Here is a 288,358-nt window from a genome sequence, read left to right on the forward strand (position 1 = left end):
TGAATGAATGAATAGACTGAACTAAATAACTAAAGAATTAATCTCACTTTAACATCAAACCAATCAATTACTGATTAGATTTTTTTTTCAGAGCATGACCGGATGGGGGGGGGGAGTAAAAGTTTCGAATAAACTAAACTAAAAAAAAATAAATAAAACAGGAACGAAGCTTGTCATGGGAATGCTTTTGCATTTTCTACATTAAAGTTGAAGGATTTCCCGCGTGCACCCTTTGGGTGAATTTCGTAAAAAAAATTCAGTAAAGAAATGTAAACCTAAAAAATTTCTGTGCCCCCCCGAAATGCGTTCGGCATACATGCTTTAAAGAACGAGTACCCCTACTCTCACACCCCTCTCTCGATGTCTGAGTGCCTCCCGCTATCTCTTTCTCTCTCTCCGCCAATTTGAATAATTATATACGTCACACCTATTTCACCGGCCATGTTTGGTGTCTGTGACCTGGGCCTTAAACGATAGGTTTGCTTTGAGATTAAAAAAAGGGTGAGTGTCCGCCCTTGATTTTAAGATTCTCAAAGCAATTCTTATCACGATGTGGAGGCCATTCCTTATGACTAGTTTCAGGTTGATGATCTGCACACGTCTCATGATCGAGCGGTCATTGGTACCGTTTACTGTTAACCCCCCCCCCCCCCCCCCGATTTTACAGAAAAAAGGGAAGATTTTGCAAAAATCAATAACAGAATCATTCTGTAAATTCATAAAACAGGGATTTTTTCTGCAATTTAACAGAACAGGTCTGATTAAAATGGGGGAAAAGAGTGTTATGTTTAAGGAAATTTGTAAGATTACATATACACCAAGTACCAATTTTCTGTAAGATTACGCAATCTGGTAAGATTACACGTGTTCTCGAGACCCTGCTGCAGGAACTTCTTTTATTTTAAGGGTAATTTTTCTAACACAGTTCGATCTTCGGGGGAGTCATATGCCAAAGATCTTTAAAGAATAGACCCTTCTGCCATAATGATCTACCTTCATTCTTCAAGCAAGGCGCTCAGCCATTTACATTGGGGAAGTTACCACACCCTTATCACACCTGTCCACCAGTGCTATCACAGTGAAGTAGGCCTACATGTTTAGTTAAAGGTCAAGTCTACCCCAGGAAAATGCTGACTTGAATAAACAGAGAAAAATAAAACTAGCATAGTGCTGAAAATTCCATCAAACTCGGATGTAAAATAAGAAAGTTATGACATTTTGAAGTTTCGCTTATTTTTCAAAAAGCAAAAACAGTGATATGCACAACTAGGTGAGTCAGTCGATGATGTCCAATCACTCACCTTTTCTTTTGTTTTTTATTGTTTGAATTATACAATATTTCATTTTTTTATGGATTTGGCAATAAGGACCAACTTGACTGAACCATATAGTATTAAACAATGCTAATTCCACATGTTCAGGGAGGAATTAAACGTTGTATCAATTGACAATGAGGAAAAAAATAGAATATTCCATATTTCATAATTATAATAAAATACAAAAGAAATTGTGAGTGGATGACGTCATAGTCCCCTCATTTGCATACCAGCCAGAATGTACATAACTATAACTGTTTTGTGAAATTAAGCGAAACTTTAGAATGTCACAACTTTCTTATTTTACATCCGATTTTGATGAAATTTTCAGTGTTATGCTTGTTGGATTTTTTTTTCTCAAAATCAACTTTTTGTTGGGGGTGGACTTGTCCTTTAAGTGTAGCAGGGACAAGGAGGTCCCATGGAACCAATTTCAAAACCTAGGATTTTTTAAACAAGGGAAATTACCATGAATTACGTATTAATGTCCATGGGTTCATTATATATTTTTTCTTTAAAGGCAATATAAAATACGTTTGTTAATGAAGTACCCTGTGCATATAAAACTTTATTATTATTTCATTTTTCGGTTCTTTCAAAATTTTAACATGTTTAAACTTTATTTAAAGGTCAAGTCCACCTCAGAAAAATGTTGATTTGAATCAATAGAGAGAAATCAGACAAGCACAATGCTGAAAATTACATCAAAATCGGATGTAAAATAAGAAAGTTGTGACATTTGGAAGTTTCGCTTATTGTTATATGAACGAGCCAGTTACATCAAAATGAGAGAGTCAATGATGTCACTCACTCACTATTTCTTTTGTTTTTTATTGTTTGAATTATACAATATTTCAATTTTTACGAATTGATGATTAGGACCTCCTTGCCTGAAGCACAAAATGTTAAAATAATGGAATTCCACGTGTTCAAGGAGGAATGAAACTTCATTTCACATGACAATGAGGAGAAAATCATAATATTTCATATTTCGAGCAATAAAAAACAAAAAAAAAATAGTGAGTGACATCATCGACTCTCTCATTTAGATGTAACTGGCTCGTTCATATAACTGTTTTGTTAAAAATAAGCAAAACTTTGAAATGTCATAACTTTCTTATTTTACATCCGATTTTGATGAAATTTTCAGTGTTATGTTTTTTGAATTTTTCTCTTTTTATTCAAATCAAGTTTTTGTTGGGGTAGACTTGTCAAGAAGCTTCGCTGCGAGCTTCTGGCGAGCTAGCTCTCTGCGCTCGCCAGGCCTAATTAGCTTCGCGAATTACGATATCCCTCTCTTCGCTCGGGAAGCAGCCGCCAGGGCCTCGACAAGAGGCTAGGGGGAACTTGACCCACACAAATTTCTACGATCAAGAAAAAAGTTGTCAAATCTATCACACTGAGCTTGATAGAAGAGAAAACCATTTTGCTCGCTTGCGGCTTTGTTGAAACTTCCCTCACACAGCACTTTGCGCTTCCTTAATTTGCTGGCTGGCCTATAGGCCTACTACTGAGCTGGGTTAGCAGTGCCATACTTCCTAATTATGAAAACAAATTCACTTTTTATTACCATTCATTTAATCTAGAACAAGTGTCATAATCAACCACAATTTTACGATACATTGTTTCTATTTTTGAATAAAAACAAGCTATTAAACCATAAGGTTATCAATTGTAAGATATCAAAGTCAACACCGTCCTGCGGACTTTACACCTAAGAATGCTACCTGTTCGAATCAAGTTGCACGTCTTGGGTAATACTGGATCTGGACAGAACTGGTTCCTGAAGTAGGTTAATGGATCCGTTCATACGTAATCTCAATTTATCGCAGCGAAATATTAAGATACAAAGTACTTCATTGATTGATTTCATTTTCAGAAAAAAAAGTTTGAGGAGTATGCTATTATAGACTTTCTGATCACCTGAGTGCAGACGGACGAGTGTCAGTTTGGAGTCGGTTTCGTTGATGCATGGTTCATGCGATATTTTATACCGGCATTCGGCACACCGCCGATGGCAATAAGGGGCCAAAAACTTGAAGGGGTAGATGAAGCGTATCGGGCAAAATTTGTATTTTTGTTACCTTCTTGATACAACAAAATAAAATGTGGGATAGATTTTTACAAAAAAAAAACTATCATAAAATTATGTCACCATTTTCTCATTCCATTTTTCCTGTTTTTTGTCCTGATTCTTTTTTCTTTGGGGCGGGGGGTGGTCTATGGCCACAAGCCCCCCCCCCCTCCATTTATGCCAATGCCTACCGCAGACATAAAATTATTGACAGAGATTAAAGAAATTACGAGGGAACACAAGAAATAGTATAGGCCTATATGGTATCTTCTTTTTGTTCTAAATTCGCTAATTTGTATATAATGCACAATGTCCTGAATATTAATTCTTAATGATAGTTACAAAACAAATATGGCCATATACCGCAGTGGTGGGGGGGGGGGAGGTGGTGGTTGCCCCCAGAAATTTTGAAAACGTACGATTTTTACTGCTTTTTTGCTTCACAAAATTCACAAAAAGTGCACAAATTCTTTCAATTTCGTAAAATAATATAAAAGCTCACCATGACAATTAAGCTCAGTCGCTTTGCTCCTTCGCTTTCGAGTTTCTTTAAATTCTTAACGCGCCTTGCACCCCCCCCGCGAAATTCTTAGTACGGCGATCAACATAAAGTGAGGGTGAAGAAGTTTTATGAAATAAAAACTTTCAATTTAACTTCCCTCCCTTTTCAAAACGCATTAATTAGCTTGAGATAGAACTTCTTTTGATGACTGAAAAATGGCAACTTTACTTTCGTGGTATCCTGTTTTTATTGGCTGCAACTCAATTACTTTTTAAGTGTCACTACTACATGCCTTTTTAAAATCGACCCCGACTTAGATGAAATACAAAACTCTATATCTGAACGAAAATTCTTCCAAATTTCGTCTCTGTCTTTTAAAATCAATAGCAAAAAAGGACTAACACACATTAAACGGCAATTATTTCATACGTATTTGTCACTGTCTTAAGTTGGTTAAAACATCCAAAATTGTTTGATGAAAACATATAAGCATTGAACCACGATTATTTATCTCCAATTTTTTTTATCTAAAAGAAATTGGAGTAAGAAATCGAAAGAAAATCTAGCTTATAGACTACTGATAAAATAAAAAAATGCAATCGAAATCCCCATTTCGAGGACAGTTCAGACAGCTTATCACAAAAATATTGGCGATAATTAGGTTTTCGGTGGATTACAAATTACCTTAACAATGATCCTATTTGAACCGGATGGACATAAGGATATCGGGATAGTGAATTACTTCCGGGCAACAAATGAACTTTTGAATGTATTGGATATTTATCTGTATTGCCAACTTGTTTAATATGGAATTATTTGTTTAGTTCTTATTGTTGAGAAATTAAAAAAAAAGACTTGAAACTTGACACAGCTGATTTTCGCCCTCCCAATCTCCCTCTCTCTCTCTTTCACAATTTCTCTCAATTTTTGTCTTAGAAGTGCATTTATCTCGTCTTAGATTTTGATATGATCCAAAAATCATCCGGAGATAATGAATAGTTTTATAAAGGTATAGATATCTAAAATAATTTTTATTCAATAGACCGTTAGTCCAGCCAGTTACTTTGCTTATTGATCCGATAATCAAACATGTCAATAGTTTATAAAATCAAACTATTTCAGTAGTTGTCCATGATTTCATAAATACGGGGCCTATTAGGGGACCCAGAAAATATTCAATTGTATATGTCATTTTTGTGATTTTTGAAAAATGTTCCCGTTGGCAAGAAATAACGTCGTTGTCGCTGAAAAAATACAAGGATTTTTTTTTATGGACATCACTACAAAAATTGTAATGAATATTTTTAAATACTAAATAGGTTCATTATTGCGGATTGAAATAATCGCTAGAGGGTATTCATTTGTCTCGCAATCTACTATGGTCAACAAGGAAATTCGTGATCACTCTCGCAAAAAGTGTTCACTGGCTTTCTAGGAAATTCGTGATCACTCTCGCAAAAAAAGTGTTCACTAGATTACAAGTTCACGAGCTTTCGAGTGCCGCTGCAACTCTTTATCAAGTGACAAGGATTGTCCGATATCGTACTGTATTTATACTAATCTCCAAGACCGTACGCACAAGCGCGAGAACAATAGGTGGGCACTGATCCGTTGTGTGATTGGTCAGGAGTTATGCAAGAGTGATCACGAGAGTGATCACGAATTTCCTAGAAAGCCAGTGAACACTTTTTGCGAGAGTGATCACGAATTTCCTTGTTGACCATAGTAGATTGCGAGACAAATGAATACCCTCTAGCGAATATTTTTAAAATATAACAAATAGGCCAAATAAAGGAATCATAAAAAAGTTAATCTCAAACCCACGGGGCGGGGTCCGTGACTTTCTCATGTATTGTAATTGCATTTACGTATTGTCCAAGAGAATGGGGGTTCCGCCCCTTGAATTTTTTTTAATCAGCAATTTTACTTCCTCGGACTGCGAAGTTTAGTCACTGATAACACATGGTAAATAATAACTTTTGTTGGCAAAGTGTCAACGATTACATAAGTTTTGACACACCCATGAGCATCCCATTCCAAAACGAACATGACTTTCACTAAATGTTTGTAACGACTCATACTGTAGTTAGGATGTTTTCTAGAAGGATGGGAAACTGTTCAAAGTTGCACCTTTTAGCCAACCTTTTCTACCTTGAAGATGTGACTTTGGGCTACACCTAAAGATGCATAGGTGTCTTAGGTGAACCTTTTTTTTCCTTGGAGGCAATGTAGTCAGCGGGGGGGGGGGGGCAGCAGATGGGCAGTTATCCCCAAGAAAAAAAATTAAGCAGTTAAATTCTTTATTGAAAATTTTCACAAAATTCACCAAAAGTTTGAATGACATCCTTAACTCTCACTTTAGAAATTGTAAAAGGGTCACAATGACAAGCTCGGTTGGTTCGCTTACTAGCTTTCGAGGTTTTCTTTTTCTTTTACGAAATAATACGCGTCTCCCCCCGAAAAGATTTATGCGTACGGCCATGACCATGACCATCACTTTTCTAATAAAAAAATGATCATTTATTCACAAACCACAATTATCATATCTTGAAATTAATATTCTTGACCAGATCAAAAATAATTGGTGAACAGTAAAAAAAAATAACAATAAAAATAAAAATTCACTTAATTTTCATTTCATATACAAACATCAATGGGCTATTCCTATATAGTTATATTCTTCAATCCTATATTTGTATTTTCTTGTTATCACAGTCAAGTTAGTTTTTAATGCTCTCATTATCTTATGCCAGTCAAATGTTTAAAATGCAATTCTGACCATTTTAATGAATAAACGAATGCAGATAGATTTACATTACAACAGTACGTACTCATCAGTCAAATAGTTTTTCAAAGACAATCTACAGCAAAACTGTCAACCAATTAAGGTGTATCGTCACGTTCTATTTAATCTATTGAGCAAACATCATGAACACGGAATCCCCTCGTAGATGTTCCCTACGAATTCCCCGTCTTTCATTTTCCTCTCTTTCTCTCTTGTCACGTCATGCAAGCTCATATTCCAAGAATGAATCACGGGGACTTCCAAGTCCAGGACCAGAATCAAAATCAGGCTCAAACCGGTACTCATCGTCCGTTTCGACGCTCCCATAAATTTCGTCCAGTGACTCACAATTTCGCAATGTTGGAACAGCTTTCGTTTTACCAGGAGCTTCAAACAGAACCATTGCGCCGAAGCTATAGTCACACACAAAACCTACTCCAAAACCGACCGATAATATCTCATTCAGTTGGAAATAACGCTATAGCTTTGGTCGTTCTGGAATCTCTTTCGCTGGTGTGACACATCATTGTCATGATTATACCTATTATTGAAACATGATCTGCTTTTGTGGAGACTGTTCTTTTATGATAATGGTATACGGAAGTGAAAATTGACATTAATAACCCGTCTCTGGCATATTGTTTATTGTCAGCATGGCAACATATACGACTTTTTTCACAAGTGGGGAGACACTAGCGTACCTACGGGGGGCAGAGGGGGAAGACTGCCCCCTAACGAGTCACAACCCATGCAAGGGACGTATCCCTGCCCCCCCCCCCCCCCGACGAGTCACAACTGATCCCTGGCCCGCTCCTTTGAACATTGAAGACCTTTTATTTTTGCTTGTCAATTTTTTTTCTGTTATACGAAATCCTTTACTTGTGGTTGAAGACCTTTTTTTCTTGTCAAATTTTTGGCGGACGAATTTGCCCCCTCCCCCCTGTGGAAAACCCTAGGTAGGCCACTGGGGGAGAGGATGAGGATTGTGAAATATTAATCAAACCCGGATTAAATCGAGGGAGCGAAGCGATTAAACTAATCACGAGGGCGTTGTAGACTTATTGAAATTCCAGTACCCGATGCGTGCATGCCAAACATTTCTAGGTGGTGGATGTATGTAACCAAAAATATAAGCAATATATTATGTTTTCAAAATATAGGGGGAATGGTAGGGGGAGGGGGGGGGGCTCCTCTTGAAAATACTTTTACTCTCTTGTTAGCCCGGGCGTACAAAAAAGCATAAAAATAGGCTATTGATCAGTTACCACCACAGCCCATATTATAAAAAATAAGAAGAAATCCAACGAGTGAAAATTATTTTAAACTCATTTTGGTTTGGGCGTTAAATAATTATGTTTCTTGGATGTCTGAGGTCATGTATCGTAACGCTTAGTCATCTGTTTTTGTGTAGAATGTATTGATTTTATATGCGGGTTGGGTTTCATTTAGTTTTTTTTTTTTTTTGGGGGGGGGCTGGAATGAATACCGACGATCATGGGAATCGGGGGGGGGGGGCTAAGATTTTTTTTCTGGGGCAGCTGCTGATACCATACACCCTAGGCAGGCACCCTTGAAATCAGGTTAGAACGCTAAAATGTAGGTATTTTAACAAAATCATTGACTTCCAATTTGATTCCGACACAAATCATCTTCACTTTTGGAGTGAAAAAGTTTAATTCAATTAATCAATTTATTTATTTTATTAATTTATTTATCTATTTATGTATTTATTTATTTATTTATCTATTTATTTATTTGTTTGTCTATTTATGTATTTATTAATTTATCTATTTATTTATCTATTCATCTATTTATCTCTTTATTTATCTATTTTTCTATTTATTTATTTATCTACTTATTTATCTATTTATTTATTCATCTATTTATTTATTTGTTTATTCATTAATTCTTTAATGTATTTATTTATTTCATCTATTAGTTTTTTGCTTGTCATCCCCCTTAAAAAAACAGCACCCCCATCAAAAATCGTTTCCGGGCCTCTTGGGTAGGTCTACAAGAGAGAAAGCATTGCAATGGAAATACACGGATAGGGTGTGAATTTGACCAATATTAATTGTGCTTATAGCATGAGTATCCAGCTACAATATTGCAATGCTGTTTCCCCAGCCCCCCCCCCCACCCCACCCCTCACTGAATTTGAGAACGCGTTCTTTGCTCCTTACCTACGTAAGGGTCAAAGCCCTTTTATGTGAATGTGAAGGTCATGGCTCATCTTGATACATCAGTGTGAAGGTAAATTTACCCAACCTTGAGATGTTTATTCAACTTGACCACTGAGGTGTGTTATTTATATAGGGGCAAGTAGATCCATCCACATTATACGATATGGACCACTAGAGAAGAACTAATTCTTTGGCATGGTCGTATATACACGCACGAAACTCTACTTTTTGATGAAACAGATATAAAACCGAGTTTTTGTTCGTTCCAATAACATACCAATAGATAGATAGAGAGAGAGATAGATAGATATCTAGAGATAGATAGAGATAGATAGAGAAAGAAAGATAGATAGATAGATAGATAGGTGGACGAATGGATGGATGAATGGGTAGAATTAATAAATTGATAAATAAATAAATGAATAAATAAATAGATAAGTAAATTAAAAAAAATGAATGAATAAACTAATAAGTGAATTAATGTTTCCATGAACTAATAAAGACATGAATTAATATGGAGATTAATCGTATTGACAGCTACTAGTATTCCCGGGCCGGGGTCACTTCCATTCACGAGTGGATACCATGCGCGACCATGGGGTCTCGAAAAGCACCCTAAACACGTATTTTCCATATTCTGAAAATGCACCCCTTAACAAGTATTGGGGTGTGAAACCCTACCCTTAACAAGTATTGGAAACAAAAGATACTCTTGGCAAGTATTCCCTGAAATGAACCCCTGAACAAGTACAGCGATATTTTATTCTTATGTCACGGGTCCGTCGGTTTTAGTCGGTTTTACCTTTACCTAATTTTGGTTTAAGTACGGCCCCACCTTCCACAGCTCACGCAAATCGGACTCTAAACACGTAGTGTTGGGGCAAAAAAGACATCCTTTATGAAGCATTCTAATTTTGTCTTATCATCCCCACAAATCTGACCCTTAACACGTATCTTTCCTAGCGAAATAGATACCATTTTTTTCATTATTTTTGTGTTTTTTACACCCTTTTCACGTTACGTGCCCTATCTTGAAAAAGGCACCCTTTTTACGTGTTTTTGGGGTCGCGCATGGTATCCACTCGTCAATGTAAATGGCCCCCCCCCCCGGGCTGCAGGAAGAAAATTGGGGAAAATGGAGAGAAAAACACCACCATAACAGCTGCAAGATATTACGATGAACTTTATTTTAGAGCGATGAGTTAGCGATATGTTAAAACACATTCATGTCCATGAATAGGCCTATCACCTTTTTACAACCCGATGTACTTTCGTAGGGGTCAATCGAGCCTATTTGTCAACATGCCAATGTTTATATGATTCTCTTGTTGTGTCAACTTCACTCCAGGGGTTTGTTTGTTAAATCAAATAACTTGCACAAAACTTTTTTTCTGGCATTTGCAAATTAAAGTTACAAAAACGATCATTGTTATGGTGATGTAACTGATTACATTGTACTTTGTGTGACTCGATGGGAGTTGAGTTTTAGACCCGTATTCTGAACTTGGGTTTAAATTAAACCCTGGTGTTAAAGTTGTGGTTTAACTATGGAAAGCCAATTGGGGCACAAATCCCTGACAGTACACATCCAATTTATTAACTCATGTGACACCCAAATTGTTAATAATTGTCTGGAAATGATAACTGAAGTGTTTTGAAGTATTTTTCTTCATTATAAAAGCAAAAGGAAACAAAATAGTCAACATAAGAAATGCGCAATATAAACATAAGTTTTGGCTCCCCATAATGTTAGCACAGAGTAAGACCGTGGTTTAAGTTAAACCTGACTTCACAGGGGCCCCGGAAGCGAGGGGGGGGGGGTGGCGTGTACAAAAACGTAAAAATGACCATATGATTGTGATTTTATGCATGGTCAGCCCCCAACTTTGAAAACCGTTCCGCGGTCCCTGCGTCAGAATACGGGTTATATAGGCCCGATACATTTAAATGTTAAGCGTTTTATGACGCCTCACATGATTGTATTCCATCGGATATTTTTGGTGCTCTTCAACATAACATATTATACTCAGCATAACAATCCTGCCTTTATAAAGCCTATAGTAGCTTTTGGATGTCAAATAGCCATGAATAGAGCACCTGGGTGGAGTGCAGCAGACCTGGATGTATTGCTTGCTGAAGGAAACTAACGCGTCGAACCGTGACGACTCTTTTTTAACAGACGACGGGAGGGGGAGAATACGGTAATTTAGTCATAATAGTGAGGGATTGAGAAACTGAGAAAATAGGTAGTTTTCGCATTTACTACGGGGGAACTCTCCACACAAAGCATCGATTCCTTTTATCGAAAGTTGGTGGACTGGGACAGCAGATCATCCAAAGATTTGAACCGGACGAACAATTGCAAACTATGTCGTTGTCCAGAATCAAGAGATTCCCAAGCTGTCCCGGTCCACCAACTTTCGAGACCTCTCAGCTCTCCATAGTGATTTGATCTGTATTCTCAAAGGAATTGGTATGTTGTAGAGAGCTTCCCCGTAGTTAATCTGTAAAGCGCTTAGAGACGTCGTTCCGATGTATTAAGCGCTATATAAAAGCGGATTATCATTATCATTTATTAAATGCGAAAAGTCTGGATGAAGGAGTGTCAACATTATAAATGTTAAAGATATTTGGCTCACACTTTGGTTTAATCAATTAAAATAATTGGTCCATACCTTGATTTTACCTTTAATCTAATCAGAGATCAACACCTTGCAGTGCTTTTAGGAAATAAAACCGGCATCAAATACCACATACTGTACCAACTTTCTATTTATAGATTTTGTATAATAATCATTATTTTTAGAGTTGCGACCATTTTGAAGGGGGTTTTCGGTTAAAAAGCCGAAAAATACCTGACTCGATCTTGATGCTCGTCCAAAGATTGTTTTTCCGAGTCGAGTTCGAAAAGTCAAGTCCATACAAAACAGAAAAAGTTGTATGATATTTGCACTCTGGCGGGATTCGTCGTGTCGTGCATAATGCATAAATTGCTGAGTATATTTTTTTGAAAACCTGTACTTCATTTTTCATGACAAGAATGAAACAAGTTAATTTCAAGCTGACTTTTGATTTCAGCCTCTGGTTACCACGAAAACCAGATGAGTAATATTCATGACTACGGATCTACTGCGAGCTCTTTAGTGAATAAAGTTATAAAACCATGGCCGAAACTTCTACAGCTCTTCTCCTTTCTAATATAATTTAACCAAACAATATATTTCCCATGCTGTGTCATTGATTCTTATTCTTCCCCACATATCCACATAAAGGCTAAGAAAGAACTACAACCCGTGGGTATCCATTGTAAAATGCAAGATCTATAATGACCTTGAACGATGAGGGAGCTCGAACGATTTTGCCGTCGCTGTTCGCAGCTTCTCGACAAAAATATTCGACGCCTTGTTGGCCGGCGCCGTCGTGCAGACGCGGCGAGATATGCGCGATTGATGAGGAACACTACAAACTTTTGAGACCTTCAACCCTTTTATGAGCGCATTCACCAATTTCAACACCTTGATAAAATTGAATAGGTTGAGGGTATAATCCAGTGTTGTTTGTGGTGTGCACATCTGAGACATCTCCACAAAATACGGTGTCCTAACGGCATATACTGTAGCTGCTGCCCTAGAACCATCAATTTGGTTGCTTTTTACACGAAGGTTCTCGCGGATGCTGTCCCATCTTCGATTCGGGGGGGGGGGGGGGAGGGGTAGGAGTAAGAGAATTAGAGATGAATAATATGATAAAGGAAGGAGCTACACTCTAAAAAATATTGGGCAAAAGTGCTCCATGATGGTAATTATTGTGTCCAATTAACCTTGGGAAAGATGGAAAAGAAGAAAGAATGAAAGAAAGAAAAAGAAAGAAAGAAAGATAGAATGAAAGACAGATGGAAAGGAAGAAAGAATTAAAGAAAGAAAAAAAGAAAGAAAGAAAGAAAAAAAAAAGAAAGAAAGAAAGAAAGAAAAAGAAAAGAAAGAAAGAAGAAAGAAATAAAGAGAGATAGAATGAAAGACAGATGGAAAGGAAGAAAGAAAGACAAAAAGAAAAATAAAAGAAAAAAGAAAGAAAGAAAGAACGAAAGAACGAAAGAAAGAAAGAACTGGAGATGGGTGAAAGGGCAAACTGGCTATTAAAACATAAAAAGTACTTCATGAAGAGCACACCTTTGTTTTGTACTGCCCAAACACACACACAATAACGGTGAATGGGAATTGTTGCAATTCACGGGAAGAGGGAAAATGGAAGGAAGCTAGGTTTGATCGAACCACCAGAAAGATTGGTTTCTTTCAGCCTAAACTTCCAAAGAAAAACAGTAGATGTTGAAGAGCACAATACATGACATTGAGATGTCTGTCCACCCTCGTCCGTCTGCCCTTAACGTCATAAATGAGACCAGTTCACTTTTCAAGTTCAGTTTGTAAATTGCCACTTCGTCTAAACCCACTTCGTCTACTTTCCATTAATTTGGTCTCATTATGGTCTAATACTTATTAATCAGTTTGTCTTCTAATCATTTGGTCGAAGTGCCATTTCGCCTAGATTAATTTTAGAAATTGTTTGCCCTTTCTGTCATAAATGAGGCCAGTTCATTTCTGAGTTCAGCAGGTAAATTGCGCCTTGGTCTAAACTCATTGGCCCGTATTCTAAAGTCGGGTTTAACTTAAACTCGGGTTTAAAGTTGTGGGTTAAGACATGGATAGCCAAATGTTACATAAATCACTAACAGTAGAGATATCATACTTCAGCTCATTTGGCTCTCAAATCATTCATAATTATCTAGGGAGTTTAAATAGATGATTGTCTTCACCATCGATGAATCATGCAGTAAACATAAGAAACATGCAACTTAATAAAAATATTGACACTTTTTGCTTCCCATAATTTTAGCACAGGGTTAGACCATGGTCTAAGTTAAACATGACTTCAGAATACGGGCCATTTTGTGTATTTTCCATTTGGTCTAATCAGTCATGGTATAATCCTAGTTCATCATTATTCGTCTACTAATCATTAATTGGTCTAAATGCCATTTCGCAACAATGTGCCATGTTCATGATGTTTGTCTGCCCTTTCCGTCAGTAAGGTGGTCATGCAGGATATAGTTTAGATGGTAAATTGCCACTTGGTCTACCCTTACTTCGTCTCCTTTCCGTTTCGCTTCATTTCACATGGTCATATCCTGGTTCATCTGTACAAGCTGTTGTCTTGTGCAATTATCATTTTGCCCATAATGTCGTATTTTTCTCGGATTTCCAATTAGGCTATCATGATGTCCATTTGGCTAATATCTATTTGGTAAAAAAAGATAGTCGATAGGATTAGATGAACCGATTATAAACAAAATTTTCAATTTACAAAACGTCGTGAAAGCCCCCCCCCCCTCCCATGTGCACACCAATGCATCGTACGACTTGAAAAAAAAATGATGAGAATCCATATTTTATTGCTCGAAATAGACATGAAATGAAATGCTCCGGAAAATTTGCTTTGCCCAATTGATCGTGGGCCAGGCAGCCGCTGTGCAGCGCCAGATCGACGAGGCTCTATCCCTTTATAAGCCAAACAGGGTAGCAGCAACTCCCATCTTTTAATATCTTTTGGTCTGACGCGGCCGAGGTTTGAACCCTCGACCCCCGGTTGTGAGACAGACGCTCTACCAACTGAGCCAACACACCGGAATTCTTTACCTTCTTGAAATTTCTTCAACAAAAACGAAGACCTTAATGTTTTAATAATGGTTACGCTTTTAAAATAAAAAACACCAAAATTAATGATCTTTCTTGGGGATAATACTTAGCATTAGTGAGTTCTATCTGCCTGACCTATATCCCATGATTCAATAAGTTTGTATGAAATTATTTATGCTGAATTGATGTGGAGCGCACAATTTATCTTTCGTTCATATTTCATTTAATATATCATTTTTCTATTTGTAGCTTTATAGCTAAATTACTAGTTATTGTTGGATATCGTATCAATTTATCAAATGAATACATAATGTTCACTGTGTATATAGCATATCTTCAATAATAATGGTTTGCTAGTTTGTCGAGGTAATTCATTGTTCATTCATGTGACAGTTCAATTTTGCCATTCAAGCTTACTTATTTTTTTTCATCCAAACATCGACCTTTTCACAATTTCAAGCCATTGTGTAATTGGTAGAAGGAAGGGTCAGCGTAACGGGACCTTATTTTAGAACTGAAGAACGCTTGGTGGCCACTGTCCCCTCAAAGTTCCATGAAAAGAAAAGGAGATGAAAAGAAAAAATGATGAGGTATGATTTTGGTTTCTGAACGCTATAAAATCAACATTTGTTACAACATAACAACTTCGTTCGCTCGCCGGTGCCCTTTTTATGTAGTCATTACCCTATACCAGCCGTGCTATCCTCTTTCAATGGCTTCCATGTATGGCCATGCATCAATAATAATAATAATAATATAGGATATTTATATTGCGCACATATCCACCTTGTTAGGTGCTCGAGGCGCTCCTATATTACCCGGCTAAGCTAGGCGTTCATAGCGCACACAGCTTCTTAAGGAATTACTTCCTATCGGTACCCATTTACCTCACCTGGGTTGAGTGCTGCACATTGTGGATCAGTTTCTTGCTGAAGGAAATTACGCCATGGCTGGGATTCGAACCCACGACCCTCTGTTTCAAAGTCCGAAGACTAATCCACTGGGCCACAACGCTCCACAGTAATAAATAAAGGGTAAAAAAAATAAGCATGGGGTATAGACTAAACCTGCTAACATTATGAATACCATTCTATCAAAATTAAATTATTAGGTTTCATTTTTTTTCTAAAACGATGTTTGCCGTGATGGTGGATAAACTTCGCTTTACAGTCACGGGAACCATGGAGGTGAAATGAGTGTCTTTATTTTGTAATTCCCTATTTTCTGAAGAGGCAGACATGACTTATGAGAAGGGGAAAATATCTTAAAAGATGCGAGCGAGGGAGCGAAACAAGCGAGCAAAACATTTTGAATTTTGTCAGATAAAGTTCTAATTTAGTGATTGATTTTAACATTGAAATCAGTCAGAGCATCAGATCACATTTCACCTTTTTTTCCTTTCCATTTTACTTGACCGTGAAATTTTTGGGGTCCGTGCCGCCGCCCCTCTCTGTACGCCATGCAGTGAACTTCTGAAACCAATGGCAACTTAGATATAAATTTTGTACTGTACATTAAGCTAAAATGACAGCCAAAATGAGTGCGTGATCAAAGGGAAATAACAATTCTATAGATAAATGTACTATTGTATAGCCCGTCCAAATATACGGGCCGTAAAGAAAAAGGGTAAATAAATCAAATGGATAAGAGATGTTTGTCGAGCTGTCAAATGTACAGTTAAACTCGTTTGTGTCAGAAGCTTTGGTTCAGCATAATATAATAATGTACTGAATTGGATTATAAATGCATTGATTTCGAACCAGTGATACTTCATATTGGATGAAGTGATTTCATCCAATATATATTGATAAATCCATGTTTACCGAGTAGATGCCTGTAAAATAGGGGGGGGGGGCGATCTCATCCTTCTTCAGTAATGATAGATTCGATACTCTTGCTAATCTCTATAACATATAATTTTCGACTTCTTTGTTTCTAGCCAGATATTCTGACTCTCCTTCATTTACTTCGCGTTTCGTTTCGTGTTTTTGGTTTATATACGAAGATGACCATGTTTTAAAAAATGCACTTTTCTCCTTTTTATTTTATATAACTATACTTTTTCATACGAATGCGTAAATAGTCAGTGCAGACACATGCATGCATGTATTTTTGTTTCCTTTTCTTCTTTTTCCTTTTCCATCTCCACTTGGCATTATCATTTTAATTTCCCCTCTCTTTCTTTTGTCTTCTTCCAAATGTCAGTTTCCACTCAAACTTGAGCCCACCTTTTCTCATCCCCAACCACCTCCTCCTCCTCCCCGATCCCGCGGCCTCTAATCCCCTTTTTTTCATTGAAAGGTGTAAATTTTGACATGTACTTTTCAATTTTTCTCGCAATTTCTAATTCCAACGACTGGTATAACTTCATAAGGTGTTGTGCTAATGGTCGGTCCCCTTCGAATCTCCTTCTTTCGTAGGTTTATCCTTCCCTGCGTTCTATAATTTATTTCGATTCTTCCTTCTATCAAAGTAAGTGTACACATATTGATTATGATCTATTTCTTCTTTTTCACTCCTTTTGAATAAATATCAAATCAATTTATATTTTATTATCTCTTTCAACGATGGCATTTTCGCCTTTGTTCTGTTTCCTCACGTTTGTAAAGAAGGACTCATTTAAGAAGAAAACGTGAATTCTGACAGAAGATCTTGAAGGGGTGACCGTTTGAAGATACCAGCTGGCACATGATTATTCGGAACCCTGTCATATAAAATGTATAAAATTCTTTCAATTATGATAGTTGATACAGGTCCTAATGATTTTTGTGGAGGAATATATCCCACTTTGTTCAAGATGACTGAATTGAGGGATACCAGACGAATCGAGCTGCCTTTTCTCAAATTTCAGTCACAAGACCGAGTTGTTTTTCTCGAACTCGGGCAGTTCAAGTTAAACATGCTCTTGAAATAGACGGAAAAGGGCGAAGTCGAAAAGGAACCGGGCGACTCGACCAACTCCGAAATCAATATCGCATTGTTGTGCAAGATATTTTGCCAATCCAAATTTTGCATCGAGAACCAGTTAGCAAAACCAGATTTTACCGGTTCTCCACTCTCGGCTCGCATAGGCAGCGAGTAGCTCCCTGCTCATGAATACAATGGTAATTAGTTTGGACTCGTCCCCAGTCGTTTTCTACCCGACGCGATAAGAGCATTTCATACTGCGCAAAGTGACTCGAGGAGAGTTCTTCTGTTGTGCTATTATAAAGTGGATAAATAGATCAGGGTTCTTCAGATGTAGGCGAGGTGAAGTATCGCCCGAGAAGATAAATTCAATAATATTTACCCTTATCTGGCACCTTTGTACATTATTTTTCAAGCTGAATCTATTCTAAGATTCGCTTTTTAGAAACATTGATAATAATCATAACAATAAATCACATTGCAGGCTCTTTGAATCAGTCGCATGCCTCTCTTTCTGAGAGGGCACAGTATCGTTCTCTTCTATTGAATTTCGCTTTTGATGATGAACAAATACATGAATTTATTATTTACAGATCTATTAACTGAAAAATATTTTGTACGCAGCATTTGAGTTCGCATTTGAGGACTCATGTTTTGCTAAATTATTTTTTTGCGCGATATGCGACATAATTATAGCTGCGCGGGGAGTTCACGGAGTTCATGCGCTGTAACAGTATGGTAAAATAATAAATGAGCAGTTGTCCCCACCACCATCATCATCACTAGTGAAAAAATGAAAATGAATAGAATATGAAGCCGGGATATGAAGTGAATATAGATAGACACAATAAATTAATTATGGTGCATGATACTTGCTCCGACAACGAATGGCCTGTAATTATGATCTACACGCCGGGGTCTACACGTTAAGCAAAACGCAAAACCTATATAACCTTCGAAACTAAATCCAAATCGTAATCTTGGCACTATTCTGAATCAAAAGCTATATTACAATTCGAACTATAGCCCTATATGCCCTCTGAGATATTAAGAAAGGGGCAAATGTCGCAAGAGCATATATGTCTTGTCACCAAAAAGGACTACAGTTTTCTTTCAGCGCGAAACATGTCAGCGAGAAAAACATGCATCGGGTCAGCCAGGGGAGATGGCGTAACCGTATAGGCCTAAATCTCTGAATTTTCCAACTGAAAGGTTCTTTGTCCATTGTCTTCAAATTCAAGTTCTGGAAAGAATAATGAACTTGTTACAGGAGCGAAATATGGCCTCATTTACCGTTATATAACACCCCTGCAATGTAATAATCCGCGAACAGTATACCGTTGTCATTGTAAGCTATTGATGTAGTGGGGGGGGGCTTATAATATTATATACTTTTAATTTCCCAGATCTTTCATAGCAATAAAATGCAAATAGAGGGCAGGGGGGGGGGGCATGGACCCCCAATGCAGCAACGACATCTTACTTGTGGTAATTTTCTCATAAGGTCAATATAACCTGTCATTCAGTTTTAATCGGGTATAAAAATATATGAGGAAACAAGTGCGGGTATATAAAGGAGTGAGAGGGAGGGTAAGAGAGGGTATACAGAAAAAAAGAAGGAAACATAAAAGGAGAAGAGAAAGAGATAGAGAGTATGGGGGTCGGAAAGTGACTACGATTTGGAATATAAGGGGGGTGGGGATCTGTTTACAAAGTCACCGAGCACGGCTTATTCTTTTTATTTCAAGGTCCAGTGATTTCCGAGGGAATAACAAGTGCTTTCTAAAAGTGCGACCGAGCTTTATCGTTCGAGACCCCGAATACTCGCCCAGGGTCGTTTTTGTTGACACCTGAAAGATTCAGGGTTTCAAGTGCCTTTGTTGTCGTGCGCTCCTGCGGTGTTTTCGAACGACTGGGCACGCGTCTAAAACGAGGGAAGCCCTCGGTTGCTTAATCGTGACGTCAGAAACCGCAAACAGCTGATTTGCGATCAGCTGATCGGTATTGGCCGTAGCCGAGCTGTCAAGCGAGGCACGCTCTGCGCTGTTACCAGGCGAAGCAACTAACCCTTCGCGTCCCTGGCGGTATAAAACCAGCAGTTGACTGCAGAAAGTGACCACAACACAAATGATTTCGAGCAGGTGACACAGGCCTCCCCGAGCTATTAGCTCTTGGTTTTTTTAAACTGCCTTTCTGAACAAGAAGACAAGCCTCATCTCTCTCATCTGAGCCTTTCCAGCTACCTGCTACTCCAGCATCAATCCATCTTGAATTTTGTTCTTGGTATCTCAGCTCAAGCAGACGCCAGATCCTCGTTATCTCATCAAGATCTACCAGAAGGAAAAGAAAGACTACATTATCATCATGACGTTCATCCAGGAGAAAATGGAAGGTGCCAAACTGTACATCAGGAAACAGTGGGGATGGGTGGTGACCGTGTCCGCCTTCATCGTCTTCTTCGCTCTCTTTGGTTTCCTCTACTCCTACGGCATCATCTTCGTGGCCCTCAAGGAAGACCTTGGGAGCAGTGCTTCACCTACGAGTAAGTATCACCAAAAACCATCTACAGACACACCCAAGTCATCACTAAAAATCATTCAAGTGCGATTGCCTGAAAAGTCTTTGTTCTTGCCTTCTTAGTGCTGTTAGAGACAGTTTATTTCACTAAATTTTCAGTTCTGGTATCAATGACAAGAGTTTATTTTCACCATCCTTTTCTGGAAAAGGTATAGAGAGGTGAAGTTCAAAATGTAAGGCTTGAGAACTTTGAGTCGAAAATGAGATGTTTCAGTGAAGTCGCTCTTGAATGATTCGGATGATTGTAATGATTTATTTTGACTTTGCATGATCAGAATTATATAGAATTGTATAATGTATATGCAATGTTGTCTAAGTGTGATTGTTAATGTTCTAATAAATATTGGGTGATATGATTATTTAGTCCATTGTGTTGCTATATATCATTGTTAATTATTTCGTTTCACAATCCATTGTCATTTTTCAGTTCGATTGCGGGATGGTCTCCACAATATATCCTGGTTTCATTATCCATAAATCTTAATCACTTACATTTCTTGACAGGTTTCTGGAAAGTTATGTGTGATATTTTTTCAGTTATAAATTAATAATTTATCATACTCATTCATTTTAGTTTCCTTTCTTTGTGTATTAAACAGAACAATGCCTTCAATCTTCTTGTAATTTCTCTAGAAATAGAAATGGAAAGGTTAAAAATGAAAAGAGGCCACCTATAGTTTTTTTTTTCATTCTATGTGTTTTTGAATGGTTTCTGTTTTTGAGTGGGATGATTGCTGTTTGTCAGTTTTAGTGTGATGTTCATTCATTAGTTCTCGACCCATTTATATGAACCGTTCAAATGTGACATTTCAAGACCAGATCATTAATTCAGGGTTTTATTAAAATATTTCGAAATTCCGATCTGACTTATTATGGTCAATGGATTCCAAGTTATAGACAGAGTGTTAATTCTTAGTATCAATCATGTCCATCGTGAAAGTGACCTACCGAACTGAGATTGGCTATACTTCAGTGAGTGCCAATCGGAACGAGTCATCGATCGTGAAATTTATTGATCTCCGAGAGTTGGCTATAACAAATGTATCAGGGAGAATTGTCACGGAAGAATAAATTTAGCGAGTTAAAATAACACGTTTAAGGCCGTCTAATGATTATAAAGGAAATGATTTCGAATTCATATTCAGAATTGACGAAGAACGGATACGAAAAACTCTGCAATGACTTTTTTTAAATAACACAGTTCACAGTTGGTGAGATCTGTATATGCCGTTTGCCAATGTTTAGGGTTTTTGTACTTTTTATGGATGACATTTTGACTTCTCGAATTATTATGAATGAGCGGAAAGCGTGCGGTTTATACCTGCTATCCCAATCAAGTTAATCAGTCAGTTTGCGGTATTAAAGATGGGATGTGCACTCTAATTGAAACAGTGTATACAGCATTGATCATAACTAAATTTTATATTTTGGTTATCGTTTTGGGAGTTCTACGTACTTATCAGCTTATGGTGGCCATTTTTATTACTCGGCAGAATTTGGTTCCACTTGAAATTACATTTTATGAAAGAATGGCAGAATATTACAATGAAGCTTAAAAAAAATAGTTCTCGACAAATCGGTTTTTATTAATTATTACATATTCAGATAGCTTTATTTTGACACTCAATTGAATTTCGTTGATGCAATCAGTTATTGATTTTTTTTGTCCAGTCTCTGGCGCTAACTTCTAAAGAATACATCGCAGCGGTATTACGACATGCGATTGGCTGAAAGTTGCGCAACAGCCATCCGCAATTGCCGCCTCCCCTCCAAACGAGCGTGGGCCGTGCCGTACAAAATTCTTAACACTTAACTCGCCCAAACCGGTTTAATTTTGACAGTGGCCGCGTGGTTTATTCATGTCTGCGGAGTTTAGTAATTGTCTATTTTTCTTCTTATCCTAAATAGGTTTGGTTGTTTCACAAATCAAATTTCCCGATGCGATAAGTGACAAAATTTACGCATTGTCTCGTTTTACAGATTCGATAAAATTTAATGTTCCGGATGGTCATATATTGGTTAGATTGATATGTGCTTAACGCGAATGATTGGTAGACTTCCTCTCATTAACACTGTTATAATATGACTAATTTGTTTGGAGTAGTATTCTTAGTGGGAAAGTTGAGTGGAAGCCTAATTGTTATTGGTAGAAATTTATCGGACTGGGTGGATGCCTGCAAGATACTTTGGCGGAAACAATTCTGTGAACAAGTTTCCCGAGTGTGCCTTTTTGACATCGTTGTAGGAAAACATTCTGTAAAAAGTTTTCCCATTTTATCATACTTATCGATTGGAGGGCGATTTCACCTATAGCAGAAAATCATTTGAAACATGAAACGCGTCTACCGTATACACAAACGAATTTAAACAAGCTAGACACCATTCAAACTCTCTCATTTAATTTCCGAAAATGTGCACTTTATTAACAAATTAATCTTTAAATACGCTGTGATATCGATTAACTGGGTAGATACAGGTTTGTTGGATTTACTAATATCTTTTAGATCATCCTGTTTTGTTATTTAGTCTACGATATGGGGTCGTAGTTTAAGAACCTTCTTTACAGCAACATGCATCTCGCTGACATCTCTCTTGGAAGATGTGCACCTTGATGTACTGTACTGTTAAAATTCAACTTTAATTGATAGATTCTGCTTCAATCCCTCAGGATTCGATGCCACAATTACTCATCAAATGTTTCCGTCTTCTCTTTCTCTCCCATCCTTTTTTTATCTCCCATTTTGGTTTCTCCCCCAGTCTCGGCAGCCGTATATTTTTCTTTCCCATTCGTAGATTATTTGAAAGATAAAGCCCGTCTCCATGACTACCAGAATCACCGCGGCAACCATCGACAACGCCCACCTGCCGCAGCTACCCCACCTACCAACACCACCAGATGCGCGCCCTTGATGATCGATCCATGCAAAACATATGTGTATCCCCTTTTCTTTTCATAGGCTGGGTGGGTTCGATCGCCATTGGTTTCCACACCTTGGGAAGTCTGGTTTCCAACCCTCTGATCGCTCGGTTCGGAGCTCGTCCGATCGCCGCCATCGGCCTCGTCATGTGCTTCGCTTCCCTGCTCATCACCTCGTTCATGCCGTCCATCATGCCAATGTTCTTCACATTCAGCGCCCTCTACGGCTTTGGTATCAACATGGTCCTCATATCCTCCATCAACCTGATCCTCAAATACTTCCCGTACAAGAATTGCTCGAGGGCAACCAGTATGGCACTCATCGGAACAACCTCAGGTAAGGCTCTTCTTGATTAATATCATTAAAGTATGTCACCAATACCGTTCCCAATTTAGAGCGGGACCTCTCATTTGACAGAATATTTTTTTAAAGGTTCCGACTTCACTAATAACAAACATGATCGTCCAAACAAGTTGACAAAGAGAACAAAAAAACCCCTTAGATATTCACGGCCATTTCCCCCCATCCTTCCAAAGCCCCCAAAATAATGAATGACCACTTAATGACTATACCTGCTTGTAGAATATTGTTTAACAAACGTGACCAACAATGGAAATAAAAGCATTGATGAACAGGCTCAGATTTTATTCCACATAATATATCACACTGCATTAGTGAAGACTTTGGTAGGTTAATAGTCGGCCTATTATCCGATTCATTTTTCTTCTACAGGAATGTTGGCGATGAACCTGTTTATATATTACCTGGTGACCAGGTTCGGATGGCGAAACATGTTCCGCATAATGGCAGGTATCATCCTAGCACTAGGAGTGCCCTCCATCTCGACCTACAGCCAACCTCCCAGGGCACCAACCCAGCTCGACGAGGACGAGAAGAAGAAACCCGTCAAGGCCGTCGAGGTCAGCGCCGCCGCCAAGGCCAAGGAAGCCGAAGCGGAAGGTCTGATGTCGCCCACCGAATCGAACGTCAAGAGCACGGAGGTGAGGATGGACGACCAGGACGTCAAGGTTCAGATCCCAGGGAAGCCCGTCAGCAGGTCAGCGAGGATCACCCAGAAGCTCAAGGTCTTGACCTTCCCGGAACTCTGGTTCCTGGCCCTTGGCCTAATGGGTTGTGCCATGACCATGAGCTTCTACTACGTCAGCATGGTAAGCTTTCGTTTTACCACCCATCCTAGAAATCCCTCGCCATTTATAAAAAAAAACAAAAACATAATTTCATCAATTTCATGAATGGTTTAAATCACGTCACTATACTATCGTAATAACTCTTTCTATTAGAATTTAACCAGGCATCTTCTGCGTCTTACAACTTAAAGTATCCCATAATTCCATTTCCCGCGCCCCTTTTCTAATTGTCCGTTTAGCTCTATAGTTTTAGCTTATTGTCGACAAAATCGAACATTTATCGGATTCGTGAGAATCTGAAAAATGTTCAGTGGTCGTCAGCATGCGATAGAAAGTTTATCTTCCTGGTAAGAGTGCAATGTCATATTTTGAATTTACCCACGCCCATGATAATTGGGTCGCAATCACTTTATTCCTACCACCTCCTGATGACCAGCATCCGAAACAATACATGTCGACCTTGCTCAAACCACAAACTAGGGTGTAATTCGAAATTGATTGTTTCATGATGCAGCTGATCTGACAGATCGATTGTATTGCCTTTGGTAAAGGTGAATGAAGCTTCCGCTCGATAAACCGGAGCTCAGGAAAGGCATCAAAATTGTTGGATCGTTACCAAAATAATGCACTTAAACAATGAAATGGACGGGCGGAGAAAGAGTTTAAAGTTTTTGCGTGACGTCACAATACCGATGAGATCCAGGCGCGACGGTCTAGCCAATCACGGACGAATCTGGAGCGTGCTGTCAATTTGGAGTTAATTATTAACATACTGTCAGATAGGAAGGGCTATTGTTACTTGGTGTCCAGTCAGTTAGACCAGGGACCTTGTGAGGGTCGGACATGTTGGGTTTAGTTCCCATTATCGGTCGAACTTTTCCTCCCCTTCAACCCATATTTCTTAGGCGGTCATCGTCTGAACTTGATATCCACATGTTTATCTTCAACTTTAACTCATTTCCATTTGAAATATCGATGTGAAAAAAATCACATTTTATTCTTTTATACTTCTTTGGGAATTTATACATTCATGTTTTCATATATTCATTCATTCATTCATATTTTGGGGGTAATTACACGATTTTCAATAATGTTCTATTCTTAAAAAAATACCTAAAAAACTACTTCGTTCACTTTTTTCTTCATGAGGAGCAATTCCTCAGAGTAATTCACTTTCAGTGCCTTCTACAAAAGAAACGCTTGTATCTCAAATTCTGAAGAAATCAATGAAATTATGAATAGTAATGTAAATCGTCATGTCCATAAAGTGATTAGTGTAATCTCATGCGTCCTAGTTTTAAGGACTTTATCAAGGAATCGAGATAAGCTTGTCAGCAACGCAATAAATTTACGTTCTAAACAATTACACTCCTGCCGAAAATATTGACTAATGGTCTTATCACGGAATCGAAGTCCGATCATAAATCCTAATTCAAACTACTTACAATCCTACTTAAACTCTACTTTATCTACAAGTAGCCTAACTTTCGTAAACAACTGATAAGGTTTGGTGAAGCCACGGATTCTCGAAATGAGATCTTAGCGCATGATGTTGTAAGTTCGGGACTTGGTCGGGAATAGATGGGTTAGTTTATATTTGTTGAAGGATAATGGCAAATTTAAGATATTGGTTTAAGCTGGCTATCATTTGACAGATCGCTTGACAGATGGTGAGAAACTTTTAAATGGTTTTTAATTGCTATGACGATATTTCATAACTCCTTAAGTAGGAAGAGTCTGTAGGGTTAGGGTTAGCGTTCTTGGGATAGATGACGCCTGTTTGAAAAATAGTAAATCTTGATAGAAAAATCCAGCGAATATTGTATTACGAAGTAGTATAGTGATAATTACCGTCCACCTTATAGTCATTCACCTTTTCTGTTAAATGCAATCAAATTTAGAATTATAAATCGAGCATCATCATTTCTAAATTCCACTTGAAATGTAAAAACAGTTAAATACCTCTTTCCCCATATTAATATTTCGTCATTCTATACGAGGTTCTAACATACTTATTTCATTTTCATAATGGTGTATTGCTTGCTCTTTCAAAATGCACGCACTGATGTCACGATCATTGTCATGATTTTCATATAATCAACAATTATTATTATTATTATGTTATATTTTTGAAATGCTGATATGATATATACGTGTGGGGATTATGAAGTGACGAAGTCATACGAATGACATGAATATGTAAACATTCAACATGATATCATTTTGACGTGCTTACATGTGATAACAGAAGGATACGATATAAATCTGGTAGATAATAATAAAATATATGAATATCACCTTGCTATAAGGTGTCATTATGATGTACCTTTGCGATAAAACGATGGAAGTCTGTTTACCCAAACAAGTTATTATCTTCTTATTGTTTGCATAAATACTGCAAAGATATTACGCACAAACTTTTCAAAGTTAGGATCTACTTAATGAAGGGCGAGATGTTATCCTTATCAAAATCGTGATAAAATGAGGATGAATAAAAATATAAATAAAAAAGAATTAAGAGTTGAAGAAGTTTTTGCCCCCAAAATATGCAAAGATTGATAGTGTTTTCGCTTGGCTGGAAGTAATTATCATGACCATGGTAATGATAATCTTGGCTAGAATCACTTAATTTAATTAAGTGTTTGATGTGTGATATCTACATTTCTTGCATTTGTCTGTTACTTGATTTCGACAATCGTTTCAAAACCGAATCTCTATTTTCTCACCGCTCTACAGGTTAACTTCATGACCACCGCCGGCATCGTAGAATCCAAGTGCGCCCTGATCATGGCCGTGGTCGCCATCGCCGAGGTCTGCGGCAAGGCTTGTCTGGCTATCTTCGGTGATCATCTACCGTTTCCTAAGATCTACCTCTTCGTCGCCGCCAGCGTGGTCGGCAGTGGAATAATGTACAGCCTCTTCGTCGCCAAGACTGTTGCTGCCATGATGTGCGTTGCCGTCGGTAAGAAATTGTCGCATTTTTCTTTGATTTGAATTGAATTGAAAACTTAAGACTGTCTTAAACTGTTCAAAATGTTTAAAAAATAGGAAATTTTGGAGGTGATTGAATATTATTTAAACCATTTCAAGAAATCCATTTGGGGTCTGTAAAAGTTATTCCAACCTTTTCAGCATCTTGAAAAGCTACGTCTTTGCCAGAATTATGGCGAATGTGACGATTTTAGACGACATTCTGAATTTTCGATGATGATACTTGACTGAAAGATATAACATCAATTAAGTTATTAAATTAGGTATTACGTTCGAGAATTCGCACCCCTATTTCTTCTATTGGGGGAATATTTGAATTAAACACGTACTTGTATAATAATCGGACTCTTTTTTTTCTTTTACCGTAGTTACCGGATTCCTGATCATGACGGTGTTTGACGCCCTTCCGTATTCCATCTGTAACCAAGTATTTGGGGCTGCTCGTAGCGTGGAGGCATGCACTGTGATTCTGGTCGCCAACGGCCTCGGTCTCATCCTCGGGTCCCTATTCGGTAAGTCTCCTCGCCTTCGACGCCGAAGAAGTCGAACTCAAGATGATATCTATTTTGAATTCAGTTAGTTTCATACACCGTCATAAAATAGTCGGCATCCATCATATTTTAATTTTATAAGAGAATATCTTTGATATTATAGTTATTATCGACCGGACCAACCATTGACCGACTGAATAATTATAATACCATTGACATGACACCGGTTTAACAGATTCGGTTGGGTTTGGGGTTGGTATTCTTGATATGATTGTGGCAAAAAAAAAAACATTTAAAAAATATGTATATGGGTTAATTAGTAGAGAGCCCAAAATTGAATTAAATCGGAAAATTTTATTCTTAACTTTCCTTTCTTATTTTCATCTTGCAGGAGAGAGTGTCGACAAGACTGGATCATATGACGATGCCATCTATGCTAGTATTGGCATCTACGTCGGTGCGACTGTCCTGTTCTGTTTGGTGCCAATCTACCAAAGATGCTTCGCTTCTGATCGTTACATCATGGCCAGGACCAAGCCCAAGGTCGTCGACGAGTTCGAAGCAATGGGTCCATTTGAGAGCTGGATCTTCATGCCCCCCGCAATCGAAAGCACCGTCCATCTCGACTACGAATCCTCGGTGTGAAGCGACGCGCGTTGACCGACTCGCTGACCCCTTGATGATCCATGACCTGCTTTGAAACATGATAGGACGTGTTCGCACAATACTCTCATCCCATCATTTATGTTTTGCGAGTGTGAACTCAGCTGTTCGGGATGGCGATATCGACTATGATGACGGCAATGGTTAACTCAGATTACGGACAAGCGATGATGACGATTAAGAAGATAATGACGACTACGGTCGCCGGCGATGCCGAATCGCTTAAACATCAGCAGCGCCCTTACACTTACAAAGCAAAACACCTCGTGAACATGATGAAAGGCGTGCTGATGATATAAACTGTGGCTTTAACTGATCGTGAAAAAAAATCCGATCGTTATCGATAGAAATGAACAATTCGACGTCTGGAAGAAACAAGACTATCTCGATGCGTTAAAAACTGAAATAAAGTTACGAAAGCACGAGATTCCTTCCTTTGGAGCGTCTGTTCGTCTATATCCAGTAACAGAACTCTGTTTTGAAGAGTGATATTTTCCGATATTCTAGCTATCTTTTCATTAAACTTTTATTCCTCACCACCACACGTACTGACCAAAAATTTAACTTAACTTTCGTACCAAGTTATATTAATATTTCAACACTTTCAAATGTATAATCAGAACAATTTGTGTTCTATGTTTGTCTACAGAAGGTCGCAGTTTGACGACTTTCTCCGTTCTTAACGTTATTTTGGGACTCGTTTCTCTCTTTGAAAATTATGAGTCTCACTACAGCAATGCAAGTTTCATACATTTTACAAATGATTCGATGTACATCGATGAATAGATGAATATCTCTGAGATGCGATTATGGAACGCCGCACAATAAACTCTGCAGGAGATTTAATGGTTACCTGTAAATTGGGTATTTAAGATAATACTATATAGTGTGTGATATTTATATATTCAGGGATTTTCCTGATTACATTTTATCTAAATGTGAAGATATTTTGAATATTGTGAACTGTTTATCACGATGTTTATGTTGAGAGATATTAAAAGCATTAATTTATTGGAATAGTAGGTCAAAGAAGTGAATGAGAAAAATGAAAATGTTTATTTCATTCGTTGTGAAGTTTAGAAATCATCCTACGCCTACTAAGTATACCCCGCGCGTCCGGAAAACTTTGTTCTGAGTTAACAAAAGAAAACCGATACTGAAAATTGCTTGATTCGAGCAAAGGAGTAGCAACACTGCGCAGGCGCGGTTATTTCGGAAATTTGTTTATTGCGGGGCATAGATATCAAATCCTTCCAGAGAAAAATGAAGATATAAGTATATTAACAGATTAGAGCGCGGGCGCTAACATAGTTATGATTATGACTATCGTTAACAAGAGAAATCAAATAGTTTAACGATTTATTTCAAACTCAGAGAAGTAAAAATGTGTATAGATGAATAATATATGTCACTTTTTAAAGAGGGAAAAATACCCTTTTTCGTGAATTTTTTTATTTTTCATGGTGCAGTCTGTATGATGTGACTTAAGTGGGTGTATCGATGGATTATATAAGTTTTTGCGGGAGTGAATCCTGATTTATTCTGGGTTTTTTTTGGAAGTATTATGTAATACCGTGACGGTTGCTATGAAAAAGGCAAATGATATGAATTTAGCGCACAGATTTTCTCCTCAGTTTTGTTTCAATAAAGTGTTCTTCGACATTTTTTAATGAAAGGTATATGATATATCTTTTGTTGTAAGTGCTGAATAGATTTTATGTTAGTTATTAAATGTCTAGAAACAGTATATATTTTGAAAACACATAGGCCTATGTGTTTTACGTTCTTTATCGTATTTTGTGGTTGTTGCAAGGTTTTGATGTATCCATCATTTCAACACCATTATTTGAGAAGGTTGGTAACTCGCTATTTCTTTGGTTGTTTTTAGTTATTGAGAATTCTCGATAACTTATGCTTTTCTTGTCATGTTTATATTATGAATGTTATATATGGTTCAATTATTTGAATCGCAGTATTATGTTTTACGGTGTCTATGATGTATATGTATATTGTGTATGTTGATTGAATAAAATTCCTGTTTCTTGTGATAATTTATACAAAACACATACTACAGCTTCATAGTTGTCTTCATTGTGCACTGGTTTAATTATCTGATGCAAAGTTTACCAATTGGTTTCAAACTAGATCGAATGGGAGAGAAGTGATTCATCATCATTTTGATGATGTGGATGATGATGCTAATGATAATGGTGATGACGACGGCAATGATGATGATGGTCATGATGGTGATGATGATGAGGATGATGATGATAATGATGATGGTGATGATGACGACGATGATGATGCTAATGGTGATGACGAATGATGATGATAATGGTGATGACGAATGATGATGATGATAATGGTGATGACAATGGCGACGATGATGATGATGATGATGATGGTGATGATGATGCTAATGGTGATGACGAATGATGATGATGATAATGGTGATGACAATGGCGACGATGATGATGATAATGATGATGATGATGATGATGATAATGGTGATGACGATGATGATGATGATAGGGATGATGATTGTGGCTGTGGTGGTGGTGGTGATGATAATAATAATAATGATGATGACGGTGATGATGATAATGGTAATAGTGATGAAGAAGATCCGAAAGAAAGATTGAAAAAGGGAAAGAAAAGGGACAGGGAGGAGGATATTGGTAAAGATGATGATACATTTATTATTATTATTAATAACAACTTTTCTGTTAACCTACTGATTATCGATTTTTGCATTAGCTGTTGCAGAAGTAACCCGGTGCGTAGGTGCTGGATACAGCTAGTTATGAATAATACTATAACGAAGACAATATTATTTTTTTATTGACGACGATGCTGATGATTATAGCTCCGATTTTTGAATAAATATTCAGTTCGGGGGAGGGGGCACGGAAAAATGAAAGGAAATGGTAGTTTCCATGAGTTTCTAGCTCACATACAGGTAAATGTCTTGTCCCTTCTATTTGTGTTGATGATCATTACGATTACAAAACATTCAAAATAATGAATTGTATAGCATATAGCTAATGTATTTCTGTATAAACTGAACGAATCGTGTTTTATCATCGCTGCATATACTCCCACAACTAAAGAAAATCAATCATCAGCCTATTTTCACTTCGCTTATGGCCTTAAATAGTCGCACCGAAGGAAGGGGGGGGGGGGCTCGGTGAGCAGTAATTGCAAACTTCCTAACATTTTCAAGTCTTTATTTTCTTCTTGCACGGTTAGTATGTACCAGTTCATTTCTTTTTTTAATCGCAATTATTAACAAAAAACTTTCGTGGTAAATTTGACCGCTTCTCTCCTTACTAATAATTATGTTTTTTCTCAATATTTTACATCAGTCCGGTCGAGGTCTGATTTCTTATATAATTACACGAGAATTACGAACATTTTCTTCCTTATTAGCTATGCATCATTATTTTTTTTTCTTTTTCTCTAGCTTAAAGAAGACAGATGTCCACTTCGCACATTTTTTTAAGCCTTGTCTTTGGAAAATAAGTCTGCCTTTGCTGAATTATTCGACCTAATTTGTTTACTGAGCGGCCTTCTTGAATTTATTTCACCCAGCCATTCTTATCTTTAAAACAAATTAAAGAAGTTTAAACATCGCTTCTTTTGAAACAAAAGCGATTATCAGCATGTAATTTTGTTGAGGTCAGTAAAGGGTCAACGTTCTCTGTCCTTCCAAGATTGGGGGTATCCAAGATAATAGGGAATGTTCGCTCCGCGGCGCACGACGGATTCAAGAGCACAGTACATGTATTGGAAATACCCGTTAATTGACAATGAACAACTGGGAGGTCTTTGTCGAAAATTGGCGAACCGGAACAGCAGTTTCGTCCTAAGATTCGAAGCTGACGAAAAATTGCAAATTATGTTGTTTACTCATAGTCCAGGACAAAACTGCTGCTTTTTATTCACCAAGTTTAAAAAAAAGACTTCTTGGTTGTTTTCTGTTTTTCTCATGAAAATGTATTGACAAATGTCAATACATTTTCTATGTTCTAGAAGCCATTGTATGTCATGGCACTTGGGGAGGTGGATGCCGTTATGGAAATCTTTGTTTTTCTTCTTTAAGGCAGTGTATATTTTGAATATTATTTCCTCTTCTATTTGGGAGATAGGTGATATTATATGTTTAGGAATACCTTGCTTTTTCTTGGCACTATACAGCAGAGGGGGACCATCACATTTTTTTTTTTGGGGGGGGGAAATGCAATAATAAGGAATAATTTTCTGACATCTACCATGTTGTTAAATCCTGGTTCTGCCCCATCCTCAAGTTATATACGTATATCTCTCTTTAAAAAATAAACCCAGGAAGATTTAATATCAATATCTTTTATGTTATAACATCAAAGACCGATCTGCATTAGAACCCACATCCCAAATGTAGATAGATAGATATATAGATAAATGGTTTATTTGATAAAACTCATACATCATGGCGGCCAAGCCGAATTGTGATGCATTTACATATAAATCAAAATAAATAAATACATTAAAAATGGAATACATATCATTGAAATGGAATACATATATCATTGAAATGAATAATAATAAGCGCAGGTATTGTTGAATAGAAATAGCTAATAGTTTGATTAATTAAATATATAATAATTCGCTTGGACACCGTTCTAAGAAATCGAGGATATGATGGCTTTATATATAGAAAATGCACATATCATTGATGGGGGAGGGGGGGGGAGGAGGGGGGGGGGGGGGGGGGGAGAAGTAACGAAAGGAAGACCGATTCTTTCTTTGTTGAGAGTTGCATAATTACGAAGGTTATTAACTACTGAGTAATCGAAAAAAACGTGACGAGTAAATAAAATGGTTCGATTTTAATCCTTGAGCGTTATTTGTTGATCAGCCGGATAACACGAGAGTTTGACAGATGCATTACCAAAGTGTGGAGGCAAGGCGGGGGGGGGGTCGACCTCTCTTTTTGATTTCTTTTTCAAGTAGTGGACAAAATAGGAGAAAAAGAGGGAAATGAGGAAGGAATGGGAGTACAAGAGTAAAAGGTCCGAGTTGTGTAATTCTGCTATACCCTGTCGGTCAACATGGTCAGCTGAGATTAGTATGATGTCACATTTAAGCCGTCTTGCCCATACCCCCCTCCCCCATCCAAAACATCCCGGAGCCGCCTTGGAGTTTGATATATTATTTGAAAATTAGGGCACCGCATCGATTCCTTGTTTTGTTATTTCGTGTACTTTTTGATGATGATAATGATCCGATGCCCACATCTGTCTTATTAACTGTTTCCCATTTTGTTGTCATCTTTCCCTTCATGCCTTCATTTTCTTTTCTCCCTTCGTACTTACACAGCAAAAACTGTGGTGTTAACCGATGCACATAGAGGACCACACCAGTTATTTTACACCGGTGTTAAATTGGTGGTGTTATTTTTACACATATAGGTGTTATTACAACACCTTTGGTTGTTACATTTACACTCTTTGGTGTTATGTTCAATCTATGGGGTGCAATTTTAACACCTCAGGGTGTGGTCCTCTATTAACACCAATTGGTGTCAGTTTTAACACCACAGTTTTTACAGTGTATTCCTCTTCTTCTTACTTTACCATATCATCCCCCTTTTATTGGTCTTTCCATTTTCTCATTCTTTGGTATTCTTCTTTTTCCTCTTTCTCTAGCTCTTTCATTTCCTTTTCTTCGCATATATACTAGTACATCGCCGACACTTTTCGTTTCAAACAACAGCACCCCAATAAGACACACACTCACAATAAAGTAAATAGACGAGCAAACAAACACACTCAGTGCAGACAAATTGAAATCAACACAGCAATGTCATGACTAAGAATACAATGTTTAATACTACGTTGAACGCCATATTTTTTTTATCCCTACATATAATTTGCAAGTATAGGAAGTCGAAACCCTACAAAACATTATATATCTATACATAAAGACGCAACATAATATATTTAGATATAAATACATAATTATAGTACAAATTTACATACTTAAAGTACACAAAATACCAATAGGTATGACCATAAATCTGTCCAGTCTTCATAAAACCGTCGTCATAAAATCACATAATAAAATTTATAAAACCCATATACTCGTATAGTTAAGATAGACTTGTACCAATATACATATATAAATATCATACAATATTTCATAAATACAATACAAATTGGCAATTCAGATTTTCCTTATATTCATAAATAGTCTACTAAAAAGAACAATCGTATGATTTATTGATGTTAAAGTCAAATATTGATCAAGAGAGGCGGTGGTTAAAAATGACGGTACATAGGCCAATTTTGAAGATGGCTAAAAAACTATGCACTGCTTGGTCATGTTGGTTGTTCAAGCTAAAGGGATGCCGTAATCTCAAGATGGTATGAAAATACAAAAGTTCCGGGTCATCGGTGCGTGGAGCTATATACATCCTTCCGTTCCGAGTCAAAAGCGACCCGAAACGTAGGTCACATGTTACCTTCTTCCAGGTCATTTTGACCCTTTTAGGATAGCATTTGACTTCATTCTTGGTAATTATTTTCACACGAAATGGTCAGAGTGTCGTCATAATTGACTATTTTGGGGTCAGACCCGGTCGCCTTTGCAATATTGAATTTTAAACAATGATCTGTTTCTATTATACAGAATATGAATATTACATAATTAATAACAATGACGCGCTTAAGTCAACTTACTAACAAATCTCAGGAATCAAACCCAAACTCATTTATTTATTCAACTGTTGTTTAAGACGTTATATTTGCTTCTACAAAGCACAGTTCAGGGGGTGTTGATGAAGGGTATAGCGAACAAACGCATCTTAATAAACCAACCGAGCCTTGACTTTCAACAAATGGAATGTGACTGTAGGAGATTTTTTTAAAATATACTTTAAAAATGAATTAATATTACACATACATATACCCTCAGAAAGGTATCATTTAGAATCCAACGGATCGACACGTCAATGTAGGCATATGACAACATGTTTCTTATGCAAATAACATTGTACATGTAGGCCTACATGACTGTATGACTCGTTATAAAAACTTATTATCATGCCAAGCGATGGATATTGTTTTTATTATTATCATCACCGTCTCCATTTTACAAGTAGTTTGATGGTAAAAGGAAAAAAAAACGTATTGATCTGAAACTGCTTTATATTAGATGCAATGTTTCCATACAAACTTTGGCAATTATGTTCCTTCATTACAAGATTATCTGCTTCTTTTTTTTTTTTTCATTCGTCGGGTGACCTTTTCTCTCTTTCTCGATTTTAGGGTTGAACTGAATAATCCAAGAAATCCACAGTGCTTGAAATTGTAGTACTGGTTTACATGTATTCATATCTGGTAGGGACGAATCGACTGACGTCAATAAATTCCTGGAGCAAAGTTATAAGAAAGAGGAGGAAAGATAATCATTAGTGATTAAAAAACAAAATGGCCCAAACTCGAAATAAATAAACAGCGCCATCACATGGGAAGACAACTTGTATGCGTAAGGGCGGATCTCAAATCACTGATCTGTCTACAGATCAGTGTCTCAAATGGGATTCATTATCAAAACTTTATTATTAAAAATCGAGACATGCTTTATGTCTCTGAATGGATAGAAGCTCCGCGTGTGAATATGATGGAAAATGTTGAGTTCGATTAGGCCATTGTCATAGAAATCCATCTTAAGACTTTAAATGAATTAAGGTTCATATTAAAAATGGTAATATGAGAGATGATGACGATGACAACGACTCAGACGATGATGGTGTAGGTGGTGATGATCATGATGATGCTGATGACGCTGACGATGATGATGGTGATGATGGCGGTGGTGATGCTGCTGCTGATGATGGTGGTGGTGATGATGGTGATTATGATGATGATGATGAAGGTGATTATGATGATGATAGTGATGATTATGATGAGGATGATAATGGTGGTGATGATGATAATAATGATGACGATAAAGATGATTCAATGGTGATGATGATGATGAACCTACTACTGCTGTTGATTTACAAATTGGATCAAATTTACAGCAATAGTATGACAAGTTCTACAATTAAAATGTGATAGTAGTATTGATTAATGGCAGAGTAATTTTACTTACCTGCGGTCCTAGTTTCTCAAGCTCATGAACGAGAATTCGGAAGGATGGTCTCTGGTTAGGATCAGTCTGCCAACAACTTTTCATTATCTCATATCTATGAGAGAGAGATAGAGAGGGAGGGAGGAGAAAGAAAGAGAAGAAGAAGAAGAAGAAAAAGAAGGAGAAGAAGAAGATGATGATGATGTCGATTAAGACGAAGAAGAAAAAAAGAAAAGTGAGACCTTATAACATGGTGATGCTGGATTAAAAGGGACACACTATGATTGGTTGGTTGATTGATTGACAAATTAATTAATTAATTAATTCATTGATTTATTAATTGATTGGATAGTTGGTTTGTGGTTTAATCTTTTGATTGATTGATTGATCGGTTAGTTGATTCAATTGATTTTATTGATTGAATGGCTTTATTCGCCATGTGTACAACAAGTGATACAGAAATATATTTTGGAGTATCAAGTACAATGCCAGTACAGCTGATAGGCCTATATGGCGTATTTCCAATGTGATCCTTACAATACGGTGACTAATATTGAAAATAAACATGTCGTGGGAGAAGTAACGCTTCAAACCAATTGATATATTTTACCACAGTCTTATGTCGGCATTTTCATACATGTTAGTCACTTATTTTGAAAAGAATAAACAAACTTACGATTCATCTGGGCAGTGTGGTGGTTGTTCAAGACGGAGGCCTGATGGGATACGTGTTTTGACGTCACGTGACGACATGCCAGGGTAAGGTGTTGCACCTGTGTTTTACAGAGGAAAAGATTAATCCATATTTATCATAACTGAAAAAATAAACGAATTAATCAACGATCTATTATATACGCCGCACCAGCAAAATAAACCATTAAAAGAAATTACCCACCGATTATATCAAATCACTGATCGTCTTCGTGATCTTAGTAAAAAATATTCTGCAGTTACATCAATTTTGGCAGCAAAATTTTACTTTCAAAAGTAAAGATAATTGTATTTCAATCTTCGTTTGCACCGCTATGCAGCAAGTAGATCGGGCCAAATGATAAATGGAAACAATATAGAGTAATATATATGTTTTAAGCGCCAAAGAAACGCTCAAAGTTAAATAATTGATGGTTAATAATGTTTTATTTTATGATCGATTAAATTATGATACAAATTCGGAAGAGAAAGAGGGGCTTAGAAAGAGAAGGAAAAGGAGGAAGAGGATGAAGAGGGAGCGTGGAGAAGGATGGGAGGAGGAAGAGGAGAAGGAGGAGGGGGGAGGGGAGAAGGGGGACGAGGAGGAGGTGGAAGAAGGAGGTGGAGGAGGAAGAGGAGGAGAGGGGAGTGAGAGGAGGTCGAGTAGGAAGGGGAAGATGAGGAGAGGGGGAGGAGGAGGAGGAGGACGAGTAGGAAGAGGAGGAGAGGGGAGGGGAGGGGAGGGAGAGGAGGAGGAGGAGGAAGAAGAAGAAGAAGGAGGAGGGGGGAGAAGGGGGACGAGGAGGAGGTGAAAGAAGAAGGAGGTGGAGGAGGAAGAGGATGAGGAGAGGGGAGTGAGAGGAGGTCGAGTAGGAAGGGGAAGATGAGGAGAGGGGGAGGAGGAGGAGGAGGACGAGTAGGAAGAGGAGGAGAGGGGAGGGGAGGGGAGGGAGAGGAGGAGGAGGAGGAAGAAGAAGAAGAAGGAGGAGGGGGGAGAAGGGGGACGAGGAGGAGGTGAAAGAAGAAGGAGGTGGAGGAGGAAGAGGATGAGGAGAGGGGAGTGAGAGGAGGTCGAGTAGGAAGGGGAAGATGAGGAGAGAAGAGGGGGAGGAGGAGGACGAGGAGGAGGAGGGCGTGGTTGAAGGAGGAAAACGATGGAAGGGTGAAGTAGAGAGGATGATAAATAGGAAGGGATGATGAGGAGGAGCCTCAGTGGCGATGAAATGGACAATTAACAAATCACCAATCATATCTTGAAACCAAGTAATCTTACCGAAACAAACCAGCTCCCATAGCAGTATACCAAATGACCAGACATCATTCTCAGGGGTGTAAGACCCACCTGCTAGCACCTCTGGGCTCATCCATCGTACCCCCATGCGACCCTGATAAACAATCATCATAAGGATTAATCAGTCAAAACATGTATCGTCAGAAATACTTCACCACTGTCAAACATACATATATTCAGATACAAAAGTTTTTCACAAAAAATAATTGAATCTACACCCACATTATACATAGAATTTGGTTTTCCATCGAGTGATTAATATATAATGAAATGATAAAAACAAGAATGGTAAACTGTGGTTTCTAATAAATGTTCACATCGATAAGGCACTCTTGACGCTCCACATTTATTTCATAAGTGGAAAAATGCAACCCCCTAAAACAAAAGCCCCAATAGATGGCGGTTATCAATTATCAAAAATCGTAGGCCTGTTATCAAGCAAGTTTTCCTTCTCTTTTAATACTGCTAATGCTGGTGAATATTACCAACACATTTTTTTTTATATGGGCGTGAAATATAATCAGATTCGAGATGACCTTGTTCTTACACTCTCGAAAGTGGACTAAACTATAAAGCTACCAACTGTTGGTTAAAAAAAAACTCATTCATTCAACATGCAATTCTGTTTTAACCAACAAATGGTTCATATTTAACCAACTTGTAGCTTGGTTAAAAAGGATTCTGAGAGTGTGAGAAAAGCATTTTCAAAAGTATGTTTGGAATATTTTGTTTCTGTGATCATAAGAATATTCTTACCTGGTTTACTACATCAGTAGGATCTCTGATTCTGTGAGTGTTGGAAACCTTTGCCCTCAGATAGTCGTTTAGGAGGATATTGCGACTGGTTAGTTCTCCGTGTGCAACCTGTATAAAACATACAAATAAAATAATGATGATAATGACATTTTTCCAAAACGGGTTACTTGCACTTTATTATCGCTTCTCGTCTTTGCATATATGCGTACACCACGTCCATTCATTGGAGAATATTATTGTTTGAATGCACGATTATATAATATACAAATATTTAACAATTCATACAATGTGGAGCGTTGTGGCCCAGTGGATTAGTCTCCGGACTTTGGAACAGAGGGTCGTGGGTTCGAATCCCAGCCATGGCGTAATTTCATTCGGCAAGAAATTCATCCACATTGTGCTGCACTCAACCCAGGTGAGGTACATGGGTACCCCGTATAGGATTTATTCCCTGAACGCTTTAGCGCCTATTGACATGGCGGCTCAGCTACAGCCGGGGCAATGATATCAAGTATGAAAGCGCAGTTGAGTATATGTACCCTATTGTTAGTATCATAGGGTAACCTCAATGTAATAGTGATGTAATGGAGATATGCAACGAGTAGAAACACTTTTTCAGTGCCAGTGGCGTACAAATGTGGGACTTGGGGGGGGGGGCTTGCCGTTTCCCTTTTTGTTTTTACGACAAAGAAAAAAAAGATAAAAGGAAAGAGAGAAGGGTGAAATATGGTATTATCTTCTCAATATTATATATGGCAAAATCTATCACAAAATTGGATTTTGGTAATAAAACTGTCAAAATGTTCGCTCATTCAATTAGCTCGCTCGCACATTTGTTCGAAAATAATTTTTGCCCGATAGGCATTTTCTTTCCCAATCTAAATTTACACTGTTTAGCGCTATAAATGTTACATAAATTATTATTATCATCATCAGTATGAAAGAATTCTGACGGCATTTGCGGAATCATACATATCTCGAAAATTTCGAGAGATGGCAGCAAAGCGGTCCAATAATCCATCAATATCTATTTTTTGTGATTGTAACCAGACTAAATAAGAATGATTTAGCGGTCTCATTTGACAAACAACCTATAACCTTCGATTGAATGTTGAAGTTCTTACAGTTTTATGTTGTCTGTTTTCACACACTATCACTGTTATCCGTTCCCTTTCAATCCTAATCAGGGACCGCGGAACGATTTTGAAAGGGGGGGGGGGGGGCTGACCATGCAAAAAATCACAATCAGACAGATGGTAATTGTTACGTTTTTGTACACGGTTTTGGATAAAGCCCCCCCCCCCCCCCCGTTTCTGCGGCCCTGCTATATTACCTTGGATATCACCCTGGGGCGGATCAAGGATTTTCCAAGGGGGACAATTTTTCCGAGGGAAAATGTGACAAGCAAAAAAAAAAGCTTTTGTAACCAAAAATCAAAGATATTTCGTCCCAGAAAAAAAATTGAGAAGCAAAAAAAAAAAAAAAAAAAAAGGGGGGGGGGGGGGGCACGGACCGGTTGTGCCCCCTGGATCCGCCAGTGATATCATCAATATTTTTTTATACTCTAAACATGCCGAGTAAAAAGCCGCCCAATATTCATAATATTAGGCTACATGGGGACATTAATGTTCGTTTGACACATAAAGGACGGCATAATAAATTTTCTTACAACTTCGGGTAAAAATTGCACAGCTGCATCAGGTGTAACAAACATACATGTTCTCTTTTAACCGAATATCGGGTAATCGTATGATGGCAGTTACCTTATGAGTCTGTAGGAAGGTCATTCCCTTTGCAGTGTGAATGGCAAAACGAAGGAATATTTCAGCTGGTGGGGGCTTTGCGCCGGGGGTTCCTGGCCGATTACGACGAAGGAATGTCTGAAGTGGGCCCTTCGATGCGTACTCCAAGATCATAAAGAATGGATCTATGAAAAAAAGAAGTAACATTCCTTATACAATAATCCCATTTATTAAAATCCATCAGGAGGCAAAGTTTTTATCAATATTATTATTATCGAATTGATAAGAATTTCATATAAAATGTACAGTAGTTGAGATCACAAAAATGAATTGCATTGTGAATAATCATCACGATACTTGCAAATCTATCGTGAGGTAATTTTTTTTCAATAAATTGATAAGGATGGAAATATTTGAAATCTTAATCAAGAAATGAATACAGAAAAAACGTGCTTGAATCGTTGGCTTTATATGCGTGAGGAAAAAAAAGTTAAGCATAAAAGTGGCAAAAGTGGCGTATAGCTATCTTATTCTCCGAGGTTGATAACATTTTAAACTTTATGCTTGTATATATTTCTTATACAATTTTGGTTGGACTTGACATAAATGTAGAATTCACACACAAAATTTCAAAGATTTAAAATCAAATCCAATTTGGCTCTGAATATTGACCAGCCAAACTTGAAATTTACTTTGAAACTTATTTGCTGATTTTAAGTATTGGCTAAAAAAAGTAAATTTGATTTAAGTCCTTTGAAATTTTAGATGAATCTATAGGATTAAAAATAAATGCAATGTTCGACTATTTACAATATACAGCCTCCCTGGATTTATTTCAAATCCTAAAAATTGATTTAAGTCCTTTTAAGTTTTATAATGAATCTATAGGATTGAAAATAAATCAAATTTTCGACCATTTACATTATACAGCCTCCATGGATTTATTTCAAATCCTATAAATAGGGTGCAAGAGCGGAAGTATTTAAGATATTAAAGAATGCAAACCTGATTTGGTGCAGCAGCCGACGAAAGCAATAACATTTGGATGAGATTTGAGTTTCTTCATCGTCTCAATCTCCTTGATGTAAGCAGCTTTGGATGTCGATGAAACGTTGCCTGTTTGATAGTGTTTAAAAAGTAAAAAGATCCAAGATCACCAATAACCTGAAGGAAATCATGCAATAAAAATCATACGTTCTCGAGTAAAACAATCACATTATTTATGTATTGATTGTTCTGTTTTATTGTTTATATATTGGTAGTATTATTGTACCTCTTTTTTTAAAGATGTCGAAGTAGATGCCATATGCTGCCTGACTAATTTGAAATTAAATCCAAACAAGTTATTATGGATTGATGAACTAATTTCAAGGCCCATCTTACTTAGAGTTGAGATTGATTAATCTTATTAATATTAATATATTAATGTTATTCCCGATATTTGACGTGATTGATGATAATTATATTTTCACATATACTATTTAGTTTTATCATGATTATTATCCACCCCCATCTATGCGACATTACTGTTATCTAAAACTTACGATTGAGAACTTTAATCAAGACGGACGTTGGTTCTTCATCTTCCTTCTGATCGGGCAACCAGACACTAGCCCGGTGGATGGAGCCATAAGCCCCCTCGGCAATCTCCTGCTCGAGCTCGATATCGTCTTTAGGAAGCTCACCGTAATGCTTGTTGAATTGGTTCAGATCACTCCTCTACAGACAGGGAAATTTGGAGAGAATGTGAAATACATTGTCGAAGGGCGTATTAGGAGGAAGAAAGAGAGAGTGAAATGGAAAGTGTATAATAGATAAAGATAGCGTGAGACAAGCAAACAAAAGAGACAATAAAATCCAGAAAATGTGTGTGTTTATTCTAACCGGTTTGTTTGGTTCTGATGCATGTTACAATGATTACGAAAACCGTATGAGATTTTCAAATATTGTTCAGAGGATTGCAAGTAAATATGCCTATATTTTCAACAGTCATAATTAAAATGTAGACATTGTCACCTAACAACCTGCATACTTTAATTGGGTAATTGAAACATAGATTGAAAGATGCCAGTACAAACCCATTACCATAATTATTGCCATAAAACTTGATGCATAATTGCTGTAAGATCGGGCAAAATGAACTTTAAGTGTATATGTATTACATTTTTGTTTTGTATTTCAATCAAATATGACACCTTGTGAAATCAATAATATTTACCTCTCTCGTCAAGCCAATCACATTGAGAGAAGCGCGCCTAGGTTTCTTCGCCGCGTTATTGGCGCCCATGGCTTCACGGATGATACTGTCATAGCTCCTGCTCTTGCTGACACCCGTAGGGGGCGCTATCTTTGGTCCCATCGCCTGTTGTAGTGTGATACTACCTCCTAAAAAAGAAATAAGAAAGACAAGAGATAATTTGAGAACAATTCTAAGATAAGGATAAGGCTATGGCGCTGATCCATGGAACATTGTGAGAGTGGGAGAAAGGAGGCATGTTTCCGCCCCGCCTTTGATAATAATGTTGCTCATTGTTGGATCCTTTTTATGGGACGTGCCCTGTATATATTATGATATTGATCACCATTCTATTAAAGTGAGGTGGAAAACTCATTCATTTTTTGGATGATGACCTAACATCCATTTCTTTTTTATGACATTTTTACGCTTATCAGATTATCAAAGTGAAATTTGTTTCTTAGGCATGTGAAAAAATTGTCGGCTTGTCCAACTTCTATCAAACAAAAAAAAAATGATCAAATTTGATGAAATCCAGTTGGCGAGTCCCCTCTAAAGCTAGAGATCCCTGGGCAATAAGTTATTATAAAAAATAGGGCTATTCTTATCATCCTGGCAATATGTCAGTCGATATCTTAACTTACCGGTGGTCCATCCTGCCTTCACCGGTGGAGGCTGTATTGAAGACGTAAAACCAGCTCCACCACGCGGAGAGATCGATTTTCCGCCCGTAGCCTGTTGCATCGTCATACCGCCACGTTGCGGCGTGCGCGGTAAAACCGCTCCATTCACGCCAGTCTCCTTTTCGATCGTAACGCTTCCTTGTGGAGAGGACCGCGGGCGAACTGCGGTATTACCGCCAGCTGCCTGTTGTACGGTGAGGCTGTCGCGTGAAGAAGACCGCGGTCGAGCGGCGGTTTTCCCGCCTGTTGCCTGTTCCATGGTCATACCACCGCGTTGTTGTTGCTGCTGTTGTGGCTGACGTTGTTGTTGTTGTCTAGTAGATTGTTGGCCTTGTTGTGCAGCTTGTTGTTTGCCAGATGATTTTCCATTGAAAGCATCGTGTAGTGTTATCCCTCCAGTGGACTGTTCATTGTTTGGTTTTGAAGCAACCTGTAGCACATTGGAATTTGAAATAAAAATGAAGTAAATACAGTACATAACATTCGTTTGAGCCATCCATGAACATGATGATTAACGTTATTTCCGTCACAATATTTGGTAGGTTAACAAAATTGAAATCCCATGTTTTTTTCTCCTGGATCTACAAATATGTTTGTTAACATTATTTTGTTTACTTCACTAATATATATTACTGAGAGCCCGTTTAAGACCATTTTACGTTTTAAAATCGAATTCTCTCCTATATTTTCTCACCTTCCCACCAGTGGCCTGTTGCATTGTCATCCCGCCAGGATTTGGTTGTTGGGCTCCTTTGCCGCCCAAGCTTTGATGCTGTTGGCTTGAAGGGGCGTTCTGCTGGGCTCCTTTCCCGCCCATTGCTTGCTGAAGGTTCATACCAGCAGCTGCCTGTGGTTTATTCGCTGCTCCCACACCCTTGTCCGGTGTCGCCTGGAGTGGGGCTCCTCTGTTTGGAGGAGCAGCGATCGGTGCGCTGGGTTCGTTGGCGGTCTTTCCGTTCATGGCTTGCCTGAGGTTCATCCCGACATTGCTCGAAGGTGCTACAATAAACGAGAACACCATTAAGAGATGGTGTAAATCAGGTTTATCAACAGACTGCTCGAAATGGGAAACAACAATAGAAACTTTTTTGTTTGTTTGGCATGGCGCAATGATATATATATATTTATCAAAAGTCAAGCATATTCTTTTTTAACAATTTCGTTTCTTTAAGAAGTTTTTGGATTCAAGATAAGAAACATTGGTCCAAAATATATGACTCAAACAGTATCCAGTTTGTAATATTTTCACGGCGATATCCAAACAAAACAAGAACATACTAACACCAAACATGAGGATAATTCCGGATACTGGTATTTAGTTCACAATATAATGACTAAACCCTGTACAAATGGAGAGTACTAAACGCGATTATCGATCACACGAATGATAGAGAAATGGGGATCTCTAAAGCTAAATTAAACAACCAGATTCACTCGTCAGAGTCTGATTTTACTCAGGTATTGGTATGACTTCTTTTTTAAAAATACTTTATGCAAGAAGGTCGTTAAAGCTATAGTTTCTTCAACAGTGGTAGAAACGGTTTTCTTGCATCTCTGGTAGAAAGAAGACAGTGTCACACCGTATCTTTACATTGTGTTCATATAAATGGAAATGTGACTCACACTTAGAAAATTATCAAATTTAACAGCATGAATATATTTTCAATCTGGGGACACCTCAACAAGGTGAATGTTGGCAGTATATGTTCACATACTGGGCTATGTGAAAACGGGATTCTCTCTGTTGTTAAATCGCTCAAATTTATTACAGTGTGAAGATGCTTTCACACTTTTAACATCCTTACCACATGAATGTTCACATAGTGAACTTCTCAAGTCCAACAGTGCGGAGGCAACACCACACTGTGGACATTTCTTGGTGTAAAGGCAATCCCATACTGTGGACACCTCCACCGTGGGAGTTTTAGCATGTTCACACAGTGTCCGTAATTCACATTGCTAAAAGTGCTCAAATTCAACAGTGTGGAGATAATTTCACACTGTGGACACCTCGACTGTGTGGGTCTTCACTGTGTATTTACACATTGGACTGTGTGAACATGTGATTCACACACAGTGTGAGTACTCAGTGTGTTCACATAGCTTGTAAAAACGTGGGTCACACTGTTGAAATGCTCAAATTCAAAAGTGTGAAGGCAATTTCATATTGTGTACCACACTGTGAACGCACTATGATATTTAGTTCTTTTCAGCAGGCACTGTTAGGGTATAGATTAGAGAAAAAGATCACTGGAGACAGGAGAAGGGACTGTGGTAAAAACACAATTTCTTACTCTCTTGTTTCTTGTTTCCTGCTGGTGATGTGATGGTATTGCCTGCAATGAAAACAAACATGTTTTACCATATACACTGCAAAAACGCAGGTGTTGATTTAACACCAGCCCGGAATCTATATGTCCACACCAGAGAAGTATTGAAACAACACAAGTTTGGAATCAAAACGATGCTGTTTTAATACTTGGTGTTGTATAAACACCTTTCTAGTGTTAGACCAAAACGAAACTGGTGTTGTTTAACACTTCTCGGGTGTGGACATATAGATTCCGGGCTGGTGTAAAACCAACACCAGAGTTTTTGCAGTGTATAATTACGACAACTCTCTTATCTAGAAAGCACCAAGCACATTAAACTCTCTGTTTGCGTTGAACTCTGATTTTCGAAAATATTGTAATAGCATATCGCAATGTTCCGAACAGTGGTAACGGTATCAAAATTTTAGCCTATGGCTAGCCTCCCAGTAAGAACGAAAGAGGTTTCGAATCTAAATCGTACAGTGACACAAGAACAATCAGCTGCGATTTGAAAGAGACTTGGACTTTACTCCGTCTCTGACCATAAATCTTGCAGAAATGCCATTAGGCTTGCAAATTTTAACTTTCTTCGAGGGTTATTCCGAATTCCAAATATGACAACTTTTCCATTTGTTTGCAAAATGCGATTTGTTAGAAACTCGGATCGTTGTTAGATCGCAAAGGGCGCAACGGGCTTTACACGACTACACTACGGCGTCGCAAGGTTACTCACCTTGCATGACATCTGTAAGTGGAGCCCCCAGGATATCAGTCAGACCAGCGAATTGCGGTACGATTCCTCCCGTCACTCCTCCGGTCGTCTGCGATACCTGATGGCCAGCCATCTCCTTCAATTGAGCGTCCAACTACAATGGAAAACATATTGGTAAACATAACATGTCAGGCGCCACCACCGATTAACGAGCGTCCAACTACATGTATGATAGTAAATACATTAATATTGATCAATGTCCTTTGGCATGACGTAATCTAAACGCAAATAAAGTATATGCCTAAATGTGTATCGGGATGGAATATTCATATTCAAATTCAAAACTGAATTCAATTTTATTTCGAACAGGAATGAAAACAAAATCTATTACACATCATGTCATGTTTAATTACACTTCTATAATGTAAATAACATTTCCATTGATGAAGTGCTCTAAAAGCGCCTTATTTAGCTGATATGCTAAAGTTGGTACTACCTGACTATGGTTGTATCATTAGGAGTATCATATCCGATGGGCATGGTATTTTAATCATAACAATGCATAAATCCAAAAGAAAGAAATTTAGATAACCATAACTTAGTTGTGATGTTAAGTCTTTGTGCATTCCAAAAGTTTTACCTGCATAAGGTGCTGCATCATATCCGGTGTCGCGACCCGGTTCTCATCGGTTGCGTCTTGGGCGAGGTCGAATGGTTCGGCATGCTGCTCGATGACCGCGGATACACGGTGAACGTTACCAGGTCTCCGCCTTCTTCTCCTCCTCATCTTCCTCTTCTTCTCACCATCAGGCAAGGCCTGGCTCGTTTCTTCATCGTCCATCTAGAGAATGAAAATTTGATAATTATTTATAGAATACTACCAAAAAATAGGGATACCATGATCGTAGTAAAGATGCCAATAGTTAACTAAGTAACAATTAATATTTTCTCTTTAATTAAAACCACAGTCAAAATGACCATCCCTTAAGCAGACTCCTGTTTGTAGTGATTTATGGTATGGATTTCAGTGAACAGGTCGATAAAGGCACATAATATACATCCACCTACTCATACAAATACCATATTTCCCGTTTTCACAAGCAACAGGGAGTTCTAGCTCAACGACGCACGTCGTATTCAAGAACACAGGAAATGTATTGTCAATGCCCTTCATGACGATGAACAACCAAGAAGTCTTTGTCGAAAATTGCTTAATCAAAACAGCTTTTTTTTCCTGCACTCTTGACAAACGGCATTGCAATTTTTCGTCAGTTTTGAATTTAGGACAAAACTGCTGTTCCGGAACACCAATTTTCGACAAAGACCTACTAGCTGCTTATTGTCATTTGACGGGCATTTTCAAAACATTTTAATGTATCATTGAGCCTGCCCTTCGTCACAGAGGGAAAACTCCCTACTAAGTACGGGAAGAAATCAAAATTATTTCACTTTATACAAAAAAACATGAAATAAAAATGTTTAAGAACCTTTATGAGTGTGTCCTCTTGGGCCTCCCAGGATGTCGCATCTGGATTCCACGATGGGCCACGAGGACCCGAGTCTGGTCCAGCCTCTAAGGCAGATCCAGGCCTTTCTGCGGATGATCCAGGTCTTTCCAACGATGTTCCAGGTCTATCAGTTGCAGTACCAGGTCTAAGGTCTACAGTTGAGCCAGACTTGGAACGCATGCTGCCAGAACGGGAGCGGAGACTTCCGGAGCGAGATAAGCTTCCAGCCAAACTAGAGCTATCTGACTTCCAGTAGTCATCCAACTAAATATAGAATAAAAAATGGAGAAAGTCAGAATAACATTTAAGAGTGAAAACAGATGAAGGTATAATTTATGAAAGATAACAATCATCAAACAATTCGACTTTTTGTTGTAAATTTTGATAATTTCACGCAGAATGTACATATTTCCTCCATAGCCTATGAGTAATGCGAAGACAGGGTTTGACATAATAAAAACGATGAACAGGATAAAGTTACATGATTGTGGCACCATACATTTTGTTGTGATTTTACAGGAATACAACCAAAGTGTTTAGCAGATTATTCGATCTCTGATTAGAAGACGTGGCTTCTTAGCTTAGGAGCTTCGCCCTTTCATTAGATGTTCTTAAACATAAACATTTTATCGCTAGATGTACCAGCCGTGGAAAACTGCTTTGCTACGTGAGATAAGAATGATTGAATCGTCCATCATGTTTTAATTTCTTGTCTTCCTTAGATAGCTTTAATAACTCACCAATCCAAAGTCTTCCTCGTCATCAAGAAGGCCCTCGGTCTCATCCAACTTTCCATTCTTCTTCAGCTTCGCTTTCAGCTTCTGACGGCGAAGTTTCTCTGCCGCGCTTTTCTTCCCATCCTGATTAAAATAGAAAAAAATATATATATAGCTATTTCGTTAAATTGGAATACCAACAAGGAATATTGTTAATCCTATAATGTTATCACGGCACATTTTCTACTCAAACTCCATTCACTGAGGCTGCTAAGAAAGTAATGTCATGAACCGCGTTCACATTGTGAAGGGAGGAGAGGTCAGAGGAGAGACCTGTGGGTCGCAGTTCTGTGTGCGTGCCCTTCTTGGCGACCCAGATCCAGATTGGCTGGCTCCTCCAAAATGCGCCTTTTGAATGTCTTTGACAGATATATGGCGCCATACAAATGCTGTGCATCATTGTCATCATCATCATCATCATCATCATCATCATCATCATCATCATCATCATCATCATCATCAGCATCATCATCATTATCATCATTGTCATCATCATCATCACCACCACCACAGCCACAAATATCATCCCTAGATCATCATCATCAGCAGCAGCAGCATCATCATCTTCATCATCATCATCATCATCATTGTCAGTGCACAAGGACATGGCAGAGGACGACATTATGCAACATAATGTAGCACATTACTAAATGCAAAATTACTGAACATACGTATGGAATGATATATTTTGCTAGATTAACTGATCACAACACTCATACCATGAGATGTGAAGTTTGAGATCATAGCGAGATATGTTTACTATTTGAGCCTCAAAGTAGTTGTTTAAACGGTTTTAAAAAGAAAGTGTTTAAAATATTCAACAACAATATATGAAACATGGTTGTTTCAACTTATAAAAATCTACTTTAAGTTTCATATAAAAGCGTTGTATGAAATTTTAAAACTGGGTTTTGCCATGTATACATTATGGTAAAAAAATATTAAGAGCGTTAATAAAGATCGTCCTCTTACCGGAATGATACTCATTTCTGCGGCTTCTTTATACAGCTTATCCTTCTCACGTTCTTCCTATAAATGACAAAACATGAAACATGAAACAATTTCATTAGTTAACTGATTCAAATAAGCAGAATTGCCCCTTCTTCACACTAGATCTTGATATGATATAATACGATTTTGAGCCACTGTATTTGTTGCCCATTTTGTAAGAACAACGTACTGAATTCGCGTGGTATACCTTAAAGAGAACACACTCGATAGATGATGATGATATTTAAAAGATTTTATTAAAGGAATCACTAAAATAAATCATAAGTGTTCAATATTGCCATTTCTGTAATTATGTACTTTCGAAATTCCTTCGAGGTCTATATGAGTTGGGGTATTATGATCTATATAGATATCGCCGTTACTTTTCTACTGCTCTTGATAATGATCAGTGTTACCATGACTGTAAAGATGAGCCGCCATATAGGTCCTAAAGCTTACAAGGAATAAATCAAACCGGGTACCCATTCCACTCTCCTAGATCTAAATGTCTTGGTGGGGATTTTTTTTTACATGATTGCTAAGAAAGCATGAATGCTTGTAAGCAAGCTACCAGAGGACCGACTGCTTAATTTCCTCTCCGAAGGACCTGGTAATGAGGATTAATGCCTTACCACGCTTACTAAAGGGACACTTGCCCACCAAGTGGGTATTGAGTGCAGACAATGTGAATAAATATCTTGCTGCAGGAAATTGCAACCATTATGCACATGTTGTATGAATGTATGTCATGAGAAAGTAATCATGTAGGTCTACACATTCATCGATTAAAGATTTAGAAAAGTAACTTACGAGCATCTGTTGTCTCTTAATCTTGAGCTGTCTCTGCCGTAAACATAGCCCGATGATGAGAGATATGGTTAAAACACCGAGTATACCAAACAGAATCGAGAGGATAAGAGCCCAGTTGATGTTGTAAGTCTTGTGCTTGACATGCCTCACGAAATCCGGAGGAACTTTGGAAAAAAAGGTCGAAACATAAGGATATTAGCTATGTTAGGAAAGTTAGTAAGGAAACAAAAAGATTGCCCACAGTGGTCTATTGAGGCAGAAATTTGAGGGGCACAACATCATGCATGAGAAAAAGAATTATAAAAAGTCGCAAGCAAGGGACAATTAACCCTTTTTGAAAAAAAATCTTAATTTTCTTTTCCTTTTCTCTCCCTTTGGTCGTGTTTTTTTTAGGAAGGGGAGGGGGTGTTCCCGTACCCCTTTTATATGCAAGTGAATAAGCGCATCATTACCGATACGGATAGTGCTCGATCTATCTGATAAGAATTTTGGGTTTTAATTATTAAGATTATGATGCATTGAAACAGCAGGTCGAGAGTATAAATCATGCTAAATCAGGTGCCGTGACAGCTACGGAATGATCGAAGAGGATGGGGGGGGGGGGGTTAGACCGTCCCGACGACTTAAAAGTGATGACATTTTTTCAATTAAATAATAGTATGTAAACGACCCCATAAGTCAATTTTAATCATGTTTATGTTCTTATATCTTCATTCACCACTTTCGCCCCCCCCCCCTCTATGGGTTGATGGCCCCCTGCCTCTCTCTGTGGCGCCGCCCCTGTATTCAATATATTTCTTACCCGGACATGGATGCGAGAAGCATTTCTTCTCCTCGTAGTCGGGATCGGAGGCTGGGCAGTCTTTACCTCCATTCCGTGGATGAGGGTTGTTGCAGTGTCGACGTCGGTGCGATACACCGCCTCGGTCGCAGGTCTTGCTGCAGTCCGACCACGGTGACCAGTCCGACCACGCCCCTGAAAAACAATTGTAATATAAATATAAAAAAGATAGAGGGTCATAGCGTACCTGAGGGGGACGAGGGCAGAATTAAGGCATAGTACCCCTTGATAGATAGATTTTTGATGATCTTTTTCTCCTTGCTTGTCAGATTTTTTTACGGTTGAACTTAGCTAAGAACATTTAGAGAGTTGTATTCTGTCTCAAAATGTAATCTACACTACTGCCCCCAACAATTTTTTTTGGGGGGAGAACGCTTTTAGAGAGAAACTCCCGAATATGGCCATGAATTTTTCATCTCAGATTTTTTTTTACCCCCTCGCCTGAACATATTGCCAGGTAAGCGACTGGATGAAATAAGATAAAGAAACATGCTATACTGAAAAAAAAACCTACTGGTGATATTGAGAGTAGGCTATGAAAAGTGAGAAAAACAAACAAACGAACTTAAGTTACATAATAATTACAAGAAGTATATAAATAATTTATGATGTTATAAAAAAGATTCTTAAAAACGTTCAACCCCCAAACCACAAAGGGCGGTATAGATAGAAAAGAGCCACAACGTTTTCCTCTACCTAAAGATCTGATGTCATCCTCTGCCCTTTTACATGTTTCAGGTTGGCGATTTGCCCCTTTCCATCCTCTCGTCTTTTATAGTGAAAAACTTGAAATATTTTCAAGTCATTGACAAAAATGGAACCTATACGCCAATGTTTGGTGCTCAAATATTTTACCCCACTCACCATTTTGGACGCATTTAAATCCGGTGCACGCTCCGTACTCTTCCTGTGACGGTCCCACGCAGTCTGCCCCGCCTCTCAGCGGTGGCGGGTTACTACACGTTCGTCGCTTTCTTCCTCTGCACGTTTCATCGCATGAACTAACACTCCACTCGCTCCATTCTCCGTTAACTAAAAAACAATGATCAAAATTATTTCAAACATTTGATTCCATATCCCCTTTTTATTGTAAACATGAATAATTTCAGTCATTTGGCTTTGTATCATGTATTGAATTTTATTGCTGAATAAACCATTCGTGACTGAATTGAATTTTATTTCATTTACAGGGGTGGTACCTCCTTAAGGGGGTAGGGGAGGCAAGAAAACGAATTTGTGTCCTTTTTTCTCACTCTTTCTCCGTTAACTAAAAAGATTATGATCAAAATTAGTTTAAACATTTAATTCCATATCCATTTTATACAGGGGCGGCATCCGGGCAGTTTTGACTCATGTTCCCTTTTCTCTTTTTTCAACCTAGGGCAAAAAAAATATATATACATGTACATGAGCCCGACGCCTCCCATGCCCGCTCTTGCCACTTCCCTGCCCCTATTCATTTATATATTGAATTTTACTTTTTTTTTAATTAGTAGTAAAATATATTTCGCATGCTTCGGGTGCGCATTGACATAACATAATTATAGACTTGCGAATTGACCTACGTTTGAAGTGAATTTGCATCGAACATTTCAGATGGATCTACAATTATGCAACTCATATTAATATAAGAACAAACCAATAAAATACACTTGAAAAACAAAAACAAAATGCGTAATAAACACATATTAAGTACACAGAGTAATGAATGACATTAAACCATTGGATTCCCTTTGCTATGTAGTTCCTCATAGTCAACATTTCCTTTTCATCTGTGTGACAAGGTCTCTAAATTCACAAGTCATTATAAAAAGATGAAACAGACAATCATATTGAAAATTTTTATTATGAATGTATTCTCATAACCCTCTGTCTTTTCATCAATTTTCACACTACTTTTTTCGAATCTCGGAAAACGTTTCATTTAATTTCTAGTTGGATGTTGGCTTATAGGACTTTCCTAAAGTTGAGAACTCGACATTTACATTAGATGGAAAGATATTGATTTAAACAACCTACAGTCTATTCTCAAAAGCAGTTTTATTGATCCTTATTGGAGACAAATCAATAATTGGCATGACGTAATAGAAAGAGAGAGAGAGAGTGTAGGGGAAGATGTAAGATTGTAATTTACAAGACGAATACATTATGGTCATGATGATGCACACATTATATTCAGCACTAATATCAAATATTACTTATTCTTTCATATCATCCTGATATATATATATACATATATTTAAATATAATGTTTTTTCCATAAGTATTAACAAAATGTATATTATTGTCTTGTTCATTCTTTTCAGGTTAATACCTTAGATACATGCACGATTCTCTACAAATCAACCACAGTACTTTCACATCAAAGGTGAATGATTATGTTGTTATATCCTTTAATAAATACTTAATTGAAAGACAGTTACTTTGATTATTCTTGATATTCTACCATATATTATATTATATTATACCATAAACGTAGTAGCAGCAGTAGTTGATGCAATAAAAGTAGAAATAGCGGCGGCAGGAGCAGCAGCAGCAGCAGTAGTAGTAGAAGTAGTAATATTAGTAGCAACGCCAGTAGTTTTAGTAGTAGAGGTAGTAGTAGTAGTAGTAGTAGAAGTAGCAGTAGTAGCAGTAGAAACAACAGCAGCAGTAGTATAAGTATTAGTAGTATTAGTATTAGTAGTAGTAGTAGTAGTAGTAGTAGTAGTAGTAGTAGTAGTAGTAGTAGTAGTAGTAGTAGCAGTATTAGTAGTAGAAGAAGTAGTAGCAGTTAAGTAGTAGCGATTTAAGTAGTAGCCGTAGCAACAACAGCACTAGCAGATACTATAGAAATAGTATAGGTATAGTAGTAGTAGTAGTAGCAGCAGTAGCAGCACTAGCAGATACTATAGAAATAGTATAGGTATAGTAGTAGTAGTAGTAGCAGCAGTAGCAGCACTAGCAGATACTATAGAAATAGTATAGGTATAGTAGTAGTAGTAGTAGCAGCAGTAGCAGCAGCATCAGTAGTAGTATAGCAGTAGTAGTAGCAGTTGCAGTAGAATTAGTAGTATTAGTAGTAGTAGTATAGTAGAAGCATATAGTAGCAGCATTAGCAGCAGCAGCAGCAGTAGTAGTAGAAGTAGTAGTAGTAGTAGTAGTAGTAGTAGTAGTAGTACTACTACTACTAGTAGTAGTAGTAGAAGTAGAAGTAGCAGAAGAAGTGGTAATAGTGGTAGAAGTGGTAGAAGTGGTGGTGATGGTAGTAGTAATCGTAGTTGTATCAAAAGTAGTAGCTACGTCTGCTATTCTGCAGTGCTGTTATTGTTGTTGTTGCTTTTGTTGGTGATGATGCTACATGTATTACTGCTGCTGCCACTCCTTTTTCTACTTTATTGTAACCCGACCTATCAAATACCAAAGACGAAAAGCGAAAAGCAAAATGCGAAACAAGCGAAAAGTTAAATGTGAATATCATACAAATCTTTCTCACCTGGGCAATCAAGCACACTGCAGTAGGAAACATCAACCTCACTTCCTGCACAATCCATGCCTCCATCCTTGGGGGCTGGATTCGTACAGGTTCGATAGCGAGTCTTCTGACAATCCGTGTTACAAAGTGAATAAGATCCCCAGTCGCTCCATCCACCGTGCGCTGAATAAGATAGGAGAAAAGTGGTGCCCTTGAGGGATTACTTAAACATTTTTTTTTCATTGATTAAGCGATGGCCATCGATTCATCATCATTGCCAATTTATATTCTGAAGGTCAGCATGTTCCAATGACTTATTATACAGCGACTAATAAATCCAAGTGTCTGTTTTTATTTTATTTACACATTATTGAGTAGTCACACAACAACATCTATCGTGATAATACTCAAAGGTAATTAATGGGCTATCAGACATAGTTTCGCCGTTTTTTTTTTTTGGGGGGGGGTATACTTTCAATCAATAAGTTTACATTTTTTTCAGCCTAAGGAGATAAATGTAATAGTCAACAGCAACGTCATTTTTACCGAAATGGATGGGAATGCCTATCGTATCAAGTATCACATTCCAGTTTAGCGTTTTGGAGCTGCAAGAGGAATTATCGTATCAAGTGTAACTTACTTGGACAGATGCCCTCGCCGCAGACTCGGACCTCGATATCCTCCCCGGTGCAGTTTGCTCCACCATAGGCTGGTGCTGGATCTGAGCAGGTCCTGGTTCTTGTTTGGTTCCCGCCTCCACACGTCACGGAGCAATCACCCCAGTCCGAATAGGAGCTCCAGGCTCCATCAACTAGAATGACATGGACCAAGGGTACACCGTCAGATTTATGGAAGGTTTCTCAAAGAGTTAAGTGTAACTAGAAATCATTCTTAAGTGACAATGATACTGATACATCCCATGGGCAAGATGTGGCCATGGTGATGTGTTATATACCCAGCACACAAGTCGGGGAACTTAAGTGCGATTTTTCAAATCAAATGTAAGTCTTCACCCCCCCCCTGAATGCAATGCTCTCTTTTTCCTTCCTCTCCCCATTGAGGGGCTAGACCTGGCAATGGGTCTATTTTTTGTTAAAGCTACAAACGAGCGAAGAGAACCAGCAAACCAGCAAAAATTTTGACCTTTTAAATACAAAATATATATATTTTTTTTTTGGGGGGGGCATATTTTGACAAAATTTGTGAAAAACCCTATAACCTTGGTTTTTTTTTTGGGGGGGAGAGGGGTTCATGGCTCCCAAGACCCCTCCTCTATCTGTACGCCAGTGCCTCGCCCATTTCCCCCTACCCCCTCCCCTTCCCGCCATGATTAAATGTCCAAGCCCCCTCCTTTATATCTATCATTCTTCTTTGACATCTTTTATTCATACGCTTAAAGAAGAAAACTAAATATATCGGGAGCGTTTCACGAAATGACTTGACAGACGTTTCATCCGACAAGCACTGCTTTATCCGACTGTTACTATGGCAACAGTGCCTCTCGGCCAATCATAATCGAGGAAAGTTGTCAGACCTGACGATTTGTCGGACGAAAATGTTGATGAAACGCTCCCCTGAACAGGGAGGGGAAATCTTTCTTCTATAATGCTGCAGGCACACTGCCAAACCCAACTCCAGATCGATCAAACCTTATTACAATACTTCGAATGGCAATATCGTCGACCTTGAGTCAATATCGCGTCGGTATGACAGTATAACCTTAAAGTCTCTTACCGGGACACGGGTCGGTATTGCACGCTCCTTGCTCCATCGAGAATCCAGTGCAATTGGCGCCGCCATTGGAAGGGGTGGGGTTGTTGCACCTCCTGAATCGAACAGTCAACCCCCCTTCACAGGATTGGGTACAGGAATGCCAATCGCCCCAGTCACTCCATCCTCCGTCCACTGAAATAAGACGAATCATATTAATAATGCTTCACTCTAAAAACAGAGAGTAAAAATTTACCAAATGTTGGGCAGAAAGGGAACATGCATGTTTGCTGGGTAATTCCCCTCCAATATTGGGCAAAATGAATGTTTGAATTGTGAATTTCAACGCAACGTTGGGTAAAATTTACAAAATATTTTGTACTTTTTACCCAACAGACATGTCTGTTCCAATTTTACCCAATATTGAGTTAACTTTTTTTAGAGTGTAATGATGATGATGATGAGAGGAATAATAATAAAAATAACAACAACAATAATAATAAGGACAATGATAATAATAATTATGATAACAAGTGGAATCGAGGATCTGCTTCTTGAGTTTTTATGGCAATATTCAATTTTTCGAACGGCAATGGCTCAAAATTGCTAGTCAGTCAATTATGATTAGTTATATTCCGGTTATATTCCCATGGCCTATAAAATAGGTCATGGGTGTGAATATAATTATTAAAAGGACTACTGCAGGAGCACATTCGTGAATCTAACAAAATAAAATGAAATGACATTAATTGTTCATGCCAACATGCTAGCAATGTGCACTTGCAGAAAAGGGAAAAACAAAGCATAGAAAAGGTGGAGGTGTGCGTTATAAGTTATAAGTAAATCCTCAACTACCTACTAATCCAGTATGCAATCAAAATATATTAAGAGTAAGAATAACAACTTGAATTTCACCACAACAAATAACACAAATGGTGACAATTAATGGCATAAGAATCAGGGGCGGATCCACGATTTTCCAAGGGGGGGGGGGCACACTTCTGTTCTAACGGCAATTATACATTACAAATTTTAGATTTTAATTTTGCCTCTCAAAGGAGGGGGGACAGTGCGCCCGGCCCCCGGGGCCCGGCCCTGGATCCGCCAGTGATAAGAATGATAATGATAATAGACCCCCCATTCTTTTCTATATAGAATAATGAAATTCGGAATTTACCAGCATTACTTGGCGATGAGAGATCAGTAGTGAAATCGCCCGGCAAAGTCACGGTCAGGATGGTCGAGTCTTCAGCTATCGGACGTGATAGATACAAAAATAATACATATCATTATAAATAAAGGCATATATACATTGCATAGCATTAGAAGGAAATTGAGTATGGATAAAGAAGGTAGAAGAGGGATATACGAGTAGCTTGTCCCATAATACTTTCACATCTGATGGAGATGACATTATTGAGCGTTCTGATTGAATTGGAATGTTCTTCTACATCAGTATACAACTTTAGTCAGATTGAAGTATAAATCCAAATTAAAGTACGTGTGGATAGAGTACTAGTCATTCAGCTTGCTATAAATATAGTTTGCTCGCAAAAAAAAATATAAGTTAAGAAAGCACTAATGACCATTTCGATCTTACGATGTATCATCGATAAATACATCTATTCAGAAACAAAGGAAGATCTGATGTGAAAATGAGAAATTAGGCCTACTAGAGAAAGAAGATTAATATTTTTTTCTAAATTAATTTATATCTATTTCATAATATCTCTCGACCATGAGAAGTTAACAGATGATATACTATATACATGTATATATTTCTGTAGATAACCAGGGCTCTGGGAACGATGCTTTTACAGGTGGTGCTTATTTAAATTTGGCAAGCCAAATGAAAAAGTAAGGTCATTTTGGTCCCAGGAATTTTGACAAACAAGGAAAAAAACTTTCTCCAACAAAATGGAGATAATTTTGGTTATTTTCATACATTACAAAATTCCAAGGGGGGGCTGCCTATGAAGAATAACACACGCAGCACCCCCACCCCCTACACACACAAAAAGTATTAGCACCCCCATAGCAGGCACCCCCGATTGCCAGGACCATGTACATAACGTAGGCAATATCACAGCAAAATAATACAATGAATATAATCGAAGCAACTAAATTAGAGTCATGAGACAATAAAAGTTGCAGTGAACGTTCGTGCTTATATTGGCGGGTGCTTTTATGTGTATCTAAAATCTAGAAAACTTCATGCAAGAAGTCGGTAGACCAATAAAATGTGAAGCCGTTTTTAAGAGTTTCGAAAGCATTATAATCGTTTTAGAAAAATAGTAGGTCTACAAATGTGAAACACATGAGATCTATTTCCATTGGCATTTGTAATCATTATCAAGACACGCATTTCCAAAATGGCGGAAGATGTCGCAACGAGGTCTTGACGTCTTATTCCTTCAATAATTATTGATCAACTCCCCTTTTCTCATCAAATCGATAAATCTCTTTGTTACAATCCGAAAATCCCTCTGTTGAGAACATCGAGTGAATAGCCCCCTTTGTGTTTTTGAAGGAGGGGAGAGCGTAATCGTATTGATCTGTCCCTTATAGACTTTGTTATTGCCTAAGTTTAGAAAACGAAAATGACCGACGCCATCTTGGATGCTTACCTCTTATGAAAGTTGTATGCAGACAAATTACGAAGACAAGGAACTGCAAGAAATTAAAAAATAGACTGTTTTAAAACTCTTTAGCCAAAAAGGAACAAAGATTAAGATAAAGAAATTCGTAGAATTAACTCTGACGGAAAAAAGTTAACATCATGTTAAAGATTTGCTCAAACTGTCCATCTTTGCTTCGCACTCAATTTAATAATTTTGTATCGAATTTTCATGTTTAGTTGTATAATTAATTCAAAACTGAATCCAAAAAGAAAATTCAGAAATACGCATAAGGTCTAAGTTTGTTTCCAGATATCTACGAATACTAAGTTTGTAATTTCTATTTTTCAAACAGAATATCAACCACAACCGACAACAGGAAAGGGATTCCTCAAAGTTTTGTTTTCATTTTTTTTCAAGTATTGTCTTCTTTATTTCTGACATCTATTCATAATGATGTACATCTAAAAACACGCTCCTATATACAACTTGGTTGTTGTATGAAGTGATTGGTTTTTTTTTATCTTTGTCTCACACTAAAGTTTTGAAGTGTAAGCAGGGGTTTTAGATTTCTCATAGTCATTGTTCAACAAATTGAAAATCGTTGTAAAATGTTCACATATTGTTTTAAACATGTTTACAGCTGTCCAAATAAAGGCCAATATCTTGTTGAAAATAGATACAGGAAGTTTCATTTTTATTATGTGCAGGCATCGGAAAGAAATACCTTTACTACTTTCCTCACATCACCATGTTCGTGCATTTTCCATCATCGCATAAAATCGTCGTTTTAACCTCACAGTTTTTTTTTCGAAAATGTTATTGATGTTCACATGATAATATTATGATAATGAATCAGAACACTACTCCCAATAAAAAAAGCAACAAAAACACGATGTATACAGTCTTAAAGTCTTAATTACTTTCACCGTTTTTATGATTTCATTATGCAACATGCACTCACCATGAAAGTCGATTTCCCTGCGAATGTCTCCATTTTGTCTTTGTTAAAATACCAAGTTGACTCCTTGAAATAATAATTCCTTTGTAGATCCAATAAGATAATAAGCATAGATCATATTATCAAGATCATGATCACAGGAAAACTCCCCAAACCGGACAAGGCGGAGCTGATTTTAGTTTGGCTTGCGGCCGTCCTGTTGTCCCGCTATTCTATGACGTTTTGTGGTGAAAGCAGGATGGTGTCGCATTTACAGAGAGGAGGGGGAGAGGGGGGGGGGGGTCAGGTATAATATCGATCCATCTATAGAAAGACAGCAGTGCATCTTGGGAAAATACCTTTATCTGAGACCGCTGTATGCAAATTGGTCTAAGGAGATTGACAGAAAGAGACATGATCACAGGCAATCTAGACCGTATACAGTATCAAAGGATGACGAGATCGTTATAGAAAAGGAAGGAACACATCGTCGGTGACAAAAGCGGGTATGGAGAATAGAAGAAAAACCTTGAAAAGGAGAGGATGGAAGATAAACATAATATAAATATCAGTTTTCTTATCGTTATAATTATCATCATCACCATCGTCTTCATGAGCGGTAGCAGCATCAGCATTGTTATCATCACTACCATCACCATCATCATCACCAACATCATCACCACCACCACCATCATCACCACCATTATCATCACCATTATCATCATCATCATCATCATCATCACCACCACCACCACCATCATCATCACCATCAACATCATCATCATCATCACCACCACCATCATCATTATCGCCATCATCATTATCATCATCACCATCATCATCATTATCATCATCAGCATCAATATCGCCATCATCATATTCATCATCACCATCATCATCATAATCATCATCATCATCGTCGTCATCATCGTCATCATCAACATCATCATCATCACCACCACCACCATCACCATCATCATGGCCATCATCGTTATCATCATCACCATCAATATCGCCATCATCATCATCATCATCACCATCATCATCCTCATTATCATCACCATCAATATAATTAATTTTTTTCTCTATCCCTCGACTTGTACTATTTTTCTCTTCCTCGTCCATTTTCTCTCTGGTCACCCCCCCCCATCTCCATCCTTACCCCCTCCCCTCTCTCTCTTTATTGTGTCTCTCGTCCCCTATCAACTTCTATCTCTGTATGCCTTTGTTTATCGTTGTTTATACTAGCTTTTTCTTTCCCAATCGGAATCTTTTTTTTATTTCTTAATTTAATTTTCAAGGTCTTCATAGTTTTGTCTCCTAGTTATAGCCTATCTGTAGCCATTTTGTCCTTTTTGGGAGAGAAGGTTTAAAACAAAAAAAAAACCGCAAGAACTTCCATTGTTTCAATTCATTCATTATCTTTATTTTCAGCCTCTATTTGGAATTATAGTCATGATATATGTACGAACGATAGCAACGTTTTATAAATCTAAATTTCATTTCGATTTGCATCTGTGAGAATAATAGAACTAAAAGAAACATAACAAAAACTTTCAACAAAGATTAGGGTTGAAAATGAATCGATTCAATCTAATACTCCGAATTAAATCATAAAGTAGAACAAAATAAATATGCGTATTAAAAATATTTGATTACATAAATGGAAAACCGCCACCACTACAACAATAACAGAATCTATAAAATTGTATAAATAATATCTGTCTCTTCTTATCTATCTTTTTGAAAACGAATATGAATAATTTATCTATGTAACAAGTTCAGTGTCATGTGATATAATGATATATTGGTCTGATGGTAATTCTACGATTGAAATCAATCTTATTATTGATATCAATCATAAAAAACACATCATATACAACGCAATCTATATCTTGTCTCTTCAGCGGCGCGCTCTACATTCTGGATCGACGCAACTGCGGATTCAACGGCAACAATGGGTCAAAACGTTTTCATTGCGTGCAAGATTGATTATATCTATTTATATCATATGACACTGAGCACTGGACAGATTACTGATCTGTAAACTGAAAACATTTCTTTTAAAATAAAATGCAGTCATATATGCATCTTTTTGAGGAGTACATCATCACTGTAAGTACACTTCGTATTTATTTTCATGGATTCCCCCTTGAAGGAAAATCAGGAATATGAAAGACATCATCTTTACGGCACTTGTCACTCTACACATAAATAAACCACGTATTTAACCCCCCCTGACTAAACTGTGTACACGATAATGAATTTACTATCTAAAGTGTGCCTCAACCAATCACCCCCATAAAATACAATTATAATTTCATAATTTTCATAATACTTAAATAATTGAATATTCACATTCTTTGTAATCATGATCATGATGACTTTAATTATTTTACCTCCACTTGTATAATTAAAAAACTAATAGAATACCATTTTCGAACAAAATAATCCTTAAATATTATATGTTTTATATATATGTAATACTTGTTCACGGGTAGATAACTGTTTTTTACATAAAGAAACTGATTCTATCGTCATTATCCTTTTCCATTCTGGTATGTAACTTCCATTACTTGCCCTGTGTTATTGTTTTATCAATACCCGAGTGCATAAGTTAGATGAGAGTAGGGAACCAATTAATGTTTAATTAACATTATTTGCTCTGCTCTCATCTTCACATTACTTTAGGGAAAATATTGACTTCGCGCCCCCAAATGCAACGCTGAATATAGCTTCAGATTGTTGGTTGCAATCTTGCACGCCACCTCAGGGTCTACCGTCAATATTACCTGTAGCAGAGGTGCAATTTGTTTTATGGGTGCCGACTCACCACTATCGCATAATCATAAAAAACTAACACTGTTATGTCACATGCATGGTCGTCTTCCTATATTTTTGTCGTTCAGTGCTTTGGTATAAGAGATAATATTATGAGAGGAGTAAAATTGTTCGACTTCTTTTCAGCCTGGAATGAGAAAGGAGTTGAATCTAAGAGAGAATTGCCACCAGCGCTCGCTTGAAGTCTCCACTGACCTCGCTCTTGATTGCATCCACCAGGCTCGTGCCGTGGTGGGCTCGGTAGCTGTGAGCAATGTCACCCAGGTCATGCTGAGGAAAGATAGAAAAAATATAGAAAATCCAAAGAATAAATCAACGTGATCAATGAACAAAAACCTAGCAGATTATCAAAGAAAGGAGACATGCAGTGTGACTTTCAAATTCGAGTAATCGAAACAGAGCACCAACAACATGGACAATGCCATATACCCCCCCCCCCGAAAAAGAAGAAGAATAAAGGATGATTACCAAGTGCGAGCGAAGAGAAAATTGTTCTTAATCTTAAATTTGCTTTAAATATGAATCAACCATCTGTTAGCTAATCCTAATACTGGGGGGACCCCCCCCCCCATTAAATCTGCCGCGCAAAATTGTTCAACCGCGCCACTCGCGAACTGTTTACTTTCAAGGCTTGCGCAAGTTTTGAGACCACATTTGCAACCGCGGTATGTCCTGGGGGCGTTTCATGAAAGGACTTGTCGGACATTTTATCCGACAAGTACCAGTTTATCCGACAGTTACCATAGGAACAGTGCCTCTCAGCCAATCGGAATCAAAGAAAAAGGTCAGATCTGACAACTTGTTGGATGAAAATATTGATGAAACGCTCCCCTGGTATGCGGTTCCAAAATAACGCAACCTTTCAGGAGTGGATGTCAGGCCCAGAATTGCTCAAGAACGTGAATTCAAAAGGTTAAAATGCTCTAAAACGACACTGGAGAAAAATATGCGTCCAGAGAAGTTAATCATTTTACGGAACTGCTGAAATGATAACAAAAAATGATTTTCTTTTTACCTCACAGCGCATGACGAAGATCCTGATAAGACAAGCCTCATCCGTGCCGAGACCTTTCATCGCCTTGTGAAGCTTCTTGACGTAGTACTCAATGGGGTTGTTGATGAATCGAACTAGTCAAGAAAGATTTTAAGAGATGGGTCATTCAGACAAAACCGATGATTTAATTCCTCGACACGATGATACTTGATGCTGACAAAGATTGAAATGAAACTCCTTGTTTTACTTGCTTATTGATGACGTATTTGGTTATTTCGTTATTTCATTTCATAATACGGAAATTCAATTATTCGTCGCCTCCATCACTATGATTTTTAGAATAAAGGAAATCGCCACAAAAAGAAGTGGGAGCAAAAGATTCGGTTGTTACCAAGATTGAGGTAGCCAGTCTCGACGTTGCCAGACATCTCGCTCTTGATCGCATCTTCGATGGATTTACTCGTCAACTGAAAACAAAAATATGATAAATAATCAAATTAAATCCATTCATGCATTAGTGAATATATTTGCAGCAATTATCACGGATGGTTACATTTTTATTTGTTATTCTTAAATATCACAACCTGATTGATTTTTAGACTTCACTTGAGGTGGAAGCGTGATAGCTCAGTCGGTAGAGCGGGGGTAACAGATCCAGGTGACCCGAGTTTCATTTCCCCTTTTGGTCCTCTGGTTGTTTACAAGCATTCCTCCCTTTTCAGCAATAAAGTAATGAGACGTTGTGGCCCAGTGGATTAGTCTCCGGACTTTGAAACGGAGGGTCGTGGGTTCAAATCCCAGCCATGGCGTAGTTTCCACACTGTGCTGCCTCAACCCAGGTGAGGTGAATGGGTACCTGGCACGAACTTATTCCTTGAAATGCACTGAGCGCTGGAAGGCTGCTTGATTATTAATATTAATATTCAAGTCCTTTGGAAGCGCATAGAGACCTTATTCACAATGTCATATGCGTTATACAAGAACTGTCTATTAATATCATCATCATAAAAAAAAAACAATCGCTGCCACCACCCCCACATATATACAATCTTTCTGGTCAGTGTGAAACAATAGGATGTTGAGAAAGAAATTCTCTAAGTGATATCTTGATGAATATTTACAGAAATAAGCGTGGATGATTATTTCCTTCCTGCACTTTATTTCCTTTCTACTTAACATATACTTAAAATAAGAAGATGGCGATTTTTACCGATCCATAAGCAGCGAATACTTGACGAAGATGGTTCCTGCTCCGCCCGACGATGATCCGCTGAAACTCGGACTCGTCGGTTCCCAGCTGACCTGCCCCAGCCTAGAAAGATTGGACATTTAAAAAATCAATTAAAGCATTTTGCTACGGAATTTTGAAATTTACATATAACTCGTCCAAAGGCAACCTGGTACCAGTAGGCAAGGAGTTAATCGTGTTGTGTTTAATAACATTATAGGTGTTGGATCTCATTGTACTTTTAGTTTCAACGAGCAATATTTTTGATGAGGGTACATGAAGACGAAATTATCTTTGGGGGCGTCGCGGTCTAGTGGTTCTGGCTCTCACATTTCAATCTGATGCTCGCGGGTTCGAATCCCAGCCGTAACATTATTTTTAAGAACGAATATTATCCACACGTTGTTGGTGGGGTAAATGGCTATCGACAGGAAGGAAAGAATTCACCCCAAAAAAGCTGTGGACACAAAGATCCTTATCCTAGTTAGTCGCATAGACGGGCAAGTAACACAGGAGTACCTTGAACACCTATAAAGAGGTGGACGTGTGCGCACTGCGCAATAATCATCCTACTAAATATTGTAGCATTAATTGTATATCCCGTTAAGGCATGAATAATAATACATATGATTTTATATAGCGCCTTGTCCATTTTAATTAAATGTTCAAGGCGCTTAGAAGAGTTAGAAGAGAGCAAAACATAAAAGCAAAGAGAACTAAGAGAAATACAAGGGTAAATTACAAATGAGGAAAATGTCTGTCTTCAAACCTAGTACCTGCTGATGAACAAAATAATTTTGGGTTGCCCTTAAATGATGTTGCATAGTTTGAGTTCTTCAGCTCCTTTGGTAGTGAATTCCACAGGGCTGGTCCGGCATGAGCAAAGGCTCGATCGCCCATTTTTTTTTTTAACTTACTTGGATGTTGATAGTAGAGCAATATGCCTATGTGCCCCTCGTTTAGTTTCTTATCTTTGATAAGGTCTGTACTTCAGAGGATGGTTGTGCCAAAATAGTTCAAGTCTGGATTTGAACTGATTTAGACTAGTTGCACTTATAACTGACTCAGGCAGGGAATTCCAATTATTGCAGCTCCTTAAAGAGAATGAATTTTGGCAAACGGCAGATCTGCATCTCTGCTTCCTTAGTTTCATGCTATGACCTCTTGTACGAGAGTCATGGATTCGTTCAAAGAACAGAGCAGCATCAACACTGTCTATCCCTCTCATAATCTTAAAAATCTGGATAACTTCTGCCCTTTGTCTTCTGTAGAAAGTGGAATATCTAAGAGACTAGATTGGGATGATTACAGTGTGATGTGATCGGGTGCTGATCCATTGATGGTATGATAAACCAAAAGTAGAATTTTAGAATGATGAGATTTGGCTTAACTATCATACATGTATATTTCTTGAAATAATATTGTTATAATGCTTACGTCATAGAGTGCCTTGGCATCGGCCTGTACTTTAGTTGGGTCACATGATGCCGCCTCATCACGAGCTCCCTGCAACAGGAAAGTTTTCATCCAGAAAAAAAATCATATCAAAACAAAATTCGCAACGTAAAATATATGTTAGTGGTATGAAAATAGAATAAACATTAATACAGATACGACGAGTGCATAAAAATTGAGTGTGAAAATTATGATCTTTGACACCTGTTATCTAAACAAAATTCGCAAAATAATGATAATATATGTCAGTGGTATGAAACTAGAATAAACATTGATACAGATACGATGAGTGCATAAAATTGATTGATTGATTGCTTGCTTGCTCGATTGTGAGAAAAAAATCTTTGATACCTTTGTGGAACAATGATATTCAAATTAACACACCTTTTTCATGATAAAAAGGGTTGTCAAAGAGAAATCAGGGTTCACATTTTCACCTAATTTCAATAAACGGGTGAAAATGAGCACCCTTTTGGTAATGTTTATATGTTTAGAAGGGTGTACATTTGTACATTTTCTTTAAAACAGAGGTACAACTCTGCCCCCTTTTAGGGTGCAGAATGTAGCGAATTACTCATCTGAAGGCATCTGAAGATTAGAAATCCCACCAAAAGAGGAGTTTTCAATGTGACATTAAACTTGAATGGTGCTATATATCAAACTTTTGTTTTCTAAGTGAGCACACAGGCATCTAAAATAATTCCGTCTATATTCCAATTCCGATAGGCTGGCAAGACAATCTAAACTGTATTTACTCTGCATTTACTCTTTTAACATGGCGCTAGGCCTACGTCTACGAAGAAAGATATGTTATCTACATACCACGGAGAGGCCAACAAGAAGTCGCTTCAGATCACCGCTCGTTTCACCTTTAAGGTCCTTCTCCAAATCCTTACTTCCAAAGCCACCTGTAGGAGGATAAAATATTCATGATTATATACATTAATAATGATGTAATATAGAATAAACTCATTTACATTTAAATTTATATTGGCGGTATGAATCGAGTTTATCCTTTAATTCAATGTTACACTAGTCCCTGGTCATTTCTGGTCAACAGAGGGCTATCTCATACAGCATGCATACTCTTTGCTTTGGAATAATGCATTTAATAATGTACTATACACTGATATTATGAAGATAGAGAAAAGGAAATATTAGGCAATATACAATTGGACTGTAGCCGTCAATTTATGACAATTGAGGGGTTTAAATATAACGATCGTATACTGTTTTGCGGCTGTTAAACCAAGATAGGTCCATGGTTAAACTGACGTGTGAAACCCTTCCCATTTTTAAGCTTTCACACCAAGGCATTATTCGCGGTATTTCCAATCAGGAAACATATTACACATTCGACTTCTAGGATTCTACTATATTCATATCATACCTATAGTTCCCATCATTATCATAACTAATCATTATTATATAGTAATTCCTACATTAATAGATCTCTTACCTTTCTTGTACGCCTCCTTGATAGCAGCGATTTCCTGCAAAATTATGACAATTCGTCAGATGGAGGTGAACAAAATTTTGAGATGCGTTCATATTGAACACATATTGCGAGATCACCATTCACCGGTTGGGCAAATGGCATTCTGTGAAATCCCTGTCGCACAAAGAACAGTGTCACACTGTATGTTCACAGTGTGTCAATACAACCATGTGAAGAAAAAACAGTGTGTAATTTCACACTGTGGATACTTTGACAGTGTGAAGGCTCACAGCGTGTTCATGCAGTGTACTTTATGAAAATATGATTTCACACTATGAAAATGCGCCAAATTAAGAGTGCACAGCGAAAACTGTGGTGTTAACCGGTGCACATAGAGGACCACACCAGTTATTTTACACCGGTGTTAAATTGGTGGTGTTAGTTTTCTGCCTATAGGTGTTATTACACCTTTTGTTGTTACATTTACACTATTTGGTGTTATGTTTAATCTCTAGGGTGTAATTTTAACACCTCAGGGTGTGGTCCTCTATTAACAACAATTGGTGTCAGTTTGAAGACCGCAGTTTTTACAGTGTGTGAAGAATTATGTGGACCCCTTTACAGAGTAAGTGTTCAATTCAAAGAGTGTTCACACGGTGGGCGGTTGTGAAACAAAAGGGTGGTTCACACTTTGATATGAATTCCTTAAGTTATCAGTGTAAAGAGGACCTCTCAATGAGTTCCACACTGTGTACACACTGTGAGATTATGTTTTATTTCCTGAAAGTATGGTCTAACCCAGATCTCGTTGGTTTATTTATAGAGAATACTCACCCAAGAAAACACACAAATGCAAAGAGCATGCCATTGAAGATGACATGCATTGCAGAGGTCTGGCCAATTTGCACCTCTTCCAATAAAACAATAATTTTGTTGAGTAAAAATGTGGAACAATTTAGAAGTCGCAAGTTTAACTTGAACTTTTGGGTAAAGTCCGACTAATTCTTACAATGATGGTAAGAGGTTTGGATATACATGGCAACAAGGTATGTCATAGTCACCACAATCACCATGGTGAAAGGTGCTTCTCCTATGACCCCCTCCCCCTCCCTCCCTTCCTTCCTCTTTAGCTCCCTCTTACCAATTAGAAAGAAAACCCGACTGGGCATATAAACTCAATCGGCGCATTATTAATGTACCAAAAAATAAAGCCATATAAATGTTTCCTATTCATAAGAAAAAGCTCAGTAGATAAAATACGACGTTATAACACCCTTTCAGTAATTGTAAAATAAGATAAGGTAAAGAAAAAAAGGGGGAACTGTGGACTTAGTAAATAAAATACGACGTTATAACGCCCTTTCAGTAATTGGAAAATAAGGTAGGGTATAGAAAAGAAAATGGCACTTTGGACTTACTGCGTTGTTGCGGGCACACAGGATTTCCAAGATGGCATCTTCATCAGTACCTACACCCTAGGAAGAAAACATAAATGAAATGTGACCAAAAATATAATGCATATTACCATTTCCTTTCGGTGAAAAAGCGATATGAGCATTTTACCCATACTACCCATTGCTTGCTCGTTTTGCTCGCTTGCAATTTTTTGTTGTTGCAAATTTCGCCCTTTTACAACATGTCTGCCCCCTAAAAATCCCTCTAAGAGAGCAAAATTGGTGTAAGTCATCCCCCAATCATGAACACCGATCGACACCCATGCATCAGGGGCGGAAATCTCTCCCAGTAGGTAGGGGGGACAAGGGGCTGGAAAATTTGTCAAAAAAGGTTATCACCCCAAATTTAAGGTAATTTTGACGAAAATAAATTTGACAAGCAAAAAAAGGTTATTATCCCAAAAGTAAGGTCATTCCGTCCTAAAAACACGTTTTATTTCGATTTTGAATAATGTAATTCTTACCATCATAAAAGACCACAAATAGTAGGGGGACATTTGATATTGTGTCCCCCTTCTATTTTCAGTAGGGGGGAAACGTCCCCCATGTCCCCCCTGGAATTTCCGCCCATGCCATGCATGATCATTTACCTTCATAGCTCTTTTGAGGCATCTAGCATCGTACATAGCTGGTGTGTCCATCAATCCAAGGATCACATCCTCAAAGTCTCCACTCAGCTCACTCTTCAGATCATCCAATAGATCCTTTAAATCAAAGAAACGTAGAGGAGAGGAAGAAATGATATCATCATCTCCAATACATTCGACAGCATTCCATTCATTTGTTACAGCATCGTGGAATATGTTCCATCGATATTTGCGACACAAAATCCGATCTAAATTTGAGTAAAATTTAAATTGCGAGTGAACAATGAATCCATATTAGGAAATACAATTCCATGGGTAGGTCCGGATTTACTTTAAATGAAAACGGGGTACAATGGAGGATCTTTGGGCTATACATAATTCAAAGCAATATTTACCAACGCTTATACTGTTGATGCTATGAAACTCAAAACCAGGACGCATTTAACTATTCATTGGTGCCAAATTATCCGCAGTATCACTTCCATAATGTTTAACATCATATTAAACAGTATAGTTGTAATCAAGCCTGGTAATGGTGTTTTTTTTTCGCTTTCATGATAACCACCTTCATCATCATCATCATCATCATCATGATCATCATCATAATCGTCATCATCATCATCATTCTCATCATCACCATCATTATAGCCATCATCATCATCATCATCATCATCATCATCGTCATCATCATCGTCATCATCATTTTCATCATCACCATCATTATCGCCATCATTACATCATCATCATCATCATCATCATCTTCCTCATCATCATGCATCATTCATTTTCATGCGTTCTTTATTAAATCAAATCAACTTGTTAAAGGGATAATTTTGGGGCGAACTTGGTCATTAACAGGAGCTTGCTAAAGTTCCTGTTAAAGGATCATCAAATAAAAAAGTAATGAAAAATAAACCTTACCCGACCAAATGCCGTCTTGTAGTGAAGTTTGATATCCTGTCTCTGTGCGTTTGTTCGATAACAAAGAATATTGATGATTGCTTTCTCATCAGTACCTATTACAAATATGAAAGACGAAGGGAGAACATACTATGTTTTTCTGGTCTAAGAAATTGCTTCCTTTTTAACGTAAAATAAAAATGGATATCAAACTAAAAATGATTTTACATCGATCCAGTCCCTCATCCCTAAAATATATACAGGGCAATTCCATAAAATGATAAACTTTTTGCACATCCGACCCCATTTTTCTCAAGTTTTACTTCACTTCATAAACTGACCAAGTTAAGGTCATTTCGGAACATTACAGACTGTCAAAAGAAGAAATCAGAGGCAGAAAAGTTCATGATGGTTCCTACAAAAACGAGGTCGGTCGTACACCCGGGGGAGCCACTTACATTGACGAGTGGATACCATGCGCGACCAAAAAACGCGTAAAAAGGATGTCTTTTTCACGATAGGGCACGTTACGTACGTAACGTGATAAGGGTGTCAAAAACACAAAAATAATGAAAAAAGGGTATCTATTTGGCTAGGAAAATTACGTGTTTAGGGTCGACTTTGCGGGGATGATAAAACAAAATTAAATGTTTTATAAAGGATGTCCTTTTTGCCCCAACACTACGTGTTTAGAGTCCGCGATTTGTGCGAGGTGTAGAAGGTGGGGTCGTACTAAACCAAATAAGGTAAAGCCGACGACCGAAGGACCCGTAACAATAAAACATTCCTTTACTTGTTTAGGGGTTCGTTTCAGGGAATATTTGCCAAGAGTATTGTTTTGTTTCCAAGACTTGTTAAGGGTAGGGTTTCACACGCCAATACTTGTTAAGGGGTGCATTTTCAGAATATGAAAACTACGTGTTTAGGGTGCTTTTCGAGACCCCACGGTCGCGCATGGTATCCACTCGTGAATGGAAGTGGCCCCCCCCCCCGGGGTCGTACATATTTTATGGAATTGCCCCATTGTAAGCAACGTCATACTGTACATATGGGGGGGGGCATGGAGGCGCTTGCCCCCTAAAAAAATTATTTGAAAATATGATATAATAGCTTCTAAATATGATGTCGAAATCTATCACACTTTTGGATTTTGTTATAAAAATGTCGCCTTGGCTCGCACGCTTCACTCGCTTGCAACCTTTCATAAAGTTTGCTCGATATGCCATGTCTTGCCCCTCCCCTCAAATTTTTGGCTCATTGTGCCACTGATCTCTATAGAATATGAATCGAAACTGATAAAGAGCAGTTCATAATTACTGACTATCCTGACAATAAGCATTGTGAGGAAATCTGAGTTTTTATTTCAGTCATGTGCGTCATGAAAGTAATACAGTAATAATAAACCAATAAACAAACCGGATATCTCAGCTAATCTCAATTACGCGTGATTTTGGAGTGTACATATATATTTTCAATTCAATTCGATTTATTATTCTGAAAGACATTGTAAAAACAGTCCGAAGACTGATTCATGCAAAATTCACAGAAAATAACAAAAAAATATATATATCATTATATACTTACAAATTAACAAAAGATAACCAAATAAGAATTTTAGGGGTGTCAAATTCTAAAGAAGGTGTGTCTTGTGTTCGTCCTCCCCCTATACGCTGGCATCAAGATTGGGGGTGTATTGGAAAGATGACCCCCCCCCCGTCAGAGTGGCTATTTATGGGAGTCTTTCATGTGTTTCGTTTTACTTTACGCTCAGAAATTTGGAAGAATAACAAATTGGTCCTTAAACCTCAGTTACATAATTCCCCTCTAATATACGGGGCCGTGTGGCGAGTAAAAAAACAGCCGATTTATTCATTTTTAATCAACGAAAAATATTAAAACGGCTATTTTGACTCGCCTTACGGTCACTGCGCCGTAGGGGAAATGTGACTAAGGTATTCCCGAAGAGAGAAGAGAATGAGAGGGAGATTTTTTTTTTGGGGGGGGGGGAGATAGAGTGAGCGGGGGATTTATGGGAAAGATTTTTTTGTCTAAATCTTTGTTTAATTTGTTTGCCACGGAACTTGGAAGCAATTTGCACCCCCCCCCTCCACTCCTTGTGGCGGCTAATCGGTTAATCCTCGATTCCCCGCTGTTTGAATTTGAATTGATTTACTTACCAAGTCCTTTCATGGCTTTTCGTAGACCCTGCGCATCTACATCCTTGTCGAAATGAGGGAAAGGAACAACGGTAGGCTGCAAGGAACAAAAAAAATCTTATTCTGATTTATAAACAGTGCGTATAAAAAACGGGACATATTTGAAAAGTCTATAAAAAAATTGTTTCAAATTATGATCTCGTTATTTTGGTGTCAATAGGTGCTCTGACGTCTTATCCTTCATCATGCCATTAAAATAATTTAGTTTTGTTCATGCCTGAACGAACACGGGATGTTTTTGTCCGGGGTTAAAAAGGAGGCGTGCGCCAGAATGGCATAAAATGTTGGTTGGATTTCTTGCTAATCAGCAGACTTCCTCTTAACCTTTTCATTATCTTTGCCATAATTTTCGAATTATGTGGTCAAAATTCATTTCCGAGACTACTTATTTACTTGATTGTTCTGTTGTTCCTCTTTAATATGTTCTCTTTTAGCTTTTAATATTCCTTCTTTAGGCAAGAACATTTTTTTCTAAACCGAAGTATGGAAGTATGGGAAAGGATGTTATTTTTCTTCAAATCCTTTGATTGCGTGCTACGACGGTTTTCCTTTGAACAGTGGCACACTGATGGATGGGGGCTCGGGGTACTCCTCCCGCCCATATAAAGTAGCAAAGTAGCAAAGACAATGAAAAGATTAAGAGGAAGTCTAATCAGCAAATGTCTCATTTCTTCCATTTTGGCGCAAGCCTTTTTTGAACCCCCGACAAAAACGTCCCGTGTTCGCTCAAGCATGAACAAAATTTATTTTTTAAATAGCATTTCAAATATAACATCTCAGAGCATCTATTAACAGCAAAATATAGATATAATAATTTGAAACAATTTTTTATAGACTTTTCAAAACTGTCCCGGTTTTTTTTATACGCCCTGTAGATGTCCGCATAAAAACAAACAAACGGCTGTAACATTGTTTTTACTATAATTATTTCAAGGGGTCAATTCATGTTAAGAATTCTTAGAAGTAAAATAGTTCTTGTTTAAAATTGGTCAAGATCTTCATGAAAAATATCAGACAAAAAGAGTATTTTTTAATTTACATGTACAAGTACGAGCAGCAAACACCAACAACAAAAGAAAATGATTGTCACTGAAAATTCGCGCGTTATTTCCCCATCATTATTTTCCAAGGTTGGGGAAAAGTGCACGGGGGTGGGGGGGGGTGTTCGCGCGGAACCCCTTCTTGTATCATGGATCTTGCTTATCCCCTGTATTGCTCTCCTGTGTTCTTCCTCCGCAAAGGACGGAGATTAACGGCGCCATTGGAAGGGCCGGAATTCATTGAAGGCTCTGAAGGCCTGGTCACGCCGCCCCAGCGTTGTTGGGGCGGTCGTGGAGCGGTAGGGAGAGGGGTCGAATTTCGCTCACAAAAATGATTAAAAAATCAAAAACAAAAATCGAAAACAAAATAAAGACAATCGAAATCGAAAATGGTGAACGGTAGCAAGCGGTGATGATTTTTTTCTCTCCGCCCCACGACCGCTCCAACAACGCTCGGGCGCGCGGTGTGCATGACCATGCCTTCCAGTTGCAATCATGAGTAAGTTTTGACGAGCTGTGTGGAGGTCGCGTAAGAAGTATAGCATCAAGTTTACAGTCAGTCGGTAGTTTATTTTAATTCATATATTGGATAGTTGTATCAATATCGTAAGATATACCGAAATATAATCCTTTATTGATGACAACTGCAAGCAGGGGTTAAGCTTATTTTTTTTAATTCTATAGTCTCTTCAACATTCAACATCTTTGGCAGCTCTCCTAAATCATGTAAATGCGATTGGTTATACTTTCAAGAATAGATAAAGGATTTAATAAAATGGAGGGATAAGGAAAATGATGGATTTCAGTAGATAATGCCATCAGGTAAAAAACTAAATCTTACCTTTATATCTTCCATAAATGTAAAAAGCAAGAACGAAATAATATATGCCGTTTGTTACTTCAAAAAGGACAAAAAGGGTATTTTTTCTAATTAATATTTGGAAAAAGGAAGCAACTCCCCTAGCTACGCCAATCCAACGCTCCCCTTGGTATCGCTAGATGTAACTTGCATGCAGAGACGTGTCATCGCCCCCGCCGTCATAAACGGTTAACGAGCCATGAAATTAAAAGGTCATGTCCATCCTAATAAAAACTTTATTTGGATAAAAATAGAAAATTCAAACTAGCCTAAACCTGCAAATTTCGTCAATCATGGATGTAAAATTTAGAAAGATACAGCATTTTTAGATTTTCACTTATTTTTCACAAAATAGTTATAAGCACAACACATTGATATGCGAATGACAGAGTCGCCGATGTCACTCACTATTTCTTTTGTATTTTATTTTTGAATTATACAGTATAATCTGTCATTTTTTCAGATATGAAAAAACGCGACTATTCATCAAATCACAGCAGGTTAATAACAACGGCAATCCGACATGCTATAATAACAAATTTAAAACATTTCATAGTTCATGTAATAAAATACCACAGAAACATAAACCAAGCGAAACTAAAATTTGACACCCGATTTTGATGACATAAAATTTCAGCGTCAAGCACGTCTGATTTTTCTCTTAATTAAAATTAACTTTTTGTACGAGTGGAATTGCCAGATTTGTCGCTGACGGTTTCTTTCTCTTCACTTAACGGGATTTTATTAAGAAGTCAACATAAAGTCACATTTGGACAATAGTGGGAAATCAAAGATCATCGAATACTGCATATCCATTTATGATTAGAAGATTGCAATAAGTTTGCAAGTACTACCTTTATATACGCCCCATCAGCCATTTAACGTTCATAACATTGAATAATAAGCATGACAGAATATATGCATTTGCTTTCATGAAAGAAAGCAAATATTTGATCCCTGGTAAACAACCCACGCAACTTCATAATTTGTTCATAAATTCCACTTTTTATAATATTGAATGATTGATCAACATCTATAGTACAGTAGCAAGGGTCACAGAATGATATTGAGGGCGGGGTTGGGGCGCTAAACAAACAGGAAGTCAGAGATTGATGGTCATTTTCACATTTTGTGTACACATTTACTGGAAAAGAAGAGTGGGGATTGGCTTAAGAGGGGGTATAAAAATTAAGACTAAAAGTTTTATAAGGGATGTACTTTTTGCCCCAAAACTTCGAATTAGAGTCCGATTTGCGCGAGGTGGGGCTGTTTTTGAACCCATGTAAAGGTAAAACCGACGACCGACGTCAGTGATATAACAATTAAAATACCACTGTACTTGTTTAGGGGGTCAATTCAGGGAATACTTGCCAAGGGTACCGTTTTGTTTCCAAAACTTGTTAAGGGTAGGGTTTCGCACGCCGCCAATGCTTGTTAAGGGGTGCATTTTCAGACTATGGAAAATAGTTGTTTCGGGTGCTTTTTGAGGCCCCAAGCATGGTCGCGCAGGGTATCCACTCGTCAATGGAAGTGCCCCGATATTTATTGCTATTCAGCTCCCGGATCTAGGGTAGACTGTCTCCCCCAAGTTAACGCAAGTCGTCTGGGTTTGGTCTGGGGTGAGGTGGGAAGGGGTCTCGGTTTCCCTAACCAAAAACTCCCAATAATCATGATAATGCGGCCACTTAAAACCCGGTTTTCAGCAGGATAAATCGGGTACAAGTAAATAGGGAAGGATGTGGAATTGTAGATTATTTAAAAAAAAAAGCAAATTGCCCCCCCCCCCAAAAAAAAAAAAATAATAATAATGATAATAATAATTAATAGATACAAATAAATAAATAAAAATAAATGAGTAATTCAATAAGTATATATATATATATATATATGAATAAATGAATAATAAACGAATGAATAAAGTAATAAATAATTGAATAAATATGATGAATAAATAAATAAATGTGATAAATAAATAAATTTGAAAAATGAAATAAACAAATTCCTTATCACTTGTAGGTCAAAAAACTGTGGTTTGTTGAACAATGTTTTCAAGGGATTTCTTTCTTTTATTTTCATCATCTTTCATTGACTAGCATTACTAAGTCACTCGTAATCACCTCCAGAATGGGTTAAAAAAAACAATAACAACAACTCTAAATTCACTTTTACATGAGCGAACGAGTTCACTCATTTGTAACTGAGGATAAAAGAGAAACAATGATGAATCACTCATCATGCTCATGTAGAAAAAGAAGGACACTGGTTATACCAGTAGTTTTTCTAAATCAATAATCCTGAAACGGGTCACTTGATAAAGTAGTAAGTAGGGATTTTCGAATTACCGACGAATTACAAGATTTTGGTATACAGAAAAAAAAATCATCTCTGAGATCATGAAGATTCTAGATTTTCCCAATCAGATTAAAATGCTGCGTATTTAAAGAAAAAAGAAAAAGAATCATGTTAAATTCAGCTTCGCATAGGCCCTGGGCTTAGCAGTTCCCCGAAGTAATGCTGATAAATGCCCATCTTTCTCCCTATTTGTCACCTCTATTTCCCTAATAGTGATCAACATGAGATACAACAATGTTTGACACAATGCCAATGCTGACACTGTGTATATGAAATTAACAACAGTAAAAGTTGTTATCAGAGGCTTGAATTAAGCAGACATATTTGGTAAGACATTTGATCTCCAGGCCTTTCAAAGCCAATATTCCACGATTGGTTTGAACGAAACCATAATCTAATAGTCCATGGATGGATTCTTACACCATCGGGATAAAACAGTATCCAACTGCTCATATGATATTTTACTTCCCGTTAATTAATTATTTATTTCATTTCTTGATTTCTGCAACTTTGTTGATATACAAATTAACGAAGAAAAGGTTGCGTAACAAAGAAAATACATTGCATAGAGCACGTAGAGTACGCAACAAAAAAACTGACATTCAAAACAATGAATAAATTGATATTTTCAACATATCGATTCAATAAGGTTGCAGGGGTCACTGTAATTTATATAAGCTTAACTTGATTGTGTGGCAACCCAGGAAAGCGGTTACAAATAATATACTAGCTTATCAAATGTAAGAGTGCAAGTGCATTTTTTTTTTTTTGGGGGGGGGGTGGGTTCGGTTGAGGAGCGACCAAGCGCTTGGTCTCGTGTATTTTTTTTCCTGTTTTGGAAAGTGCGTATTTCAGTTGACAAAGACAAAGAACACGTTTTCATTTAATTCAGTGAACATTTATTCAGTATTCATTGTTCATAAACCTTTTTAGCTTTATTAAAAATTATTTATTAAGGTATTTATCGTCCATGTGTTCATTTAAACAAATTAAGATAGATTGACCACCATATTATTTCCCCCCAAACAAACAAAATATTCCGATTAATCTATGATAGGGTATATGCACCAAGACTACTTCCAAATGGAATGGGTATTTTTTTAGGTAAAATTGTTGTCCAATTCATAAAACCCACTCAAGGGTCAATGAATCCGAATCGGTTTTCAATTAAAACTAACACGGTTCGATGACTCAGAAAATGGTCGACATTTTAATTCAATCAGTGAGATACAAGAGAATAATGGCTGTTTTCGACTAGCCGTATGGCCGCCGTAGGGGAAATGTGACTGCAGTGTAAACTACTGTATATTGGCCTCTTTTTTAGTTACCCCTGCCCCAAACATCATAAAAACCATCAATAAAAATCAGAGTTATGAATGTTTAAATATTTTAGTTTGTGACATCATGCGAGGAACTTTGGATCTTTCCCATTACCATGTAATAAATTCCACAAATTTCAATGAAATAAAATGAATACAATTGTCTCAATACAATTATTTTATTATGAACACAAGTGCTAACCTTTGTACTAAATATTTGTATTATATCACTTGATTGGTTTGAATAAACTTGCATCACTTATATCTTCTTACATAGAAGGGGGTGTTTAAACGATTTTATATTATATGTGCGTCTATGCATATATTCTCTTCCAATGTTTGAGAAAAATGGCGCTTGGGAATTTATATCACACCATAATATATGAAGAAGCTGCCAATCTGTGGCGTCACAAAATACAAACTTGATATACCTCCGTCATTCTTCACGGATTTCCATTAAACCTTCTTTAATATTTTTTTCTACTTTTATCAAAATCAATTTATCATCAGAGTGAACTTCCCATATGTATCTGGACCGCATTGTAGCTGGAAACTGCTCTATATCACATTGCTTCCTTCCTCGTTCCGTCGTCATTTATTTTGGGTCTTAAACTCAACTATTATAGCACTAAGCAAAAAGTAAGCTTTTCCCTGTTGTTTAATTGCTGTAGTATTTTTCCTCGTAGTTCAAAATCAGAACAAATTCCGGATTGCAATGTAGTGGCGGCCCATTTTCAGCTGCATCTATAATTGTTGCTTTGCACTATATTCCATGAAGCCAGTAGATATTTATAATCGGTAAGAACAGTATAACGAAGCATTCTAACACACACACAAAAAAATTATGCATTACAAATAACAACTCGTCCAACATAAACAAACAAAACAATGAGAATAAGAGTTTGGCTCAATCATAAAATGCTTTGATGTCACTTCATATAATTACCTGCCGATATATGATTTTTTTTAAACTGATTGGTAAGAAAGCATGAACGCTTGTAAGAAAATAACCAGAGGACCGACAACTTAAGGTCCTGTCCAAAGGGCCTGGTAATGAGAATTTAAATGCCTTACCGAATGTGACCTATATAACCAGCTTGCCTAAAATGCAGATAAACTGAACACACACCTCGACTTAAGTCTCTCCATCTTCATTCATCCCCACCCTTTTTCATTCTCATCCTCGCCCCCCCCCCCTCGCACTCACACCCCTCCCTCACACTCACCCCCCCCCCTCTATCTCTCTCTCTCTCTCTCACACACACACACGATTTGGAATACAAAATGTTCATCACACCATATCATAACATACGTGTGAAATATCGAATGTTTCACACTTCAATTCCATAAATTTTACATCTTCATCTTCATAAACATATCAAACCAGACGACATACGATCAATGAATATCACAGTAGGGTTCACTCAACGATCAGCTGTTCACTCATGCCAGGAATGGGTGTGTTGAGATTTCAGGAAAGTATGGAAACAACATTCACATACAGCAAACACTGAGCCAGACTTGTGCATCGTATTCTTACACACATATATTTCAAGCTGGTTGATACACTAGTCATTAACAAGCAGTCAAACTGTATGGAAAATGCTAACTCACCGTTTGGGATGCCATCTTTGTGTTAAATCTGATACTTTTAGCTCAAAATGTTGAAAGAATGTACGCGGAAGCAAATGACTTGCTATACAGTGGATATAGGAAGCACAGAGTGAATGAAGTACACTGTATGTACGAAATCACTGGGCTTGATTGTTGTTACCAGTCGAATAGTGGGATGGGCCGATTGACTGCTAGTCTCGTGGTTCCAGACGCAGTCTACACGTCTATAGACCACTGATCTCAGTGCAAAAGACCAGTTCGGAGTTACCTCATCATGGGTGGGGGGGGGGGGGGGGGTTGGGATTAATCGCAAAATAAAATAGCCTATCAAGATCATCGTTGCATGCGCATTTTGCTCAATAGACTGACAAGAAACCAATCACAGTTGCTCTTTCAAATTAGCGATTAATCGCTAACATTTTGTGTTACGAGAGGCAGTGGACGAAAAATGGTTTTGTTTCCAGATGGTCTAATGCCAATTCGTTTACTATCATTTGGTTTATCATCAGTTCGTCCACTCGCCACATGGTCTACTTTCATTTAGTCTAATGCAATTCCGTCTAATAACCAGTTGGTCCAATAGCCATTTAGTCCAATAGCCATTTAGTCCGCAATTGGTCTAATCAAACTAAAGTGTCAATTGTGCAAAATGAATGAAAAGAAAGTGGGTATTATACCAACTGGTTATCAAACGAAATTGTAATAGACGAACTGGTGATTAGACGAAGTGATGATTGGACCAAATGGTTATTGGACTAAAAAGTTGTTAGACGATATGTTGATTGACGGAGTGGCATTGGACTTAATGAAGGTAGACCATGTGGTGAGTGGACGAGTTGGCAATGGATGAATTGACAATAACCCGACCAAGAAATGTTCCCCTACTCCGGTCTGGATCGGCGCCTGTAATTACATACAATGAGCTATAATAGAAATGAGACACACACACTAACTTTTTTTTCCTGAAGTGTTTTATTTTAGGAAATACCTCGATCTCCCCAAGTGCCAATAAAGACAACTGACCCACATATGTGTTAATCGTTCAATTTCAATATAGTCCGATTTCATTTCTCAATGGACTTTCAGGATTTTTTCCTTGCTTTTGAAAGCGATGTTTTAGTTTTCTCGGATGATTTTTTTTTTCATTTTACCTTGCGTTCAAACCTCGATGGCATGAAACGATCTTTATCACCTTATAAAGACTGCATTTTGTGTCACAATCGTTTCATTTCAACATACTTATATGATGCACCAGCTGCTAACACCAGGTACTTACTTGAACAATACGAATAGTGTGTGTGTGTATTTCAGTTTTGTCAGACATGGAGCGTTGTGGCCCAGTGGATTAATCTTTGGACTTTGAAACAGAGGGTCGTGGGTTCGAATCCCAGCCATGGCGTAATTTCCTTCAGCAAGAAACTGATCCACAATGTGCTGCACTCAACCCAGGTGAGGTAACGGTATATAGGAAGTAATTCCTTAAAAAGCTGTGTGCGCTATGAACGCCTTAGGCTAGCTTAGCCGGGTAGTATAGGAGCGCCTTGTGCACCTAACAAGGTGGATATGCTGTGCGCAATATAAATACCCTATATTATTATTATTATCATTCAGATATGATTCTTTACATCTGGACCGACCTTTAACGTCACCATCCGAAAGACGTGAGGACTCGAACCTCTGCTTCAATTTGTTGTATAATTGTAATTACATGTATTCCTAAGTATTTGTAATCTTTCCTTTTATTATGTGTATATTTTCTTTATGCAGGACCATTATGTGAAACAGCCTGCGAGCTAATTATTGGTTTATCCTGTTGAAAGATGTTTAGATATATAAATAAATAAGTAAATAAATAAATAATAAATAAATAAATAAGTAAGTAAATAAGTAAATAATAAATAAATAAATAAGTAAATAAGTAAATAAATAAATAAATAATAAATAAATAAATAAGTAAATAAATAAATAAATAAATAAATAAATAATAAATAAATAAATAAATAAATAAATGCATAAATAAATAAATAAATAAATAAATTTGTAACTTCCCCCACATAGCTTGGATTACAGGCGCACGCCATAACGCCTTGTTGGCATAATGTAGCAGTAATAAGTTGAATGCGATGGCGCTCTCAGCGCCGTATTGAATCCAGATTAGGACTTCTTCTTCGGAAAGCCCAAGCAACCTCGAATTATATATAATTCGAGGTCGCCAATTGTTTGGTGTCATTAATCTGTATAGACACCAAGGCATTTCGGGGGGGGGGGTACAGGATGTCATTGTGTTCAATTGAATTTCAGGCATTAGAATGACACGGCCCAGTCCTCGTTTTATAGGCCTACTCTCGTTTTTTTCCTACCTTTTAATTTATCAGTGTCGTTGTGATTAGATGATAACGCCATCTTCGGCTTGAATTACGATGACAATTAAAAAAGAAATGGTCCAGAAACTGGACCACTGGCGCATAGATGGTGGATGGCTTGGGGCCATGACCCCCAAAAGTAGCACAACTGAGAAAAAAAGGACAGAGTAAGGCAGATTATGATAGGATATTGTCTAAATCTAGCACAAAAATGGCTTTCCGTTTTTAATGTTAAAATTATGCTCGCTCATTTCGCTCGCTCGCGACTTCTTAGAAATGTTGCCCCACATTCCAATGTTTGGCCCCCCTCAGATTTTCGGCTCATTGCACTTTACTGATCCGGGTCCCGTAACACAAAGGTTAGCGATCAATCGTACGCTTGATTTTCACGATTGATTGTACATTGTAGTCAATGGAATCAATCGTAGAAAAATGTTATTCGATCATTGCTAAGCTTTGTGTTACGGGCCCCTGAATATAATGTGCGAAGCTGGGGTGTGGTTACATATGCAGAGTCTACACTTTTTTATGCCCATGTCAGAGGATCGACCCCGGTCACGGAGTGGGGGAGGGGAGGAGGATGGGGGTGAATAGTTGAGCCAACATTTAGTCAGTTTTTCATTTCATACTGACATTTAATTCACTTATCATGATTATTATTTACCACTATCAGTGATTCCATTTCATACATGCTCTTATGTCATGTATGTTTTATGAATAATAAACTATAATAAACCCCTCAGAATACCAAATAATACAACACAGACAGATAGAGTATGAGCACATGAATTATGAAAGCCTATATTATCTCGACATTCATTTGCAATTTTGATCGTTAATTAGTCTCGGTCTAATTAACGCTGTAATAACTAATCTAATCTAGGCATATATAGTGCTAAAGTTCAATTTAAACAAAGTGACATTGCCCTGGAAGAATTTAGATTGGATTGTTTACCCGATCCGAGCCCACATATTCATGTTAAATGTTGGTGTAGGCTTATAATACTGGCCATTTTCGTCCCGGGTTTTTGTCGTAACGTATCTTGTACGAGTGTCTTTTTATTTCATGGATCGGATGATACCATCATAATAATAAGTGGTCAAAATTTTACTGTACCAAATTACAAACCATGATTGAAATAAACAGAAGAAAGTTCTTACAACAAAGTGATTAAATATGCATTAGCACAATATATTAAAATCTGTCCATGTTGGGAGCACAAGGAATTATGTTTGAAGGAAATAAGTTCCACACCCAAGTCGTCTTTGATTGGGGTGGACTTCCTCTTTGACAAAATAAAATGATTGAAAATGTTCCTCTATCGAAAATTTACGGAACAAATTTAAAGAAAAATTCGAAGTTCAACTCTGAATATATTGTTGGCATGGTTGTTATCAGCATCAACCTTGACTCCCACGCAGTTCACTTAATTTTCTTTCGATCATACATTAATAGATAAGGAGTTATCGTTTAATGCCATATCAAATATATTTACTAAATTAAAACGTTATATTGAATTGGTTTTAGCTTCATGTGCATCTTTCATACAGATTCAATGTAATTTTGAGCCCCCCCCCTCACCCTCCACACACCCCAAAATATGCAACACATCAGGGGTCGTTTCATGAAACAAAATAGTTGGCAATTTTCACTGACCATTTGCATATGAGCCAATCAGATGAAAGGATTTCCGAAGAATATAACAAATAGTTCTCTAATTACTTCTCCCCTCTCGAGATGAAAATCTGATGAGAACGTCAGTGAGTTTCGGACCTCGACGCGGAACGAATCCTAGCACGCAGCAAATGCACTGAAACTGCAAGTCAAATCCCATTGAAACGCTCGGAGGTCGTTGTCGAAAATTGGTAAATCGGAACAGCAGTTTCGCTCTGCGTCACGGAGCTGACGGAAAAAAAATGCAAAATCAATATGCCGTTGTCCAGAGTCCAGGACGAAACTGCTCTTTCGTTTCACCAACCCTCGACAAAGACTCCATTGTCATAAAGGGCATTTGCCAATATATTCTCTCTGTTCCCGAAAGCGTTCTGCGTCGCAGTTTGTGAAAACTGCCTAAAATGAAGAGAGAAAAAGAGAGATTTTTTTATCAAATCAAGACAAGCGAAAGCCTATAGGGGAAAGGGTGTAGAGAAGGGGATAGAGGGAGGGGGTGTATTAATAAAGTCATGATAAAGAAGAGAGGAATTACTCTTTTGGAAAGACTATTTGTGATTAAATGTAGCATATTCATGCAATGTTTATGTCCAGATTTGCTGGTTTCAAATTGATATTCATTTGCCTGCTCCGGTCCACCCTAATATCGCTAACCAGGGGCCAGTAACACAAAACTTAGCAATGACCGTATAACATTTTTTCTACGATTGATCCCAAATATTGCTCTGTGCAATCAATCGTAAACATCAAGCTTACGATCAATCGCTAACGTTTGTGTTACGAGACCCAGGACATTCGGGATGTTCACAGTGAGTACGCTTTTTTTTAAATACATGTTTTTGTTGTTTTTATGTTTACTTAGTTTCTCCAAATGACAAAGAAAAGAATCGTTCAAATAAATGAATATCCTTAGAGCTTTGGTGTCAAAAGAGTTGTCAACCAGTAGCATTGTAGATTATGACTAATGGGCGATGTTAATAGCTTGTGAGTAAAGTTTCACTCTTGAAAGTAGTCAGGGTGACTTTCACATTTAAATGTATAAATATATAATCCCCGAAATAAAAAGAAAAACCATCAGAGAAAGGCATCTGGTTTCTTATACATGGGGAATGAAAGTATGCAAGTGATAAGTACGAGGTTCAAATCCCAATGCAGCACAATGCATATATCTACATTTGCCACTCTCCATCTAGGTGCTGTAATTGGCTACCTCCCTTGGAGGGAATTCCTTGAATACTGGACCCCTTCATCAGGTTAGCCATGCCGAAGCAGGGGTAATATCGTCCGACGCTAATATATCCATTTATCTAACATCATGATCATGATGATCATGATGATAGTCAAGTTTATGTTACAGTCGAACCAACGAAACCGACTTCAAACCGATAGATGTTATGTCATTGAAAATTTTTTGTTTTGTATTAATATTTATGAATCATTCAGTTCAAAATCAAAGTGATGGTACATTGTAAATAATGATAATAATGTAATAGATTTGATCGGTCTGGAGTCGGTTTCGTTGGTGTCACTGTAGCAATACATAGTAATTATGTACAATGTCCACCATTTAAAAATGCCATCCTCAACCACAGTCCTTCGCATTTCTTTTGAGAAATGCACTATGACTAATTACACTTGTGACGTCATCATCTTATCAACCACACCATACATGTATTCCCTTCCCGCAAAGAAAACTATCAGTCCTTAATGAACCCCTTTGGTTATTGATTAACTCTAGGAGATATTTTAATCTCGATAGTGATAAGTATTTGTGGGGTGTGGAGGTTGCGAGTTCCATAGCGAGGTTCTTGATATCTGCCTATTTGCCGCCTGCGAATACTCCCAAACGGTCGATTGAATCGGTTCAGCCTTTGCAGACCACATTAAAGAACAAAATGGCCGACGAAGTTGCTGAGGTAAGACAATAAAATACATTTTTAATCAATCAGCTCATCATTCAATAATCAGTTTACTCATCATAAAGTGAAAAACAACTTACGTCACAATATGGGGAATTATCATTTGCAAATGGAGCGTGAAGGGGATTAGGTACCAAATAAAAATCATTAGTATTATAATATCAAAGATGATTTTTGTTGTTTGATAAAGCAGATATCAATCTTATTTGCACAATTACATGTAAAAGTTTGACGAGATGTTTTTCAAGTGATTAAATCAATGCAGGGTCTATATTGTGATGCATTCACAAACAACATTCGACTTCCTTTAATCACTATGGTCAGTAAGAATGCAATGTACCGTGATATAAGTTGTTCAAACAATTAATCGATCGATCGATCCATCCATCCATCAATAAATACATCCATACATCCATCCATCCATCCATCAATCAATCAATCAATCAATCAATCATATCAAATAATCACCTAACATACAATTATTGATCGATCTTTCAAATCACCAAAAACGTCCTCTGAGTTTCTTTCTATTTTTCTTAAACTCTTCCCAATTGCCTACAGTAAATCCAACATCGACAAATAGAAACTCGGATTTCTTTCTTTTGCAATATGCATAGCAATTCTATTCAAGATATGTTTTCAGATTAATAAAGGTTAGATTGATACGAGTTAAAACAAACATAGAATTTATGAATCATACTTTGGTGTCGTGTATCCACCTCCCTCTCTTTGCTCGCACACCTCGTCTAATATGAAATTTTCGCTTCTGCGACACTGACCGGATTCAAGAACCAGTACATGTACATGGAAAATGCCCTTCAAATGACAATGAACAGCTGGGAGGTCTTTGTCGCAAATTGGTAAACCGGAGAAGCAGTTCAGTCCTAAAACTTGGAGCTGACGAAAAATTGCAAATATGTCGCTTGTCCTGAGTCCTGGGAGGGTTTCATGAAAGGACTTGTCGGACGTTTTATCCGACAAGTCCCATTTTATCCGACAGTTACCATTGGAACAGTGCCTCTCAGCCAATCAAAATCATGAAAAGATGTCAGATGAAAATATTTATGAAACGCTCCCCAGGACGAAACTGTTGTTTTGATTCACCAATTTTCGACAAAGAATTCTTGGTTGCCCTTTTCACGAAGGGATAACCGACTCTACGCCGATCGATGATGTGTCACTGAAAATAACGTTTTATATTTCTTGATCTAGACTTGGTGTTGAGCATGGGGGTACAGGAGTGTGTGGGGGGGGGGGGGGCTTGGGGCTCTTTAATTTTTTCATTTTCATTTCAAATAAACATTAATTTTCTTCCATTTTGCAAAATTTCTTCATTTTTGTCTCACCTGCATAGCAGAGTGAGACCATAGGCACCGCTTTTCCGACGGCGGCGGCGGCGGCGTCAACACCAAATCTTAACCTGAGGTTAAGTTTTGAAAATGACAGCATAACTTAGAAAGTATATGAACCTAGTTCATGAAAAATGAGGGTGTCACTTTAGCTCCAGTAAGTTGTATTTGTCGTTGATAAGGTTGATATTGTATTAGGACATCCAATTTCGAACTTTATTTCTCCTACCATTGAGCATTTACGTATAGGCCTACACGAAAAGTGTCATTCGTTGACGTACAGAAGGACTGCTTGGTGAAAGTTTCATGACCGAGAGAAAAGAAATAAGATGGAATTTAGATTTTCAATTTTAAAGGGTCTTTTTTTGTTGCTTGATCTCTTTGCTCGTGACTATTTACACACTAAGAAATAAAGGTTCAAAATTGAACCCCGAAAGGTTGATGCAAAATCAGCAACCTATGGGTTCAAAAATCGAACCCCTGATTTGGGGTTCAAAAACTGAACCCTGCGGTTAGGGTTCATTTTTACACCCAGCGGGTTCAAAACTGCACCCCTAGGGATTCGATTTAAAATTTAGGAGTGCAGTTTTGAACCCGCAGGGTGCAAAAATGAACCCCAACCGCAGGGTTCAATTTTTGAACCCCAAATCAGGGGTTCATTTTTTGAACCCATAGGGTGCTGATTTTGCATCAACCTTTCGGGGTTCAATTTTGAACCTTTATTTCTTAGTGTGTAGATTTTTTCCCCTCGTGCGCTATGGTCTACAATCTCTTTTCTCTCACAGGGTACAGCGTTATGGAAAATAAAATACCATCAATTGATAATAAATAGTCCAGTCGTACATTATAATGTATAGCGTATTGTGCAACGACCCCTCATTTTTCACCCCTCTCCCGCATATACTTTGGGAGACTGGGTATATGTTTATTATGTTTAATTACCGGTTTTGTTCGAGTAAACAGAGCGAATTAAACTATCTGCTTGGATACCCACCTATACATGCACACTCATTAGCAAGGCAAACGACTTCGAAGTAAATAGCAATGATCATAATTACAGTCGTAAAAGAAAATTCAGAGTATAACGTTATTGTCTATCGAGGCATCAATTAGACCAAACAATTTTGGATTGCAAACAACAGAAGCCAGAAAATAAAGGGGATCCCAAATATGTTGTTTTTTTCGCTTTTTATTGGGGGGGGGGTGTTTCAAAGGGGGACGACACGAACCTCGCCATTAGGATGCTACAATATCTGAAACTCGGATCACTTCCCATGTTAAACAAATACACCGGAAGACGTCAATAAATTAAATTGTTATATAAAATGTGCATTTATGATATAAATTGGTATCTCACTGAGTGGGGACAAAAATAAATTGACAATGTGGCTGGTTCAATGATTGCCTTTTTAAAATCATATTCAGCACACATAGCGATAAAATTTCTACATTGATTTGAAGGAGTTTAATGGTATTAGTATTTGGTCATGGGTGGGAAATTAGAATGATTACTTACTTTTCCATAAAAACCAAATAACAGATAATTAGAGTAACTTTATCTTCTGACATGAAAGGTCAGACAAGGACAGCACCAGTATATTTCAAAAGGGGTAACGTCATCGATGACGTCATCTTTTCTCAATTGAATAGCAGGAAGTAGTGCAGAACAATTACGTGACTCGTGGGCTCTTCTTTCCTTTTCCAATTTTTCTGTTTCTCCTTTTCCCCTTTCTCTTTATTTATTTTCACTGAAAAAAGGGGCAGCGTCTCCCCTGTATTTAGAATAGGTGGACCTTTTCAATTCTCAAGGGTTTTAGAACCATTCTACTAACAAACACGAACAAACAAAAGAATGGTTAATCCCAATTGTGAGATCTCCATCAAAACCACAGTCAACTTATCCCAGACTATATGTGACTCATGTAGAAATAAGTATTTGTGAAAAACGATACTTTTAACAACTTGAAATACGATTGTGCAATAGCCATCACTATATACATGTGTTTGCAGATATATCTCAATGGTTATTGTAATGATTACTTGATCCGGAACAAAGTTTCAACTTTCTTACTTTTTTTATCGACAAAGGTGTCAATTTTTAGTTTATTTATGTGCATACTATTGATTGGTTTACCCAATGGTGCACAGAAGAGGGTTTAGCCCCCCCCCCCTCCAAAAAGGAAAAAGAGGGAGAAAAAGATAAATAGGCACTGAAATATGATGAGATATGATATTTTTCTAATTACCTCTTTTATATATTTTTAAAACTCTTTACGTCACTGGTTTTCCACCAGAAATGCACTCCTACATGCTAAGTGTTAAATGTACACAACAACACTTAATTGTCCGGCGAGCCTTGAAAAACAGACTGTGTAGAATGTAATATCCTATCACCTGACTTCACAATTAAAAATTTAACAGATAGCAAAACTTGAACACTTTTCAGTATATTCTGGTGGGGTTCGCTAACTTTTTTGCAACCCTGTACATACACGACAACGCAAGCACACAATACTTCCTTTTAAAGCTCCCCACACAGCACGTTCAACCCTTCATATTTCCCTTCGATATGTTCGATAAGAGCAGTTAATGAATTACGTTTTGTACACAATGCTTAATCTTGATTAATTTATAACAAAGCTACTTAAAAGCGGTTCATTTTCAATAATGATCGACATACTTGAGACGTGATTTTCATTCCATCGAGGCCCAAACAAGAATTAATTTGCTACACTATGGGTTTTTCCCAATGGCATAATGAACCAAAAATAAATTAAGCGGGTCGGATATGGCGTATCAGGCAAAACTAATTAAAGTTGCGAGCGAGCAAACCTTTAGACATTAAAAAAAAGAACTTGTGTTAAATTTTAACATAATATTTAGTAAATATTATTATATTTCACCTTTTCATCGTTCCCTTTCTCTTTATATTTGGTAGTGAAAAATGGGGGGGGGGGGAGGGTCCTCACCCCCATCTGTACGTCACTGATTTCCATTTCGCAAACATTACACAAATAAGACATCAATAAGCTTTCAATTTTCATATGCTGGAGTCCGATAGTGTAACTCCAATCAAGTAAAAATCGTACATGGTATAAAATATCGTTCCCCAAAAATACAAAAAATGAAGCACGTGATATAAGGTCAATGTCAAAAGAAGAAAAAAATGTGTAAGCTACAGGAATAACGAATTGTTTTCCCTTCATATAGGCGGCGCGGCGGTTTTCTGCGAAGGTTATCAACGAAACATTTTAGTGCTGGGGCATAATATTTTTTTTTTCATTTCGGATCTCTATACTATATTCTTTGGAAGTATTTCATGAAGAGTGTACTTTAGTTATTTTCACAAACTAATTTGCTCTCAGCCAATCAAATACTAGGATTTCACTAGCTTATAACAATAGTGAAGAAAACCTATAACTATTTGTGTCATGAAACCTCTTTGGTAATTTATATACCCGTCTGAACATAACATCATGCCACAAACATAAACAAGGAATAAATTATTATTTCAAACTTCCACAAAGTTACCGCTTAATTATCAGTGACATGTCTGAAGACTAATTCTAAACTTGAAACAATCACGCGATACCGATTAATCACTTGCATCATCTGATAATTTTTGCTTTGATAAACATGATATATGTGATGTATGTATGTTGCAATGGCATATATGAGCCAAAAATGTGAAAGGACGTTACATGGTAGAATTTCTATATTGAAAAAACTTAACTTTTGACAGATTATTTGTCATAATCTTCAGAAAATGTTTAATTATCATTTTCTTTCCTTATCTCCACTTTTCCTTAAGCATGATAAGTACATTATATCGCTATAAGTCTAATTGTGTATGAGCAGACATAATTCGGGGGGGGGGGGACTGTCAGTCAACGATAGAGTAACTTATCGTTGAAAATCAAATAAAAAATGTTCCCCTTTACGCATCTTTGGTATTCCACAAAAGATGTATTAAACATATAGGAGGGGCATATAACATCGTAAAAGCAGAGCAGTGTACATGACATTTGTGGATGTTTCTTTATTTTCTGTCATTCGTATTTGAATTGGATTGATTTTTTTTATTACCTAATATCACTGTCAGGTACAATTACAAGGAATAATACATCAAATATAAACAAAACATTTGGTAATTGGAGCTAACATAATAGCAAGATGCTAATCGAGGTTGGCCCCAAATAATATCATTATCATAGCTTAAACAATAATTTTAACTAAGTCTCAATATTATACTAAATCTCAATCTCAGTATTTACTGTAATGTTACGTAGGCATATTTTGAAAACAATGAAAATATGCTGCAGAAGATTTTTTTCAAAATTGAATATAACATCTTAATTGTATTGATGTATACAATATCATTGCAGAAGTGAATTATCATTTTCATATTGTCATTATTGTTGTGAATATAATTATCTTAAAACAAAAGTAAATGAAGCACATATGGTCTTCTGTGATTGTTATGCGCTAGACAAATTTCATTTATCATTATTAATACCTTAATCAATACAATGATCATATTGAGTTCTACTTCAACCACTAATTTTAATTTTTATTCCTTTTCAGTATGTCATCAAGTACCGAATGGCCCGTGCAGCTCTTGGGCTCGAGTTGCTGGTATGTAAATCATTAATATCTTACAAACTTATTCATTTGAGTGGCGCGGTAGTGACGTCATATTTCTTTCAAGATGAAATATGAGACAAAATAATGCTAAGATTACGATGTATTTTTGTTTTTTTTAGTAGAGGGAATGGACGATGGGACTGTTCTGATGAACGTGATGATGATAATGATGATGATGAGGAGGAGCAGAAGGAGGAGCAAGAGGATGTAAAACAATCAAGAGCACCGGCTCCCAATATTCCACATATCATTCACACTGTTGTTGTTGATGATGATGATGATGATGATGATGATGATGATGATGATGATGATGATGATGATGATGATGATGATGATGACAAAGATGATGATTATGATGATGGTAAACTGTCCAACCTTTGGCAAGAGGAAGCAAGTGACGCATCAGTCATATTTGAGTTATTGTTGTTTCTGAGACACCCTTTGTACGTTGCACGTTCAGGCAAACTTTGGGGAAGAAAAATGATTGTTCTATGGAAAGATATTGAAGGAAATATGATTTTAAGTTGCATTGACGCCTATGTTTATGACGAACACACATTGCTCATTTAAAACAAATGATAATTTTGTAACTTGCTTCCTTTTGCCAAAGAACGGCAGCTAGTAATGATGATGTTGTTGGTTGTGGTGGTAGCGGTGGTGTCGACGACGACGATGGTTGATTGTTTCGGGGTGAACGTGCGGTGAAGATAATTTCTAAGCAGCTGGTATGAGTAGGATAAACAATTGATATTTCTAGTTGGTCCATGGATAAACTCAAGTTTGAGGATTCTTCATATGGGGACAAACCCGCTCCGAAACGCTTTTTGTAGGTTGGGTTAATAGAAGAAAAAAAAGAGGCAATTCACATTTGTATCCACTCCCACTCTTTGTATTTATCTGATTAAGTAATAGATAATATTAACTACATTAACTCTTGGTCGAGACACTATGTCAATAATGATAACATCCTTCTATGTGACTAGGTAAAATGTTATTTCTAATACATGAGGAAGTACTTCAAATCTGCAAGAAAGTCCCTGTTGAAACATTGTCTACAAGGGCTAGGGGTTAGTGGGGTGCAACCCACGTTCATTTCAAAACGTCCATAGTGACAGTATGGTAACTCAGGAGTCGGGTTACTATTTGTGATCATACGTACTACTAAATGATAAAAGTGGATTTTTTTTTCAAACGCACAGCTCTGTCAGACATGACGCTCATGGCGCTATTTACAATCATGCCAACTCATAAGGACATACAAAAATACAAATTGTGTTTCATTGATTACATATATATTACCATATTTCTGATCGAGACACTTTTAATAGGCCTGGTGATCTTGGCAGTATGTTTTTGAAATAAAAGTCACTTACATGACACCAGATGTATTGTGGCAAAGTACACTGGCTTACTGAATACACTGCAAAAAAGTCGATGTTGATTTAACACCAGCCAAGCAACACTAACACCAGATAGGTCTTTATACAACACCAATTAGCATTAAGACAGCATCGGTTTAATTCCAAACTGGTGTTGTTTCCATACTTCTCTGGTGTGGACATATATACAGATCCCGGGCTGGTGTTAAATCAAGACCGGAGTTTTGCAGTGTTCATTTATCAGTCCTTTAGTTTGTGTTCCACGACCTGCGGTCCAATACGAAATTTTGAGAAAATGGCAAACATCACAAAATACATAATGAAAAATGAAATAGTGGATAAGTGGAGCACTGAGGAATGTAAAGCTGAATTATTGTCTCATTGATGATTTTTATATGTGATTTGCATACATATTTCGGTGTTTGATATTACTTGGGGTTTCTTTTAAACATTGATTCTTTTCTTTTCAATGAAGAAATAATTCTAATCTTGCATGGCCCTACTAGCATTACGCAACAAGCATGATGATGATGATACGGGTATGTGACTGTTCTTTTTTTATCCAGGGATGTATTCTAGAGTGGGAGGATTTCGACGCCGAGGCAGACGCTGTGGCCCTCGACGACGCGATCCGTGGAGCAGGTAATGGGGATTATTATGATGGTTAGGAGGAGGGGTATGAGCATGATGATGAGAAGAAAGCATATGATGACACAGATAATGATGACTACGAAATAAAAAAATGAAGTAAATAATGATGACGAAGATAATGATGGCAGAGATGATAATGAAGAAGATAATAATGACGGAAATAAGAATTACCAAAATAATTAGGATGAAAATAATGATAGCACAGCTGAAATGATGACAAAGATAATATTGATGAAGGAAATGACGTACATAATGTTGATTGCGTAGATGATGATTACACAGGTGATGATGATGGTGTCGATGATAATGAAGATGAAGAAAATTGGTGACGAAACTAAAGCTGGCGAAGATAGTGATGCCGACAATGATAATGGTGACGAACATAATGACGGCGGTAATGATAATGATGACGACGATAATAATGAGGAGGATAATGATGACGAAGAAAATGATGAAAAAAAATAATGACGAAGAAAATGATGACGAAAATAATGTTGATGTAGATGATGATGACAAAGGTGATGATGCTGACGAAGATAATGATGACGAAGATAGTGATGACGAAATGTTAATTATGATAAAGATAATGGTGACGAACATAACGACGACGATAATGTTGATGATGACGAAGATTATTATGGCCCAAAAAATGATGAAGAAAATAAAGATGTGGAAAATGATGATGACGAAGGTAATGATGACGAAGATAATAATGAGGAAGGTAATGATGACGAAGAAAATGATGACGAAAATAATGTTGATGTAGATAATAATGACATAGATGATGATGGTGTCGATGATAACGATGATGAAGAAAATTGGGGACGACACTAAAGTTGACGAAGATAGTGATGACGAAATGATAATGATGATAAAGATAATGGTGACGAACATAATGACGATGATAATGATAAAGATGACGACGACAATAATGAGGAAGGAAATGATGACGGACATAATGCTGGTGAAGATAATGATGACGAAAATGATTATGACTAAGAAAATGATGAAGAAAATAAAGATGTTGAAAATAATGATGACGAAAGTAATGATGACGAAGATAATCATGACGGAGATAATCATGATGGAGATGATAATGATGCCGGAGATTATAATGAGGAAAGTATAAATGATGACGAATACAATGATGAAAAATATAATAATGACGAAGAAAATAATGACGAAAATAATGTGGATGTAGATGATGATCACATAGATGATGATGGTGTCGATGATAATGATGATAAAGAATCTGGTGACGATCATAATGACGTCGATAATGATAAAGATGACGAAGATAATTATGAGGAAGAAAATGATGGCGGACATAATGCTGGTGAAGATAATGATGACGAAAACAATTATGACGAATAAAATGATGAAAAAATAAAGATGTGGAAAATAATGATTACGAAGATAATCAAGATGAAGATGATAATGATGACAGAGATAATAATGAGAAAGGTAATGATGACGAAGTAAATGATGACAAAAATAATAATGACAAAGAAAATGATGACGAAAATAATGTTGATGTAGATGATGATTACATAGATGATGATGGTGACGAAGATAATGATGATAAAGAATAAGGTGACGAAACTAAAGCTGACGAAGATATTGATGACGAAGATGATAATGATGACCAAAATAATGGTGACGAATATAGTGACGACGATAATGATAATGATGACGGAGATGAGGAAGAAAATGATGACGGACATAATGCTGGTGAAGATGATGATGACGAATATGGTAATGATGAAGAAGAAAATGAAAAAGAAAATAAATATGTGGAAAATAAGGATGACAAAGATAATAATTACGAAGATAATGATGACGAAGATAATTATGATGAAGATGATAATGATGACGGAGATAATAATGAGAAAGATAATGATGATAAAGGTAATGGTGACGAACTTAATGACGACAATCATGATAATGATGACGACGGTAATTATGGCCAAAACATGATGAAGAACATAATACTGGTGAAAATAGTGATGACGAATGTGATTAAGATGACGAAAATAATGATAATGAAGATGACAATGATGACGGAGATAATAATGTAAAAAGATAATTATGGCGAAAAAAAATGACGAAATAAGGTAGGCCAAGACGACTACGACGACCACGACGACGATAATACTGACGTTTTGCCCCTCTCTATAATAGGATAACCTGATTTGTTGCCTTTCATCACTCGAAACCATTTAGAAAGATGAACGGTGAAACAAACAGTACTTTCAGGAAATTATTCCACTTTTCTAGTAATAAATTTCTTTTTTTTTTGGTCATACTTCGTCAAATTTATTTCAAACTCATCTAGGTACCGACGAAGATGCAATAATCGAGATCCTAGCCAACCGAACAAATGAACAACGTCAAATGATTGCATTCAAATATAGGGCTTGCTTCGGAAAGGTAGGATGCAATTATTGTCTGGTATACCTTCTCATCCCCATCTTTAAAATCATTTTCAACGTCTTAATCACCATCGTCGTCATCATCTACTCTATTGCCACCGTTTCATTCCCTCAGAATTAATGGCGTCGAATCATCACCTCCATATTATCATTCTCAACACCGCTCTAGGTTAAATGAATGCTACTAACACCATAATCTTATTTAATTGTTGTATGTAACACCATCCCCACCACCGTCATCTTTGTCATCCTCATCATCCTTATCGTCGTCATCATAGTCGTCGTCGTCCTCACCATCATTAGGCAGTTTTCGCACAGCGGCGCAGAATGAATCCTACAACGCAGCAAAGGCATCGGAAATGCAAGTCAATTAACAAATCTTTGTCGAGGATCGGTGAATTGAAACTGCCATTTTCTTCCGTTATTGCGGACAAACGATTATTTGCAAGGTTCCGTCAGCTCTGAAACGTCGGACGAAACTGCTGCTCCGATTTATGTGATTTGATTTGTCTTTTCAATGCATTTGCTGCGTATTCATTCTGCGTCAGCTGTGCGAACCCCCCCCGCCCCATTATCAGCATCGTCATCGTCACCTTCATCATCACCACCACCATGCACCTCCTCATTTGCCACTATTGTGTTACCAAGTTCCTCGTTACTATTGATATATATCATCTTCTGACCCGGGAATCGCAAAATATCTTTGACAAATAATGTATACATTCTACAAATACTGTACATGCATTGCCCACCATCACTCATCACAGAATCCCATTGCCATAATTTTAGTACCAATGGTTATATGTACCTACAATATATCCCCAGTACTTCCATCAGTGACGTTTTCAGAGAGAGAGAGAGAGAAAAAAAAACCGCGTACCCGTCCTCCCCTATAACATGTATAATGCAATGCCAAATTAACGGTTGTAAGATTACGTTGTCATGGTTACTTTATGCAGGACTTGAAGGAGGAGCTCCGTGATGAGGTCAGAGGTAACTTGGAGAAGACCGTGGAAGCTTTGATGGATTCACCCCCAATGTATGATGCCAAGACATTAAGAGCTGCTATGAAGGTTAGGTGATATTATATAGGGTGGTGGTGGTGGTGATGATGGTGGTGGTGGTGGTGATGATGATGGTGGTGGTGGTGATGATGATGGTGGTGGTGGTGGTGATGATGATGATGGTGGTGGTGGTGGTGATGATGATGATGGTGGTGGTGATGATGATGATGATGGTGGTGGTGGTGGGGATGATGATGATGGTGGTGGTGGTGATGATGATGATGGTGGTGGTGATGATGATGATGTTGGTGGTGGTGGTGGTGATGATGATGATGGTGGTGGTGGTGGTGGTGATGATGGTGGTGGTGGTGGTGATGATGATGGTGGTGGTGGTGGTGATGATGGTGGTGGTGATGATGATGATGGTGGTGGTGGTGGTGGTGATGATGATGATGTTGGTGGTGGTGGTAATGATGATGATGGTGGTGGTGGTGGTGATGATGATGATGGTGGTGGTGGTGGTGGTGATGATGATGATGGTGGTGGTGGTGATGATGATGATGTTGGTGGTGGTGGTGATGATGATGATGGTGGTGGTGGTGGTGGTGATGATGGTGGTGGTGGTGGTGGTGGTGGTGATGATGATGATGTTGGTGGTGGTGGTGATGATGATGATGGTGGTGGTGGTGGTGGTGATGATGATGATGGTGGTGATGGTGGTGGTGATAATGATGATGATGATGCTAATGAAGATGATGGCGACGATGGTGATGATGGTGGTGATGATGATGAAGGTGGTGATGATGATGATGATGATGCTGGTGGCGATGATGATGATGATGATGGTGATGATGATGATGATGATGACGATTGTGAGGATGATAATGATGATGAGGAGGAGGATTTTGATAATGATCAGATGGTGTGGTGGTGGTGGTGGTGATGATGATGATGATGATAATTGCGAGGCTGACGAGGATAAATATGACATTTAATGTTTGTTGACGATGGTACTGATAAGATATATCCATCCGCTACATGATTATACATATATACATTTTTTGTTAAATCTTATTCAATCTTAGGGTCTTGGAACTGATGAAGATACCATCATCGAGATTATGTGCACGAGGGTTAATGAGGTAAGGATTTCATTTTAATTGTACTTTGTTTAACAAAGGGAGAATAGCGAAGATGACATAATGTGGGAGGAGGGTAAATGGTAGGTGAGTTTAAGAAGTTAAAAGATAGTGTGTAAAAAGAGGGCAACCGAGAGGTAAAGAAATTTTTTTCTTAACTCTTTTTTTTACTTGTCAAAATCTTTCTGTACAAAAATGCCCTTTAAAAATCCTGGATCCGCCCCTGGATCGAGCGATAGAAGAATGATGAAATTGGGTAGAAGGACAGAGATACAAAGACAGACAGACAGGCAGGCAGTAAGATAGATATACAAACAAATAGACAGATTGGGACGAATAGGCGTGAATAAGTAAAATGGGGAGGTCAGTTGGGGACGGTAAAGTTGAACACCATCATGATTACTGTGCTTCTGCTTGTCACTAGATGGCAGTATTTCACTGCCTGTTTAATATCGAGAACGGAGCACCAAAAGAGGTATTCTAGTCTGTTCTGGGACAGTGATCATTTCAGTCAATGAGCTTGATCGAGTGTCACTTCCAATTTTATGTATATCATATGAGCCGTTTTGCTATGTTGAGCAATCAAATAAAAAAAGTTGAAAAGAACCAAACTTTTGATAGCGTTGGCTTAATAAATAAACTATACAAAAAAAAAACATCATACAAATCCATCATAATCATAGTGCTCCCTCTTTTGTCTCCGGCGGAAGTCCTGACGAGAAAAAAAAGCACGTGGAGATCATAATTATCATAAGAGAGAGTGCGTTTCTACTAACACTAATCATAATCATATCTTTGCAGGAAATCGAAGCTATCAAGATGGCATACCAAATAGGTGAGATCTCATTATCATTAATCTAACTTCATATACATATATAACAGTGAAGGAAGTTTATCCTGTCTAAATTCTGCCACTGACAAGAATTAAAATTGAAAGAAATTATTACACAAACAGTGCGCATTTTTCCATATCAAATGGCGATAATGAATCAAATGTGAAATTAATAAAACATTTTGTTCATCAGCAGGTAGATTTAGAGAGAGCTTAAGAAATATTTTGTGAAAAATCGAGTGTCAGCCACCATAGTCATGATAGTATAGAAATTATGAAACCCTAAAAAAAGTAGTATATTTTGAAAAAAAATCATAATCTCATCATGCTCTTCCGATGACTTAAAGATAATTTATTGAAAAATAGGTTATCTATATTTCAATGGTTTTTCTCTCTTTCTGTTTTATATCTTGTACAGAATTCGACAGAGATCTTGCTGAAGATTTGGAAAGCGAAACATCCGGGAACTTCAAGTACCTGATGCAGTGTATCTGTGCAGTACGTACCACTTAATAGATATTGAGAAGCGACAAATTAGTAACTGTTTCAATTTTACTTTAGAGTTGTCAATTTTACACCCTAGAGAAAGAGCCAGTGAATGAAATGTCCATTTTCGGGGGTTCCGTAACCTTTTCCTAATACCATTTTCAGACATGTCAGAACTCAGGATTTTTTGGTCTGCACGTGGGGAGTGTTTTATCAACATTTTTGTGCGACAAATTGTCAGATCTGACACCTTTCCTTGGTTCTGATTGGCTAAGAGGCACTGTTACGATGGTAACTGTTGGATAAAACAGGACTTGTCGGATAAAATGTCCGACAAGTCCTTTCATTAAAAGGCGCCCCAGGCCTGCAGTAAAATAGTCCGCACCACAAGCGTTCAGTAACTGTTATTTCTCTTTCTTTCTCTCCCCTTTCTACTTCTTCCGTCTCCTCTCTTCCCCTCTCTATTCATTTTCCCTCTCAATATCTCTCCCCGGGCCCCCCCCCCTCTCTTTCTCTCTTTCTCTCTCTCTCTCTCTCTCTTAGGGTGGTCGTGATGAATCTGGAGAGGAGGTTGATGAAGATAAGGCAGTAGAGGATGCACAAGAGCTCTTCGATGTAAGTACCTAGGTCATTATGATAATGATGATGATAATAAAAATCATGATGATGACGATGATGATGATGATGATGATTATCATCATTATTATTATTTGTAAAAATAAATATCATGAGCCGAGATACAAGTTAATTGTTTTGAGTACAGAGATGCAACGAATGTTTTGCATACTTTGAATGTTTTTGTGACGAATAAAAAGTGCAATGATAGGAAACAATGAAATAACAATTAAAAAAATGTCAAGACAATGGTTACAAAAATAATTATGACAGCTATAATTACAATAACAATGAATGGTTATGATAATACATTATCTCTTTCTTATTTTTACCCGATGAAATTTTCATTATTATAATTGATTTTTTTTCTTCTTTTTTTAGTGCTCAAATTTGCTGGATGGACTTAACTTTCACGCTATTTATCCTTAGGATTCTTCAGATTTGTGGTGTTTTCCCCCAAAGTTCAAAGGATATAGAAGGTGGTTATTTAAAATAAACTTGATTTGTGAATTGTCTTTGGCCATTTATCTTCACAACACAGGCTGGTGAAGATAGGTGGGGCACAGATGAGAATGTTTTCAACCGTATCCTAGCAACGAGAAGCTTCCCTCAACTTAGGGCAACATTCCTCGCGTACAACGGAGTAAGTTGAGCTGATATTTACCTGACGATGCCAGTAATGACGATGGTGACGAATTGATGGTTGTGGCGGCGGCAGCGATGGTGGTGGTGGTGGAGGGAATGTTGTGATGATGATTATAATGATGGTGGCGACGACGATGATGATCGTCATGATCGTAAAAACTTACGATAACCAGTCATGATGATCGTAATCATGGTAATACGGATTATGATGACGACGATGATGACGGATGACGACGAGGATGATGATGGTGATAACTGTAATGATGACGATAATGATGATGATGATGATGAAGATGATAATGATGATGATGGTGATGATGATGATGGTGATGATGAGGATGATGATGATGGCGGTGGCGGTGATGGTGCTGGTGATATTGAAGAAGGATGTCATGAATATCAGAGCAATGTTTGCATTGGCTATATTGATGTAAGATTGAAAATACAGAGAAAGGATATTGACTTTGAATTATACTAAAGAGTAGACTGAAAAATCTAATTTTCAGATTGCGGGTTGTGACATTGAAGATTCGATCCGAGGCGAGTGCATGGGTGACCTTCAAGATGGCTATCTAGCTATTGGTATGTCACTTATTTTTTTTTATTCATTCTAAACATTTACCAACCTTGTACCTCCCCTTATGTTTTCTACCCCAGTCATTACTTGTCTGTTGACATCTACTTACGCACACTAAGCTACAGTTTAATAGACGAAACCGACACCAAACCAAGCAATAATATTGTTCGTTGAAATTGTGTTTTTGTCAGAGGGTCGTGGGTTCGAATCCTACTACATGCGTTTGCTTTATTCATAAATGAAGGAAATAAAGACCTGATAGGACTTTATTCCTTGAAACGCGTAACAGCTGCTCATGCGCAGATCACAGCGCGGGAATCTTGGAACAGTACTCCACTGTCTGATGTAGTAAATTTGCTTTCTTATCGAAACTTACGATTTCTCAATTTTCCCCCCATTTTCTTAACAGTCAGCCGTGCTCGTGAAGTAGGCCAATACTTCGCTGAGCGTCTCTACGACTCCATGAAAGGAGCTGGCACTGACGAAGACAAACTCATCAGGATCGTCATCTCTAGATCAGAGGTAAGATACTTTTCTGACTTATCAAAAACACTTTCCAGCGCGGCCTATATATACCGTCCTAAACATCGGCAAGGCATTAATCCACACTTTGCCACTCTCCACCCAGGTGCTAAAATCCTGTAGGAGGATAAAGTCATTGTAGCTTGTAAGATGAGAAAGTCATTGTGTGGGCCTCATTGGCAGTTGGTTGGAATATTCCCCAGGGAGTGGAGAATGTGTATATGTTGTGTGTGGGAACATTCTGATGGAATCCGATGACCGGGGGAATAATCCGATAACCGGGGGATGACCGGGGAAATAATAAATCTAGTGCTTTGATCCATTAAATTAATGCATGCCTTTAGCGAATTTGAAATATCAAATTCAATGATAATTTAAAAGAAAAACACAATAAGTGTATGTTATCAAAAAGAAAACCATGATTCCATAATTATTTTACAGATGAAAAAAGTATAATGAACACTATACACTTATGCATTTTATGATTTATATATGAGGTATCAACTTTTTAAATGCTTTAAATTTTGTTTTGACTATGCAGATTGACCTTAAGCGTATCAAGATCGCATTCTTTGCCAAGTACGGCCAGACCCTCCACGCCTTCATCGAGGACGACTGCTCAGGCGACTTCAAGAAGATGCTGCTCGCTATCCTCCACGGTGAAAACGACGAGGAATAGACCGACACCGTTGTCTATTTCGAAGGCGCAGTCGACGTCGAAATAGTGCATATGATGTGGATATGTCGGGAAAACAGGAAAAGCGGGGGGGGGGGTATTAATATGTATAGTATGCGAAGTTATTGAAATCAAGTGACTGGAAACTTTTTAACAAAACAAATGAATTATCACTTGATGATTACATTTATGCTAAATTATTAACATTTAATTGTAACTTTCATGCCGTTTAAAAAATCAATTACTGGTCATGGATTTAGCATTAAAAACATGCAATATATACACACACACAAGAAAAAAAAATGAATTACATACATGCTGGTTTTTGATAAAATATTTTAGATAACAGTGTTGACTTTTTAAAGCAATACTTAAACTTAACATTGGTATTTCATTTTCAAACCTTTGGTGAAAATTTTGAATATTTCATATGGGATACAAAAATTTAGAAAAAGGAGAATATTCAGCAGTTTATAGAAACCATTGTAAAGTAATCTTTTGTTCATCGTCTTTGTCTTTTTACGTCTATCTGTTTTGTTATTCTTTCGACACCCTCTGTTTTATGTGTCTGAGAAGAACCAAGAAGTACATAATGGCGATTTCTTATTTTTAGTTATATTTTTTATGTTTCTGTATAATCTTTGATAAAAGCTTTGAATAAGATTGACATGTTTCCTCATCTCTCACAGTGTATTGAGGAAAAAAGAAACCTAAAATGAAACCTAAGCCTAACACCTGCTTACAAACTTACCATTTTTTTTCAAAATTTAAATCTGCGCTAACTTCTTTTAAAATTCTTTATTTGTCTTCTTCTTACTATCTAAGTGCTTTACTTTAATTTAAAATATGGCGATATGCAAGCCTAAACGTGACTGTGATAAATGCATCGATGTGTTATTTTTTTGATTGAAATGATAATAAATTGAAAAAAATCAATCTATTTTTTCTAATGGTTTATTCATTTCTCTTCGATTTCACGGTTGGAAAAAAAGTTGGGTCTCACCATAACTAGCTTTAACTCAGTGACAGGACCATAAGTATTGTTTTTAGAAAGAAGGGGGGGGGGGGGGTAGAAAGGGGATAGACAAGAAAATTATATAAACTGCGAAACACTGGTGTTGATTTAACACCAACCCGGAATCTGTATATGTCCACACCAGAGAAGTGTTAAACAACACTAGTTTCGTTTTGGTCTAACACCAGATAGGTGTTTATACAACACCAATTAGTATTAAAACAGCATCGGTTTGATTCCAAACTGGTGTTGTTTCAATACTTCTCTGGCGTGGACATATATACAGATTCCGGGCTGGTGTTAAATCAACACCGGAGTTTTTGCAGTGTAGATTGGGGTGTGAGAGTACGTGGATTAGTGTGGCTCGTTTTGAGAGTGTGTGTGTGGGTCCCGTGTGGGTGAGCGCGTGTAAGTTTGCGTGACTGTGAAAAAGAAAGGATATAAAGTGTTGCTTGAGTGTACGTGCACTATAAAAACTGTGGCGTTAATACTGACACCAGTCGGTTTTAATAGAGAACCATACCCTGAGGTGCTAAAATAACACCTTAAAATTGAACATAACACCAAAGAGTGTAAATGTAACAACCAAAGGTGTTGTAATAACACCTATAGATGTTAAACTAACACTGTCAGTTTAACATCGGTGTAAAATAACTGGTGTGGTCCCCTATGTACATTGGCTAGCACCACAGTTTTTGCTGTGTGTTTGTGTGTGTAGGATTGTATGTGTGTGTATATACAGTGCGTCCCACAAAAAACGAAACCGAGATTTATCGATTATTTATCATACCTTAATCACAAATGCATTAGACAAATGACCTACCAATTTAAAGCTTAGAATCTTAGAATGACAAATAGATTATTTGTTATTCACGCATAAGTGAGCAAAAACAATTTGAAGAGGGGAAACCAGTGTTGTAGTCAAGGCTCAAACCTCCAAGGCTAAGGCCAAGGCCAAGGCTTTAATACCCAAGGCCAAGGCTTCAATAACCAAGGCTGAGGCCAAGGCATGGAAACCCAAGGCCAAGGCCAAGGCCTGAAAACCTCAAGGCCAAGGCCAAGGCCAAGGCATTTCAATTATACAATATATGGGAAAAAAAGGACAACAATGCTTAGGCGGCATACATGACACACAGGACCAAATGTATAAAAGGTGTGAGCGAGCAAAAATTTTTACCCTTGTACATTTAAAACGAAAATAATTTTATGATAGATCATGTAGATTTAGACATCAAATTAAAATAAACATATAGTTACATTTGTACAATTCATTATTGTTCTAGGCGATTCACATTGCAATAATTATTATTACCAAGGTGATCTGATCATGGCATGCCCATTCTCAACATGTCTTTCTCCTCTACCTGGGACAGGGGAGGCAGAATGTATTTTTTTTGGGGGGGAGGTCAAAGCCAAAAATGCACTTACAGTATAAGTCAAAATGAGAATTTTGGTGCAGTTCAGCAAAGCTTTTTTAAGTGATTTCTAATTGATAAGACAGATATTTTGATTTAGGCTTTAATTTCCCGCTATATAAAGCATAGCGAGCAAGTGGTTTTGAAAAAAAAATCAATTTTGAAGTTGTAAAACTCGATTTTGGGTCAATTTAATGGTGCCAATCACTGTTAAAAGGGCATCCTTGCGAGATGTTGTAATAAGAAATGAAATTTAAATATTTTGAGCTGTTTTTGTAATCATGAAAAAGGTGTGCATCTTACTAAACAAATTAACGCGAGCACAAAACACAAGCAGAAATTTTTAGTGACCAGAAAAGGAAGCTGTTCTGGACTGCATTTAGTGACTCATAAATAGGATACATAACTCACCAATCAAAAAAATGCGAGCGCAAAGCGCGAGCTCAAAAATTTGTAATATTCCGATCTAAAAACTAGACATTCTAAGCATTTTTTTGTGTAAATTGAATGCGAACCTTACTTAACAATAATTTATGCAAGCACAATCCAAAATTTGTTGATTTTGAAACCTAAAATTTTGCTCTGTATGCCATGCTTGGCCCCTCAAAATTTTTGTCTCATCATGCCATTGATGCCATAGCCCATTTGGAAATGACGAAATTGAAGTTTGTGTTCAAGTTTACCGAATCTTTTCAGAATATCATTAAGACTTAAAACATTCTTGTTGGTCAAAGAAAATAAGAGAAGGAAAACCTAATGGAATAGAAATCAACCTTGTTATCATTCTTTAGAGTAAGCTATTTTTAGAGTATGAAAATTGTTGTCAAAATTGTAGTCAGATCTGTCAGAATTATTCCTGTCATAAAATCACTATAATCAGTGGCGTACCGTGGGTCACGGCATTGGGGGGCACCAGCAAAAACTTGGAATTGCCTAGTGAGCGCGCAAAGCGCTCCCAGTTGCCAGGTATTCTGAACTAATAGAGATATTTTTATAAGGACAGTGCCAATAAACGGACATGTATCTCACTAGTCAAATAATGCGAGCGCGAAGCGCGAGCTTAAAATTTTTGATATTCAAACCTAAAAAGGGACATTACAATCAATCTTTTGTAATCATGATACGTACCTGTCTAAATGCGAAGCGCGAACTGAAATTTTTGTAGATATTGACCCCAAACAGGAAGATTTTAAGGACTATATTTTAGGAATCTTTTATCTATTAAGATTATACACATCTCACCATAGTCATCTAATGGGAGTGCCAATAAGCGCTTGCTGATTTTGTTAGAATTACATCTAAACATGCACATAAAGCACTTGTAATCATGATTAACAATTAGCATACCCATCTCACTAATCAAATCTTGCGAGCGTGAAGCGCGAGCTGAAAATTTAGGAAATTCAGACCTGAAGAGGGGCATTTTAAGGCTTGTTTGTAGGAATTCAAGAAGGACTTACATAGTTCACTAACCAAATGATGCGAGCGCGAAGCGCGAGCTGAAAATTTTTGATATTCAGATCAGAAAACAGAAAAAGGAACATTTTAAGGACTCATTCTAGGAATTGATGGAGAGCAGACATCTTTCACCAATCCACTACTGCGAACGTAAGCACGGACAGGAAATGTTTTATATTAAGACCTTAAAATGGGACAATCACTTACAGTATTCATGAAAAAGAAGCATACTTTTGTACATGTAAAAGAATAACTCGAAGTGCGAGGAAATATATTTGGTAGTTTGGTGTATATTGACTTGAAAACGGGAGGTTTTAGTATAACAGGATTATATATCTCGGTAAACAGACAATGGGAGCACCAGGAACAATGAAGACATATGCCCTGAGCAAATTATGTTTCATTTATATGAAAAAAATGTTTCTTATGTAATGTAACATAACATAATTATAACATTATAATGAACATTGTCTTCTTTCCCACTACGTTTCTCTTCCTTTCTCCCTCTTTTCCTCCTTTTTTTAGTCAGCCGATGGGGGGGGGGCACGTGCCCCCATGCCCCCCTGTAGTTACGCCACTGACTATAATCCTAATCGTAATTATTATCATTATTATTGATATTGTCATTATCCTTATTAGTCATGATTACGTCATATTACCAATAAATAATATTAATTTTCATCACTTCTCTTTGTTACATAATTATGTGATGATAATTGCAATTGATGGCACTGCTAAGAAAACATACTGCTTCTGCTGCTGCTGACTGGTAGTATTTAGTGTCATTAAATGTACAGGACAATTGAAACATTTATAATTACTTGTATAAAACAAATGAAAAGTACAAAATACAAAATGCCTTGAAAAAGCCTTGAAAATGCCTTGAAAATGCCTTGAAATTTCAAGGCTCAAAATCCTCAAGGCCAAGGCCCTCTCAAGGCCAAGGCCTGAATGTTCAAGGCCAAGGCTTTGAAAAAATAGGCCTTAAGGCGCCTTAAGGCCAAGGCCGAGCATCAAGGCACTACAACACTGGGGGATACCCCAAAAAAGTCTCTTGGCGGGCTGTATCTGGGTTCCAAAAAAGGAAACAACACTTTTAAAAAGTTCAATATCTCCTTTTTAATTTGATACCATAAAAGATGGTCAAGAAAAACATATTTGATATAAGGCTTGAATTTCAATAATTTCATAAAATGAAGAGGTTTTGCAGGCTAGGGTCCAGAATCACTCGACACTCCGTTTGGTCGATGATCAGTCATGCATTAAGTCTCTGCGATAGCTTTTGTAAGAAACCGGTGAAAACACGTTTATTTAATGATATTATGGAAATTCAAGTATTGTTTCGAGGGAACAGAACTTTGTTTTACTTCTTTGTTTTACTTTGTTTTACCATTTTCAGTGATTAAGGTATCGAATAAAAGAGCAGATATTAAACTTTTTAGGTCTGTAATTTTCCTTTTGAAATTCAGATACCCCCGCCAAATGAGTTTTTGGTATCCTTTCTTCAAATTCTTTTTTCTCGATCATGCGTGAATGAGGCATAAGTAGAGTAATTGCAGAGAAAAGAGGAGATTCTAAGCTTTACATTGGTAGGCAATTTGTCGATTGTATTTATGATTAAGTTATGATAAATCATCGCTAACTTTCGGTTTCGTTTTTTGTGGGACGCACTATATATATATATATATATATATATATATATATATATATAATGTCGAAAATCTGTCTATCTGACGGTCAATCTGATCGGGGTCGCCCTTGCCACTAACCCGTCTCTGTGGTCTAGTAGTGGTAAAGGCACCGGCGTTCAAAGCTGGGGGCCCCGGTTCGATTCCCGGCAGAGACATTTTTTCGGCATCACCAATTTTTCCAAAGGGTAGATAGCTCTATGGAATCTTGATTTGAGCTACGCCTACCATTGTTCTCTTCATCCATTTCTTTCACAAAATATTTAAATAAAAAAGAGTTGCCAAAGCTGTTGTACATGCATAACTTCACACACACACACGCACACACACACCCACTCACACACACACACACACATATATATATATATAGTGATGGGTGCCCATTTACATCCAGAATCTATGGATACATCTAGCCTTACCTCATTGCATCGAACCCCTCCCCCATTGTGACGTCATGCACGCATTTCCCATACGTGTGTCAATAAAGGTACGGCGTATCGAGCAAATTATTAGCTAGCTTGTAAACTCCTACCCAAGTACCGACAGCGCACAACCGGGCTACACGCATCATCCCTCGCAGACCGTCAACAGGGTGAATTTCCTTCGCTTCTTTCTTCGAAGACAAAGACTGACAATATGGAAAACAGGGTGAGTGCGTAATAGGATACAATTTTACTTTCAGATATATATTTTAATTTGTCTAAAGGACATTCCTGCTATCATTTTTCTAAAAAGAATTAATCATTCTTATTTGGAAACAGGATTGAATAGTATAAGATAGCTTGCCATACCTTAGCAGTTTAATGAAAACTCCAGGGAAAACCTATGAGGGTGCATTTGAACAAAATGAATTAATATATTCAAGTAAAAAAAACACAAAAAGCACGAACTTATATTATAATGGAGGTAAAGCATGATAATATCGAAATATTCAACCTATTGTTCAGTTGCCGACTTTCAAGATGAATATATAGGCGTGATATATATCATATGAAATTATTTCAGTATTTTATAGTCTGGATTTAGCCAAAAGGAGCCTCTGGTTGAAGAGTTTTGGACCCTGCTTTAAAGAACACAGTTTACCACAATGTGTACCTGCCACACTGTGCTCACAGTTTATCCACAGTATGAAACATGGGTTGAAATCTTCTTCACATTGTCAAATTTGAGCATTTCAGCAGTGTCAATATTATTACCCATATTCATATAGTCCACTGTGTGAACGCGCTATGCGGCACTGCAATATCTACCCAGCAAAATGGCATCATACCATTGAATATTGATAAAAAGAAATAAGCTATTGCCCATGTTCAGCCTGTATGGATAGATTGTAGCTTATCATTTCGAAAGGAACTCGTAATATAATATGAACATGCTGTCAGTTATATTTCATCAATTGGCGCAATCAATAAATGAATATTTGGAGCACGAATTCATGCACCGCATTTCCGAATCAATATCGCCTGAAATAAAACATAATTGTTCAATGGGTATACATATAGGCATATACTTTGCGAAGGGATCTGGCTATAGTTACGTTACATGTATAATTTATGTTCCGCATCATGGTTAATTATATACCCACTTATATCCCTAATACCAAACGGGGGGTTTCGGCTTGGAAACCACCTTTCTATTTGCTTGAATTCCTGTCGATTTTGTCTTAATTAGCAAGAGGCCAAAGTCCATGTCTTGATGGTGTGGGAGGCAGATTTACTGCAGAATCTTCCTCTCAACGTACTCTTATAAAGCCTACTTGTTGATTAACTACTTAGGAATATGAGTTTACAACAGGTATTATTTATCGTGATAGTCACGTGATCATCAACTGGTCAACGCATTTTGCTTCTAAATACGTTCATGCGATAAACTTGAAGAACACATGGTCCTGGGAAGCGGGGTTGCTGAGGCCTTTTTGCTTGTCATTTTTTTTACCTTACCGAAATCTCTATCCTCTTGGATTTTTTTTTTTTGGAACAAAACCCCCCAGCACCCCCTATTTTTTAAATCGTTCAAAGGCCCTGTAAGAATAAGAGGAAAGGTGTGGTTAAATGTGATCTCATACAACCATCAAATATATATATATTTGGCAGTGTGTTAGGCATCATGGCATTGATCCATTTCCCTCTGAAAACTAAAAAAAAAACTGCACCTAAGATAATGAAAATGACTCTTAAAGAGAATACGAATCCTCTTTAAAAATGCTTCAATAATCATTTTATCGGATGTCACTGAATAGCTGGCTAGTTTGATAGTTTAGCCTGTAAGTTGCCAATGCTATGACAGTATTATTACTACATTGGTTATATACTTTTCCCATGTCCAAATATCTACATTACAATAGAATTTCTCCAGAACTTAGTATATACACTTATTCCAAATTCATAATCTATTTTAAGAATTAAAAAGTATAATTTATTACTTACTTGGCCTACAAGATTGATTCTACTTACTGTATGCTTGATCAGATGCGATTTTCTCTCTCTCTCTTTTTTTTTATACCTTTTAACGTTCGATTTGATTTTATTTTTTTCCTAGCCTACCGTCACAGAATTCGAGGGATTCGACAAGGACGAGGATGTGCAAGTTCTTAGGAAAGCAATGAAAGGACTTGGTATGGATTTTAATATTATCACTAATATAGTCTGTAAAGAAGGGCGTCTTTAAATCGCTAGAACACTCCATTGGCGAATAGATGGGGTGGGCACTTGACCCCCCCCCCCCTCTAAAAGAGTTCCGAATCCACGACTAGGAGAAAAAGGGGATGAGAGAGAAAAAAAGAAAACGTTGAAATGTGATTCTATTTTCTGCCTAAAATGCCAAAATCTAAGTTGCATATACGTTTTCATTTCTTAAAAAAAGCTCTTTAAAAGCTCGCGACTATTAAAAAAATTGTGCTCCGTCATTTTTTTTTCTCATGACGCCCCATCAGCAGTCAGTGGTAAATAATTAACTTTTCAAAAGCAGTGTTTTTTATATAAATTCTTTGCAAAATAGGAGCGAAAATTTCAAAGACATAGTCCTGAATTTATTATTTTGCAGCCGATTTTGAGGACCTTTTTTCGCTACATAATTCACATCATATTGGCATGATTGGGGTAGATCTGGCCTTGATACTTAAACACATTAAAACTTATTAAAACTCGTTGCACCCCCCCCCCCACACACACAAATGCATCAACTTTGTGCCTGGTCGTTGACAGCAGTTTCACTCGAAAGTGCGACCTCGTTAAGCCGCATGACTCAGGCAACGCTCTTAAAATCTTCCCAAAAGTCAAACTTTGGGGATTTAAAGAGGTTAACAAGATTACGTGATATTTCGAATCCAAATTCACCGATGACAGCCGAAGTGTCGAAACGATACCGGTCTTATTGGTATGCGTCATATGTCATCTCAAAGCCAATACTCTTCCTTTACATGTATAACGAATGTACGTCAATTATCAATGTGGAGCGTTGTGGCCCAGTGGATTAGTCTTCTGACTCTGAAACAGAGGGGCATGGGTTCGAATCCCAGTCATGGTGTAATTTCCTTCAGTAAGAAATTTAACCACACTGTGCTGCAAGCAACCCAGGTGAGGTGAATGGTTACCCGGCAGGATTAATTCATTGAATGCACTGAGCGCTGTAAGGTAGCTCGAGCTAAATCCGGGGTAATAATAATATTAATAATAAACAATGCGCCTCGGAATGGATTATTTCTAGATAGATGGCACTTTATAAATACCTATTATTATTAATATAAGTAACATTGAATATAGGTATCCAGTCAGCCGTTTGAACATCTTTTATTTATGAATTATAAAACTTTGAGGAAAACGATCACCTTTCATATCATTAAAAAAAATCATGATCGTCAACGTCTAAATGTGGGCAGTGCCTTCAACATCCCCTTTTGTTACTATATTGGCGCTGCTCTTACCTTATTATGATATTATGATAATTCATTCCCATGTTTAGGGAAAAAACAAAGATGACGTCAAAGATGATGCTTCGATATAATTTTCTTTGGCTTCGATATAAATCTTGGCTGTATTATTCACACCTTGTATAAATCTTTTTTGATTTGTAGAGCGTCGGATGATTCACTGCCCTTACATCCTAGAGTATACATGAATCACTGATTTAATCTCACAGACAAATCTCGGTCGTGTTCAACCTTTTGACTTGAGTCATAGTGCCTACTACAGGTTTATATCCAATTCGTCCAATTGCCAACTCGTCTGTTTTCATTTGGTCCACCGTCAGTTCATCCACTATTCATGCAAGGTCCAATTGCCAATTCGTCCAATTGCCAACTCGTCTGTTATCATTTGGTCCACCGTCAGTTCATCCACTATTCATGCAAGGTCCAATTGCCAATTCGTCCGATTGCCAACTCTTCTACTATCATTTGGTCTACCATCAGTTTGTCCACCACCCACATGGTCTAATAGCCAACTCGTCCAATCACCATTTCGGCTAATAACCAGTTGGACCAATAGCCATTTAGTCCATATACCATTTGGTCTAATTGGACTAAGTGTTAATTGTACAAAATGAATGAAAATGAAATGGATATTAGACCAAATGTATATAAGACGAAATGGCCATACACGAAATGGTGATTCGACAAAGTGATGATGGACGGAATTGCGTTAGACTAAATGAAGGTAGACCATGTGGTGAGTGGACGAGTTGGCAGTTTACCCAACTACATGGCGAAATCATGGGTCTATACCCACTTGGTCTACTAGCAGTTGGTCTACGTCTCAGATAGCCCAATACCACATGGCCTAAACTTATTTGGTCGACTATCAATTTGGTCAAGTTATCACTTTCTATTACACACTACACTTAGCAAAATGCCCACCAAATTGCCATTTGCACAAAATATTGGTAAATATGCTGCATGAGGTGTGTCGAACCAACATTGGGCATTTCTTATGGGCATTTTCATTTATCCAGTGTGATGAAAATTTTCGCCCATTCTTACGTAATTGCTGCTTATTTTTTTAACTATACTGGACATGGACAATATGCTTCCCACGTTGGGTAAAATACTGCCTCAAGTTGTTGGACACATAATTACCCTTATACTTGTTGAAATTTTACACAATATTTTTTTTTACATGGAGTCTATTCCCACCTCGTCTTCATCTAAATGTATAGATTGTGTTGTTAGACCAAGTATAGATATTAGACGAAATTGGTAAAACCTATCAGAAATTAGACATTACATACCTAAAGGGATATGGAGACCGTTCCTTTTAGTCATTTATTGTTCCACTCCTCTGGAACTTCCTCCCTTTCCCCACTCCGTAAAATTGGCAACAATGAACCCTTCAAATCGTCTCTTAAAACTCACCTTCTTTCAGCATATATGTGTAGTAATTAGCTTAATTGAATGAGCCTGCACCTATGAATGTTTTCGAACAGAGATATGGCGCAACATAAGTGCTGTGGATCGTCATCATCATTAGACGAAATGGTACATAATTGGGCAAAATAGCAATTAGACCAAACGGTTAGTAGACAAACTGGTTGTATAGGAACCGTGGAATGAGACCAAGCGGAAACAAAAAATAGCGGACAAATACACTCTAAATTCTTTCATTTCATTTCATTCGTTTATTTCCATTTTCAACAATTACAGTTTCTTCTGTACATGTTGACATATGTAAGTAACAAACATATTTCAAATATTCCTGTACAGAAAATTATATTCAAGATTATTACAAATCAGGTTGGAAATGGAGGAGGCTGCTAAAAAAGCGGAGCTTGTAGAGTGCAGCCTCCTAATAAATATTCTTGCAGTTGTTTAGCATATAAAAAATAAGGTACCAACTTGAGCATGACCAGAGAGTAAGAGTTTTACCCAATCTTGTGTATAAAGGGAACATGCTTTGCTGGGTAATTTCTCCCCTCAATATTGGACAAAAAGCATATTTGAAGGGTAAATTTCAACGCAACATTGCAAAAAAACTCTACAAAATATCTGGTATCTTTTACCCAACATACATGCATGTCCCCATTTAACCCTATATGGGGTAAACCATTTTTTAGAGTGTAGCAACGGTGAAGAGCTGGAGGTGGGAGAAATAATACAGTTTTATTTATTCGCGGAGATTTCTATTTCAATTTCAGTTCATTAAAATACATAAAAGAATTGTAAAGGATATTAGTAACAAACTTGTTAGGGAACCTGTCAAGTCAAGGTTTGAAACAAGGGCCAAAATGTAACTAAAACAATTAACGATATGTAAATGAATTACAAAATACAGTACATTATTCATTATTCAAATGGGTCGAAACTAGAAACGAGAAATGTGATGTGGTTGTTTTTTTCGCAAATAGCAAGTAGTTGTTATGATTTCAGGCGTCAAAGCGTGTCGTTGAACGATCAAGTATAAAAAAATATCGATATATGTAGATACTGTATACACTGATAAAACCCCTGATTTTAGAGAAAAAAACAACAACAAGATTTTGCAGAAAGCAATAACAGAATCATTCTGTACATTCATAAAACAGTAATTTTCTGCAATTCGACAGAACAGGTCTGTTTAAAATGGGGTAAAGGGTGTTTTTTAAGGAAATTGTGAGGTTCCATACACCAAATACTAATTTCCTGTAATTTTACATGATATAATGTAAGATTACACAATCGGGTAAGATTACATGTGTTCTCGAGACTCTGTTGCAGGAACTTCTTTTATTTTAAGGATAAATTTTCTAACAGTGTAGGCCTAATATTAGAAACCACGAACGCTGGATCCCAAGCTGTGGATCTGGGTAATTTAACGAGAGAAACATCGTTTTCTGGTATAGTTTGTTTACTTTGTACTAGTCATGAAGTACGTGTAACCTGTTGAGTACCTGTTTACTTTTCTTTAATATTAACCTTACTCAAAGACTGCGAACAAACTTTCGAGTACTTGAGCAAACGAAACAACGATAGAAGTATTTGATCTTACTCGGGATTATAACAGTCACACTTGTGAAACCGACTCCAGACCGATCAAAGTTATCACGTTATTTACCAATGGCATTCCATCGATCGGTTTGGAGTCGGTTTCACCGGTGCGACTGGGGCATCGATGAACATGAAACTATATACACGCCCACATGAGTAGGAAGGTATGCCATACTTACACCTCGGTCACATTTGCTCTGCGGGGGCCATTCGGCGAGTCGAAAGCAAACCGTTTTATTAACTTGCATTCAAACCACCTATATGTAGTTATTACAAAAAATGTTTTAAAAAACGGCTGCTTTCGACTCGTCGGACGGCCGCCGTGAAGCAAATCTGACCGATTTATAAGATTCAAATCTATATAGGGGCATATACGCCTACTTTGGTATTAGAATCAAATGAAACAAAATAAATATAAAGTAAACAAATGAATCATATTTACAACATCAGAGGAATAATTCCTAGTCATTGACGAGGTGGGTAAATTGCAATTTGGCATGCACGTGCTCCATCTACAAACACGGAAATATTAATGATGTGATAAAATGTCGTAAAGGAAATACATGTAGTAAGTGTGTGACGTCATCGTCTCCCTTGTTTGGTATAATTTATCATATTTTGTGCTTAAAAGATTTGTAAAATTAAGCCAATTTAAAAAGAAAATCTTAATTTTCTTGTTTTACATCGTATTTAGATGAGATTTTAGTGTTAAATTTCCCCATGTCATGTGTGTTCCAAAATCAAACTTGATTTAAAAACAAAATATTGTTGGAATAACTATGTTTTATGCTTTGATATTCATTTTCCTGATCCTGATCAAAACAAACAAATCTTGGTTTTTTGTCAGTTGGTTTTTTTCAGATGTATTTCACCTTCTTTTCTTTTTTTCAGGTACGGACGAGCAAGCTATCTTGGATATTTTGTGTTACAGAACCAACGACCAGAGACAGGAGCTAGCTAACCACTACAAAGCATCCTATGGAAGGGTAAGTTCAATTCTCGACAATTCGATCTCCCAACACTCAAAAAAATATTGGGTAAAATGCTCCATGTGTCCAACCAACATTGGGCATTTTTATTTTTTTTCCATTGCGATGAGACTTTTGCCCATTCCAAGGTAATTGCTGCTTTAATATCTGTTAACCTTAGTGGAAAATACGCTTCCCGCGTTGGGTCAAATACTGCCCATCATTGGTTGGACACATAATTACCATGATTACCCTCGTGCTGGTTAAAATGTTACCCAATATTTTTTACAGTGAACTTATGTGCTTACTACAAGCCGAAAATAATTAAACATTTAGTGAGCTTGGTAATAATTTTTTTTAGTGGAATCATCTTTAACTACGGGATCGGTCAACCTCTATAGTATGTAGAAAATTCAGCATAAGATGATTATCGGAACCTTTCAGCAGCTTTCTTCCTCTCGTATCATTCATCCAGGACCTGATCGATGATCTCAAGAGCGAGCTCAAAGGAGATTTTGAGGACATCATCATCGGTATCATGACGCCCCTTCCTCTCTTCGATGCTACCTGCCTGAAGAATGCAATGTCGGTAAGAACCTCGAGCAATCACCTGCGTCACGTCTGGCAGAGTGTAGCGACTGATCCAATCAACCACAACTATGGAAAGCCAGCAACCACGTCTAAAATGCTCATATTCATTCAAAGTGTTTTCGATATATAATGTATATTCATACATTCATCATTGTCTTTTCAGTGCAGTGTGCTCCCCTTTGTTTGCAAAAAGAATTGTGCAAATTTTCTTGAATGACAAATTATGACATTGATGGATTTCCATAGTTGCGGTTGATCGGATTAATTACAACTCTTTGTAAGACATGTAAGACGTGACTGGCCAGTATAATAACAAAATATAACATTGATTAATCCATAGATGTAACGGTAAGTACAAAAATTTATAATCACTTTATCAGTTGTATTAGGGATATCTCTTAACGTCGCACCCATCATGTCAGAAAGAATCTAAAACAGTAACATGTTTTATGAAATTATAATCAATTGTTCAATTAAAGTAATTGAATGTGATTATAGAGAAAACTATGTATACACGTGTATTATTACCCGTTTTAAATATTAAGCTTACCTCTTTATGTGATCCTCCAATGAGGCATGGTGACACTGGACCAACGAGATGATAATTCCTATATCAAAGTAGTTTCAGTTAACAAAAAAAGAAAGACAGAGAAAATTCTAAAATACAAAATTTTACCATTCTTGTTACTAGTATTATTATTTCAATACTTTTTACAACTTTATTATCATTTATATTAAAGATAACTAATATCGTGATCATCATGATTATCATCATCATCGTGATCATCATCATCATCATTATTATCATAATCATCATTATCATCACCATCATCATCATCATCACCTTCATCATCATCTCCATCATCATCATCTATCATCATCATCATCCTAATCCTCATCTCCATCACTATTATCATTTTATTCTCATCACCATTACTATTTATTTGTTTTCATAATTATTATATCAGTTATGACTTTGTTAACACGAATACTGATATTTTAGAAATTATATTATTAATATTGCTGACATTATTAACTCCGATTCAACTTCAGCTCTCTCAATGTTCTCTGTCATTTTCTCTTTCGTCTCTAGGGAGCAGGTACTGATGAGAAGGTTCTTCTTGAAATATTGTGTGCTCGATCTAACGCCGTGAGTCCTTTCATGAATATTATTATTGATCAGTACAAGGGCGGAAATCTCTCCCAAAAGGTAGGGGAGACAAAGGTCTGGAAAATTTGACAAGCAAAAAAAAAAGGTCATCTCGTCCCAAAACGCACGTTTTATTCCAATTTTTAGTGACATATTTCTTAGCATCACCAAAGGCCAAAAAAAGTAGGGGGTATATTTGATATTGTGTCCCCCCTACTATTTTAAGTAGGGGGGACACGTCCCCCTGGGATTTCCGCCCATAGTTCAGTATAATTCCTCAGTGGAGCTCGGAAGCAAGAACAATTTCATGCGTCCTAGTTAAATCATTTTCACGCTAATGGTGCGAAATTGTACAATGATATGATTCAATTCAACGATTGTAATAATAAGTTAACTCGTCTTGGCTCTTATTCTTCCGTGTGCATCTATTCTACAAAGTACCTGAAATGAAAATAAGTATCAAAGGTGCAATCGGGAAATACTAAATGATTTTAAAATCACACTCGAAGACGATATTTGTTTTATGAATTTAGTTTGTTTCCTTATTTTTTTCTTGGGCCCTCCCAAAATAGGGCTCCGTTCAGTTATAATACTACTTTTACCATGTTTAGGGATTTCATTGTATGATGGGAGTTTGTGATTACGGTAGATCTGTCATTATGTTTGAGATATAAAGTGCATACAAATAATTCGTTTCATTTTGTCTTCCTCCGAATGAAACAGCAAATACAGCTTATCAAGGCGGCTTACGTAAAAGGTGAGAATTCTCAGTAATGAAAATTATAATGTCCCTGTGAATTTCTAATTTTAAGGGATTAATTAATGAAAACTAATATAACCACAACAAACGCTTGACAAAGTTGGGTTACATCTAGGCGCGGAGATTTATTTATATTTTTCCAAATTTTCTTTTAATCATTCTGATTGGAACAAGGCGATCTTTACCTATTTATAAATTAACCACAATTTCCATTCCCGACCGCTCGCGTTTTTTAATATATAAATTTTTTTCATTAAATTGTTCTTTGGGGGAGGTGGGGCCGAGGGGGGGGGGGGCGGTCGCGACATTTAGAGTTAATGCTTAACCTATGAGAAGAAAATAGGTTCCATACCCGTTCACTGGCCATCATGGTTTTATCATTTGCATTAACATGGCTGTTATATATGTGCCATTGTGAGAATTCAGCACTCGAGGATGATATATCTGGATTCATTATAGGGATCTACTTGATGCTCAATTCTGAAATTGTCGCTTTTATTTCAACCACGCCATCTCATGTCCATGCAATGAATAATCATTTCAAAATTGACGCAGTTATTCAGAGAGTCGACCGATAAAAGTCGAATATCTTTGTCTATTAGACGAAACTAAAATAACAGCGCCATCACAATAAAAGAACAAAAGTCAACAGAGCACAAAATACTCTAGTAAACCAGTCTATTGTCTATTGTGATAGACTATATAAAATCTTCGTCATGTGCATTTATCACAATTGACAATTTTTTTGCTTTATCTTTATGGAATCGTGCAAGTTACTTTCCTTTTTTTCTTCAAATATTGCAGGGAAACATTATCCAAAGCACAATAATGTTAGTAATAATTTATTTGAATTTCATAGTTTTAAGAATAGAATTTCATCATAAGAAGTGAACGCATGAGTGAAATAAATGTCATGTTAAACAATTATTTTGGGATTTAAAAGTTAGTCTTTGTGAAGTGGATAAGACCAACATCTTCATAAGATCAACCTGTGTGAGTTTCCCAACTCATTTTTTTATCATGAACACTAAATGTGCTGTTAAGATAAAGTGTATAATCTTCACCGATAAATTTGATATGAATACTACTTTCCAAATTTACAAGTTCAGTTTTTGTTCTTATTTACTAAAGTGTTTCTCTTGCTGGAAAGAACAGAGACTCACGGTGTCTCTGTGGATTTTTTTGTACGGTGTGGAATCTTTACATTGTTAACTATACGTGCACTTTTTTAAACGTCGTGGATCATATCTGCATTTTTGTGAACACACTGTGAACACACCGTTCGCATTGCATTCTTCCAGTAAGGAATTCACAAAGTCAATTTTTATGAACACACTTTGAACACAGCTGTGAATACACACATACTGCGTGTCACTGTGATATTTCCAGTAGGGATTAATAAAGTGTCTTTTTTTAACATACTGTGAACATACCCGGCCGTGAGCACACTGAATATACTGTGATTACACTGTGGACACACTGCTAATACACTGTAAATGCACTGTGGACACACGGTGGTCACACTGTGAATACACTGTGGACACACTGTGGACACACTGTGAATACACTGTGAACACACTGTGAATATACTGTGAATACTGTGGATACACAGTGGACACACGGTGGACACACTGTTAATATACTGTGGACACACTGTTAATATACTGTGGACACACTGTGAATACACTGTGGACACACTGTGAATATACTGTGAACATACCGTGAGCACACTGTGAATATACTGTGGACATACTGTGGACACATTCACAGTGATTTTCCGAACAGGGTAAGAACTTTTTTTTACATTGTCCTTAAAGAGAAATATTTAAATGTCAAAATCGACCTCGATATTCAATATGTTTATTGCATAATAATTTCAGCTGGATACGGCGACGACCTGGAGAGTGACCTCGAGAGCGAGACAAGCGGTGACCTCAAACGTCTGCTGGTAGGACTGTGCACGGTAGGTCCATTAAAACATTTAAACCATACAAATAAAATATCCTACTCAGAATACCAGGGGCGTGTTTAAAGGGATGGTCCGGGCTGAAAATATTTATATGTTAATACATAGAGTAGAATTCACTGAGCAAAATGCCGAAATTTTCATCAAAATCGGATAACAAATAATAAAGTTACTGAAGTTTAAACTTTATCAATATTTTGTGAAAACAGTCATCATGAATATTCATTAGGTGGGCTGATGATGTCACATCTCCACTTTCCGTTTTCTTATCTTATTACATAAAATCATATTTTTTTCATTATTTCATACTTGTGTGAATATTGTACCTCCCTTATAATGAAATAAGTTGCAGCAATAAATATCTAATGCACTAAATCAGTTGTCAATCAAATTTTTCTAGATCTTGGAGGGAAAAAAATGAAGAAACCTAATCTCATATAATAAAATGCAAAAGAACAAGTGGAGATGTGACATCATCAGCCCACCTAATGAATATTCATGACGACTGTTTTCACAAAATATTGCTAAAGTTTAAAATCCAATAACTTTGTTATTTGTTATCCGATTTTGATGAAATTTTCGGCATTTTGCTCAGTTAATTGTACTCTATTTATTAAGTTATTAACACTTCAGCCCGGACCTCCCCTTTAACATCACAGACAGTCGCCATCATTATATGAACGTATCCGCCAATGCCACAGATACATTAACAAAACTGACTCGAAACCGACCGATGATAAGCCATTGGAAATAACGTAAGGGCTTGACCGGTGTGGAATCGATTTCCTTGGTGCAGCTGTCTAACGCGCCTGACTGGACATGGGAATTCCGGGGTTCGATCCTCGGCCACGGCACCTATCCTCGTGAGCATGACGTTTAATCGACAGTGCATTTTTTTCGTGCATTCAAGCAAATGGAAATGCCCCATGCATTCTTGGAAACTATAGGGCCCATGCGAAAAAAAACTGCATCGTAGTTACGGCGGAATCTTCCATACATAACATGCATGCAAAAATGGTTGCATTCGTATTTCGATGTTGAATGAATTATTTATTAAATTTGACTTAATTTATGCCAATTAGACTTAATCCTATTACTATTTTCAATACTTGTACAAATGTTTGTTTTTACAAAAGATAATTCAAACGCATGCAAAGATTAAGACTAAAACTTAAACGAACACACAAGTGATGTATGCAACGTTGGATACACAACCACATGACCATTGTGACTTTCTCTGATATAGGGTGATTAAGGAAGATTTTTTTGTTGTTCAACGAAAAAAAATACCCGAACAGAATCAGAGAAAGTAAATTGAATACTCTTGGGGGGATAGCAATTTTTCATCATCCTGTAATACTTTCATACCCTTACTTTTTAGAATGTAATTTTCGTCGATAGCAATATGATTGTTGATCATGTGATATCAACAGAAAAAATACGGAATGTTAATGCTATTCAGAATACGACTGGAGGATATGTATACTTTTTAGTTTTTATTTACTGACAATAGCCAAAAATAAAGGTGAATTTAAATAGAAATACATCAGCCAAATATGCATTGTAAGCTTTAAAAGCTTAATTCTTCCGTGTCTCAGTGCTAACCAGTAGCGTATCTTCCATAGGGGGTGGGGGCAAAATCGTCCGCCAAAAAAATTGACAAGCAAAAAAAGTCTTCAACCACAAATAAAGGATTTCGTACCAGAAAAAGAATTGACAAGCAAAAAAGAAAAAAAAAGAAAAGGTCTTCAACTTCAAAGGAGGGGGCCACTGGTGGCTCGTCAGGGATCAGTTGTGACTCGTCAGGGGGGGGGGGGGGGATACGTCTCTTGCATGGGTTGTGACTCGTCAAGGGGGACAGTCTGCTCCCCTGTCCCCGCTAGTGCCGCTAACACTCTTTATTGCAAGCCGAATCGATACAAAAAAATGATTGATATTCAATTATCTACCCTTTTCTTTTATCTCTCCCACTCTCTCATCGACCTCTCTCCCTCTCTCTCTCCCATTCTCTCTATCTTTCTCTCCCTTTTCCTTTTCCTTTCTCAGGGAGCTCGTGACGAATCAGATGAGATTGACGCTGAAAAGGTTGAAGCTGATGCCCAAGCTCTCGTTGAGGTACGCTTGTTGCTATGGTTACAACATTACACTGTCGTCAAATAAACATGATCTAGCACTAATGAAAAAGAACGATCCCCATCTATGAAATCCCCCACTATAGTCAAATTTGAGGGATTGAATGAAACATAGAGTAAAATGACGCATTGCAATCGATAGCTATGTCCGAAAGTCACATGATTTTATGTTACTTTTCTTTACTATTAAGCAATCATACCACATTTATGGCAAATATTCCACACGGCATTATATCGCTATTTCTGTTATCATATTTCCCTTATTATCAAGCTTCAAATTTTCATATGCATAGCCATTAAGTCCATTCTCTAATTGTTGGAAATTTCCGACTTAAAAAAAAATTGTATTTCCTACTTTTTGAATCACCGATATATTGATGTTCTGAATTAATATAACCGATTTATATTGATTATCAATTCTTTGTTTGAAAGTTGATTAAAAAGGAGTCAGTCGAGGGAAAGGCACCTTTACCAACCAGAAATGGTAAATAAGGATCTATGGCTGTCATTGTTCAAGTTTGCAGCTGCATGAACAGTACTTATCCCTAAAATAAAAACTTTTATTTCGCAAATATTCTATCATATTTTCCTTAGGCCGGGGAGGGTCAGCTCGGAACAGACGAATCTGAATTCCAGAGGATTCTTGTTGCCAAGAGTATTCGACACATTAGAGCTGTGCTCATCGCATATGCCGCTGTAAGTAAAAGTGCAGTAATATTGGGATGTTGTCAAGATAATTATGTTCAATTCCAAATCAAGCATAAGTCATTTTGATTAAAGTAAACTTTGTTAGTGATTTGCGTTCAATTTCATTTGCATTTTTCTGTATAACGCCTTTTAGGCCTGTTTTTTTTTCCCTCTTGATTTGCAACTGAACGTAAGTTTTTTTTCATGCTCATTTTGAGTGAAAGACTTAAAGGCCCAGTACATTCCAAGTCAATCATTTTTTGTTCCCTTTCAGTAATTTTGTTCGAATTGAGTAAATAGCTACCTTTTATGATTCTCTTTATTAAACATGCCAATAAATGAGAGCATTGAATAAAAAGAGTACGATCAGAGCTGATAATTTTCACAAAATTCAGAGGATTATTTTTTAATATGATTTTTTACGTTTCATCAGGAGTGGTATGAAAGTAATAAAAGCGATGATGCCACACGTGCATTTCATTCTGTCATATTTACAACAAAAAAGGGGGCTGAATAAAAACATGTTTAAAATCGTTTCATCTGGCTTATTGATAATAATGATTTTTTACGTTTCATCAGGAGTGGTATGAAAGTAATAAAAGCGATGATGCCACACGTGCATTTCATTCTGTCATATTTACAACAAAAAAGGGGGCTGAATAAAAACATGTTTAAAATCGTTTCATCTGGCTTATTGATAATAATGATTTTTTACGTTTCATCAGGAATGGTGTGAAAGTAATAAAAGCGATGATGCCACACGTGCATTTCATTCTGTCATATTTACAACAAAAAAGGGGGCTGAATAAAAACATGTTTAAAATCGTTCCATCTGGCTTATTGATAATAATGATTTTTTACGTTTCATCAGGAGTGGAATGAAAGTAATAAAAGCAATGATGCCACACGTGCATTTCATTCTGTCATATTTACAACAAAAAAGGGGGCTGAATAAAAACATGTTTAAATTCGTTTCATCTGGCTTATTGATAATAATGATTTTTTACGTTTCATCAGGAATGGTGTGAAAGTAATAAAAGCGATGATGCCACACGTGCATTTCATTCTGTCATATTTACAACAAAAAAGGGGGCTGAATAAAAACATGTTTAAAATCGTTTCATCTCGCTTATTGATAATAATGATTTTTTACGTTTCATCAGTAATGGTATGAAAGTAAGAAAAGCGATGATGCCACACGTGCATTTTATTCTGTCATATTTACAACAAAAAAGGGGGCTGAATAAAAACATTTTTAAAATCGTTCCATCTGGCTTATTGATAATAATGATTTTTTACGTTTCATCAGGAGTGGTATGAAAGTAATAAAAGCGATGATGCCACACGTGCATTTCATTCTGTCATATTTACAACAAAAAAGGGTGCTGAATAAAACATGTTTAAAATCGTTTCATCTTACTTATTGATAATAATAATTTTTTACGTTTCATCAGGAATGGTATGAAAGTAATATGAGCGATGATGCCACACGTGCATTTCATTCTGTCATATTTACAACAAAAAAGGGTGCTGAATAAAAACATGTTTAAAATCGTTCCATCTCGCTTATTGATAATAATGATTTTTTACGTTTCATCAGGAATGGTATGAAAGTAATAAAAGCGATGATGCCACACGTGCATTTCATTCTGTCATATTTACAACAAAAAAGGGGGCTGAATAAAAACATGTTTAAAATCGTTTCATCTGGCTTATTGATAATAATGATTTTTTACGTTTCATCAGGAATGGTGTGAAAGTAATAAAAGCGATGATGCCACACGTACATTTCATTCTGTCATATTTACAACAAAAAAGGGGGCTGAATAAAAACATGTTTAAAATCGTTCCATCTGGCTTATTGATAATAATGATTTTTACGTTTCATCAGGAGTGGTATGAAAGTAATAAAAGCGATGATGCCACACGTGCATTTCATTCTGTCATATTTACAACAAAAAAGGGGGCTGAATAAAAACATGTTTAAAATCGTTTCATCTTACTTATTGATAATAATGATTTTTTACGTTTCATCAGGAGTGGTATGAAAGTAATAAAAGCGATGATGCCACACGTGCATTTCATTCTGTCATATTTACAACAAAAAAGGGGGCTGAATAAAAACATGTTTAAAATTGTTTCATCTTACTTATTGATAATAATGATTTTTTACGTTTCATCAGTAATGGTATGAAAGTAAGAAAAGCGATGATGCCACACGTGCATTTCATTCTGTCATATTTACAACAAAAAAGGGGGCTGAATAAAAACATTTTTAAAATCGTTCCATCTGGCTTATTGATAATAATGATTTTTTACGTTTCATCAGGAGTGGTATGAAAGTAATAAAAGCGATGATGCCACACGTGCATTTCATTCTGTCATATTTACAACAAAAAAGGGTGCTGAATAAAACATGTTTAAAATCGTTTCATCTTACTTATTGATAATAATAATTTTTTACGTTTCATCAGGAATGGTATGAAAGTAATAAAAGCGATGATGCCACACGTGCATTTCATTCTGTCATATTTACAACAAAAAAGGGTGCTGAATAAAAACATGTTTAAAATCGTTCCATCTCGCTTATTGATAATAATGATTTTTTACGTTTCATCAGGAATGGTATGAAAGTAATAAAAGCGATGATGCCACACGTGCATTTCATTCTGTCATATTTACAACAAAAAAGGGGGCTGAATAAAAACATGTTTAAAATCGTTCCATCTGGCTTATTGATAATAATGATTTTTTACGTTTCATCAGGAGTGGTATGAAAGTAATAAAAGCGATGATGCCACACGTGCATTTCATTCTGTCATATTTACAACAAAAAAGGGGGCTGAATAAAAACATGTTTAAAATCGTTTCATCTGGCTTATTGATAATAATGATTTTTTACGTTTCATCAGGAATGGTATGAAAGTAATAAAAGCGATGATGCCACACGTGCATTTCATTCTGTCATATTTACAACAAAAAAGGGGGCTGAATAAAAACATGTTTAAAATCGTTTCATCTGGCTTATTGATAATAATGATTTTTTACGTTTCATCAGGAGTGGTGTGAAAGTAATAAAAGCGATGATGCCACACGTGCATTTCATTCTGTCATATTTACAACAAAAAAGGGGGCTGAATAAAAACATGTTTAAAATCGTTTCATCTGGCTTATTGATAATAATGATTTTTTACGTTTCATCAGGAATGGTATGAAAGTAATAAAAGCGATGATGCCACACGTGCATTTCATTCTGTCATATTTACAACAAAAAAGGGGGCTGAATAAAAACATGTTTAAAATCGTTTCATCTTACTTATTGATAATAATGATTTTTTACGTTTCATCAGGAATGGAATGAAAGTAATAAAAGCGATGATGCCACACGTGCATTTCATTCTGTCATATTTACAACAAAAAAGGGGTTGAATAAAAACATGTTTAAAATCGTTTCATCTGGCTTATTGATAATAATGATTTTTTACGTTTCATCAGTAATGGTATGAAAGTAAGAAAAGCGATGATGCCACACGTGCATTTCATTCTGTCATATTTACAACAAAAAAGGGGCTGAATAAAAACATGTTTAAAATCGTTCCATCTGGCTTATTGATAATAATGATTTTTTACGTTTCATCAGGAGTGGTATGAAAGTAATAAAAGCGATGATGCCACACGTGCATTTCATTCTGTCATATTTACAACAAAAAAGGGTGCTGAATAAAAACATGTTTAAAATTGTTTCATCTTACTTATTGATAATAATGATTTTTTACGTTTCATCAGGAGTGGTATGAAAGTAATAAAAGCAATGATGCCACACGTGCATTTCATTCTGTCATATTTACAACAAAAAAGGGGGCTGAATAAAAACATTTTTAAAATCGTTTCATCTGGCTTATTGATAATAATGATTTTTTACGTTTCATCAGTAATGGTATGAAAGTAAGAAAAGCGATGATGCCACACGTGCATTTCATTCTGTCATATTTACAACAAAAAAGGGGCTGAATAAAAACATGTTTAAAATCGTTTCATCTGGCTTATTGATAATAATGATTTTTTACGTTTCATCAGGAGTGGTGTGAAAGTAATAAAAGCGATGATGCCACACGTGCATTTCATTCTGTCATATTTACAACAAAAAAGGGGCTGAATAAAAACATTTTTAAAATCGTTCCATCTGGCTTATTGATAATAATGATTTTTTACGTTTCATCAGGAGTGGAATGAAAGTAATAAAAGCGATGATGCCACACGTGCATTTCATTCTGTCATATTTACAACAAAAAAGGGGCTGAATAAAAACATGTTTAAAATCGTTTCATCTGGCTTATTGATAATAATGATTTTTTACGTTTCATCAGGAGTGGTATGAAAGTAATAAAAGCGATGATGCCACACGTGCATTTCATTCTGTCATATTTACAACAAAAAAGGGGGCTGAATAAAAACATGTTTAAAATCGTTTCATCTGGCTTATTGATAATAATGATTTTTTACGTTTCATCAGGAGTGGTATGAAAGTAATAAAAGCGATGATGCCACACGTGCATTTCATTCTGTCATATTTACAACAAAAAAGGGGGCTGAATAAGAACATGTTTAAAATCGTTTCATCTGGCTTATTGATAATAATGATTTTTTACGTTTCATCAGGAGTGGTATGAAAGTAATAAAAGCAATGATGCCACACGTGCATTTCATTCTGTCATATTTACAACAAAAAAGGGGGCTGAATAAAAACATGTTTAAATTCGTTTCATCTGGCTTATTAATAATAATAATTTTTTACGTTTCATCAGGAGTGGTATGAAAGTAATAATAGCGATGATGCCACACGTGCATTTCATTCTGTCATATTTACAACAAAAAAGGGGGCTGAATAAGAACATGTTTAAAATCGTTTCATCTGGCTTATTGATAATAATGATTTTTTACGTTTCATCAGGAGTGGTATGAAAGTAATAAAAGCGATGATGCCACACGTGCATTTCATTCTGTCATATTTACAACAAAAAAGGGGGCTGAATAAAAACATGTTTAAATTCGTTTCATCTGGCTTATTGATAATAATGATTTTTTACGTTTCATCAGGAGTGGTATGAAAGTAATAAAAGCGATGATGCCACACGTGCATTTCATTCTGTCATATTTACAACAAAAAAGGGGGCTGAATAAAAACATGTTTAAATTCGTTTCATCTGGCTTATTGATAATAATGATTTTTTACGTTTCATCAGGAGTGGTATGAAAGTAATAAAAGCGATGATGCCACACGTGCATTTCATTCTGTCATATTTACAACAAAAAAGGGGGCTGAATAAAAACATGTTTAAATTCGTTTCATCTGGCTTATTGATAATAATGATTTTTTACGTTTCATCAGTAATGGTATGAAAGTAATAAAAGCGATGATGCCACACGTGCATTTCATTCTGTCATATTTACAACAAAAAAGGGGGCTGAATAAGAACATGTTTAAAATCGTTTCATCTGGCTTATTGATAATAAAAGAGCCAGGAATAATTATATTTTGTGGTTTTGACGATTAAGAAGCTCCTGTTTAAGTCATAATGAGTTATATACCACTTTGACCTGTTGACAGTTAGACTTGATCCCTTTCTTTCTTTCTAATTTTCTTTTTTTCTGTTTCTTTGACATGGAATGGTTGAATATCATGTGCCACCAACCCCACTTTTAACAAAATTAGCATATCTTTTTTTTGCTCTCATTTATCATTTTTGTAGTTTACTTTGTAACCATTTTTACAAAACTTGAAGTAGAAATGTGATGGAATGAAATGATTTTTATTCATACATTAACATCATGACATTTATAATATTTATATTATAATATAAAATAGTATTTTATTTTTCATTGAAAACCATATTAATAATTTGATCTCGTTTGTAATGGATAATTCTTTTGTTAAGCGCATAGAGATTACCAATATTATGCGCTATATAAGTACAATATTATTATTATTATTATTTATTATATTAACATTTTGACAGGCTGCTGGCAAGACTATGATCGAGTCTATCAAAAGCGAGATGTCGGGAGACCTCGAGCAAGGTTACCTTAACATCGGTAAGCTAAATACTTAGAATCCAATGAAACTATATATGTTTAAAAGATTCAATATCATTCAACGCACTGTAAACTTGGAAAGGGGCGACGGCTTTTTATGATTTTTTTTCTTCAAAAAATGAAGAAAAAAAGTCGGAAAATGGGAAGAGGAAGAAAGGATAAAGAACGTATCTGAGGTGATTCTCTATGTGACCTCTGATATCTAACCAAGAGCAACTGCGTTCCACTTCATAAATAGCATTTAGTTGCCCCTGAATGGAAATGTTTGGCGGAGGTTGACATGACATGTGGAGCGTGGTGGCCCAGTGGATTAGTCTACCGACTCTGAAACAGAGGTTGGTGGGATCGAATCCCAGCCATGGCGTAATTTCCTTCTGTAAGATATCTGTCCACTGTGTGTTGCACTCAACACAGGTGAGGGCAATCGGAACCGATACGTAGTAATGCCTTCTAAAAGGTGTGAGCACTATCATCAGTTTAGCCTTGTTAGCCTTGGTAATAGGAGCACCTGAATTGAATTGAATTCATTTATTTTCCATTAACATGATTAAAACACATGCAAAATCAAGAATATACAAACATTACAAAGTATAGAAATGAGGCATTACACAAGTGACGTATCATACTTTAAAATAGATGCAAAATACTTCGTTTTATATATACATATTAGGGAAATTGGATGCCCATGGAAGCAGTATGCTTGTAAGGTTGGATCACCCAGAAAATATATGAATTAGTAAATGATTGAATACATAATATACAATTATATGAAATCCTAAATGGATAAAACTTCTATAAACGATAATGATATATTACATATTTATATGATACTTTATAACTAATAACCCGACCCACCCACCAATCCACCCACCTTGCACGTATGTTAAGAACAGTTATGTAAATATATTCAGCTATCATCGTGAATACGTGCATTTTACAAATACCTTTAATATTAGCATGTTCCATCTCAGTTTCTCTATAATTTCCCTATATTATGTGTTTGTATAGTGAACTACATCAGGAACCCACATGAGTATTTCGCAGAGCTTCTCTACAAAGCGATGAAGGGACTCGGTACAGATGAACGCTGCCTCGGGAGGGTGATTGCTACAAGGGCTGAGGTGAGTATACAGTGGCACTGACAGATCTAGCATGTCTAGAAGGCTTTAATAATGAGTGTTATTGTATTTAAGTAGGGATGGCGCTAAATAGGGGGCAGTGTCTATTGAAATGAAATCATTGTTGGTTTTTTATGGGGGACTTATGCCCTCAAAATGTTATGCAACATACTGTCTATGCAACAATTGGTTAAAGAATTTATCCAACTCTGGGTAGTTTTCAACCAATACTATATAGTTTTCACCCAAAGCACACATTATTGGTTTAAAACTATCCAGAATTGGATAAAGTTTTAACAAATTGTCGTGTGGACCTTATGTAGCCCAAGAATTTTAAGAGTGTAGGCGCAGCGTCTTTGTCACGGCTTAAGATCTGAAACATCACAGCTACGGAAGCAAAACAAAAAGAATTAGAAGAAGACGAAGCAGATGATATCCCCGATCATCATACAAAATAATAGTAGAGTGAACTCATGAATAATGCGATATTTTTTTTCGATTTTTGTTGTTGAAAGTCCTTTATCTGAGTTCGTCCATAATAATAATATCGAACTATGAATTGTTGTGCGGTTCCCAAATGTCGGTGCACTTCTGATAGGTTCTTTGCATAATTTTATTAATTTTGTGCTTTATGGAAGTCGACGTCCCGTGAAATCACCCAGAAAAATACTGGTACACCTAAAATAATTTGATAGCAGTAAAAAACAATAGCAATGGTAATAATAAATACAAAGTAGGCAGTGAGATAATATGTACAGTCAATAAATGGGACAGTTTCTTTTATTGCTTATTTGCGCAGATCGATCTTGGTAGCATCGCAGACGCCTTCCAAACGATGTACGGTCAAACCCTGGTCGAGTTCATCGAGGACGATGTTTCTGGTGATTTCAAGAGAGCATTGATCGCTCTGGCCAGCTAGATCGCTGACCACACCCCCATCATCGTCTTGACCATTAGAATCATCCTCTTCACCATTAGAAGCCTTTACCAGAGTCCAGCATCTTTACCCCAATAGAAAAAAGATGGACACTCCCAGAAAGCCTTAATTTGTAAATTATATTCTTATATGAATACATCGCTAAAATATGTACGTAGATAATATGTGGTGTGTATAGGCATGTTTTGTGGGTGTGCTCGAGATAAGGTCTGTGTTTCTGAATATTCATGAATTCTATGGTAATAAATATAAATGCATCACATCCCTGTTCAGTGTCGACACTACGCATATCTCTGTTGGATTCTTACTTGTATATATATTTTTATCCAAATGAAAAACTTTGTTATTTTATTGGACTCCTATTGCGACTGATATCAGAATGATAAGAACTACAGCATTTCCAAAAACGTTTAATGATTTTATGTTCTCAAATGACGTTGAATTGAAAAGAATTGGATTGAAACCGTTTTCTACATCTTCGCTCTTTTGCTCGCCACCCCCTCCCCTTTTCCCTTCTCAGTCTCGCCCTCTCTCTCTCTTTCTTCTTGTTCTATTTAAAATCAGTCTATTCTTTTCCTACATGTATATGATTTCTAAGCCATTTTCATATAGCCGTGTTCATATTGTTGTCTGATCGTCCGTTTTGTCTTTTTTTAATAACTCGATGATAAAACCGTGGATAATTCTATTGTTCTATTTCATGTAGTCTGTTGTTTTCACATAGGGGCTACCTTAGGCTATTATTTTTGAAATAATAAGATATGTCATGTATGCATTGGTATAATTAACAATATAAATGCAATGAGGTAATATTGTGATAACTTCTGTTAATAATTTATTTCTATGCCGTGTGATATAATTTCACCCAATGAGTAAAGAAAAAATTTACGTTAAAGTTATGAATTTCGGTAACTAAAATACGCTGATTAATGACTAATTTGAGTTTGAAAAAGGAATAAAAAAAGAAAGTGAAAATAAAAGATCTGATGTGCTTCATTTGAACATGTATTACTTCTTCTTGTAGAATAGGAAGTACAGTTGAGGAAATAACATACAACTCTGCTTAAAAACAACACTGTGTCACATAGTTTGTGAAGTGTGTTCACATAGACAGTTGACTGTGTGTTCACAAGATTGACCATATGGAGATGTTCACATCTGCAAATTCCCACTGTTAATTTACATATACACAGTGTGAGTGTTCCGTGAGCGTGATCAAATAGTGGATTGTGTGAAGACGAGATAATCACTGATAAAATTTGCAAACTTAACAATGTGGATATAATTTCATACTGTGGACACCCAGACGGAGTGATTGTTCACAGCGTGTCCATATAGTGGACTATGAGGAAATGTAATACACACTCAAAATGCCAACATTTAATAGTGTGGAGATAATGATATATGTAGTTACACACTGTAATAATCGAGATAGTTTCAGACTGTGGACACCTTGACAGTGTGTCTGTTCAGTGTGTTCACATGGCCGACTAAGTGAAAATATGATACTCATTTTAAAATGCTCAAATTTAATAGTATGGAGATAATGATATATATAGTTACACACTGTAATAATCGAGATAGTTTCACACTGTGAACACCTCGACAGTGTGACTATTTACAGCGTGTTCATATAGTGGACCATGGGGAAGTGTAAAACACATTGTTAAAATGCCCAAATTTAACAGTAAGGAGATAATAATAGAAAGAGTTACTCACTGTCGTAGTAGAGATAGTTTCACACTGTGGTTACCTAGACAGTGTGACTGTCCGGTGTGTTCACCTGGTCGACTAAGTGAAAATGTGATACACACTTTTAAAAGGTACAAATTTAACAGTGTGGAGATAATTTCACACTGTGGATACCTCTGCAGTGTGACTGTTGTTCACATGGTGGACTAGGTGGACTATGTGAAGATATGTTCACCACAGCCATGTTAAAATACTGGAACTCTGTGAACACCTACAGTGTGTTCATAGTGTGGACAGTGTGAAGAAGGGATTTACACCGTCAAATGCTCACATTTAACAGAATGACCGTCAGATTAACATTTATTTGGTATAAGAACAAATTAAGATACAATAATGGATATAAACAACGTCTTGCCTGAAATACCAGGATTGCTAACAAAAAGTTAAAAACTTGTAAACAAGCAACCCTCGACATACAAAATGATGGAATACAATAACAATGCAATGAAATTAGGTACAAAATGATATGAAATAAATAACAATGGAAATATAACAACAAATCCATGTGAAAAATCAAGAATTAACGAACATTAAAGAAATAATCAGAATCATATGACATCTAGATAGATATTTGTCATTTGATTGGTTGGTCTATATCGATCATTCAGCTCATTTTACAATGACGTCATCAACCGTGCAAAATTGGATCCATACGATTTTGTCCATTGCACGCGCGCACCGAGACAGCAGGCACCACAAAATATTGCGCATGTTCTATGTACGCGATAATGATGAACACACCGAGCTCGCGCTGCATATGAACCTATTTTGCATCGAAATTCACACATTTCATTTGAAAAAAATATTATTTTTAGGTGTCGTATAAACCAAATAATGAATGTTCTTTCATGTTCTTTCTTTGGTGAAAGATGAAATGAATGATCCATTTCAGCCTCGTTGAAAGGATCATTTAATCTTTCACCTCATAAAGTATTCTGTCAATTTCACCCATAAACATTCAATATTTGTATACCATTTAGCATAATTTCAATATATCAATAAGTGTCAAGTATTTTGCTCTTTGATTCATTTTTGTATGAAATATAATTCGAAGTACCCTTTAAATTCACGTTGAGAGAATTCCATTTTGTTTATCCCTGAAATCTAAATCATTGTGTTCCACAGTGTGAACACGCGGTGGGCATGGTGGGGAATTATGTTCTTTATACAGGGAAAATCGGATGTGGGAAATAGAGGCTATATGCAGATATGGGTGTGTGTGTGTGTGTGTGTGAGAGAGAGGGTGTGTGTGTATGTATGTATATCATGTATTTGAACTGCAAATAAACCAATGAAAAATGCAGAAGAAAATATGTAGAATATTCACTTATGACGAATATAATTATAGTCATAATATTTTGGGATAAAATGAAGCTGCATGAATCAACCTATTAAAATAAAATGCACAGCACGGTAGTACATAATTGTGTTCATTCATAATTTTTTAATTTATACATGTACCTTTGCATGATGATTTCTTACCTCTCATCCTAAAATAGGAACTTGCCTCACCGCCCCCCAGGCACTCCGCTGCGAGTGCATTCTGTCACAACAATCTCAAAATAGAAAGAAGTCCCCTTCCCTAGAACCGATATTTCAGGGCCCTGGGAACGATTTTTTCTTGACTGGGGGTGCTAATGTAAATTTATGACAAGCCCCCCCCCCCCCTCCCCCCATAAAGGGTTTCACTACAAAGTGAAGGTCATTTCGGTCCAGAGACATTCTAAGAGAGAAAAAAGAGGATTCACTACAAACTATAGGTCATTTTGGTTATATTCTATAACACCTACCAGAATTTCAGGGGTACGTGCTGTCGAGAATAGTACACGTAGCACCCCAATGAATTTTTGGGTGCTTATGCACCCCCACTTCCCATGGCCATGCAATAGCTTAGGCATGTGGTAGGGTCCATATGGTTTAGGTAATTAGATTAAAACATATGGTGCACGTGAATCTACATGTAGGGCGAATAGGGATTTTCGTGCGAAAACAGCCCCGCCACTTCTCATATTTACACAATTTATGAAATTGATTATTTTCTAATTCCCTTACTAATTTGTACAATTTTACTCAATTTCATTAAGTCTATTTACTTTGTAATTGTGTAAAGAGACTGTTCTGAAATGATTCGAATTAATTTCTGTTAGGTAACATTACTCTGAAAAATAATGGCGTTTACCTCGATTTGATTGAGTAATTTCCATCAGTTTTCTTTTTGATATTGCAAGATCATGTTACAATGTTGGTACATAAGAACACGGACACATTATGCCGTGCTGATGGCAGTAAAATAAAACAGTTTGCCGACGCAAAAAAAATGATATGCAGAAATACAGAGGTTAAATGGATATATGCTGTTGATTTGCATGGTATTATTCAATTTCACACTCCATAAGTAATGTGTACCACGTGACCTAATGCATCATTTTGGAAGAAATCAAAGAAGGGCTCGTTCCCACTGGCTGAAGATTTTGTATGTGTTATGTACTTTACATGCAAGCCTTGTACAACCAGGGACGTGAGAGTACAACCAAACTTGTCTATTAAGTCCACCAAGTGAACAGAAAAGGGTGGTCACAAGAGAAAGGTAGTAGAAAATGTGTAGTATGGTAGAAGGATTCGCAGGGTGAAATTCCTGACAGGGACCGCGACAAAAACGTTCCTTCCTTGATCCCAAAGATCTGGGCCCCGTATTACAAAGAGTTACGATTGATCCAATCAATCGTAACTCTATGGAAATCCATCAGTGTCATAATTCTTTCTTCAGAAAATTTGCAAAATGTCCTTTGTAAACAAACGAGAACACACCAAATTGTCGAGAAATCAGTGCATTCATGAATATACATTCATATCTAGATTTTTTTAACAAACATGCATAATAGATGTTTGTAAGACAGGGTCAGATCTTGCATCCATACTGGACAGGATTTGTATAGTGACCCGTTAAGAATAGGAAGGATGAGAAGAAGAGAAAGAAGGAGAGAAAAAGAAGAAGAAGAAGAAAAAGAAGACGGAGGAGGAGGAGGCGGGAGAAAGGGGACCTTAATAGACAGGTTCTATGAAACACATTCTTTCCGAATGGGAGAGAATTTTGGTGGCCATGAAAAAAGGCAATTTTTCACTATAGACAAGTGACTGCTGAGACGGTTTGACTGTATAATGTACCTCCCAATTTGACCCTTTATAAGACACATTTGCTTTCACCACACATCGTAAGAAATATAATTATGACAAACGATTTAACATTTGAGTCCTCAAGTCAAATTTGTAAACAAAAAACACACAAAAACGAGCTTTTTTAACCAACAGTTTCCATGGATATGATTCTCCTATGGTTAATATATTCATTGGTTCAGTAACCTTGGCAGAGGCAAAATATCATCATAAGCGTCATTTTTGCAATCCACTGGCAAGTATGGTTGTCAATTATATCCTTACATGCTTACCGTTGCTCTGAGGAAAATAGAAAATCTAAATAAGTAAGTAAACGTAATTTTAAAAAGTTATTATCTAGGCTCACGTAATTGCTAATCAATGCAAACTTGGCAATCCCTATACATACAGTTTTCCTTCTCATTTCCTTTGGTGAAATTTTCATCATTTTTATTGTTCTTATTTTTTTAAAAGGGTACTCCCGCTCGAATGTAATAGAAACTTAACATGAATTCTTTAGAGGCCAAGTTTATTAGCGTTTCATGTGCATTGATGTTGAAGAAGGAGCACCACACAGTGCATTTTCTCACGTGATAAGAAGGACGGCTGGGTGCATCTTGTCATGTGATTAAAGTGTGATGTTGGAATTGATTGAAATTACTTATTATAGAAAGCACACCGAGGCATGGCCATCTGGAGTCTGGACCCGTAATTATCATATCGACGAAACCAAAAATAAATTTATGATGGTGGTGGTGGTGGTGGCGATGGTGATGATGAGGATGACGACGACGATGATGATGATGAAGGAGGAGGAGGAGGAGAAGGAGAAGAAGAAGGTGATGATGATGATGTTGTATGATGATGATGATGATTATGATGAAGAAGATAATGACGATAATGATGGTGATGATGGTGATGATGGTGATGATGATGATGATGATGATGATGATAATGACGACGATGATGATGATGACGATGATGATGATGATGATGATGATGATGATGATGATGATGATGATGATGAGGATGATGATGAGGCTGATGATGATGATGATGATGATGATGATGAGGATGATGATGATGATGATGTGATGATGATGATGATGATGATGATGATGATGATGAGGATGATGACGATGATGATGATGATGAGGATGATGATGATGATGAGGAGGATGATGATGATGATGACGATGATGATTATGATGATGATGATGATTTGTTTGTGTCTGTGGTGGAGAAGTCACTGCTGGTGCTGTTGGTGGTGGTGGTGATGTGATGGTTGTAGTGGTGGTAATGGTGAGAATTGATGTGCTAATGGTGGTGGTGGGATGGGGTAATGTTAGTCTTGGTGGTTCAGTGGAAATGTAATAGAGAATTTATCATGTCGATATTCGCAATGTCTATTTTGATGGAATGAATTAAATGCAATAACTTTAAGCTTGTTAGACGGTATAATTTTCTGTTAATCCTTGCATAATAAAACCCATCGATACAGAATATATAAAAAAGATGAAAATAAAACTTTGGGAAATCAGAAAAGAGTGTGTAGATATTGAAACTATATTACGCCGCCAAAATATTTCTATTAACCAGCATAAGTTTGTCCACAAATTAGATGGGAATGCAAACGTGCTGGTCATGTGACAGCCCCACGAAAACTCTTTGTATTTGTTCGTTTATACCATTTAGTTGTGCAGCTGATTCCGAGCGAGAAGCCTCAAACTGTTTCCTTCAAAAAGTGGTCTTCCAGGAAAGTGGCACATCTTCGGTATGTACATGGGCAATATTATTGATTAACCCGTATTAAGTGTATTTTTGTGCCTTGAAACTGCTCATTAAATTTGTTTACGTGGGGAGGTGATATCTTATTGTGGATATACATACACTTTTTTGTCAGACATTCATAAATTTTGATTGCACATTCATGTGCGGAACAGATGTCGTTTATATTGAATAACAATTCAGGAAGATGCAGGCCGTAAACAAAATCAGGGGCGAGGTGCCCATGACCCCCCCCCCCCTCCTTGGGATAGTCAATCCCCCGCCCCCCCAAAAAAGAAATGACCAGTTGCTTTCTTGTGGGAGGGGATCGGTTTCCTTATAAAAGAAAGGTAAATGCCAAAACGTTTTGTATTTGAGCTTCCGGGTTTTTTTGTTTTTTTTTTGTTTTGTTTTTTTGGCTTGTTTCATTCTTGAGGAGGGAATTGTTTATCCGTTATTCCTCCGTGACCGTTTCTTTCGATGAGAAACATTTTTTGGACACTTATGCACAGAAGTTCAATAAACCCCATAAAGTTAGCTTGATTTAATAAATATTACTCCTCGGTGGAACCACAAATAATTAGATTATATTGAGTTTATGACGTTTTTCATAGATGTTGTGCATTAATGATAATAATAGCCATTTTAAGCGCTTTTCACAGAATGGCTCTAAGCGCGTTACCCCGGTCATTGGATTCATTTCAATCCCGCACGAAAAGGGCACAATTTCCACTCCCTGGGGAGCATTCCTTGCATTCATCGCAGCCTCGATCATTATGGCGCTGGCAAAACCAACCAAACAATATCTTTCGCATCCTACCGGGTACCCATTTAGCACCTGGGTCGAGAGTGGCGTCTAAGGACGCTAGACCGCGGTGCGGTGGGATTCGAACACACGACCCTCTGTTTACAAGGTGAGACTCAGAACCACTACACCACGGCTCTTCCACACGCATTTTTAAATATGAGGTTATTCTTCAAATACACTGGCAGAACCCACCCCGGTAGACCGACAAAAGCTAGTTCATTACCAAATGTCGTTTTGTGTGTTGGAGTGGTGGGGGGGGGGGGGGGGTTGGGGCGTGTGTGTGTGTGTTTGACTGTAGCATTAGGTTGTCACTCAATTTTTTCCAGGTTAGATTCCAATATGGTACAGGACTGCACGGTCAAACAAAAAACTGTAAGCATGACTAATCAGAAGAGAACATAATAGCAGCTCATTATTGCTTCGTATTAACAAACGATGTACTAATCGATGCTAAAATTCCATTCCTTTATCTTGTTTTTTTTTCAATATATAACCCTTCTCGCTGATGGCATTATTACAGAAAGGCTACGATTTTAACGAAAGGATTTCATTTGTAATATAATGATGCCTCATCCACACCAACGAAATTGACTCTATTAAACCGACCGATAATTTGCTAAATTTGAAAATAACCAAACAGATCTGGGGCCCGTAACACAAAGGTTAGCAATGATCGTAAAACATTTGTCTACGATTGATTGCATTGACTACAATGTACAATCAATCGTGACAATCAAGCGTACGATTGATGTCTAACCTTTGTGTTTCTGGACCCTGGATACGGATTCGTCGGTGTGACTGTACTTATTGAGTTGGTAATTGGGTCCACGACATTTGCTCCGACGACAATTGCTCCGATGGAAAATCTGCACGTTAAGCCAAACATACACCCAACCTCCAAAACTAAATAAACCTTAATACTAATCTTTACATTAGTCTGAACCAAAAACTTTATTGCAATCCTAACTCTAACCCTATTCCCTCTGAGAAATAAAAGACCTGGAGCCCGTTGCAGAAAGAGTTGCAATCAATCGCAACTCTAAATATCACGCGCAATTTGATTTTCAACCAATCAACAACGCGCATTCGGGACTTGCGCATGATTTTTAGAGTCGCGATTGATTGCAACTCTTTCTGCAACGGGCCTCGGGACAAATGTCACAGGAGCATAATATCGTGTCACCGGTAATACGCCTTGTTCATACCAGTCCAAAACCTAAAACGTGGTCATTGACGAGTAATCTTTTTTTCAGGTGTCTATTAAATTTGGAACCTTACATGATTATTCATTCCTTGAAAAGCTTTAACACTATATAATATACGTGTCTCTGCAAAAATTAAACATTGTGTAATTCAATAATATTAAACAAAAACACACAAAAAAATTTGCATACTTATATTATAAAGCGGAACCTCACAATTTCAAATCTTTCTTATTTTACTTCTGATTTTGACTAAATTTTCAGCCTTATTTATCATGTTTATTATATTTTTATTCATAATTATCTTTTCATTGAAATAAAACTTTTGTGGGGTGGCTTGAGCTCTCTGCAGAATGGATGCGAGCACTTGATATTATATTTATGTACCCTGTCATTATCATAATGTCTTATGATTTTATCATCATGATGTGTTTGTTTTCTTCAACTCCTTTTAAGCATCTGGAATAGTTGAAAACCTTGTATTCAGTATGGGTCAGAACGAATCAACGTCATCGGGAAATGCAGGAGCAAGCGCAACCGTAAGCATTAATCAATCACCAAACAAAATATAAAGAAGTTGATGTCATGATGATCATGATGATCGTGATTTTGACGATGATGATGCTGTCGATGATAATGATGATGATTTTGCATTGACAAAGAAGATTATGATGATGATGATGGTGATGATGATGGTGATGATGAAGATGATGATGACTATGGTGGTGGCGGTGGTGGTGATGATAATAATCATGATGATGATTATGATGATGATGATGGTGATGATAATGATAATGATGATAAATTTATGTTAATGATGATGATATTGATAATGCTGATGATAATGACGATGGTGGTGGTGACGGTGAAGATGGTGATGATTAAGATAATGATTAATTTTGATATGACACAAATAATTAAAGTGAAAATAGTAAATCTTATAAGTATTCGATGTGTTAAGTATTATCCATTTTGTTTGCAACTCAGCCCAAAATAATTGTCCTTTGGTAAGACACTAATTGCTATTGGCATTATTGGATACTCTTAACACTATGTTTTTGCCAAAGTCATTTTCCATTTATTCATATACGGCAATACTGCTTGTTATGCATGGTATGTGAGAACATGCACAGCAAAAAAAAACGCTTTGAAAAACGTTGTTTACTATATGAATTGATCAATTAAAACTTATCGATTAAACCAAATCCGTAAACTTCCAACAGCAATATTCGAATTCTAATATTTAACATATATTGCTTAAGAGTTATACATTATTGTTTTGATTTTTGAAACGTTTGCTTAAGCTCTTTTAAAATCTGTAGGAACAGATCTGAGATCACATCCTGTAACATGAAATGTATACATGTTGTTCAATATTGTGTTGACTGTGTTCTTACATTATTCTACCGGGCAAACCACACTGCAAAAACTCTGGTGTTGATTTAACACCAGCCCGGAATCTATATATGTCCACACCAAAGAAGTGTTAAACAACACCAGCTTCGTTTTGGTCTAGCACCAAATAGGTGTTTGAACAACACCAATTAGTATTAAAACGGCATCGGATTAATTCCAAACTGTTGTGGACATATATAGATACAGGACTGATGTTAAATCAACGCCGGAGTTTTTACAGTGCAAAATCCGAAATTGTGCTATCCTTATAATCCTTTAAAAGCGAGTGATTGCCATTGGAAGTTTTGCTTGTAAATCATTTTCAGTGAGTTATCAAAATTCCGTATTTTTATTTAGAAGACCTTGTATAATTTTAAGAAAATAGTTGGAAATACAATAACCAACCCTCTTCTAAGGATAAGATATCAGTGATTTATGACTTAACTGGCGGCAGTATTGTCGCGATGGTAACCTAAGAATAACCATACTGTAAAATGAAATTCACAATAATAAAAAAATATCCTAAATTGTTGATGGGTCATTTAAACAGGGGATTTGGCGCAGTTTGAAACTTATGGGCAAAATGTGTTCCATAAAAGAACGGCTAAAATACTCCCCAAACGCTATCGGCTGGTAGTTATAAGAAAGTAAGATTTTCACAAAGTTTTCATCAGTCATTCCTTGTACCTTAAATACCTAATGTTTCAAAATTATGAAAACAGAATGTAAGTGTATTTCATGATGATAAGGTTCGTGAGCACCGAGTTAATTTTAATTTGAAACAAAAAATCTGCATAAACATCGACAGCTTTGTCAACTTTCTTGAAATCCTTAGTATTGATTGGCCAAGAAGTAATGTCCTCCGACTGTTACAGTGGCGAATCTACCCCCAGGAAAAAAAATGAATCTTTAACTGGAAGATGGTAATCCATATTTTTGTTGTTCGAAATAGACATCAGAAATTAATGACTCCGAAAATTTGTTTTGCCCAATTGATCGTGTGCCCGGCAGCCGCTGTGCAGCGCCAGATCGACGAGGCTATATTCCTTTAATTGTTGAACGCAAAAAAAAAACAGGGTAGCAGCAACTCCCATCTTTTTCATGTTTTCAACGTATTTTGGTCTGATGCGGTCGCCGGCCGCTGGTTCATAATTGTCAGAGGATTAGAATTTGCCAATGTTGGCTGGCTTCACCAAAATGCCTCCCAGATTGACAATTAAAGTGATTGGTTAACATTGGTTTGACTTTTAAAAAATCTGAGCTAGAAGGTCACACTTGTCACCTGTGTCTGTGATATGTTACAAAAATGAAGCCCATGCAGAAAAAATTGCGTTCGAAAATAATTATGTAGTGCTTCAAAAATTGAAACATAAAGTGACCGGAAACACCATCTTAATTTCATCCCATACACTTATGTGTACTATTTAGGTGTCTATAAGACGCCTATTTACAAAATCGGGGTTTGCTTTGTAGTTTTAGCTTTTTATTCTCAATAATTATTGTTTTCAGGGTTTATTACTTCTAATACATGCATTTGTATACATGTTTTATCTTGTTTTGAGAATTTTTTAAATCAGCTGCTCACAAAGTTAAACAATACCTTTAAACAAGCATTAGCAACATTATCATTCACAAAGATAATGTAAATTTTAGGTTTAAGAAAATCGGAAAATTGTTGACGCATGATACTCCCTTATGGAAGTCAATTTTAATATATGGTAGAGTTTCCAGTTTTTGATTAAAACTGGAGATCACTAGTAATGATATCTGTACTATACATGCAGTTGCCTCTGTTATTTGTTTACTTTTGGCTTTCGGTAAAAAGTGAAATGTGTTCAGTTGGTCACCGTGCAAAGAGGGACAAAGTTCCTAAATCGCTGCGATCGAGTGAGAAAAAGACATTTTTAATGCAAAAATAATATTTTGTGATGCATTTCAATGGAATAAAACTCATAACATTATAAAATATTTCCCCTTTTCTATTCTTTCACTCTTCCCCCCCCCCCTTTCCTGTTGGTGTTGAAACTTTTGGATTCGTAGAGTCAACTTGGCATGCTTGGGCAATGTTTGATCGCTGTCAATTTGTAATGTGATCTATTAGTGTATCGAATTTTCCTGGGTCAATGATTCTTTACTTGAATGTAATTGCAATAGGTATCACAAAGCATCACATCTTGAGCGAAACACATGATTTATGTCGAATTCGAATTTCTTGTGGTACCATTAAAACCTGGGAATATTCATGGGCGAGCTAACTGCAATTATTCTGCTGGTATATTCTATTCAATTGCAGACTGACGTATAGCATGAACATCTGTTACGCGATCCGTATCTCGTGACTTTTATGTTCATGAATATCGTTTTATTTTGTTCATAATTATTTTGTTTTACCTTCTCTTATATTTTTATTGTTTGGCAATATCTTCTGGGCAAACATAAGAGGATGCCGCTTGTACTTAATTGTTATGGGAGGTTAATGTAATATTGTTTATCTCAATTACTGTTTTTCGGTGCACGTGAGAAAAACAAAAGGTCATCGAACTAATTAAACCCAATTATTAGTATGAATTTATAAATTGACTTGATCCCACGGTGAAGAGCCATTTCAAGCAAGATTATGTAAGCATTGTCGGTTATTGCAGGATCTCTATCAACAAAACAATGAAAGTGTTCATTTACATTCGCATAACTATATAGCTCTTTTCATTTCATTTCATTGTAATCATATCACAACCCCTTCTGGTAGGTGTTTCATAAAGCTGTTCGTAAGTTAAGAGCGACTTTAAAAACGACAGTGATCCTTTCTACGCGCTAAATACTCACCAGTGAACATTTAATGGTAAATATCGATACAAGATAGGATCACTAGTTGTTCCTAAAGTCGCTCTTTACTTAGGAACAGCTGTATGAAACGACCCCAGGATTTTTAATTGAAAATAAATACTTTCACTGTCTCTGCCTCCCCCTCCCCCTATTGAAATTCAATGGCCCTTATTCTGAAGTCGGTATAATTCAAACGCTTGTCTAAATTTGTGGTTTAACTATGGATAACCAATAGAAATAAGTGACAAAAATCTCAAACGGTACAGAGATTCAATGTATCTGTTCATTTGACTCTGAAATCATTCTTAATTGCCTGGGAAAGATCAAGAAATAGCAGAGAAAAATCAAAAGAAACATGCAGTATAAACTATATTTTGACACTATTGGCCTTCCAGTATAGATGATAATAATATGTTCTAAGTTAAACCAGATTTCAGAATTCGGGCCGTTCACTATAACTATGATGATTGATTTTGTGTTCTATTTTTTTATGAAGTTTTACCAAATCATCCACATTAACGTTTGAGGTACTTTTGGAATGGATCAACTATTGTTGTTGTATAACAAATTAATTACCGACCTCAAAGATATCAAACATTATGGAACATCAAAATATGCAGGTATCATATTTGACAACAAGAAGGGCTTTTACTTTCTAGTCTTATTGCTACGAATAAAAATATCTTACTAAATCGTCAAGAGATTGCATTTGGCAGTAGCTGTTATTTCTTCCTTCAGATTAGTAGGAGTCGGACTGACTACTAAAAATGGCCACCGTTTCGGTAAGATGAATTCGAAAGAGGATTGAGTGTGCTGATAACTTTATGTTTTCTTATGTGATACGTGTTTCATTTCACAAATATATATCAATGTTTGTTTCCCCCACTGCCATCCACGCAGTCAATGTTTCAAATATGATTTTTCATTATCATAATCTTTCAAGTGCCATTGTTTCCACTTAGCCTTTTTCTTCCCCTCCCATGCATCTTTATTTCTTTCTCCCGCTGTTGTTTATCCTCTCTTAATTTCATTTTCAACTTTTTTGTATACTGGTGTGTTGACTGAGTGGGTAGATCGTCCGTCTCACAACCGGGAGGTCGGTATATAGTTCAAACCCCGGCCGCGTCAGACCAAAAGGAGCCTCGTCGATCTGGCTCTGCACAGCGGCTGCCGGGCCAATTATCAATTGGGCAAAGCAAATTTTCGGAGTATTTCATTTCATGTCTATTTCGAGCAATAAAATATAGATGGATTTTCAAACTTAAATCACCTCACAGGTATTTTTGTCTGTTGCTAGTCATCCATTTTACTCAAACGTTTATAATGATGATAATAACGTTTTATTTACCTAGGGTAGCCACTTCAGTTAGGAAACTGCTCTACCAGCGGGCCCTGCATAACATAACATGTTATTATTACCCTTCTCCAATCTAAATGCTGAGCGCCTAGCAAGAAGGCAGAAGGTCCCATTTTTATAAGTCTTTGGTATGACTCGGCCGAGGATCGAACCCACGACCTCCCGTTCATGAGGCGGACGCTCTACCGCTGAGCCACCATGCCTGGTTCTTCCTTTGCATCTATGTAGGCCTATACTAATTTGGTTAGGATTAAAAGATGTTGTCCTTCGACGTAACATTGATTTTGTTGCTTTATATTTCATTTTACAGGGAACTATCACCCCTGCTAACCCTTTCGACAAGGATGCAGACGCCACGGCTCTTTACGAAGCTATGGCCGGATTTGGTAAGCTTTCGGCTGATTCATTTACCGTAGATTACAAATGATATGGGGAGAAGTTGGCGCCTTTTCTGCACGTGACTTTAACTGGAATCCTGATTAGTATCCCTTTACTGGCGTTCCTCCTGTTTTTGCAGAAACAAAATATTAGGATCGGGAAAGGTACCGGAAATATCCCGCGTTCGGTGATAATTTTGATACGACTTTTATTCAGGTGCTTCACTTTGGAATGATAAAAGCCGTTAAATAATTGCTGCTACACTGCTACACTGCTACATATAAGGAAAATTTATCCTTAAAATAAAAAAAGTTCCTGCAGCAGAGTCTCGAGAACACTTGTAATATTACCAGATAATCTTACAGAAAATTGGTATTTCAGTGTATACGGTGGATGGAATCTTACAAATTTTCTTAAATAAAACACCCTTTCCCCTTTTTAAACAGACCTATTCTGTTAAATTCAAGAAAAAATCCTATTTTGTGAATTTACAGAATGATTCTGTTATTTCTTTCTGCAAAATCTTCTTTTTTCTGTAAAATCACGTTTTTTACAGTGTGTAGATTTGCCACTTGTCAAACTAATTTCCTTAAATATTATTTTTTCTGTTGGCAACAGGTACGGACGAGGAAGCCATCAATGCCATCCTTACCAAGAGATCAAACAGTCAAAGACAGGAGATCAAGGAAGCTTTTAAGCTCAAGTACGAGAAGGTTAGTTTCACACTTTCCTATTGAAAATAACAGTATTGTTTAAACCCATATTTTGAAGAGGCAAATTCAGTGTTGGTAGGCACTCGATACGATTTGACGGGGCAACATTGCACAAGAAGTCTCAGCTTTCAAGCTTAAGTACAAGAAAGTTAGTTTCACATTTCACAATAGAAAGGGGCCGCGGAAGGGGGGGGGGGGGGCTTCAGCTGTTCCAAGACCGTGTACTAAAACGTAAAATGACCATAAAATTGTGATTTTTGCATTATCAGCCCCCTGTGAAAACCATTTTGCAGCCCCTGATAGAAAATAAGATATTGTTTAAAACCAATTTTTTGAAGAGACAAATTAAGTATCGGTAGACACTCAATATGATTTGACTAGGCAATATTCGTGAGACGTGTAAGATTTCAAAGTACAAGAAAATTAGTTTCACATTTTACAACAGAAAATAAAACATTGTTCAAAACTCATTTTTTGAGGAGGCAAATTAAATGTTGATGGGCACTCAAAACGATTTGACAGGGCAACATTGCACAAGATGTCTCCGACGAACTTTCTGCTAAAACATCTGTCTTTGTAGAAGAGATTACCCGGCAAAGATTCATTCATCTTTTGTACTTAATGCTTGTGTATTGAAAACAAAGGATGGTTTGGTTTACCATAGAGTGTCAATTGGTCCCTGTTTATAATTTTCTTTTTTTTTGGGGGGGGGGTCAAAAGCCCGCATACGAGAGGATGGACCCACGGGGACTCTGCTCCTTAGATCCATTTTGTCTTATTGATATATGTTCTTTTGCTTGCCTAACCTTTTGCCTTTCCTACTCGGAAATCAGAGATCCAGGATCCGAACTTGCGCATATACAATCGTTAATTTATTGTACTACCTTGCCATTCAGGGAGATACACTGAAAATCAAGGCAAATCCTGAAAAAAAATATCAGATATATTCACACATGTATATGCCAATCTTTAAAAGCAAAATTTTAAAGAATGGTCACATCTATTGTTTAAAAAAGTTTCATGAGATTTACCCGTGTTTATTTGATTTTTGCCTGTTTGATGTAAAGGAACTCGTTGACTGCTTGAAGGATGAACTGAGTGGGGATTACAGAAAGACCATCAATGCCATGATGGCCGAACCTCCCGTAATGATAGCGCGATGCATCAAAGAAATTTGCGAAGTAAGTCTCATACCCCTGTCATAATGGAGGCTCCAGTGCGGAACACAAAGTGTGTGTAATCAGTATATCATGGTATATAGTGTGTGTTTCCATTAAGGAGCACAGTGTGTGCGGCTGCAGTAAGGATCACAAAGTGTGCAGCTCCAGTACATAACACAAAGTGCATGTTTTTAGTATATAGTGTGTGGCTCCATTAAGGAGCATAGTGTATGCGGCTCCAGTACGAAGCACATAATTGTGTGGCCGAATCTGAAAATTCATGTGGATCTAATAAAATATGGTTCACTCTCAAAGTTTTTGTAACATTGAAACAATGTCATGAATACATTTTTGGTTGGCCATGTTTAATGCTTTCCCTTTGACAGATTGTTTTTCTTTTCTGTTTTATTTTTTTATCTAAAAATCAAATTTTCCCTCCCCAAATGCTTATAATTATTGGTAATTAAAACATTTCATTTTTCATATGTTTATTAAAAAGATTGCATTTTATCCATATGCAAACATGGGTTAATCAATTTATTCTGTATTTCTTTGATATGCATATAGTTTCCAGCAAATCGACATCAGACGCCCGCATTAATTCAAGCCTGTAAAATTTACAGCGACACACTTTTCTTTCTTTTTTATCTTTATTTACCCCTTGTTAAGAAATTTTTAGTACGTTTGTGTTTGTTGCATATTTTAGTTCCAGATCAAACTTCTAGATCGAGCAACAATTTATAGTCCACAATGTCAATGAAATGCTAGGTGTATTTTATTACATAACACTGAAAATATAATGAATTTATTGAAATTTATTGGATACTCGTAATATATATCCTTAGTGTCTCATGTCATCAACTTTCACAGGACAATATGACAGGTATGAGGAATATGTGAACGAATAGAGAACAAATGAAATCATATACCTGATATATAGGCATTCGTTTATGTCCTAGGTTCCTGACTATGTATACCTAAAGAAGCAATAATAGCAAATGTAACTGAGCATTGCACACGTGCCTATACATATTTCTTCTAAAAATAGCATGTCACTCTATTTATTACACTCAATACTCAAATATATTACATGATGTGAGCTATGATATATGTCATGTATTTCCTCTCTCATCTGAAGATATTGTTTTAAGTTGGTTAGCAAATAAAAGCGTCGATGTACACTTTAATAACTTTCCGCTCTCTTAATTTTTCTCCTTGTCATTCAATAGTGTGGAGGTGATGACATGGAGAAGGCTTTACTCGAGATCATCTACCCATTAAATCCAAATGTAAGTAAAATTATTTTCTGGGGCCCGTTTCATAAAGGACTTGCAACTATTGTAACTTTGCCATTATGGCAACTACCATGGCGACCTTGATTCTGATTGGCTGATGAGCCATATTACCATGGCAAAGTTACAACAGTTGTAAGTCTTTTATGAAACGGGTCCAACTCTAGTTTTCGCAAAAATATCACAGCCAAATAAGTCCCATTTCACCAAAGATGTTATAAATTAATGGTTTGAATTCTTCGCCGATATCAAAATTTGAATTCATGAGCTTAAAAACAGTTTGGGAGAGGATGAGAATTGTGGATTTAACAATAAAAGCACCATAAATTAGATTGTTGGCATCCGCAGTGCAGAAATTTTGTATTCCATTGGATCAAACATTTACAATGATAAAATGACCATGCGTGATCATGATGGTACAGATTAATCAATACTGACTACGTTATCAGATATTATATGATATATATTTTGTTATTGAAATATAAATGGTTTTGTTTAACTGGAAGGTGTAGGCCTTTGCGCGCGATGTTGTATTCATAATGTTCAAACAAACAATTTGTAGTATTTTATTTGAGATTCTCTTAGAAAAAAATTATTAGTAGATATATTCAAAGGACAAGTCCACCTCAACAAAAACTTGATTTGAATAAAAAGAGAAAGATTCAACAAGCATAACACTGAAAATTTCATCAAAATCGGATGTAAAATAGGAAAGTTATGGCATTTTAAAGTTTCGCTTATTTTTAACAAAATAGTTATGTGAACGAGCCAGTTACATCCAAATGAGAGAACTGATGACATCACTCACTCACTATTTCTTTTGTATTTTATTATTATGAAATATGAAATATTTTTATTTTCTCGTCATTGTCATGTGAAATGAAGTTTCATTCCTCCCTGAACACGTGTAATTCCATTATTTTAACATTTTGTGCTTTAGGCAATGAGGTCCTAATCATCAAATTCGTAAAAATTGAAATATTGTATAATTCAAATCAACATTTTTCTGAGGTGGACTTGACCATTAACTAATGCAAATCTGTTCATCTATTAATTTCAATGTAGGATGTGATGGCTATCGCCGCTGCATATAAAGAGAGTAAGCACAACATGTTTTTTACTTTCTACATAAGCTATGATTTTCAATTAATGTGTTTCATATCTTTTCTTGAATAATATGAGTTGTGAATACCTATCCAAATGTTACATATATTGATGCGAAATGTAAAGTTCCTAGCATATCTCAATACACATTATAAGGAAGAAATCATGAAGGAATCAAAGAGAAGTAGTTGTAGTAAAATCAGTATAAGCGGCAACAATATCAAAAGTAGTAGAAGAGGTAGTAGTAGTGGTGATAATAGTGGTAGAAGTAGAACATGTAGTAGGATAAGTGATAGTAGCAGTAGAAATACTATTACTAATACTGTTCAAAATAATAATGATAATAATAATAAGAAGAATAGTAATAATAATATTAATAATAATGATGATGAATGCATTTAAAAATGATAATAATAACAATGATGATGATAATGATAATGATAATAATGATAACAATAATAATGATAATGATAGTAATAATAATAATGATAATAATGGTAATAATAATGATATATTTCATAAATCACCTCTTTATTGATAAATCATAAAAATCATAAAACAAAGGTAAAAAACATATAAATCCAGGATATAAGTTCTTAAAGAACGAGATACAGGGTAACAATAGCATATAATGGCATAGATGTGAACATAACAATAACAATACAAATAATAGTAATGCTACACTGCAAAAACACCGGTGTTGATCTAACACCAGCCCAGAATCTATATATGTCCACACCTTAGAAATATTAAATTACACAAGTTCGATTTCGGTCTAACACCAGAAAGGTGTTTATACAACACCAATTAGTACTAAAACAGCATGGGTTTTATTCCAACTAGTGTTGTTTCAATACTTCTCTGGTGTGGATAGAATAGATTCCGGGCTGGTGTTAAATCAACACCGGAGTTTTCGCAGTGTAGTATCAGAAGCAAAAAATGTTGTAAAGTGTAGTAGTAGATTCAAAACATAATCATGATGACATTAAATGATATATTTTGCCATTTTAGCTTTCACCACTGACTTGACCGAAGATGTGATGAAAGCTGATGATAAGGGAGCGTTCAAGAATGTGATCGGTAACATCCTAGTGGTAAGTTTTGCGGAGGTCCCGTGGCCGAGTGGTCCAAGGCGCCTGGCCAGAGGCGTCGATTATGGGGGGGCAGGGGGGGCGATCGCCCCACCAATGAAAATATTGGGGGGGCAAACATATCGTTTTGCCCCCCCAATAATTCCGCATGTGCTAAAAATAAAATAAGATTGTGATGTTACACAGATATCAGCGAGCGAGATTGAGATACACAACTCGTTCTTCGTCTAAAATCGTGCTCAAAATGTCCACTTTTCAGATTGGAATATCAAAAAATTTCAGCTCGCGCTTCGCGCTCGCATCATTTCTGTAACAAACACCCATACTTTCCATGATTAAATAGGTGAATATGGTCCCATTTTCAGTTCTAAACCTCAAAAGAACTCCCACTTCGACTTGCAATAATCTTTTGTTGGATATATATCTTGTTCTTCATTAAAAACGTCCATTAAACTCAATTTTTTTTCAGATCGAAATATCAAAATTTTTCAGCTCGCGCTTCGCGCTCGCATTAATCTGCTGGTGAGATATGTTTATATATATCATATATGTGGGTGTGTGTGTATATATATACATATATATATATATATATATATATATGTACACATATATATAGGCATATGTGTGTGAGTTTGTTCGTTTTGTGTGATCGAGCGCTTTTGGAAAATTGGTTCATGATTTTGCCCCCCCAATCTGAAAAATGGATCGACGCCCCTGCGCCTGGCTATACATGAGCAAGTCCGGGGTTCGATCCCCGTCCGCGGCAGCTATGCCCGTTTTATATACAATGCCCTTTTATCCTGCTTTCAAATAAATGGAAATGCTACATGCATTATTGGTAACTTGGTTTGAACTTGTTTTTAAAAAAGTTACACTCTTCACATTCATATCAACAGGAAACATAAATTAACAACAGTAATTTTTGTGCTATTTCTGTTTTTTTTGTGTGTGTGTGTGTGCTAATGTGCATCATCCTAAATTCTAAATGATATGATGTTTAACCATCTTAACCGGACCAGGAATCGTTGAAATAGCGTGAGATCATGTTTATCTTTAGTTTATTAGGTTTATAATCAGGCGCGGATCCAAGATATCCGAATCGAATGCATTTCTCTGGCCCAATTTTCCGGGGATAAAAGAGGCTCTATTATAGGCTAGATACTTTAATTGTATGACGTCGGTCTGCGTCCGCCACTGTTTATAATCTCAAAACAACGCAATGATAATTATAATTATGTATCAACCTGCTTAATCTATGCTCCAATGAATTATTAGATTTCCAAATCATTCAATGAAAGGCATATTTGAATTATAAATATGGCCTTATTTTTTCTTGGAAAAGCAAACCGAAATGATTTATGTTACTTTTATTCCCTTTCTTCTTATCAAATAAATCTACAAAGAACCCGATAATTCAAGGGAGGGGTCGATATGCATGTTTAACCTATTTTTTTAAACAAATATTTCATTCATATGTCGTTGTCTCTCAACCATGTTTTGCTTGAAAAAAATGAATATTCATTTTCATCACTTCATGTAACACTATTCATGGTATTGTCACTTTTCTATAGGGGGAACGTTCAACTGCGGTACTGCCAAACATGGTCCAAGCAGCTGACGATGCTGCTTACTTTTTCAAAGTAAGTTATGTATTTTTATGAATATTTTCAACACCTCGTATCTATATTTGTATTCAGTTTTTCATAGAAAAGTGAGTTCATCAAAGAGGGGTTGAAAAAATTAAGCAAAGAACTGAGGGACCTGTCCAAGAATGTCAAGAAAAGTTATGCTTATATAAGACGCAAGCTCCCGACACTTTGAATACCTGATAATATATGGTCACAATGGAGCAAGAGAGAAGACTCGACGTTTCGGGCAGGTTGACTTCCGTCTTCAGGATTGAAGAGAATACTTTACTTCCCAACCTCCACTTTCTCGCCTTTCCATTTCACTTCAATCGCTTTCCACTCTTATCTCTGTCCTATCAGGACTTTACACATGGTGTACCTACCGTGAACGGTGAAGCACTTCGGCAATTGTTCATACCACCATGCAAACCTTGAAAATCATCTAAAAATTATATAAAATGTTAGAAAGAATGAAGGAAACGACCATATTCTAACTGCAGTTGGAAAGGCATGTGTAAAAATTTGATTTGTTTTCTTTATAAATATACAGACGAAACCAGAGGATTGGCAGCTGCCTAATGAACGCGTCGAGGAACTCTTCGGCAAGGCCAGTATCACCCAGCTGAGTCAAACCTTCGCCCAAGCCAATGCGGTATGTCCAATAACATCTTGGGGCCGGTTGCGTAAAGACTGTGTTTAAACGCAGCTATCATGCTCGGGTCCCTAATGCGCATATTTGATTGGCTGAAACTGAAGTTGCGTTCGATCTCAATTCTTTCTGCAACCGAAGCCTCATCTTTTCGAACTTTTTTCTCTTTTCCTTAATTTCCCCTTTCAAAGTCTTTAAGGAAAAGTTCAGTTTTTTGTGAAATTCATTTTGACTTAAGTAGAGTAAGTTCAAGGTACGAGTCCATCATAATAAAAAATGCACTGTTTTATAACATATTATTTTTTAAAATCTGTTATGGGACTGTACCTTTTTGTATCAAACATTAACAGAAGTACTTTCTGGATGATTCATCGGCCATAATATACACTTTGTTACTTTGGATGTTGGTATTATTTTTTATGATAACCTGAAATGCACTGTAGTTTACATGAATAAACTTTGAATCTGAAATTGAATATGTTTGGTTGACTTGCAGCAATTCCAGGCCAACAAGCAGAGTTTGGAAACAGTTGTAAAGGGTAGTAAAATGGCTGAAAATCAGAAAGCTGCCTTCAGTATTATTTGTAAGTTCACTGCATTACGTCGATTCTCTTTCTTGTATGACTTCAATTATTTTCTCTTTCCTCCTCCTCCTCCTCTCTTCCTACTCCTTCTTTTTCTTCTTCTTCTCCTTCTCCTCCTTCTTCTTCTTCGTCTTTTTCTTCTTTTTCTTCTTCTCTTTCTTCTTTTTTTTCTTATTCATTCTTGCTTGCCTTTGGCAGAAGCGGGAATGTGTTATGACATGAACATTTTGATTTTGTTATTACACATCCAGTAAAGTTAAGTTTAACATTCGTGTGGGGCCCTTAAAGTTTGGTCTTTGGTAAAACAACAAAAAATCTCACTAACAATCAAGAGAGTGACGTGGTCGATTCCAATTCATGTATTCTATTTCCTCTACCTATAAGAAAAACTATGCTACTTCAATTACCTTTCTAATCAACAATTTTCTGAAAAATCCGAGGATATCTCATAAAAAAGAGGGTTTCCAAAGAAATTCCTTTTAACTATTTTCGGTATTTAAACCATGAGCTCATCCCCCCGTTCGATATTTAAAACTTGCATAAAATATTTTGATATATTTTTAGGGGACTCCTATCTACGGGTAGGCAGTTGTATTCATTTGTTTTATTGACAGTGACTCATTTTCAGATTTCATTGACGTTTCATCTTGATCGTGTAATCTTACAGTCGAGAGTATCCACCAGCCGATCCTCTTCTACGCTGACTCTCTGTACTACGCGATGAAGGGATTAGGTACCAATGATGATAAACTCATTCGAATCGTCGTGGGCAGATCTGAGGTTAGTACTTTAATCGTTCACGGTAAAGTAACCCCCCCCCCCTAATCGAGTAATTCATTGAAATATTATGTTAAGAATTATTTTATTGTTATATTATACAGAATTATTGTATTATACAAAACTCCTGACTGAAAGAATATCTTCTCCAGAATAATTTGATACCCTTGTGGTTCACGCTTGGATAAATCGATGTGGATTCGATTTGTGCCAAGGTGTAGGCATGAATGCAATGAATTGATACAGATGTCCATGAAGTCATAATCCTATACATGCGACATAAGTTGCAGTAAAATTCAGTTCAAAATGCCTTTCCAATTAAGCTAACATTGGAATATTAAAGAATTACCATATTAAGCTTTTAAGTAAAAATATTTTTAAATGACTTTTACCATGTTTACTTCAACTCTGTTCTCTGTTTTAGATCGATCTGGCTTCTATAAAGGCGTTGTTCATGGAGAAGTACGCTACACCGCTAGCTACCATGGTCACTGATGATACCAGCGGAGACTATAAGAACGTACTTCTTGGTATTATCAACGCCAATGAGACAGCCACCACTCAATCGGCAACCAACTAGTCATCGCATCAACTAGTCAGCACATCAACTAGTCATCGCATTAGTCAGCAAATCAAATATTCAGTACATCACAAATTCATCACATTTGTTCAGCGCATCAATTAGTCATCATATCAAATAGTCAGAACATCAAAGAGTCAATGCACCAACTAGTCATAGCATATCCCAGTCAACTCATGAACCAAATAACTAGTCAGTATATTAACTAGTCATCACATCACATATTCGATGGCGGCACCAAGGGCAGATGGGGGGGGGTATGGAGACATCCCCTAGTTGAAATGCCCTCCCCCCCTCATTTGTCCCGGGGTGAACTCTGAAAAATGAATGAAGGGGAAACGAATGGAGAGTAATCCGCCTATGCACACCTTCATTTCAATATGCTCTCGATTAGCCTTATCACTATAAAACATCCTACGCTACAAATAATTGTCACATCAACTACAACTAGGGGCGGATCCAGGATTTTCTAAAAGGGGAGCACATTTTCCGATGAAAATTTGACCAAATTTTTTTTTTTTTTTGGGGGGGTTCACCTAAAATCGGAGGTCATTTTCTTGGCAGAAAATTTGAAAAGCAAAAGAAAGAAAACAAAATGTCCTCACTTTCAAAGGGGGGGGGACAATTGGGTAAAAGCGGTTTATTTACATTAAAAATTTTAATTAGGGCTCTTAAAAGGGGGAGCACGGATTGGCTGTGCCCCCCTCCCCTGGATCCGCCAGTGACTACAACTTATTCATCATTTCAACCAGTCATCACATCAAATAATCATCATATCAACTAGTCAGCAATCGAATCGGGTCGTGTGGTCCAGTGGTTTGAGCATTGGACTCGTACTCGCAAGGTTGTGACTCATAATCGCAAAGTTGTGAGTTCGAATCCAACACTGCCATTGTCTCCACTTTGATAAAAAGGCCCAAGAGTGATATCTGTCGTCTATTATGTCAGCCACTATGGCTGATTAACCTAGACGTAAAATGTTTCCAAGGTAATTGGCTATATACCAGCTTGGCGTTTACCAGCAAAAAATGCTGTCCTGCCGAGTTCCTACGGGAGTTACCACAACAGAAACAGAATAGTCATCGCATCAGCCAACGGACGACTGTACGCGTTTACCATACCAAGTTAAGTCTCGGAGTGCTTTAGAGCACATGTAAATACTTTTCCAATTTAAGTAATAAATCTATTTATATTATATATTTTAATCGATTGTATAGACTCATATAAAGATTGAATTCCTCCTTATGAATATTCAAAAGCATATATCACATATTGGTATTTTACTGGTATTATCATTGTAAGTATGTTACATTCGACAAAACTTTGTGAATCTAAAATTTTTGCAATGGGATATGGAATTTATTTATTGCTGAGCCTGTATGAGGGAAAGAAACCCTAATAGCTCAAAGTTTATTTGAAAATTATTGTATTTCCTCTTTTGATAACAATGGCATGAAAGAATGGTGTGTGTGTGAAAGTATTTTATCCTCTTCGGTCATTCAAAAGGTGAACATTAGATATGTGGTTCGATTAATCTACACTTTTCGGAGTTTTACATTATATTATGAATGTATTATGAAAATAGCTTGAATAAATTGCTTTTCTCTTTTATTCATTCAAAAATTTCGATCATATACATTAGCTTTGAAATATATGAGTGTTCCTTAAAAAATATTATATCTAAATGTTGATTAATTTCCTCTGGAACTGAATATAGTTATATTCGGGCGATAATAATAATGTAATAATATATAATATATGAAAATAAATAAAGAAGTGAGGCAAAAAAAAGATTTGAATAGTTTTCTGTTTAGTGTGTCTGGTTCCTGGATTATTTATATAAATATGTCAATTCCTCTGGAGAAAATAGAGCTATATAAAGTAGCAAATAAAGATGAAAAAGAATAAGCAAGGGAATAATGAAGGATTTGAATAGTTTTCTCTTATTGGGCTTCCTGAGCCCTGTCTTACAAAGAGTTGCGATTGATCCAATCAATCTCAGGGCGACAGTTCCAGGCCTGTACCTATGTGGCTTTTTAACTCCCCCTGTGGCTGGGGCACTCTTCCTGGCCGCCTTGGTTGCCAATTGCTTTCTGGGAGCCTTTCCTCTGCATGTGGAAATCCATCAGTGTCATAATCTTCTTACAGGATTTTTTTGCAAAATGTCCTTTGTAAACAAAGGGGAACACTCCAAATTGTCAAGAAAACAATACATTTATGAATATACAATATATCTAGAAAAAAAATGTTGAACAAATGTGCATTTATAAGATGCTGACGTTGCTGGCTTTCCATAGTTACAATTGATCGAATCAGTCGCAAGTCTCTATAATGCCATGGTCACATTTGTTCTACGGCGGCCGTACGGCGAGTCGAAAACAGCCGTTTTAACATTTTTTTGTCCAACTGCATATAGGTGGTTTGAATCAAAATGGATAAAACGGCTGTTTTCGACTAGCCGTACGGCCGCCGTAGAACAAATGTGACCATGGTATAAGACGGGCCCCAGGACTATCTATGTTATGCTACACTCTAAAAAAAAATATTGGGTAAACAAGGAACATGTACGTTTGGTGGGCAAAATGAAGCCGAATAATGTGTGAGTTTACATAAAACGAGCATTTTGCATACTTACCCACACTCTTAAAAATGTTGGGCATAGTGCTGTCCACACAACAATTGGTTAAAACTTATCCAATTCTGGATAGTTTAAGACCAATGTGTGCTTTGGGTGAAAGAGCTTGATGATGATTGAACCAATTGTTGTGTAGACAGTACGTTTCCCAACCTTTTGAATGCATCAAACGTGCATGTTCCCTTTTTACGAAATATTGGGTAAATTTTACTCAATATGTATTTTTTTGAGTGTACAGTAACACCAACGGAACCGACTCAAAAGCGATTGTATGAATCGAGTGGCATATCATTGGTCGATTTAGTCTGATTGGGGTGACGGTGGTATAAGGGAGTTTCGCACCGCACTTTCAAGAACGTAGAAAATGCATTGTCAAATGCCCATCGTGACAAAGATCAACCAAAAGTCTTTGTCGAAAATTTTAAAAATCACAACAAAAGTCTCGTCCTGGACTCTGGAAAAGCGACAGAATTATTTGCAATTTTTCGTCAGTTCCGAAATTTAGGACAAAACTGCAGTTCTGGTTGACAAATTTTCGACAAAAACCTCCCAGCTGTTCATTGTCATTTTGACTGGCAATTCCAAAACATTTCTAAGTACACTGTACTTAAAATTAAATTCGTTCTGCGTCGTCGGTGCGAAAATTCGCTATTATGTCTCAGTACAGTCGATCATCAAATGCAATAAACTTGATATAAACGGCTAAAGACGAAAAGAGGAAACTACAATTTAATGTCTTTGAGGCTACCGTAATATTGTTTTCGGTGTTTATTGACCAAGAACCAAACGATGAACTTTAAGGAAGGTGTGACGTATGATAATGATCATTCTACATTCTCGATTACTCATTCTACGTACATACAGACGACAAATTTGTGATAACATTTTGATATAATTATAACCAATACATACAGTGATCTCTAATTAGTATCAGATAGAAGTTAAATATAATACATATAAGTGAATCAAAATAAATAGCGCAAGAAATTATGTGATCTGTAATATTGAATATATTTTATTATTTTTTATCAAATAAATATTTATTTTCTTCCATTTTACAAATTTCTACATTTTTCGTATTTCACTCAATAATAGAGTTACCAAAGCTAGAAGAAGTTTCCACACGAATACAAATTAAGGCCCTTGAATTTTTGCGTTGAAAGCCGTACACACTCTACAACGCACAATATCTTTATTTATTTATTTATTCATATTTCACCAGGGTATATAGCTAATCCACTTTGTCGAGTATTTACATTATGCACTTGATAAATTTCTTTAAAAACATTTTTAAAACAGTCTGCTGATAAGTCATGAAGACATTTATAAATAAATATACACCTGAAGTACTCTATTCTTTTCTGAAAAGGCATCCATTTTAAACGAGTAAACATTTCATTAGAGGGGGGGGGTATATATTACAGTTTAAAATACGTCTTGCTGCTCTCTTTCGCAATTTATTCAACTTATCAATTTGACCTAAATATCCATTCCCCCAAATTTCACAACAGTAATCCATTTGTGTTTGAATAAGACATACATATAATAATTTCATTGAAGCTTCATCAACATATGGTTTGACTTTTCTGAGCATGGCAAGTCCTGCAAATACGTTTCTACTTACATAGTCAACATGATTGCATCATAAATTAAATTTTCATCAATAATAACACCAAGACATTTAAAACTATTACACTTTTCGATTTCAATACTTTCGTACTTAATAGAATTTGCACTTTCTTTTAATACATTTAGTCTTTTTTTTTACTTCCAATGATAATATATTTCGTTTTATCAACATTTAAACTAAGCTTATTTAACTTGATCCACTTAGCGATTGCATCAAAATCATTTTGAAGTTTTACTTGTATTTCATGAATAGACGTAGCACTTACATTATAGGGTATATAGAATCGTTAGCGTACATTGATAACTTTCCATGATTCAAAACTTTCAACATACCATCAATATAAAAAAAAATAAAAAAGTAAGGGACTAATATACATCCTTGTGGAACTCCAAGGGAAATACATCGATCACTTGATTTAGCATTTTTTATCGCAACATATTGTTTTCTGTTATTTATTACGAATGAAACCATGCTAAAGACTTAAACCAATATTCTTTAATTTATTCAACAAAATAGACGTATTTACAGTATCAAAGGCACGTCTTAAATCAATAAAAAGTGCTTCTGTAATTTGACCTTTGTCTATAGCATTTAACAATAATCGGTTAAAAAACCGAGGGCTGAAGCTGTGGAATGGCCCGGTCGAAAACCGAATTGTGCTATGCTAAGAATATTATTGGAAATCAAATAGTCATATAACTGCTGATGGACAATTTTTCAAAGTTCTTGCTTATAGTCGGTAAAATAGAAATTGGTCGAAAATTGGAAACATAATTAAAGTCACCTTTTTTAAATAATGGAAAAACCTTAGCATACTTCCAGTCATCGGGGAAAATACCAGATGCAAAAGATTCAAAAACGATAAAAAGCTTTAGATTTTGATAAATATATTGCATCAATATCATCAGATCCTGTTGCTTTATTAATATCCAACATTATTTTGAAATTAATTTCTCAACGCATTCTTCTTTAATATGCTCAAAGTTAAAAACACTTGTAAAAGTCAAATCCAGAAAAGTATTAATATGATTATTTTGATAATTTTCAACATGTGCATTCATCTCTTGTTGTGATTTAGGATTAATTCGAATGAAATAATCATTAAAAGCATCAGCAATATCATTATTTGAATAAAAAACATTTCAATGTCGTATATAATAGAAGGAACGGACGAACGTTTCGTAGGCAATACAGATTTAAGACATTTCCACATTTTATGCATATCATTAACATTATTCTTTATTTCATTATTTAAATATTCTTTTTTACTTTCAAAAAGAGAAATATTGACCTTGTTTCTGAGCATTTTGTAAGTATTCCATAAATCCTTACACAAAACATTTGCGAAAAATCATTTTGTGAAATAATCTTATTGTTCATTTTCAAAAATTTCAATTGTCACGTTGCCTTATCATTTTTCTGATGTCAGCGGAAATCCATGGGAGTGACCGATTTTTTACTCTTACCGACTTCTTAGGAGCAACTACGTCCAAAATATGAATAAAAATTGTTTTCCATGCATTCATTTACATCACAAATATCCTTTAATTTACACCATTGCGCTGAATCAAGAAGTATAAATAATTGATCTTCGTCAAAATCTTTTGGACGGTAAAGTTATCGTTTTAGGAACAGAAATACTGGTATTAGAATGTAATCTACGTATTAAATAAATCATACAATGATCACTAACAGAAGTGAAAATGCAACTATGCTTGATTATTCTTGAAGAATGAGTTGTAAAAGCGAGATCAATTATTGTAGATGAAGTACTTGTGACCCCGGTGGGGTCACTCAATATGACTTGGGGACCGCATGACCGTTACCAAAATGGCGGGAAAAGGGGTAAATTTCACGGAACGTCCGCGGACAGAACACTCCTCGAAGTAGTGAAAATAGGGGTGCTCACCGTCCTCGATCTGATGGAAATAGGGGTCAGGAAAAAGGGGAGAACGATTACGGGAAGCAAAATCCGTCGCTGAGTCACCAGCCGCAGAGGGCGCGCATCATGCTCTGTATCTTTATATGGACAACTCTACATTTATTTTTACAAAGAATTCTACTTTTCTTATTTTTCAAGAAAAATTAAGTTCTTTTGGATTATTGTATCAGTATGACATGGCTCTTGATCATCTTTAAGGACTGAGCACTCTGACGCCTGTATTGCAATTTCCTCTAATGAGGAAAGGGTGTAAATGCCCTGTCCTTGAAATACGGTAAATAGGGGTAAATTTGCGAAATGGGCAAAAATGTCCTTACAATCTTATAATTAGGGGTGTTTCAAGGTACCATTTCACCGCAATTTTGTCCTCGTTTTGCGTGAAAAAAGAGGGGTAAATTACACAAAATGTCCTTGAAAATGACTGCAATAGGGGGTCACTTGCATTTGTGGTAACGGTCATACGTGTCCCCCTCTGCGGCTGAGTGACCCCACCGCCCACGTGTAAAGGTGTCAATTAACCATGTTAACTGAACGAAACTGTACGAGCTCATCAAATATTCTAATTTATGATGATACAGGCACAAATCCTTCAATACTGTAATCACAATCCAGATCTCCTAAAATTACTACCTCGTCAATCGAAGTATTGTACGAGCAAATTAATTCCAAACTTTGTTCAAAACTTTTAAAAAAAGACATCGCTTGACGGGGGTCTATAATTATACTAATGACTAAAATACTTTTCTGAAAGATAAATTGATTTGGAGACATATCATCTCTAAATCTTGGTTTTCAAGGTCATATACCTTCGTGTACAAAAAATCTTATCAGATACACAAACGGCTACTCCTCCACCGTGACGTGGTTCTATCCTTACGTTCAACCCTCAAACCATCAAGAGAAATCTCTTCGTCAGATATTGAATTATCACAAAAGGTTTCGTTAACACAGAGATTATCAATGGAATTGTTTGACAAAATATAACGAAGTGACTCGATTTTATTGACAAGAGCCCTAATATTAACATGCAAAAACACATTTCGTTTCTGTAATTTAGGAACTTTCCAACCACAAGATTGAAAGATTTTGAACATTTATCAATATCCTTCAAATGTAAGTCAAATCACGTTGGCCGAGAGCTGAGAAGCTTTTGTCGGAAGTTTATGGACCGGGACTGCAACGGAATCTCTTGACTCCGGACGACGACATATTTGCAATTGTTCATCTGGTGGAAATCTTCGGATGATCTGCTGTCCCAGTCCACCAACTTTCGACAAAAGCATCTCATGTTTCCACTGTGATTTTAATTCCAATTTCAAAGGAATCGATGCGATGTAGAGAGTTGCCCCGTAGTAAATGCGAAAACTTTGTATTCTGTTACCCGATGACGCTATCGGCTCACTAGTGATGTATTTGACAGACAGTAGCAGGCATGTGCGTTTGATTTACTTCCTGAAAATTACACGGGCAGATTCTCCATTTGTAACTCATTATCGAACTCCGCTGTACAACGCAGCCATATTTTCTAGGATTTTTGTCACTCAGTTCTCTTTCATGAAAATCTAATAAAAAACAGACAAATAAACAGAAAGATATGAAAAGTAAGTATTTATATTTCATTAAAGTTTTTAATTTATTTTTTCAATTTTTCACTATATAGTCATGTACTATGTTTAATTAATACTTGGATGTGAACAGCTGTAGTATAGGATATACCGTACATCCATATATTTGTCTGAAACATTTGGGTAAAGGCGGCAGTTGAGTCCACTCCAAAGCATGCTATACATCCTATTGAATTTTCAGTTGCACAATATGTGCTGGGACCCGTTGAAGAAAGAGTTGCAATCAATTGCAAACTCTAAAAATCATGCGCAACTTGATATTCAATCAATCAACAGCGCGCATTTGGGACTTGCGATTGATTTTTTGATTTGCGTTTAAACGCAACTCTTTCTGCAACCGGCCCCTGGTCGTATAACTTAACCCTAAAATGGCCGGGGGTGAATCACCCCCCCCCTCAACATTTTCTGCGATCATTCCGCCGCGCGAATTTTTTTGACGGCGCCACTCACAGAGTTTATACTTTTAAGTCTCGCACATCTTTTGAGAAATTTACGACACCCGGGTACGCGGTTCCAATCACGCAACATTTCGTAAGTGCATGTCAGACCAAAAATTGTTCCAAAACGTGATTTTGTGTACAAAGTCAATGCGAATTGAATTTTCTCATCTTATTCATAAGGATGTGATTATTTTTACTTTAAACAGCTGAAATCAATTGCTTTTAGCATAATTATGCTTCAAAAAGGTTGCACAAGAAATATGGTGAAAAAAAAGAAAAACAAAAGGTTGAAAAACAAAGAAATACATAAGAAATTCATGAAGCTTTAAAAATACGTAAGAAATTGATTTCCAAAACGAAGTTTTTTTCAATTACGATTGTTAAGAATTCTACAAAGAATATTTTTACAAAAAAATAGCATTCCAGGAGCTTTATTTAGTGAATTAGAGCAAAAAGTATGACATAAATTAGAATAATTAATTCATATAAAATAAAATCTCATTATTTTGGAAAATTTTACCATACAGCCATGTAAATTATATCGCACACTACCAGCGTGCAAATTTTTGCGCCGCTTGCGCGATCGGCGGCCGAGATCTCAGGGGGGGGGGGGTTGAATCAACCCCCTCCCCCGGCCACAGAACAGCCAAAAAGCCCGGCCTAGTTAGGGTTAATAGTACAATAAAAATACTAATGCGCTCAGTTTAGCCATTTGTACATGTTGTACGTATCTAAGCCCTTACAGATTTTGATCACCCCCATGCAGTCAACGGATTCCATCCCGCACACAACGTATGCACATCATCCACTCCCTGAGGAGTATTCTACTCAGTCGCCAATGAGGCGAATACGTTACTATTTTGTGGGAAAGGTTTGAGACCTCCCCCTCCGAAATCTCGCCTGGATTATAATAAGGGGGCAGACTTATTATGAAAAAAATATTGAACACTTCCCCCATTTGCCCTGCATCCCTTCCGATATATCAATGCTCAGAGAAAGTTATTTTTCAAAGATCTTTTTAAAAGAACATTTTTTTTAATTTTTAAATGAATAAAAAAAACTTCATAGGATTTGTAAAGAAAATGATGCGGTAATTCTAAACAAGACAGGAGGATAAACAAAAATTATGTTAATGGTGTAAAGCGTTTGTAAACTTTAGATAAGGTACGCATGAAGTGAAATAAGGACGTATTATTATTTTTTGTATTAATTATTTATCATCAGTATTATCATTATTATTTTCATAATCATTATCTTATCATCATTATTATTATCTTTATTATCTTTATCATCATCATCATCACCATCATTATCATCGTCATCATTTAAGCATCATCATCATCCTCATTATCATCATCATTAAAAGCATCATCATCATTATTATAGGACACTTTAATTCACGTACTTCTGTACTGGGAGACATTCCCGTGTCTGTTTGTGTAGCAGGAAAATGATTCCTCTTCGTTTCTCTTGCAGTTGAGCCAGAGACTCCGGGAGTAGAACAGCTTTGCCTTCACGATCTTTAAAATGTCTCGAAATTCTTGGACCTCGTCGTCGCTCTCTGGAACAAAGAGAGAGGGGTACTTTTTCATCCCATCCTTCAGGGTGACAACAGAAAGGGAATTACAGTAGCCTGTAGCCACGTCCCAATCCGGGTCTTTCGTTCTCGGGAAAAGGTAGCACTTGTGAAGTCCCGGTAACCAGTCGTCTGGGCATCCAGCTACAAAATAGATAGATTAAATGAAACCCTTCAGTTTTTGTATCATGATTTATCATTATTATTTATTGCTATTATTATTATTGTTATTGTTATTATCACTATTACTATTATTAGTATTATTATTATTATTAGTAGTAGTAGTAGTGGTAGTAGTAGTAGTAGTAGAAGTAGTAGTAGTAGTAGTAGTAGTAGTAGTAGTAGTAGTAGTAGTAGTAGTAGTAGTACTACTACTACTACTACTACTACTACTACTACTACTACTACTACTACTACTACTACTACTACTACTACTACTACTTCTACTATACTGCTACTATTATAGGGCAATATGCTTTCTCCATTAAAGGGAATACTCCAGGCTGCAAAAATATGAACTTTTGAAGGAATATCATATAAACAAACCACTGAAAACTTGATCACTTTGGACAAGGAATAATGAAGTTATGACATTTTAAATAAATATCTGCATATATTTGGTGAAACACAATGCATATCTTCATGAATATTAAACGACCAATCGGATAATGTCGTATCCCCAAATTGTTCTTTTGTATTTTGCTACATGAAATTATGTTTTTTTTTTTTCAAATTTTGTCCTTAGTCATTGCTGGAACTGGTGACGAGGGAGGCATATCATTATATACACATGTGAACATTGTGCAAGAAAAATGAAAGTGGGGCATGCCATTTGCCCACCAATAATGAATATCCGTGGCAACATGCCTAACATGCCATACGGGTCGTGTGGTCCAGTGGTTAGAGCATTGGACTCATAATCGCAAGGTTGGGAGTTCGAACCCCAACTCTGCCATTGTCTCCACTTTGATAAAAAGGCCCGAGAGTGATATCTGTCGTCTATAACGTCAGCCACTATGAATGATAAACCTAGACGTAAAACGTTTCTTAGGTAACTGGTTATATACCAGCTTGGCGTTTACCAGCAAAATGCTGTCCTGCCGAGTTCCTACGGGAGTTACCACATACAGAAGCAGAAACAAAATACCATAATACATTAACTGTTCTAAAAAAATATTGGTCAGCTTTCAAATTCAACATCTTCGTTATTTGTTGTCAGATTTTTATGATTTGTTTACAGCATTTCACTCATAAGATTTTTCAACCCGGAGTATCATTTTAACTTAATAGATTGGTTATCAGTCAGCAACCAGAGTACGTGTCATGCAAGACTTCAACACGGACAAGTTGTCTTTCTCTGACAGTAACCATAGTAACTACCAGAGGCGAGTACTTATCATCCAATCAAGACAGAGGATTTCACTAAAATAGTCACTACAGACAATTAAGTCAGTACTGAATAGACTATGAAACGCATGTTCACCGAGGAATCAAACAATGCTGTTCATTATAAGTGTGGAAAGGTTACAAAATGTATATACTAAAAAATACTAAAGCAAGGGTGAGTGTGAGACCTATAGGTTTATACTGTCAGTGTTTTTATAAATGGTCTGCTATATATTTAAAAAAAATTATAGCTCACTTATCTAACATCCGATTTTGATGAAATTTCTAGGATTATGCTTCTCTGATTTTCTTCCATTTATTCAAATCCCCTTTCCCTGTGATTGGCTTAATTCACCTTTGTTTTGTGAAAAGCCATGCAGCCTGTCTACTTGTCTTTCTTTTCCTGTATTAACTTGTACTTTCTAAGTATTATTTCTTTATTCAAATCAAATTTCTATGATTATTACTGACCATCGTCGTTGACGTTTTGTGGAGAAACATTGGAAACCATTCCGAATGTAGCAGTGGAATTCGGATCCGGTTTCAATGAACCGGTTACCGCTTCATGATTATTTGGTGCCGGTTCGAGTGTATTTGGTGTCGCTTCTTGGGTATTTGAAGTCGGTTCAATCGTTTTCGGTGACGACATCCATGAGGCTACGTTAGAAAATCCATCGTTGTTGCGACATATATACCCGGTAAGAGATTCTTCACACCAACCAGTACTACATGGATTACCCAGGCAATCTAAATTTATGAAACAATAATGAAATAAAATCTTTAAATATGGAAATGTATGCTTGTGATAAAACAAAACTAAAATGGTCCTGCTAAATTTGGGATGTAACTGAAATATTTGATAATAAACTGATAATGATTTGTATCATCATGATCATATAACGATGATGTCAAAATGTATTATGGAAAACAGTGGCGTAACTACGGGGGGGGGGGGCATGGGGGGCACGTGCCCCCCCCCCCCCCAATCGGCTGACCAAAAAAAAACAGACGGGGAAAAGGAGAAAAAGAGGGAGAAAGGAAGAGAAACGTAGTGGGAAAGAAGACATTATTGTTCATTATAATGTTATATTATATCATAATTATGTTATGTTATATTACATAAGAAACATTTTTTTCATAACTTTATGAGACATGATTTGCTCAGGGCCTATGTCTTCATTGTTCCTGCTTGCATTGTCTGTTTACCGAGAAATATAATCATGCTATACTAAAACCTCCCGTTTGCAAGTCAACATACACCAAACTGCCAAATATATTTCCTCGCACTTCGAGTTTAATATTATTGTTTTATGTACAATAGTATGCTTCTTTTTCATGACTACTTACAGTGATTGCCCCATTTTAAGGTCTTAATATAAAACATTTCCTGTCCGTTCTCACGTTCGCAGTAGTGGATTGGTGAAATATGAATTCCTAGAATCAGTCCTTAAAATGTCCCTTTTTCTAATCTGAATATCAAAAATTTTCAGCTCGCACTTCGCGCTCGCATCATTTGGTTAGTAAACTATGTATGGTCTTCGTGGATTCCTACAAACAAGCATTAAAATGCCCCTCTTCAGTTCTGAATATCCTAAATTTTCAGCTCGCGCTTCGCGCTCGCAAGATTTGATTAGTGAGATGGGTATGTTAATCATGATTACAAGTGCTTTATGTGCATGTTTAGATGCAATCCTTACAAAATAAGCAAGCGCTTATTGGTACTCGCATTAGATTACTACGGTAAGATGTGTATAATCTTAAGTGATTCCTAAAATATAGTCCTTAAAATCTTCCTATTTGGGGGTCAATATTTAAAAAAAATCAGCTCGCGCTTCGCGCTCGCATTATTTAGCGAGACAAGTACGTATCATGATTACAATATCCTTTTTTAAGGTCTGAATATAACAAATTTTAAGCTCACGCTTCGCGCTCGCATTAATTGACCAGTGAGAGACATTTCCGTTTGATGGCACTGTCCTTAAAATGTCTCTAATAGGTCAGTATACCCAGCAACTGGGCGCGCTTCGCGCGCTCACTTAGTGACTCAAAATTTTTGCTGGTGCCCCCCCCCCCCAATGCCATGACCCACGGTACGCCACTGATGGAAAATTTACATAGCGTTTACTGGTTTTAAGTGCTTCATAGTAATTACACCGGCTTTGGTTAGCACGGGCCTGCACGGTTATACCCTGAACGGGCGCTAGACAGCTAGAGGAGTCACAGAATTCCTCCTTGACGGGGAGCCATTGAGTACACCTGGGTGGAGAAGGGCAAATGTCGATAAATGCCTCATTCATTTAACGGTTTATTCAATAGACATGTGTCGCAGTAAAAACTGAATTACACATGCTTTACAGGGTATCTATTGAAAATACATGGTTAGAAAAATACAGAGACAATTAAAATCATACACATCCATTTGCACAGTAAATTATTGATAAAGATAAATGAATAACAGGAGAATGCATATGATAGATTGATAAAATTATTCATAATAAAACTTCTAAAAACACAATTAGTCAATGGTTATTAAAAATAATTCACAATTGCTAAGCATGTATATATATCAAACGTTTAAGAATTTTCAAATTATTTCAGTTATGATTTGTAATATTTGTTAAACACACGTACAAGATTAGGGAGGGTACTGTTTTAAAATCTGTTTGTCTCGTATTTGAATTCTGTATATTTGTTTGCATTTCGAAGAAAATTAATATTTCTTTTGAGGAGGTAACCAAGACTGACATGAATTATTGTTTCCAAAACAAATAGCAAAATCTTCAGTAAGTTTTTCTCTTCGGGACAATACAGAGTTGGTAATCCTAGCTCTACCTTGCCAGAGGACACGGGTGCTGCGCCGGGATTTGATCCCCGGACATTGTGTTTCAAAGCCCGGAGACACATCCACGCAGCAACAACACTGCTACATAATTAAGCCGTATACCTGGGAATCGGCAGATGATGTGATTGGAATGATGTTTCCTCTTTTGTTTTCTTCTGCATCCGTTACCATCTTGAGTTGACCCAGATATTAGCTTGGGAATAGTTTGTACGATATCACCATCTCGGTAAGTCTTTTTCTTACAAGGAACGAAGTAAGGTATGGTGTAATGGAGACCGTACTCGACATTAAAACAGGTTTTCTTTTGTTGTTGGTGGTTCCAGTCACTCGCCTGTATCGCTCCTAAAGAAAGAGAAGGGTATGGTGGTTGACATTTTAAAATGAACAACGATTAACTAAAAGACTAATGATTGTAACGAATATGATTATGGTGATGATGATTGTGCATGATGATGGTGAATGGTGGTGATGGTGGTGGTGGTAGTGATGATGATGATGCTGCTGCTGCTGCTGATGATAATGATGATGGTGATGATGATGATGAAAATGATGACGGTAATGATGATAACGGTGATGATGATAACGATGATGGTGATGATGATGATAATGATGATGGTGATGATGATCTTGTAGATGATGATGATCTTGTAGATGATGACGATTATGATCATGGAGATGATGATGATGATGATGATGAAGAAGATGATCGTGACGACGACGATGATGATGACGAGACAATGGGTCGGCGGGGAAAAAATGGTGTAAAAATAATTTTTATATTCGATAGGTGATTTTGCACCCCAAAGTATAGTCGTAAAATATATTGATAAACATACACTGGTAAGACCCATCTGAAGAAGGTGTGTACATTCATTGGAAATTATTTTTTTAATTTGATAGATCTAGAAATTTACCTGTCAAAAATGCAGTTATTATCAAGAACGTGATGATGCTATCCATATCTATGTAGCTTTGTCTTGGCCATCCAGCTGAGAAGGGGTACTACAGATAGTAATTCAAATCTTATCTGTCGATATGTTTTTAATGTTTTTTCTATTCGAAACTAAATAACCAGAAACATGTGGATCTAGGTTTGTTTACGCCAATTCGAAGTCACACGTTGTTATTTAATGTCGTATACTCCCGAGGCTCGAGCTAAAATATCGGCCCTCCCAGCCAGCTGTGGCCGTACTGATTTAACAACCGTTGAGTGGTTCATTGATTCAGTCTTCGCTATGGAAACATTCAGAAGTTACGGGGGCGGGGGGGGGGTACTCAAAGCCCCCATGTTCGATTTTGTGCTCCGAATGTCTGATGCCGGTAGCTAACGCTGAATACACGCCAAGCTAGGTTTTGACGCCGATAGATGCAGCTTCCAAGAGAGGTTGTATATGTGCGATTCGACCTACTATATTTCCTGTATCCCTCATTAATACCATTTTGCGCCCCCTTAACGAGGCATCGCCGGGTTCGGCAAGTCTTCTGTGATCACCCACTCCCCCTCCCCCGTACGTGATTTCACAAGCAAGAGCTTTGTAACTATGATCCATTTTGTCGTTGTTACCTGGAAACGTAGAAGATGCCTTTTACCAATATTGTAATAAGCTTTTAGGCTGATGTTTTAATAAACAAACACCTGTATCGCTATTGGTAGTTACTTTGTCACGTATCATATTTGATTTTAGATTATAGAATCATGAGCTTCGTGTCTTCATGATGATGAATTCAAATTCTTGCAAGCGTCATTCTGTTGGCTTTCATTTGGATTTAATGATCCTCTTATAAAAGGTTTGGCCAACTAATAATAAGTCCTCTCTTTCCGGCAACCCCATATGTATATAGGCGGATCCAGGGGGGGGGCCTCGGCCCCCCCCCCTATTGGCAGAGCAAAAAAAAGAAAAAAAGAGGAAAAGAAAGTTTTAAGTCAATTTGAAGCGCCCCGCTCCTCAAATCTTCCATTGCCCCTAATCAAGATTATTAAATTGTTTGCCTCCCTGACCGCCAAGTTAAAGTTCGAATTGGCGCCCCTAATTTATGGCAATATGTGGTGCCCCTTATTTTTCAATCCAATTAACTTAATTCTCTAGCTGTCAAATTGTTCGCGTCCCTCAAGTTGATGATTTATTGCCCCCCTATAATATTCTCCCTCTCTATTTTTTCTCTTTCGCTTCCCTCTCGACCCTCGCGGTTTTTTTCTTCCATTTCCCCTTTATTTCTTTCTGTTTTTTTTCTTTTTTAAAATCATCTCTTTGCTTTCCGTTTTTATCCAGTCTCCTTTCCCATTCCCTCTTTACTTCCCCACAATTATCACTACAGCCTATCTGCCATGTCTGCTATCCCCTTTTTGGCGCCCCTTTTCGCTGGCATGGCGGCCACGGGATTTCTAAAGTGGGAGGGGGCTATAGTGAGGGGGTGTCTTGTTTTTTTTTTTTTTTTTTCATTCATTTGTTTTACCCCTTGGTGCCGCCACTTTCCCAGGACAGGGGCGGATCCAGAATTTTCAACGGGGGCACATTTAAAGTAATAACCCCAAAATGAGCTAGGGTATTTCGTCCACTTTGACAAGGAAGAAATAAAAGGTCTTCACATTCAAAGGGAGGGGGTGGACACTTTAACGCCATTTTTACATTATACATTTTAATTGTGCCTCTCAAAAGGGGCACAGCCCCCCCCCCCCCCCCCCGGTTCCGCCATGCAGTGCACAGGACGATTTTTTTCTTCACGTACGGTACGTATTCCAAGACACCGTAGCAACGAAAAGGAGAAGCCAGAGAAGACAAGTCTTAACAATTTTCAGGAATTTTGTTGTCAAAATGCCAGGTAATATTAAACTCGATAATTTTTTTCCCATTAAATCCAATACTATCCGTGAACGAATTCGTATGTAGATTTCTTCAACAGACATCACATACGGTACACACAGCGTTTCGTTTTTTTTAACTAAGTCGGGCGTAAGTTTTTTCCCCAACATTCATCTCACATAGCCCACACAGGAATCCGTGCATGCAATGCATACCGTACAATGTTCCAATTGAGATGACACAATCCCGTGATACACTCATTTGAATTGTGCAGGAACTAAATCTTTGGGTAGCTCTGTGGCTCATTTATTGTATGAAGGGGGCCTCACGTCTGCGCACCTAACAATTTATATTAATAATGGTCATGTTTTTTGTTTAATTTAAAGGAAATTTTCAGTTGATAATACCGGTAATGATTAACAGAGATGCCAAGTTCAAAGACCAGCTATGCGTGAGATTTTCTGTGAATCTGAGTGACGTGAGATCACAGACATTGTGTGCAATGTATATGGGGATAGGCTGTGATAGTTGCGTGAGACAGAGATTTGAGGGGATGAACAAGAGTCCAAAATGCTTGAGTCTCACGCATAATGCGTGAGACTTGGTAGCTCTGATTCTGAATGATCATGTTTTTTGTTTAATTTAAAGGAAATTTTCAGTTGATAATGTAGGCTCAGGCTCAGTCATGTCAGTCTTCTGTCTTGTGAGTGAGTGTGCCAACAATAACATATTAAAAATCTCATGAAAATTTTGAGAGAAATGTAACTTAGTTTTGATAGGATGGGGTTCTGGTGTCCAGACACATTTATTTTGAAGCCTTCTTTTTTGTCATTGGATTATACTATAAATGTGAATTCAATCATGTCAATAATTGTAATCTTTATTTTGTTCTCTATAATATTTCCTAAAAAGTAACAATTTGTACTAAAAAACTGATGAAACTTTGTAATTTTTTCCCCCAAAAAAACTTTTGCACCCTCCTCGATAACTCCTGAATTTTGATTTTTGATAGGGGAAAAGGTAAGAAATAATAAAAGATAAATTTAATTAAATACAATCAGCTTTTCCACTTTTCTGAAAAAATTGCTAGAAAATAGCGAATTTTGATGACAAACAGATCAGGGTCAGCCTAGCCAGGCGGCTTCTTGAGAGTAAAAATCATTTACTGACGTAGGCTTACTCTCAATGAAGCCAGGTCTTCCTTTTCATTCACCTACACGGAGGACACCAAAACCTGAAACTTTCACCCCCCGAGATTTCTACTTTCCTTCTAAAAGATCCAGCCCTAAATGTACATGGGATAAAACTTCATTTCAGACATTTCTACGTGCTTGTTGTTATTTTTCAACAAGAGTTCATAAAAAAAATGAGAAAAATATTGTGAAAAGACGGAAGAGACTTGCCCAATGTTTACGCCGCCATCTTGTTTCCTATACTTCGCCAACGTTACCCGACGCACGCGTCTGTAACGCGTCAACCGGGTTCTGCCATACATGGTAACTATTATATTAGTACAAGCTAGCAGCTTGCAAAGCAAAGTAATTTGCTTCAGTGGTAGTGCAGATGAGGGGGGGGAATTCGGGCGCTTGCCTCCGTCCCGTCCCCCCCCCCAAAAAAAAAAAATCACGTCGTAGAGAAAAAAAGAAGGAAAGAAAGAAAGGTGAAATATATTTTTTTATGAAATTTTTTGGGTCTAGTCTCTGCAAGTCTTTTTTTTCTCCTAATGATCAGTGGCATAATGAGCCCAACATTTTGAGGAGCCAGATATGTCGTATGTATCAGGCAAAATGTACTTACAGTTATGAGCGAGCAAGAAAAAGTTTCGACATTTTATTTTGGAAAAAAAAATCAATTTTTTAATCAGATTTTGACATAATGATATTCAGGAAATGTCAGTGATATCAATATCATGTTCACCTTATTCTCTTTTCTGTGCACCTCTGCCAATATTATATATTATATTATATATTATATTATTTTATATTGTTGATGAATAATTTTCAAAGAAATGACTGGTTCACAAATCTATTTAACACAGCCTTTCATGAAAAGCCCCCCTGGTTGTCCGGAATAGGTGTGTTTATTTGACTACCCTTTCGAGAAAAGCTCCCCCAGTTTTCTCGAAAGGGTGCGGCCATCCACGCTCCGCGAACGCAGACAGTCGTAACAAACCGACAAGTGAGACCTGAAAGTAAAAAGTCGGTGGAGGATGCCCTCGAAAAAAATTATCTTGGTGGATATATCGCGAAAAATGTCAAGGGGAGGCAGGACCCCCCCCCTTTCCCAGCCTTTTAGGGTTAATTATACCTGCTGACTAATAATATGTGGACCAAAAAATGTCCCAATCAACAACTTAAATCATAATTTCCTTTGACAATTCCCTCTTGGCCCCCCCCCCCCCCCCCTTCTGGCATGTTTGAAAATAAACCATTATAATTATGATAATTGCTAACCAACGTTTAATCACTTTCTTCCTTACAGGTTGCTGCAACTGTTTTGCGGCATGCAAGCCCCGCTACAAGAGACTTGTGGACAACATCTATCCGGACACAGCTGAGGTACGTTTAGGAGGTCAAAGTTCAAAGTCAAGGTTAAAAATAAAGCTAGTGATGATGATAATGATAATGACAAAGTTATTAGAAAGACAATGATAATGAAACATACATGACAATACTATTAATCCAGTTTAATCAGAGTTCAGTTCAGTTCAATTTATTTATTTTCTCAGCATAAAAAATGATATATATATATACAATATGTACAGGAATGACAAATAGTATCAGAGAAAATTGGAAACTGCAGGAAAGTTTATACAAACTTGTGAGTAGTAGTTCCCAGTACATTGAATGAAAAAAATGCACACACAGCATCAACAAACACACAGGGAGGGTGGGGTGGTAAATGTATGAGATTTCAGCAAGGAGAAAAGAAATAAATTATTTTGCATATTCATTTATATACATTCTTTTTAATTTAGATTTAAATGATGTAATTGTTGTTGAGTACTTTTTGAGTACTAATTCCATCAGGGAGAGTTGATTTGGTCCATTCTTTAGATCAAACATGGACTTCTGTGTGCTTTGAATCATAATTGTATGCATTTCCTATTTGTTTCAATTACACACCATTAGGAGTATGAAAATTCTGTTGATAACCAGGGCATCTTTTCCTTTTTACTCTATTTTGGGGTTTCATTTTGTTCCATGCCTGAGAATGACTGAAACCAGTCAACTACTTTACATGTATCTAGGTCAAAATACTGATTTGGGCTCTCAATGCTGTTTCCTACCGCAAGTTGGCAAGGCAGTTATCTACATTTTGCCACTCTCGACCCAGGTGTAGTAAATGGGTAACTGGTAGGAAGGGATTCCTTGAATGGTTGATGCTCCCGATAAGGGTAGCGGTGCTAAAGCTGGGGTATGCAGCGCTTAGAAACGTTTGTATCAAGCGCTATATAAATGTTGCATATTATTATTATCATTCAGTAAATGTCATCAGTGTGAATAATGTGATTGATCAGACCCGTTTTTTTTTTTTTCAGGAGGGTTTGGTGCGAAGCAACATGGAGAAGTTGACGTTCTATGCCGTATCTCACAATGAGAAACTTGATCGCATCGGTAGCTACCTTGCACAGAGGTTAGACAGGGATGTGTACAGACAACGCATAGGGTAAGAAAAGTGTAGTGAGTGGTCTTGGGATGTTAGATGGGGAGGTCCATTATACAATGGATAGGGTAAGAAACAGTGGGTAGGGGGTGGTCTTTGATTAGACGTAATGTACTGACAACACATACCTTGAGAAGCATGTGGTGGGTGGTCTGTAAAGAGGTTCGACAAGGATTATGCAGACCAGAAAATACTATTCAAACGATCAATGATATCTGATGAGCCACCTTTCACGATCTCATACAAATTGTCTTAAAGCAGCGCTGATCCATAATGCATCAAATTTCATAACCACAAAAATAAGACAAAATAATCATTTTCATAAACATTCATTTCTGAATGATACGCACCTTAAACTCATGATAACAACAGCAGACAACAATCAAAGGGTTCAATAAGAAAAAATGTGGAGTGGTCAGTGATCTTTCGAGGTGTTTGACAGAGGTTGTACAATTTGAGCATCAAGAGGCAGAGGACATCAACGATGTGTGACTCCTCGATTCTGTTTTAGCCGGATTCAGATCGAAGGTTTGTGACTCGAGCTCGGACTGGACTTCTAGCCTGTGTACTGATGACCTGGTGATGAATCTGGCTCAATTTCATCGAATTTACACACTAGTGAGGTTTCATATTTCTTTGCAGTCACAGATATGGAAAGGTGTGACACAGAATTATGCCACCTCCAATGTTATTTCTCTGTTTTTACATCCTTGATAGTCATCCCATATCCATCTCTTGATATTTTTCTCGTTTTCTTTCTCTCTCTCCAGGTATGTGTTGATTTCCATGCAAGCTTTAGACCAACTTCTATTGGCATGTCATGCACAGAGTCTGAATCTCTTTGTAGAAAGCTTCTTGAAAATGGTCCACAAACTTCTGGAATCTAACAACATCGAGCTACAGGTTTATGGTACACAATCTGTAAGTACATACTTGTATGCTTACAGTAATTAGAACATGATATTCATTAAAAAGTAATACTGTATAGCTTTTTGTATTTGATTTGGATGAGACATTCTTGTGCATGATGTACAACAATCTGTCTTCCCCCCCAAAAAAAAATCAGATAAATTGATAATGGTGCGCAAACTTCCTTTTTTTATCCATCTGTTTGAGATGGATTTAGTCCATTTTGTGCATTACCAGTACAGTACATGAAATAATGCTCGCTACAAAATACTCTTGCTTTACTACATGTATGGTTTTTCCATATTTACTACTTAATTTAACCAATTATACCCCATGTTTCATATGTTTACAATAATTGACTCAACTGGCGTCAACTGTATGGTGGAAATTTCTTTATTATATTTTTTTTCTGTATTTTAAATGCTACCAATCACACATATGGTGTCTTAGAAAGAAAATAATGTAAAAGCAAGACCATTTCCAGTTGCCATTAATTAAGTAATTTACTTTCAGCTAAACACAACACATTCTGAATTGGCAACAATTCAAAGTTGGGTAGATTTTAATAGATTGAATATCATTCTATGTATGTTTCTTATTACTGGAAGTGGGGCAGAAGGCTTATTGTAACAGTTATTTACCATTTCTGACCCTGGCATTCCAAAACTTAATATTTATTATTGGTAATCCTTTGTTCTCTGAATTGTTGTGTTCTTTGTATTGTCATTAAAGGCCTGGTCACACCGCCCGAGCGTTGTTGGAGCGGTAAGGAGAGGGGGTTGAATTTCGCTTACAAAATTGGGGAAAACATCGAGAAAAGAAAACAATCGAAATGGAAAATGGTGAATGGTAGCGAGCGGTGATGATTTTTTTCTCTCCGCTCCAACAACGCTCGGGCGGTGTGACCTGGGGAGTGTTTCATCATTATTTTTGTCCGACAAGTTGTCAGATCTGACAACTTTCTTTGATTCTGATTGGCTAAGAGGCACTGTTACTATGGTAACTGTCGGATATTACAGGACTTGTCGGATAAAATGTCCGACTAGTCCTTTCATGAAACGCTCCCCAGGCCTTTAACAAATGAATAATGATAAAATAAGAATAATATTGATAACGTGATTGATGGGGGCGTCATGGTTTAGAGTTTATGACTCTTGTCTTTCATTCAGAGGGACGTGGATTCAAATCCAAGCCACGGCGTGCTTTCCTTCAGCAAGAAATTTACCCCATTGTGCTGCACTCGACCCATGTGAGGTGTATGGGTAACCGGTAGGAAGAAATTCCTTGAATGCTCGAGCGTCCGATCAAAGAAGGTGCTAAAGAAGGGGTAATAATAACACTATCATGTTAACCCTAATTCTCCCCCTCAACAATTTTCGTGATATATCTGCTGCGCGAAATTTTTTCACCTCGCAGCTCACTGACTTTTTACATTCAAGTCTCGCGCAAATTTTGAGACCAAAGTTGTGACGCCCGGGTACGCGGTTACGACATTACGCAACATTATGCAAGTGCATGTCAGACCCAAAATTGCTCATAAACGTGATTTCATGTACAAATCCAATGCAAATTGCGTATTTAGCCAAAATTCATAAATGTATCATTATTTCTACTTTTACTGATTAAACTTAATTAATTTTGCCTTGTTTATGATCAGAATTATGTCTGGAACAATTTCCATTGAAAAAACAATAAAAAACAAAAAGTAAAAAAACAAAGAAATACATAAGAAATTCATAAAACAATAAAATACATAAGAAATTTATTTCCAAACCAATTTTTTTTTGAATTACGATTGTTAAGAATGCTACAAAGAAAAATTTTACCAAAAATTAGCATTCTAGGAGCTTTATTTAGTGAATTAGCATAATTAATTCATATAAAATAAAATCTCATTATTTTGGAAAATTTTACCATACAGCCTTGTAGATTACATCGCACACTACCAGCGTGCAAATTTTTGCGTCACTCGCGCGATCGGCGGCCGAGATCTTAAGGGGGGCCATAATGGCCCCCCCCCCCGGGAATGACAAGATTCAAAATACCCCGGGAGATTTAGGTTTAAGCAGGGCCTGCTGTGAGACAAGTTTTTAGAACTGAAGTGGCTACCCTGGGTAAAATATGACATTATCATTAATTATTTAAAAAAAAAAAAATTGGCAATATTTCATTAAGTTTTTTTTCCTGTTGCTGTTGCCAATTTGAGGAGATTACCACTGCCATTTCTGTATGTTCTTCTTCTAGTTTGTGAAGTTTGCTAACATTGAGGAGGATACGCCATCTTACCATAGACGATATGATTTCTTCATCTCCAAGTTCAGCTCTATGTGTCATAATAACAATGAGAATATGAGTGTCCGGAGAAAGTGAGTTTATTATCATTATTAGGACCGAGTCATGGGTTTCACTTTTTAGCCATGGTTTGGGTACCAGTGGAAAAAGGGCGGAAATGGGTTTCCGAAAATTCAAGTGGTGCCGAATTTCTTATGTAGGCAGGAGCTGGGAATGGACGCCAGCAATATTGGAGGTTATGGTATGTTAAAGGGCAAGAGGTAATTTGGACAAAATTTAACTTTTGAAAGTTGTCAACATTTAGTCATTCAAATTTTTGTACATCCAATTTCACTGGCTATTTACTATTCCCCTCGATCAAGTGAATCCTTACAAAAATCAGCTGATATTTTGTATGATGTTCTTTTTTAAATATATAACAAAGTGTATGCTCATTAAACGTTATTTACGTCATTTCTGGGCCCCATCTTACAAAGAATTGCGATTGATTCTATCGATCGCAACTATGGAAAGCCAGCAAAGTCTTATAAAATGCATGTTTGTTCCAAAGATTTTCTAGATATGAATGTATATTCACAAATTCATTGATTTCTCGACAATTTGGTGTGTTCTTTGTTTAAAAAGGACATTGTGCACATTTCCTGTAGAAAAAAGTTATGACACTGATGGATTTCCATAGAGTTACCATTGAATGGATCAAACCTAACTCTTTGTAAGACAGGGCTCTGTTGTATCTCAATAGAATTCGGATTGCTGGACTGAAGGGGATCCAGGGCGTGATCAGGAAGACCGTTAGCGATGAGCTCCAGGTGAAGATATGGGAGAAACAACACATGGAGAAGATTGTTCCGTCGCTTCTGTTCAATATGCATGAGGGGTTTGAAAGGTACAAGGAACTTGCATGCCAACAAACAACTAATGACCCAAGGTAGCCAAGCTTAAAATATCAATGTTTTTGAAATGGTGATACAGATTCTATCACATGAACAGTCATGCGTTTTTTACCCTAAAACTGCTGGGGGTGGGGTTGAATCAACCCTCCCTCGACATTTTCCATGACCATTCCACTGTGCGGAATTTTTCGACTATGCCACTCGCTGACTTTTTACTTCAAAGTCTTGCGCATCTTTTGAGATCAAATTTATGATGCCGTAGTATGCAGTTGAATAATTGCGCAACATTATGTAAGTGCATGCCAGACCCAAAATTGCTCCAAAACGTGATTACGTGTACAAAGTCAATGTATATTGAGTTTTCCCATCTTATTCATAAGGATTATTTTTACTTTCATCAGACAAAATTAATTGATTTTAGCATAATTATGCTTCAAAAAGGTTCTGCCATAAATTTGGCCAAAAAACAAGGAAAAACAAAAGGTTGAAAAACAATGAAACACATAATATATTAAAAAAACATTAAAAATACATAAGAAATTCATTTTCAAACCATTTTTTTTTTCATTTGTAATTGTTAGCAATGGTATCAAAAATATTAACTCTAAAAATTAACATTCTAGGAGCTTTTCTAGTGAATTAGAGCAAAAAGTATGATTTATGCACAAATTAGCACAATTCATTCATATTAAGAAAAAAGTCTTATCATCATTTCAGAAAATCAACCATACAGCCTTATAGATCACATCCCACACTATGATCATGCCAATTTTCACAGCATTCGCACGATGGGTGGCCAGATTGGCGTATGAATATTGTTTCAGTTCAGTTTAGTTTATTTCACCTCCATTTTCTGATAATAAACATAACAAACTTATATACATATGTATGACAAGTACATGACAGAATAAGTGTCATAAGGCTACTTCAATAATTGATTAACAAATTCGTAGGAAATAGTCGTAGTATATATAATTCTTTTTGTTCCAAACACATATTGATAATTAGACAAATTATTGATTACAGTTGCATGTGAAAATGAAAATGAGGGACTTATTAGAAAGCAAGCTTGTAATGGTTGGGAATGATATAAATCTTAATCATATGTAATTAAAAGTAAAGTAGGACAAGTAGGACATAATCAAGTTTTCCGTCGATTTTTTCGGTGAATTCCGAGAAGAGCTTCCTCATTTCCGTCATTACCGGCATGGCGCCCGGGCCCGGGATGCTGTTCGCGTTTGTCGGCAGAGTGCCGGACAGTTGCGGTGATGATTCAGCCACACCCTGTTTTTCGTTGGGATTGGTATTAGAAGAGTCTCGTCTTTTGGGGCCAAGATTGCCATCTTTAGCTTCTTTCTGAGAACGTAGTTTGTAGTTCATGATGATGATAGTTAAAATTGGTTAAAAAAAGTGAAGCTGTCAGAGTCATTGGTGGTATAATTGACCTATAATACTAGTTTTTTGTAGGAGCCAGCTCACCCCGTGATCCGGTTTCTCGGCGGCCATATATTTAATTTTTGTTGACTAACATATTTCCATTGTTCGTTCATGATATGAGACAAGATTTTGAGGTGAGGATGATTTGTTAAATAACAAACACCATCATGACTATCTGATTAAACGAATGTATCATTTTGATCTGAAAAACGTCCAAATGCCTTGACATCAGGAATGCTATACCAATTCCACAGGTATCTCCTGTGTATAATTCTTACTTTTTTTGTCTTCAGACCTACTAATCACTTTTCCTGTTAGTCCGTTGGTCTGTTCCAAAATTTGTTTCGTTCAACTTGCTCTCATTTCTTCATTTCTGCATCAGTTGTATTCATACTTGGTACATACAATATATGGTCCTTGGGAAATACCACATGTGACCCCATGAGAATGATGGGGTCAATGGTTATCAAGGGGTCAAAAGGTCAAACGATATGAGGTCATGTCCATCCTGTTTCAAATTGTGTTAACAACTTATTCTCATTTCTTGATATCTGCATCAATTTGTATCCCACTTGGTTCAAATGATCATTGTGTAATACCACACATTTATTCTTGAGGATGGTAAGGTCAAAGGTCATCAAGGGGTCAAAAGATTGTATTGCTCATTTCATTGATCAATCATGAAATCAGGCGAGACTTGGGTTCGTGAACCACCTTGATTTATTTCATGCCAGCAAACAACTAATGACCAAGGATGTCACATACTACTTTTTTGTATTTCAGTACATTTTTATGAAATATGTTGAATATTTCAATATACTTGAATGTGAGGAAGGTCTTAATTAAATCACAGCATGCAACTACAATTATGGCAATTTTACAGTTATTGAGGGTTTAAATAAGTTTATACATTATAATGAGAAAAAAATTAAATATTATAAAAACAAAATAATTTTTAGGAGATGCCATAGATTTCCTCATCTGCATATATAGTCATTGTCAAGTCATTTGCATATAATTTTTTTTTATGTGTGTGTGTGAAATTCCTATATGCTAGAACTCTTATTTTACATGTACGTTCAATCTTTCTGAATTTGTAAACTTCACGCTTGCTTGAATATCTGTTAATCTAACAATTCACCAAGCAATCAATTTTTACACTGCATGACTGTAGCCTAGTTTAATCAATCTGCGTCGTTTCTTTTTTGCGTATATGTAAAATTTAACCTGATGTGATTGAATTGTAGCCATGAGTCACCTGTATCGGACAACGTAGAAGAGAGACCCGCTGCCCTTGCTGAGACTTGCCTGAGGAATGTCATGTGTAGCGCCGCTTACAATAACATCCATTCTGTGCTCAAACCAGTCCTCAGGTAGGTGATAGATAAGAAGTATGCGAATCAATGCATTATTTAAGTTGAATGTTTGATTTAAATCAAGGTAACTACATGTATAGTTGCAGTGAACAATGATTTCATGAACAAGTCTTTACAAAAATTGAAGTTGATTTTGGTTGTCATCATTACATCACAGATCTAGATCTTGGGGCCCGACTTACAAAGAGTTGTGATTGATCTGATCAATCGCAACTATGGAAAGCCAGCAAAGTCAACATATGAAATGTATGTTTGTTCAAAAGATTTTCTAGATATGAATGTACATGTAAATCCATGAATCCATCGATTTCTTGACAATTTGATGCGTTCTCCTTTGTTTACAAAGGACATTTGCAATTTCCTGTAGAGAAAAATATGGCAGTGATGGATTTCCATAGAGTTACGATTGATTGGATCAATCGTAACTCTTTCTAAGACGGGGCCCTGGTTTATTTGCATCTCTATTACAATCTTGAAGTCTAAGCTGGAAATGATCACAGTGAAGGTCACCAACACAGATACGCATATGTGGGACAGTGTATTCTTATTGCTTAGAAAAAGACCCAGCATTTGGCTAGAATGCCGTGCTTTTTTCTCAGAAGTTACACATTTTCTAGGAAAATAATACATGTATGGCTCGTACATGTATCTTTTATTTATACTTACAAATACTGAAATCATAATTTTCCTAGATTCTATTTGAGCTCACTTTAGATTGACACCATATCTGTCTTTTATATCTTATGAATCCATCCTGAACTGCATCATATACTTGAAGATAAATGCCAGTTGTTGTAACAATTTAAAAATGAGTTCGTAACAGAATCCAATGAAATGACAACCAAATTGTCTGTTTGTATTAATAAAAAAATGTGTGCTAAAGCATTCTGGAAGAAATTGTGTAATTGCTGAGAAATTAACAAATAAGCACAGGATTCGGTTTTAGCATTGGGCCGACATTCAAAGCAATAATAATACACTGTCCCACGTGCACTTATCCGTGTTGGTGATCTTCAGTGTGAACATTTTTCAGCGTAGATTTCAAGATTTCTCAGATCTAGATCCACGATGGTATAGTAATACTTAACCTTGGTCTTACTGACTTTCTCGTGAAATGTGTATTTACTGCAACTACTTTCATTAATCTTTTAATGTAGTCAAGGAAGGACTTGTATGATCTCTAAAACTAAAAGCATTGTACAAAGTATGGTTGTATACATTTGTCGTATTCATATGGTGTACTTGAGCAGGATTTTCAACGTACTGAATTGTTGCGTGCCAAGTTGTTATATCCAAGATCAAGATTCTGCCAAATCAAAAGGTCAAGTTTTTTTTACACTTAGTGCATTATTCCCCTCCATCAGCTGTGCTGGACCATGATTTTTCACTTGGACAGAAAGAGGATTTAAAAATGTGACACACCGGAGCATACAACAAGATGCATGATCAGACAGAAAAGGGAAATATTCCGTTCTCTGTAAATGAATTAATAATCTTAATATAGATTGTTATAATGAATTGTCTTGTTGTATTTTCATGTTTTAGACATCTTGACCTTCATGAGATCTGGCTTCCCACTGACTTTGCAGTGAAGGTCTTCAAGGTCATCATGTATTCCATGCAGGTAAATCCATACCCTCTGCAAGGTACACAATCATAAGGTCAGCTACCATGGCTGATTAACCTAGACGTAGAATGTTTCCTAGGTAATTGGTTGCATGCCAGCATGGCGTTTACCAGCAAAAATGCTGCCCTGCCGAGTTCTCACGGGAGTTACCACAAACAGAAACAGATCTGTTTGCGATCCAATGTTTTGTACAAATTCTAACCCAGGAACTGTTGCATATTAAAGTCACACATGACTGTAAGAACATCTCGTGACCCTGTGGAGAATGATATATGTATCCCTTGATTTTCATAAGAATTGATTTACAGTGGTGCATAAGGGGCAATTTCATAAAATTTGTATGTCTGATCCCATGTTTGTGAGACATTCATGAAATTTTCTGTCTCTGATTTGTAATTTTTTGGACAGTCTGTAATGCTGTCAAATGACCATGACTTGCTCAGCTTATGACGTGAAGTAAAACTTGAGAAAAATGGGGGTTGGATGTACGAGAAGGTTGATTATTTTATGGAATTGCCGTAAGTTACAAGCAGCTTTATGACAACAGCCACCTGTACATTAAAAGTTCTGATATTTTGAAAGGTACCTTGTGAATTATTTCTGAGTATAAGCTGATATCGTCTTTTGTGATCTACCAAATCTCAGTTGTCTTTCCTTTATACCGATCAGCACCCTTTCAAGAAAGATTTTAATAATTCACCATTTGTTTAGCTGCATCTGGATCAAATTTGGTTAAATGAATTGGGAATAAGATAAAGTTTGTAATTTAAGATTGATCCTGCCTACAAAACAGTATACTAATAATGTATTATGATGTATTTAGGTTATATATAATAATGTATTTAGGTTCAATATGATTGTTTTTCCTTTTCTTTCTTTCTCTCTCTCTTTCTCATGCTACTTGATAGAGTGCTAAGAGACGTAATGTAATTTTTTGCGCTGTTTAAAATTTAAGTACTATTATTATTCAAATAAAGCACCCTCTTTCAAACTACCAGTCAAATCTTTGAATAATATTTCTTCTCAAGGAACCACCACATACTATTTAATGTGACATCCTACGTGTATGTTGTTTCTTTTCAGTCCCAGTATCTGTATGTGGCACCTCACTATCTTCTGCTCCATTTGGATGAGAACATGAATAATTCTCCTCGCATCAAGCGTAGCATCGTAGAGGTTCTCAAAGAGACGGTTGCCATAGCAGCCGACGGAGCAGTAGGTCAGTATCTTATCCTAATATTAATAATCGGGATCCTGTCACATAGGCTTGTGATCAGTTGGTCTAATACCAATTCGTCCAATTACCAACTCGCCTACTATCATTTGGTCTAACATCAGTTGGTCCACTATAATCCACATGGTCTAATTTCTATTTCGTCCATTCATCATTTCGTCATTATAGAAGTCCAAATCCCACTAGATCTAATTGATCTTAGTGTCAATTGGGTAAAATTAATGAAAATAAAACAGATATTAGACCAACTGGTTATAGGACGAAATGTTCATAGATGAACTGGTGATTTGACAAAGTGATGGTTGGACCAAATGGTCATTGGACCAAATGATTGATATACAAAATGTTGATGGATGGAATGACATTCAACTAAATGAAGGTAGACCACAGTGATGAGTGGACGAGTTGGCAATAGACGAATTGGTACTTTACCGTTACATAAAGGTTAGTGATGAATTACAAATATGAAAGGGTGCTCTGATTGGTGCTCGGTCAGTGTTTTGAACAAAGTGCGCACACAAGAATGATTTTGGTTGGTCGTAGAATTTAGGGATTAATTGAAAACCTGTTTAAAGAGCCCAGATTTTCAATTTAAAGACATTCTTAACTTTTGCATGCCTATAATCGGATAGTACACAATACACTGTATTTGGAGCGTTGTGGCCCAGGGGATTTAGTCTTCTGACTTTGAAACAGAGGGTCGTTGGTTCGAATCCCAGCCATGGCGTGATTTCCTTCAGCAAGGAATTCATCCATATTGTGCTGCACTCAACCCAGGTGAGGTGAATGGGTACCTGGCAGGAATTTATTCCTTGAAATGCCACCACGCTGTAAAAGGCTGCGGGGCTAAAGCTGGGGTTATAATATCCAAGTCCTTTGGAAGCACATAGGGACGTTATGTCATAATGTGATATGCTCTATACAAGAACTCTGTTATTATTTTTATTATTATTTTTATCTTCCACCAACTGATAAAAACGGAAGACGAGTAGGAATGTTTATTTTCATGTGTGTTAGGTTGATGACTTTTTGTCTCACATTCATAGCGGAAGCAAAACAAAATAATAGTAATAATAATAGTAATAATTGTACAACGCCTACTTAGTTTGCTGTACATGAGCGCAAATGGGAGGCTGAATGTCAAACATTTGTACCGTTGCACGCAAGACGTACCATCCAAAATGTACCATTGCACGGCTTTGGGAGGTGACGTCACAATACGATTCAATTCATTGCGCTCAGTAAATGAAGGTTAAATATGCGCATAGCTTGCTGGCTACACGAGCAATGCTGCCCGAGGTCATGTGCGCTTGTGGGATTTGCTTTTTGCTTTCAATTTTTTTGCTCCCTTTTCATAGATACTGCAAGAAAAAACTCCCTTTTCCCTGATATTTTCGCTAAAGTCTGAGGCGTTGTACAACACAAATAGCGAATATTCTTATTCGTGCAATGGTGCGAGATTTCGCATTCGGTGAAAAAAACATTCTTCAACTCAGCTAATACCTCGCTGAACAGAGCATCTTTCTTTCACCTCATGCGAAATCTCGCACCATCGCACTCATGCCTATTCGCTGTTTGTATATTAAAGAATAATAATTTGAGAGTAAACTTGGCTCAGCAGGTCAAGCGTCTGCCCGTCGAACCGAAGGTCGCGGGTTTGAGTCCCCCCGGGCGGAGGACTGAAGCCTGCATTGTGTGTAAATGTCTCTCTTCTGTCCCATAGACGCCGACTATGTTACAAAGGAAAATACTCTGTCCCTCAGATAGGACGTTAAATGGAGGCCCTATGTAGAGGAGAGACACCACCTTTGCATGTTTAGTACCCACTGCTCTATTGGTATAAGAGTAGGGGGAAACCCCAGCGTAGTGGTCTACCTGCTACCCCCTCAATCAGTTATCTCAGGAATAGAGACTTTAGGGTCATTGGCCCGAATTCACAAAGGGGTTTTTTAAAACCCACGGTTGAGTCCATGGTTTATGCAGATTTCCTTTATAAATTAAACTTATTTTACCGCGTATATTAAAAAATGTCCAATGCTGATGCACGCTTTTGTCACAGTGCGCCAATTGACTCCTGTTGCTGTGGTTATCCATGCTATTTTATTCATGAGTCCACTGTTATTATTCATGAGTCCACTCTTCAAAACAGTGGACTCATGAATAAACAAGCGTAACTAACCATGGTAACAGGCTTCAATTTGGCGCACTGTAACATAAGCGCGCATCGGCATTAGTCATTTTTTATACACACGACTGATATGCGCTAAATTAAGCGTAATTTATACATAAAATCTGCATAAACCATGGATTCAACTGTGGGTTTTCCAAACCACCTTTGTGAATTCGGGCCTTAGTGATACGCTTTTAGTGGCTGTACACTAGGAAGAGGTATATCATTCTATCAGAATGAGAATGTATATACTTTTTGATAGAATTAATTAATTAATTATTTAACTAACTAATTAATTATTTAGTTAATTAACTAATTAGTCATGTTGTTTCACTGACAGGGACGTCCGTGCTGGAAGTGTTCAACACCCTTCTTCGTCATTTGAGATCATCGGTGGATAAGAGACTCTCCGGCCATACCCCGTCACCGAAGCCAAACAGACAGGCCAAACAAGACGTTGATGAGAGACAGGAAGCTCTCTTTGAAGAAGCGATCATCGATACAATAGGTAAGGGACTTCAGGGGAGCGTTTCATGAAAGGACATTTTATCTGACAAGTCCCATTTTATCCGACAGTTACCATAGTAAAAGAACCTCTCAGCCAATCAACATCAGAGAAAGATGTCAGATCTGACAACTTGTCGGATGAAAATGTTGATGAAACTCTCCCCAGGAGAGCTTTTCATAGAAGGACTTGTCAGGTTATATGGTGACCCGACATTTGCTCTTGCGACAATTTCTTTGGGCTTTATTTTGTCTAAATATGCAGCATGAGGGTTAGGGTTGCAATAGTGTTTTATGTTGGGTTTAGGATAGGGTATAGTGTTAAATCCTGGGTTAAAATTGGTCGGTTCATTAGTGAGTGGAACTCTCAGCGGAGCAATTTTTTCCCGAGCGAATGTGGTGGAACCGATTATATAGCCGAAAAGTGTTATTTATCAGACAGTACCACAGGGACTGTGGATGTCAGCCAAATCGAAACGAGGTGAAATCAGTCGGATCGACAACTTGTCTTGTGGCAAATGATGGTGAAACGCTCTCCTGCTTGATACTTTGATTTTGGAAATCCTTGATAGCAGATATATATAGTTATGGCAGGAAAATTGAAATGTTTCTTAAAGTTATTGAAGTTTAACTATCAGGTATCTGAACTCCAGAAACTTTGCAGCTGTGTTGTAGTATGTAACTCTCTTGTATTCCCACATTATTTTGTTATCTCTTACATATTTGTATACCTGGTACCTTTCTGCTTATACACAGAAGGTATCCTAGGTTACAAACATTAAGTACTTTTAGGGCATCTCAGAAAAACCTGTATTTTAGACATATGCCAAAGATGACAACTTTGTATCGCCTGAAAACGGTCTCGTAATTGCTAAATAGTTCTCCATCTCAGCAAAAAGAGGTTGCCACTGTATGTCATACCGGTAACTCTCAAGTTCTGGGCTCCATCTTACAAAGAGTTGCGATCAATCCGATCAACCACAACTATGGATGACCAACAACGTCAACTTCTAAAATGCAAATTTGTGCAAAATATTTTCTAGATATGATGTATATTCATACATTTATTGTTCTCTTGAAGAGTTAGTGTGATTCTTTTTGTTTACTAATGGGATTTTGCGAATTTCTTGGAGGAAAAATATGGTATGGATGGTTTTCCATACAGTTGAGATTGATTAAATCAATTATAACTCTTTGTAAGACGGGACTCAGATTTTTCTATTTTGAGATGTGAGGTTTTCTTGCAGAAAAAACTATGGTATGGATGGTTTTCAATACTGTTGAGATTGATCAAATCAATCGTAACTCTTTGTAAGACGGGACTCTGGTTTTTCTGTCCTCAGAATTTTTTAGATTTGAGATGCAAGGTTTTAACAGCCGTCAACGATGTGGTTTTATTTTTTCAAATAATGACAGGTGCGTTTGCCAGTATCTTACCCGACTATCAGAAGATAGAGATTATGATGTTTATCATGGGAAAGATCCCCCTCCCAAGGCCTACAGGTAGCCAAGAACATCTTGGAAGAGATTCAGCCATCTACTCCAAGGGGTAAGCAATCTTAAAGGGATGGTCCGCACTGAAAATATTTATATTGTAATACATAGAGTAGAATTCACTGAGCAAAATGGATAAGAAACAATAAAGTTATTGAAGTTTAAAGTTCAGCAATATTTAGTGAAAACGGTCGTCATGAATATTCATTGGGTGGGCTGATGATGTCACATCTCCACTTTCCGTTTTCGTATGTTATTACATAAAATCATAATTTTTTCATTATTTCATACTTGTGTGAATAATATGTCTCCCTTATAATGAAATAAGTTGCAGCAATAAATATCTAATGCACTATGTCAGTTGTCAATCCAATTTTTTTAGTTCTTTGAGGAAAAAAATTGTCGAAACCTAATATTTGGCATTTTGCTCAGTGAATTCTACTCTATTCATTAAGCTATACATACTTTCAGCCCGGACCATTCCTTTAAAGCGACCTTTGATTGACAAATTATGGGGAAATCAAGGCTAATCTCAGAACAGAGATTAGGGATTCAAGTCTTTCACTCGGCTGTTGTGTAATAGTCGCCGGCATGTCTGGGAGGTCTGTAAGAGAGCAATAGTTAGTAGACTATTCCAACCAGAAGTAAACTGCGTGTTTTCACTTTGAAACATGTAACTTCACAGAGGTTATTTATTTTGGTTTAGCAATCAAGAGACCTGCTATGAGTCTAGGAATCGGGATTGTTGATAATAGGATGAACAAATATGAAATATATTGTGGGCAACTTCCATGTAGGGCATTTTACAGCTGTTTCATGATGAATTATGTGATTTTGTGCTTGAATTTCAGTGAAGGTGATATCTTGCTGCAGAGTATTCTATTGAAGAGTTTATTGGAGGTGAGAAAATTCATTTTTATATTATCGTGACCAGGGGGGGTGTTTCACAAAGATGACTTAGAGTCGCACTTAAATGCGTACATGATATGCAACGCGCAATCTTATTGGTCAATACGTAGCGGTGCGCGTCCTCTTCGCATGATCTGACCAATGCAGTCATGCATTTTGTATCACACGCAACTGGACATTTAAGTGCGGCTCTAAGTCATACTTAAATTTTGTGAAATGCCCCCCAGGGGTTTCAAAAAGATTTAGGTGTGAATTAAAATCTTGCCTAGTGCCGACGTGCTCATGCTATTTAACGCACAATCTCAGTAATACACAGTAGTGTATATCCTCTGAGCTTGATTTGACAAATGCAACTATGAATTTAAGTTCAACTTTTATGCACGCTTAAAGGACAAGTTCACCCTAACAAAATCTTGATTTGAATAAAAAGAGAAAAATTCAACAAGCATAACACTGAAAATTTCATCAAAATCGGATGTAAAATAAGAAAGTTATGGCATTATTTCAGAAAACAGTTACATGCCCATCCCGGTCGGTATGCAAATGAGGAACTGATGACTTCACTCACTCACTATTTCTTTTGTATTTTATGATATGAAATATTTTAATTTTCATATCATTGTCATGTGAAATGAAGTTTCATTCCTCCCTGAACACGTGGAATTATTTTAATATTTTGTGCTTCAGGCAAGGAGGTCCTAATTGTCAAATTCGTAAAAAAATTGAAATATTGTATAATTCAAACAATAAAAAACAAAAGAAATAGTGAGTGAGTGACATCATCGACTCTCTCATTTGGATGTAACTGGCACGTTCATATAACTATTTTGTTAAAAATGAGCGAAACTTTGAAATGTCATAACTTTCTTATCTTACATCCGATTTTGATGAAATTTTCAGCATTGTGCTTGTCTGATTTTTCTCTATTGATTCAAACCAACATTTTTCTGAGGTGGACTTGACCTTTAAATCTTTGTGAAACACCCCCTGGGCCCCATCTTACAAAAAGTTAAAACAGATTCAAGTCATACTCAAATTGCAATTGAAAGAACCTACGAAAAAAAATGATTTTTTTGATGAAGTAATCAATAAATTTGATAAGAATGGTCAGATGCTAGGTTGGTAGGACTATTTTTATGGTAGGATTTTTATGGTGTGAGGAGGAGGTGAGGGCATACACGTGAAAAACTCACACTAAATTTCCATGTATACCTTGGATAATCGCATGGCATTTTTTTTCATAAATACAGTTGGGGTCAAATTACCGCAAACGAGCCTCATGGGGTATTGCAAAAAAGTTACGTTTGATTGGAAATCACATGTACATGTATGTCCAGTAATCAAGTGTAATTTGCCATTGTAAGAATATTCAGTGGTAATTGAACTCAGATCAACTACAAATTTGCATTTTAATCAAAGGACTTGTCATTGATTTTGAGACTTGGTCTTGCTTTGGAATTGAATGTATAATGCTAGCAACACCTTGTTGAAATTGAAATTGAGATTTGAGGAATGTTTACATGTAGAGTTAAATCGTTAATGAATAATCTCTGTAATTTTAGGTTGGTACAAAATATGTGACCGTTTCCATGGCATCAACCTTCCCAGCATCCTTTATGCAGCCGTTACTCAACATGTCCGTTGTTCAAGACCCTGGTGAGATTTTATATAAAATTACTTGGATATTACTTTATATATCATGATAACATTGTTAATAGCTGTGCATTAGTTTTTATTATATGACACCTAGATGGCTCCTTGTCATTTGATTGGTTGTTTGGTGTTTCATTCAGCCCATTTTACGAAGATGTCGTCATTCGTGCAATTTTGGATCCATACGATTTTGTCCATTGAATGCGTGTGCCGATACCACTGGCACGACACGTAAAACACTTGTGTTGAGTGTGGGTTATTGTTACATGCATGTTTATGTGATAGTCAACAGGCAGCGCTTGCTTAGCTAACATGCATGTTTGCATCTAAATACATAAATGGCAAATAACAAGGATCTATTTTTAGGTATCATATAAAACAAATAATGTTTTTTTCATCTTTTAATGGACAGAATACTTCATATATGCTTTGGTGAAGAATGAAATGATCCTTTCCATGAGGTATAGCCAAGTTGAATGGATCAATCATTACATCTTTCACCTCATGAAATATCCTGTCCAATGAACTCATGGACAACATGAACAATCAAATTTACATATAACGATTATACATTGGTGATTGCAGAAAAGAAAATTGAAATAGATGCAGCACACACCCTTACGACTGAAATGAAGAGAGGATAGAGGGGAGATAGAAAGAGTGAACTTGATGAAGAGAGATAGGAGGAAGAAAAAGTGTGACGAGGGAAAAACAGGAAAAAGGGAGAAGACGAAGACAAATAATGATAATAATAATCTTTCAATCCACAGACATTCGCTACACTGTGCAGGAAATTCTCCAAACATTGATCGATCGCCATGACAACACCAACAAATTGAGGAGGAACATTGCCATTCCTAGAAACATCTCTGAGCTGAATCTGAGAGTAGAGAAGCCATCCAGGCAAGATATATCATTCCTCAGAAAGGTAAAATATCAATGTTTGTATTTTACATAATTTAGCCAATTCTGAACGAATTTCTCTCAAACAAGCAGATGTCACGTGAGTTTTTAAATTCAAGATCTATCATCAATTAATAAAGTTATTTTCATTCCAGCTGACTTAGTATTACCTATCCATAGTGCCAATTCTCTCACTACTTGTATTTCAACATTGACTTTTAATCTAAATACTTGCAGGAGCAGCAGATGATTCTTTCATGAGAAAGTCTTTAAAATTAATGGTTTTTATTACTAAATCATAGTAAAGCTAGAATCTAGATCTCGTTCACTAAACCGAAATCTGAGTCTGAAGGCTGAAAAATGATCACACTAATGATCACCAACACAGATAAGCACATGTAGGACAATGTGTTATTGTTGACTGGGAAAGACCTGGCATCTGGCTTTAATGCCGTGCCAACTTTGACCATTTCTCAGCAATTACACAATTTTCTACCAGAATCATATAATAGCACTTTTAAAAAAAATAATTCATTGTGGTAATTTGATTGCACTTTGTTCGAACTAATTCATTGACTGTTACCGCAACTGGCATTAGATTTTCAAAATATGTTTTTTTTTTAACCAGAATGGAGCAGACATTCAATGGCATATCTACGAGAATCTGCGATGCAGTGCGAATAAATCAGAGAACTATGTTGGTATCTTCACCACCCTGGCTCTGCTGTGTGTTGAGTTTGGAACAGATGACATCCTGGTTGACCTCGTCAAGGTTTCCTTAGCATTGCAGGTAAGCATCTTGATATCTTTAACCACATGAAGTGATTCTGTTAATGCATAATCATTAATTCCTACACTGTTTTAAAATCTAATTAAATTGCATAAACAGTTGACTAATTTATTAAAGAATGGGCTCAATTGGTGGTTTCAGACTGCCTCAAATTTTGTCAGATCCAGGTATTTTCTGCTCGGGAAATATACCCTGATCAGAAAATACCAGGTAATATTGACAATGTGAAAGCAAATTACATGTAATCTCCCTGAAAGAAAATACACACTAAATACATGTAGTAGGTACTTTTCAAAATTACGAGAACTTTCGCAGGATCTTTCCTAGGTCGCTGGTATTTTGGCAATGTGAAAACAATTTACGGGAACTTTTAGCCCAGCGTGTAGATGGGCGCGGGCGCCGCGGGTGGCTGCTGAGCTAGTATAGTGATTTTGAATCTCACGCCTTGCCTGCTTATTAGACCATACTGCGCATGCTCGTAACTTCAGGAACTTATCCCGAAGGGTATGTTTCTTGGCGGTGTGATATGCAGAAATAATTAATGGGTATTTTTTAGCCTAAAAAAGTTCTCGTAATTTGACAGGGATTCTTATGATCGAGACGGTTTGAAAGCACCTAATAATACCTCCTTTTTTCAGGACATGGTCTGTGATAATGACTGTAAACTGGGACCGATCCATCGGTGTGCAGTTCATGCTCTAGTAGCAAGATACTTGAACCTTATCAGTCAACTCACTGCTATACCAGCACTCGGGCAACATGTATGGTCGGTAAGTTCAGTCTGCTCTCCCATTCTATTTGTTACTGTCTTGTACGCTGAAATATCCGAAGACTTCTTAGCCTGTATGATCTTTTCATTTGTAGAATGTGACCTTACCCTGATCAATTAACTAAGAATGCCTGTTTTTTTTTAATAATTTCAGGTTAATTGATACAAATATTCATGACAGTAATATCAAAATACTCAAAATGAAATGGAAAAACTTATTCTGCAAACCAAGAATCATTAATAACTTATTAATCCTTGAAAAAAATTATGGACAAACTTATTTCTTTTTCTTTTCTTGTTCTTTTTTTTGTTCACACAAACCATAATGTTCATGTTGACATATATATGAGTATGCTTACATCATATTTTTGTAAAGAAATGCACTTTTGAACACTTAGATGTTTGTCTATATTCTCATCTATTCATGTGTATTGTAATTTATTATAACTTCCTTATCGGAAGATGGAACTTGAGATTGAATATGTATTCAATAAAGTATTAACACGAGTATTGTCAGTGATCAATACCAAATGATTTTAAATGTAGACACAAGTAAAACAGACATTTCCCTGCTATTAGATTTAAACGTTTTTCTCCTATTCCACATCTTTAACTATATTTTTGTTTTGTAAGAAATAAAGCTATTTGTCTTTATCCATTTTTATTTAGGTTCTATTAATGCATTTGTACAGTGCACTTGCCTTTAACGTACTGTGTTCAATGCTGATTTTCAAATTTAAACAGCAACATGAATCATTGAAAACTCAGTTACAAAACACAAACACAATGAGTGGTGCACTGTTCAGTGTTGAATTTGAGCTGATTATATGTAGATCGCCTTTAAATTTCCTGCTTGCGCAGTTTGACCCATCACAAGAATTATGGCACCTCTCTGTGTAGGCTTCCATTGCGAGAGCAAATTCAAAGACGTTTTAAAACTCAAATTTTGTTTAATGTCACATTCGCAATGCTGAAGGTCGTAAAATCCAAGCTGATTGCGTTAACAAAGGTACATTTCTCGACATTTGACTTTTCCTCTGAATCATGATTTGAAAGACGTTTACTTTCATGACCGGGAATGGAGGACATTGAACACACCCTTAGTTTCTCATTATGTTGCGTTTTGTAATCATGTTTTCAATCATGATTCATTTGGAGACCGACATTGAACACATCCTATGTGTACTTACCTCCTGTTTGATTTGTTTGTCTTTCAGGTTATTGATATAATTACGTAAGCGTTTTGTAATCACTTTTCAATCATGATTCATTTGGAAACTGACATTGAAGACAGCCTATGTGTACTTACAGTACATGGACCTTATGTTTGATTTATATGTCTTTCAAGTAATTGATACATATACATCTGCGTTTTGTAATAATGTTTTCAATCATGATTCATTTGGAAACTGACATTGGACACACCCTTTGTGTACTTCCCTCATGTTTGATTTGTTTATCTTTCAGGTAATTGATACAAGGCAGAAGACAGCCCCTTACCTTCTTCCTCCATTTAATGTGGAAAATAATCAGAGGTAAGAAAATCATCTAGTGATTGTCACAATCAGAAGTATGTAGTTGGGGTGGTGGTGGTAATGGTGGTGATAGTGGTGGTGATGGTGGTGGTGGTGGTGATGGTGGTGATAGTGGTGGTGATGGTGGTGATGGTGGTAGTGATGGTGATGGTAATGGTTGTAGTGGTGATGGTGATGGTGGTGGTGGTGGTAGTGATGGTGATGGTAATGGTTGTAGTGGTGGTAGTGATGGTGATGGTGGTGTTGGTGGTGATGGTAGTGATGGTTTTGTGATGGTAGTGATGGTGATGGTTGTAGTGGTGGTAGTGATGGTGGTGGTGGTATTGATGGTGGTTGTGATTGTGATGACGGTGAAATGGTGATGTTGCTAATTAGTAGTTTAGTATTAGCAGCAGCAGCAGAGGTATTTTTTTCGTTGATAGATGTGTATCTCTTGACTGTCAACCTATGCTTAAGTCTGTAGACGTTAATTACATCAACTTTGTATTGAAATTTGTAAGTATTTTGTAGAGTAACATACATTTGTAATATTCTCTGACAGGAAACTTCCATCTCAGCCTCTACCGGCGAGTGTCCTCTTCCAGAAAGATGCCATCAGTGATGGATTAAGAAGCAGTGGTCATGACATCTCTCGTCTTAACACTCCATTCATACACGAACCATCAGGTGTGTATAACGGGCCACAGAACGGTTTTCAAAGTGGTGGGGGGGGCTGACCATGCAAAAAAAATTACAATTCTATGGTCATTTTTGTACACGGGGGGAAGGGGGGGGGTCTCTCACCCCACCCTGACCCCCCATCGCTTCCATGGTCCCTTTATAAAACTACTTTCTTGATACCAACTTTGTGTGCTCAGTTGTATCTAAGTTGTTATCTAAATTCCCTTCATGCAATCTGCATTTATTTTGGAACAAGCCCTGTATATATGAACCTTCAGCAGTGTTCTTATTTCCTGTGTATAGTGAAATGTCAGATATATCTTTCATTTAAACACCCTCTTTGTTTGAGTTTTTCATTTAAACATTTTTATGACCTTAACCCTTTGAACCCTAAATCATTTGGGGCGGCCGTGACCCATACCGTGAATTATTTGCACATATTGACCATGCTCACAAGCCCCCATAATTGGAGCCCCACCAGCGTCTTTCCCTCACTGGTACCCAGCCATGTTGTACATGTAAACTGTAGTTGTATTCGTCAATTCTCTTGTCTCTGTAGTTGAGTATCGTCCCAGGAGCGGAGCCGATGTAGGGTCTGTTAACATTGAACTGGAATCGGCTCAGTCTTCCCCAACAGGAATTAGGGTAAGTTATTCAGGGGGCGATTTCACAAAGCTGTTTGTAAGTTCCGCCTGACTTTATGAACAACTAGTGACCAGCTCTTGTCATAAGTTAAATATCCCTTCTTTTTTTTTCAATATTTTGATACAGATCCTTATATTCGTAAAATATTGTGCTTGTTCTCAACAAAGAATTAACGTCATTAAAAATTATTTTTCATCAACAACTGATTAATCAAATGATTTATAATGGGATTCGTCAATTTCATAAAGCTGTTTATAAGTTTTGATTTGGCAACCAACAACAGTCCAGTGCCTGCGTGTAAAAACTTTTGCATAACTTATAAACTGCCTATGAAATACCCAACAGATATTATATATATTCTCAAAGCCCCTCTTAAAGGTATTGTTTAACTTTGTGAGCAGCCGATTTAAAAAATTCTCAAACCAAGATGAAAAATGTGTACAAGTGCATGTATTTGAACTAATAAACACTGAAAACAACCATTATTGAGAATGAAAAGCTAAAACTACAAGGCGAACCCCGATTTTGTAAATAGGCTTCTTATAGATACCTAAATAGTACACATAAGTGTATGGGATGAAATTAAGATGGTGTTTCCGGTCACTTTATATTTCAATTTTCGAAGCACTAAATAATCATTTTCGAACGCAATTTTTTCTGGGCTTCATTTTTGGAACATATCACAGACACAGGTGACAAGAGTGACCTTCTAGCTCAGATTTTTTTAACGTCAAACCAATGTTAACCAATCACTTTAAATTTTGATAATTCTCCTTAAAGCGTTTATCACTATTCCAGCTTCTTACTTTATCATATGAATGCACATGTCCTAAAACGCATACTTTGTTGCTGATATGAAATGAATGCATCTTTTATCGAAGTATTTCACGATTTTAATCGTGTTTATACTATTCTAATGCATGATGCCTGATCAAAATCATGTATCTGCACATGTTTTCCTTTGTTTGTATAAAATCACTTTTCAAATTGGGTATCCCCTGTGATTTAAAAGAAATGTGATTTCCTAATATTTACAATTTATGATATGATATAAAATACGGTATAATGTTAGTTGTTACGTTTCAAGTAGGCAACATTTCGTGTAGAAATATGCATGTTTGCCATCGTATTCATGGATAGGGAATACACCTGTTTGTGCCTCCACCCACCCCATTGGGTTTTCTGGAGGCATAGGTCCTTATTCTGAAGTCGGGTTAAATATAAACTCTGGTTTAATGTTGTGGTTTACCTATGGATAGCTCATAGTGGCATTAATCTCTAACGGTATTATTTCTATGTATCAGTTATTTTTTTCTATAGGTCCGTATTCTGAAGTCGGGTTTGATATAAACTCTGGTTTAATGTTGTGGTTTACCTATGGATAGCTCATAGTGGCATTAATCTCTAACGGTATTATTTCTATGTATCAGTTATTTTTTTCTCTCAAGTCATTCTTTACTGTTTCGGAAGGATAGATACGATAGCTTTCTTCACCATTCACAGGTTAGGAAAGAGCACAGTAAACGTAAGAAACATACAATGTCTGGAAATTTTTTACATTTCTGGCTTCCTATAGTTCAAACACAGAGACCATGGCCAAAGTTGGACCTCACTTCAGAATATGGGCCATTGTGTTTTGGTTTGGCCTACCATCCGTCCGTCCGTTCGTGTTTGTTCTCATGATACCTAATGAACCATTTGGCGGATCAACCTTAAACTTGATCAAAGGATGGATATGGGATTGACAATGATCTAATCTGATTAGGTGGTCATGAGGTCAAAGGTCACTGGTCAAACATAAAATGTATTCTCATTGTATGTATCCGATTGTCGACACGCAGAAACATCCTCAGGAGCTTGTGACCTTTGAGTCTTTGAAGAAGGTCTTGACGCCAATGACTGTCATAGATGGAGGCACCGTGGAAGAGGAGAGAGAGAAAAGACTTGCTATCCTCAACATGTTTCAGAATTCATCTCTTGATCAACTCGCAGCTTCGGCAGAACAGCGGGTAGGTTGCCAGCTCTTTTCATTTTCTTAATTATGAATTTACAAATTCATCTTGAACGAGTGCAATTTGTATGCAGTTAGTCATGCACACTAGAAAATTGACTAGTCGATCATCTGACTTTCAAACTGCTACTTCAGAATTGCATTCGGAATGACTATGAATTTGAACATAATTAGACATGCACACTGGAAAATTGCTTCGACTAGTCGATCATCCCACTTTCAAGCTACTTTCGACTTACAAATTGCATCCTGACTGACTATGAATTTGAGCACAATTAGACAAGCACACTGGAAAATTTTTTTGACTAGTCAATCATCCGACTTTCAAACTGCTTTCGACTTGAGAATTGAACCCTGAATGACTATGAATTTGAACACAATTCGACATGCACACTGGAAAATTGCGATGACTAGTCAATCATCCGACTTTCAAACTGCTTTCAACTACAGAATTACACCCTGAATGACTATGAATTTGAACACAATTTGACATGCACACTGGAAAATTGCGATGACTAGGCAATCATCGGACTTTCAAGCTGCTTTTGACTTGAGAATTGAACCCTGAATGACTATGAATTTGAACACAATTAGACATGCACACTGGAAAATTGCAATGACTAATCAATCATCCGACTTTCAAACTGCTTTTGACTACAGAATTACACCCTGAATGACTATGAATTTGAACACAATTCGACATGCACACTGGAAAATTGCGATGACTAGGCAATCATCCGACTTTCAAGCTGCTTTTGACTTGAGAATTGAACCCTGAATGACTATGAATTTGAACACAATTAGACATGCACACTGGAAAATTGCGATGACTAGGCAATCATCCGACTTTCAAACTGCTTTCGACTTGAGAATTGAACCCTGAATGACTATGAATTTGAACACAATTCGACATGCACACTGGAAAATTGCGATGACTAGTCAATCATCCGACTTTCAAACTGCTTTCAACTACAGAATTACACCCTGAATGACTATGAATTTGAACACAATTAGACATGCACACTGGAAAATTGCGATGACTAGGCAATCATCCGACTTTCAAACTGCTTTCGACTTGAGAATTGAACCCTGAATGACTATGAATTTGAACACAATTCGACATGCACACTGGAAAATTGCGATGACTAGTCAATCATCCGACTTTCAAACTGCTTTCAACTACAGAATTACACCCTGAATGACTATGAATTTGAACACAATTTGACATGCACACTGGAAAATTGCGATGACTAGGCAATCATCGGACTTTCAAGCTGCTTTTGACTTGAGAATTGAACCCTGAATGACTATGAATTTGAACACAATTAGACATGCACACTGGAAAATTGCAATGACTAATCAATCATCCGACTTTCAAACTGCTTTCAACTACAGAATTACACCCTGAATGACTATGAATTTGAACACAATTCGACATGCACACTGGAAAATTGCGATGACTAGGCAATCATCCGACTTTCAAGCTGCTTTTGACTTGAGAATTGAACCCTGAATTACTATGAATTTAAACACAATTAGACATGCACATTGGAAAATTGCGATGACTAGTCAATCATCCGACTTTCAAACTGCTTTTGACTACAGAATTACACCCTGAATGACTATGAATTTGAACACAATTAGACATGCACTCTGGATGGAAAATTGCTCTGACAAGGTTCAAGACCACTTTTGACTTTAAAATTGCATTTTGAATTTGAGCGCTAGTAAGCATATTTACTGGAAAATGGCATTGATTAGCTATTATTGGACTTGTTGAAGGTCTAATAGTGTTTATTCAAGTGCTTGTTTTCCCTTTTTCCTTTGAATTGAATTTTAAGTTTTTTTTTATTTTATTTGTTACAGAGTGAGAAGTGGTACAAGAAGCTAAATGACATTCTTGATACAGTGGTGAAGTAAGTGGACTGTCTTTTTTTTTAGTGTAATCAAAAATCATTCTGTAGCCAATTAAAGAATTTTAAAGTAAAAGGGTATAAGGGACCGCATCCATATTGTATTGGCAGCGTGCACCCCGCGAGCACACCCCCGCTGCGGTAATTAGTGAACAGGATGTATCTCCCCGCTAGACGCAGCTAGCGGCGGCGCGCTGCTCAGATTAAAGCAGATTAACAGGAATCATTAATCCTAGATTTTATCATTGCAGCTTCTCGCCGCTTCTCGCAGCTTGCACGCGGCCAACTTGCAGGCGAATACTCGTACTCAAAATGATGTGCTTTCTATATCCGTTGGTGAAATGTGCGCGACCGATGAGGCGATTTTCTTGTCTGCCGACATGAAATGAAGGTATTAAAGTATGAAATATTGAGCTAAAAAGTGTCTTAGATTTTTAGCAAAATAATTCTTATACATTTCGAGGTGGAAAGATTCATATTGATATTAGTTTTATATTATTTCCGTTGCGTAATAATGATCTATTTCTTCCAACAAAGTACGATCATCACTTATTCTTAATCCGACCCCGACATGAAATAGGACATAGTAACTTCTAGCAATGTAAGATCATCGCTTGCGTGTTTGTTTAGGTCCGTTCCGGCACGAAATGAAAGTATAAAAGAATGAAATATTGAGCTAAAAAGTGTCTTAAGAGGTTTTAAAAATATTTCTGGTACGTTTCAATGTGGAAAGATTTGTATTCATGTAACTAAACTTTACGAAATAATTATGTATTTCTTAGAACAATGTACGATAATCGCTCGTTCTTGAATTCGACCAGACAATCAATAATACAAGATATGGAATATTAATAGATAAATGGGTCGTAAATACTTTTAAATAGTTTGAAGGCGGAATGAATCTAATTACGTATAGTAATCTACGGTATTTTCCCAAATGTATGATTATCGCTTGCCTGTTTGTTTCCGCTCCGGCACGAAATGAACGGGGAAATTAAGGAAATATTGAGCTAAAAAGTGTTTTTAATGGTTATAAAGATATTTCTGGTACGTTTAAGGTGGAAAGATTCGTATTCATATAATCAAACTTGCGAAATAATTATGCATTTCTTTGAACAATGTCCGATGATCGCTTGTTCTTGAATTCGACCAGACATTTAATAAAACAAAATATATGGAATATAAATGGGTCGTAGATTATTCAAAATATAGGCCTACTTTTAAATAGTTTTAGGTCCGTTCCGGCACGAAATGAAAGTATAAAAGAATGAAATATTGAGCTAAAAAGTGTCTTAAGAGGTTTTAAAAATATTTCTGGTACGTTTCAATGTGGAAAGATTTGTATTCATGTATCTAAACTTTACGAAATAATTATGTATTTCTTTGAACAATGTACGATAATCGTCGCAATTCGAACAGATATGTAATAAAACAAAATGTATGAAATATTAATAGATTACACGGATCCTAGATTATTCGAAATATACTTTTAAAATGGTTTTATAAGGCGGAAAGAATTTAATTACCTTTCGTAATAATCTACGATATTTTCCAACAATGTACGATTATCGCTTGTGTGTTTGTTTCCACTCTGGCACGAAATGAAGGTATACTAGAATTTAATTCGTCATGCGGACGAATTAGGTGGTCTGTCATGATTTTTCATTCAGAGTCGGCTAATGTATAAAATGAATAATTTAGATATGATTGATAATCTTGATTCTAGACATCCTAAGAATACATTTTGACCATTGCTCAATGTGATTATTAATGTTTCCCATAGACTTTACACGTAAGCAATTTTGAGAATTACAATTCCAATATTGCAAGTGAAAAACGGGCATGATCCCGGCATCTGATCAAAAGGTGGAGGGCACATTACCGAAAGCCCAGAATCTCAGCTATAACATATTAAAAGCTCCGGCAAAACTGACAAGAAGAAATGGAGATATGGCTCACGAAATAGAGGAATGTCGAATCTAGTTTTGAGAAAAAGTCATGTCCCATAGAGATTACACACAAAATACATGTGATATGAAAAAAACAATTATAATCTGTTTTATCTTGCTAAATTTTAACTTTCATACCTTTTAATTATCATAAAGGATCATGTAAGAGGTGGCAAAAAGAAAAAAAAATGAAAAAAAAAATCATCTTTTCTACCCCAGGAATCGAACCTCCGCCCTCGAGAAAGCAAGTCAAATGCGTTATCCATTGAGCCACGATATTCCCCATAGAGATTACACGTAAGCAATTTTGAAAATTACAATTCCAATTTTGCAAGTGAAATACGGGCATGATCCCGGCATCTGATCAAAAAATGAAGGGCACACTTCCGATAGCCCAGAATCTCAGCTACAACATATTAAAAGCTCAAGGAAAGCTGACAAGAAAAAATGGAGATATGGCTCACGAAATAGAGGAATGTCGAATCTAGTTTTCGGAAAAAGTCATGTCCCATAGAGATTACACGCAAAATGAGGAAAAATGACATGCCTCTTTTCATCGCTGTTTTACGCAATGATGTGTTTCTCAAAACGAATATTCATGTTTACTGAGGAGAAAGAGTACATTATAAACTACAACATATTGAAATCTGGGCGAAAAATGATCTATATTCGAGAAGTTAAAGCCAAATTTGCATAAATTTGATGACGTCATTTTTGAAAAAAATGAAATTTTTAGTTTGGGCGCCTATTTGATGACGTCACGATATAATTTAGGGACAATGGTGACATAAAATCAAATCTACAACTAATACTCTATCGATATATGAAAAAAAAATTGGGGGTCAACGGACTTTTTAAAGAGCTACAGTGAATTTACAATAGGCATGTTTTTGCCCATATATGGCCTATACTGACAGCTCGCGCGCACACGTGCTGCAAAGTTTAACGGGTGTTAATTTCGTTATTAATGGTTGTAGAAGGTTGATCAAGGTATCAAATTGCTCAGAATTTTATTAGCAATACAATGATATTAAAAGAAACGGTTTTTCTGTGTTGCGTTAAGGTGTAACGCGCGGAAACGCGCGCGCATATGTGCGCGCGCGCAAATTTTTGAAATGCTTAAAATGACCTGAAACGTACCCAAAAAATTTTATAGGTCATTTGGACGATTTTTTTACCTTTGACGTGCGCGTACGCGCGCGTCATGACCTCTACATGACCTTTGATGACATTGACATTTGACCCTTGACATGAAGTTAATGTCATGTAAATATTGTTAATTTTTGATAATTGATAATGAAGATATGATCAAATGAAGAATTTTACAAAATGGCGCGTAGATGACGTCATCATGACCATATGACCTTGAAAAGCTTATTTTGAGGTCTCTATGATAGATTCTATATATGACGAAAAAATCAGCAAAATTGATTCAGCCAATTTCGAGAAAAGTTGGCGACAAACATAGGTGCCAAGAATAAAGAAAGAAATAAATAAAGAAAGAAAATTCTGACGAAAACAATAGGTGATCTGTCAGAGACAGACCACCTAATAAAGAATGAAATATTGAGCTAAAAGGTGTTTTTAATTGTGTTAAAAATATTTCTGGTACGTTTCAAGGTGGAAAGATTCGTGTTCATATAATTAAACTTGCGAAATAATTATGCATTTCTTTGAACGATGTCCGACGATCGCTTGTTCTTGAATTCGACCAGACATTTGATAAAACAAAATATATGGAATATTAATAGATATGGGTCGTAGATTATTCGAAATATACTTTCAAATAGTTTTAAGGCGGAAAGAATCCAATTACCTTTCGTTGTAATCTATGGCATTTTCCAACAATGTACGATTATCGCTTGCGTGTTTGTTTCCGCTCTGGCACGAAATGAACCGAGAAATGAAGGTATAAAAAATGACATATTGGGCTAAAAAGTGTCTTAAATGGTTTTGAAAATATTTCTGGTACGTTTCTAGGTGGAAAGATTCGTGTTCATATAATAAAACTTGCGAAATAATTACGTATTTCTTTGAACAATGTACGATAATCGCTTGTTCTTGAATTCGACCAGAAAACAAAATATATGGAACATTGACAGATAACATGTGTCCTAGATTATTCGAAAATAGTTTTAAGGCGGAAATAAAATAACTTTTCTTTTCTTCGAACAATGTACGATGATAGCTTGTTCTTGAATCCGACCCGACATGAAATGACGCAAAATATTTGGCATGTTAATAGATAAAATAGGCCGTAGATTTCTAAATAGTTATGAGGCGGAAAGCATCTGACTGCCTTTCGCAATAATCTACGGTATTTTCAAACAATGTACGATTATCGCTTGTGTGTTTATTTCTGCTCCGACACGAAATAAAGGCATAAATGTACGAAATATTGAGCCAAAAACTGTCTAATAAATGATTTTATAAATACTTCTAGTACGTTTCAAGGTGGAAGAATTCATATATATCTAATTAACCCTGCTTAAAAATTAACTATTTCTTCCACCAATGCACGATAATCGCTTGTTCCTGTTTTAGAATGATATAATTCACCTTGCCATTAATTTGATGGTTCAAATTACAAAATTTGTGATTTTATGCCATAATATTTGATGCAAAAGTATTCAAGTAATTTCATTTCATTTTACATAATCATTGGATTATTTTGTCGCAGCAGGTGAGTGTAATGGTGCTTCTTCGCAATTCATTATGTTTCCATACTCGTGCAATGTATACACAATTAATCAATTTAGAAGCCCATTGTAACGAGTAGTCTGAAAAACGCTCAAGCGCAATGAAAAGAGCAGGATCTTTCGCAGAATAGTTATGTCCGCTACGCCCATGACCCTTCAAAGTTAATCAATATAATCTACGTCGGATACTTTCTTTGAAAAGAACTTGCCGCGCATTATATTGTGAAAGCAAATGGCCGCTTTGATCTTTAACGACTTAAACAGCACCATTGTTAGGTATTTAATCAGTTAATTTTAAAAGAGGATAAGAAAGAACATCCTGTGGAGTCTACTTTTTTGCCCTCTTATAATATTTTAATGCTTTTAAAAGTCATCCAACACTAGAATCTTTTGAAAAATTGTTCGGCGATTTCATGTAAACGGGGGGGGGGGGGGGGCTGGGTGTCGAAAATTATTAGACCTATAAAATCCTGGGCACGTTGAAATCAACAAAGTATGTATAGCCCTTTGGTATAATTATGTACATATATATTTTTAGGGCGGTAATGTCAATAGGCATCTAAAAAGAATACCTTGTTAGAAGGCGGGATTATTAGAACTTTGATTATAACTTACCTTTTGTATCGGCGTGGGGATACAAAATCTTTGCAAATTGTTAACATAATTAAAAGAAAGATAAACTTAAAAATCGGGGGGGGGGTATACAACCAAGTCCATACTAGTGAGGGCACTAATAGATTTACCCGGGGCCACAATGCCTAGCTGCCCTTTCAGCTACTTTAAAAGATATGCCTCATTATATTGCTATATAACTAAGATCAGATTTCATTTGGCCTTTGTAAATGGTGCAAGCACGAAAACACGACACGAAGCGCGCTTGAATTTTCTATAAGGCATATCTTCAACAATTTTGATAGTTTTGACATTTAGAGAACGTTCGTAAATAATCAAATGAATTAAAGCTTCCATTTGTTGGGGGAGCCAGGGAGAGGGTGGGGTGTATGACATTTTGTGTCCCCTACGCTTAACTGACTTTTGGAAGGACGTGTTCTCTCCCCCCCCCCCCCGACATGTTTGATGTCCAACTACCCAAAACATATAATGGTCGGCTTGGTCGCTATTTTTAAAATCCCGTTCTTTAAATTTTCATGATCTACTTTTCATACTTGTTTTTTTCCACATCTTTCAATTCATTGTATTTGCGTTCTTTTCTCTGTTTTTAAACTTTCTTTTGCTCTCGCGATTTTTCAAATTACATTTACAAAATTATAATAACCCGAACCACTTTTGAAATATAATGTTCGTCTGTTTATTGCGTGCTCATTGTAGTTTCCTGTTGGGGTTATTTTTGCACCATTTGGAATAACGTCAACCTGGTCAGGCTTCCTGCTTTCACTCCTGTTCAAAGAATTCTTGTAATTGTTATTCTTGCCAAGAAAAGCACAAAGGTCGTCCTGACAAAAAACGAGATGGTAACGTAAATGTTTTCAATGAAGCTCAGGGTCAATGAATTCGATCATGGGCACTAATCACTCCTTTGTGAAATGACGAAGTGCCAGTTGCCCGAACTTGTCACAATAGCTCTAATTCTATAAGGAATTAAATCTATTGTTCCTTCGCATTTCATCGTTGAGAGGATAAAAGCACATTTGCAACATATTTTGCAGCTCTAACCTTGTTGACAAATTATAATAGACACAGAAGAAAAGTGACGCCTATTGGACAAAATTGTTAGAAAAAGACGAGATGTAAAATAATCATCAACAATTGCGTATGCATCAATTAACTAGAAATGGCACGAAAGTGGCAATGATATTGCATGGAGTGGAAATAGAACATGTCGTCCCTTTTTCAGTCCACGTTCATTTACCGCCATGTGCTGTGTATATAGAGCAACATAAAATTCTGAACGCAAAATATATTTTGTCATATTATCATTATATATGTATTACTGTTTTTTTAAATCCCCTTGCCCGCCATCCGGGGTAGGAGGATGGGCGGCGGCAGGGTAATTTTGATTACGGGGAGGAGTAACTTTTTTGTATACTTAATTTCATATCGGGTCGGATCAAGAACAAGCAATAATTGCATCTTGTTAGAAGATGTAGATATTATAGCGTAGTGCGAATTATATTCTTTCCGTTCCAAAACTCTTCAGAAGTATATTTTTAATAATTCAAGATCTTTATGAACTCGATATTTGTCAATTTTATATCGCCATTTTATGTCGGGTCGGATCTCTTTCCGATTCGAAACCTTTTAGAAGTATCAGCTAGATCGAAACTCTGTATATAGGTATATCTATGATTTTCTTAAAGTCGACCATCATTTTATAACGGGTCGGACCAAGAACAACAATCGTATGTTGTTGGAAGATATAGGTATTCATAGCCCAACAAAAATCAATTATTTCCACATCGAAAGTCTTAAAATATATTTTTATTGACAGAGGATATCTTTTAACTCGATATTCCATACTGAAATAGGTGCCGTGGCTGAGTGGTGCCGTGTAGGTGCCGTGGCTGAGTGGTCTAAGGCGCCTGGTTATACATGAAAAGTCCGGGGTTCGATCCCCGGCCGCGGCACTTATGCCCGTGAGCAAGGCATTTAGTCTCCAATGCTCTTTTATCCCGCTTTGAAATAAATGGAAATGCTATATGCATTATTGCAACTAGGTGTGCACTTGTTGAAAAAAACTTTCATCTCATGCCGGATTGGATCAAGAATAAGAAATTTTGCGACTTTTATTCCATTAAAATATTGCCTTTTCGACTTTGTCGGGAAAATTAGTCATTTCATTTTTTTCTGACAGAACATGGGTTCGTCCATATACGGGAATATCAGTTATTTAAATCGTTTACACTCGCATTAAATTTAAAATCATGCGTGATCGATCCTGCATTAATTTGAGATGTTTGTAACTCCATTTCATTTGCCTTTCCGATATTGCCGGGAAAGTGTCATTTATGTTCTCAGAGAACATGAATTCAGTCCTGAAGATATATGAAATTTATCTTAAATTGTTTGCACCTCAAAACAATCGCTCTTACATCAACACATGATCAATCGGAAATGATGGCGAAAATCAAAGAACGACAGAGATATTCCATGCATCCAACAATGGAATCGGTTCGCGAAATACGCAGTAGCACCCATTCATCATGTTCATAATAAAATATAGAGGGTGAAGAGTTTCCTCATTTGAATAAAAACATGCGGCACTAAAAAAAGGATTGTCACATGTATCAGTTCCCATTATGTGTGTAATGGCCCTAGCCTATTTATTCACAAAATGTTGCTAAACTAAAAAAAATAGGCCTCAAATGATTGGATTTATCAAATACTGCAGTATGGAAATTACAATGAGTATCATACAGTTTCACTTTTTTTTAAAAGTTTGATGTTTTGTATGGGGATGTCATCTGGATCCCAAGCGTTTTCTTTTTCTTCATTCAATGTTTTTTTTAATAAGAAAAAAAACTATGGACTACTAAACTGCACATCTGGGTTTTTTGTCTCACCTGCGAAGCAAAGTGAGACTATAGGCGCCGCTTTTCCGACGGCGGCGGCGGCGGCGGCGTCAACATCAAATCTTAACCTGAGGTTAAGTTTTTGAAATGACATCATAACTTAGAAAGTATATGGACCTAGTTCATGAAACTTGGCCATAAGGTTAATCAAGTATTACTGAACATCCTATTAGAGTTTCATGTCACATGACCAAGGTCAAAGGTCATTTAGGGTCAATGAACTTAGACCATGTTGGAGGAATCAACATCGAAATCTTAACCTGTGGTTAAGTTTTTGAAATGTCATCATAACTTAGAAAATATATGGACCTAGTTCATGAAACTTGGACATAAGGTTAATCAAGTATCACTGAACATCCTGCATGAGTTTCACGTCACATGACCAAGGTCAAAGGTCATTTAGGGTCAATGAACTTTGGCCGAACTGGGGATATCTGTTGAATTCCCATCATAACTTTGAAAGTTTATGGATCTGATTCATGAAACTTGGACATAATAGTCATCAAGCATCACTGAAAATTTTGTGCAAGTTTCAGGTCTCATGATTAAGGTCAAAGGTCATTTAGGGTCAATGAACTTTGGCCGAATCAGGGGTATCTGTTGAATTACCATCATAACTTTGATAGTTTATTGGTCTAGTTCATTAAACTTGGACATTAGAGTAATCAAGTATCACTGAACATCCTGTGCACGTTTCAGGTCACATGACCAAGGTCAAAGGTCAATGAACTTTGGCCGAATTGGGTGTATCTGTTGAATTACCATCATAACTTTGAAAGTTTATGGATCTGATTCATGAAACTTGTACATAAGAGTAATCAAGTATCACTGAATATCCTGTTTGAGTTTCAGGTCACATGATCAAGGTCAAAGGTCATGTAAGGTCAATGAACTTTGGCCATGTTGGGGTTTTTTTGTGAATCTCTGTAAGTTTATTGGTCTAGTTCATAAAAAGTGGACATAAGAGTAACCATGTATCACTAAACATCTTGTGCGAGTTAGAGTAGTATTCAAAGTCAGCACTGCTGCTATATTGAACCGCGTGATGCAGGTGAGACGGCCAGAGGCATTCCACTTGTTTTATTATTGTTCCTGCTCGAAATGATATAGAGCGATCAAAAGACGGCGTTTGTAATTTGCATTCGACCCTTAACGCCCCCGCAATCCCCCCTCCCCCTCTGCGTGTGGTCTTTAGCGTCACTAGGGAATTGTTAACGCACTATAGAAAACTGGTGGATGAAAGGCTGATCGGATTTAATCCCGTGCCTAGAAAGACAGTATTGAAGATTATTGATACTGAAAAGCACTGATTTTTATACCGAGACTTAAACCTCGGTCACATTTGATCTACGGCAGCCGTAAGGCGAATTAAAACAGCCGTTTATTCATTTGTTTTATATACAAACCACCTATATGCAGCTGGTTCAAAAATGTTAAAACGGCTGTTTCCGACTCGCCGTACAGCCGCCATAGAGCAAATGTGACCGAGGTACAAATGGTAAAAAAAATTGACAAGCAAAAAAAAAGTCTTCACATAGGAGAGGGGTCACTTATGGCTCGTCAGGGATCACTTTGGACTCGTCAGGGGGAGTGGCAGGGATACGTCACTTGCATGTGTTGTGACTCGTCAGGGGGGCAGTCTGCCCCCCCTTATTAGGTACGCTAATGGTAAGGTAAGAGGTAAAGGGTTGGAATAAAAATTTTAAACGTCTCAGATTAATTGAAAATCGTTCGAGACAGAAATTATTTCAAAATTGTTTTGATTTGGAAATTATATTGAAATAATTTAATTTCCTTTGAGAATAAACACTCTCCTAAAAAGAAGTACAATTCACGTATCTTTTCAATTAAGTCAGAAATATAAGTCCTAAATACATTAGATAAATGGTCTCAACTCTCAGATCACAGCTCATGATCGATCGGAACGTATTTCAAAATTGTTTTGAGGTGGAAATTATATAGAATTTATTTCAGATACCATAAGCTCTTTTTCCTGAAATAAATATTATTCGCTTATCTTTCCAATAAAAGGGAAATAGTTGGAATAAAAGTACTCAACATCTTAGTCTTAGATTAATGCACGATCGTTCGAGACGTATTTTTGAAATTGTTTTGAAGTGGAAATTATATATCATGAAATCAATTAAAACCTTCCAATGTAAACTTTTATTCTCCTGGAAGAAATACAATTCGCGTATTTTTCCAAAAAAAAAGTCCAACAGAAGCAGATTGCGTTCCCAATAATTTTCTAGAATCAAGAGTGCCTACAATATCAAAAATTCGGCATAAGTTAAACAAAAAACCCAACATAAATATACCCAAACAATTTATACGATGTCAGAAACAAAATCGAAATGTCAAAAAATCAAAACAAAAATATCATAAAAGGAAGTATTTCAAACCAACATAAAAAGTAAGGCAGTATGTCTAACAAAAGAAAAAGAAGTAGACATTTTGTTGATTTGCGATTTAGCGTGTTTAATGACATGGCGTCATTATCATTCTCCAAAATTTAGTTTGCCGTTGATATCAATGTTCGCACTAATTTAGTTACATTTGGGCATCATATTCATATTGTGTCATTTTATCTGGCCTCTGTCAGAAAAAATAAATGTTCTAAAAATATTAATCTTCCCGTGGCAAAGATGAATAGGCCTACCCCTCTAGTTATACACTCTTGGCGGACATTATCAGGCGAGTTGGATGATATAGGCCTATTCATACCAAGATGTCTCAAACTATGGCCTTAATAGAGGTAAAAAAAACTATGCATGGGTACCATTCGTGCAACTGCTCGATCATTAATATTCTTTTTAAATGAACGGTTTGTCTTGCGCTTCTTGATTTTCATGCTCGGGAATTAATATTTTTGTCAGTGCCAAGAAGCAACGTTGACGTTCGGATAAAACGGGATAAAATAGGCGTGTAATCCATCTGTATCCGGTCCCAAAATCATACGTTAAAAAAGGTCATTAATTCAACTTATTTTTCATGTGTGAATCTTCCGTGTCAATCTCAACTCGAAAGCTGCAACATTTTCGAAATCGGCAGTACAGGTATTTCTATTGATGGCGTTAATTTTCAGTTCAGTTCGTTGACAACGGAAACTATTGAGAACCATCGACTTATCGAGATCGAGAATTTTTTTCATATTCATAATTATGCGCACGTGTTGATCTGTAGTACTCGGTCGCCATGCGACACGATGCGGCCGAGCATATTCTATCGCTAGCTAGCTGTAGTCATTTCCAATAGAGCGTGCTTGCATGAAATGCTTCGATACGGACATAAAAGAGGAACGCCTTTCATTATCATGCTTTTAAATATAATAATTTGAAGTCGAGTAGCACGACAAGTGGAACTAGTACAGGCACCACGACGTACATGTTTACTCTTCATTCCGGGTCTTCATTCCAGAGCGAGTCGCGGAATTGAAGGCTAGCCGTGGCCGGCGCGGGGTGAGATTGCCTTTTCGAATTTTGATAGAAATGGGGGGGGGCAGCGACAGCGCAGCTAACGGCCGCTAGCTGCCGCTAGATGCAGCGAGCTGAGGATTAAATCTATAATCAAATGTTTTATAAAGTATGGCAGCGAGCGGCAGCAAGCACAGGGGGAGCTGCGAGAGCGGATGTGAGTTCTATTGTGTTTTAATTATCGCAGCTAGCTGCCGCTGGCCGACGCTATTATCCCGTCTTAGAGTGTGCAAGCGTACGCTCGCGGGGTGCACGCTGCCAATGCAATATGGATGGGCTCCCTAACCCAAATGATAATGATCATATCTCACTAAATCATTCTTGAGCCCTTTTAACCCTAAAAAGACTGGGGGGCTGATTTAGCCCGAAATTTTTTGAACGCGTCGCTCGCTGACTTTTTACTTTCAAGTCTTGCGCAACTTTTGAGACCGAAATTGTGACCCCCAGGTACGCGGTTCCAAAATTATGCAACATTTCGTAAGTGCATGCAGACCCAAAATTACTCAAAAACGTGAATTTGTGTACAAATCCAATGCAAATAGTGTTCTTAGCCAAAATTCATAAATGTATCATTATTTTTCCTTTTACTGCTTAAAATCAATTAAGTTTATCTTATTTATGGTAGAAATAAAGTCCCCGACAATTTCCATTGAAAAAACAATAAAAAACAAAAAGTCGAAAAACAAAGAAATACATAAGAAATTTAGAAAACAATAGAATACATAAGAAAATAAATGTGATTTTGAAATTTTTTAAAAATCAATTCGATCAGATGCCTATCTAGAGTATGTGAAATAAAAATTAGCATTTCAGGGGCATTATTTTATTAATTAGAGCAAACTTATGATTTTACGCATAAATTAGCATAATTAATGAGACATGAGATTTTTTGCAGAATTTGATGTTATACTTTTGTAGATAATGCCATGGGTAATGCATGTGCCAATTTTCGTCGCGATCGCGCGATCGACGGCCGAGATCATAAGGGGGGCTGAATCAGCCCCCCCCCCAGTCTTCTTAGGCGTCGAAATAGCCCAGTCTATTAAGGGTTAAACCTATATGTCACATTTTATTTGGAAATTTTATATTGTACAGAAATATGCATGTCGTTTGTTATATTAATGGAATTAAACACAGAAATGGAGCAGAAAATGTATCATTAAATATAGGAACACCTTTAATTACTCGCCAAATCCACTCCCAACAAAGAAAATCTTTAATAAGTAGAGAATACATCAAACAAACAGAGCTGAAAATTTCATCTAAAACAAAAATGAAAATTGGAAAGTTACGAATATTGTTGACACATTCCAAAAACAATTATATGCTGATCAAGGTTGATAACAATAAAAACCTCATTTATAGGTCGCTAGGCGTTCATAGCGCACACATCTTTTTAAGGAATTACTTCCTACCGGTACCCATTTACCTCACCTGGGTTGAGTGCAGCACATTATGGATCAGTTTCTTGCTGAAGGAAATTACGCCAAAGTAATCAATGGATATACACTCTTAAGTGGTGTTTCTTATTTCAAAGCACATTTTACTGCTTGCTAGAAATTGTATTTATCCCTTTGATAAAATTTACTTTGATATTTGTCTGTTTTAGGACCCCAGTGTCTCCAGCTGGCAGTCCCGTCAAAGCTGACCCATCAACACCAGCCGTCTTCCACTCAGTACCAACGTATGACATGAAATTCCCAGAGCTATGTGTCTATTAAAAGGTCATCTTGTTTGTTACCTGCTCATAACTTCATGAATGAGTTAAAGAAATGAGAATATCATACAAAATATCTAAAATGAAAACTTACAAATGCTTGCAATCTGAATTCGAAAATAGTCCTTTTTTATGAAATAAGAAGATAATTGTTGTAGTACTCGTATATTTTGTGATGTTTTAGAGATTCCTCTGCAAACAATATTTTCATTCTGAAAACTCTTAGGTTATTCACTACAGTGTCGATTCCCTGCTGTCGTAACTGACTGCTTTTTATTTTGTATACATTTTATAGCTATCTTTATCCCACTATTTGTTTTGTGTGCTGTTTTATTTTGTATCTTTGTTGTTAATGTTATCTCTACTTCCTCTCCCACTCAGGGGGAGGGGGGGTAAAAACACTCCCCCCCCCTCATGACATTCGCCATGATAAATCTGTAACGTAGAAAGATTGTGCCGTAACGTTTCATCACTTTCATGACTTTCTTTCAAGTCTTGCGCAACTTTAAAGATCAAATTTGGGATGCGGGTTACGTGGTTCCAAAGTTACGTAACATGAAAGTACATGTCAAGACCCCAAAAAATAACTTCATGTAAAAATCCAATACAAATTCTGTATGTTGCCAAAATTCATAAATGAATCATTATTTTTATTTTTACTGATTAAAAGCAATAGATTTTCATGTTATTTAAGACTGAAACATTGTTTGCCGATAATTTCCATCGAAAAACCACTGAAAAACAAAGTCGAAAATACCTCTTTTGAAATTGAAACTCTTTCGAGTATACGGGCCAATGAGTGTATCAAGCCAGCTTTTTCTCATAACTGTTCCCCAATATACCTCTTTTCCTTCATTCCATATTGTGATATGGTATCTCCACTTGTACAAATAGATGTTCTAGTTATAATCTCTTTAGATTGTATCAAATACATTTCATTATGAAATATGTTTGTACAACTATACATGGATTTGAAGTATTCAGTTAATTGGTACATGTGTGTATAATATAAGTGTGAAGACAAAATCAACAATCCCATGACATTTACATTAAGAAATTAAAATAATCATGCTTTATATATAATGATATAATATAGGGGTATTTATATTGCGCACATATCCACCTTGTTAGGTGCTCAAGGCGCTCCTATATTACCCGGCTAAGCTAAGCGTTCATAGCGCACACAGCTTTTTAAGGAATTACTTCTTACCGGTACCCATTTACCTCACCTGGGTGGAGTGCAGCACATTGTGGATCAGTTTCTTGCCGAAGGAAATTACGCCATGGCTGGGATTCAAACCCACGACCCTCTGTTTCAAAGTCCGAAGACTAATCCACTGGGCCACAACGCTCCACGTGTATATACATCTGTATTTCTGAGTGGAAGATGTGTTTGAAATTTCCTTGTAATAATGCCCCTTTTCATGTGTAGGATATTGTTAACTTTGATGTTTTTGTATATAGAGAAAAACATACACTTATTTCTAGAGATTGAAGAATAATATATATTTATTAACTTGCATCCAGCATAGAAAATTATTGGTGTATATATATTTATTGTCGTTATATATAATGTTTTTGTCTCATGTTTTGTGAAACGAGATACCAATACCTGTTCAAAGTGAAAGTCAAAAGTTATTACCTATATCCTCTGTGAAACACTTTAAGAGCTTACATTTGGAGAAATATAATAATGAGAAAAATGACGACTATTAATTTTTGTTACTAATTGGTTGTTAGTCTGTGTATGTTTTTTTCTTTTAATACTTTAGATAAGATGAAAGCATAGACTGCTTTTCCTTTTTACAAAATCTTCCATTTTTATCGGTGACAAACATTTTGAAATGTAGGATGGCATGTGAATGTTTGAAGCCCACTGCACATTTCATTGAGTAATAGGAACTTAATTCTTGATTTGCGCACAAGAAAGATTTCAGGAAATAGTAGGGGTATGAGCAGATAGTGAGCTTTGCTTGTTAATAATAAATTTCAGAGATTATAAAGAGATACAATGAACAAGTCCTTCCAGAAAAATGCTGATTCAAATAAATAGAGAAAAATCAAACTAGCATAATGCTGAAAATTTCTTCAAAATTGGATGTAAAACAAAACTATGATATTTTAAAGTTTCGCTAATTTTTATAACAAAACAGTGATATGCACAATTCATTGACATGCAAATGAGACAGTCGATGATGTCCTTCTCTCACTATTTCTTTTATTATTTATTGTTTGAATTATACAATAATTCATTTTTATTTACAGATTTGACAATAAGGACCAACTTGACTAAACCATAATCCAGTGCTAATTCCACAGATTCAGGGAGGAATTAATCGTTTCACTTGACATTGAGGAGAAAATTATAATATTTCATAAAAAACAATACAAAAGAAATCGTGAGTGGATGACATCATCAATCTCCTCATTTGCATACCTACCAGGATGTGCATACAACTATTTTTTTTAATTAAAGGTTAATGCCAGTTGTGGTAACGATATCAAAATGAGTTCGTACAGAATCCAATGAAATGACCACCAAAGTGTCTGTTTGCATAAATAAATCACATGTGCCAAAGGATTCTGGAAGAAATTGTGTAATTGCTGAGAAATCAGCAAATAAGCACAGGATTTGGGTCAAGCGTGGGCCGACATTCAAGGCAATACTAATACACTGTCCCATGTGCGCTTATCTGTGTTGGTGATCTTCAGTGTGAACATTTTTCAGCGTAGATTTCAAGATTTCACAAAGTTCAGTTTATGTAACTGTACCAGATCTAGATCCTCGATGATATACTGACAATTAAGCCTGGTTTACAGACTTTCTCATGAAATCGGTGTTTACTGCAACTACTGGTATTTCTCTTCAAGCAAAACTTTAAAATGTCATAACTTTCATATTTTACATCCTAATTTGATGAAAATTTCAGTGTCATGCTTGCTGAATTTTTCTCTTTTTAGTCAAACCATCTTTTTGTTGGGGTGGACTTGTTCTTTAAGTTTGATCTTAAAATTTCATTCCCCTCTGATTTACTTTTTAGATGTTTTTATTATTGATAATCAAACAAGCCCAGATTTTGAATACCATTTGATCACATTCACATCATTCATAGTGGTGTAGTAATAAACCATTCCAACTTATGTAGCTAGATAAACCTACATTTATATTATTGTTATGTTTGTTTAAGTTAATTATACATACTTCTTTGTACAATGTTTCATCATTGAAAATGTGCAATAAACATATCAAAACATTGCATTGAGGTTGAATTGTGAATTTATTATCGTCTAATGTGATTGACATTGGTTTAAGGATAAAAGGCCATGGGGGTAGGGGAGACCAATGATATGTTTTAAGAGGGTGGGGGGGACTGAAGAAGTGCATGGGAGGGGAGGAGAGATTATAGAAAAAAAGAAAGAGGGAGCTGTGGTCAGTGAAAGAGCTCGAGAGATAGGGGAGAGAGTGAGAGAGATGGAAGGGGAGAGGGAGAGCCATGAGGTCGGAGCTGCATTTGAGACGGAAAAGAAAATGGAGGGACTTGAGGTTTGACTAGGAGAGGGGCCTGATAAACAGGGGGGGGGGTTAAGAGAAAAAAGAGCAGAAAGGGGGAGAAGATGGGTTCCGAGTAAAAGGAAAAAAGAAAGACAATTTACCAGTGAAGAATCTTGTTATACCTCTGGACAACAACAAAATTGTGGTTTTTCCAGAAAGTGATTTGTTTACTTATAACTGAACCCGACTATGCATATATAGGCCTATTAGCGAAAGGTTTATCTATTGTCTGAGGTCAAACACATGAAACTCGCAAAATAGATATATTTACATATCAGATTAATCATAGGCCAATTTCACGATTAGTTAATCATTTCTGGTCATTTTTTATTTTGTCATACACCTTTACACGATCACAGGTTTAGGCTTATCATGTTTGTGGTTCGAGACACTGGCGCAAGCTGTCCCGGATTAAGCTGTCTTTAATTATTCACCGCTAGGTCTATAATGATTATCAGGCTAATGATTGTATAGGCCTATAGCTAAATGAAATCGTCACACTAACCCGTACCCGGGAGTGCTAAAATGCAGACCTTCATTATCTTAAAGGGATGGTCCAGGCTGAAAGTATTTATAGCTTAATAAATAGAGTAGAATTCACTAAGCAAAATGCCAAAATTTCATCAAAATCGGATAACAAATAACAAAGTTATTGAATTTTAAAGTTTAGTATTATTTTGTAAAAACAGTCGTCATAAATATTCACTAGGTGGGCTGATGATGTCACTTCTCCACTTGTTCTTTTATATTTCATTATATGAAATTGAAGTTTATTCAATTTTTTTTCCTATAAGAACTAGAAAAATTGGATTGACAATTGATTTAGTGCATTAGATATTTATTGCTGCAACTTATTTCATTATAAGAGAGACATATCATTCACACAAGTATAAAATAATGAGAAAATTATGATTTTATGTAATAACATACACTCTAAAAACAAATCAGTCAAAAATGACTGGTTAATAGGGTCAGCTGGGAGCAACTGTTATTCTCGTCATATTTGACTATTTTCTCGTCATATTTTACTAGAAAAGAGTTATTTCTGACTAGAATACATGTCAGAAATGTGAATATCAGTGATTGCCATATCAGTTGCTCCCAGCTGACTACTGGTCTAGTCAATTTGACTGATTTGTTTTAAGAGTGTGAGAAAATGGAAAGTGGAGATGTGACATCATCAGGCCACCTCATGAATATTCATGAAGACTGTTTTCACAAAATATTGCTAAACTTTAAACTTCAATAACTTAATATTTGTTATCCGATTTTGATGAAATTTTCGGCGTTTCGCTCAGTGAATTCTACTCGATGTATTAAAATATAAATATTTTCAGCCCGGACCATCCCTTTTAGATTTCTTAGCACTCGATCGGCGCTGTTGAAATTTTTAAGCACGGTAGGTGGGTGAATTAGCCTAGCTTCTTTTTTGGTCTTTGGATTAAACAAAAACTGTGCATTGATTCGTGCTAATCATCATCAATATTTGCTCTCTATAATATTGTCTAACATTTTGTGCTAAACATTTAAGAGATTTTAATGTGAACTTTTTCAATTGGCTGTTTAAAAATCGACTGTCCGGATACACAACCTGTCCGGACACCCAACAACTGGTATACGTTGTTTGGCCTGTCAATCTCTATTTACATGACTTGTTTAATAACAGTTTAAACTTTTCAAACAACCTTTTATAAAGGTTTGATAAACAACAGTTTTAAACTTTTCAAAATGCTGTATAAAAATTCCAGTAACTTTCTGAGCTTTCCAGGAGGTTTCGTTTTGAAAAACGGAAGCACTGCAATCAGTGCATCCAAACTAAAAAGTAAAAGTTTATTGAGAGGACAGCCCCCTCCCCTTCCCTAGCCCCGTTAAGTTATTCCACTGCCCTCTGATCGAGCTAGGAAGAAGGGGCCGGGGGCGAGGCAGGAGAACGAAAAGTTAAAAAAAAAATGCTAATTGAGCCCTGAGAGGGCGCTTTGAAAATTACAATGAGGAAAGGCGAAATATGGCGACACAGGTAAGCTAAATGAGGATTATTTACATGATTTATAACTGGTGTCGATGAGCTTTCGTAGATCTTTTGGCTTAATTATGGCTATCAAAGGGTAGGATACCCATGTAGCTCCTAGAAGCAGACCATTATTAGCGAGACATGATGGTCAAATTTCGATAATTTTGTCTGATTCTGTGGAATCTTTTCTAGTGTCCAAAGCTGGCAGCTGTTCGCGCGACTGTCGACTTCCATCGGATTGCTCCTTCTGTCCTTGCCCTGAGCTGCCGGGTGTGTGTGTGTGCTCCGTTTGTCTGACGCGGTCTTTCTCCCACGGCAGCGCGCTGCGGGATCTCTGTCTCTGCCCAATTTTCGCTAAAGACGCAACTCGAATCAAAGACAGTGCAGTATAATGTGGTAGACAACTGGCAGCTGTCTATTTCGATGAGTTTTTTTAAACATTTAAATGATTTTCTTATGTTTGTCTCCTCGACAGACCTCGTCGTACGCACACACGTGCACACACAGATCATGAATCGCGATCGTGCAGCTGCCAATTCTGACGGGGCTCATCATTTTTTTTTCTTTTTTTAATTGAAATATACATGTATAACATTGAAAAGAACTGGATCCCCCCCAAAAAAAACAAAAAAAAATATATTCCGTTTTGGCCTGACATGCAACAAAATGGGGGGAAAAATCAAACATCAATTGAATGACTGGTCATGCTGATTGCTGGTTACATGTATTTTCGCATTATTGTTTTTATACTCTAAATTACTGCAATAACTTGAGAAACTGGGATTGGGTTAAAATGATTATCAGGGAATTTTTAAACTTTGTCAGGGAATTTTTTTTCTTGAACACATGTAGCTGGGATCCCCGTGTTTTGTACACAATCCAAATTGGCTACTGGCTACATGCACTTACTCAGTGCTGTTTGGGAACTCTTCCAAAGCATTTTAATACATGCTCCAATGACTGTCAAGTCTTTCCCTTGTAGTTGTAGTGTCTGCTCCAATTAAGCTTTTAAGAGTATAGTCTCAATGGTCAACACATTAATGGGCGAAATTGGAAACCTCTAACATTTACAGTGAATGGCAGGAATATTGCTTTATTTTTATAAGCTGTAGACCCTTATGACTGAATTTTGAAGTGGATAATTTTGGCTCTCATGAGCAAGGTTCCCAATTACATGGTCATTAAAAGCTCTTTACAAACAAGATTAAATTTGTGAAACTGTAAAGTATAGGCTAGGCCCCAACCCTATCCGGCCAGGCGAGGTCTAAAGCAGTTGGTGAAGTGCCCAATAATATTGGACACTTTAAGCCTAGATTGGACCAAAACAAAAATACAATCATTTTCTTTCTTTTTTTTTCTTTTCAGGGAAAGCCAAAAAAAGAAGTGGTCACGGTAAAAAAAAAGTTGTGTGTTTTCATCAGTTATAGTTTCTACCCCTCTATCATGACCATCAATTTCTCTGTGTTTATATACAATTTCAGATATTATGTAACAATTCATCAAGCTTGAAAACATTTCAAAACTGTACTTTTGATTCACCCATTTGTATATCATTTTGAATCACTGTAACCTAGGTTCATGAAAGTTCGGGGGGGGGGGGTGGGAAGTAAGCAAATTTTGATTTTAAAAAACTGCTTGTGATTGTTATATAACAAGAAGGCAATAATAGTTATAATGGGATGGATTTGCCACAATCATTATCAACCAACCAATCAATCATATTTTAATTTGGTGTGAGAAGAGTAAAAAAAAAAATTTCATTTTGACCATTCTGGAGCAGGCCCTACTATGGTGAATATGTCTTTGTGTTAAGCAATAAACAATTTGATTGTACTGACTTTTAGGAGCTTTTTAAACCTGTCATTTGAATGACCAACAATATGACCACCGAGAAAGGTGTGTCGTGGGAGGGGTTCATTTACAATTAGTGATGCAGGGTACAGTCATGGCACATACATTTGTAATTCCGAAGCTTCGTTATTCCGAAGATTCGTTAGTCCGAAAACGAAATGAGGTTCGTAATTCCGAAGGTTCGTTAGTCGAAAATGAAGTGAGGTTCGTAATTCCAAACGTTTGTTAATCGGAAAACGAAATGAGTTCGTAATTCCAAAGAATAGTCCGTTAACGAAATGATTAACGGACCTTATTTCGTTTTCGGACTAACGAACCTTCGGAACAATGAACCTTATTTCGTTTTCGGAGAACCTTCGGAACAACGAACCTTATTTCGTTTTCGGATTAATGAACCTTCGGAACATCGAACCTTATTTCGTTTTGGGATTATCGAACCTTCAGAATAACGAATCTTCGGAATAACGCCACAAATGTTCTGATTAACGAACCCTTTTACGTTTTCAGATTAACGAATATCGAGGTATAGGCAATTTCCATGTTTCGGAATTACGAACCCTCGGAATAAAGAACCTTTGGAATTACGAAGTGTAACCCAGTCATTGTACTCATTTGGTGTGTCACAATGAAGCCTGTGGTGTGCGTCAATGTCGGTCACCTTACCTTGGGTGCGTTAATGTGGACCTACAGAAAGACAGTTCAAATCTGAAAATGGTGGGTCATGAATTCGATGAGGGGGTCCGTCATTGTCTGCAAAGGGAAACATGGTTCATGGTATAGTAAAAACCAATGCAAGTTAGACAATTGACGCACCACGCACCATTCCTGGGGGGTCATAGGGTACATTAGGTCGTCCAAATGACAAGTGTATTCTTTCTCAGCTACATGTACCAGGGATGCTGCTTTTGAGGCTAAAGTCTAACTTAAAAAAAAAAATGTGTTTTTCGGCCGTACATGTAGGTAACACCACCTTTTCAACGTACATGTAGGAACATGGTCATTCTAGGTGATTGTCAGACGTGAGTCATTTCTAAGTGACGGAATGACTTTCCTGGTATCGCACTTTGCTCCACATTTTCGAAAGACTGCTATGCATATAAAAGTCTTTTGTATAGCATATATTTACATAGGATTGTACATTGCTTTTAATAGTTAAGAGCTTTTTCTCTTGAAAAATATGCTATTCAAATTTGTAAAGCAAAATTATCCCATGAGTGCCATTCCTGAAGTTACTGAATCACATTTTATTTTGGTGCCATTAGGGCTGGGACTAAAACCCGGGTACCCGGGTCCCGCCCGGAAGCCTCGGGTACCCGGGTAGAAAAATCAATACCCGATACCCGAAAATTGCTCACCAGTATAACGTACATTTGATTTGTATTGCGTAGTGTAAGACATGATTGTAAACTCATCACAAAAGTACACAAGTCTCATTTTGAATCTCACCAATTACCCTTGAAATATCTACTAGTTTTTCAAGTGATGATGTGACTGAGATCGTTCAATCGTCGCCATGTTTCTTTTGCAGCGCAGTGACGTCATCCAGCCACTGCGACGCAAGCCAATTTATGAATGAAAATATAGTAAGCATGCGCATTGCAAGCCTCAGCCCCACGCAGTATTCCGTCAAAACAAGTCTGCAATACTTTTTTCACCTCGTACCAAAATCGACCTAGAATTCCACTTTCCTTTATTTCATATGAATTATGAAAGGTATTCTCAGAGGATCTATTTTCTCACCGCTAGCGCACAGGTAAGCAAATTTTTATTACTTCTTGCTTTTCCGTCAAAATCTTACGAAGTAGCGTCGATGTTGCATCGTGTTTGTGAGTTTGTAGAATCTATCGCTACGTGAACAAAGTCAATTGATTTTCCGGGTTTCGGAGCATACGAGGCGCCAGCCAATCACGTTCTTGATAACATTTTCAGTTCATCATAAACCGAAAATGGTAACACGATCGTGATTGGCTGGCGCATTGAACACTCCGAAACCCGGAAATCAATTGACTTTGTTCACGTAGCGATAGATTCTACAAACTCACGAACACGATGTAATATCGACGCTACTTCGTACGATTTTGACGGAAAAAGCAAGAAGTAATAAAAATTTGCTTACCTGTACGCTAGCGGTGAGAAAATAGATCCTCTGAGAATACCTTTCATAATTCATATAGAATATAGAAAAGTGGAATTCTAGGTCGATTTTGGTACGAGGTGACAGAGTATTGCAGACTTGTTTCACTTTGTTTCGATGGAATACTGCGTGGCGCACGGGAGGCTTGCAATGCGCATGCTTACTATATTTTCATTCATAATTAGCTTGCATCGCATTGGCTTGATGACGTCACCAATGGGGTTTTTCCACCAGTCATATTTCGAGCAACATGATTTTCGGGTACCCGGGTACCCGCCCGAAAATTGCCATGGGTACCCAAAGAGAAAAAAACCCGAAAGTCCCAGGCCTAGGTGCCATAAAGAATTTAAAAAACCAACATGCAAAAATGATGCAAATCACGCTATACTGTGATAATTATATGTGTGCATTTATGTAATTGTGTGGTTTCCATTCATCTACACGGTATCTTAAGTTTTCATCACATACATACCATACCATACAGAAGTGTAAAGTTTTATAGAAAAAAAGTTAGAAAATCAAATCTGTTGAAGCGGTCGCATAGGTCCAGTTTGTTCTTCAACTTCTATTTGCCTATCCATAGAATTTTCATTGAAGTATTTTGAAAGTTTTGTCCTGCTTTTAACTTCAAAAATATGTATTTTTTTTGCAAGGAATCAAGTTATTACAGTAGGTGAAATTTTACAGATATGGGACAAATATATTATTTCAGTTTGGAGAATAGTTGAACATAAACTCATTTCTTTTTTTGCCAAGAGATTCATGTTATCACCTGGGCTCCATCTTACAAAGAGTTATGATTGATCCAATCAATCTCAACTGTATGGAAATCTATCTATACCATATTTTTTTCTACAGGAAATTTGAATCTTTGAATCTTCAAGAGAACAATTAATGTATGATTAGACATCATATCCAGAAGATATTTTGAACATTTTGCATTTTAGATGTTGACGCTGCAGGCCATGTATGTGATTGAGGTTGATCGGATCAATCGCTATTCTTTGTAAGACGGGGCCCTGAAATCATTATAAATGGGACCTCTACAATTATGTATATCTCTCTCAAATTGTTGCCAAGGTCCAGATTAATTTTTTTTTTTTTTTTTTTGAAAACACAACCACCATGGAGTTCTGAGTCAGGGTTGATATTACATGTCCCTTTATTTTAACATTTAACAGGAAATGAACCATAAAGATAATGAAGGGGGGGGGGGGTAAGGAGACCTAAGGTAACATTTTTTTTTCCGTAATAGATAAGAAGTATTTATAGACCTACATACATGACCATGTCACCTGGCCTTGCAAAAAATTATGCCCATCTTCCTCTTTTACTCGTATTCTTCCTCTTTTGCTCATTTTTCTTCCTGTTATTTACCATCTTTTTAAATACCACTTGAAGCAAAATCTATGCATGTGGGGGGGGGGGGGGGGTGGAAGGAAACGCCTCCTGTCTCCCTCCTGTTGAATCGGTCCTGATGACATCACATCACAAGATAGTATTTCATAAAGGGAAATGTCAGCGCCTCAAAATTGAAATCGGTCCATATTTACACCTTCTGTGAATGCAGAACTTAAAGTGTCTACATGTACATGTATGGTGAGATACTTTATTACAGAGGACCTTTTTAGAATCAATTTGTGAAGCTCTTTTGAAGCCTTAATACATGTTTAAGAAATAGCCTCTTGAGAAATTATGTCATGATAAGTTTCACCTCTATTTAGCCTATTTCATCTTCATGTAGTGTTTTTCATGTCTATTATCTATCATGTTGGGGAAAATATCAGGGACAGATATTAATAAAACGATTAAACTCACATAATGTACTGTACCTATATGTATATGTGTGTACAAATGCAAATTCTATTTCTAGCCCAAGTTCAATGCTGTATCATTAATACCTTTTACTGATAATGATCAATTATTAATGTTGTGTTGTTTATGATTAGAAAAAGTGACGCCAACAATTTTCCACTGAAAAAAACTACAGTATAAGCCTAACAAACAAACAAAAAATAGATATTTAAAAGAAGTTCTAAAAAGCAATGAGAAAACGACTCGATTATTTTTCATGTATATGAGCAGAAGAGGAGAATAAAAAAGAACCACTTCTATGGCATTATTTACAGATTTCGAGCCAAGCATGATCAATTTAGTGATTTTAATAAAAAATGAAGATGACATGGATGATGTGTACATGTATGTCTATTATTGCTACGATCACGCTGTTAACACCATTTCAGTTTTTCCAGCCTCTAAAATGCTCAATGTAGTTAAATGTCATAATTCACTAAAATATTTTTTATCTGAGTTGTCCTCATTTTTCTTAGGTTTTGAGATACATGTACAAGGTGTTAACATCCCAGTGTGAAATGTATAATGACAAAAAGCACAACTAAATTTGGATAACATCCCCCTCCACCCCTATTCTAAAGGTAAAGTCTTGTTTTTATACTTTTGTATTTTGTTTCTTAACTTTTCAGAAGAGGCTGCACAAGGAGTTGATGCAGATTCAGAAAGATCCCCCACCCGGTATCAAAATCAACGAAGATAAAGCAGCTAGTACTCTCAATACGTAAGTCATCATGGCAGGCTCTCGATCATTGCATCAAAAGATCGTGGACTGAGAATAATGTTAGCGCCCTAGTGACGACTTATGTGTGCATGTGTGCTGCTTTTTGCATCAACTTGTTCCCATTAAGCCAATCAACGCTCTCTTGACTTGTAATTCATTCAATGTCAAGATTACCTGTCTGCATCGAAACCTGAATTAGCTATAGGTTACATACATTACTCGGGCCGAAAATAATTATATCCAAATAAGTCACTTTTAACTGCTGGAATTGAATTTTTGCATGCTGACGGGGGGGGGGGACACTGAAGCATTCTCATGCATCGGTAGTACGGAAGTTCCGCTTTGAGGACCCCTTTTTTTGTAGTTCGATTTCAGGAGAGTGTTTCATTAAAAGAACTTGTGAGGAATTTTATCACATAGTCCTGTTTTGATGATGATGATGATGATAAAAATAAACACAATATTGTATTTTTGAATGAAATGAGCTTGGAAAAGGGGACAACTTATTAGCTTACCATATTGTCTTTTCTTTACAGATGGCTTGTGGATTTAGATGGTGCACCTAACTCTATATATGCTGGAGAAAAGTTTCAACTTCAATTCAAGTTCAGCAATAAATATCCTTTTGATTCACCGGAGGTAATGTAGCCGAAGGAAATCCCAGTTGTGTTTATGCAAGATTTAATTGCCCATTTTGGCATTTTTGTTGAGAGACCCTTACTGAACCCTGTCCCTGATAAGTGGTCCATTGATAAGGAGTTAACAACTTTGATGAGATTGCCATTGCCATTATGGCAGCTACCAAGGAAAACACGTGATCTTATGATATTTTCAATTTAGCTTTTATTATTCCACTTTTAGGTCTCTTGTGTCTGAAATCGTCAAGATGATATAACATTTATTTTCAATCTTAACCCTATCTAGGCCGGGGGGGGGGGGCCTCCGAGCCCCCCCCCCCTCAACAATATTTTCACTGCGCGAAATTTTTTGACCGCGCCGCATGCTGACTTTTTACTTTCAAGTCTTGCGCAACTTTTGAGACCAACTTTGCGTCACCCGGGTACGTGGTTCCAAAATTACGCAACATTATGTAAGTGCATGTCAGACTGAAAATTGCTCAAAAACGTGATTTCGTGTACAAAGTCAATGCAAATTGTGTTTTCAACCAAAATTCATAAATGTATGATTATTTTTAGTTTTGCTGGTCTAAATGTATTCATTTTATGCTTTTTATGATCACAGAAGAGTCCCCAACAAATTTCATTGAATAATTGAAAAAAATAATCAAAAACAAAAGGTCAAAAAACAAGAAATACATAAGAAATTGCAAAAAAACAATAAAATACATAAGAAAATGATTTGATGTCACAATTTTTTTCACGCACACTTGCTAAGAACACCACAAAGAGTTTCTCTACCAAAAATTAGTACATTTGGTGCTTTATTTAGGGAGTTAGAGGAAAAGTATGATTTCGCATACTAATTATGCATAAATTAGCATAATTACCTTATAGCGATTTGCATGAAACAAATTACTATACAATCTTGTAGATTATGTCCCAGGCAACCCATGTGCCAATTTTCGGCGCGGTCGACGGGCGAGATATATGAACTCCCAAAATACCCCGGTCTAGATAGGGTTAAACCTTTCTCTCTGATAAATTCATTGCTCACTATGGGCATTTTCACGGTAACTGACGTTACACAGCACAATTTTACACACTTTTCATTGTGTGTATGATTATCTCTTAAACAACAAATGATGGGAGTTTGCTTAAAAATGCCCCTATGATAACTAGATTTTGCTCTCACTTTACAATGTACATGCAGGTAGTAATCCTTATTGTTTTTTTTCTATAAACAGGTCGTGTTTATAGGTGGAAACATCCCTGTACATCCACATGTGTATAGTAACGGTCACATATGTCTATCGATACTCACGGAGGATTGGTCCCCCGCCCTCTCAGTACAGTCCGTATGTCTAAGTATAATTAGTATGCTCAGCAGTTGTACAGAAAAGGTGAGTGTACCAGGATCTGTAGTCTTAGTCTGCTGACACAGACTTTAGTAAGAATTGTATAGACTTGTATAGCAAACTTTCCATCTTTGTTTTTCGTAATTCGCATAGTTTATAATGCAGAGTCTGAGATAGTGAGACTACACTCACTATATAGGGGAAGGTGGGGTAAGTTGAGCATAGGGGCAAGTTGAGCCATGACCTCCAGGCCAATAATGAATGAGTCGGACGTTCTGGTGGTGTCATGTATTGATGATCCATTACATAACCCTTTACCCAACCATATTGTTTTCGACTTTGAAACAAAAAGTACTTTTTTAGACGGAAAAATACAAATTTCAGCCAAAAATTAAAAAAGGGTGTAAAATAGAGGAATGCTTTTTACTCACACACATCTTTAAATGTAATAAAGAAATAAGAACAATATTGGTAGTCCAGGTATGGATCTTCATTCTTGTCATAGTCTTTTAGATGATAGATGCATAAGAAATGTGTGGATGTGAAAATATTGCATTAAGTTCGGACTGGGGTACTTTGAGCCAGCCAACATGGGGCAAATTGAGCCATGGTAATTCTTATAGTAATAAGAATTTTTAAAAAAAATGAAAAGCCATTGATATGCAGGCAGGAAGGTGTAAATTCACATGACAGTTCTTTTACTTTTAAAGGATGTGCATTTATAGAGAATTAGCAAATGAAAATACTTGAAATAAAAAATTGACATGCTGCTTTTTCCCTCATACATTTTGTACATGGTTTATGTGGCTCAACTTACCCCAGAAGGTGGCACAATTTACCCCACATATGGGGCAAGTTGAGCCATTTGACACCATTGTTTTTCAAAGGTCACAATGAATTTCAGTGTGGGAGTAGAAAGTTATGTGTAGGTGAAAAATATTTCCCAAGAATCAAATTTAAATGCAAGGTACTTATTTCTCCAATATTATTAGTCATATCAATTCCAACATGCAAAATGCAAGAAGTGTCACAACTTACCCCGCCTTCCCCTACTGTGGCTGCCTCTATTTGACACAGACAGATAGTTTGGATTGGACCGGAGTCTTTACTCTCGACATGCATGTACTTACAATGGTTAAAGTGTCCAATTTGAGTCTGTGCCTGCAAACTACTGTTCCTCAGAAGAACTTACTTGATATTAAAGGTAAAGGCCAGTTGTGGTAACCATATCAAAATGAGTTCGTACAGAATCCAATGAAATGACCACCAAAGTGTCTGTTTGTATAAATTAAAAATATGTGCCAAAGGATTCTGGAAGAAATTGTGCAATCGCTGAGAAATTAGCAAATAAGCACAGGATTCGGGTCAAGCGTCGGGCCGACATTCATAGCAATAATAATACACTGTCCCTCGTGCGCTTATCTGTGTTGGTGATCTTCAGCGTGAACTTTTTTCAGCATAGATTTCAAGGTTTCACAAAGTTCAGTTTATGTAACTGTACCAGATCTAGATCCTGACATATACTGACAATTAAGCCTGGTTTTGCAGACTTTCTCATGAAATCAGTGTTTACTGCAACTACTGGCATTTCTCTTTAAAGTCAGATGGGCATTAGCCTTCATGGGGAGTTGATCATCATTTGCTGGCCCTTGACTTTGTGAAAAGCATTGGAAGTATGTGTAACCGAGACATCTTTAGGGGGAAAGCAAACTTGGTGTACCAGCAAGAAATTCTCCAGCCAATCTTTATTATCAGTCTCAGGCAATTTTCATTGTCATGTGAGATAATCACAGTTTACCAAAGGCAATTTCCAGTGGCACTAATACTATTTTGGATGGCTCAGAATGGAATACCAGAAATATTTAAAGAGTTTGGGCAAATATTCCACTCATCTTCTGGTATTCCATGAATAAAGCGGGCCAAAGTAGTGATTATTATCTATCCCACCCCCCCCCCCAAAAAAAAGAGGGATAAATTTAAAGGTATTGTTTAACTTTGTGAGCAGCCGATTTAAAAAATTCTCAAACCAAGATGAAACATGTGTACACGTTCATGTATTAGAACTAATAAACCCTGAAAACAACCATTATTGAAAATGAAAAGCTAAAACTACAAGGCAAACCCTGATTTTGTAAATAGGTGTCTTATAGACGCCTAAATAGTACACATAAGTGTATGGGATGAAATTTAGATGGTGTTTCCGGTCACTTTATATTTCAATTTTTGAAGCACTAAATAATGATTTTCGAACGCAATTTTTATTGGGCTTCATTTTGGTAACATATCACAGACACAGGTGACAAGTGTGACCTAGCTCAGATTTTTTTAAAAGTCAAACCAATTTAAACCAATCACTTTAATTGAACATGGTGTATCACATTATGGCATCATCACTTCATACGATCAAATTTGGTTGTTGACATGCGACTTGCATGTAGTTTATCATGACGTCATGGTGCGTAGTTATGTTGTACGTGTTGTATATTTCATGCATTCGCACGTGTGCACTTGACTACTGGGTACGATCTCGTATTCAACTGCAAATTTTGTACAGGAGCTATGGGATATTCGTCGGATTTCGGTCCTTTGTAGGGATGTGCTCTGATACTGTGCAGGCAATTGCAGACCAAAATATGCGATTTTAATGTACCGCTTAAAGTAACGCTGTATATAGATGATAATACATAACTAATAGATCATAATCTTTCTTTAAATCTTTTGGTAGAATTTGAATGAATTATATTGGAGAAAGTCTGTGGACCTGATGCAAATATGATGTCATAGTCCAGTTGCTTGCACTGATTTGAGTATCTTTGTGAATGGGTTGAATAAAGTACATTATTGGCATCAATGAAAGGCCAATCAGAGATATTACATGAAAGAGTGAGGCAGTTATTGGAATTTTTTATTTTAAATTTTTGGTATTGAAATATATTGATTACTGATTATCTCTATACAGTATCTCTTTGAATTATTGTGTCAGAGTAATACTATACTTTTATTTTTTTATTGGAATGAATTTTGAATTGTAATGAATTATTGATTACCAGTTATTTCTATACTAGTACTTCTTTTTTCAAGTATTGTCATCTTCTGTCAAATGGAGGCTTTATGTACATTTTGTCTGTAGCCTTTATGTAAACGGGTATTCACTTTCACTGTAAATAATTCTTATAAATGTAATACATGTATATGGTATTTCAATGTTTATTGACTTTAAGTTGTGAACGAAACAAATTTCCAATATGGATAGATAAAGATGAACTTGAATCATTGTTGTGAGAACACCTCTGTAAAGTTTCTTCAAAGTTTGCGATGCACTCTACTCGGCTGAGGTATTGGAATTGGTATTAAAATGTCAAGATTAATAATATCCATGTCCTTTTATAGATTATTGTAATGCTGTGGTTGTAATGATAAAAAGTATCAATCTAGAAAGATAGATATTGGGTGCACTATAACCATGGTGCTATTGTCTATGATCATTATTGCCCTTTGCTATAGCTCAAGCTGCAACACAAGAACTGCTGTCACATTTTAAACATCACGTTTATTTATTTATTTTGTCTCTTTTTACAGAAAAGACCACCAGATAACAGTTTCTATGTAAAAACATGCAATAAGAGTCCAAAAAAGACAAAGTGGTGGTATCATGGTAAGTTATTTACTATATTCATATATTTTTTTGATTAATAATTCTGTTTTACTTTACTGGGATATTTTTCTTCATTAAAATATGGGGGGGGGCGTGCACAGGTCATGTCCATTTCCCCACGTGATGGCTCTGAACATTGGCTCACTCCTTGAGTTGCCCATAATGTTATCTACATAACCCAATCACTATTTCATTTTTCAAAAACGATGCTCTTTCCATAATTATGCTAAATTACTCATTTATTGAGGATATTTGAATTGCCCCCCTCCAAGTCCAAATCACCTTTATCCTCAGGGAAGTAATCAAACAGTAAACATACATGTGTGAATATTGTTAAGTAATTTGTTTTTTAAAGTAACATTTCAAGCTTTTGGTTAATGATTGGAAAAAAATACTGAAAAAAGGGAAAGATGTACTGATGCAGCTCTGCTATCTATGGCTGTTGATGCCTCTACGTGAATATCCAGTGTAGCAAATCATAAAATATGTGAAGCATGTACGATTGCCATTCATCTACCTGTAATTTTATACTCTGTGTATAGTTCCTTACCCTTTATCGAATTGAATATTGAAAAATTGAAAATAAATATTAGATTTTATTAGGGGCGTCAATTGTCAAGTTGTAGCCAAAGCAAATGAAGCAATGTGTGCACACCAAGTTTCCAATAATGCATATAGCATTTCCATTTATTTGAAAGCAGGATAAAAGAGCATTGTTAAATGCTTTGCTCACGGGCTAGGTGCCACGGCCGGGGATCGAACCCCAGACTTTCTATATATATATAGCCAGGCGCCTCAGACCATTCGGCCAAGGCACCTCCAATGTGTGACTCTATGTAAACATGTGTGCTGCCCTCTATTGGCACATTTGGCAATTTCCTCTTTCCTGGCTTGGTTTGGTTTCTTGCAGATGACTCTGTATGACACAAGCAAAGCTTCCATCTTTCACCTTTAGAGATTTCCATCTTGCCCCTGACTGGACATCTGGCCCCTGCAACTGAGAGCTCAAGTGACAGGAAGTCCTGAGTCGAGGTCGAAGGTTGCTACGATGAAGGTCAAGGTTCATAAACAACTTTCCTCTCATTGGACATGCTTCATCTAGCGACAGGAAGTCCTCTGCTGAGGTCAAAGGGTCGACTGCATCGTTGAAAATCAGGCCTCGTCTCCATCTTCTGATTGGACATGATCCATTTAGCCCCTTGTCCGTTGCAGCTGAGAGCTTTCCTAGTGACAGGAAATCCTCATCCCCGGTGTAAGGTCACACAGAACTGTTGAAGGCCGTCTCCATCTTTCTCCTTATTGGACTGGACCATGTAGCCCGTGGTCCATTGCAGCTGACAGCATATCTACTAACAGGAAGTACTCAGCCTTGGTCAAAGGTGATACAGACTCGACCAAGGTGTAGGATCATCGAAAACTAGGATTGACCCCCCCCCCCATTGCTGGTATACTAGCCTTTGATTAAATTCTTCTGATTGATGCTGTTAGAAAAACCATTTTCAGGTGAGATGTAACTAAAATCAAGTCACTAACAGATTTTCCTAGTGTAAGATTGGTAAATAGATGTACAATATACTTCTGGGTCTTATATAAATTTTGTTTACTCTTAATGTCATGGTGACTTTACCATTATGGTAACTAACATAGAAACGTTGATTTTTATTAGCTGCTTTATAGTAAAACTACATGCATCATGATAGATACCAGTAGAGTAAATTTACCAGTGTTTTTGATATGCAACAGACCTTCTAGTTTTGTTTGGGTCGATCGAGACAGCATGGTAATGACCTGTTATCTATTAGAACTGGTTTTCCCTGTACAAAGCCTATGGGAATTGCAGAATTCAGCAGTCGACAGGTCAAGATCTACATGTGTCCTCCATGCTGGACGAAGGATGTCCCTATCAACGTTCTTGCTGGCCAAAGCTCGTCGCGACCAATGCTCATCGTGCTGTAGGAGACATTTATTTCACTAAATTCAGAAATATCCCCAAGACATTCTTACTTCAAAGAATAAAAAGAATATTGCTGTCTCCTGAAACCATACAAGCTCATATACAGTTCATGTTATACAACTGTTACAAAGATTGTTGTAATTTGATTGGCTGGAAGCCATTCAAGAATTTATCCATTTTGTGCTGCATGCAAATTTTATTTTCCATTGCACAGCGACCATGCATGTTTTATTTTTCCATTGCAGAGATGCCAAGTTAAAAAAAATGTTATGCGTGAGATTTTCATGACTCGACGTCTCTGTGCGCGCGCGGCCAGTACTTACACTCGTACGTTGCGAAAAGGCGCGCGCGCGCATGAGATATGGGCTTCAAAACCAGTTCAAAACCATACGATACACGCACGCGATTCATCGTATCACGTATAGCTGTGCGCTGACTGCACTCTCGATTCGTCTCGCGTGCCGGGCTAGACGCGAAGGCGATCCGCCAGTCATATAATCTGGCGAATAATGCTACTTTTTCTCTCTTTTTTCTGTCGGGTCCCGATGCGTGAGAAAAATGGGTGCCATGCGTGAGATCGTGAGACGGACCCCGAATGCGTGAGTCTCACGCACAATGCGTGAGACTTGGTAGCTCTGCCATTGCACAGTGGAGCTTTCCCCTTAAGTGTGTACCACTAAGCATGTGTGTATACATGTAGGTACATTTTATACGTGTGTGTGTTTGCGCGCATCGAAGTAAGCGTATCAACAAGGCTGACTGTGCGCACTGAGAGTCACGACAAAAGAACACAAACAAAATACTGCTTTCATTAAACGGGAAAACAAATATATTTTCAAAGAAAATGAATTGAAAAAGGCAAAATATGTCTTAATTCCATCTGCTTTTGTTGATTTTTTTATTATCTATTGTCAATTTACAAAATCTAGAAAATTTGTTGTATAAACCAAATGATGCATGCCTTCATACGTCCATTATGCGACCTATCCACTCTCGTTGAGGCTGTGTTCATCCCATCGCATTCAGCCTAACGGCTTCGTGCAATGGATTGAACAGAGCCTCAACTCGCGTGAGGATAGATCGCCTAACAAACTCATGTGCATGCTTCTTTTGTATGCTATGCGTGAGTCAATCATGACATTATTCTGCGTTTCGTGCAAACTATTACTTATACTTGATAGGGATTACAAAAAATATTCACAAATATTTTTAGTGCAGGAGGTGATTTCATGTCCGGTGCTGCCCTTCTTTTGTTGGCATTGGGCCGATTTTTGCATCAGCTCAGCACTAAAATTAACTTCAGTCTGGTCTTGGGATGAATCTCTCTAGGGGTTGAGCCACACATATTTCAAATGTGGTATGGATCAGTGGCAGATCTAGGTGGGGCAGGGGTGTGAGAGTTCAGATTTTTATCTGATTTCAGATTTTTAATTTTTTTTTCAACTAAATTTCAGCTTATTTTTGGCTGTCCTCTGTACAAAAAGAATGGGAGCTCTTTTTATATCAGACTTTTTCAACACTCTTCAGCTTTTTTCAGATCTTTTTATTTGTGACCACTCACACCCCTGAAGTGGGGCCACATCTGGTTCGTCACATAAGCCACAGAATGTCCATGTAGATTCTCCTAGTGTCTAGTGGCAAATTGGAAGTTATTGCAATTTCATAGTAAATACAGTAGATATATATATATATTTATATGAGAATATCTGTAAATATTTGTAATTGTATTTTTTGATGCTCATCAAAAGAGACTTGATGAGACAATTTGGGATGAGAACGATGTGCAGGAATTTGTTAATGTAGGTTATCTACATTTCTTCAGGTACATGTAGTACTGTACATGAATTTATGATGTTTTAAAACTGCTGCATGCATTAAATGCATCAAGATGTGAATGCAACCTCACATCCTTATACTTGTAACCGGAGTCCAATTACCAGTTTATTTCCTATTCGTCTAATGCTACTTTGTGCAATTGCCAACTCGTCTACTATCATTTGGTCTACCATCAGTTCGTCCATTCACTATATCGTTTATCTACTTTCATTTAGTCCAATGTCATTCCATCGAATAACCCGTTGTCCAATAGCATTTAGACCATTTACATGTACCATTTGGTCTAATTGGACGGAAGTGTTAATTGTGCAAAATAATGAAAATGAAATGGACATTGGACCAACTGGTCATGAGACAAAATGGTCATAGACGTAATGGTGATTAGAAGAATTGATTATTGGACCAAATGACTATAGGGCTAAATGTTTATTCGACGAAATGTTGATGGACGGAATGGCATTAGACTAAATGAAGGCAGACCTTGTGGTGAGTGGACGGGTTGGCAGTAGACAAATTAGCAATCTACCAATTACCCACTAACCGACTGATCACTGATGCTTTAGTCGTACGAGATAAAACCGATCCGAGACCAACCAAGGTTTTACCTTATTTCTAATGACATGCCATCTATCGGATTTGATTCAGTTTTGTTGGTGTGACTAGCATAACCTAGAACATTAGTGTGGATCCAAATTTTGTTTGTTATATTGAATCAATTAGCATATACTTGATCACAGTGAGCTAGATTGCATTGAGAATAGAAGTATGCTGTATTGGCAGTGCTATGTTGTACAAATAATGCACGTACATGTAAACTCTGTGGTATAGTGACAATCCGTCTGCTGCCAACTCGTCCACTCACCTCATAGTCTACTTTCATTTAGTCTTATGCCATTCCATCCATCAACTTTTCGTCTTAACGATCATTGGTTCAATCATCACTTCGTCTAATCACCATTTTGTCTATGACCATTTCGTTTCATAACCAGTTGGTCTAATATTCTTTTGATTTTCATTCATTTTGCACAATTAACGCTTACATGTAGTCCAATTAGACCAAATGGTATATGGACTAAATGGTTATTAGACCAACTGGTTATTAGATGAAATGGTGAGCGGACAAATTGGCAGTTAGACCATATGGATAGTGGACGAACTGATGGTAGACCAAACGATAGTAGACGAGTTAGCAATTGGAAAATTTGGCACGAATTGAATTTAAGCCAAATATTTATATACATGTAGACAGTACAATTTCATTTTCAAAACTTAGAGAACACTGTATCTACACGTTTGCTCAGTACATGCAGTTGGTGATGATCCTTTGTTCTTGATACAAAGCATATATATATATGCTTTAATTTCTACATGTATGTATCTTTGAAAAAGAAAATCCATGATGATGCAAAAGCATATAGAATGGTGTGCTAATTTCTGAATTTGTATTTGGACCAAATTATTTGTTGTTAGCTTTCATGGCTAGTAAGCACCAGTTGCGTTGATTTCTGTAAGAAATAATCTCTTTGGATCCTTGATACAAATCTTACAAGAAATAAAGTGGGGTTAAGTTTAAACAGTAAAGATACTTTAATATTGGATGCACTTGAGTGGTACTGTACATGTATATTGGGGTCCCGTCTTATGTTACAAAGAGTTACAATTAATCCAATCATGGACCTACTACTACTGGGCTCCCTCTTACCAAGAGTTGCGATTGATCAGTTCAATCGCAACTATTGTCAGCCAGCAATGTCAACATCTATTATGCATGTTTGTTCAAGAAATTTTCTAACTCTGATGTATATTCATGCATTAATCGTTGTCTTGAAAATTCACTGTGCTTCTCTTTGTTTACAAAGGACATTGTGCACTTTTCTTGTAGAAAAAATTGTGACACTGATGGATTTCCATAGATTTACAATTGATTGTATCAATCGTAACTCATGTACAACTGGGCCCTGGACATTCAACGAGAGCATTTAATGGCCACCACCTGTTTCCAGCTGTCTGAATTGCTGTCACGCAGTTTACTTTCTCTTTACGCCCTATACAAATGCCTGTTGTAGTGTTGTTATGCTGTTTTAACGACGAGTTTCCGGGGCGATTGTTTATCCAAACTCTTTACGGTCGATGTTTGTCACCGAGTGATTACGAGCCCTCTTTCAACCAGAGACGGTCATGTTCTAGCTCCGATCGCAAAAAGGGGGAGTCCCTGCATTACCTATAATGCAATGCGCAATTCATTTCGGGTTGTTCTAGCTCCGATCGCAAAAAGGGGAAGTCCCTGCATTACCTATAATGCAATGCACAATTAATTTCCAACTAATCATTGTACGAGGTCCATGATCCAACCAACCTCAGCTCTATGGATATCCATCAATGTCATAATTTATCCTGCAGGAAATTTGCACAATGTCCTTCAGAAACAAAGAGAAGCTCCTAAATTTTCAAGAAAAAAAACAATGAATGTATGAATATATATATATATATCGCAACTCTTTGTGAGTTGGGGCCCATAACACAAAACTTAGCAATGATCGTAGAATATTTTTTACGATTGATTCCATTGACTACAATGTACAATCAATCGTGAAAATCAAGGGTACAATCAATCGCTAACCTTTGTGAACTTACGGGACCCGGATGTAATGCATTCAATGTGAATATGGCACGAGCTGAGGACAAGTGCGGTATTTATTCTGATGAATATTAGATGTAATATTGTATACCACGAAAGAGATCCAATATTATTATAGAGTACTGGATAATGTCTCCAGATCAGTTGAGGTACGTGTATAATTGAATGAAAATTAGTCAAAATGTTATGCACATGGAGTCCAGACTTGGCTCTAAAATGAGTTTGGAGACTTGCAATTGCATGGACTTTATATTTATTTGAATGTGATTTATTTTACATTGTCTTTGAATGTGCTTTTTTAACAACTTTTCTGTTAATTATTTATTTGATTTTGTCGTATGACTTTAAGTACATGTGGATGGTCCTTATTGCCCACAATATTATGATACACTTATTTTTTTTTCTTTTAGTTTATAATCTGAAATATATTTTGTCATATTTTGATTATTGACCTGTCAAATTATTTGTATACTAATCAGTCAGTTAAAAACTATTTTGATAATTTCATGTCTCCTTGCATTTAGCCATAATTTAATTTTTTTATATCTGAACACTGAAAATCACTTTTTTAGCCTCTTCTGCTTGTTTGGTAGGCATATGCAGTTCAAGTATTTTTTTATTCAGAAGCATATTTGTGCAACAAAGATGCATAGAAAGGTACCGTGAAGCAGTTATTATGTTTCACCCAAGTTGGCTTTAGCTTTCATTATTTTGTTTAACAATTAATCTTTGGACTAGTTATTGTTCATTGTTTGATCATGCAAGTGAATGACTTCACATCTAGTATCATATTGTGGTTTTTCCTTCTATCCTTTCTTTTCCGTCGAAATTTCCTCTTACTTGTCTAGATAGGGAATGTAATGCAACTCAACAAAACTTTTTTGTCGGTCATTTATGCATATATCTGTACTTATTGTAGATGTTGTATTGTGTTAAATTATTCTTGTTAATGTTATATGTTGTGTGACAGGTGTTGCTATTTCTTCCAATTATTTTAATTCAGTTCAATTTACATGTAATGTAATTCAGTCACAAAATCATAAATATGCAGTGACATGAAATAATCAAGATATAATGTAATGATAAAATTGGAGACTAAAATTAAAGTTAAAATGCTTTTTAAACATCGTCACACACCCACACATCAAATTTTGTGGTACATAAGTTTATAAGTATGTTCATCAGGTAATCAAGAGTAAAGTGAAAATTCAAAATAACCTTAACAGATGACAGAGCAGTGCTTTAAAATGATAGATTTCAATGGATAAGGTTGAATTTGGCTAGCATCGCTTCCCGGCTTCGCTTATGCCTGGGTTTTTGTCTCACCTGCGAAGCAAAGTGAGACTATAGGCGCCGCTTTTCCGACGGCGACGGCGGCGGCGTCAACATCAAATCTTAACCTGAGGTTAAGTTTTTGAAATGATGTCATAACTTAGAAAATATATGGACCTAGTTCATGAAACTTGGACATAAGGTTAATCAAGTATCACTGAACATCCTGCATGAGTTTCACGTCACATGACCAAGGTCAAAGGTCATTTAGGGTCAATGAACTTTGGCCGAATTGGGGATATCTGTTGAATTCCCATCATAAATTTGAAAGTTTATGGATCTGATTCATGAAACTTGGACATAATAGTAATCAAGCATCACTGAAAATTTTGTGCAAGTTTCAGGTCTCATGATTAAGGTCAAAGGTCATTTTGGGTCAATGAACTTTGGCCGAATCGGGGGTATCTGTTGAATTACCATCATAACTTTGAAAATTTATTGGTCTAGTTCATTAAACTTGGACATTAGAGTAATCAAGTATCACTGAACATCCTGCGCGCGTTTCAGGTCACATGACCAAGGTCAAAGGTCAATGAACTTTGGCCGAATTGGGTGTATCTGTTGAATTACCATCATAACTTTGAAAGTTTATGGATCTGATTCATGAAACTTGTACATAAGAGTAATCAAGTATCACTGAACATCCTGTTCGAGTTTCAGGTCACATGATCAAGGTCAAAGGTCATGTAAGGTCAATGAACTTTGGCCATGTTGGGGTTTTTCGTTGAATAACCATCATATCTCTGTAAGTTTATTGGTCTAGTTCATAAAAAAGGGAAATAAGAGTAACCATGTATCACTGAACATCTTGTGCGAGTTAGAGTAGTATTCAAAGTGAGCACTGCTGCTATATTGAACCGCGTATTGCAGGTGAGACGGCCAGAGGCATTCCACTTGTTTTTTATAATAGGCAAAGTCTCCCCAAACTTAAGGCTGGTTAATAAAAACATTGAGAAAGATAGGCGAATCATGAAAAAGAGCTATTGAAGATTTGGTAAAAATGCTCACAAAAAGTAGAATGTGATATTCAAAACTGTCAAGATGATATAAATCCTCAAATCCTTATTTATTTTTTTATGTTACTTCAGCCATGGATGCAATTTTATGTCTGTTGGCTTATTGAATGTGCAGCTTCGGTTATTTTCAATTCTCTGAGATAACATTTTATGAAATTCATAAATATGTGTTTGAGCTCATTGCATATGTCACAAATTATTATTTTAAAAAAATCAAAGCTCACTTTATAATCTTCGACGGCTTTTGTTTTTCTTTTATTATTAAGAGCAACTTGATGTTATTGTGAACATCCCACTTGGTATTTTACGCTACCCAAAGTACAGATAGTCGCTGATGTGGTTTACGGTACACCATGTGGGGTGTTATAGAAACAGTGGATAGAAGAGAAGAAATGGATAGGCGAGAAAGTGGAGATTTGAGAGTAGAGTATTCTTTCTTGAAAATAGTCCTGAAGACGGGACAGTCAACCTGTCCGAAACGTTGAGTCTTTCTACTACTCATCACCTCTAATTGCCGATTCAAGCCAGCATCTCATCAGCTCTACTACTGAAGCTGTTCTCAACTCATCAATTATTTCTGGTTTACAGTCCTTTTCAGGACTATTTAAAAAAAAGAATACTCTACTCTCAAATCTCCACTTTCTCGCCTATCAATTTCTTCTCTTCTATCCACTGTTTCTATAACACTCCACATGGTGTACCGTAAACCACATCAGCGATTTTACATGCCACCATGCAAACCTTCAAACTTCATCCAAAGTACAGATAATGGACTATTCATTTTTTTTCTCTCTCTCTCTGTTTATCTTTCTTTCCTCTATTTTATGATGTGAATATGAAATGTACTCTTTTATTTTTTACAACCCTCGTCTTGGTACTGGATTAATCACGTGTAATTCGATTCACTTTGAGAAGACTGTCTGTACATTGGAAATGCAGAGAAATGAAATATGGATCATATTCATGTGTGTGGGTCTGTGCGTGTGTGTAAATTTATGGAAATATCTGTATATTAAAATCTTATGATACCACGGTGAGACCATGGAATGAAAGATTTAAAATGAAAACCATCTAGATTGGCTCTTATTTTGACTCTTCTTGGGGAGAAGTAATGAATTTGACAGAAGGCTTCTTTCTCATGTAGTATACACTTTGAAAAAAATATCCCTAAAATAAAACAAGTTCCTGCAGCAGAGTCTTGAGAACACCTGTAATCTTACATTATGTCATGTAAAATTACAGGATATTGGTTTTTGGAGGATGAAACCTTTCAAATTTCCTTAAATAAAAAACACAATTTTCCCCTTTTTAAACAGACCTGTTCTGTTTAATTGTAGAAAAAAATTCCTGTTCTATGAATTTACAGAATGATTCTGTTATTGCTTTCTGCGAAATTTTGTTTTTTCTGTAAAATCAGTGTTTTTTAACAGTGTATAGTCTGCTGTGCAAACCCTACACTCGAGTTAAGGGTCTGAATGTGCAGCCTACTCATGCCTTGTGTACTGAAGGCCCTAGTGTGTGCTAGTCTTTGCGTGGAGACGCATTTGTTGATCAAAGTTTCAATCTGGGTCTGTGCCTGCAGACTACATGTAGCGCATGTATTTCATGTATAATATGTAGAGAGGGGGGATAGAGGTGTAGGATGAAGAGAGAGTGAAAGTGAGAAAAACAGAGAGAGAGAGGGGGGGGGGGGGCAGAGACGAAGGAAGGAGGATTTAATTATTACTTTTTTTAAAGGGGAATCCAGCCTTGGCCACGAAATGTGTTGGGAGGAAGAAAAATGAATTAAACAATGGTGAAAGTTTGAAAGAAATCGGACAAGCAATAAGAAAGTTGTAGCTGCTTTAAGATTGAAATCACTTATACTATGAAGTTTTCAAATTGGCAACTGGGTAAGTAAATCATGACAAGTGGCAAGGACAGCTTTCCCATAGGCCATGTACTTTATTATCAGGGATTTGTGGTTTTCTCCTAAGTACCCATTTCCCTGGGGCAGAAATCTAAATATAGCCCAGGTAGTATATTGTTTTATGTCCTCATGAAAGAAAAATATGATTTTAATAAAAATTTTGGGGAAAATTACATTTCAGCCGTAATATGTATTGGAGTATAAGGAAGAGTAGTCCTTGCCTTACATCACTATGACATCCCATATGCTGCCAATTTGAAGTCTCCATGGGTATAGTGATTACCAATATTTACAACTTTTAAAAATTCATAACTTTCTTGTTGTTTGTCCAATATTGGTCGAACTTTCACGTAACAACTTGTCTGATTTTCCTTTTCCTTATAAAAACAATTTTTTATTTGGGTTGGATTCCCCTTTAAGGAGGGGTAAGACTTCTCTCTGTCCGAGAAAGTGGGAGACAGAGGGCATGTAGGTGTTAGGGTGACTCATTTTATTCTTTTTTTTTGGGGGGGGGTCTTTTTTTAATACACTGTAGGGAAGGGAAATATCAGATGAGGTAAATTGTTTAAAGATTAGTCAAATGTGACTATGAAGTCCGGAATTTTGCTTGGAAATGTGGTCAGAGACTTGGAAATGCATGACTTCACATTAATCTGAAAACATATATGCATGTATATGGTCATCGGATGAATGCGATCCGAGAATTTTAAATCATTTTGGATTTCCCTAAATCTAAATTTTCATTTCCTCATTTTAAACCATACAACGCTTATCCTTCATACTCTTGATTGCCTATTTTTATCTCTTTATTCTCCATGTAACATGTTTTTCTTTGACGCATGATTTTTTTTTCAAAACTTAAGAAACCTATATATAATCGTGATAAAAAACAAAGCTACTAAGCGCTTTTGCTTCTTAAAGTGAAATTGAAGGGTTTCGTGTTTTTTTTTATTTATTTATAGTAAATGTATGGAAGCGTTTATTATTTCGGGGAGGGACAGTCCCCCTCCCTCCCCCCTCCCCCCCCCCCCGCTGCGTGTACATTATTCATTATCGTTTATCAAACTTACAGCGCTAAAATTCAAAGCTTTTGAAGCTGTTACCTCTTTATCTTGTAATAGTTGTTACTATTTTCTTCTTCTTCTGATCTCCCTTCTTCTTTTTGTTCCTTTCTTTTTCTTCTTCTTCTTCTTGAGTTCTTCTTCTTCTCTCTCTCCCACTTTCCCTGTCCCCCTGACTGAAAACCCCCATACATGCTATATGGAGGCGACACGTCATGTAAAAGCTATATTGTACGCACATCGATCTAACTCGATTTGTTTAGAACTTTCCTTGATTTCCTTCCTATTGGACAAAGTTTTCCCTGGCTACCCCCAGGATGATGTACCCATGACCTTTGCCCCTCCCTATTTTTTGAGTCACCCTATGACGTCATTTCCCCCTCCCACTCGCGTGAAGGGAAATTGAAGGGTGCCAAAAGGCCTCATGTTGCAGAATCAATGAAAAACAGAAATGGAATTCGAAACATTGCCATTTCCATATTTTATTCTTGTACATAGCAAAACATTTAATTCTTCATCATAAACTTAAAACGTGTCAAATCATAATACTAGTTGTTCTCAAACCACCCGATACAATTGTTTTTCTAACAAGATTAATTCAATTATTGTTTGTTTTTTCAAGGAATAATCATTGTTTTCTTTACACTTAGTAAATACATCTATTTATAAATTTTAATCAAATATAAACATTGAAATGAAGTACTAACTAATATCAAACAAACCATTCACCATTCCTTGGTGGTATCACAAAAAATACTAAAAAAATAAATAGTAGGATTTATGGGAGAAGATTTAATATTCATAATCAACGGACCGCCCCCCCCCCATGAAAACATCCAACACACATTCACACACACCCTCACATTTTTTAAGCCTTTATTCAGATATGATCACATTTTTCATACATACAAAGGTAATAAATCAATAAATGTATACAAATTAAAGTAAAGTACACGATATACAGCAATATAACAAATAAAATAATATACATTTGATATAAATTTTTCGAACAAATATTGTCATAACCCATAATAGCAATAACAAAAACCCCATAATTTCACATGTATTTGCTGTATAATAATACCGTATTGTATGATGAAAAATCAAAAGTAAAGACTTTTTAAGTGAAGAGGTTATCCCATAATGATAATAAAAAAGAACTTATACATGTATATCCATGCCTACAACTTTTGTAAGACAATATAAAAAAAAGTCTCTCTGTGTATTCTTAGAAAATATACAATAATCTGAATAAAGATTTTATATATAAAACACACACGAAAACAAAACACAACATCAACAAAACAAACACATGCACACCCTACACACATATCCATCCTCATTTTCTTCAAAATAATATTATTACAATTCTCCTACTCCTCCCCATGATAATATATTTATATTTTGAATGAATATTTTGTAAGAGGGACCCTTTTGATTGGTTCTTTACAATATTATGTGGCTTTGTATGTATGAGGTGTACATAAGCCCATTTGTGTCTTACATAATAAATTTTATCAATTTCAGGATAACTTTTGTTCAAACAAATGTTATACATTCGCTTGTAATTTATAATCAATTTAATTATTTATTTGTCATAGTGATATAGAAATGCGGCGTGGTCACATACATCTGAATGTATAAAAAATATAATTAAATGTTTATTTTTTTAATTACTCATTCATTTATTTAGTGCAACAATATCAGTTTGGATTGTTGATGATATAAACATGGTGTACTCATGAAAAACATGCTTAGTTAATATACTAAAAATGCACTTTTTACAAGGACACTACTAGGTTACTTACTTTTAGAATTGATTGCGTTGATATAAAACTTTATGAATAAGGAAATCGCCTGTAAAAAGGGATTAAGGTAGATGATTTATAAATAAAAATTATCCATGAGTAAAATCCAATAAATATAGAAACAATCTGACCAGTTAGAGAGTGGACAAATAATTCCATTTATATATTGCACTATTCAAAAGAAATCAGAAATCGAAAGATAAGATTTTTTTTGGGGGGGGCATGTATTAATGATGGAAATTTACAATTCAAATCATTGATTAAAATTATCAAAGTTCATACATAAATAGATACCGAATAAAACTATTTTAAACAGTTTTTAAAAGATGAATATTCCAATATTTCTGTATTGCACCATAATCGATAAACATGATAAAAGGAAGATTCGGGAGAAAATATGTAATGTGTCGTTAAATAAAACTTATACGTTTAACTTGACGTTCAAAATATTATAAAGATGAGAGGGTTGTGTAGAACGAGGGTAGGTAACTGGGAACCACGCCCTATTAACTGGCGTTCGATGATGACATCCGACATTTGGACCCAAACCAAATATAAAACAAAGTAGCTAAATATCATTCAAAGTACGAAAATATCAAAAGCGCAACTAAACCATAATACACTAAACAACGTCTCTGAAATTTTGTTCAGAATACAGGTCCGTGCATATTTTTGTATATACGATGAGATAATGTTTTCATAGGAAGTTCTTATAATTGAATAAGGAAGAGATATTTCCTTTTGCTCCTTACGTCATCTTCATCTCAATACAGCCGAAACGTTCCTTGCACCCATTAGTCTTAGTGTTCGGGCACTTTAAAGCTCGTCCTTTTTTTCCACTCGCAATCCTTACCGACCGGGGGTGGAGTCGTGGTTTAGTTGGTTGGTACGATAATGGTCTCTCAAATTGGAAAGTCCAGGTTTCGAATAAAGAAATGCAACGGCAGAGAAAATTTATCCTCTACTAAAAAGAAAAGGAATACCAACGTGATACCTGTTATTGGACGTCCACCATGACAACATATACCCTCTTTTACTGTTCATCTTCATGCTAGGATTCCTTTTTTAAAGATAATTTGAAGGGAGGACCTTCTGTCGTGAGTGTACATTTCTATTCAGTAATTCTTTTTTACTGAATTTATTTACGGAGTAAACCTTTAAACTATAGTTACTGAAAATATTCTTCACCGAAAAGGCTGTTCAAACTTCCAAGCATGTTGCTTAAGCATGTCACTCTAAGTTTAAACAACTTGTTTAAAACTTCAAACAATAGTGAGTGACGTGCTTATTAAACCACATGCTTGAAAGTTTGCGTTTTTTTTACAGTGTTGATTAAAGCTCGGAATATAATAAAAAAAAAATTACAATGCATAAGACTTTAAATTCTAGAATCTCAACTGAATTAATATTTTAGATGAGGTCTTTTAAGAGATAAGCAGGCGTTTCCCCTTCCCTCTGATCAAAATAAAGTCTGTTTTTAAGACTACCAGGCGTTTCCCCCTTCCCCTTTACGCCTTCCCAAGGCCAGACACGACTGCAACGGTTACACAAGTACAGAGCTCTTAACCTGCATTGGGTGCCTCGAATTCGGGGGATTCTGTCAAAGCTTGTATCATTCTTTGATATGATGTGGGTGAGATGAAGTCATAACTTAATAAGAATTATCAAAGGGCCCACTGACACCCATTTCAAGCGCTTGGAACTATTTGAGGAATCAATGATCTGAAGCCTTCAGGTCGGATTGTAGGATTTAGTTCATTGCCATGAAAAAGGACATCCAATCTGTGCTGCGCAAGAATACTGTATAGCTCCTCGGTTGCCAGTTTAGGCCTCGCCAAACTTAGACAGTGAAAATGAATTTTCTGTAGTGGATCAGATGTCTTGAATTAAATCTGCCCGACCTCATTTTGTATTCTTCGGAGACAAAGGGACAATCGATTCGCCACTATTAATATCAAACTAATGTTTTTGCCTACGACATTGTAGCTTTAACAATTGAAGGTTGATAGTCATTCAGAACGCAGGAAACGTAAGGAAAACTATTTCCCAACTGTTAAAATTGTCTTGGGATTGTCGATCATCTAAACAATTGAACAAAAGAAGTTTTGAAGAATTCACGTCGTTCAATCGAGAGGATCGCAAGTTTGTTCCAATCGCTTTCTCCCGAGTGTACAGATCGGCCGCCATTCTTCCGGTCCGGTACTGCAGGAGAGGGAATAAGTTGGCAAAGTTAACGTCTACATGTATCTCGCATCAAACACACCCATTCTGAGCTGCCGAAACCTATCTTTCTGTCTGTTGTAGATCGGAAGGGCACACAGGACTGTTCCTGCAAGCGATTTAAGTATAAGATCCCTTCTTTTCAATCGGGAGGACAATCCCGTGGATCGCTCATAAAAACTCTTTTTATTTCTTGAATAGACGTGGAAAAATCGGGAAAAGGGCAGCAAAATGAGTTGCATGTACTCTGTTCAGATGATCATGGAGATCACTCTCCTCCTCGTTGCTTTCCTTTCTGGAATAACAGCCGCCATTGCCATCGGCATCGTAAGGGTAAGAAACGACATCGATGACCTCCATTTTTTTTTACGAAATATAAAATAAAATAGCGAAATATCTGAAAATCGTACGTCGCGAGTAGTTAAGAACACATTGCAAAAAACGATGTCTTAGAACTAATTACAGAGCACTTTAACACTCCTTATGAAGACTTTTTTTACACCAGTATTTTTCTGCTAGAAACAGCACAGTATCGCACAGTGTGATCGTTGTGTGTCCACAGTATGGACTATGTGAAAATGTTATTCACATTGTTAACATGCTCAAATTCACCAATGTGAAGATATTTCACAGTGTGGACACCTGGACAGTGTGACTGTTCAGATCGTGTCCACCTGGTCAGCTATGTGAATATGTGAATCACAAAAGCTCAAATATAAGTGTGAATGTTATCTCAAATTGTGTTCACACTGTGAACTCACTGTGGCACACACTGTGAACTCACTGTGGCACACACTGTGGGGGGCATTGTGTTCTCTCCAGTAGGGTCAATCCGTTAACCGGTGTACATAGAGGACCACACCAATTGTTTTACGCCGGTGTTAAATTGATGGTGTTAGCTTTACACCGATAGGTGTTATTACAACACCTTTGGTTGTTATATTTACACTCTCTGGTGTTATGTTCAATTTCTAGGGTGTAGTTTTAACACCTCAGAGTGTGGTCCACTCTTAACACCAACTGGTGTCAGTTTTAACACCACCTTGACAGTTTTTACAGTGTAGCGCTCTTTCGCACCGGCGACGCAGAAAAACAAATTCAAGGACACAGGAAATGTATTGAAAATGCCCTTCAGATGACAATGAACAGCTGGGAGGTCTTTGTCGAAAATTGGTGAACCGGAACAACAGTTTCGTCCTAAGTCTCGGAGCTGACGAAATTTTGCAAATGATATGTCGTTTGTCCAGAGTCCAGGGCGAAACTGCTGTTTGATTCACCAATTTTCGACAAAGACTTCCTGGTTGCTCTATAAGGGCATTTGACAATACAATTTCTAGGCTCTTGAAAGCGTTTTGCGTAGCGGTGCAAGCATTCCCTAATCTAGGAAGTACCGTGAATCGCACGATCCATGGAAGTGCGTAGGTTTACGTAGGTTCTCCCGTTGCCTGGCTCTTAACATGCATGGACATCATAATCATAATACAAATGAATATAAATTCACCATTTCCTTGGAGCGAGGCATATGGGGCGACTCCGGGATTTCATGAACGAGGGGACAAAGAGAGCGGGTCGAGACTCTAAGATATTCAATGAAACTGTTTTTTTCCGGCGGGGGGGGGGTCACTTGTTAATGGATTTGTATTATTCAAGAACAATAGCAACACTTATAGTTGTAATTGGAAATAGGCTACCAGCTGGGGTTTTTTATCCTTCATTCTACATATTTTTCGATTTGTAATTTAACTGTTTTTCATATCTTACGGAAGGAAAAAAAAACCCAGCAAACTCACAATGGATGTAAAGGGTGCATTTACTAATTCAGACAGTATAGCCTTTGCGACAACGCAAAAACGCTTCGCATTGTATAGTAGCGCGCTATATGGATGTCACGTCCTTTATGTCCTTTTTGCCCCTCAATCCAAGGCTGGGGTATGGTTGACCATGAATATGATATAAAACATTTCTCCATGTTCCCGAGTCACGTTGAGAAAACCTACAAAGAGAGGGTTCTCTGCACGCTAGTTTCTCCTAGCAAGACCACCGGAAATGAAAGCCAATAAGTTTGATAGATTTGATGAAATTCCATCAATGAATAAGAGAGATATCATTTTTTTTATATTAGTTTTTATATGTGACATCATGATTATGTTAGCAGCTCCTCCAATCTGCAAATGTCGATTTTTTAGATGGGACATGGTGTTAAAGATCTTGTATGAACTGATGTCGGAAGATATATCCACCAGACAAATTACATCAATTTTATATTTTAAAGAAAGTAACAGTTTGGAGAATTCCTATCGCACGACATATGGAGGGGTGACCTGCATAAAATATCTCCGTTATTCTGTGACGGCGGATTTTCATCAAACCTTCACATTTTGTCTATCATTTCTTATTCTATTAGAACCAACTTATTGTCACTGTAAACTTTCCATTTAATCTTTGGTTATAATAAAGAGGACAACGCAAACTAACTGATATGAAATGTCAATGTTTATGAAAATTAGTTATCTGATGACGTAACAAACTCATTATTAAGATGATCTTTGAAGGTTTCCATGGTGGAGAGAATATTGAAAGGTTTTACGGTAAACACCATGTAAGTACACAGTCCTGAAAAGGACTGTTTGTTATTCTTTCTTGAACATGTTGAATATATGTTAGCTCTGAAAAGAACTGTTAAAGAATAACAAACAGTCCTTTTCAGGACTACATACTTACATGGTGTTTACCGTAAAACCTTTCAATAAACTCATTATTGTATTATGGAATCTGGAATATCTCAAACACGTTTCCATAGTTATTGAAAGGATAACTAAATACATTCAATAGGGTACACCACCTATTTCCATTCTCTGAGCTCATAATTGAAAACATGGAATTTCGTTTGTGATATACCCTGGCATCGTTCAATGCATAGTTAAACATTCTATTAATAATTTAAAGTTCTTTATAGATGTTGCATAACTTTCGTCCAATATTTCAACCGTATTTATCATTTTTGTTCCGATTATAAACTTCATTTTCCAAGAATCGCCAGGACAACCAGAGAGGACTCAGATGTTTGAAGGGCTTGCCTTGGCCATTGGTCAGGTCCTTACATAACCAGCTCCTAACCTTAAAAACAACATTAATACATTAATTAATGTTCCTATTTTCTTCTTTTTTCTGTTTGCTTGATTGATACAACCACGAAAGTATAACTTTTAATGTTTTGAACCGTTGCCAGATTTGTGGACTATTTGGAATTAAGAGCACCCAATTTTACATTAATAACTTCACTAAATACTATCACCTGACTACATAGCTGTTTTTTCCATATCAGGGGCCCCTTTCATAAAGAGTTACACCTGTTGTAACTTTGCCAGTCAACTACCATGGTATTCTTGATTCTGATTGGCTACAGAGCCCTGTTGCCATGGTAGTTGCCATTGTGGCAAAGTTACAACAGTTGCAAGTCCTTTATGAAACGGGCCCCCAGATCCTTCAATGTACTATGTTGGATATGCAGACGTATGCACTTCAAATTACCCAATATTGGGTAAAACGGGAATTTGTTTGCTTACTGAGTAAAATTATATACCAGATACTTTCATTGTTGCGTTGAAATTTACCCTTTAAAGTCAAGCTTGCATTTGTGCTCAATATGAGGGGGGGGGGGAATTACACAGCAAACATACTTGTTCCATTTCTACCCAATATTGGGTAAATTTTTACTCAATCTTTTAGTATGTTCAAGGGTATAGGTAATTCAATCATAGTTTACCATTATGGATGAACAAGTGATATATTATTCCTTTTTTACGAATTCACAGTAGGGGCACCGTAGTGCATATGGTTCATGCCTCTTGTGACTTATCATACATCCTGCCTACGATGACGCGTTAATTATGTCTTACTCACGACATCCCTTATACATGTTATAACGAGCAGAGTTTACGTATACCTCTAACCTGCCTACTCTGAGGAAAATCATGTGATCTGAATTTAAAGGGATATCAATCCAACCTATAACGTTACCCTGAAAGAACGAACTTAAAGGAAATCCGATGAGTATAGTTGTTCAAAATCCTTGAACAAGTGACATGAGTGAGAAAGTTCTGAAACTTTTTGAAGTTTTGAAAAGGTTTAATCTCCTGGAGGATTTCAAATTGGCCGCTTAGTTAAAAACTTTGGATTATTCAAATTTGGATAGTAGCCTCACTTTTGATTTTGTTGGTGTTTTGCCGATTTATACTTCAGCATAGCACTAAACCTAATTACAGCAATTCTTATGACGAATCTAGACGGTGTGCCAACGGAAATGTGATATGGATTTATCAAAAATCACTTATAGTAATATTGTGATGTGGAGAGAGAACAAATGAACCATTACCTCTAATTCTCCCAATTCAAAACCGTAATGCCTGTTTAAAAACATTTTACTCAAATTGAATCTTATTTCAAAGGACAAAGATATAATATTCAATATGCAATTCATATTATAGGCCTATATACTTGATATACTTGTTCACCACAGAAGGACTAAACCTCGTTATTTCGGAGGCATGTCATTCCAAATGTTCGTTATATTATTATATTATTTCTAAGGTTCGATACTGTACAGTTTCATTAATTCGAATATTTGCTCATCCCATTGTTGCTATTCCGAAAAGGATATACGGTTCGATATTCCGACGGTTCGTTGATCTGTAACCGAATTAAGTTTGGTTATTCCGAATGTTCGATAAGTCCGAAAAGAGGTTTAAATAAACAGAAATATATTGTCAAATTATTACAAAACACCAAAGAAGAAGTCGTTTGTGGAAAAATCAGTGAATCAAAACAGCAGTTTCGTCCAATCACGAACTCTGACTGAACAAATCACAAAGGCCTATGTTTGCATTTTTGCTCCGAAACTTAAAACCCCCTCACACCTGACCAAATGAAGGCGGACGAAGGGTGACGAATGGGAAAATGCACGAAATGCACGCGAATTCAACGAATTCAAATGAAGTTTCCGTCAGATCATGCGATCAGTAACTATTATCAAATTTTATCAACGAACGGTAAGCGAAGGATAAATATGACATGCGAAGGATATCGATTATTCGGTTCACCTCTTTGAATAAATTGCAGTCGAAGGCGAGCGAAGGGTTGATATAACCCAATAAGACGAACGAACAGTGAGCAATGGTTTGATATGACGTGCGATTAGAAACGAAGACGAGGGAATAAATAGGGCGTTCTTGTACGTTTGTGTCATCGTGTTGCTTCGTTAATTTGGTTCCATTCGGTCCACTTATAGGCAAATAGGTAAATATGATTTACTACCAGTTACCACTGAAAACGATTCTTAAAAAAGCCTTTCGCCAGCTATCGCAAGGCATATTTCATTCGGTTTGGTTGGAGGGGGCCTTTAGGATGAACTGCTGTCGCCATTGTTTCTTGGCTATATCTCTACTTTTTGTAAAGTTTCTGATATTTTTTAGACTTAGAAATAATATTATGAAAATATATAACATTTAACCCTATTTATTCTCTTTTTTTTCCTGGTCTTTTTTTTTGTGGGGGGGGGGGCGTGCTTGGTCACAAGTTCCACATTTGTGCGCAAGCGGGGAGGGGGTGTAATACTCAAGACTGAATTTTTAAGTACTAATAATGTTAGCTTTATTTTTCTACAAGAACCAGACTAACTCAATAATGTGAGCGCGAAGCATGATCTGATATTTTTCAAGAATTGAGCCACTCTGATGACTTTTGTCAATTTTTATGATTATTGCCATTTTATACATTCTTTTAAATTTCAATTCTCATTTATTTTTTATGTTATCCACATATTTAAAATCATAAAACTGGATGAAGAATACTAACCAAAATGAGCTTACATTCAAAAGGCTGGTAAAATAACCGGGACACACCCCCACGCGTTCCGTGCGGGAAGGGTAATTTTTTTAAAAAGATATTTTCATGTACAAAAAACCCTCAATATAGTGAATTACACTAACAAAAGTTATTTTAAAAAAAATCTGTCGTCTTTAAGGCAAGGTAATAAAGTGAATGTCATTTACTGTTTCATGACTACTTTATTTCGCAAGATAATTATGATAATAACATAACTTGCCTGTATAATAATTTGGTGAGAATAAGGACTTTTAAAAAGTTTATTTAGTATTGCGAGCTACTCAACTTACGAAAATTAAGGAGACATATGAAGGGAAAATAATGCAAAAATGGAATTGAATGTTCATAGCTATTTATTCAGCAAAGTAATCCGATTATTAAATGGGTTGCCTGTTTGAAATCAATATTTTAAGATTATCATGATTGTACATATTCAAAGTTTAAATATAATATATATATATAATTCATGAATACACTGTTCTACTAAATACGCATGCAACTTCAAGTTTCGGCAAGTTTATGAAAAATGGCAGGAAATGTCTTATGATCGTTTATTTAAGAGAGTAAATGATGATAATTGAATAAGTTGTTGTTTTTTTAAGGCATACAATTTTGTGAGGATACAAACTTATGAAAATTCCAGTTTGGGATGATATATGTGTTCGCACTTTCAGCTAAAAAAGTACACAACCTTATGTTGGCAAGTTTATGAAAAAAAAGACAGAAAGGTTTAATAATTGTTGAATTTCACTTTAGCGAGAAAAAAAACGATAATAGAATAAGTTTCTTGTTCTTTTTTAAGTGAAAATGAAATCCATGTCATTTTCACGAAACTTTGCACATAGATACTAAGCATCTGAATATTCCAAATATGCAAAATTTGACATGGGTCCATGTGCTTGATTTTTGCTATAGAGCCGGCTATAAGAGCTTCAAAGTTCACCAAAATGGATGTTCTTAAGAATCGCGCATTCAAAATAATTTGACATTTTCAGACCTCACGAGATCACAATGAGTTTAAACCTCTATTACTCAGTCAAGATCCATGAAACTTTGATCACATTTCGCACATTTTTTTTGCATATTATTCAGATGCTAAAGTATCTTTGTGCAAAGTTTGGTGAAAATGGCATGGCTAGATTTCACTTTAACTGTGGAACGTCCTCAAAGCTTATTATTTCATGACCAAAATTAGCTAAAGATAGCTCTTTGGTTTGATAGTGAACGTCTCTTTCCGGGCTCTTTCTAAACACAGACCTTGCAGACACACATGGTAACGTATACATAATGCATATTATGCTATCCACACACACACACGGCTTACACACAGAGCAAGGGAGATGCACAGAGACTCATAATGTACACACCCACACCCACACACCCTTACACGTACAAGCAGGGAGTATATGTATAAAGGAGATCGATCTGCGTTGATTTTTTTTGTCTATACAGTATATTTTGTGCAACCAGGCCAGTTGAACTAAATGAATAAATATAATTTGTATAGCCCACGTATCCACCTTGCTAGGTGCTCAAGGCGCTCCTTTATCAGCATTAAGTCAGCATTTAATAAAGAAATGATTGTGTCCTCTACTTTAAAACATTTAGGCCATCGTTTCCTAGCTATATCGCTCCAAACTGTAAAAAAAAACTATTAGTTCAATAAGTTCATTTTATTTGTCTTCCAACTTTGAGTTTGAATACGCATTATACAGCTTAAGACAGAAAAGAAATAATTTTAAGGAAGACGAGGAGACCTAAGTGAAGCAATGCTTGTAAATTAAGGTTCCTCATTACGAATTCAAAGAACATTAGATAAACAACACAGAAATGGCAATATAATAAAATATGATAACAATAAAACGATTTCTGATTCCTCGACCTCCACAACGGTATTTCACATCTTATATACAACCAAGTGCAATTATAACGTATATTTTCAGTAATACAGTCGTGTGTATGTGTGTGTGATAGAACGTCCGTCTAGAGAAGGTCGATGCAATATGATTCACACATCATGTGAATGACTGATAAAAATCATGGTCGATGACACATAACATATATGCCAACGATTTATCTGTGACCCCCCCCCTCACCCCCTCCTATTCAGACTGAAGAGTTCCCGTACGTATTGATAAACGTCGACTGGATAAACGACGTTTTCTTGGTGTATAAATGACCTTATATGGGTATATCGTTTGAGTAAAACCGACGGGTCATTGCGTGTTCATTAACACGTCGTATCAGGTGTATCGTATATATATTGTATCAATTTGGCAAAAAATCGAAGTATTTGTATTTTAGATTTCTATTACAAACAATAAAATGGATTTCCATTTCTAAATTTTATTCGTACTTCGTATGAGTATGATAAATTGCATTTTGTATATTTAATTCTAATATATTTTGATAAAATGGGAGAAAGCATTTTTGTTTATAAAAAATGAAGATTAGATTATACCGCTAAAAATAACAATACATTAAATATGCGAAATAAAACTATAAAACCCGAGATAGTTTGCATATTACATATTCATAATTTGAAATTACATTGGATTAAATTGAATAAGTAAATGTGTGTTTGTAAATTGCCGACATAATATTTGCCTGCTTGCTATGAAATATACAGTAGGTTCGTAATACATATACCCTTAAAAAACTCCAGAATCTATAGACCACACAGGAGAAGTGTTGAAACAATTGGAACTAAACCTTTGCAGCTATTTTACCCTAATTGGTGTTGTCTAAACTCCGAACTGGTGTAAACCAAACTGGCAGTGTCATGATTGTTTCAACACTTCTCTGATGACAGATTCCGCTCTGGTGTCAAATTAACACCGGTATTTTTGCAGTGTAAGTACGAATTCAAAGATGGTATCAACTTCATTCAATTCAATTTATTAACAGTTCATACACTGCATTTAAGTTCTAAAAGTATCAAAACTGTGAGAGATCATTGGAAATACCGTTAGTTGGCAATTGAAGCTTATAGGACCAGCATGAAAGCAAGAAATTGAACGTATCAGATATGTTATTGGGTTTTGATATACTTTTTGAATACATTTTTGGCTGCCCATATTTAAACCATTTATCGTTAAGCATCTTAACCTTATTTTCTTTTTCTTTTTTTTGTATTTTGTAGATTAGTATATTCTATATTTTATGTTATTAATCAAGTATTCCAGGGCCCCGATCACAAGCCTTGCGTTTAAACATGTTAAAGGGGTAGTCATTTGCATTGTATGTATATTTATTTTGATTATAATGCGATGTTTTTGGATTTGAATAATTAAACGTGAACCATATATGTGTTATGTTTAAGGGGAATCCAATCAAAATAACTACTTTTTTTCTAATCTAGAAAATATATAGATATATCTACTTTTATTAAACAAGATAGGGTACGATAAGTTCACCTATACAGATAGAATATTAGTACGAACAAGCTTCCAGGGTGTGAAATGATTTAAGAGTGCAATTAAGCCCAACGTCTCAAAACAATAATTTTTATATAAGATATTTACATTAATGAGCTCAAGGAAACTGGCTACCGACACCCGCTCGGTGGTATTTTCGACATGTGAGGGGGGGGGGGGCGCTAGGGACCATTCCCACGTTTCCCTTCAAAAAAGAAAATCTGCCAGCAGGGTAAATTAAAAGGGAGGGGGAAAGGATGAAACGTGATGTCGCTATATGTATGAAATCTATTGCCAGTCTATATTGTAAAAGATATTGGGTAAAATTTTAACAAACACGAGTGTAATTATGTGTTCAACCAAATTTGGGCAGTATTTTACCCAACGCTGGAAGCATTCAGTCCGGTAAGGTTAAAAAACAAGCAGCAATTACTTTAGAACGGGCTAAATTTTCATCACACTGGATTAATAAAAATGCTCAAAAGAAATGCCCCATGTTGATTCGACACCTAATTACCCACATGGAGCAATTTTACCCAATATTTGTTAGCTTATTTCGAAAGGGTGGGTGCTGTCGCGTTAGGGTGCGTCAACGCGAACGCGAAGATTCGTCCAAAGCCCCCCCCCCCCCCGGTTTGGCCGAAAGGGTGCGTTGGGAGCGCCACGTCGCGTCGCGTTCACTGGAACGCGCCCTTTCGTCCAAAGCCCCCCCGGTTTGGACGAAAGGGTGTGTTTAATAATAATGAATAAATAAATACAAATATTTATAAGAAAGCTGAATATAAGGTATTTTGTCAAACATTGCCAATTTGCACGTAAAATAGTGGATTTTCAATCATTTAAAGCATTGACAATTTGAGGAAAAGAAAGAAAAGTTCAACTAAGAATAATAATGATAATAATAATAATAATAATGATAATAATGATAATAATAATGACAATAATAATAATAAAATCAGATACCCACCCTTGCAATAAGCCACTTGGCGCCAATTTTTCACTCCAAATTCATTTCCATAAATTCACTCTTTGGGGTGAAAATTATTATTATTATCATTATTATAAGTATTATTATTATTATTGTTATTACTTTTATTATTATAAGTATTATTATTAATATTATTATTATACACACAACACGCACACATACACAACAGATACATCTCACAAAATATATAGCGGCAGGGTCTCAAGTGTAAAATATAGTAACGTAGGGTCAGAAGAGTTAAACGTTGTGAATGCTGACCCGACATCAATTTTGGCCTTGCCCTTCCAGGACACATCTGCCGTAAGTTTTATAATTTGGGGGACACCAAATATCTCCAGGTATACGAATGTTTTCCTTTGTAATAAATACACACCTGCAAAGTATAAAATTGAAGGTAAGTTACTTTTTTTTATTTGAAAGAACCTTGAAATCAGTCATAATTTTTACATGTATCAATATTACACCATAAAACATTTCCACCGAAAAATCCTCAAGCAGCATGCCGTGTTTGTTTTTTTTTTACCTTAAAAAGAATGTTTGTGCCATATGATGATTTATGTTCCTATGCAAATTTCACATATCACTCGTCTTTTTTGTTTGTTCGTTCAGCTTTCTTATAAATATTTGTATTTATTTATTCATTATTATTAAACACACCCTTTCGTCCAAACCGGGGGGGCTTTGGACGAAAGGGCGCGTTCCAGTGAACGCGACGCGACGTGGCGCTCCCAACGCACCCTTTCGGCCAAACCGGGGGGGCTTTGGACGAATCTTCGCGTTCGCGTTGACGCACCCTAACGCGACTGCACCCACCCTTTCGAAATAACCCATATTTGTTAGATATAAATCAACATAAACTTAGCTTTTTGTAGGAAGAGTGGTCACTCTATTAGTTCGTAAATTATTAGAAATGTGCTCTGTACACCATATCCATGATATAGTTTGCCCCCTAAAAATTTGTGGATCATAACACTGCACTGTTCATCATAATAAGGGGAAAATGATTTACTGGTAAAATCTTGGTTTTGCATTTGTCTCGCGCCTGTATATAGCTGGGCCCCGTCCTACGAAGAGTTGCGATTGATCCAATCAACCACAACTATCGAAAGCCAGCAACAACAACATCTAAAATGCATGTTTGTTAAAAATAATCTAGATATGATGTATATTCATACATTCTTCTCTTTCTTGAAATTTCATTTTGCTTCTATACGTGTACAAGCACGTCGTGCAAATTTCCTGTAGAAAAAATATGACATATGGATTTCCATTGGAGTTGAGATCGATCGGATCAATTGTAACTATTTGTAAGACGGGGCCCTGAAGTGGGTCTCACTTTCCGAGAGTTAAAATTTGGCACGTGCTCCATTGAAGACGTTTTGTTATGTTTCTTTGTTTGTTTTATTTTTTGTTTTATTTTTAAAACAACTTTGCCCTTTAGATAACGCGGGATAGTTTATATCTATCATGTCAATTTATTTATTTATTTATTTATTCATTTATATATCTATTTATTTATTTATTTATTCATTCATTTATTTGTTTATTTATTTAGTTTTATTTAAAAACAGGGTAGTCCTTTCAGAGCCCAAAGGCCTGCTTTACAAAAAAGCCCTGTAGACATAGAAAAATTTTCAAAATAAATGAAATACAATTAATATAAAGTAAAATACAGTAAACAATCAAAATAACATGAGATATCAATGCTATATCACATTAAATGAATTAAGCAAAAGTTGAAAACCTAGATTGAAATAAAAAGACAGTTTAAAAGACGAAGAATATCATGGAAATAAAGGAAATGACCTCCTTTGTGCCAATGGGGAATAAAGGCTTATGTCATGTATGTGTTGTATTAAAATCAGGCCCGCACAACTGTAACATTTCATAAACTTATAATAACACGCTGAAAAATATCAACACATTATTTTGACAATTTCTTACTTGATGATAGTAAAACAAGTAAATAAAAACTACTATATTACTGTGCATAATTATGCCTGTCTATTGTAGCTAATACCCATAAAATGATTCCTCGTTTAAAAGTCCATATCAAACGATATGATACTTGAATAGCGAAAGGAAGTTGTTACACATGACAGGAGAGGAAATTGATTAATTAGGAAATAATTCGAGTGTCACATTAGACTTATCATGTGACTGTATATATTATGCAACTATTATGTCGTTCCAAATTTTATCTCTGGGGGGAATTATTGGAATGACACCGACCTACTTATTGTTAATAAAAACTAATCATTCACTGGTAACTGACCGAAATAAATTATAATAATACCACCCTCTCAGATTATATACACTGTTAGAAAATTTGTCCTTAAAATAAAAGAAGTTCCTGCAGCAGAGTCTCGAGAAAACCTGTAATCTTACCAGATTGCGTAAGCTTAAATTATATCGTGTAAAATTACAGGAAATTGGTATTTGGTGTATGGAACCTTACACATTTCTTCAAATAAAACACAATTTTCCCATTTTAAACAGATTTGTTCTGTTAATTGTAGAAAAATCCCTGTTTTAAGAATTTACAGAATGATTCTGTTATTGCTTTCTGCAAGATCTTGTTTTTTTTTTGCTTTTATGTATAGCGCTTTCTAATCTACAACGTGATGAATAACATGAAGTTTTGAATCAATAAAAACCAAATAGGTAAACAAAAGGAACACAGTTTACAGATACAGGAAAGTAGTTGAAGTGACAGGCCGATTTGTATTTGTATGCACCCATGCTAAACTTATTTTTTTTTCATATTGTTTTATTCTGATTCCATGAACAAAAATATATAACATTTCAAATTAACATTTCAAAACACATAATATTTTACATTTCATATTTGGACATTTTTCACTAACTTAATACCAGCATAAATCATATATAACTTAAAGGAGAAACAATGAAATCAGTTATAAAAATGTTTGAAACACCACTCCTCCCCCCCCCCCCCGCCCCAATCAAAAAGTCTTCCCTTGCACATTTGTGGAGGGCTATTTATACATGGAATACAAAGAAAGAACAAAACAAAGTAGACCCAAATCCAAAACAAACCAATTAACAAATAGATATACTGACACTAGGATCCCCTTAAAAAAGTACATATAATATGCCTAACACTTTTCCTTTCATGTATCAAATATTCAACAATGATTTAAAACTATATGAGATTACTTGGCTTGCACTCATCAAAGACAAAGCAAATCAAAAAAAGAAATCGACAAGTAAAAAAAAAAAATAAATAAATAAAAAAAAAAACATCCCAAAGAATCACCCATCCCAAAGGAAAACTTCATTATCCCTCCCCCCAAAACACACATACACACACCCTCACATACACCCTCACACACACCTACACAGTCACTTTCTCCCAAATCACACCTGGATATCGCCCTCAGTCCTGCCATTTCGGTACATTCTCTCCCATTTTAATAAATGCTTGTCTAACTTGTTCCTTTTAATAGCTATTGCTTTTTCTTCATTTCGATATTCTACGACTCTCTGAATACTCTCTTTTTGAGTAGGAACTCTACCTTCTGACCTTGATCTAAAAATGATATATTTCATTAAAAAGATTACCGTGTTACAAAATTTCACTTCAAGATCGGATCCATTAATTCCCACATGTATATCTTTCCACTCTGCATTTTGAAGCTTTATCAAACTAAGTTTTTCAATGACCCTCTGCCATAAAGCTTTAACATCATTACAAAGCCAGAATAAATGTTCATAAGATTCCGGGTTATGTTTACAGAATGAACAGATATTAGTATCTTTAAAACCAAATTTGAACAAATGTTCGTTGGTGTATATTGCACCATGAAGTAATTTATATTGAAATTCTCTTACTTTTGGTAAGATTATTGTGATTCTAGGTCTTATAAATATTCCTGAGATTTCTTTTTTTGAGACATCAAAATTATTGTGGCCATCCCTTATTTGTAAAGTATAGAGATGTTGTAAATTTATTACAAAATTTTCATAAACCTTTCTAGAAGGTACATCTTTCAGTAAAATTATCTTTCCAAACATCTTCAAAGAGATATTGTACTTGTGTACGTCATTCGAGCATAAATGGTGGAAATTCCCATTATATTTTCCGCTTTTTAAAATTACATCAGTTAACTTCCAAATTTCCATGATATTTTCAGCACTCAAACCTAAATTATGAAAATAATCGATTGTTCTCACCTGCTCTTCCTCGAGAATGTGACCTACTAGATAAATATTTTTCTTAAACAAGTCTTCATCAAAAATCATTTTACCTCTCAAAATATAATCTTTATTATTGAAAAAAATTGGATTAGCTTTTCCTGCACTAAAATTCCGATTTTCCTCCATATCTTGCCAAGCCCTTAACATATCAAAATAAAACACTGGTGCTTTTAAATTTAATAATTTAACATCGTAATTACAGAGTGAAATAAACCTACCTCCCACTTTTCTAAAGCTATAGTCAAAATAACGCTTCCAGCCCATATTTCTTTCCCCATAAAGCAACCGTTTTAACCACATTACTCTTTGAGTTTTCACAAATAAATCAAAATCTATCATCCTTAAGCCGCCATTTCCGTAGTCCTGGTAACAAATGTCTCTTTTAATTCTGTCTTTTCCGTTCCATATAAATTCAAAACAAATTTTGAATTTTTATACCCACTCACACCCATTAAACGGTCACACAGGCAATCACGCACACACACACACCCTTTTCCCCTTGATTTTTCTTCTTTTTTTAATTGGATTTTATTTCAATTAAACATCAATACATCCGTATCAAGAAATCAAAGAAAATATCTTAACCGGACATGTTGGCTCAGTGGTAGAGCGTCCGCCACATGAACGGGAGGTCGTGGGTTCGATCCTCGGCCGCGTCATACCAAAGACTTATAAAAATGGGACCTTCTGACTTCTTGCTAGGCGCTCAGCTTTTAGATTGGAGAAGGGTAATAATAACATATAATGTTATGCAGGGCCCGCTGGTAGAGCAGTAATGTTGCCTAACTGAAGTGGCTACCTTGGGTAAATAAAACGTTATTATTTATTTATTATTATTATTAAACATAGTTTATACATTAATAAAAAAAACAGAGAAAGGAGACACTACGCATACACACGTGCACCTTACAGCCATGTTCATATTGTAAAGAACACAAACGCACACCCACACACCAAATATAAAGAGCTCACTTGCCAAAGGGGTTAGTTCCATTTTTCATCAAATTTCATATTTTTATGTCTCAATGTTTAGATTTTTTAGTAGCTCTAGATACCAAAGAAAAGTTGAATTTCCTATTACAAGTAAACTAAAATGGCAAAGAAAAATCACTTTTTTTTTCAAAAGGAGTTTGGTCGGTTGGGTTACGTCCACGCATTAGTTTTTTTGGAAAAGAATATTTTTAAAAATATGAAGACGTACAGGTAGATTGCTTTTATACCCAAGTTTATAATGGTCTCATGGTATAGTGTATCATGAAAATTCAGTTTCTCATAAGAATATTGCAGTGAGGGAGAATTTAAAAAAAATATGATTTTCTGAAAGTGGACCTAATCCCTTTTGCAACCAAACTCCCCTGAAGAGCTCATGTTTTGAAAAGGGGTAAGGTACATTTTTCATAAATTTAATTGTTTTCTCTATCAAAACCTCTTAATTTTTAGTCGCTATGATGATATTCACATTAAAAAAAACGAGAATAAAGTGGCAAAGAAAAATCACTTTTTTAATCAAAATCGATGGGATTCATTTGAGTTTGCTCGCAAAAAGGGGTTAGGTCCACAATGATATTTGTTTTGAAAATATATAGAAAAAAAACTGAAGACAGGTAGATTGCTTTTATACCCAACTTTATGATCACATGATGGGGTAGTACATCATGACAATTTATTTTCTCATAAGAATATTGCAATAAGTGAGAATTAAAAAAAAAAGTTTTTTTCGTGGAAATGGCCCAAAGGGCACCTAACCCCTTTTGCAACCAAACTCTTCATATACTGCGGTCCTTTTTCAAAATTCTATGTCATCTATTTCTCTATTTTTTAAATATTTTTTTTCTCTCTTTTTTGACCAGGATGACTTCCGTGGCGATTGCTTGATATATGCACAGGTCCAATATGACACACCCAACTCCTTTTCCGTACACGCGAACGGCACGGGGCCCAAGTGCGACTTCGCTCTATCTGTACAGGTACGTATAACATTGAAAGCTTACTTAAAGGACAAGTCCACCCGAACGAAAAGTTTATTTGAATAAAAAGAGAAAATTCTAATAAGCATTAAAAAAATTCATCATAATGTGATGTAAAATAAGCAAGTAATGACATTTTTAAGTTTCGCTTAATTTCACAAAACAGTTATATGCACATCCTGGGGCCCGTTGCATAAAATTTTTTACCTGAGAAAACTCAAATTGTTTTTACCGGAGTTATTGCACCGTGTTAAAGTCAATGGCAGAAATCAGACTAACCTTAGTTTTCAGTGTTTACCATAGTTTTCTCAGGTAAAAAGTTTTATGCAACAGGTCCCTGGTTGGTATGTAAATGACGGGATTGATGACATTACTCACTCACTATTTTATTATAAAATTATTATAATTTTTTCCTCATCCTCTTGTGAAAAATAGTTGTATTCCTCCTTGAAAATGTGGTATTATCACTAATATAACATCTTATGGTTAAGTTAAGTTTGTCCTCAAATGTCAAATTGGTAAAAATTGAAATATTGTTCAATTGAAAAAAAAATAATGATGAGTGATGAAAATCATCGACTCTCTCATTTACATATCAATGTGTTGTGCATGTAACTGATTTGTAAAATAGGAGTGAAACTTTAATGCCATAACCTTCTTATTTTACATCCGATTCTGATGAAATTTTAAAGGTCAAGTCCACCTCAGAAAAATGTTGATTTGAATCAATAGAGAAAAATCAGACAAGCACAACGCTGAAGATTTCATCAAAATCGGATGTAAAATATGAAAGTTATGACATTTCAAAGTTTCGCTTATTTTTAACAAAATAGTTATATGAACGAGCCAGTTACATCCAAATGAGAGAGTTGATGATGTCACTCACTCACTATTTCTTTTGTTTTTTATTGTTTGAATTATACAATATTTCAATTTTTACGAATTTGAAGATTGGGACCTCCTTGCCTGAAGCACAAAATGTTAAAATAATTGAATTCCACGTGTTCAGGGAGGAATGAAACTTCATTTCACATGACAATGACGATAAAATCAAAATATTTCATATTTCAAACAATAAAAACAAAAGAAATAGTGAGTGAATGACATCATCGACTCTTTCATTTGGATGTAGCTGGCTCGTTCATATAACTGTTTTTGTGAAATGAAGCGAAACTTTGAAATGTCGTAACTTTCTTATTTTACATCCGATTTTGATGAAATTTTCAGTGTTATCCTTGTTGAATTTTTCTCTTTTTATTCAAATCAAGTTTTTGTTGGGGTGAACTTGTCCTTTAAGCATTATGCTGTTTGATTTTTCTCTATTGATTCAAATCAACAGTTTTCTGGGGTGGACCTGACCTTTAATATCGGGAGCTTGCAAAAACACCAGTGAAGGCAAACTTAGCAAACAAAATGCTTTGTGTTATACTAGTTACTTGTAAATAATCCATCCTGACGTTATTGTACTGTATTTGTTATTAATCTCTGTGATATTTGATGAGCTGTGATTAAAGACCGGGTTACACCGAAACCAAATCAGCTGCGAATCCATCCGAATACACGTATTCGGGTGGTTTCGGGATTATTCTGTCCTCCCTCTGCGAATGCTAGAAAATTCGGGAGGGATTCGGGAACATTGGAATCCACCGAAACCATCCGAATCAGGCCGAATCGGGGCAGACTCGAACCGAATTTATTGTGAAGAATTCGGTCAGATTCTGCCCGAAAAGGTCCCCAATCAGAGCAGAATCGCCAAGAATTATAACTGCTCAAAATACCCAAGAATCCAACCGAATTCAATCCGTATACATCTTGAATGTGGCCCGAATGTAATTTGTCACGGCCACAATTGGCATTATTTTGGAGGGTATTCGGCTGGTTTTAAACATTTCAAACGAGGCGAATTCCTCCACGAATGATTCCGAATCCCTCCCGAATTTTCTCGCATTCACGCATTGAGAAAAGAATACTCCCGAATACAATCGTTCGGATGGATTCGCAGATGATTTGGTCCCGGTGTAAAAAGCGAAGGGTTACACCGGAACCGAATCACCTCCAGGCGCGGATCCAGGAGGGGGCCGAGCCGGCCCCGGCCCCCCCTATTTTTTGACAACCTGCAGAAAAAGTGTACTCTTTACCTTGATAGAAACTACGAAAAACAGAAAGAAAAGTAAGAAAGAGGTATTTTACCCATGATGTGTAATTTACAGCCTCGTAACGACCGGCCCGACCCCAAAGGAAACCAAAAAAGGTGAGGGGAAGAATTGGAAAATAAACTTTATATAAAAATTTTCGCTCGCGCTTCGCGCTCGCATTGCCTGTGTAATGAATCCCATTAAAGAGGATTAAAGGACACTAATATATAACCAAAATATATACAATATATCCAGTTCTGATATCAATTTGCACACATTTTTTTAGCTCGCACATCAAGCTTTTATTATTTTGTTTGATTTACATAAATTGTTAATGTGCATCAATATGTTCAGCTCGCGCTGCGCGCTCGTATCGTTTGATTTGTGAGAAACCTATGCTCTTTGGAAATTCTTACCAAATTTTGTCAAAATGCTCCTTTATCATGTCAGTATATCAACAAATTAAGTTCATGCTTTGCGCTCGCATTTAATTGTTTGAGACACACAGCTTGTTTATTTAAATAAAAACGCGCTTAGACTGTTCATTTTTTTCAGGTCGGAATAACAGAAATTTTGAACTCGCGCTTCGCACTCTCATTATTTAATTGGTGATACTTGTATCCTCTTCATTAATCACTAAAAACAGTCCTAATTGAGTCACTTTTCACGTTACTATATGATAAAATTTCGGCTCGCGCTTCGCGCTCGCATTGTTTATTTGGATACTTATCTTTGTTCATGATTATAAAAACTGCTCTGAATCTTCAGTTCTAAGGACATAAAATATCAAAGATTTTTAGCTCGCGCTTCGCGCTCCCATTATATATTAAGACCACATGAGATACCGTATATTGTTTATAGCAATAAAAACTAACATTTTCAGTCTTTAGTTAGGACTACCCCCTGAAAAACCAACAAAAAAAGCCAGATTGTAGCGGCCAATCGAGAAAAATGTTGATCAAAATATTTTTCGGCCCCCCCTATTGGCGAAAGCTGGATCCGCACCTGACCTCTGATTCGAGGAGCTCCCAGAATCAGAGACGAATGGGTTCCGAATCCATCCGAATCAGGCCCAGGGTTTATGCTACAGTGACACGAATGGACAGTGAAATAACCTGATAGCTTTGATTGTCCAGGGGCCCGTTGCAGAAAGAGTTGCAATCAATCGCAACTCCAAAAATCATGCGCAACTTTGTTTTCAACCAATCAACAGCGCGCATTTGGGACTTGCGTTTGATTGTTTAAATTGCGTTTAAACGCAAGTCAAAAAATCAATCGCAAATAAAAAATGCGCGCTGTTGATTGGTTGAAAACAAAGTTGCGCATGATTTTTGGAGTTGCGATTGATTACAACTCTTTCTGCAACGGGCCCCTGGACATGGACCTACCACTCTGAGTGGTAGGTCCATGGTCTGGAGTTCGATATAACCCGCATTCCCTTTTTGTATAATGCATGTATTTTTCTCAAAGTGTGCCCTTATGCTACCAGGTACAGAACAATTATGGAAAATTACGAGGACAACTTAGTTGTAATCTTTTCTCTTTTAAATTGAACTTCACAGGTAATCATTTCGCTGATGGCATTCGTCTACGCGCTTTACAAACTGATTGTTTTCTTCACAAAAAGATTTGACATGTGAGTATAGAATTCATTTATTTATTACAACAGCCAATCCAAGGAATTTAAATTCAAATAATTCAAGCTACCTGAGGAAATTATGACTCAGAGGTTCGACACACGTCTGACAAAACTAAATAACACACACACACACAATGGTTTTACTAGTGTTATACTCTATCCCCCCCCCCCCCTCTATTCGTATGTATTTATGGTGTAATTTCTTTGGAAATGTAAAATTATGTGCAAATTTACTATCAGCCGAACACTGAAGTTAGACTAATATAGTAAAGTCGGAAGTTTTGATATTTGAATTCAAATCCATTGAGTGTAAAAAAAATTATCGAGGATTTTGCTGGTTACTATTCATAGCTGATCTATTTCAATTCCATTTTTTTTTAATGTAATGTTAATAATATGATACCAAGTGAATACATGTAGATGAAAAAATATTTTAATTTTAGTTTTGAATGCAATCCATGATTTTGTTAAATTATTAATGTATTACTTTTTTTCTTGAAGACAGTCTTGATTCAAGAAACGAAACTTAACATCTTGCCCCGGCCGATATATAGATATAATACTTATTTACCGGTCGATAGAATGCTTATATCAACGGTCGATATAATGTTTATATTACCGTTCGATATGATTTTATAATCACCGCATATTTTTTTCCCCAGCCCTGTTCTCCGTCTGATCATTCTCCCTGTCTACTGTATCATGTGCTTTTTGGCTCTTATTGAGGCATGCCTGGTCACCGTAGGATTTACATACTTCTGCAAACAACTCACTCAAACACCCGTGAGATCAGTCGAAGTGCAGTAAGTATTTCGTTTACTGTCTATTTTTTTTCTTTTTTTACTTACTTGTTTACTTCATTTACTTACCCACTTACTACTTAGGTTAGCTTCTTCTTGACTCAAGTCATGATGTGCTTTTAAAGTACACACTAACTCTTAAAGGGGAAACAAGATTGACGAGCAATACTGGAGCTTATTGTCAGGTGCAAGTTTACGTGTCTGATTCTGTTTTCGGGGGGGGGGGGCACATTAAGGCATGCCAAACAATTTTCCTTGGGGGTGCTGCGTGCATCAGTCTCCATAGGCAACACCCCCAGGTATTCTGTAAGATGGGTAAAAAAAATGGTAAATGTAACCAAACTGTTGAAAACTCCCCTTTTTTTATTGCTTTTCAAATTACTCGCGACCAAAATGACCTCCATTTTGCAGTGATAACTTTTTTTTTTTTGCTTTTCAAATTTACGTAAGCATCCCCCCACCCTAAAAAAAAATCATTCCCATGGCACTGCTGTAAAGGAGCAGCTAGTTACGTTTGATCAAAGGTTGCACATAGTTTTATCTCTTAGACAATGTTGTTCATGGGATATTGTTAGGGTTTTCATTTTTAGTGGATGTGATTCGTGTTATTTAGATATTCCTACATGTGGTTACGTTATAAGTTTCATGCGCGAATATCTTATCGGGGCAATCATTGCCGCGGCAAACACCATGAATCCTGTTAAACATTGTTCCAATAACTGGGATCGAAAGCTTTCCCCTTCAACATTAAGAGCCTTGAACTGGGGGCCCCCTCCCCAACTTTACCCGAGATAAATTGTTTACGAGGAAATGCCGAGGTATTTCTTGGTGCCATGCCAGTAAAAGTAGTGAGTCATTTCGAAGGGGAAAGTCGCCTTATATCATCTCCGAATTCATGATCATGGGAAAATTTCCGAAAGCTTTTTATGAAGGGCACGATAGGAACGCCATATTTTTTGTAAACATACTCTTTCGTATTACATATTACATGAGTGTTTCTATTCTTTGACAGCTAATACCTGGAGCTAAAAACGTGCAGAGTTCGATTAACTTATTTCAATTCAATTCAAGGTTTGTTAAAAAAAATGAGTCGCAACCAAATGGCTGAATTCGTCACGTATTCAAATAATCATTAGACATGATAGACTAATTACATTTAAAAGATTTGGATAGGGCGTCATTTGCAAACGATGATTAGATGGCAAGATTTATAGCATGTAAGAGGCGCCGATTATCAAGTTGCCTCTTCAGTTACCCGGCTTTAGCTCGAGGGACTAAGGGCGCTTGGTGCATTCAAGGAATAAATCCTGCCGGGTATACCCTTTTACCTCACCTGGGTTGAGTGCACCACAATGTGGGTAAATTTCTTGCTGAAGGAAAACACGACATGGCTGAGATTCAAATCCACGTCCCTCTGATTAAAAAAGACGAGTCTTAAACACTAGACCACGACGCCCCCAAAAGGGCAATGAAAATGAATATAGATGTACACATGGTGAGGAAGGGACAACAAGTGAACAATGAATATAAAAAAAACAAGCAAGTTATCAAAGATCATGTGAATAATGCAAGTGTGTTGTTTCATTCATTCACGTCTAAAGACTGATAATTCAAATATTTGTGATATTGCTTTAGAAAGAGTAGTGGCTCAATGGCCACTGCGCATGTCTTTATTCAGAAGATGTACAAAATAATCATAATAGTGGGGATTTAACAGTTGTTCTATCATAGAAGAAGTTGAAAATGGTTGCACCTTTAAGTCCGCGCATAGTCAGTCTCCCTGTCAAGCTCTCAGCTTGCTTTAACTGCCAAAATAAACGAAGAATATGATGACATAGATATTACGAGTTTGATATAAGTTATGGCCATCACCTGAGTTTAAATCTTCATGTATCCGATTAATCAAATAGAATAAAAGAATGTTTCTTTTGCCAATCCGGGAAGTTGTAGAGAACCAGACAAGCCAGAGGCGCTGATGTGACTGAACAACCACGATAATGTTTGTTTATGACTGAAAAAAGTCCTGTCTGAGGCTCAGACGAATGCGTTTAGTAGGTAGCTCTTTATATCGAAGGTTCGTTATTCCGAAGGTCCAATTGTCCGAACAACGAACCTTGATTCATTTTCGGATTGTAAATAAGAAAGTCGGAATATTCACTTAAATCTTATTTTGTTTCCGGATAAAGTACCCTCGAGACTATGTAATGAATATTCAGAAGATCGAAACTTTTGAGTGTTACCTTTCTGATTAACGAACTCTGACCGATTCTTTGGACCTTCATGACTTTCATAGTAGCCAGAATTTTACTGAATTTTGCATTTGTCTTATGTGATTGTTTATCCATTTTCCTTTATTATCAGGTGTGCTCGATTCCAACAAGCCCATTGGAATGTCTACCAGGGACGAAACTTCTACATTAGGCTCAATCTGGCTTGTGTGAGTAGGAATCATTACTACTACCATGACTACTACTACTACTAATACTACTGCTGCTGCTGCCACTGCTACTGCTGCTGCTGCTGCTGCTACTACTACTACCACCATAATACTACTACTATTACTACTAATGATAATAAATTATACTAATAATAATAATAGGCCTACTGCTTCTGCAACTACTATTTATTACTATTATTATTATTATAGTTATGATAATGATACCAAACAAGATCAATATTGTTGTAATTATTTTTGTTATTATTATCATTACTCATTACTTGTATAATCATCATTGTTATTATCTACATTATCCTACTACTAATACTTCTATTATTGTTATCGTTATTAATAATTGTTATCATTAAACATATATTAATATTTCCTGTTAAGATTTTTTTTTGATTAATTAAATCTTTTTGTCGTACCCGATTTCTTTCACTTCAAGATTGGATCCTGGATCTCGTTCACGTGTTGGTTGATCCTGGTCCCGATGTCCATCATGGTCTTTGTTATGGACCGACGAGGAACAGGACCAAAGCCAAAGGAAGAACCACCCAGCATGCCCAATTCGGAAAACATAGACCCTTAGTTCGAAGACCATTGGAACACCCAAGGACCAGCTGAGCACGGAAGACTGGCATTAGGAACACCGACAATTTGAAAACCGACTATTTCGAGACCGACCTCCCAGAGACTCGTGAAAGTCGTGTAGAAAAATGTTTAATAAAGTGTATTCTCAAGTGTGTTTCCCCCCATAATTCGTGAAACCCACGATAGATGGAGGCGTATGGTAGGTTTGCTAAACACGGACCAAATTTTTCAAGTTCTTTGGGGCTGCCAGTTCGTAGTTCCTTTCTGCGCATGATCAAAAGATTCTACGCATGATCAGAAGAAGGTCATTTGTACTAAAGTGACATGGTGCTTTAAAATCTAATGAGATAAGCACCAATTTTGATGTCTTGATTATTCATATATTCTTTTGAATTGTCGTTTTCATTTACATCCACAAAAAACAACAATGCTTCCACGAACGACTGGTATTCACAGTTTGTCAAGTACATTGTGCAACATGCTAAGATATGCATTCAAAGTAGGAATGCAACAAATACCTTCATTAAGTGTTCATTGGTGTGCTATTCTAGTCACCTGGTCTATTCAATTTCTTCATCCTGCTATGCAAGGCAAGCTTACGTAATATCTTGCTTTGAAATCTGCCTATCATGATGAAAGAAATGAAAGGTCATTTGACCAAAATTGCCCATGAAGTAACTACGAACTGGTGTTCCTAATTGAAAGCAATGGATTAATTGATATCATGTTTTCCCTTTTTTCACTGACAAGAGTTTAATCCACATTTCACTCATATGGCTTCTTTTTTTTTTATATAGTTTGTTGGTTTGTACAGAGAGACCTGATATATATATATATATTGGTCATTTTGTTAAGCGGAATTTACAAGGCAAACTGAAATGTCCAATTAACCTGTTGAAATCCGCATCAACAAAATGACCAAAATATCAACCGGGGGAGCGTTTCATCAATATTTTCATCCGACAAGTTGTCAGATCTGACATCTTTCTATGATTTTGATTGGTTGATAGGCACTGTTCCTATGGTAATTGTCGGATAAAACGTCCGACAAGTCCTTTCATGAAACGCCTCCCAGGTCTCTCTTAACAAACTAACAAACTATAAAAAAAAGAAACCATATGAGTGAAATGTGGATTGGAGATACCAGTAACACACATGATAAGGGGGTAATGGAAGAACGAATCAAGCAGTGTTACATAAAGTTGTGCCACACACCGTTTTACACATTGTGTTACACGCTGTGTTACACATTTTGTTACACACTTTGTTACACTCTGTGTTACACCCTGTGTTACACATTACAACCCGTCTATGTTACATAGGGTGTATTACACTGTGTTTCACACACACACACACGCTGTATTACATGTATTACACACTGTGTTACACACTCTGTTACATACTGTGGTAAATCTTATTCTTTTCTGTCGGGCTTGACCGAAAAAAAACAATTCACTTCAAATTCACTGTTCTCTATGTTCTTTTTTTAAAGAGTGATATTTTTTCGAGGGTAGAATGTCGTCACTAGTGGATGGACAAGGATGCAGTGGGAAGTTTGATCGAAGCTGATGTTGATATTTGTAACCATCGTTACCGAACAAAATAAGCTTCCTTCTAAAGTAGTTGTAATTTTGTAAATACAAACAAAAAAGGGCCGCATTTGATCATATATCTTTATTTCGAGATCCAAGAAAAGTGACCAGTAAGATAGCAAATAGGATTTATGCAACTGAAAGATTTTTACATGTATATTACAATTATGTTTCCGGTGGAGTTAAACAAAATATTTTTTTGTCTCCACAATTGTTTGAAGGAAATTGAACGATTTTATTTTTACAGACAGGTACAGAATGAGTTGTAAAAATCAGAATTATGTGGAAAAAAAATGTTATGTATGAAAATATTGTGATCATGTGTGTAGTTGCTCTGCTCTTGCCTCAAACGTAACGCTCTTAGGCAACAAATTGATAAATTATCCGGCGTTCTGTCTCTAAAACCCTTTTGCCAAAATTATAAAGGAAGTTGTTTATGCTTGGTTTGAAACATTGGTTTTTGAAGATTTCATCGTTTCATTACGCATAATTAAGCGCGCATACTGAGAAATCGTCGTCTGAATACGTCTCTTGCTAGGTCGACGCAAAATGAAATATCCTTACGATAGAACTCCCTAACCTCCCGGGGGCGAGATGAGGGAGGGGGCATATTGTTGTAAAAAGAAAAGTAAGAAGTTGCTTCAATGTTAATGTCTGGGGGGGGGGAAGAAACCCTTCATTCTGTGTACTTGCCCCAATAAATGTTAATCCAATCAAAGAGTGGGACTAAAGGGTTTCGTTTCTTCTTGTATGTTTGCCTTTTTTGAGGAAAAACAATCTGTGGAAGCATGATATTCAGGTATCATTGTTGCCTATATTTGTTTTCCTGTTTGGCCCCGAAGGTTAGACCGATTTTGAAATTCGATGTCTTTAAACATGATTATTTCGCGCCTAACTGCCAAAAACGCAGATATTATACTATCACAACGTCGGTATCAATTAGGAAACTGGAGACGTCACCAGTTTGGCTTTGGCTTATACCAGACAGACGTTGAAACAATACCAGTCGACCAACATCTGTTTGATTTTTTTTAAGCTGATGGTGTTTCGATATTTCTCTGGTATTTATTGTGTACCGTCATGCAAAATAGCGCCCTCATTCAGAGGCTATAAAGAGACAGACGTAAACGGAGTTGTCAGAGATGCTGCAACTGCAGGGGAATATGCGCTATAAGAGAACTGTTTACTATTATTATTTATTATACACCCACTGGATATGCTGGTCTCGATTTCAGTCGCCGCAACTTCTACGATACGTTCATCTCACCATAAAATGCGCATGCGCATGACGAGTGGTAACTTGTCAGTCCAAGCGCATGACAATATTTCTGCTAGATAACCGCAAGTAAAAATCTGCAAATAATGCTGATGTACTGAGGAGACTAATCAACGAAGGAATAAAAAAAAATATGCGTAATGTATTATTTGGTTTCTCCAGAGGGCCATTCGTAATGATGGTTGTATAATTGTTGTTATAATTGCATGAGCTTTTTTTTCAATCATCAAGACAGACACGAAAGCCGATTTTAACAAACAATCATCCATCGAATATAACGGATATAATGTTACAAATGTATATAGGCCTACATTATATGTATTTTATCTATATATTATCTGAGTTGATCGAAAAATAATTGCAATGACCTTCAATATTTTATTTTGTAAAGTCGATTAGTCTTGCCAAAGAAGCTGAACGTATTTAATGTGTAGGTTCAGCTTTTGTATTTCTTGTACATTAAACTATTGAAGTCATTTCCCTTATTAATGATGGTAAATGTTCAGATAACATACGTTTGTAACTTCTGTAACTTTTTGAGGTTCAGAGAATGGAAATGGTTATAAACAGTCCTCTGGTAGAACCGTCGGTTATATAACCTTTTGGGTTCTTGATGGTGTAAACGACCCTTATACGATTAATAGGCAAACGGTTCTTCGCACCATCAAATTCCCGTAGGATATATGAAATAAATGGTCCCAAGTAGAACCAAATACGGTTCTAAAGGACTGTTTAGGGTCCTTATCTGTTTCTTTGAAGAACCTTAAAAAGTTTAAAATGTGGGACAAAAAATGTCCTATTCCGCACCTGTTTTTCTAACAGTGATATAAATATAGATAAAGCATATGACAACAAATATTAAGGTCCTCTCTTAATAAGGGCAAATTAACGCAGATGTTGAATACATTATAATGGGATAAATTATCATGGTTTCCGCTTAAAAGCACAACAATAGTCATTACGAAAAATGTATAGCGTAAAGGCAAAAAAATACAAGATTGTATAGCTGCATTTGTTTTGTTTGACCTTGATCTTTAAGACAGCTTTATTAATTATCATGTTTATATACGAAACCAGGTTTTGGTGTGGTTATATCCAATACAAAATTTAACACAATCTAGCTTCTCACTCGATCTTTTTATTTTTCACGCGATATTTTTATAGAGTAGAAATTGAAAATGTGCGTTCTTGTTGGTTCAATTTGTTTTTGTTTTTTAATAACAAGAAAGAGTCAAACTTTGAAGAATATTGCGTAAATGTTGGTATAAAAAATATATATTAATTGATATAGATATTTGTTGATTAGGTATGCCATTTGCACGATGGCAGAATTATGAGATAAATTTAATGTAATGAAATAACTTTGAAGTATTATCCGAATTAAACTAAATTCTATATTCATTTTATTTTTGCAATCGATTTTTTTTCTTTAGATGATCATTGACTTGATTTGTTATTCTGCAGGTATATTCGTAAATAAGAAGAAGTCTAAAGTGAGGAAATATCTGTAAGATTTGTAATGAATGTATAGATACTATAAAGAGGAAGGTATAGACAAAGTGTTAGAAAGATAAATTGGGAGGACATACAGATTGAAAGAGAGAGAGGGAGAGAGAGGGAGGGAGGGAGAGAAGGAGGGGTAGCATCTGGCAAATGGAACACATGAATTTACATGGGGAAAACTAATTTTCACAAAAGTGAGCACTAAAATGCAAGTAATTGTGATCTTTTAGTGAAGTAATGAATGAAAACTGAATTGCTAACGTAATGTATCATTTTCAATGTCATGTGATGTTCAACATGCCACCAAACGCCCTATATATCTATTATGTACAATGTGAATGGAGACACTAATTTGTACAAGAGTAAGAACCATAAAATGCATGTAATTGTGATCTACGCCTCAAATACTGTCTGAAAACAATTTATCTAGCGAAACATATCATTTTTTCATGCATAAGATAAATGCCGTATTGTGAAATTAAAAAAGTCCTGTAGGCCCTAACAGGATTATCTAGAATGTAAATGGGGACAGATAATTTTTCAAGAATTTTGGGTTTTTTTACTACGAAATCCATATAATCCTGTTGTATGAGTAAAACATTATTTGAAAACGTGATTTTCATAAAAATATATCATTTCTTCTCCCATGTAGGTGATACGTACTGTATTTTTACATTCAAAATAGCCGCTACAAGCCCTAACTAAATTATGTAAACTGCGTATAGGGAACTAATTTTAGAAGAGTGAGAATCATAAAATGCGTGTAACTGTGAGGTATGAGCAAAGATTTTGTCTTAAACATGATTTATAACCAAATACATCATATAGTGTTCACGAAGGTATTGTACTTTGAAATTCAAAATGGATGCCTTTGGCCTATGTACATTGTAACTGGGCATATAATTTCCACAGAATTTGGCTTTGCTTGACTATGAATATTGCATATAATTGTGATGTAACGAGATATATCATGTATCTTGTGTAATTAAGGTGATAAAATTAATGCTGCATTTTGAAATTGAAAATGGCTGGCATTATCGTATTATGCACAATTTGAATGGGGACAGATAATTTTATCAAAAGGGCCTTTGGCGGCCATTTTTTATTTTGATGTGTAGCATTTATCACCTAAATTACATGATATATGATATATTTAATTACAAATCGAGTTTTCAGACAATATTACTCATACAATACCATTTAGTCAAGTAAAGCCGAAATCTGTTAAAATCATTTGTCCCTATTCACATTGTACAGTACCGTTAAGTCCTGTAGAGGCAATTTTGATTTTCAAAATACATTATTTATCATCTCACTAGCAGAAGAAATAATATATTTTGTTAGAATTTATGCTTTCAAACAATATTTTACTTATAGATCGCAATTACGTGCATTTATTTATTTATCTATTTATCTATCTATACAGCATTCATCTCATACATGGCATATCAAATAATGTTTTTAGTCAGTATTCCACTAACTCTTGCTATTTTTTTTTTGGCCACTGTACATAATACTGTTTGGGCCAATGGCGGCTATTTGGAACATCAAAATACATCAATTTCCCCATACATGGCATGATAAATGATCTCAGTAGTAATGATGATTTTCATACATTAATTCTAACACAATTACTTGCAGTTTAGTGCTCATTTTTGTGAAAATTAGTTTTCCTTATTCATTTTGTACATAATAGAGTATGCAGGGATCTATTGCTGCCATTTTGAAAAACAATATTTTGTCCAAAAAAAAATCACAGAGTATTTCACTCCTGCCTTACAATTTCATGCATTTTATAGCCAATGGGCGACCACTTTTTAGATTTTCATGGTAATTTGCATATTTTGGCGGCCATATTAGATTTTGCCAATATGCGAAAAATGTTCAAGGTTACACGAATGGCATCATTCAGATTCATAAGAAGCACCCTCGAATTGACAAGAAGAAACCATTAAAAAAGTGTTTTATATGACTTAATGTAAAAAAAACAAGGTTATGCCTCTTGTAGCCTGGACTACACGGGATTAGGTGCTGTGACGGGAAATCGAACCCTGGGCTATCACCCACACCGCCCACCCACGTCCACACACTCCCATACAATTGGAAACTCTCTTATATCTTCCTTCTCGTCCACCTATATTCTTCTAAATCTTCATTTTCCCTACTTTACCAATATTGATTCCTGGTATCTTGAGATCTTTTCATGTCTCGTCTGTCTTTGTTTTACATATGTATTATTGTAGCTTTCAAAGAACATTGCGTTTTGGATATAGTGACTGATTGTCACGTCGTAAAGAAGAAGCATGCCGAAAGAGATCCAAATATGTCGTAAATGGTTTGCTGCCTCTAAGAACAGATAGAAACAAAAAATATACGCAATTAGATGCATTATGATGCATAATTTCTATTTTGTATTGCTAAAAAACCGAACTTTGATAAAAACTGCATATAACAAGTCCCCGTAGGAATTAATAGATATAAATGAACGAGCATGACGAAGGCAAATGGTGTTTAAAAGGCAGTACATTGAAGTATAGCTTTCCTCGATAACAATTACAATTGCTACGGAGAAAGGAAGGTGGGTGGGTAACAAGTATACAAAATATTTCATATCGGCCTACTTTATATGGATATAAACCAGGATTTAACATGATCAAGAGAAGAGAGGAGATGAGGGAAAGGAGCGAGGGTGAGACTGAGATTGAGATAAATGAAATAAGGAGCGAGGATTGAGTAAAGGCATAGGCGGCGGAAGCGGGGGGGCAGTGGCGGCACCAAGGGGGGCATGGGGGGGGGGGGCATTTGCCCCCCCACTCAGAAGCTTTGCCCCCCCAGTTGCCCCCCAGAAATTTTGAGGACTTAAAAGAAAATTATACAGTAATTTGTAAATAAGTAGATGCTGTCGTACTACATATTCAAGCTCAGCTGTGAAGTGCTCTAAAATACCATTTTCTGCTCTTCAAAACTTGAAAATTTTCTCACTTAGTCGCTGTTGGCTTCCTCGCACACTATTAGTTTGTAATAAGTTTATATCGCTTGTTATATCTTGCATTAAGGCAGACATTTCAATGTGTGATACACAAGCTAATGTAAGTGTTAAACTACAGTACATGGCGTGTATTCTGTCGTCAGCAATGTTTATTCTTTGGGGGGGGGCGTGGAGGACAAATACTCAAAGTCTGCCCCCTTCCTTGAAATAAATATGCATCTACTCATGTAAAATTTGGATTAAACTCATCGATTTGCTTCATTAACAAATAAGAATGCTTGAACTCTTCGTTCATAATTTGTCACCGTCATGGTTTTTAGTGAAAAAGTAAATAGGCTATGTAAAGATGTGCAATCTGCGATGGGTGTTCTGTCCCCTCCCTCTTAAATTTTCGACCTTTCCACGAGGGGAATGTTTGTATTTATTAGGCTATATTCTCATAACAAGACACCCAACTATAGTATATTTGAAAATAAACTTTACCCTGTGTATTAAAAACTTTCCTGTCTTCGGAAGAAAATTATTAGGCCTATGTATGAAAAAAATAAGATATGAAAAAGAGAACAGAAATTAAATATTGAAGTCTTTTACAATGCGATCAGCATTCTTCAATGGTACATACAGTTTGTGATGAAGGCTAGTCAAGAGTGAAATGTGGCTAAACTACTGAACTACACACGTGGCTGTACGTGTCAGTGTTTACGTATTGACTATCTACTGAAGATGGCAGCCAGAGAATGCGTTGAAATTTCATGGAATATTGTGCATTTTTTCTGATGTGATACAAAAATGTAAAAGTAGAATAGGTCTACGCCTTAAGATTACATTTATGTAAATGTTCAGTTAATGATCTAGTTTTGATCAATAACTTTGCTCCATTAAGCATTACCTGATTTTACAAAAATTTCTGTTTATATCAAGTGTAACAAAAAAATGTTTATTGGGGCCACTAAAACTCGCGCTTCGCGCTCGATTTTTCCACACATGCAAAAAAATTTTTTGACTGCCCTTGCCCCCCCAATATTTTATTTTGCCCCCCATTTGCCCCCCACTTTGAAAATCCTGGTGCCGCCACTGGGGGGGGGGACGGGGGGACGTGTCCCCCCCCTAAATTTGAGGAGGGGGGGACGGTCCCCCCTAAATTTGTTGTTGACGACCTTTTTTTTTTTTTTTTTTTTTTTTTGCTTGTCAATTTATTTCCCTACGTCCCCCCTAAATTTTTTGGGTTGAGAATCTTTTTTTTTTTTTTTGGTTGTCAAAAGTTTTTTGGTTGTCCCCTCCTAAAATTTTTGGCTTCCGCCGCCAATGAGTAAAGGAGATAAGGAGCGAGAGAGAAAGGGCGGGAAAGGGAGAGAGAAGGACAGAGGGAAAGAGTAACAAGTAAAGCACCAAATACAGCGTTATAATAGCCGAGCGAGTATTGGGAAAGAGACGCGAGAAAGCTGATAATTGAACAATTAGTGTAATAAAGAAATGTTCGGGTTTTACGCATGAAAATATGAAATGTTATATACATCTTGCGTACGTTAGTTTAAAATGAAAAAGCGTTTTTTATCGAATGCCATCGATCGATCGTGATCGATGTCCTTAGCGTTTTTATTTCCTACGGCATCGATTTCCTTCCTCGATATATTTACGAAGCAGAAAAAAACCCCACAACATATGATTAGTTTCACTGCATGGCGGATCCAGGGGGGGGGAGCTGGCCCCTGGTCTTTTGAAAATGAGGACTTTTTTTGGCTTTTCAAGTTTTTTCCTCCGAAAAATGTGCCCCCCCCCCCCTTCTGGATAATCCTGGATCCGCCCCTGACTAGTTTATTAAATCGATGAATAAGAAAAGAAAATGCACAGGCTCAGCGAACATTGCAGAAATTGAACATTGGAGTAAAGTTTATCTTGTAGGATGTTCCACAGTCGTTTTAATCTAATTATTAAAATATGAGGAATCTTTATCTCGTATCTCATCCTATGGGATCAAATGAAACATGGTTTCCTCTTTTGCTCGGTAGGTAAGTTTACCATGTACACATTTTATTTCAATCTGCATTACTACTGATCGCCATTGGAAAGTCAGTTGATACCCATCTTCGAAATATAATTTGCAAACTGAGAGTTAATCAGGGCCCGGTCTTACAAAGAGTTACGATTGATCCAATCAATCATAACTATATGGAAATCCATCAGTGACATAATTTTTTTCTACAGGATATTAATTTTGCACAATGCCCTTTGTAAACAAAAAGAAGCGCACTGAATTTTCAAGAGCACAATTAATGCATGAATATGCATCATAGTTCGAAAATATTTTGAACAAACATGCGTAATAGATGTTGACGTTGCTGGCCGTCCATAATTGCGATTGATCGGATCAGCTGTAACTCTTTGTAAGACGGGGCCCTGAAAAAGCTGTGTGCGCTATTAACGCCGAGCTTAGCCGGGTAATATAGGAGCGCCTTGAGCACCTAACAAGGGGGATATGTGCGCAATATGAATACCCTTTATTATTATTATCATTATTATATTATATCTGAAATTATTTTAAAAGAATTTTAGAAGTGTTAGCTTGAGACCTGAATCCATCGAAATGTCCAGGATCGCGTTCCCGGAATGCATCATGATTTCTATTGCAATGATATTTATGGGATTTATAATGAGGAGCCCTTTTTTGTGTTTTCCCCCCTTGACGTCAAAAGTGCTTTTATCAATATGCATATCAATCAAACAGAATACGATTTTAATCAATTCAGTATTAACCCCCAAAATACTATGAAGGAGCAAATTAATCAAAGCAGGTTTCCCATCATTTCTGTTCTTATTATGAAATCAAATGAAAATAAATATTTATCTCTCAAGACGATGTTTTAAAAAATCGTTGTGATGCAGCTTTAACCCCCCCCCCCCTCAAAACAGGAATATATAGTATTGAAACTATAAAGCAGAGTGTACGTTTATACTTAGTTCATTATGCAAGTCACTGGCGTATGTTATTTTAAAAATCCTGATTTTACAGGGAAAAAAAAGATTTTGCAGAAAGCAATAATAGAATCATTCTGCAAATTCATAAAACAGGATTTTTTTCTCCAACTTCAATTCAATTCAATTCATTTCCATTCAAAACATAATACAAAGTAATATAAAGTAATACAAATCAAGTACAATTTTACAGAAGGGCATTCTTACTTCGTAAAACAAACAATAAAAACAGTATAATATAGAGCATAAATTGAAATGAGGGGGATCCACTAAAAAGCAAAGCTTGTAAAGTGTGGATCCCCCGTGGAAATGAAGAAAGTATAGTCAACTTATTCTTATATGCGTACATGTATGTATTACAGAAAAGAAAAGGGGAACAAAAGAAATCATATTGATGCAAACATAATTACTGAACAAATGCAATGCTTTCACACAAAGAGGTCTTCGTTGTAAAGGATATGTTGCGTAAGACAGAAGAAAAAAATCAGAAAGAGAGAGGGGATGACAAGACGTAGAAGACAAGACAAAACAAGAGACAGGACAGTACAAGACAAGATAACTATTTTTTTAAAAATGAGGAAAACTAAGAATGGGAAAGGGCTGACCACGAACCAGCTTGATCTGGTGAAATAACAAAAGATGATATAACTGGACAATATCAGATGAAAAAAGATAAAACAATAAAACGGAAAATAATCAAGATAATTAAGTGTTAGTTCCGTTGCGAAGAATTATAGGAATTAAGCAAGATAAGTTTGAGTTTACGTTTGAATGAATTTAAGGATACACTGTCTTTAACCATGGACCCGGTCCATGCTTTAACATTATTAGCTAGTGAGTTCCAGAATTTAGGACCGTTCAATAAAAATGTATTTTTGGCCAGTAAAGTTCTGTAAAGTGGAATGTGAAGTTCGTCAGAGTGTCTCGTGGGGTAGTTATGATAAAATTGATTTTTAGAGAACATGGCATCAAAAATATGGGGAAGTGCATTATTATTATAACAATACATGAAGTGCCCTGACTGTAGTAAATACAGGTCTTTGACTTTCAACAGTTTACTTTCTAGAAAAAGTTGGTCCGTATGAGAACGGAAACGTGTACTATGAATAATACGAAGTGCTTTCTTTGGCAAAAGCAACAATTTATCTAATAAATATTGATATATAACTTAACAGAACAGGTCTGTTTGAAAAGGGGAAAAGGAGATTTGTAAGGTGCCATACACCAATTTCCTTTGATATAATGTAAGATTACGCAATCTGGTAAGATTACAAGTGTTCTCGAGTCTCTGCTGCTGACAGCAAGAACGAACTTCTTTTATTTTAAGGATACATTTTCTAACAGTGTACTCATACGGGGGTATCCCCCTTCCCCTCTACGTTTCACGACCAAGCAAAAGAAACAGGAATAAAGGAAAAGGAAACATTATTATTTCAAAATCTATCCGAAAATCCGATTTCATTTTTTTATTTTCATTTTAATTTTTTTTTTAGAAAACAAAATAAATTGATTGCTCGCATCTTTTTAGATTTTTGCTTCACGGGCCAGATATGGCCCGTGAAATATTTGGCTCATTGCGCCACATAAATCTGTCTTATGAAGGCTGGAGGTGGAATGAGGAAATGAGGTGGGAATACAAAGATTATGGGGGAAGGAGAGGAAGAAGAAGAAGAAGAAGGGGGAGGAGGTGGAGAAAAGGAAGAAGAAGAAGAAGAAGGAGAAGAAGAAGAAGAAGGAAGGGGAGAAGGAGAAGAAGAAGCAGAAGAAGAAGAAGGAGGAGGAGAAGGAGAAGAAGAAGAAGGAGAAGAAGAAGGAAAGGGAGAATGGAAAAGAAGAAGAAAAAAAATGGCAGTAGAAAATAAAATTACATATGAAAACAGAGAAGAGTTTTAAAGCAGAAAAAGTGTCAAAATGAAAAGACGAAAAGATGCCAATCCGACAAAGTGAAGAGGTTTGTTGGATATCACTAAATATCACTTTAGAGTACGACTGATAGAATTATAAGTTGAAAAATATTAAGCAATTGAGAAGAAGTTAAATGAAAAAAACATAAATTGCATAGAAAAAATAAACCCTGTATATTGGCAATAAAGAAAATATAAAACTTAATGATAACATACAGAGAATAAAAGATGAGACATGAATGTCAAAATTTTGGTGGCACATTTATGCCTATATTTAGGCATTTGATTTGTTACCTAGAGGAATTCGTGTTCAAACGACACATCGCAAAATATGCTCATGTAATGGCGGAATTGCAAAGGAAAAATTATCATCTGTGTTAATGTGCATATACTGCTTGAACATTTCTTTACAATGATGTTAATTAGATTTTGATTCTTGTCAGAAGTTCATCAAGAAAATGAAAGCTCTCTCTAGAACACGCCCTGCCATTATAATTTGAATACTTGAAACCTAGAAAAGTTTTCAATATTTCATGGGCAAGATGTGAAGGTTTTATTTTTTCTTTCTTTATTTTTCAGCGTGTATATTAAAGATACCCAGTTTAGTGTTTTACGTGTTAGGATATGAGTAATCATATTTTACATATTTCATTTCATTTATTGGTTTTTGCAACACTTTTCATGACAAAATTCTTGACAAGAAAATACATATCTGAAATTTGACATCAAGATAATGAACAATAGTTTTGTACATGTATAGAAATCATCAAATATATCATACATAAATGAACAATATTAAGTGGGATTTTCTGTTACACAATTAATGGGTTGGTTGCAAGGGTCGTCACAAAAAACAAAGCTTGAAAACGTGACGGCCCTGGAAAATAGCCAATTACCTACTGTCATATGAAACGCGCAAGTGCATTAAGGGACTGGGGTATAGGGATGGGGTGGGGCAAGGGAGATGCTTGTTGTGAATATCTTTTTGGGGAAACCTGATTTACAATGTATGCTCCTTCTGATTGCCTGATGGTGTCTATGGTATGGTATCTATTTAAAATGCCCGTCAAATCAGAATGAATAGATGAGAGGTCTTTGTCGAAAATACGTGAACTTGGGCAGTTGGCTGTCGTAAAATTCTTAGTTGACGAAGACATGCAAATGTAAAGTCGTTCGTCCACTGTCCGGGACGGAAGTGCAGGTAGGTGTTTCATAAAGCTGTTCGTAAGTTAAGAGCGACTTTAAGAACGACTGGTGAACCTTTCTTACGCGCTTAACCATCGCCAACGAATGTACCCTATTCCACAAGAAGGGATCAGCAGTCATTCTCATAGTCGCTCTTAACTTACGAACAGCTTTATGAAACGGTCCCCTGTTTTGATTCACCAAGACTTCTTTTGCATGAGGGGCTTTTGACAATGGATTTTCTGTGTTTTAGAATCGGTCCCCGCTGCGATTGCAAACAATTCATCGTGTCGATAACAATGACAATGCCAATGAAATTATCAGAGGGAGGGTGATATTTAGGCCTACCATGACGGCATATACAAAATATCCACCACAGGGGGGGGGGGCATGGAACGGTTTTTAAAAATTGGGAAGGGGGAGATGGTTGACCATGGTGCACAAAATGGCAATCAGATGGTCACTTTTGCGTTTTCGCACACAAATACTGGAAAAGGTGGGACTGAATTATTCAGAATTAATCCCCAAACATTTCATTTCATTCGTTTATTTCCATTTTCAACAATTACAGTTTCTTCTGTACATGTTGACATATATAAATAACAAAACATATTTCAAATATTCCTGGACAGAATTATATTCAAGATTATTACAAATCAGGTTGGAAATGGAGGAGGCTGCTAAAAAAAGCGGAGCTTGTAGAGTGCAGCCTCCTAATAAATATTCTTGCAGTTGTTTAGCATATAAAATATAAAATAACAACTTGAGCATAACCAGTTGAATTAAAAGGAAAAATGGGAAATAAAAATAGAAAAGGAAATAAGAAAAAGAGAGATTAAAGGTCTCCAGAATCCAGCCCCAGCACTCACAGACGGACCTCGCCGATCAACAGGGAAACGAAAGAGATGTAAAA

At 36.5% G+C, this 288,358-nt stretch overlaps 10 protein-coding genes across 13 annotated transcripts; 7 read left to right on the plus strand and 3 right to left on the minus strand.

Annotated features, from left to right (window-relative positions):
* The first annotated feature begins 19,527 nt into the window (after positions 1 to 19,527).
* On the plus strand, positions 19,528 to 30,314 carry LOC121430638 (monocarboxylate transporter 2-like). The gene is made up of 6 exons (XM_041627957.1): positions 19,528 to 20,002; positions 22,995 to 23,291; positions 23,688 to 24,124; positions 26,840 to 27,065; positions 27,463 to 27,606; positions 27,977 to 30,314. Exons 1-6 carry the CDS (start codon positions 19,825 to 19,827, stop codon positions 28,228 to 28,230), a joined length of 1,536 nt encoding a protein of 511 aa, XP_041483891.1. The 5' UTR covers positions 19,528 to 19,824; the 3' UTR covers positions 28,231 to 30,314.
* Positions 30,315 to 34,091: 3,777 nt separating this feature from the next.
* On the minus strand, positions 34,092 to 60,676 carry LOC121430795. 2 transcript variants are annotated; one of them, XM_041628199.1, is made up of 26 exons: positions 60,457 to 60,676; positions 59,502 to 59,544; positions 58,052 to 58,126; positions 56,899 to 57,069; positions 55,805 to 55,975; positions 55,186 to 55,347; positions 52,575 to 52,742; positions 51,672 to 51,845; positions 50,870 to 51,033; positions 50,042 to 50,098; positions 49,034 to 49,153; positions 48,273 to 48,557; positions 47,426 to 47,626; positions 46,807 to 46,939; positions 46,056 to 46,097; positions 44,456 to 44,760; positions 43,723 to 44,191; positions 43,061 to 43,227; positions 42,387 to 42,561; positions 41,848 to 41,958; positions 40,864 to 41,027; positions 39,101 to 39,208; positions 38,327 to 38,438; positions 37,040 to 37,136; positions 36,385 to 36,478; positions 34,092 to 35,659 (listed from the first exon to the last, which is right to left on the minus strand). In XM_041628199.1, the coding sequence occupies exons 1-26, from the start codon at positions 60,562 to 60,564 to the stop codon at positions 35,609 to 35,611; spliced, it is 3,927 nt and encodes a 1,308-aa protein (XP_041484133.1). In that variant the 5' UTR covers positions 60,565 to 60,676; the 3' UTR covers positions 34,092 to 35,608. The 2 variants fall into 2 exon arrangements, with proteins under 2 accessions (XP_041484133.1, XP_041484134.1); XM_041628200.1 differs by lacking the exon at positions 46,056 to 46,097.
* Positions 60,677 to 61,846: 1,170 nt separating this feature from the next.
* LOC121430745 (annexin A13-like) lies at positions 61,847 to 80,883 on the minus strand. The gene is made up of 12 exons (XM_041628122.1): positions 80,730 to 80,883; positions 73,507 to 73,582; positions 71,351 to 71,445; positions 70,433 to 70,546; positions 69,807 to 69,863; positions 68,410 to 68,443; positions 67,773 to 67,858; positions 66,933 to 67,001; positions 65,478 to 65,579; positions 64,659 to 64,734; positions 64,289 to 64,401; positions 61,847 to 63,543 (listed from the first exon to the last, which is right to left on the minus strand). Exons 1-12 carry the CDS (start codon positions 80,742 to 80,744, stop codon positions 63,424 to 63,426), a joined length of 957 nt encoding a protein of 318 aa, XP_041484056.1. The 5' UTR covers positions 80,745 to 80,883; the 3' UTR covers positions 61,847 to 63,423.
* A 5,655-nt stretch (positions 80,884 to 86,538) lies between these two features.
* On the plus strand, positions 86,539 to 104,473 carry LOC121431052 (annexin A13-like). The gene is made up of 13 exons (XM_041628522.1): positions 86,539 to 86,680; positions 92,617 to 92,667; positions 94,622 to 94,697; positions 97,042 to 97,136; positions 98,098 to 98,211; positions 99,228 to 99,284; positions 100,083 to 100,116; positions 100,532 to 100,611; positions 101,143 to 101,214; positions 101,756 to 101,857; positions 102,366 to 102,441; positions 102,846 to 102,958; positions 103,500 to 104,473. Exons 1-13 carry the CDS (start codon positions 86,660 to 86,662, stop codon positions 103,635 to 103,637), a joined length of 1,029 nt encoding a protein of 342 aa, XP_041484456.1. The 5' UTR covers positions 86,539 to 86,659; the 3' UTR covers positions 103,638 to 104,473.
* Positions 104,474 to 109,747: 5,274 nt separating this feature from the next.
* LOC121431014 (annexin B9-like) lies at positions 109,748 to 133,536 on the plus strand. The gene is made up of 12 exons (XM_041628472.1): positions 109,748 to 109,858; positions 111,749 to 111,824; positions 117,057 to 117,151; positions 117,609 to 117,722; positions 118,818 to 118,874; positions 119,598 to 119,631; positions 121,515 to 121,597; positions 123,647 to 123,715; positions 124,327 to 124,428; positions 130,437 to 130,512; positions 131,521 to 131,633; positions 132,430 to 133,536. The coding sequence occupies exons 1-12, from the start codon at positions 109,847 to 109,849 to the stop codon at positions 132,547 to 132,549; spliced, it is 951 nt and encodes a 316-aa protein (XP_041484406.1). The 5' UTR covers positions 109,748 to 109,846; the 3' UTR covers positions 132,550 to 133,536.
* A 5,610-nt stretch (positions 133,537 to 139,146) lies between these two features.
* LOC121431386 (annexin A5-like) lies at positions 139,147 to 157,721 on the plus strand. Of its 2 annotated transcripts, XM_041628938.1 has the most exons (13): positions 139,147 to 139,246; positions 141,706 to 141,788; positions 147,135 to 147,210; positions 147,821 to 147,915; positions 148,983 to 149,096; positions 150,305 to 150,364; positions 151,433 to 151,466; positions 152,483 to 152,565; positions 154,134 to 154,202; positions 154,741 to 154,842; positions 155,336 to 155,423; positions 156,091 to 156,203; positions 156,625 to 157,721. In XM_041628938.1, exons 2-13 carry the CDS (start codon positions 141,738 to 141,740, stop codon positions 156,778 to 156,780), a joined length of 1,041 nt encoding a protein of 346 aa, XP_041484872.1. In that variant the 5' UTR covers positions 139,147 to 139,246; positions 141,706 to 141,737; the 3' UTR covers positions 156,781 to 157,721. The 2 variants fall into 2 exon arrangements, with proteins under 2 accessions (XP_041484872.1, XP_041484873.1); XM_041628939.1 differs by lacking the exons at positions 139,147 to 139,246; positions 141,706 to 141,788 and adding an exon at positions 146,143 to 146,249.
* An 8,728-nt stretch (positions 157,722 to 166,449) lies between these two features.
* LOC121431205 lies at positions 166,450 to 171,937 on the minus strand. The gene is made up of 4 exons (XM_041628715.1): positions 171,771 to 171,937; positions 170,959 to 171,198; positions 168,486 to 168,761; positions 166,450 to 166,772 (listed from the first exon to the last, which is right to left on the minus strand). The coding sequence occupies exons 1-4, from the start codon at positions 171,814 to 171,816 to the stop codon at positions 166,450 to 166,452; spliced, it is 885 nt and encodes a 294-aa protein (XP_041484649.1). The 5' UTR covers positions 171,817 to 171,937.
* A 1,659-nt stretch (positions 171,938 to 173,596) lies between these two features.
* Positions 173,597 to 217,008, plus strand: LOC121430643 (protein EFR3 homolog B-like). Of its 2 annotated transcripts, none has more exons than XM_041627964.1 (22): positions 173,597 to 173,676; positions 176,139 to 176,215; positions 177,199 to 177,326; positions 178,094 to 178,244; positions 180,477 to 180,598; positions 181,267 to 181,452; positions 184,102 to 184,227; positions 185,776 to 185,854; positions 186,941 to 187,076; positions 189,602 to 189,769; positions 191,182 to 191,314; positions 192,111 to 192,159; positions 193,731 to 193,824; positions 194,592 to 194,749; positions 195,353 to 195,514; positions 196,153 to 196,284; positions 197,751 to 197,818; positions 198,360 to 198,484; positions 199,038 to 199,123; positions 200,965 to 201,132; positions 203,001 to 203,050; positions 216,308 to 217,008. In XM_041627964.1, exons 1-22 carry the CDS (start codon positions 173,670 to 173,672, stop codon positions 216,417 to 216,419), a joined length of 2,517 nt encoding a protein of 838 aa, XP_041483898.1. In that variant the 5' UTR covers positions 173,597 to 173,669; the 3' UTR covers positions 216,420 to 217,008. The 2 variants fall into 2 exon arrangements, with proteins under 2 accessions (XP_041483898.1, XP_041483899.1); XM_041627965.1 differs by having other exon boundaries at positions 181,267 to 181,410.
* A 4,921-nt stretch (positions 217,009 to 221,929) lies between these two features.
* On the plus strand, positions 221,930 to 236,378 carry LOC121431299 (ubiquitin-conjugating enzyme E2 W-like). Its single transcript, XM_041628809.1, has 6 exons — positions 221,930 to 221,985; positions 228,448 to 228,539; positions 229,076 to 229,178; positions 230,404 to 230,559; positions 234,094 to 234,169; positions 235,080 to 236,378. The coding sequence occupies exons 1-6, from the start codon at positions 221,974 to 221,976 to the stop codon at positions 235,091 to 235,093; spliced, it is 453 nt and encodes a 150-aa protein (XP_041484743.1). The 5' UTR covers positions 221,930 to 221,973; the 3' UTR covers positions 235,094 to 236,378.
* Positions 236,379 to 249,239: 12,861 nt separating this feature from the next.
* LOC121431017 (transmembrane protein 179B-like) lies at positions 249,240 to 274,343 on the plus strand. Its single transcript, XM_041628478.1, has 6 exons — positions 249,240 to 250,276; positions 266,302 to 266,418; positions 270,116 to 270,189; positions 270,855 to 270,995; positions 273,354 to 273,429; positions 273,878 to 274,343. Exons 1-6 carry the CDS (start codon positions 250,175 to 250,177, stop codon positions 274,019 to 274,021), a joined length of 654 nt encoding a protein of 217 aa, XP_041484412.1. The 5' UTR covers positions 249,240 to 250,174; the 3' UTR covers positions 274,022 to 274,343.
* The last annotated feature ends 14,015 nt before the right edge of the window (positions 274,344 to 288,358 follow it).

Source organism: Lytechinus variegatus, chromosome 17, assembly GCF_018143015.1.
Source record: "Lytechinus variegatus isolate NC3 chromosome 17, Lvar_3.0, whole genome shotgun sequence".
Classification (NCBI taxonomy): Eukaryota; Metazoa; Echinodermata; class Echinoidea; order Temnopleuroida; family Toxopneustidae; genus Lytechinus; species Lytechinus variegatus.

Excerpts from the sequence above, each read along its gene's own strand:
- LOC121431017 (XM_041628478.1), top strand. The coding sequence starts at position 250,175 with ATGAGTTGCATGTACTCTGTTCAGATGATCATGGAGATCACTCTCCTC. Across the intron at positions 270,190-270,854 it reads TTCACAAAAAGATTTGACAT|CCCTGTTCTCCGTCTGATCA; the intron begins GTGAGTATAGAA and ends TTTTTTCCCCAG. Across the intron at positions 270,996-273,353 it reads GTGAGATCAGTCGAAGTGCA|GTGTGCTCGATTCCAACAAG; the intron begins GTAAGTATTTCG and ends CTTTATTATCAG.
- LOC121431386 (XM_041628938.1), top strand. The coding sequence starts at position 141,738 with ATGGGTCAGAACGAATCAACGTCATCGGGAAATGCAGGAGCAAGCGCA. Across the intron at positions 147,916-148,982 it reads TTAAGCTCAAGTACGAGAAG|GAACTCGTTGACTGCTTGAA; the intron begins GTTAGTTTCACA and ends TTTGATGTAAAG. Across the intron at positions 149,097-150,304 it reads GCATCAAAGAAATTTGCGAA|TGTGGAGGTGATGACATGGA; the intron begins GTAAGTCTCATA and ends GTCATTCAATAG.
- LOC121430638 (XM_041627957.1), top strand. The coding sequence starts at position 19,825 with ATGACGTTCATCCAGGAGAAAATGGAAGGTGCCAAACTGTACATCAGG. Across the intron at positions 24,125-26,839 it reads GCTTCTACTACGTCAGCATG|GTTAACTTCATGACCACCGC; the intron begins GTAAGCTTTCGT and ends ACCGCTCTACAG. Across the intron at positions 27,607-27,976 it reads CATCCTCGGGTCCCTATTCG|GAGAGAGTGTCGACAAGACT; the intron begins GTAAGTCTCCTC and ends TTCATCTTGCAG.
- LOC121430745 (XM_041628122.1), bottom strand. Across the intron at positions 68,444-69,806 it reads TGTGTGCCCGCAACAACGCA|GAAATCGCTGCTATCAAGGA; the intron begins GTAAGTCCAAAG and ends ATAATTTTGCAG. Across the intron at positions 65,580-66,932 it reads ATGCCAAGGCACTCTATGAC|GCTGGGGCAGGTCAGCTGGG; the intron begins GTAAGCATTATA and ends CAATCTTTCTAG.
- LOC121430795 (XM_041628199.1), bottom strand. The coding sequence starts at position 60,564 with ATGCTTATTATCTTATTGGATCTACAAAGGAATTATTATTTCAAGGAG. Across the intron at positions 47,627-48,272 it reads AAGAGGACACACTCATAAAG|ATGGACGATGAAGAAACGAG; the intron begins GTTCTTAAACAT and ends TTCATTCTCTAG. Across the intron at positions 37,137-38,326 it reads ATGGGAGCTGGTTTGTTTCG|GTGCAACACCTTACCCTGGC; the intron begins GTAAGATTACTT and ends TGTAAAACACAG.
- LOC121431299 (XM_041628809.1), top strand. Across the intron at positions 228,540-229,075 it reads GCAGCTAGTACTCTCAATAC|ATGGCTTGTGGATTTAGATG; the intron begins GTAAGTCATCAT and ends TTTTCTTTACAG. Across the intron at positions 230,560-234,093 it reads TCAGCAGTTGTACAGAAAAG|AAAAGACCACCAGATAACAG; the intron begins GTGAGTGTACCA and ends CTCTTTTTACAG.
- LOC121431205 (XM_041628715.1), bottom strand. The coding sequence starts at position 171,816 with ATGGATAGCATCATCACGTTCTTGATAATAACTGCATTTTTGACAG. Across the intron at positions 171,199-171,770 it reads AATAACTGCATTTTTGACAG|GAGCGATACAGGCGAGTGAC; the intron begins GTAAATTTCTAG and ends CTCTTTCTTTAG. Across the intron at positions 166,773-168,485 it reads ACAAAACGTCAACGACGATG|CTGGATGCCCAGACGACTGG; the intron begins GTCAGTAATAAT and ends TCTATTTTGTAG.
- LOC121431052 (XM_041628522.1), top strand. The coding sequence starts at position 86,660 with ATGGCCGACGAAGTTGCTGAG. Across the intron at positions 99,285-100,082 it reads TGTGCACGAGGGTTAATGAG|GAAATCGAAGCTATCAAGAT; the intron begins GTAAGGATTTCA and ends ATATCTTTGCAG. Across the intron at positions 102,959-103,499 it reads TCGTCATCTCTAGATCAGAG|ATTGACCTTAAGCGTATCAA; the intron begins GTAAGATACTTT and ends TTGACTATGCAG.
- LOC121431014 (XM_041628472.1), top strand. Across the intron at positions 117,723-118,817 it reads GCCTGAAGAATGCAATGTCG|GGAGCAGGTACTGATGAGAA; the intron begins GTAAGAACCTCG and ends TTTCGTCTCTAG. Across the intron at positions 131,634-132,429 it reads TGATTGCTACAAGGGCTGAG|ATCGATCTTGGTAGCATCGC; the intron begins GTGAGTATACAG and ends TTATTTGCGCAG.
- LOC121430643 (XM_041627964.1), top strand. Across the intron at positions 178,245-180,476 it reads AGGTTTATGGTACACAATCT|TTTGTGAAGTTTGCTAACAT; the intron begins GTAAGTACATAC and ends TTCTTCTTCTAG. Across the intron at positions 203,051-216,307 it reads ATTCTTGATACAGTGGTGAA|GACCCCAGTGTCTCCAGCTG; the intron begins GTAAGTGGACTG and ends TGTCTGTTTTAG.